We start from the raw sequence: 222,006 nt of genomic DNA, 5'->3' as shown, positions 1-222,006 counted from the left end.
ATAAATACATTTTCTAAGTTTTTTCTCTTTATTATTCAAGTGGTAGTTTACTATAATTATGTTTTTTCTTGATAATATATCCTGGGAATTGCTCTATATCTGCAACAGAGCGTTTTTGATTTCTTACAGCTGCAAAGTGTTCCTTGTTCTAAATCAGTCATCTCCTGATTGCACTATTTGGTTCAGTCTCCAATCCTTTATCAGACAGGGCCGGGTGTGTCCTTTCAGGTGTGAACAGGTACGCAGGGTCCAAGAGTTTGTGCGTTTGTGATTTAGAGAGAGAATCCACACTGTCCTCCATAGAGATTATGCCATTTTCATTCCTATCACCAATGTACCAACAGGCCTGTTTTCCCACCAGGCTGAAACTTTTAAAGAGAAAGGAAGATGGCAATGTCAGAGCTCCAAAGAAGTAAGGTAGGGAGAGGGCCAAGTCCAGAGCTTGGCCGATGCTGGCGCACAGACAGCTCAGGCCTGGGTGTCTTCAGGCCATGGTGTTTTATTTGTGTTGCAGCAGTAACCCTCAGAGTCAATAAGTGGGGTATTCTTCCCTGGGGGAGCAAAGGGACTCCAGGAAGAATATCTATGAGAAAAGCCTAAGGAAGAGAGTTTAGCTCGTGTGTGGTGGTTGTGGAGAGTGGAGGGATATATATATGAGTGAGGACCACAATATCCAGCAAGAAAAGACAAAGAATGTAACATGGTAGTGTTTCATTAGACCTAGGGAAGAATTTGTAAATTAGGTGTCTCACATTGTTGTAGTGGGTGGAAGAAGTGGAGCCTCCTCAATGGGATTTTTAGAAGCATTACCCCAGGAATTCATGCAGCAAATGCCAGACATCCACCATGGGCCCAGCTCTGTTCTAGGTGCCGAGAATACAGGTGTGAGCAGAACAAAATCCCCACTCTGTGGAAATCTAAAGGGGGAGAGAGCCAGTAAACAAATAAGTAAACACAAATATTTCTGATAGTAAGGGGAAGGGGTAGGGATTGGCAGTGGGGAGGGGTTATGGAAAAAAGGAAAGTTCTCTCTGAGGAGGCAACATTTGGGGGACATGTGAGTCATGAGAAGGAGTGACTCTTACTCAGCTCTGAGGCAGAGGGAGGGACAAGCAAGGGTGCCTGAGGGTGAGGGACGGGCCCTGCTCGCAGCACTGCCAGTGAGGCTGGAGGGGACAAAACAAGGGAGACAGGCAGAGAAGGCTGAGGAGCCTGCAGTGGTCTCTAGACCAGGGCATGGGGTCTGGTTCTTATTTTAAGAATAAAAGGATAGCCTTGGCCAGGTAGCTCAGTCAGTTCAAGTGCCATCCCAATACACCAAGGTTGCAAGTTTGATCCCCAGTCAGGGCACATACAAGAAGCAACCAATGAATGTATAAATAGGTGGAACAACAAATTGATGTTTCTCTCTCTTGCTCTTGCTCTCTCTCTCAAATCAATTTAAAAAAGAGAGAGAGAGAATAACAGGAAAAAGAAACTGGTCACAAAGACTCATATTGTATGATTCTATTTTTGTGAAATGTCCAAAATAGGCAAATCCATAGAGACAGAAAGTAGATTCATTTCTCAAATAGATTAGACAGGAGGGCTGAGAGGAAATGAATATTAATGGGGGTGATAAAAATATTCCAAAATTGATTGTGGTAGTGGTCACATAATCCTGTGAATATACCGAACAACCACTGAACTGTACTCTTTGAACGGGTGAATTACATGTTAATAAAATTGTTATTAAAAAATGATAACAGCACTGGCTGGTGTGGCTCAGTGATCGAGCGCTGGCCTGTGAACTGAAAGGTCACTGGTTCGGTTCCATCAGAGCACATGCCTGGGTTGGCCAGGTCCCCAGCTCGGGGCATGTGAGAGGCAACCAATTGCATATCAATGTTTCTCTCCCTCTCTCCCTTCTTCCTCCCTCTCTAAAAATAAATAAATAAAATATTTTTTTAAAAATGATAGCAGAAAGCTGTTGAAGGGCTGCTTTAATCAGGGGAGTAACTATCACTTGGCTACTGTGGGAGAATAAACTGTAGGGAGGCAAGAGCAGAGGCTGGAGACCATTGAAAGGCTATTGCAGTGGACCAGACAGGGGGTATGGTGATTTGGCCTGGGCTGGTTACTTTGTGATGGAAATTAATGAAGAGGTCAGAGTATATTTTGAGTTTTTTAATGAATTGGATATGAGGGGTGGGGGAGAAAGATAAATCTGGGCTAGTTAATTGCAATGAAGAAGGCTGGAGGAAGAGTTGGATTGGGGGAGGGACAGGGAGTCAGAGCTCTGTGTTGGGCATGATAGGCCTCTGAGATACCCACTAGGCAGGGAAGGTACCACCATATAAATGATCACATATGCTGAGGGCCAGCAGTGCCATGGAAGAGCCCCTGCAGGACCCAGCAACAGTCACCCACAGAAGAGGCCAACTGTTAACATAACCCTCTATCCCTGCTTCTCTCTTCCTCTCCCTGACTCCTGCTCCCTGGACCATGTTCCCACATAGATGACCAACACTTAAGCCTTTGTCTCAGACTTTGCTTTTAGGAGATCCTGTGCAAGATGCCATTTTACCATGGCACAGAGGATTATTTGACATCAGTGTCACAGCTCATCCGGAAGGAAGAAGGGGTTTGTATCCAGACGGGATTCCAGAGTTGGAACTGCTGTTTCGTTCCCTGCTCTGTGCCCTATTGCCTCAAAGATTCCGACCTCTAGATAGCACTTAAAGGCACAGTTCTAGACGGGATCCGAGATCCCATCTATTTCCCTGGGAGAGGCTGTAAATAGGAAACAAGCCTCCACACCATGCTAACGTTTAGAGATCAAGAAGACGAAGAACCAGTGAAGGAGTTCTGGACTCCAAGTGAAAACAGTGTTTCAAGGAGAAGCAATTTCTCTATTGTGCAAAAGTTACTGAGAGGCTGAATTAGATGACAGGAAGCTGACCTTTGGATGTGCCAACAGGAGGTCATTGATGACTTGGACAAGTGCAGTTTCAATGGAGTGACAGAGACAAAAGCTTGGCTAGAGTGGGCTAAGAGGGAATGGGGGGGTGACCATGTGGGAGGAAGGAAACAGGGCAGGAGCTGAAGAGGCTATAGAGTCAAGAGAGAGTTTGTTTTTAAGATGAGAGAGATTATAGCACATTTATATGCTGAAGGGAATAATCTGGCCAAGAGGAGCAATTAGATGGTACAGGAAAGAGAAGGATGATTTTGGGCAGTCCCCAGTAAGTGAAGGGATTGGAATCTGGTGCACAAGTGGAGGAGGGGCTGGCCTGGAACTCTAGAGGCCGTGGGCGGTAAGAAAGGAAGGCCGAGAGTAGGACACAGATACAGGAACCTGCGGAAATCTGATGGTGAGAAGACAGGTACTTTTCATATGATTGCATCTATTTTCTCACAGAAGTTAGAAGCAAGGTCCTTTGCTAACAGTGGGGAACAAAGAGGAAATGTTGAGGGTTGGAGAAGAGAGGAGAAGATATGAAACAGTCATCTGGAAAGTGGGGTAGTGAATTTAGTAGAGAAACACAGTAGGAGTACTGGGCAAGCTGAGTGCCCACTTGAGGTTTGTGGTCAGAAATGTAAAGTGCGGCTAGTCAGCGTGACTGTGAATTTTCCCCAGTGATGTTCAGCTACTCAGTGCAGGTGCAGAGTAGGCAGGGTGTTGGGATTAAGCAAAGTCGAAGTGTGTCAGGAAAGTCCAACCAAAGGGAAAGGGCCAAGAGAGTGGAGGGCTTGGGCAAGAGGGTGGTAGTTGTCACAGAACACAGAATCAAGCTAAAGAGGGAGGTTAATGAGGAGGAGAAGGGACTAATGGACAGTGAAAGGGGCAGGTTTGGAGGCATGGAGGTCCCAATGGGGACAAAGGGTAGAGTGAAGGTGATAGAGTAAATGTTCTAAACACAGGAAATGGTGGTCAGAGAGTGAGGGGGCAGTTAGAAGTGCTAAGTTACAGGTTATGGCCACGGGAGTGGGTGGGAGGTGGGAAGAAGAAGACCGCTGGGGAGAGGAGGCCAAAGACCACAGCGGTAGGCGTTGGGAGGCTCATCTCTGTAGATGACCTCCCTGCCCACTATGATAGTTCTTTTATCCCCTGCCACACCATGCTTTCACCTGCCTTTTTTTCCCTTTTGTAGTATCTCTAATTAATGTTATATTATGCCATACTTATTTATTTTTAAACATTCTTGCTCCTGTAAGAATGTAAGCACCTGGAGGGCTGGGACATTTTCTCTTTGATTTATTCCTATATCTTCAATTCTAAGGACAGTACCTGGCACTCAGCAAGTGCCCAAAAATGTTTGTTGAATGGGAAGAATGACTGTTAAGGTCTTGAAAAATAACGAAGGAGTGGTAGTGGAGAGGAAGATCATGAGCCAGGCACTAGAACATATTGTGAATGAGTGGGAATGGCTTAATGTATGGCGAATGTCTAGAAGGCGCTGTGGCCAGCTTGGTCTGGTGACACACTTCAAAGGATATGGAATTTTAGTGTGAGGAAGAAGGAGAAAATCCTAGAAATAGCCATTAGGAGCAAGGAGGATAACTCCCCACCTCCAGACACGTTGGTAGGAGAAGAAATAGCCACCACAGGAGGTGACTACAAGAAAGGTGTGTTTTAGGGATCAGGCAGGTTTCCATTAGAGCAGGAAGGAGAAGGAAGGTTTAAAGAGAAGTTTGAGTATATGGAGAGATTTTGCTGATGATAAACTACAAGTTCCAGAGAGCAAAGTGAAAGCGTTTGGGAATTGGGTCAGATTAGGGCATTACAGGTCTATGTGTGAGTGAAAGTCTGAGGGATGAAGCACCAAGATTCTCAGGTGCTTGGTGGTGACTGGGGATGTGAGGCCTGCGGGGTGTTATCCTGATGGTCTTTCAAGGCAAGGCAGGTAACAGGTCTCATCCTAGCCCCCGTCCTCCAGCTTGGGCCCTTGTGTGGTACGCAGCAGTGAGGCAGCGATGCTGCCAGATACCAGCCGTGCAGAGTGGGAGGTGAGCGCAGCATTGGGTACCAGAAAGAAAACTGAGGGAGCACCAAAAAAGCTAGATGATTGTCCCAAACTTTCCTACAAACAGTTATGTCACTTTAGGCAAAATGGGCATAATTTTCCTTAGCTATGAAATGGACAGGAGAGGAGGCCCCTTCCAGCTCCGTAAATCTTGGTCTCTCTCTCCTTCTCTTTCCCATGACCTCCTTTCTCCCCAGCCTCCCCACCACCTAGCCAAGGCTTTATTGTTCCTGGGGCCCATATATATTAACCACACTTACGCTGTCAGGGCAGCTGGGAGGCAGAACCAAAGCATGCCCCCACCCTCCTCCCTCGCTCCAAAGTGCTCCTCGCAGCGCCCCATGCTATTCTAATCCCAAGCAACCAAGGGTGTAGGCATTGAAGTGAACCTTGGGCATGAGTGAGGAGAGGAATCTTCCCACAGGCAGTGGGGAAGTCTCTAGCAGGGACAAGTGACAAAGCCACAGACTGACACAGAGAGGCTCCCAGGCTCTCTGGAAGGGAACAAAACCAGCAGCCACAGCTGGGGATGGGCACTACCCAGCAGCCCTGTGAGCCCGGAAACCAGCCAGAACAAGGTTTTGGCCAGGGGCTTAAAGTTCTGGTCCAAGATCTAAGCTTCACCAATAGCAAGTGTGTGATCCTTCCTGACTTGCTGGGCAGGGATAGTAGTAAGGACCTCGCTTACCTTACTTGTTGAAAGGTGAAATAATAAACGCCAATGTTCACTTAGTGCTCACCATGTGTCTGGCATTTGTAAGTATCCTCACAAAGATCTTCTAAATTAGCTTCTACTATGATCCCCCTCCATGCCCCCCACTTTGGGATAAGGTGACAGAGGCACAGAATATCTAAGCCATGTGCCTTTAAGTCCCACAACCAGTAAGGAACAGAGCCAGGATCTAAACCTCTAAACCATACATTTGAGATTTATTGTCATTTAGTTTCCTCAACCTGCGACACAGGTATTACTGCCCATTTTAAAAATATGGAAATGGATTGGGGGGGTGGTATTTGCCCAGGGTCACTGGGCTGAATGGTGTCAGAGCCAGAATTTGATCCCAGGCTACTCTCCAAAGCTGATACCCTTCTCACTGGGCCAGAAAGCATCCCCCGCCCCCCGCCCGACCCCTCACCCCAGCATCAGCACAGGGATGAGTCTTCTGGCTGCCCTGCCCAAAGCTCCAGCTGTGATATAGAGGAAATCACAGTCTAAGTCTGGGCAGGCTTTGCAAGGTCAAGGGGGCAGCTAGCCAGAGGCTGGCAGGCAGTGTTTTGCTGAGCTGCATCTCCATCACTCCAGAACCCGGGAAGCAAAATCCACCCTTCCTGAAACTCACTCAGACGAAGTGGATCTTCTGATACACAGGAAGGGTGAAAACTACCCACCTCTCTGTGCTCTTAAGATCTATGCTGATAAGTGGCTACTGATATTCCAGCTCCTTTAGACAATCTCTGGAGACCCTGAAGTCATTGCAGCTGGTAAGTGTTAGCCTCACCATTTCTCAGGTCGGATAACTGAGGCATGAAGGGTAGACTCCTTCAGTGAATCCTTCCCTGATGTCTTTTATGTGTGACATGAGGCAGGAGGTAGGGACAAAGGTATTTCAGGCATAATTACTGCTCTCCAAAGACACATATTAGGAGCGGGGATGTGCAGGATTCTAGAGTTTTCCATCGCCTGGTGAATGTGCGCTGTTGATGGTGAAGCTACCATGCTGACCACGTGGTTTGGGTACTTAAAACCACTCACACTGAAAAGCTCCATTTTCATCTTCTGGCTGCAACATTACACTCTGCTGCCCACGCCCACCCATAACACAAATACAATATGTACTCAACAAATGTTAATTAACCTTATAAAAGGCTCAGTAAAGGCTTTGGGAGAAAAGGAGGTGATGTTTCACCTGGGCCTCAAAGGGAATTTAGTTGGTGCAGAGATGGGGGAGATGAGCAAGGCCACATGCCACTAGACCAGAACTCAGAGTTCCCAACTCTTTTACATCCAGGGACCTGGCTATGACATGGTGATTAATATACCCTGTTTGAAAGAGTTTGACTTCTCTTAGGCCTAGAACCACATTCTGCTCTCCAAGACATCTCTGGCATGGAGCTGCACCTGCCCAGAGGGAAAATCTCTTATAAATTGCCACCAATGCACTGGATAGGTAGACAAGGGTCCTACTTGATGATCTGGCATATTCCATTCATTGAAGAGATGGCACTCGGCGCTTAAGAGCGGATTGCAACGATGGAAGAGTTCTCTATATATGCTGTCCAATACTGTAGCACTAGCCACTTGTGACTACCGAAAACTCGAAATGTGGCTAGTGAGCTCGGGGTATGAATTTTACATTTTATTTAATTTTAGTTAAACAGCCATGTGTGGCAGGGTAGTAGTTACTGTATCAGGCGGTGCAGGTGCACATTCCTGCCTGGTCATGGACTGTCAGTTCTATGAGAGACTAACTATGCCTGGTTTTGCTTACAGGCTTCTTCCAGGACCTACATAGCGATTGGACATGATTGGCACCCCATTAATTAAAAGTTTTCAGATAAACAAAAGAGTGAATTCTCTGTTTCCCTCACTAAATTCTAGAATCACTTGAAGAGCAGGGACTGTGTCTTTCTTTGTGTGTGGAAAAAAACTACATAATATAAAATTTTCCATCCTAACCATTATTAAGTGTACAGTTCAGTAGTGTTAACTTGTCTTCTCACTGATGTGCAACAAGAGGTTTGTCATTTTGTATTCTCAGAACCCAGTACAGTGCCTGGCACATAACTTAGTAAATATTGACAGGGATTGGGGAGCTCCAGGTTTTTGAGAAGGCCAGAACGAAAGTTCCAGGGCCATTTCCTCCCCCTCCCCCACCCATTCCCCTGGGCTCTGAGAACTTTGAGTGAAAGCTCTAGAGCACCAGGTTATAAAGAAGGTTCACGGTACAATCCACTGGGGGTAGGGAATAAAATAAACTTTATGTTTATAAAATCTAAAATAAAGTTTAATCCACATAACATATGAGTTGACAGTAGTAGTACCTGTCCATTACTTAGAGGTGTACAAATACTGGGGGTGCTGCCTTTAAAATTCTGCTGATTGTTTGGACGCCACAGGCAATTGTATATTTAAATCATATCTATTTTTGAACTCACTCCTAGCACAGGAGTCAAAATTTAAGTTCTGACTCTCAAGTAAATTTTCAGTCTTAGTCATAAAATTGGGGTCTTGTACCCCAGAATCACTCAAAGGGGATTCTAAATCAAGAGAGTTTGAAGAAAATCCATTTTCTGATCCTCAATTTTCTATACTCTTTCTTAAAGTTGCTCTTTCCTAAAGGTGATCTTTCTAAAAAGGCACTCTGGACAAGGCATCCCTATTCACACCTAAAGGAATAAAGGCTTTTACATGAGAAAGTGGCCCCTCTCATCTATCCTGAGCCCCACTGCGGGTACTGCTTTGCAGAGCAAGTATGAGATCGCCAAGCGACTCTAGGATGGAGTAAACAAGTCTTTTTGCAAGTCAGGTGGTTTCCAATTCTTTATTTCAGCAAAATTGAAGGAGACAATAATCAAAGTGTCAGTGATCATTTAAAAAAATTGATAATATTAGGCATATAATTTAGAAGAAGTTAAAAGAATTGAATGATATTTCATAACAAAACTCATTGGTTTCCATTTATTTTTCTATCTAGCTATCAGTTTGAACAGTGTTTCTGAATGTTTAAATCTACAAAAATAAAATAAGACAATAAAATAGACAATAAACTTTTAGTCTAGCAATAAGTAACAATCATCCACATATACATGGAATGGACTAATTGGAAAGAAAAGCTGCCCCATCACCTCATTAAGAGATGTATTTCCAAGAAAAAAATGTACTTTTTATATTTAATAGTTGTTTATCAAATTTTATAGTTATTTATATTTTCTAATCAATCAAGAGTGTTAACCACTGTAACAACTAAAATCATAACAATTCATAACAAAAATTTTTAACACTTAGAGCCTTATGAACAAAGGAAGTTTTAACTTAAAAATTGTTTTGGTATATTACTCGATACAAGGTTTTTAATCATAAAAATATATTATGATAAAATCTATAATGGGGTGGAATGGAAATACAGCTCCAGAAAGGAAAGGACGAGTGTAAATTACCAGCTGTTAAATAATTTGTTTGTTTCTCAATTTTTTTAAATGGATAATGGAGGATATCAAAATACTATGTTATTTACAGTCCCTTGGACATTTAAAAGAGATATTAAAATTTTTACTTTAAAATGCCAATATTCATTTTTCTTTGAATTTTCATAATGACTATAATATGTAATAAAAATAAAGGCACACTGAAGTGAAAAAAATTCATATTCATAAAAATGTTAGAAAGGCCCTGGCCAGGTACACAGTTGGTCAGAGCAGTGTCCCCATAACCAAGGTTGCACCAAGGTGGCAGGTTTGATCCAGGGTCAGGGTAGCAGGAGAATCAACCAATGAATGTGTAAATAAGTGGAACAGCAAATCGATGTTTCTCTCTCTCTCAAATCAATAAATTAAAAAAATAAAGTGCTAGGGTGGATATTCTTTAGAACTATTTAAGCTTGTGATGACAAATTTTAAATGCCAACTTGAAAAATACAAGAGGGTATGTAATGTAAAAATAATCTTAGAGGATTTAAAAGCCACTGTGGTCTGGGAGTTAAGGATCCTGCGTTCACAGCGCCTCCCCCGACCCCCCGCCCCGCCAAGGTACCCGGTTGGCCTCTGGAAGTGCATTTGCCCCACTCTGCCTAATACAGGGAATCTTTGATGTGGCAAAAAAAAAAAAAAGAAAAAGAAAGAAAGAAAGAAAGAAAGAGAAAAAAAAACCACCACGAAAAACAAAACAAATCCCTCCCCAGCGTGCCCTGCCCTGGGGCTCTGCCCGCCGCCAACCAGCCGCCCGGCCCTGGGCTCAACCGGCCGTCGGCCCCTCCCCAGCAGCAGCCGCAGACCCAATCTTCCACCCTCTCCCCTGCCCCGCCCGCCCCGCCGCCTCCCGGCCCCAGCCGTCCAGCCCCGGAGTAAATAAACCACCGGGCAGGGACCCAGACAATGGGCCTTGGCGAGGAGTTAATGGGCTGGGCCTCTCGCGTTAGCCGAGTGTGACCGGAGCTGGCAGGGGGCCTGGCCTGGCGCCAGCATCGATTTCGACTAGACGGAGCCAGGGCAGACTTGGCACGGGCGGGCCCCACAGCTGGCAGATTCAGTCACCCTGGCCATGAGGGCATTTGGCCTGCCCCGGGCGCCCGCTGCCACCCGCTGGCCGCGTTCCCGTGGGCTGCCGGCATGGCCAGTGGGAAGGGCCGCCTGGTGAGCCCCCAAACTCTCAGCCCTGACCTTTGGTCCTCCCCAGGGGACTGCCCCTGATCCGGCCTCTTCCTGTCCTAGGCTGCCTGGGAGGCTGTGCTGTGGCCCCACGGACTGGGGGTGGGACGTGGAGGGGGATGGGGCAGTGGCAAGGAATGAGAACCTGCGGAGGTTGCTAAGCTTGGCGGGTGTCTGTCAGCAGGAAGAGCAGGTGAAGCAGGCCTGAATTCGTCTCCAGATTGGGGCCCCATGAGGCCTTTCTTTTCCTGTCCCTTAAAAACCCTGCAGGGCCACCTGTCTCTGTTCCACCTCAGCAACCCCACCCTGAAGAAGGAGTGGTACAGAAGGCCAGGGAGCCAACCTGAAGGGCTCTCCTAAGCTTCTGCAGGTGCTAAAAAAAAATAATAAATCAATACTTTTCCTCCCACCTTCTAATTTCTTCTGGCTGGGCTAATCATCAAAATAACAGAGACAGATTAACAGGAGAAAACCAAATTTTAATACATGTACATGGGAATTCAAGTGAGCATGAAAATTCCAAAGACAGCGGGGCAATATTGGGTTTATGTGACCTTTTTTGACAAAGAAGAAAAGGGTAGAAAACAGGTACTGAGATTTCAGAAGTGAGAATGGGCGATTTACAGGTAGTTGAGGAAGAGCCAAACATGCACAGCAGGAAAATTCTTGCTAGGCAACTCAAACAATGGGACACAGTAGGTATCTAGCTAATAGCCTTGGAGTCTCCCTGACAAACGCTAGGGTGAAGATCGTAAGGTGATTAAACCAAGGCTCCCTTCCTAAAGGAAGGGAGCGGGTTTGTCTATCTTGAATCTCTTGGGAAGGAAAGGGGGGAGGGTCAAAGATTCTCTCTGAGTCTTGCTTTTTTTAAGATTTTACTTATTGATTTTAGGTCAAGAGAGGGAGAAAGAGAAAGAAACATCAAGTTGTTGTTTCACTTATTTATGCATTCATTAATTGGTCCTTGTATGTGCCCTGACCAGAGATCAACCCACAACCTTGGCATATGGGACATGACGACACTAACTAACTGAGCTACCCGGCCAGTGCCTGAGTCTTGTTTCTTAATAAACAGTTTAAAACCAATATCCCAAAAGGCAGCTTCAAGGTGGCAAAATTTTGGTTCCCTACACTTCTCTGCTAAGAAGCTGTTCGTGTTGCAGTCTACAAGCTGGGCTTGGCTGGGCGGAAAGGAAATTCTTTGCTTTTTAATGCTTACTTCTAGTTCCCAGACTCTACTTGGACCCTCTCCCCTGAGCAATGAAGTATAGTGTAACTCTTCATCACAGCACGTGTCTCTATCTGAGGTTCGCTCCTTGTCCTATCCTGAGGAGATCCATAGCCTCACAGTTGTGCTGAGCAAAGATTTTGCAGGTTTGGCCTGACATCAGCGACACAAATCATTCCACTAGGAATAGTCTCCAAATCCGAGGGGATTGTCAGTACATCTCTCCCCTGAGAGGTCCAGGAAACCCCACTGAGGAGAGAAAACACCTGGCCACATGCCCAGAGTGACCGTCCCTGCTCCCTAAGGTGAAGAGCAGGGAGGTCAGGTCCTGCTACAGCCTGATCATCCCACATCTCAGAGCTGCAGGTGGAGAGGTATCCCATCCCAGGAAGCAAGTGTAATCCCACCCCACCCGTTACCCAGAGAGGGAAGTTGAATCAGAGAGCAAGAAAGACATTTGAAAAGGACCACCCCAGAGTGGAGGAAAAGCAGTTAGGTCTCCTGCCACTTCCTGTTCTTCCTTGAACCCTTAGTTTCCCTCCCTCAAGCTCTAGGACCACATCTTTTACTTTTCCATGAGCTCTGTTCTCAGAGGGTGATTGATATGTGTAATGACTGATTAGCTGAGAGTGAGGGGGACTTGGGGCGGGAGACAATGTGTGGCCCACCAAATGACATCAGCTCTAAACACTGGGAAGTTGTGAGCTCCAAACTGAATGAGGACACAGTGACAAGAAGCAAAACTGGTCTGGACAAGGGATGAGAAATGTCCAGACATTTTGGACTAATGAGAGGAATGGTGGGAGGGATGACTTTTCTAAAAGAAATATGGACTTTTCATAGAGAAATAGAAATACAATGCAAAAAAACCACAACGAGATACCACTTCACGCCTGTCAGAATGGCCCTCATAAACAAACCAACAAACAAGACGTGCTGGCGAGGCTGTGGAGAAAAGGGAACCGTAGTGCACTGTTGGTGGGAATGTGGACTGGTGTAGCCACTGTGGAAAACAGTCTGGAATTTCCTCAAAAAGCTAAAAATGCAACTGCCTTTGACCCTGCGATTCCACTGCTGGGATTATACTCTAAGAATCCCAAAACACAATTCGAAAGAACCTATGTATCCCTATGTTCATAGCAGCACAATTTACAACAGTCCAGTGCTGGAAGCAACCTAAGTGCCCATCAGCAAATGTGGATCAGAAAACTATGGTACATTTACACAATGGAATACTACGCAATAGAAAGAAAGAAAGAGCTACTACTCTTCATGACAGCATGGATGGAACTGGAGAGCATTATGCTAAGCAAAATAAGCCAGGGGGTGAAAGACAAATACCATATGGTCTCACCTATAAGTGGAACCTAATCAACAAAACAAACAAGCAAGAAAAATATAACCAGCAACACTGAAAGAAAAAACAAACCGACAGTAAGGAGAGGGAAGGGGGGGGGGGGAGAAGGGTCAGATCAAGGAACATGTATGTATAAAGGATCCATGGGCAAAGCCAAAGAGGGGAAGGATTGAGGGTGGGAGGTGGGGGTGGATGGGGCAGGGGAAAGTGGTGGTGGGAAAATGGAGACAATGTATTTGAACAATAAATAAAAATAAAAATAAAAAAAGAAATACAGACAATTCTTTTTTCCCCCATCTATACTTACCTTTTATTTTTTAAAAAGGCTTTATTTCTTTTTAAAAAGAGGGGAAGTGGGGGAGAAAGTAAGGGAGAGAAATACTGATCAGATGCCTCTGGCGCGCCCCCAGCCAAGGACCTGGCCTGCAACCCGGGCATGTGCCCCGATGGAAAATCAAGCCAGCAACCCTTTGGTTTGCAGGATGACGCCCAACCCACTAAGCCACACCAGTCAGGGCTACACTTACATTTTTAGTGTCCTTTAAGGACCCACAAAAAACACTTAGGTCGTTTAGGAACATAAAATGTGCTATGCATAACTTGGCTCATAAAATTGTCACCTTTGTTATATGGTTTTAGAGATGTGAAGGCCTGTTAAAAAGTTAAAAAGTGTTGTTAATGGAGAGTCTTTATTTTTCCCCAATATTTTTTAAAACCAAGACTCGGGGAGTTTGATTTTTTTTTTTTTTTCACCCCTGGCCTTCCCATCTACAGCCTGGACTCATCCTCTTGGCTTCCATTTACACGGGAGCTTGAAGGCCTCTCACACTGAAGAACCTCACACCCAGGGCCAGGTCCCACAGCCACAGCCGCAGGGGGCCCATTGCTGCGAAGGGCCTGCACTTAGTTTAATGCTCTGCAGTTGCCATGTTAAAAATTCTTCATTATTTTTAAACAAAGGGACCACACTTTCATTTTGCACTGGGTCCTGCAAATTACGGAGTAGATCCTGCTTGCACCCTACCAGTCCCTCTGCCTGAGGCCAGTGCTGACCTTCCTGCCCTGGTCCCTGTGGGCCATTGCTGGTCCTTAACAGCACAGTCTCTCCAGGGTCCCTGGATGGCACTGTCCTTTCTTAACTCCCCTTCTTCTCTGTAGGCCTCTGCATTCCTCTCCTCATCCTCTTCTGTCCCCGGCCAGTTCATCAGCATCTCCTTCTTACATGCCCCTTTCGCCTGGCTCTGGTGACCACCTGAAGCACACCAGTACCACAGAGCCAGTGTGGAGTCTGTCTGAGCGGCCAGGCTTGCTCCTCGCTCCAGGTGGGGTTCCCCCGCAGAAGCCGTACTTCACAGAGAGCAGGAAACCTTCAAAGGAGCCATGCCTTCCTGGTTGTTCCTTTTGCATCCTGATCCAGTCTGAGGGTGTTTTTGCAATTTCCCTGTCAGCTTGGTGGGAAAAGTTCAAAGAGACTCTATTTTCCTTTCTGGCCTCCTTTCCAGGTGGAAGAGCTTCTCTCCTGCCCCACCTCTCTCGGGGAAATGGATGTCTCTCTTCCTTCCCCTCCCCCGCCCCCGCCACCAGAAAAGGTCCATTCACGAGTTATCTTGAAAGCAGGTGCGTGTATGTGTGGGGGTGGGGTGGCATATGAAGCATGAGGCAGGTCAGAAGTCAGCCAACTGCCTGGTTTTGGGGTCTCTTTGCCAACGCCCCCCTGTGGAGTTAGACTCTCAGAGGATTGGGGAGGGCGAAGCAGGGAAAAAGAGCTCTTGGGACTAGAACATTAGCAGCTTTCATTAGAGCACTTGCAACACCAATTCTGAAAGAAGGGGATGGACTATTCACAATTTGCTTGTCCTGGATATACTTCCTAGGGGATGTGACAGATGGGAATTTGCCCCACCTGCCGCCTTCCTGTGAGGAAGTTGAGCCACTGAGGCTATTCACTGGAAAGAACCTTGGATCCCAGGGGTCTAAGAAGGGGCCTCCAATTCCACAATGTGTGGCCGTCATTCCCAATCCAAATTGGGAGTTTTCTAGTTCTTCCCAGCACTAGTGTTGCCCAGCACTCTACTCTGTCAATTCTAACTGCCCCCCAAAATCTAGTATAGTGCTCAGGGAAGTGTGTAAACACAGTTAACTCGCTTCTCCGTCCCTGTTCTCCTTCTTTCCCAGCCAGCCATAACCACTCACTGCAGAAGAGCCTGCCAGGCCCAAGGACAAGCCCTGGGCTTCAAGTCTACCTTTCAAGATCAGCACTGAAGGCAGCCAGGGACAAACTGGGCACCTTCCCAGCCCTGGGGACTGGACTAAATAGCTAGGACTTGTAAGCAGGCCAGGAGACAAGGTGAACAGCAGACCAAGAGGCAGCAAAGGCATGCTCTAAACATTCAAATCCCCAAAGAATAGACGGAGCTGACCAAGCTGATTTCCAGAGAGACCCTCTGTGGAGTAGATTCAACCGGCAGAGGAACATCTGTTTAGGCTCTGGAGAAAGGGGGAGGGCGCCTGGGACCGGGGAAGGGCAGAGGAGCACAGGAGGGCAGTCAGCAAAAATTACTTCTTATCCCCCAAAAGGGAAGAGGAGTAAGGGTGGAAATTACCCCCTTAAGCAAGACTGCCAAGATACTGGGTAAAAGTGGAAGAAAAAGAGGTACACAGAGCAGGAAAATCACACAGTTGGAATCAAAGTGATTCACTGAGTCTAGTGGTAAAAGAAGGAAGGGAATTGGAGTGAGTGTTGAAATTTTAGCCATCTTAGTCCATCTTGTGACCCAACATTGCCTGGGACTTTCCTTTCAGAATTAATGCATATAGACTTGGAACACTCTTTGTGGTCAGAGAAGTTATCTGTGCACCGATTAACTCTGCACCCTTCCGTAGTGTGCAGGTGATACTGGGAAGCGCCCACCCAGCCAGGGACTACATTACCCAGTTTCTCTTGTAGTAAATGTGGTACCATGTGACTAGTGCTCACTAACAGAAAATGAATGGAGATGGCACATGTCATTTCCAAGCAGATGTGGCTGAGAAGCAGATGTGCCGCCCTGGCTGGGTGGCTCAGTTGGTTGGAGTGTTGTCCGTACACCAAAAGGTTGCAGATTTGATCCCTGTCAGGGGCACATATGGGAGGCAACTGATCAGTGTTTCTCTGTCCCTTCTTCTCTCTCTAAAATCAGGAAACATGTCCTCCAGTAAGGATGAAAAAAAAGCACATACGCCTTTTCCACCCTCTCTTTCCCCATCTCTAGAGGCTTTTGAAGGTCCATGTGAGGTTGACTGAGTGACAGGCTAAAAAGAGCTTGGGTCCTTGAATCACCACGTCAAAGGCTACCCACCCAACACCCTCAGTAGACAGCAGTGTGAGTGAGAAATAAACTTTTTTGTGTGTTAAGCCTTTAAGTTTTGGGGAGGCTCTGTAATAGAGCAGCTAGCATTCCCTGCATCTCTGACCCAGAAATTGCACTTACAGAAATGTTTCCCAGAGAAATCATCAGAGATGTAAAGATTTATAGAGCCTAAGAACAATGAGCAAAACCTTAAATGGTTTAATCAGTGAGCACTGCACAGGGCTCTGACATATGGGAATGGGAAGTGGGGAGAGAAAATAGATTGGGCAATTGCACAGTAGTACAAATACTAATAGTTGTGATGGGAAATAAGGAAGAACAGAGATTGAGAAGAAAATAAGAAAACTGATCAACAAGCCCTGTGTTTAATACATGTGTAAACTGAACCATCTGTACAAACACTCTGGAAGAGGATGGTGAATAGATCCTGGCATGGAAATATTTTGTTAATTGCAATCAGGGAGTAATCAGCATTTTGTTCCCTAAGAAATCCTTTGACATGATTAAATTGTCAAGGTCTCTGTTACGTTTTTATATCTGGATTTCTCTAGTGCAAATACCCTAACATTAGTGTTTTCATAAATCTGAGCCTTTTCTTCTCCTTTTTGTAAGTGATCCTTCCCACCGTCCTCTCTGGCGCCAGGCAGTGATGGTAGTGTTGGTAGAGTAAGTACTACTACTAATGTTTAAAATATACTATATTTATACATTGCTTATACTTTCAAATACATGTTCACTATTTTGCAGGATTGTAATTGCTACTTCAAATGATATTTTTTGGACTGACAACTTGCATACACACCAGAAATGGTTTTCATGTTTCTATCATTTCATGTTTTTCTAAATAGTGATCTCAAATATGACCAGAAAGTGAAAAAGGAGAAAGGAGAAAAAAAAACTGTTCTCCTTTGGTAACTATGCATAGTCAGGATAGGCCAGGGTATGCCGCAATAATAAAGTAATTCTGAAATTCCAGTGGGCACAAAAAGGTTTTTTTCTCTTGTAGGCTATGTGTTCATTCCAGATCGGCTCCACATAGTTCTCGGGCTCCCAGGGTGACAGAAGCTACACCATGTTGTAGCTGACTGTCTGGAACAAAAGGCCTCCCTAATCACTGCAACAAGGGATGAGAGAGTGAGGAAAGACACACGGATATTTTCTGCACAGCCTGAGGGTGACACATAACATTTCTGCTTATATTTTATTGCTCAGAACTTGTCACATGGCCCACCTAACATGAAGGACTAAATACAATGTTCGGTGAGCACCGCTGTCTCTGCCATAATTACTATGTCTTCTCTCATCCTGGCTACCATTTCCTCTCTGGAACTGCCTGTTTTCTACTTATCTTAACCTATGTACGGTAATCTAACTTTCTGACATTGTACTAGGCCAGGGATAGCAAATACGTGCTATCATTTCCTCCTCCCATGCCTAGCAGACATTGCTCATTGGTCACAGCGCTCTTTTCTGTTAAGCCAAGAGGAAGTCTCAGAATCTTCCCCAACAAAGGTGGCTGCCAGTTTCTCAGTATCATCACTAGACATGAAACTTTCATTTGCTAGTCCTTGCCTAAGGAATTTCACTGACCCCTAGGACATGGAACTGGCTTGCTTGACTCCACTTCTTTCTTTGGGAATGGACATGAGACCAGCAGGGACTGGATCATTTCTGTTATCTGCACTGTTTACAAATACCTAATCTGGGGCCTCCAATGTCACCAGCATTTTTGGGCTCTGGTATTTTCCCTTCAACTTCTACCACTTTGATCAGGGTAAGAACAATCAAAGGAAACTTGACTTCCTTCACAGCTAACATGGGCTAACACAAGAAAAGGAATCTTTAGGGGAAAAAACAGAAACACAAGTCCTTCTGACCCAGAACTCGGGAATGGAACAGTCCAGACCTGCTGTCCAGAAGCCCCTACTGTTTCACAGGTCACTCCCCTTAACCAAGGAAGGGAATGTTTTGTTCCCACCCTCAGTGATGTGCAGCAAAGAGAATGTCCTTCATTAAAAAAAAAAATGTAATAATAAATTTTAAAAGGAAAGAAAATACTCCTTAAGGGTTGAACAAAATAAGAAAATCTTAATCTTAATAAAAAAATCCAGAATGTTCCTCCTCTCAGCCATGAAAACTCTGCTCACCATTTTCTGTTTCTTGAGAGCTTTATCCTGAGCCTCTGGGGTCTCTGGTAAGAGACACTTTAGAAAATAGAGAAGTTGGGGCAGGCTACCGGCTTCCTCGTGTTTTTTCCCTTTAAGTCATTTCCCAAAACTTCTTAAAGTCCTCACGGTATACACAAAGTGAAGATTTGTTCTCTTACTCCAATAGTCAAAAAGTCTCTCCCGACAGAAGTTTTCACTACTGTTGCTGTTTGGAATTGGCTCAGCAGACGTAAACAGGGTCATCTGGGGCCAAAGAGGGTGGGTGTTTAGTTTTAAAGCTCTGGGGTTAAGAGTGAAAGCATGTGACTCCAGCCTGGCCAGAAACAGAGAAGCCTTTGTGTGCAGGGAGCAAGCGATTGGCAGTCCTGAGGCTAAACACAGGGGGAGAGGGAAAGAGCGCTGACACAGGTTCCAAGGGTCTGACAGGATACCACTGGAGGGAAGTTAACTCTTTGTGTCAGGCTCAGAGGCTTCCGTGGGGAGAGCTTCTCTGTTTGTGGCTCATGCTAGAGCAAAGAACTTCAAAAAGAAACAAATGGAGCTTCCTTGGCTTGCAAAGAATACGTGTACTCCTGTAGCCTGTGCTGAGATGAGGCGGGCTAAAGCAACTGGGAGCAAAAGCCATGTCGGGGAGGGGCTGAGGGCTGATAGATAATCCAAGAGAACTTCCTTGGAGCCCTAACGTCTAAACACTGCAGGCTGTTCCTGTGTGAACACTCCCCCCAGCTCCTCCCCCTTCTCCTGCTGGGTGGCTAGGACGGACCAAAGAGAACAGGGCAGCTGGGACCACATCTCCTCCCCACTGGCCCTTCTTAGCAGTGGTTGGCAGAGCACTGCTAGAGGGAAGCTGGCAAGCTGCTGACTCAGCCCACCCTGGCTCTACCCTCAGGCAACAGCAGCCCCATCGGCAGCATCATTCACCGAGGTGCTGGGGACCCACGGGCACTTGGTGAGTTTGGGCTGTGCTCACGGTCAGTACTGAGTGAGGCAGGTGGCCCTCAGCCTGACCCACTATCCTGCGCTGCTCAGAGCCCACCTGCCCCAGTGCCAATGTGCCCTTTCCCTAATCCCCCCTCTGCCCAGGTATTGCTGCATTGAATATTTTTGAAGCGAGCAAGTCAAGTTTCCTGAAAGTCTGACTTTCAGACTTTCTGACTTGCATAATCTGACTTTCCGGCTTTGGCAGAGGGAGGAAAAAAGAAACAAAGTTCACTGAAAGCCTGGATCCATGAGACTCCTCAGGAGGAGTTCAGAAATAAATATGGCAGTGGATGGCATGCCTTGCTGAACAGTACATCAGCACTCACCCCATTCCTCCAATCATTACTCATCACTCCTTCCTTCCACAAAGATTTCTGAGCATCGTGCGAGTGTCAAATTCTTTGCTGGATGCTAGGGATACAGTAGTGAATGAAACCAGTTCCTGCCACCGGCAGCCTTTAGCCTATCCAGACATGCATAGAGCCATACACATATTAATGCACTTTGGTCAAGAAAATGGCAATACCCTGGCTGGGTAGCCCAGTTGGTTAGAACGTTGTCCTGATACACCAAGTTTAGGGCAGATATAAGACTCAACTGTCTGGTCACAGCCATCGGGAATATTAAAACGTTCACTTAAGTAGTTTCCAGAAAACATGTAACAGACTCATAAAACCCTTAAAACCTAAATTCCTTCCCACTCAAAAATCTTAAACCATCTATTTTATATGTAGAAGATGTTCAATTAAAGGAATAAATGTCTGTTAACCAAAAAAAAAAAACAACAACAACAACAAAAAAAAACCCCAACAATGAATGCATAAATAAGTGGAATAACAAATTGATATTTCTCTCTCTCTCTCTCTCTCTCTCTCTCTCTCTCTCTCATAAATCAACCAATATTTTTTTTAAGGTGATCATTATATTGGGTAAATGGAGATTGTCAGTGGTAAGAGGTTGTCCTGATGGAATGAAATCTAGTCTAAGGTGGATTCAGTTTTCCCAGTGGATGAAATGTCACCAGCCCTTTTCTATGTTTCCAAGAGGGATCACTGCTACGATGACAATTAGGGGCAGTGTGCTGAGGCAGTGCCAAGTCCTAGTGCGTAGGCAGGAGCCTCACTGAGGCCAGGCTCGGTGTACCAGACTTGGGGCTGATGGATTTTTCCATGGTCGCTATTTAAAACAGTACCCAGTCCACTTGAATGCATGTGTGCATGTGCACGCAGTACCTATGAAATCAGTGCCCGGTGCTCAAGGGCACTTAGCAAATTAAATGATGTGTTAGAAATGAGGTTGCCACCAGGCACTGAACCCTCTCCAACTTCAAAGAAAGAGTCACTGGGCAGAACCCAGGACTCACTCGGGTGAAAAACAGGAACCTTTTATGAGGGCTGCCCAGGGCACCCGGGTTTTTGCCCTTGACAGCTCCTGGGTCTCCCAGGGCCGCAGGCCACCTTCAGGGTCTGATTGCCTCCCATCAGCCCATTTAGCACCGATCCTGAGACATCAGGAACGGCAGCCAAGCTCATTGCCCACTTACAGCTGGATAAGATAGCAGGGCTGCGAAGACAACTGTGGCCACAAATACCCTGTCTGTGAGGTGATGTGGTGGTCTCCAAAAGGACCAGGCTGTTTTCACAGCTTCGGTCTCTGAGTGTGCAGAAGGAGAAGCATGCGTCTCTGAAATTCAGAATGCATTACAGTGAACACAGGAGCACCCAGAGATCGCGCTGCCCGCCTCACACTGCATCCAGAGGGTGAAGTGTCTAGGAGTTAGAGGTAACTGCTTGTGCTATGAGCCAAGTCAGGAGCAGAACGAGGAAAGAATTGGCTTTGGCTTCTAAGTTTTTGTACTACTTGTTCTTCACAGATAGGCAGTTTGGCTCTACCCCATTTTACAGATGAGAACACCAAGCACCAGAGAGGTGAAGTCACGTCTTTGCCCAAAGACTTTCAGCCAGTTAGTCAGCTAGTGACAGAGTCAGCCTAAAAAACCGTCTCCTTAATTCAAGTCAGGTGGGGTTTCCACTGCTTCATACCAACTGCATTTCTTTTAGGACCTAAATCTGACGGCAGAGATCCTGTGGCCTCTTTCTTTAAAATCTGTGTATGGGTATAGGTGGTGTCTTGCTCACGGTATGAGGCTCAGCCAGTGCTGCTGACTCATTCGATGGACCTTGTCCCCTCTCCTGGGCAGAGCTTGGCGTTAATTCAAACGCTACTGTCAAATCCACCTGCAAGGTAGCAGTAAGCCAGGGGACGCTTGAATGGCAGCAAATGCACCAGCCAGAAAGGACATCACTTACCCTTACCCTCCCGTCAGAGCAATTCCAGTCCTAATTCCACTCTGAGCCTTCCCATTAGGAGGACAAACACTTCTCCCGGGGAAGCTGGGGATTAAGGGCAGAGTGACTGGGTTTAGTGGTCCAATGGAGTCTCATTTTCCATAGGAACTGGTTCCAAGACCTCCTGTAAGGCAAAAATCACACGACGTGAAAATTGCCCTTAAAAATCCTTTCAGACACCCATGAAATACAACAAGCAGACATCTCACTTCTCAGGAAATCCCAGACAGCCCCCGCTTCTCCTTCAGCTTGGAAGAGAGCTCTGTGGCCTCAGCTGAGCAGCAAAGAAAGCCACTGGCAGTCAGGGCCACCCCGGACCAGAAAAACTTATCTTTGAGCGTGCTATGAGGCTGGTGTGAAACGCGGCCGGAAAGGGCTGCCGTGCATGTTCCCACGTCACGCTCACTGCAGGCACCCCATGCTCCCTGAGCGGAGGGCAGGAGACCGTCTGCCACACTGTATCGCCATATATATTTCTCTGTCTTCCCCTGTACATGCCCCCAAACTGAGCTGGCACAGCTGATTTTGTGTAAATTAAGTGGGTGCTCCAGGAATCTCCACCTTAACACGGGTCTCTCGACATGTTGCCACCTTGCACGGCCACTCCTGAATTCCTGACCCACAGAAATGTGAGACAATAGATGTCTGTGGTTTTGAGCCGCTAAATTCTGGGACATTTTGTCATACAGAATACAAATGAAGACTTCCAATACAAGGGGATGCTGGAGAGGCAAGCTAAGGAGAAGAGCAAGTTTTCCAGCAGAGAGCGAGGGAGTCAGGTCTGCCTGGCCGCAGAGAGGTCGCGTTGGAAGGGGTAAGGCTGGCAAAGACGCCAATTAGGACGCTCTACCGTTGTCTAGGCAAAAAAAAAGAAGAAGAAGAAGACGACGACGACACATTAAGACAACACAACAGAGATAGAAGAGTGCTACAAGAGACAGTTCCTAGTAAGAAAGGCCAGGTCTTATTGATCAGCTGGCTACAAATAGTCTTTAAAAAGTAGTAAGATCGGTTAACATTTATGGACAATTTAATATGTACCAAGCACTATTCTAAGTGCTTTACACATATTCACACATTTAATGCTCACAACACACTCATGATAGATACTATTGTCATCTCATTTTACAGATGAGAAAACTGAGGCACAGAAAAGCGTGTGACCTGCCCAATGCCATTCAGCGGGTAAGCAGCAGAGCCTGGGCTCAAACCTGGGCAGCTGCGCCTTTAACTTCTCACTGGGCTTCCTGGGGAGGGATCAGAGAGAGAGAAAGGGAGGGGCAGGGTGGGACAGGGGTGAGCTCTCAGGTTTCTAGTCTGGGCAACTGAATGCAGCCTTACCCAAAGTAGGAGCAGATGACTTGACTTGAAAGAAAGACAGTACATCACCAATCACCTACTAATTCCCTGTGTACCTCATAGGAGCTGCTAATGGGCTCAACTACAATCCAGCACGTGAAATGTAGAATAACATCCGGACGTGGCACCAGGCCGCACTTCTACCACACTCCAGTAAAAATAAACCTCTCTGTCCAAATATAGAGTGGTTAGAAGTGCCATGTTTTACAGGAGAAGAGGCAGTTATTTGGCATTAAAAATAGACAAGTTTTGGCTTCCCTGCAGATCTGGGCAACTGCACTGCAAGTTTCCAAGTGGAAACCCAGAAGGATGGGGTAGGCCCCCCTCAGACTGACTCAGCTATTTAAAAGGCCCAACAGAAAATTGCGGCCCTTTTCTGGGCCTCAGTTTACTCACCCATAAAATGAAGAGGTGAGACAAGACAGTTCAGTGTCATTTCAAGCTCTCACTGTCTATGAGCGGGGGCGCTGGAGTCTAAAGCTTGTCCTCAGAGAGCCAACAGCTTCCTAAATCATGGGGCCCAGCACGGGCAAGGCAAGTTGGCCCTCTGGCTCTCAGCTTCCTGCTGACAGGACCAGGGGTGGTTTTCCCCAAGGATTTTCAGTGCTCTGTCAAGAGCTTTAAATTACCCTCTTGAGTCAGACACATTGTTAACCCACAAAGAAAAGCAAGCCAGGAAGTCCCCCTACAACTAGCCTACCTCCTAAGATGCTCCAGCTTGACAGGGGTGGGGGCGGACGAGGGCATGGGCAGGTCCTTTGCACACGCTCCCTCTAGTCTTTCGAGGCGGGCGCAGCTGTATTTTATACATGGGAGAACTGACAGCTCCGAGAGGTTACATAACTTGCCTAAGATCATTCAGCTGGTGGAGGCTGGAACTGGAGCCAAATCTAGGTCCAGATTCAAGGCCCGTGTCTTTCCACCTCCTGGGGCCTCTGCTGCGCTGCTTATTGTGTGGTCAGAAGGCTCTTCTCTGCTCCAACAGGGGAAGGGAAGTCCCGACAAGCTGGGAGCCTCAGGGGCATCTCAGGATGGCAGCGGAGACACGAGTTGGGAGTCTCAAATTCCCTAATGGGTCCCCTTGCAATTGTACCACACCTTGAAACAGACCAGCTTTGCTTTAAATGGTTTTATTAAAAACGGTACCAATTGATGAAGGGAAGACACACACACACACGCACGCATGTGAAGAACAGAAAGCCAAATACTCTGTACAGGTTAAAAACCAATGGGTCCCCATTCCCCTCCCTCTTTCCCTGTCTCTCTCCCAGAGGCAGGGTGCCTAGAACCCAGGGAAGCTGATCCAGGATGGACAAAATGCTACATTCTCACTGGGTCTCCCCTGACAGCCCCACGGACCCAGGGGTGGGTCCCGGCTGGGCGACGGTCACAGAGCAGGGAGAGGTGCTGGCCACCTGTGCAGAGGGGCCCTGTGAACCTAGGCGCCTGCACAGGCACATCTCCGGAAGCGCTGGCCTTTCCCTGCCATTCCCTCACGGCTCTAAGTCCTCCCTAGCCCTGAGGGGCCTGCCTGCCCACTCACTGCCCAGTGTCCCCAGGAGGCTTCACAGGCTGATGTTAATCCTTTCCTGGGACAATTCTGGCCTAGGTGGCCGGCTGCCAAGGGCCCCTGCCTACACACAGAGGGGCCCTGAGCTCCCTCTGGCCTGGGCGGCAGCACTGGTTCACAGAAGCCCTGAGGGCAGTGGCAATTTAAGCCTCCCTGCTTCTGCTGCTCTCTGCTCGCCCTCCCCATTCCTCGACCAGTCCCAGCAAAAGACGAGCTTTCGTGGGGCGGCGTACGCCTTGCTGACTAGGACAGTCAAGGGGGTCCACAGCCTCCTTCCCAGAAGACTTCAGGCAGATGAAGGCCCTAGATGGGCCATCACAATCACCCTCCCTGCCATGCCCAGTCAGAAGCCACCCTTGGCCAGGGCCTGGCTAATGCGGATGGTGAGACAGGACAGCGGGGCCCCTCAGACACTGCGAACATGCCTGCCACATAAGCTCTGGAAACAGACCTACTCCCCTAGGGGTTTGGGGAGGTCACTGGGAGGTGATCTTTTTCTGCCTCAGATTGAGCAAGAGAAGGCCATGGGGACAGCTCTCCGGCTGCCCAGTCTTTGAAGCAGGCAAAGCCGGGCCCAGGCCCAGTCCTCCAACTGGCTGGGGAAGTCAGATGTCTGGCCTGGGGGGTTCCCTCCCCAGTCCTGTTCACAGGCTTCCAGAAACCCCTACTCAGGGGTTCTGAATTGGAAGGGCTGTTTTAACCCTGAATAGCAGGCTTCCCTTCCTCTAGGGCATTTCTACAATGGGGAGGGAGGTTGGTTTCCAGTCCCTCTCCCACCCCCAACCGTCAGCAAACCACAAAAGCTCCACAAGTCTTCAGCTGGTTACAGGTCAGGACCCAGGTCAGACTCTCCCTCCCTCTAAATCTGACTCTCCACCCCCTCACTGGAGACAGCCAAGTCCCTGGGGGTGGGGGGGTGAGAAGAGGGGGCCCAGGGGGAGGGACAAGTCTCCTGAGGCTGGACCTGAGGAATGTTCGGACCAGCTCACCAGGCAGAGGGGGAAGGGGCCCGGGTCCAGATCACTAGGCCAATTAAAAACAGCCAGCCAGGAGGAACCTCTCTCCCTCCTGGGGATATTCTGCTTCTGTGAGTTACCTCCTGGGTTTTCTAGGGGAAGGGGAAGGGAAAGGGGGGAGGTTTTAAATTTGCCCTGGCTTGCTTAGGATATAGGTGAGTGAGTTCTTGGCTTCACAGAAGATGGAGACAGTGCAGTCAGACCATCTTCCACCTGGCCCCAGGCTCAGCGCTCAGATGGGCTTGTCAAACTCTGGGCTCAGTTCTCAGGACAGGCCCTCCTGGGCCTGGCGGGGTCCCTGAAGTGGGTGGCTTTGCCTCAGCACCGAAGTATAAACCATTTATTTGCTCTCTCACTCAGCTCAGGTGGAAAGTCTGCCAAGAGGGGTTAAAAATGGTTGACAGAAACAATCCTGGGTTTCTTGTGTGTTCCAGTCAAGCATATACCAGCAGCCTGCCTGTCACAGCCTTGGTCAGGGAGAGGGGAAAACACCACATGTCCTCTGCACATCGTAAGTGGTACGGAGACACGCAGGGAAGGCTGGATTTCACAATGGTCAGCGCGTTCCAGAGCCAGTCCTCATGCCTGTTCTCTGGGTTCCTTCTTGTAAGCAAGAACTCATCTTCTTAGCAGACAAACCATGGTACACACCCTGAGAATATAATTCTGGCCAAGAAGAGGTAACACCTCCAGAACATCTAAGTAGAATAAAACAAAGGCTTTTGCAGTTTGAGGTCCTTCTCCTCAGGGCCACCGTGAGCCCATGTGGCACCTTCATGCAAATTAGGAAAGGTACCAGTTTTTCTGGGCAGACATAGCCCCTACACAAGGGCATACAACTTAGTGAGCAGAGCACAGGCTGGATTTTAGCCTCTAGTATCTTCCTCTGCAGGTGCCCTTGGGCAGTGGACAACTTGCCCGACATCCAGAAGATCAATGCTTCTTCCTTCAACAGTACTGAGGACCTCCTCTCTGTAGAATCAGAGGAGTTTGGACTTGTTCAGATCTGAGAGTCTACTCTGGACTTCTCCAATTTCCTTGGGTCGCCCGGGGTCTTCTCTGCCCAGGAAAACCATCTTTTCTTTGGGCCTGCTTCCCTGTTTAGCACCAATGTTATCTTTTCTTACATATGCAAAAATTATCATTTAATTTCTAGGTTTTGCTAACCAGATTCTCTGTATTTTCAGATTCCCTGTGTCTGCTATTAGAGCTGGCAGACTGGCTGCTTTAAACTCTCTCCATTAGCACCACAGCAAGGAGAGAAGGGAAGTTCAGAGGCAGCTGGGGGCCTGCCGAGGTCCAGAGCACGTCCTTCTGGCCTGGCGGAGGCTGAAGGAAGACGGGCATGTTGTACCCGGTTTTGACGGTTCTGCACTCTCACCGTTATCTGTTGCTCTAAAAGAAGTATTTCAGCTGACAAAGTCACGGTGCTGGCTTCTTCCTGCATCATACTAGGTGTGAAAAAGGAATGGGGGTAAGGAGGAGGAGGTATGTAGTTTCCAAGGAAACCAAGGGCTCCAGGTTCCTCTAGGGCTGACTCTTACAGGTGGGATGGCCACGTTTCCCAGTCCCACTGCAGTCCTGCTCCTTCACGCCCTAGCGTGCTGATCCTGGGGGTGGAATGCAGCCTGTTTCTGGGTCTTTGGAAAGAAGAGCTGACAAAGGCACAAGCTTCTGGTGACAGCACGTTGACTGGCTCATTGACTCATCCATGGCTGACACCCAGACGGTTCCAGAAAGCCAGAGGGGGCAGTGGTTCTGTACCTCAGGACCAATCCTGGGGCCTCCAAGTGGGACCAGGTCAGATTTGAGGCCTACGAAGCAGTTTGGTTCACTCTGTGGCATGTTTGAGGGGCCCTTGGAGGAGCCCAACCCTCCCTGAGGTCTGCTGGAGATGCCTGGGGCTGGGCAAGGATCCCTGAGCCCTTGGGGTGGGCACTGGCTGGGCCACATGGGAACCCAGATACAGGCAGGCGGGTCTCGTGAGGTTGCCGCGCTCAGATGGGAAGCCCCTGGCGGGGGCCCTGGTGGGTCAAAGCAGTGTGACTGTCCTGATCTCGGCCCCGTCCGCGGTGGAGGGCAGACAGGCTGGATGGAACCAGGAGTGCAATCCAGTCTCCTATTGCTTAACTGTGTTCCTGTGGATAAACTACAGTCCAGTCGTCAGAGAACATCACTACCCGGTCATCTTCGCCAACTTCTGACTGAAGAATCTGCTTGTCAGAGCCCTTGGGAGGACCCACCATCAGAGACACATCGGCCTGAACTTCGACAGTGTTTGACAAAGGCCCCCATTCCTGGTCAAGGCCCTGAACAGGGGGAAAGGTCCCACTTGGGTATGTCTTATGTACACATAGAGATAAATTTTTTAAGATAAAAACAACAAAAAACAACTTCACAAGACACAGTGTCAGTCCTCGCCGATGTCCTCCTTCCCGCGGTGCCCCATTCGGAGAGGGCAGCCCAGCCTCACCTGGGACCTGCCCCGTTCCTGTTCTCATCTCCATTCAAGGCAAGGTTGTGTAGGAAGAGGAGGATCTGCCACCACACGCGATTTCGGTTCTGCTGGTGCTGAAAGGGAAAAAAAAAATCATGACTCCTAAACGAAGCCTTGGAAGACGCCTTATCATTTCCAATAAAAATTCAGATCGACATGTCTGGGGGCAGCACTTTAATCCTATCAGTACAGCAGACTTGGGGTGGGGGGGACGAGAGAAGTGGCGATGAGGGGGAGACAGATAGTTGAGTTCTCTGAAAACAATTGCAGTTTTAACATTAAAAAGACAAGACCAAGCTCTTTATGCATGGTGCACAAGAGGATTAAACTTTTTCCCCTGCTTGCAGGATTTTCCAGAGTTTAGCCAAGTGCTGCTTTTAATCAGATTGGCTCCTGAGCCCCTCAAACCTCAGCTGCATGAACAACAAACTTTCTTCAGAAAGAAAGAGAAGTGCCCCCCTCCCTCCCCCACTCCATAGTAACACAGAGAACAAGGGGGAAAAGGGGGGAGCCTCCATCTGCAAGTGATTTGACACTGTGAAGGTCAAAGGGTTAATCTTCAATTTAAACCACACTGCTGAGGCAGCAAAAATCTGATTTCATCCAGTGCAAACACGCACACAGACAGACATACACACACACACTTGTGCGCCCGCCCTCTCTCCCTTCCCAGCATCTCCAGCTCAGCACTGCCCTTTTTATAGCTGCTCTTGACAGTAAGCCATAAATAACCCCTCTTGGAGCTCTTTCCTACTGACTGGAGCCAATTAAACGTTAAGCAAGAACATACTTGAAAACAAAACAAAAACAAAGAATGCACACTACTCTCTGGAGGTTATCCCAGGTCCTACTGTCAGGCAGGGAAGCTGGGGGCAAAGGTCAGGGGTCAGTGGCTCAGAGGATTGTGGCCGGTGCCCCACCCACACAGGTACCGGTTCCCTCAGGCCAGAAGAGGCCCGGAGGGGACGAGGGGTGCTGGAAGAAGTGGTCTTTGTTCTCCCTTTGTCTGCCAGGGCAGGAGGACTGGGCTGGGGCCCTCTCCACAGGGCTCTCAGTGGACAGGGGAATAAAAACCTAGTGTGCAGAAAGAAACCGACACAGGCTGGACTTGGATTACCTTGCACGGGCCCAGGCAGCAAGCACGTTTGTGTCAAGGGCAGGGCGGGGCGGGGCGGGGCATGGGGCTGGAGCCCTCTCTTGGGCTGCCTTTAACCACCACTGCCCTGGTCACCACCGGGAGACTCCCAGTCAGACGGGAAGAGGACAGGGGAAGTCAGAGGCAGAACTGGAAAGTGAGTCCGGGTCTCCTGACACCCAGAGCTTCACAAGTACATCTGGCCCAGGACAAGCACACGGGTTGCTGGGTTCCCTTTCACTCTGCCTTAGGCCACGAAGAGATAAGAGCAGGGTGTCCGCTCAGGCCGATCTCAGAGCCCTGCCAAGCCAGAAGAGAATACCCGATGCCTGTGGCAACAGGGTTCTTCTTTCCCCTGTGGAAGGGAGGCTGGAAAACCCAGAAAGGTGGCGGCACGGCTGCTGCTGGGAGGGGCAGGGGAACGGGGCTGTGCCACGGAGGAGGCCTGGCAGACTGCGGCTGGGAGACTGATGGCTTCCTCGTGTTTTGTAAACAAAGATGAGTAAAAAGAGGAAACACACCCGGCTTAACAAAATCTGGTTACAGTAAAGCAGCGTGAAAATGGACTCCGCTGCAAACCTGAAGACTCAGGCCTGCAGCAGCTGGGCAGAGAGCGCCCCCCCTTCCCCTCCCCAGCTGCTGCCCAGGACAGGTGCAAAGGTCATGTGGTGGAACAGGAGGAGATTCCAGGAAAAAGACTGGTCCCTGGAGAGGCCAGTCTGCTGGAATTCCCAGTCTCCTCAGGTGCCTGTTCGCACAGGCCAAGTAACAATAACAGCCATGATCATAAGAATAATAGTAACGCTGAGCATGCAAGGCTGTTCTGAGTGTTTTACATCTTCCCCTCTCAGAGTGTGGTCCATGGACTGGCAGCTTCAGCATCATCTAGGAGAGCTTATTAGAAATGTAGATCTACTGAAGCAGAATGTGAACCTGTAGCAAGATCTCCAGGCGACTTTGAGACACACTACAGTATCAGAAGCGCTGCTTTACATACTCTGTACAAGAAACTCCTTTGGTGCTCTTAAAAACCCTACAAGGGAGATATGCATTATGCCCACTTCACAGATGAGATCAATGAAAGAGTTGGGTAACTTGGTCACATAGCTGGTAAGTGCCAGGGGCTGGACTAAATCCAAACCAGTTTTGACCCTAGAGCAATGTCCTTACCCATTATGTCTCTGAGTGCCACCACATATACCTTTCTTTACACCAAATCTGACCCTCTATTCTCTCCTTCTCTAAATCATCTCAAAATAGCACAACATCCAGGGAAGGGAGATCACAATTCTATGATTTGGGGCCTGGTCCAATCCCATCCACTGCATGCCTCAGTTTCTCCCAAATTCCCCTACCAGGGCGCTGCCTGGGTAACGCCCTGAGCCTTGAGGTCTCTGGGAATAAGGCAAGGCAACACCCTCACTCCCATCACTGGGGGAGCCAGAAACAGCTATGGGCCGGACAGTGCTGTCAGCCAGGAGGGCTGAGGCCTTGCTGGAAATCACATATAGGCCTAGGCACGGGGGCGGGGGGACGGGGGCGGGGGGCGCGGCACGCAAGCCTACCCTCCGGCAGGGTCTGGGTTCTGTGCCTCTGCCTGTGACAGGCCTCGGGGTTCATGAATTGGCAAGGAAGGCTCTGGGCCAGGAATCAGAGGACTTGGCTGAAGTCTGAGGTCTCCTTTTAGCCTGTCTGTGAGTCCTCACTTCCCCTGTAGGTGACAGGCAGGTTCCCAAGCCTGGCTGTGTCGCAGAGCCCCCTGCGGTAGAGCTGTAAATACAGAGTCCCCGGGTCTCACCCAGGCCAGCTGGGTCCGAACCTCCAGGGAAGGCACCCAAGGAATCTGTATATTGAACAAGCTCCCAGGTGATATTTCTTAAATCAGAAGTAACATTTATTGTATATTTTAGTCATAAAAGTAATACATGTTAACGGCAGAAAATTGGAAAATACAAGAAATTAGAGGAGAAAATAAAATCATTCATGATCCTATAGCCTAGAAGAAAACACGTCTTGATTTGGTGTTTTCTTCACTCTCTTTCAACCTTTTCCCACCAGAGTAATGACTTGGCCAAGTCAGAGGTAAGTCCGGCCCAGGTGGTACTACAGCAGCCAGGCCACAGACAGGCATTTGGAAACCACTGAGGTGCTTTCCAACCCTAAGGTTTGGTGATTCGGAGTTTGTCATCCACAATTATCTTCAAGATTACAACTCAGAGCTCCAACAACTGAATCCGGTTAGCCTGGTGAAGGGTCTGGGTGGGCCTGGAGAACAGGCTGCCTCATACAGAGTTAGGCTGGCGGCTGCAGCAGCCGTGAGACCAGCGAGAGCAGGCCAGGGAAGCCGCCTACAGCCCCAGCAGCCCTTTCTCTGGGCATGAGCGGATGCTACACGTATCCCACTCAGCCTCCTCCCGCCACAGGGCAGGCCCCACAAGGCCCTGTTCTGAAAGGAAACCAAGCTGCCTCATATCAAGAGAATCAAAGAATACCCTGATTTTGAGGAACAACAAAAATATTTTTTAAAAAATTAAACAAAAGGGCCTGACTAGAAAGGGAAGAAAAAGGACTTGAAGGGAGGCCAGCGAGAAACAGTGCGGAGGAAGGAAACGAACATTCACCCAACAGGATGAAGTATACAAAGACACCAGAACACCAGAGAACATGGATCCTTCCAGAAGAGGGTGTGGAGAAGGGGAGAAGAAAGAGGGAACCAGGAAAGAGTGTGCTTGGCCTCTGACTCTTGGTACTTGGCACAGCACCCAGCACCTAATCTCAGATCAATGAGTGCAAACCCTGGAACAAGGCCCAGCTCTCTCAGACTAGGCTTGGGCACCCCTCAAGGTACGGGAACCTGCAAAGAGTGGGTATTCCCAGAAGGCATAGTCAGGGTGCTCTCAAGACTAGGGGGCCAAGCTATAGGACCTGGGAAGCCGGTGGGACTTTACGCTTACACCAGAGGTGAATTTCAGAGGTGCTGAAATTCAGAGTCTAGAGGGTAGGACCAAGGTATGGAGGTAAAGAACTGAGGTGAATGCCCAAGGGAAGGGGTTCAAACATGGTGGGTAAAAATATTCTCTTCAGCTAAGAGAGCACAACCAGGCATTAGAGGCCTAGGGTTGTCCTTTGACGCAGTCCCACTTTCTTGCTGTGGTCAGAGGATGCAGGCGTCAGGTGACAAGTGCTCCAGTCACCCCCAGTGTGTGCAAGGCACTCTCACCAAACAGGCGTTTATCCTGTATAACAGGGAACTTGTAGGGACACACAGTAGGTACTTAACAAGTACACATTGGACTGACTACAGAAAAGTTAGCCTTGCAAGATAACCTACTTGTCTGAAGCCAGGAACAACTGATGTCTGGCCAGGTCTAAAGATGTACTAGATGTGATAGTATCAGCCTCTTGCTTGGGGAGAGGCCCAACTAGTAAAAGGTCTTTTTTTTTTTAAAGCTAGCTGTGGTGTCTGACATGGTTGGATTACACAAATCAAACTCTGTTTCATCCCAGGTGGCCTCTGCCCTTAAGCACAAAGAGTATTGCCTGCCCTCCCCAGATAAGAATCTCCCCCTGCCCCTCCCCTTCGGATCCAATTCACACCCTGGGAGGGGGGGAGAGTTGTCACCAGCGACCAGATGCTCTAGCAACAACTAATACACCCCAAAGAATTAGAGGAAGAAACAAGGCTACGCTGTGGCCCTGCTTTAAAAGAACCCTGAAAATTTACCAAACAGATAGCAATTTATTATATCTCCTACTCCGAACAAGAGTACTTCCTTATCGTCCCGTTTGCTCCTCACAAAGATCTGGGACACAGAAGGGCAGGTATTATCAGTCACAGACAGGGAAGCAAAGGCTCAGAAGTTACCCCAGGCAAATTAGTTGAGATAGGGGGTTATTGAGACCTCCTGACTTCTCACTCCACAGCTATGTTCTTTCACTAAAATATTACAGTGTGTTTATTCACATTATGGAAAGAGCATTAACTTTTCAAAATGAATCACAACTCAACTGCTTCCCTAGTATGTTTAAAGACATTGTTTCCAGATCATTAAGTATTTAGTAAGGATGCTGTGGACCAGAAAAAATAAACCTTTCAGAGGCAGAACTAACTGAAGATCAAACAGAAATAAAGCTGAAACTGGTCTGAAATTATAACTTCAGATCATGTTCTGAAACCATGCTCGGTTTCTTTAAAACGCAGAACCGCACATACTCTGCTTTATAGGGAGACACGCACTCCACAAAATGGCATTTTCCTACCTTTTCCCTTTCCACCATCATACTCTAACCCCACCCTGGCAGGGCCAAAGGAAAAGAGTCTTGCTGGTGAGAAACAGGAATGGAGATAGGGGAGACTTCAGGAAAATTCCACTCGAAAGAAGTTGGGAAGATACTTTTGTTCAATTCAGCAAGCTTTTATCAAGCACCCAACTGAGCTAAGGGTTATGAAGGATACAAAGATGAGCAATATCAACTCTGCCCTCAATTAATTTACAGTCTGAAGGGGAGAAAAGCAAGAACACAGAGTCAGTGTGGAAGGAGGTGGAGCAGGGTCAGGCCAGGAAGCAGGCCCCCGCCACGCTCTCACGGTCCAGCACGTGCTCGCGGAGGAGCCGGGATTGGGGGGGTGGGGGGGAAGGCCATGGTCTTAGGATCAATCAGATCTGTATGGCCTCCAACTCTGCCACTTGGAGTATAACCTGGGCATGTTACCTCGCTCCTCTGAATCTCACTTTCCTAGAAGACGGTAACACTGGCATCTAGAAGTACAAGGTGGCGGTGGTGATCCAGTGAATAAAACCTGTGTAAAGCAGGGGACCTGGTGGCTGCACTAAGCAAGCTCACCTCTCCTGGTGAGCGCAAGTGACACCCGGGCCCACGTCCTTTGCCGAGTTCTTCCCTCAACACATTCTGTTCAACTTGCCTGTCCAGGAGCACTATCTTCTGAGCAGACTCATCAAGTCCTGGGGAAATCCCTGACTTTCCATCTGAGATAGGCCTCGGCAGCCAGGGCAGCAGGACTCAGAATTCCAGGCTGCCATGCTGAGCCAGGGATTCGGAACCCCGTGGGGCAGTCCCTCGAGCCCAGTGGGCCCACTGTCCCAGAGTGCTTCTGACCCAGATACCCAGAGTGAGCAACAGAATGACAACATGGAAAAGGAAATACTACTCCTCGCCAGAGCTTTCTCAGCTCAGCCAGCAGTGCTAACAGGACATTGAAGCCACAGGCCACCACCATGGCAAAGGGCAGCCTGGGGCCAGAGGGTTTTCAGTCAAAGACAGGAGGACTTCCTCTGATGTAACTGGAAGCCACCGCCTTCAGCCACTTCTGGCTAGGGACAAGGGCCAGGCTTGTGGACCACCCAGGCCCCTCAGAGCCCTGCTCTGCACTTCCGTGGCCTGGAGGTAGGAGCTGCTCGGCGCGGCCCGTACCTGACTTCCCCGGGGATGGTTCTGTGCTTCAGATTCCCTCAGTCTGTGTACAGCTCCATCAAACTATCAGGAAAACTCTTATGAGCTCAAAAGGAACTGCGGTGTGTGTGCGCTGGTCAAAGGCGAGGGAGAGAGGGGACTGAGGAGGTGGCAGACCTGTTGTGGGTCTACAAGGCTGTGGAGGAGGAACCCCAAGGCTCTGATTTCCAACTTGGGGCCTTTGCAGTTGGCTGTTCTTGTCCCCAGCTGGGACTGGTTCCTTGGACAGGACAAGGCAAGCTGAGCATGGAAGATGGCCGGACGCCCCTCCTCACAATTACACAGTGACTGCTCTCATTCTGGTGATGGAAAGTGCCCTCTTGGTTGCCAGATGTGGATTAAAAGGCAAACTAGACATTTTTTTGGTCCTCCTTTTTTAGTATCTCCCCCAAATCCCTCCCCTTGTCACCCCCCACCTCCAAGGGGGGGAGAGAACAAAAGCCAGTTCCCATCCCCATGGTTTGCCTTGGTGGGGAGGGAGTGAACTGTCCCTAACTACATAGCCCTTCTCCTAGAAGAGAGAGAGTAGTCAGGTGCAGAGTTGTGTGGGGAACTCGGCCTCTAGTCAGCCACGCTGATGACTCAGAAGCTAAATATAGTGAGCGATATAAACAGAGCCAGCCGCAGAGCAAACACAGGGCCTCCAAGCCCTTGCACTGGCTCTCACGCACAGCAGCTTTCCACAGCCCCTCCCCCAGCCTCACACTTCCAGGCACTGTCCTAGGTGGACCTCCCACTCCTGGGACAGAGGCGGCTTGTTGGGGCCCCTCTCACTTTAAGGCAAATCTCTGGGGCTCCTGCCCAGGGCTGTCCCATCTAAAGCCTGAACAACCTCACTAGCCACAGTCTCAGCTCCAGAAAACCAGTTAATAACAAGGACAGCATCCTAATGGGTCAGGAAGCAGTCAGGGGCTCCCTGGACAAAGGATCCAGGCTGCTGGCAGAGAAGCTGCTAGCTAATAAACCATGCAAACCACACCTTGGGTACACCTGCCCACAGAGCTCCCCAAGAACTCTAAAGGCAGGTCCAAGCGAAATCCTAAATTCTGCTTTCCCCTACAGCCTGAATAATTTTATGCTATGTTGTATATCAAATCATCATTAAATTTAAGTAATTCTGGTCTCTCTATGTCCAGTCTTGGAATGGAGGAGCTATAAGCAATTAGGATTTGTCCATATATGTGGGGGTACGAGTAAACTAGGGACTGAAGTAAAACTCAGCTGGAATCATTAGAAAAACCCACTCAGGGCTGAACTGGTTCTTGGTTGTCAGCAATTGCTACTTTTTAATCAGGACAAATACCAGCAATGGAATAGACTTTCTTGAGGGTGGATTGTAGGGCTAACCGACCAGAGGCAGGAAGCCTGGCCCGTGGATCAGTTCCCGTTCAGGATCGAGGGCAGAACGATGGGCTGGAAAAGTCTAGAGGCAGAATGGTTGGTCATTTCACTTGTTAAACCCTCTTTTTCCAAACCTTCTAGGTGCTTTCCTCAAAAGAGGTAAAATCATCTCTTAACACATTTCAAAGAGTGTTAAACTGCCCATTCCTTAATAGTTATATGTCTTACAGTTTCTAAAGGGCTTTCACATCAGCTCTGCAAGGTAAATATTAGAAACCAAGGCTCAAGAGAAATGATTTACCTATGAATATAGGACTTGTAAGTGACAGAGATGGGATTTGAACCGGGATCTGACTCTTAAGTCCAGGATCCTTTCTGTGATATTGCAACTAAAGATGGTTTCAACCGAGTGGCTGAAATTTTCTCAGATTTCATTTTCCAGAAAGTCTAATTACTGTTCAGGGAATTTCCAAATCTCACTGCTCTGAATGGAGCCACTCCTTGTCCAAGTGAAAAAGGCATTTCCAACATGAAAAATTCCAACCCTTCTTTAGCTTTACTCAACAGTCTACAGCAGCTACTTTTTTTTGAGGGTTCTTGGCTTCTTAACATTGTCCAAAAATACCCCCACAAATTTAAAGGTAGTGCCATTGGGACAGGAGGCTCTCTCCAGGGGAGGGGACGCCCATTCTTAGGCCCATGCCGCAGGAGACGATGGCAGGGGGGTGGAGGAAAGCTGGGGCTCACTTCATCTGACCAGAGCAGCCATGAGCTCAGGGAGGAAGCAAACCTGCACCTCCTCTTCCCTGCAGGAGCTGGACGGAGGCACCCTCACAGAGCCTGGGTCAATAGAGGTCACAGTCAACAGACCACGAGAGGCCACCTGCTCACAGAGGAGCGAAGAGGGGACCCTTCTACTCCAGGCCCTACCAAAGGAAGGTAGAGTGTGTGACTGGGTTTGGGAAGGCTTTTACCTCCACTCACTCTGCCTCCATTCAACTCTCTTGTTGCTTCGGAGACGCAAAGAGCCGACAGCAAGCACCTCACTGACACTGACCAGCATCCGACTCCTTGCTGGTGGGTCCAGGGGAGCCACCCTGAACTGACCACCAGGCTAGACCTGCATGCTCTTTGAGAAATATGCTGGGAGAGCTTATGGCCAGCGTAAACCGACATCTTTTCCACCTCAGGTCACGCTGATGCACTTGATTTGCCACAATGCCATCCTCTAACACACCACCCCCACCATCATACCCTCTCCCTCGGCTCCAAATCTCCTAAGGAAAAGGTTTCCCTGATACAGAAAAGGAATAACTGAGGTTCAAACCAGGGGCAAAAGACAGAGTTCACGGTCCCTACAAGACTCAGGGATGAATGGCCACTGCTTGGCTCTGGGAAACCATCCCAGATCCAAGGAGAAAGAAGATACCCAGGCCCCCTCAACTTTTGACCACCTCTTGGGTTGTCTTTCGTGGCTCCCTAAACTCAGCCTACAACGACGAGGAATGCCCATGATTCTCTGAGGGGAACGTACAAGGCCAAGGTCCATAGCTGAACAGCTTGGACACGGATTTCTCTGGACATGGCAGGTACAGGGGAGCTCAGGGATGAGCGTGACGGGTGGCGTGAGAAGTGTGAGAACTGGTCAGGGTTATAGAGACAAAAGGAAACAAGCATTAAAGAACACCTACTGTGTGCCTGGAATTTTCACAGGTATTATCTCACTTAAACTTCCCAGTAAAGTTCTGTGGTACTAGCTCAAATTTACAGAAGAGGAAATAGGCTTTGCAAAGTCAAGTGACTTCCTGATGGCTAGTAGGCAGGAAAACTGGTGTTTAAACCTGGGGTTTCTGATTTTATATACTCAAAGTCTAAAGACTTAATCCCAAACCACTTCCTTACTAGGGCTTCAGTTTCCCTGCCTATAATGATGAGGGAGGGGAAAAGGGAAAGAAGATAAAGGATAAGAATGTAGGAGTGCCAGCAGTACTTTTTAGATATGAAATATTAGACTGTAGTTTATGTAATAATTAAGTTCAGAAAATGACTCATTTAAAACTAGCTGCTAAAAGGTCCTGTGTGTGCCATTATCCTAGCCCTTCCCCCAGGGTGAGCTCCTGGTGAAGGTCTGTGAACAGGCTGAGTGGGTAGGAGGGGGTGTTAAGCAAGAGGACTCCACAGACAAAAGGCCTGCTTCTTTGTCATGGAAAATTTGGGAAACCCAGCTCTGAGCTAGAAAGGCTTCCCTGGCCAGCCTCCCAACACTGCAAGGTAGAAGTAGGCAGGTAGATGAGGAGCACAGAGAACTCAGGAGCCAATGTGGGGTGAGGGGCAGAGCAGGGAAGACTCTTTCACAGTGAGCTCTCCTGCTCTACTCCCCTCCTACCTGGCTGCCCTGGCTCTGGCTGAGAGGACAGCATCCTCTCCAGGGCTGAACCATGCCTCAAAGAGGCAGCCCTGGGCTCGGGGAAATGGTGCCAAGCAGCAAAGGACAGGGTCAGGCCTTGGGATAAGGGTCGCCTCCTCCTGTTAAGGACTGCGTCAAGAAGAAAGGGCCCTGGGCTGTGGTCTAGTCCTATTGTCCAGCCGGCTCCCAAGCCCCAAGGAGCTCACCCATCGATGGGGGAATATTCTGGGAAACACCTGTCGAGAGAGACGAGGTCTGTTGGAAATTTTAAAAAGCTGCCTTCCAAACAGCCCTCTAGACCAGTCTGGGAGACCCAGAGGCACGGTGGCCTCCATCAGCTCCAGCATCAGGACTGGGAGCTGGGAGCTGGACCCAGCCGCAGGAACAACCCGGGCAGAGTGAATGGGCAGGAAGGAGGCCAAGGGAAAGAAATCAAGAATCAGAGCGAGTCCACACATGGACTGAAGGGGAAACTCTAAGCCAAGTTTCCACAGAAAAATCAAAGGACAGACTAGAGACTGGAGTTTGGGGCCAGAAGAGGAGGCCAAGCTGCCTTATTATCCTAGCATAAGGCCACCCTCCCTTCCTGATCACTATGGGACTGGGAGAGCCTACCAGGGCCAGTTCTAGATCCAAGTTTCCTTCAGAACCCCTCGGCAGAAGGCACTGACCATATCTAACTCTTGGTGGCCTCTTCTCAGGAGACTCGAAGTCAATTTCTCTTCCCCTGGTCCTCAAGTCAAACCAACTACTACCAACAGCTGTCCTCTGGTCACCTGAAGTGACCCATCTAACCTCAGGGTCTTGCCCAATCATGGTGTTATTTATTGGCCTGATTGCTAGACAGATACAGATACACACACACACTCTCTCTCTCTCTCTCTCTCTCTCTCTCTCTCTCTCTCTCTCTCTCTCACACACACACACACACACACACACACGCACGCACGCACACAATCTCGCGGGCCAAGGACAATGTCCCAGAGGCAGGGAATGTGTTCACTTCCAGGTGCAGTGCCTCCGCTTCAGCAGTGGTTGTACAAGCAGAGATCAGCCTCAGGCTCCTCTCCCTGCCTTGGCAGCCCTCCAGAAAGTCAGCCCACAGAGGAAGGGTTAAATGCCTGGGGGGCGCCCAGACAGGGCTGCAGAGCAGGGCAGCCTCCGGCCCGTGGCACGATTGCTCCTCCAGCACGAGCCTGCCAGCCGCCGCCTTTGTTGACGGACTCTGCCACATGCTCGACTGACACGGACTGCCCCGCCCTGGCGGGGCTGGTGCCAGGCTGCCGGCCAAGCACCCGGCCAAGCGCCCGGCCTCGGGTCTGGAGAGACTCTCTGAGGTACACTCTCCAGAGTCCCAGGCCCCAGTTCCCAGACAGAGACAATGAGGAGCAGCCTCCCCAGCTGGAAAGTGTCAGGTTACAACCGGTTCCACCACTTTCCCCCACTCAGGCCCATCCCTCAACCTTGGTTATTCAGTTCCCATTGCACCTCAGCCAGGCACCCCCAACTGTCCATTTTCACCGCAGCACCCTGAAAATCTTCCCCTTAGGCAAGGGACAATCTCCCAGCCCTGGCCTCAAGAAGACAGAGTTGGTCAAGCAAGGCTGCAAAAAGCCATCTCATTTTCCAGGAAAGAGGGATGGCAGCATCTCCCAACAAACCACTCTTACAGAATCTGAGCCAAGAGCGGGCAGATAACAAACTTGGAGCTCAGGGATGAGGGCAGGCGTGCTCATCCAGTAGGGCCTACCCAGTCCTCAGGAATCACAAGAGTCAAGGCCGAAACTCCAGGACCACATCCTTGAGGTCTGGCAAGGCAGAGTTGCAGAGGGAGGCCCTAGCCCCCCAGCCCCGGGCAGAATGAACTCTCGACCCCCCACCCCACCCCAAGGCCCCATGCCTACTTGCTGCATATGAAGCCGATGAAATTGGTCTGCAATACACTGAAGCTTTCTGGCAATCTGTATCTCTGCTCGATGTTGCCACTGTCCTTCAGGGGGCTGCTCACCAAGGGGCAAGCCTGCAGGGAAACTGGCGGGGAGAGGGAGCCGGTAGCCAGCATTGCCTGCAAAGACAGAGGGCCCACATCTCAGTATTCTCCACAACTGCCCCTTCCTCCCCGTGCCTAACACTCCTGGCAGAGACCTGGGGCTGAGGCCTCATCAGGGCAGTCTGCCAAATTTGGACAACCTGCCTTGCTTGCTGCCTAAGCGTATGAAAGTTGATGCCGGGAGAACACAAGGGAATGGTCCCAGCCTTCCCTTCAGTTCTCCATTCGCTGGCAGTGCCACTGCAAAGGTAGTAAGTGTGCGAGAACATGCCAGCCTTCTGTCCGTATTTACCAAGCTATGCTTGACCACAATTTATTATTCATGTAGCAGCAGGTTGAAGTTCTTCTCTGGGAAAGCACTGGAGGCAGCACTCCAGAGTTCCTGAGCTGAGCAAAGCAAGGCACACAGAAACAGAAAACCAAAACGTGTCTTCACTTTTTAGTGTAGCAGAGGAAGGCTGGTCTCAGGTCTTAAAGCTCTGGACAATGGAACAAAAACTAGGGAGAGAAAACTCCTCAAACCCACAGAATAGCCAACTTCCTCCCTGCAGGCAGTCCCAGGCAAGACCTGGAGATCCGCGATCCACACTTAGGAGTGCTGGCGGTTGAGCTGCCGCTAGGGGCACCCGCCTGCCTCCTCCCTCCTTTTCCCTCGTGCTGCCAGAACTGCTGTGCCAGAATTACCCTACCGGTGAGCTCCCTCTGGGAATAGCTGCAGCGTCTCCCCAATCTGTCCATCAGACCCAGCAAGATAGCCTCTGGACCCTTCCCCTCCCTCCATAAGCTATTGTGCTAAAAGAAGAAATCAGACAGTGTCTAACCTTGCCCTTTTGCCAGAAGAGGGCATATTGCTCATAAAACAAACCATTTAAGTCCACAAATGAAGGGGTCTTGTCCTACTGAGCCTTGGATATAGCCCCTCTGCTGGCATTGAGCCCAGGCAGTCCCAACATCTTTTTCCAGTTCCCCTGCCAAGCACAGAAAGTCCCAAGTGACAACTGGGGGCCACCTTCTGCCTTCAGGAACCTTCTGTCCCAGAACCAGCTGGGTTTTTCCCTTTAGTGTCAACAGCGAGTCACAGAACCCCCAGCCTTCTCCAGAGCAACATTAGCTACTTTATGGAAGGTACATCACTACCAGGGCACAAAGGCGGGACCACACTATGGGCCATAGGATGTAAAAACCGAGGCTCAGGTACCCTCTCTCCAACCCAACAAGACACCATGGACCCAAGGATCCCTCCAGAAAGGGACAAAAGAAAAGAAGCAATGGCAGGGCAATTTGCCCTTTTTGGTGCCCAAGGAGCACAGGTAAGGAGCAAGGACAAACAGACAGGCAGCAGGTGAGAGCTGAGGAAATCAATAGCCCCTGCTGCGCACTTTGGGGAAGGAAATAGCAAAAGGCAGGTTTGGGGAGGGAAAGTCCCCTCTTTTCCCCAAGTCTCTATGGGAGGAGCCCTGAGGCTATGAGCACTCACCATAAAAGAGTCGCTGGGGTTCCTCGGTCACCCCACAAGGCAGCATGACACCCTGGCTCGGGGAGGCTGGACTGAGGGTCTGGGTGGCCTTGTCTTCCTGGCTGGTGGGTCGAAGCCCAGGGCCACAGCAGGGGGTGAGGGGGAAGAGCTGCAGGCGCCTGAGAGGGCAGTCCAGCTGGCTCGGGGCAAACAGGTCAGCAGAGGGCAAGCTCCCGGGTTGGGTCCCCAGCTCATCCTCTGGCTGAAACACATCATCCTCCAGCTCCTCCACACACTGAGGTGGATCCATCTCCCCTGTTAGGGCGTAATAAGGCATCCAGGATGCTATCCCCTTCCAGGCCAACCCTGGAGTGGGAGTCCTAGAGGGGGGTCCTCCCCTCCCCTTCCTTCTTCCCTCTTCTCCCTTCTGATCTCAGGAGGTGGGGACAGGTACTGATGGCTGATAACTCTGGTGATGTAGTACTGCCAAGGGTGACACTCATCCCCAAATGTGGACTGCCTCACTGTTCAGGGACTCTCCACACTTCTTTCCTGAGCCCACCCAGAGCCAACCGCCCCCTCAGCCTCTTCTTCTGACCCAGCTGGTCACAGTCATGAAGTTTGAGCAATAGCAGGGGTATGATCAGCTGCTACAAGCACTCAGGGTACCTGGGGAAATGTCAACAAAACTAGCCTCTGTGAGTGGCTGTGGGAGGGCAGAAGGGTGCTGTGACTGGCTGTACACACAGTGCTCACAACACTCTCTCTCTTTCCCACTCACTGCCCTGAGGAGTAACCAACCACCAAGTCTGAGCTGAGCTCCAGGCTCAGCAATAAAAACAAAACCCAGCCAGCAATTCTAGGGCAGCCAGGTTCCCTCCAAACCTGCTAAGCCCCGCCCAGCTGCCCATCTACTCTAGTCTCCACCCCCAGCTTGCTCAACACAACAAACAGGCTCCCTGGTGTGGTAAGAGTGTGTCCTGGGAGAGAGAGGGAAGAAAAACCCAAATTAGTCATTGCAGCTGCCCTCTTAGCACAGGAGAGCTGTCTGCCCCCCACAGCTTGGCCTGGAGCATAGGCTCAGCATCCAGCAAAGTAGCCGGACTCCCCCAGCTCAGTCTACTCACTAGTCTCCATGACTTCAAATCTTTCCCCACTGCCTACCATTCCTGCCAGTGCTGAACCTGAGATTGGTACATCCTGCCTCACAGGAGGAAGTGAAATTTGGCCCTTTCTCTGTGACCTCACTCACTGCCTATACTACTCAGGTTGTTGATATGAGTTTCTTGGTAATAAAGAAGTTTCTCTCGCTTCACCTGATGACTCTTGGAAGTCTGACCTTGGAGCCACCTAGCATCTTGAGTTCCCAACCCAGCCCCCTACACACACACTAGGAACCCCATAGGCCCCTGGAGCATCCAGAAGCAACAACCACCTGAATGGTTAAGGATACAGAAGGACAATTTTTGTCACTGCCAGATTCAACTAGAGATCCCCTGGGAATTCTGCCTCCCAGCCTACTGCTTTGAAGAACAAGCCAAATGGTCTGTGGGTTGGTGAAGTACTTAAAGAAATCTCAGTTGAATTCAGAAACCCTGGCTTTCCCAAATCCAAGTTGTCTCTCTGAGATGCTTGCTTCAAGTCCCCCTCCATCCCATCTAGTCTTGGAGCTATGGTTCTATCTCTGCCTTCTTCCCTGGAGAGTGAGATGCCCACTTGGATGGCAAAACAGGCACCTGGTGTTCTTTGAATAGTGTTTCCCAAAGCGGGGGTGGGAGAACTCCAGCTTATCAGCACCAGGAAACAAAGTTTCCTGCTGAAAAGACCAAAGGCTGTCCTGCCAGTCACCTGGCAAGGGCTCCCCTCCTGCCCTTCAACCTCCTCTTGGCAAGCTGGCAATCCCAACCTAAGAAGGGGCCCTCCAAAGCCAATCACAAGCAGGACTCATTGTCTTGGTTCTTCCTTTGAAGCCCATTACCTCCCCCTCCCCCTCTCAGCAAAGCCCTAAAGTTCAACCTCTGCTTGGCCTGGATAGTGGGGGAGGTACAGCCAGAGGGTGTGGCTCTGCCAGCCTGGGGACCCTTCCCACTCTCTACAGAAAAGGAAGGTGGAAGCCTCCGGGGGGGTGTTGGGCATGGTCAAGTGTAAAGTGGGATACAGTGGAGAGACAGACCCTCTCTCTTCTCCCCCTCCCCAGACCTGAAGAGGTGATGTCCATACTGGTAGGAGGAGCACTTCCTGAGAACATTGCTAGGGAAGGCTTTACTCCTAGCAAGGAGAACTAAAGCCGCTGTAGCCAACCCAGCCGCCTTGGGCTCTAACAGGGATGCTGAACTTAAGACTCCTCCTCCTAGGAGAAGGCGGTAGACAGACACTCTGAACCTCGACAGGGTCTAAAATCTGGGAATGTGTATACACACACACACTCTCTCTCTCTCTCCCACACTCACACAACACACAGCAGACCTGGGTGACTCCAGGAGAGAGTCTCAGCCTCCGAGTCGTGATGCCAGGGCTCCGCGCCAGGGTCCAGCGTGACGAGCACTCGGGGGCTTGGCGCCCAGACTCAATTGGGAAGGAGGGAAAAGCCCAGCTGTTAAGGAGAGGGGCCTTCAGACTCCGCAAGGAGGCAGGACGCCCCACAACTCTCTGCCCTACCCCAAAGTAAGATCCAGAGGCCGGGCGGTTCTCTGGCGACCAGGTGGACTGAGCAGTGCACTGCAGGTTCCCCTGCCCACCTGGCCCCAACTCCTTGGACTCTCAAATGCTGCCACCCCCAAGATGCCTCGTGGAGCAGCGCACCTAGATGTGGATTCTGCACCCCGTTCCCGCATCCCAGCGCCCCAGTCCTTCATGGTCACCCCAGACACCCGCAGCCCAACCCTTCCCGGGCCCCCACGCGCAGCGCGACTCCTCTCCCCACTTCCCCGAGGAGGTGCGATCCAACTCCGCCTGGCTCCCGGCCGCCCGGGCGCTCACCGGGCTGTTGCGGGAAGCGGGAGGCGCGAGTAGGGGCTGCAGCGGCTGCGGGCGGGCGGGCGCGGAAGGAGGCCACTCCGCACCGCGCGGTATTGTTTCCAAAATACGCCCGCTCCGGGCATCCCGCAAACAGCTGATGAGGCCCCGCCTCCAGCGCGTCACGCCGACGGCTGGCCAATGGTGAGTGAAGCCCCAAGTCCCGGGCTGGGCGGCTGCCAGGGACGGTCAAAAATGTACGAACCTTCCCTTGGAAATATTGCAAGGGGCCGAGCAAAATTCTGACCCGCGCCAGAAACGCAACTGGTGCGTAGTTGTCCTCGCAGATTCCGTTCCTAACACAGCCTCTGGAAGCGGAGGAGGGTCCCTGAGCCCTTTCTATTAGGAGCGAGCGAGGGGGCGCCAAAGTGACTTTTGTCTTCTTTCTCGGGGAATGGGCTGAATAAATACGGCATTCAGACAGGGAGGGGCAGGGGAGGCAGCAAAGAGCTTTCAGACGCGACTGGCAGCGTACAGTGGGTGCAGGTGTGGGTCCCTGTGGATCCTGGCCTGGTGGCAAAGCCCCCTCCCACTTACCGAGCGAGTCAGGGAAAAACTCCAGCTCCAAAACTGTAGGAATCCTGAGAACATGTGTTTAGTGCTGTTACTGAGTGACTTTCAGATTAAACACATCCAAAGGGACCCTTAGGTCCTCTATCTTGACTGGGCGTGGACACTTACAAAATAAGCATCTGGCTGACGAGAGGAAAGATCAAGAACGCAGAGACTACTTGGATCGTTGACACACATCTTGTTTATGGCGTTATCCAGAAGTGCTGCTGGTGCTTCCAGGAGAGCAAGGTGTCCTGCAAATCGCATACTATCGGTTAGGGAGTCTGTGGACTATTCCACAAACATTCATTAAGCACCTGCACTGTGCCAGGTACTGGGCTGGGTACCAAAAACCTGGTGTCTGCCCTCAGAAAGCTTACAATCTCCTGGGAGAGGTAGACCTGAAAACAATGGAAAGCAGTATGAAAGAAATGTGTTAATTTCCACGACACAAACATTCAGAATGCAAAGACTGGCCGAAGCCTCAGGGAGATGGCTTTCAAATTGCACCTTGAAGGATGAGGACATTTTTCAAGACGAAAACCATAAAAAACAGCCCACGCTTAGGGGCAGCAGAATAAAGTGAACTGGGGAATTTGTCCTGGGAGCAGGTTAGAGGATGGGATCATTGGGTGCACGCTGGGATTTAGGAAGGGTGGGCATGGACAGGTAGATTCAAGTCAGAGTACGTTGGTGTCCCTAGATTGCCAGGCTGGGGAATCTGTACTTTATTCTGGAGGCAGAGGGAGGCGAGCAAAGATTTTCTAGAAGATGAGTGACTTGGCCAAGCCTGAATTTTAGGAAAGATAGATGAAGAGGCCAGAAAGGAGTGAGAGGGAGCCAGTCCCTGCAACAGACTAGATGATCGATGATGGGCCTGATCCCGGGCAGTGGGGACTGGTAGGCCTCTCACTGCCAAGCTGCTCTCTCTGGGTTGTAACCTCAAGCAGGTTTAAGTGGAACTGGGACCCTCAGATCAGAGGAGCCTGAAGTCATCTTATAACTTTTTTTCCCACCCATTCTTTCCCTAGCTCCCTCAAAGTTACCTAAAAGAGGGCAAACCAGGCATATTGAAGGCTGTGGTGCTAGAGTAGGAAAACACTGTTCCAAAAGGACGGAGATGAGGGAAAAGGGAAAGAGGGGAGAGTCAAGGTTGGCCAGTAGCCCAGTCCCCCCAGGACTTGACAGACATCCAAAAAGAGGTGCTGCAGCCAAAAGGAGGTATGTTATTTTACCAGGAGGCCGGGCCAAGAGGGAGTATCAGAACCCACCAGGGTGACAGCACACTCATGCCACGTGTGGGGAGACGAAGGGACCAAACCCAGATTCTGTGCAGCGTTCTCCGGAGCTCTCATCATGTTCACCACGCACAGGGCTCCTTCCCCTCCTTCCTCCATCCTTCTTAATGGCTCTCCTCCTGGGCCAGTGATGACAAAAGGAATTACTTAGGGTAAAGAGTGAAACTGAAGGATAAAGCAGCTCTGAGTTTGTCCTCCGGGGCAGCATAGGCCCCAGGGGGCGGAGGGCATCCTAATTCTCCTGACCCACCCAAGCTGCTAAAGCGCTGTCTGCTTCACCACAGCCCTGTAAGGTGGAATTGGGTCCACAGGGCCAGGAAGCTGGTAGAGCAGGGTGTTTACCTGAGATCCATGTATTTGCCAGACTCACAGGGTCTCCTCAGCTTTAGGGTTGTGAACCCCTGAATCTGGCTAAATTCCATGTGGGTTCACACAAACATTTTTGGAGGGGTGGCTCCATAGCTTATAACAATTTCCCAAAGGGGTCTGTGATCCTATAATAGACTTAAAATCACCACTGTAGGGGAGGAGAGGGGATCACTTTGCGGGTCTGGGCAGTCTGCAAGAGGAAGGGAGGGCCACACCCTATAGCGACATTTCTTCTAAGTCCTCTCTCCCAGGCTTTCCCAGGCTGCTCCCTCAGGCTAGTTCTAAAGGACACCTGGTGGCTTGGCCTCCTGTGCTCTCAGCCTCTAAGGTCAAGCAGCAGGGGCCGAGCCTTCTGAGCCAGAGGGACCAGAAAAGACTGTCAGGGATAAAGGGGTCAGGGAGGTCAGGAGCCTCACTCCCCACCTCTCATCACTGTCAAAGCAGGCCCCGCCCCCCACCCCACCCTTTCTCCCCTACCAGACCCCGCGGACTCAGCAGAGTTAGGACATGCTGGGCTAGAGATCTGGGCTCTGAGCCCTCTGTCCAAGAGCAGCACGCTAGTAATGGACGAACACTGGGCTTTTACTGGGCTTAGAGCGAATGCACATTGCAGCCACGGCAGCCTTTATTTCACAGAATTTTCTTTCTCTCTTTCTTTTCCCACCTCTTGCCCCAATTTGTTTTCTCTCCTGCTGACTGATCCTTGCTCTAGAAGGAGGGTCCCCAGAGAAAGGCAAAGTTGCTCTGAACAGCATCAGTGTGCAGGCCCGAGAGGGAGGCAGACCTTCCCCCACAATCTGGGAGGGATGCGAAGAGTTAAGGGGAACGCTTTCAACAGAAGAGAAAACCCAGCTCCCTGTAGACAGCAGGCAGGAGCCCTCTCCATTGTTTCACCTGGCTATAGGATTTCTCTCTGAGACAAGGAATGGGCTCTAAAACTCCGGTAACTGGATCACTGGGAAGGGAGGTTTTTTAAAAACCAGCTGACAGCTGAATAATAGGAATTACCAGGCAGGCCGCCTTGGGGTTACTGAGGTTTGTAACTCAACCCCCAGGGAGGGGTTAGATTGGAAACTGATTTATGGGTAAGGTGGGGGTCTTTGTGGGGGAGCCCATAGTGCTTGAACCCTTTGCCTCTTAACTCCCTTGAGGAGAGATACTGAATGTAAGAAAGACCAAGAACCTGGAAGGCGTGGTGTCCCTTCCTTCTCTGGACTTGGTCTAACAGAGTGAATTTATCTCTCTGTGCATGATTCCATCTGTCTGCATAGGAATTAGTTCCTCTCTTCTGAGTTGCAGAGTGTGTGTGTGTGTGTGTGTGTGTGTGTGTGTGAGAGAGAGAGAGAGAGAGAGGGAGAGAGAGAGAGAGGAGTGGGAAAAATAGCAGAACAGACAGCAGACGAATTGACTTTTGCTAATTAGATAAACAAGTAGAGAGACTTGATTTCCCAGTCAGTGGGCTCACCACATGCCCATCACTAGTTCACTGGGACTAAAATAGAAAAATCAGGTACCGAAGAGAAAACATTCGGGAATTCAGAAACCTGCATGTAAAGGGAAATGCAGAGACTTAGGCTGCCATGCTAAAGCCCAGTGGAACCTAAAAGATAAGGTGAAGTCCCTGAATTATGGCATTCAGCACATATTCAATTTTGTTCGGGAGAACATGCAATAAATATTTCTTGAGTGAGCACATGAATGAATGTACATTTCTATATTCAAAAAATATGAATATTAGGGAGTGGGAGAAAAGCTTCAGTGGAGGATTTGCCATGAACATCCTATCTTACATGGTGTTTGCCACGAGGGATGGTTGGTCTTGCCTGAGTTTCTTCTCACCAGCAAAGCCTTAGAAGGCAAAGGTGAGGCCATCAGCGCTTTCTTACCACCCTCCTCCGGGCTTGGCACATGATGGAACCATGTCTATGGAGGCAAATTGACAGAATATCTACAAGCAGAGCCCTCAGCATGGCCCTCAGCATCGTGCCTCAGCTCCCCTCCCCCACCTCGTGCCCAGCCCAGGGCTCAGCATGCCCCTGTGGAAAGAAAAGTTGGCTTTATCCTGCTAAGAGATGAAGAAATCCAATTAAAATACTCTCCCTTTAAATCTCCTTTCCCCAGGATGCAGCCTCTTTCCTGGGCAGAGGCACATCAATATATCAGTACACATTTTCCTTGGGATTGTCAGGGAAACATCAGACATTTCCAGCTGAGGCTAGAGAATGATCAATTGTTATCAAGGAAAACGGCCACACTGGCAGAGCTGGGGACCGGTCCCTTCTGGGCCTAGGGCCTTCCAGGTTTTGAATCGGGTGTTTAAGAGGATCTGAGCAGAGAAGATAAGTTGAATCAGCTGCTTCCCAGCCAACCCCTCAACCCCCACTTTCCAGGAGTAAAAGAGGGTCCCTATCTGTCGGTGAGGGAGGAGATCAATCACCTGGGTATGAGTTCATTAAACTAAGGGTAGAAGATAAGGGAGCTGCCATATGCTAGGCTCCTCCCCAAGGGCTGGAGATGCAGATAACAGTCTCTGGGGGGATCCTTGAGCATATCCGCACCTTTTCTTCGCAAACAGGAATCTTCACGTGCACAGGCTAAGAGAAACAGGGGGACTAGAGGAGGGTACGTCAGAGGCTGCAACTGGGCAAACTAAGGGTAAACAGCCTTCCCAGGGGGGCTGGGCCTCCCCACGGTGGTCTTGTTTTTCTCCTTGAAATGTCTGATGCCCCACTTCTTTTCTGTTCCCAAAGCCCACCGTCATCAGGTCACATGGAAAGAACCCTAGACCAGATGTTAGGAGATCTGGGTTCAGTTACCAGCTGTGTCATCAACAGGTGACCTTCCAATACTTATATTTATGTCTCTGCCCCAATAGAGGCGGAGGTTGGCATAACTTGGGTGAACTGTCTGGCTCAGCAGGGCTTAGGATTTGGGGCAACACCAGCCTCTTATCCCAATCCTGCCTGAGGTCCTTGGGCTATGCTCCAAATAGCTCCCACCTGCAGGGCACATAGTGAATGCCAGACATGTGACAAAAGGTGCCTCATTTGATCCTAAACAACCCCAAGAGGGAGCCATCACCATCAGTGCCATTTTATATTCAAGGAAACTAATGTCCTATTTCTAGACAGGCAAGCAGCAACAGCACTGATTGACTTGAGACCACATCTGTCTGGCATGAAAGCTGGTGCTACGTACCCTGCATCTATGGCCTTAAAGGCACACCCAGTCCCTCCCCACAGACAGAATTCACTTCCCTTCCCCCATCAATAACACAATGTCCCCTGTGCCCCCAGAACAGGAAGGCCAAGCCTGAGGCAGCCTAGCGAGGTAAATTCCAGCCTCTCTCAGTTGCAAACACTCCCACAGCTACCACCACCTGTGGCAGAAGAGATTGCATCACCCGCAGGAAGCGGTCCAGCAGCCCAGCATCAGCTCTGGGGCATGTTTTCAGTTCCTACTTCTCTCCTTGCCTGCGATGAGCACACTGCCTTATCTTCTGCTCTTGCCTCGGCCCTGTGGGTTTAGGCTAGCGTGCATGACTGGACAAGGACTGAGGTCTGCCGCTTGGACAAGATGTGTGCAGAGCCAACAGGGACCCCTTACTTATTCCTTTTCTGAACACTGCTGTGTGGGGGAGGGGAGGTCAGGGTGAAGGGGCTTTCCCAGCCAAGGACCAATCATAGATCATGTGGGCTCAGAGGAAAAGTCCTCTTGGATGCGGAGACAAGTCCCCAGCAGCCACCATTACTTTACATCTGCCTTCAAGGATGAGTACCCGCGTGTCTGGGCCGTGTCCGGCTGTCAGGTCGGCCAGCCAGAAGAAGGCGCTGAAGAGCCTGCCAACACAGCCAGGACATCTCTGGTGCGCTGTCTGGAGCCCATTAGATTGTCAGCCACACTGCACGGGGCTTTGCTTCCCTTCCGACGTCACCATGGAATCCTCTGAAACTGAGGGTAGATCCTTGCGCCTGTAGCTCCTCTTCTGCCAACCCTGGGCTCTGCCAATTTCCTTTGCACTACTAAACTAACTTACACCTTGGCAGGATCAGTGATTTGAATAAATATCAGATTGTTCTTTTAGAACCAGCTCAGCCTTAACTTAACAATACTGGTTACTTTGTTTTAAAAGATGTCAAAATGAAACGTGTAACTGGGTAATTTCAGGCTCTCTCCTAAAGCTTCAGGGTCATCAAACCTGTTGAAGATGTAATAAACCTCTAAGGATTAAAGGGGAACCCCAAGGAGTCTGAGTTCTCCCCCCAAATCAGACAGAGTAAGGAAACTATTCCAGGTTTCATGGCCTCCTAAGCATCCTCAGAGGCTATGTGAACTCATGATGAGAAACCATATATTGGGATCAATCCTGAATTTCACAACTGGGGAAAAATATGAAAAATTCCTGAATGCTTCTGAGTGAAATCATTTTTTCACTCCTGACCCCTCTCACAATGACAGTGTAAAATATACAAAACTGATCTCTGTATAATTCTCTGGCATACATTCTTATTGACCTTAAGGAGAAACTACTTCCCCAGATTAATTTAGCTCCAAGACAGATCAAGGATTCTGACCTTCACTGTGCCCTTGGACTAAGTAAACTCTCAGAGGGGAGGGGCAAAAAAATCTTGATGTGGCTTTGGTTTAGAATGCATTTCTTCAGAAAGCATTACTAGAGTTAACTAGTTTCCGTGTCTGCAGGAAGAAAGTTTTACTTAAATGTTTAAGTATATATACCCAAACATCTCAAATATACCCTGTAAGCAGAGAGCTTCTGTATACCGTTTCTTTAGTACCTAAAACAAAAATGTGTGTCATTCTGTTTGCAATGTTATTTTAAGAAATAATTTAGTCTTATGTTTTAGGGATCTTGTTTCATTTTGGTTCTTTGTCTCTTTTGGTTCTTTGGCAATGGGAGGGTCTATTCCTATTTCTAGTCATCCCTAATAGGTTTAACTTCTCTTATGTACTTTATTACTTCTTCTCTGAAAACAAAACTGTTTTCTTTAACTAAGTATTTATTGAGCATGTACCATGTGCCCCACACCATATTAGGAATGTTAGAGAGGAGTGAGACATCTGGCTGCCTTCCTGCTGCCTGCCTGCCGTTGCTGTCTTGACTGACATATAAGTCACCTACCATTGAATTCACCCATTTAAAGTGTATAACCTAATCATTTAGAAATAGTTCCAGAGTTTTGTAACCACTATCACAATTTTAGAATATTTTCATCACCCCAAAAAGAAATCTCACATCCCTTAGCAGTTACTCTTCATTTCCCCTGGCCCGTCCCAGCCCAAGGAACCATTAACCCACTTTCTATCTCTGCAGATTTGCCTATTTTGGACGTGTCATATAAATGGAATCATACATTATGCTGTATTTTGTAACTGACTTCTTTCACTTAATGTTTTCAAGATTCATTCATGCGAGAACATGTATCAATACTTCATTCTTTTTTATGGCTGAATAATGTCCCATTATATGCATACATCCCATTTTGTTTATCTGTTCTTCAGTTGGTGGACATTTGGGTTGTTTCCACCTCTTGGCTATTGTTAATAGTGCTGCTACATTTGTGTACAGGTTTTCCTTAGAATACCTGTTTTTCATTCTTTTGTGTATATGCCTAGGAGTAGAATTGCTGGGTCAAATGATAACTCTGTGTCTAATCTTTTGAGGAATCATGTGGGTTTGATTTGCATTTACCTAATGACTAATACTGTTAAGTATCTTTTCATGGGCTTCTTGGCCATTTTTATATCTTCTTTGGAGAATGTCTATTAAAATCCTTTGCCCATCCCTTGCCGGCGTAGCTCAGTTGGTTGGAGCGTCATCCTGAGTACACAAAAAGGCTGTGGGGTAGATTCCTGGTCAGGCCACATACCTAGGTTGCGGGTTCAGTCCCATGTCAGGGTGCATTTGGGAGGCAACCAATTGATATTTCTCTCTCACGTCGATGTTTCTCTCTCTCCCTTCCTTTCTCTAAAATCAATAAATATATTTTAAAAATCTTTTGCCCAATTTAGAATTAGATTATGTGCCTTTTTATTGTTGAATTGTAACAATTCTTTATATATTTTGGATACAAGTTTCTTATCAGATACACAATTTGCAAATATCTTCTTCTATTTTCTATTAGTTGTCTTTTTACCTGTTGTCTTGATGATGTCATTTGCAGCACAAAAGTTTATTTTTAAGGTAGTTCATTTTGCCTATTTTTTTCTTCTGTGGCTTATGCTTTTGGTGTCTTATCTAAAAAACCATTATCGAACCCAAGGTCACAAAGATTTACTCATGTTTTCTTCTAAGAGTTTCATACTTCTAGCTCTTACACTTTGGTCTATGTTGAGTTTTTAGCTAATTTTTGTGTATGGTATCAAGGGGTTCAAGTTTATTATTTTGTGGGTGAATATCTAGTGGTCACAGCAACCATTTGTTAAAAATACTATTCTTTGCCCCATTTAATGGTCTTGGAAGTTTTGTTAAAAACCAGTTTACCATATGTGTGAGGGTTTATTTCTGGACTCTCAGTTCTATTCATTTTATCTACATGTCTATCCTTTATGCCAGTACCGTGCTGTCTTGATTAGTGTAGCTATATAGTAAATTTTGAAGTTGGGAAGCGTAAGTCTTCAAACTTTGTTTTTGTCTCTCAAGATCATTTGGATATTCCTGGTCCCTTGCATTTCCATGTGAATTTTAGGATTCACTTTCAATTTCTGGGGCGGGGGGTGGGGGGAGACCAGCTTCTAATTTATGAACATGCCTTTCCATGTATTTAGATCTTCTTTAATTTCTCTCAACAATGTCTCATAGTTTTCAGTGTATACATCTTGCACATCTTTTAAAAATATATTCCTAAGTATTTTATTTTGTTGATGCTACTGTAAATATAATTGTTTTCTTAATTTATTTTTAGATTGCTCATTGCTAGTGTATTGAAATACAATTAATTTTTGTATTTTGACCTGTTATTCTACAATCTAGCTGAATTCATTTATTAGTCAAATCGTTTTTTTTCCTTTTTTAAGGACTCCTAAGGCTTCTTTATGTACAAGATCAGGTCATCTGTGAATAGGGAGTCTTGCTTCTTCCCTTTCACTCTGCATCTCTGCATACTTTCTTTTTTAATCCTCACATTAGGATTTGTCTATTTTTTTTTTTTTAAGACACAGATGGAGAGAGAGAAAGAGAAAAAAATACGTTGATGTGGGAGAGACACATCTATCTGTTGCCTCCCCTACATGTCCTGACTGCCAACCAAACCCGCAACCTAGGTATGTGCCCTGAACAGGGATTAAACTGGCAACCTTTTGGTGTATGAGACGGTGCTCCAACCAACTGAGTTACCTGGCCAAGGTGGTCTGCATAACTTTTATCACTTTCTCTTTCCTAACTGCCTAGCTAGAACCTCCAGTGCAATGTTGCACAGAGTGACAAGAGTAAACATCCTTGCCTTGTGTCTGATCTTAGGGGAAAGCTTTCAGTCTTTCGCTGGTAAGTATGATGCTAGCTGTGGGGTTTTGGTACATGCCCTTTCTCAGGTTGACGAAGTTCCCTTCTATTCCTAGTTTATTGAGTGTTTTTATCTTGAAACATGTTGGATTTTGTCAAACGTTCATTCTGTGTCTATTGAGGTGATCATGAGATTTTGTCCTTTATTTATTGATATTGAGTATATATTGATTGACTTTATATATTAAACTAACCTTGCAATCTTGGGACAAATTGTACTTTGTGTATAATGCTTTTTTATGTGTTTCTGATATCAGTTTGCCAATCTTTTGCTGTCTTCATCTTTTGAGGAGGTACAATTTACACAAAAGAAGGAATAGAGGACATTTAATGCAAAACAGTATACAACCAAGAGCTCTAATATAAGGTACAATCAGTTCTCATCTGTTAAATACAGGCATGCCTCATTTTATTGTGCTTTGCTTTATTGCCCTTCATAGATGAGTTTTTTACAAATTGAAGGCAAGAACATCTACCAACAAAGAGATCGCTTTATTGCGGTGGTCTGGAACCAAACCCACAATATCTCCAAGTATGCCTGTAAATATTTATTGTGCATCAACTATGTGCCAAGTATTGTGGTTTGGGAAGATAAAAGCTGCAGGGGCCAAGGGCCTCTGGGAGCCAGCATCCCCAAAGTCATGAAGTCCTACCCACCCCTTTTCCACTTCAGTCATGCCCAGGGGCCATTGAAAAAGGAGCCAGGACTCCTTGAGGATTCAATTAGGTGGCCAGAGATAACAGTTTATCACAGTTAAGAAGCCAGAAAACAGGGTAAAAACAAGGCTTTGGAGTCAGACAAAAGAGGATTAAAATCCCAGCATTGGCACCTACTGGTGATAATGGGAATAGTAAATTAACCTCTCTGAGCTTAGTCACATCACCTCTCAAATGGAAGTAATTATAGCGCTCCCCCTATGTGGTTGCTGGGGAGGAGAGATTGTAACAAACTAAGCGGGGCACCTAGTAGACCGCTTTGATAAATAGCAGATGCTCAATGAATCCTAGTTATTACTACGTGTTGAGCACTGTGTGACAACCATAAGATAGAGAAATAAAGTCCAGAAGAAGAATGGAAAAATCATTGGCTGTATTTTCAGAAGGCACACGTTCTAGTCGGGAGGTCAAATCTAGCACATACAAAATAAATGTAGCATTATAAAAACAGCACATATTTTACTTAAAAGATCAAATTATACAGGTTATGATAGGAATAAATGAGACTATAAAATGTAAAATCTTTGACACGAAAGTACCTGACGTATAGTAAGTACTTATATAATAGCAGTAATAATCAAATTTCCTTCACCTCAAGAGCCATTGTAGAACAGTGGTTTTCTTTTCTTTTCTTTTCAGATTTTATTTCTTTATTTTCAGACAGAGGGGAGGGGAGGGAGAAAGAAAAGGAAACACACCAATGTGTGGTTGCCTCTTGAATGCCCCCCACTGGGGACCTGGCCTGCAACCCAGGCATGTGCCCTGACTGGGAATTGAACCAGTGACTCCTTGGTTCACAGGCTGCCAGTGCTCAATCCACTGAGCCACACCAGCCAGGGCCTGATGTTCACTTTTAATTACCCAGCATTAAATTCCCTTTGGAGGACAAGGAGGAGTCTGCCTTCAACACAAGAGGGTCTGGTGTAACCCAAATATTTTACTTATTCATGAAACAAGGATCCTTTATTAGTCCCAATAGTGCCTTGACGGAGGCTGTCCCAAGACGCAGCCTGTCCCCCACATGTACTCTGGCTACCCCCTGCCCAATCTGGCATATATCTTGGGTGCCTTCAAAGTCCGGGATGATTTCTCAGACAGAAAGAAAACTTGATGTGGAGCTTAGCAGAGTATACAAGCGAAATGAAGCCGGGAGCCCCCATACCCTCCTGCGTAAGTGGTTGTGCAAAATGACACTTTCAGGAGCAGTGGATTTTGGCCTACAACTAGGGAGAATAGCCAGCCACCAGGCTCTGCTTGTGATAGCCAGTAAAGCAGACGCGTCCTCTGCTAGGAGCTGTTTTAGGGAAGTAGCTAGCAGTGGAAGAAGGGTGGGGCTTAGAATCCTCAGACAGGGAGAGAAATCCTGCTGTGCCCCTTATAAATTACTTAACTTTTCTGAGTGCCAGTTTCTTCGCCTGTTTATAAAAAATGCAGATTAAACCAGCTGACAAAATGTGTAAATCCTTAGGATGGTGCCAATCACATAGATGCTCAGGCAATGTTAGTTTCCCTTCCCTTTCCCAGAAAAGGGAAGGAGTGGCGGGGGTGTGCTGGGTCAGCTGCCCAAGCCTTCTCTGTGACCCCCAACCCCCACCCCGCCGCCCGCCTCTGAACCACCAGTGTCCCTGCTACTCACTGTCTGTGTCTGTCAGAGTCATTGCTCATTAGGAACAGGGAAAGACATATGATAAATAGTCCTCTAGTAATTCCCTGGCTGGGGCTATAGCAGACTTGTGATTTAATCCACTTTCAACTACAACTTACATTCCCAGTACATAACTTAGAAACTCAAATAGCCAAACATAAAGTTTACTTAAATTATTATTGTAAAAAAAATAATAAGACAATCTTGTGACCCTGTTTTGTCACAGGGGAGACAGTGCTTCACAGGCTGTACCCTTTCCCATGAGGGCTGGGGGCTTTCTTCCAGGCTTTCATCTTTGGGTTTGGATTCATATTTCTTCATTCTCTCAGAGTCTAGGGCTGAATTTCTGAAAGAAAAAAGAAAAGAAAGTAGAGGGGGAAATGGGTGGTTTTCTTTAAAAAGGGAATGGTCCCAATCTTTAAATGACCCCAGCCCTCTGGGATGCCCACATGAACCCCACAATCCCAGCCCGGGAACCTGAAAAAAATAGTACCAGGCCTCTTGGGATAGCCAAAATGTTGTGATTATTTGCATACATTTACATACAGTTAGAAACAAACATGCACAGTGAATTAATTAGGATCCCCATGGTGATTGCCATCAACCCCCATATTACAAGCTGGCCGGTGGGAAGCAGGGGACATGACCACAGGGCAGGGCAGGTCAATGCGGCAGCCCAGAAGCAACTACTGCTCTGGCGCCTCCTTGAAGCGAGGGCCAGAAACCCAATGTCACCGAGATCAACTGTTCTCCGTTGATCTCTCTGCCCTCCCCACTTCCTCTTTTTCCCCCTCCAGATCCAGCTCCAGCTGCCCTCCCTTCTCCCTGCAGGTCCTGGGGAGGCCATAGCTCAGTGACTCCCTCCTGAAAGCCCTGAGTTAGGGCAGGCCTGAACCCCACAATATCCTGAGGCTGCAGAGAGATTCCTGGTCTGGGAAAAGGGGGCCAGCGGGGCACATACACTCGGGCGGTGCCCACCGCTCAAGAGAAACTGCATAGTAGCTACAGTGGGGCAGCCCTATAGGAACATGCCGGCAGCGTGGAGACTTGGAAGGAAGTCTCCAGGAAAGCAGGCAGAGGAGGAGACCCGGGAGTGTAGGGGAATTTGGCCCAGATCCATTACACCTGCCTTTAAAATACACCATTAAAGTTTCATGCTGTTTTTTCCCCATATCTATGGAACTCTTTGTTCTCTGGTCATTGCTGACCAGCCTGGCTCGAGGACAAAGCCAGACAGCTTGTTCTAAAGTTTGAATTTCTACTGGCTCCCTGCATCTAATGAGCTGTCACTCAGAACTCTGCCTTAGAAACCAGGCAGTGCCTGGAGGAAGTAGCAGAAGACAGCATGCAGGGCAGCATCCACAGCTGGGCCTGAGCCGCCCTGGGTTTGAGGGAAGTCTGTATGGCCCTGACCTCTGGCCCCAAATTCCACTTTCAAGGAGCTCTGTGCCCTTAAGCAAGGTCTCTAGATCCTGCATAACCGCCAGGTCAGAGCCACACACACAGCTACACACATTGCTACAACTACCTTCTTTCTTCATAAGATTGTCCACACTTAGACCAAGATAACAGCGGCCAAAACGAAAGGGTGCGAGAAGGGTCCCCAACCTTCCAAGTTCCCACAGCCTTCCTTTAGGCCTGCAGATCCCACAATTGTAATCCCTCTTTTGGAACACCCAGAAGGCGCTGTTAAGATGCAGCTGTTGCTAGAAGAAACCCTGGGAGAAAGGGGCTGCAGCTGCCCCTGCAGGGGGTGCTCCAGCTCCTCTGTGGTAACATTCGGCCAAGACCTCCTCCCAACGGGTTTTTCCTTGCTGTGGTTTAACGGGAACAGTAAAAAAGACCCACAACACATGTCATTTCAAAAGTGCCTTGCCTCTAACCATCCGTATAGTATACCCACTTCCTGGCTCAAGGCAATATTGAAAGAGTCCTGTGCTGAATGCCCAGGACAGTGTTGCTCAAACCTTAATAAGTCACCTGGAGATCTTATTAGAATGTGACCCACACTTTGGCTAGCAAGGCTGTAGAGGATTCAAAGATGAAAAAGAAAAGGTCCCTGCGCTTGCTTCAAATCCAGACAACGTGGCATGAAAGGGTGAGGGGTGCCGTAATGGAGGCTCATAAGAAAGCACCGCAGAGAAAGGATTTCATTGGTTTGAATCAAAAAGTGCAAGGTTTGGGTAGATTTCAAACCTCAGACCCCTTGACAGATTTAATATCTAAGAGCATTTGACAAAAGAATGAGCTGGGGCAGGGGTGGGGTGGGGGAGACACAAAAACTCAGAGATGTGTGGATGAAACCAATGTCTGGAATATGTTATCGAAGTCCCCACTTTTCCTCGCCATTCTGATGGAAACTGCTGGAGGGGAAGAGACTGCCCTCTTAGCCTGGACAGTGGAGATGTTTGCTCGTAGGCAAAGAAGGCCTAGGATTGGCTGTGGGGAGCCCCCAAGAAATGAGCTAGAAGAAGTTCATTGAAGGGAGGCACAGGAGGACCTAGGTGTGGACCATCCTTATAAAGGAAGAATGAAGCAAAGAGGACAAAGCAGCCAGAAGGAGTATAGCTCACTGTGGGTTAATCTGGAGTCCTTGTCATTTCCAAGCAGGGAGCCCTGCTTGCTCCTTTTGAATCAGGCCTACTTTGAAGGTGTGCAGATTGTGGTACAACCTTAAATCTAACACCAGCCCTGGGAGCTAAGGCTGATCCACATCAGGCTTGTCTCTCCATATCTGTACAGGGCAGGGACCATCACAGAATCACGAGACTTTAGAGCTGGACGTTCCATCTTTGGGCCTAACATCTTCTCTTTAAGTTAAAAAAATAACAAACTCAAACCTGGACCCAGCGTCTCTGGAGCAGCCCACCACACCTCCCTTGTCCCGGAGCTGAGATCCTCCACAAGGACAGATGGCTCCACAGTCCTCAGAGAACCCTGCCTGCGCCCCTCAGCAAGGTGGGAGGAATGAAGTGAAGAGCAGCACATTCCCGCCTGCGGCGGAGGGGCGGAGTTGAGGAGGGCTGGTTTACCAGTTTTGGGGCCGTCTTCAGACATCAGAAGGCAGGGCTCTATGCCTGGTGACTCGGTCCCAAGAAGTAGAACCAGAAGGAGGGCCCACGGCTTGGCTGCGGAGAACAGCGTGAGTTAATCTGGAATGTAATCCTCTGGTGTGACGGAGGGCCAGCGGGAGTGGGGCCCAATGGGTACCTACCACCCTTAGAGTTGGGAAGGCCTACTCTACGACGGTCCCAGCATATAATATACATTATCCAAGGATAATTATTCCAAGTTCCCTCTTTCACTACCCATCACTACTATTGTTTTACACAATTATTTCTATGGTCACTCTGCCATAGCTCCCAGTCTTTGACTGCAAAGGCTGAGCGGTGGGGTGGCTGAGCCCCTGCTCGGCCCCACAGGGTCTTCCTTCTCTGCTGCTGCTCTACGCTGATGGCTCTGGACGTGCAGCCCCAAGATCCAGCACAGCAAGGAGTAGGGGCCTGGGCTCAGGACTCTGTGGGGAGCCTGGGAGGCTCAGCCTGGCCTTGGGGCAGCTCTGGAAGGGTAGAGAGGGGGCCAGGGAGTACCCTAGGGCTGCCCCAAGGTGGGAGATGGCCCTCGACTGCACCAAGCCCCAGCCAGGCTTGTTCTAAAGCTGACTCAAAGCCCCTCACCTGAGACAAGCAAGGCTTGGGACAGGGCACACACTCCCTGGATATTTGCACTGTGCTGTTAGTCCTGGGAAGAGAGGGAGGATGCCAAGGAGACTCCAGAAACTGGGAAACCAGGACACTTGACTATGCCAAGACAAGGTCCTCAATGACAATTACAACTACAGTCACACTATTCGTGAACTACTTATATCATTGCAGGTTGTTCTCTAACACCCAAGCACTGGCCCTAGTACAGTTCAGCTACAGGCCTCCAAGGAGGTCACACTCTAAGGAATTACATGCCGGACTTACTTTCCCATAAGGCCTGAGTCTGGGCCTTTGCCTCTCAAGAAGCTGCATTGTCCTCCTCCCATGGCAGCTGATTGGGGGCCCAGCTCAACTCCTCCCTTTCTCCACTGTCACATTCTGCTCCCCAAGATGAGAGGCAAACCATCCAAGCCCAAAACGTTCCTGGGATTCAGGTGTCCGGAGGGTCTGTGGGCCTCAGGAAGCGCCCTCAGTGCAGCAGGCGTGATGACGCCAGAGCTGAGGGGACTTGTCCTGAGTGAGGCCTGGGGCTGGTGCCTCTGCTCAGCTGAACGGTCCTTCATTTGGCTCCCGGCAGATAATTATATTGCCTTCAGTAGGTAAGTAACAAGAAGGCTGAGGTGCAGCCGGCAGCCAAGCACCCTGAGGGCCCCTGCTCCCCGGAGGACTTGTGGAGCACAGCCACCACCCTGGGTGTGGCCTACCTTCCCCTAGACAGTCACTAGAAGAGAGACAGCCTCTACCTTGTTGAAGCCATGGTCATTTTCTGTGTCCATTAGCCACAGCTAAACCTAATCCTTATTGATATAAGTGTGTTAAGACTTACTATTTATACTCCACTTGTATCCAAAAATAATTTGAGACTTTATAGTAAATGACAAAAAATAAAAAATAAAATCATGTGAACAATGATAAATGAATAAAAGGCATATAATAAAAATGGGATGACAGTTTTTCCAGAAAAACGTACATTAAGGGTAATTATTGTAACTGCATGGAACATTTCACGTCTAATTTCCTGGCAGCCAAGTCAAGTAAAGGATACCTGGTGACTTAACATCCCTTTCTTTATCAGTGACCTGGGACAAGACTCTCCTCTGTTGTGTACCCTATTGCCCAGTAGCGCCTGGCATGTAATAGCAAATGCTCAAAAAGGATTTGCTGACCAAGTGACTGGCCGAAAAAAGGCATGGGAGTTGGGTTGTGCCCTCAATTTTACCCCCAATTTGCTGTGTGACTTTGGGCAAATAATTTCTCTGAACCTCGGTTCTGTATCTGTCACTTGAGAGAGTTGCACTAAAAGGTCTGCAAGACTTCTCATTCTGACATTTGGTGATTTTTAACTCCCACCTCTGGAGCTATTTCTCTGAGTTGGGATATTAGCTATCCAAATATCCTCTGTTAAAATACACACATACACCACACGGGGAAGTTAGCATAATAAAAAATCCATCAGCATCACTAAGGAAAATTCTCTGATGTTTATAAGTAGCTGGTCTCAGAGAGAAGTGTCTTGAGGGAGGGGTCATAGGAGAATAAGCTGGGATGTGGACAGGAAAGAAAGCCTGAAGCAAGGCGTACTGCCCAGGCACTCTGGTTCTAGTTAAGATTTTTGCAGAAAATAGAGAGTGGGCAATAAGCCTGGGTAACTGGAAAATAGGGGACTTAAGGGCAGTGGGACATTTTGGGGGCACAGAAAGTTGCCAAAGAAAATGCTATCAAGTGTTCATGTCTGTCAAGCAGAGTAGCGAAGCAAGAGGAGCCAGGCTGCGGATTGCAGAGGGGCGGACAGGGGTGGGGCAAGCGCCGACACCTTGACCCAGGAGGGCTGGCCAGAGGACCAGATGGGAGGCCCCTCTGGGCAGCAGGTTGTCAAGATGTGACCTGTGGCCACTGGGACTGTGGCACCCAGGGGCAGCCCTCCGGGCCCCTGCATGGCTGAAACTGAACACAAGAGGGAAGAGCCTGTCTCCCGTGCCTCCAGATCCCCCTCCACTCTGCGTGTGCCACGAGAGGGTCGGATCCAAGGCACGTCTCATTCTTCCCAATGTGCCTACTTTTGTCCTTTTGCAATAGACTGTCATGTCCCCCTCACTCACAGATTTTTTTTTTTTGGCCATAAACATAACGGTGTTACTTTATGATTTGTCATTCACCCTGGGTAATTCTGTTTTTTAATCCCAAGGACATTGGCTTAATCACAATCTTTGGCTGATAGCCCTCTTTCTTCATTGATCCAGGCATGGCCTGCCTTTGTGTTTATTTATGTTTAACTATTTATTTCAAAAGAATATAAGAAACATGAAAACCCATTGCCAGAACTAAAATGTGGGCCATGCCCACATCTACTTATGTGCTTCTCCTACATCCTATCCTTCTCCCCACCACCCTACTACCACCTCTCCTGAAAAGATTCCTAAAAATTTGGATCTCCAAGCCCTGACTTGTGTGGCTCAGTGGGTTGATCATCATTCTGCAAAGTGAAAGGTCTCTGGTTCAATTCCTGGTCAGGGCACATGCCTTGGTTGCGGACTGGTCCCAGCTGGGGTGTGTACAAGGGGCAGCTGATAAATGTTTCTCTCCTCTTTCTTTTTCCCTTCCCCTCTCTCTAAAAATAAATAAATAAAATCTTTAAAAAATATATTTGATCTCTGAGGCTGTGAAAGTCTAACACATACTATCAGAGTTTGGTACCCGGACCACAACCCTGTGCTTCTGATTTCTAACCTGGACCACAACCCAGTTCTTCTGATTTCTAACTCACTAACATGCTCCTGCTCAGAGAGGCCCAAACCCCAGTCATTGACATGTGTTCACAGCATTGTGGCTACAGTCACCAACTTGCAGTGAAGTCAGACTGCCCACAAATGTATTTAGCATCATTTTAAAATTTTATCTAACCCAGGGTTTTTTAACCTTGGCACTACTGACATTTGGGCTGGACAATGGTTTCCTGTGAAGGGCTGTCTTGTCTTTTGCAGGATGTTCAGCGCTGTATCTGGCCTCTACCCACTAGGTGCCAGTAGCACCCCTGGCCCTGCCTTCCTAGTTGTGACAGTCAAAAAAAGTCCCCTGGGGAAAGGGCAAAATCACTCCTGGTCAAAAACTACTGATCTAAGCAAATATTGGGCAATGTCCAGTTCAACAAATTCTACTGACAAAATACCCCCAAATGCCTATCCCTCCTAAGAGAAACATGCACATTTGTGCTGTAAAGCCTTGCTTTACAAAGTGTGGTCCTGAACCAGCAGTCTGAACAATACCCAGGAGCTCTTTAGAAATGCAGAAGCTCCGGCCCCGCCCCAGCCCTGCAGAATTAGGGCCTGCCTTTTAACCAGCCCTCCGGGTGATTCAGGTGCACAGCAATGTTTGAGAAGCCCCGATACAGAGATGTACACAAATTGCACTTCTGTGAATGAACTGGGCCCAGATGCAGTGCTTCTCAATGGGGGAGGTTGCGATCATTTTCAGTGGGACAATCCATTGTTCTGTGGGCTTGTCCCCACTTTGCAGAGCATCCCTTGCCCCATCCTTATTAAATGTCTCCAGTGCTCCCTGATCCCCAAGACAACCAGAAATACCGTCCAGCTTGCCTGGTGGGAAGCAGAAGCCCCTGGGATGCAGCCTCTGGACAGGAGTGTCCTTGCAACACGCCGTGTGCCCGACAGCCGGGCTGCCTTAGTCTGCAGATGGGTCCAGGAGGCAAGGAAAGATTTAAAAGTTAAAACTTCACCGTGCCCTCCATCCTCAAGTGGGGAGGGGTGGTCCCAAGTGATGAGTACTGGCCAAAGAGGATCCATAACAGCACATGGAAACATATCTGGGCTGAGGGCAGCAGGAAAGGGAGCACGGGAGACACGGAAGCTTCCATCTGCAGCCCAGCCAGTCAGACAAGCGGCAGCAGTTCCCCCAGGTCAGGGCAGCCTCAATGGCTCAGTCAGGATAAAGCCAATAGATGAAAACAGCCTGGCATCTGAGAACTGTGTCTGAGGTGAGGAAGGGAAGGCATCTAAGCGAGTGAGATGCTCATCCTGTGTCCTACTCTGTCCCCTTCTCCTCTGGGAAGTGCCTGAGCAAGAGGAATAAGAGGCTCTTTAGCTGGGAAACTTGAGAGCTCAGGTGCAAAAGATCTAGCTTCCAGGCTATAGCTGGATGCCCACCCTAGATGGGAACATAAGGGGCTGGGTTTGCCCTCCAACCTTGCTGTTTGCCAAGTGCAATGAGTCTGGGGCATCTCCAGCCAGATCCCTACACTTTCCCTAAGCTCCTACCCACGGTTCCCCAGACACCCACTGTGCTCACTCTCTATCCCCTCTGTAGTAGACATGATGTTCATTCTGCCTGGAAAGCCATTTCTCTCCTTCTATAACTCCTAATCATGGAGTTTCAAGGCCCCTCTTGGAAGCACTTTCTGACCTCCCTTCTCTCAGTCCCCAGGCTCAGGTGGGGGAAGGGCTGCATCTTCTTTTCATCTCCCCAAACTCTTATAGTTCTTAAACTGCCATGTTATAAATTGTTTTTCTTGAGCACAGGACTTGTGGTTTTTTTAAAAATATTTATACCCCTGGCGTCTGGCACAGCACCTGATACAAAATATTCAATAAACATTTGTTGAATGAATGGCATCCTAGAATGCTTGGGTTAATCAGGTCTTGTGCTAGCTATTCTCTATTGTTCACTTCTGTCAGTTGGTCAGTTAGTTAACTGGCTTTAATGAACACCTGCCTCGGGGCAGGTCCTGGAATTCGATTAGGAGTAAGAACTGCCACACCCTGCCCCGTGGCTCTATACTTGCGTGAGTGAAGCAGGGTGAAACGGTGGAACTTTACCAAGCCTTTGACTGCTGGGAGAAGCCTGCAGGTGCAATTTCTTTGCGGTTGAGGAGGGAACTGCAGCCCATGGATGGGAGGCATGACCCTCTCTCAGGCCTGTCTGTGTGGCAGGGTCTGCCCCGTGAAGGCGCCATAGGTAATCTGTGTCCAGGCACACACCCGGAGCCAGCCTCCCGATACCTCAGCCCCTCTGGTGAAAACACAGGGATCATTGCTGGCTAACCACCCTGCCTCTTCTCTTAGAATGCCCACCGCCCTCCCTACCTCATTACGTGGGGCATGGGTGGAAAATCAGAAACAGGATCAGACAGACTCACTTCTGTCTTTGGCTGTTAGGAGATGATGTTTTCTAAGTCTGCCTGTTTCTGGGTTCTTTTCTCCCTTGTTTCAGTTCTGGAGCCCGTGTTGGAAGAAAGGCATAGAAACTTCCCAGAGACAAGGTGTCCTGAAAACCTCTGCAAAGAAGGGACGCTCATGTGGTTTTGTCCTGACTCAAGAGATTGGAGTTCTTGTCGCTGGCATGTTCAAGGCCAAGAACGAGCTTGGGATTCTGAACTGTGAAGAGTTCCTCTAACATTGCTCTAGAAAGGCACCAAATTCAGGTTTCCCCTCGCCCTCAGTCTCAGAATTGTTTTAAGAAAGGAAAAATGTTGGCTCATCCTGGTGAAGACTCATACCTCTAGACAAGGCCAAAAAAGAACAGCCTGTAGGGTAGAGGGTAAGAAGTGGCAACAGAAACCAAATAACTTGTTATGTCAATTAATTCTTCTCTGAATCATCTCGCTAGTAGCCACGGTTAGCTTCTCACTGTGTGATGCAAACATCTCCTTGCTTGCCTCCCACACTCAGCCAAACTAAGTTGTTTCCAATTGTCTCACCCTCTCCCAGCCTGGGGGCCTCAGACCTCTGACCTTTTTGGAAAAGCAATGCAGAGCCCAGATCTACAGGAGTACCTCCCACGGCTGGGCCACTCGGAGTGTGAGAAGCAAACTTTCCAGTCTGCACCAGGTCCTGGGAGGCAATGCCTGAGCAAGGGAGCAATGGGAGCCCAGACATACCCACCCCCCAGATACTCCATCCTCTTGTCAGCTTTCCCACACTTGTTGGCTCTGTCAAGAGCTGTCCCAATGGCTGCTCGGTTATCATGGGGTCACCACCTCCTTAAACAAGGACAGGCCAGTATGTAACTCATTCCCTCAGGCTTCACCGCTATGGAGCCACAGGAACAGAGTAATGAAAGATTCCACTGGCTCTTCCATAGGGTCTCCACAGTTAGTACACACAATGCTTTGCGTAAATTAGAGAAAGGAGGCCCTCTGGACAGGTAGACTTTTAAAGGTGCCTCCTCCGAGTGAACAAAGCAGGAAAAGGTGTCCCCATTCGTGCCTCTGGTCAAGCTCTCTTAGGCACAGACGAATTTGTACAACAATAATATATGCACAGCTCTGACTCAGCCCCCTTTACAAAGCCTCCCCCAGGTCCTCTGGGTGTTTTCCAGAGCTCTTGTGCTCACTAACCAATCCAGTCCCCGCAGTTCCCACGCAGCGCCTGCCCTGCTCTTCCTTCCTGGCTCTGTCTCTGAGGATGCTGGAGGGTATCTCACCTCTGCTGGAGCGGCTTCGCAGTGCTCTCCACACGCCCAGTCTTTGATCTGCTGGAGCTGGGTGCACCCTCCGCGCCTGGGCATGAGGGCAGTGTTGCTGAAGGCCAGCCTCACGTGGAACGGACTCCTGCAGCCCCTGCTGCGGGCCCTCTCTTCACGAGGCCACGAGTCCTCGTGGCCAGGCTGAGGAGGGTCACCGTCCAAGGGGATATTCCATGGCACCCTCCATTCCTGTTCCCCATAAACCCATGAGCAAACCCTCTGCTTCCACCATTCTTCCTCAAGGGCAAGCAAGATTGCTTGCCAGGAGTCCTAGCCATCACTTTTGGGGAAATATCTAATGTGTTGGAGTGAGCAGAGGTTCCCTCTACATATGATGCTGGAAGACCCTGAATTCTTTTCCCACAGAATGTGACACCCAGAAGCTGAAGTTTATTAAACATTAGAACTGACCGAATCCCTTAATTTAGAACTTAGGGGTGTAGCACCCAGAGTACTTGGCTTAAGGTAGGAAGCTGGCAGCATTCAGATCCGATTCTTCTTTTCCTCAATGGGAAGTCTCAGTCACTTTACTCATGTGTTAATTGAGCAGTCATGAATACCTGGGAACTCTCCAGATTCTCCAAGACCTTTCTGGAGCACAAAACTCTGGTCAGGTTAATGCCAGGGCAAAACAGCCTAGTTTTGCACTTCCTATTAGCTAAATAGGTTACTTAGCTCCACCTCATACTTTGTTTCTTAACGGCCCTGCTTCTGTTCTCAGCTTGTTGTCCATTCTGACCTTTTGGTTCTTTTGTCAGATGTAGAAAAGTTGATAACTGGTATCTCTTTGTTCAGCATGTATATTTTTGCATGTATCAGTGTGGAAATTCTGGGTCAGGCAATTTCCGATGGTTTGAGAAGACCTGTGAAAAGTAAGGTAGTTCTGCAGAAAAGTAGAAGCATAGTTCAGAAAGGAGTTTCCATGAAATTAAAGAAAGAAACCAAGCTCCTTGGATAGTACCCTAATACCCTGTCAGCAAGAGCAACTGTGAGATGCAACTTGGCAGCAGCCAGTAGTCCCCAGCCCCGGGCTAATGTATCTTTTCACCCTTCACCTCCCTTCCTCTTGGCAACCCAAGATGGTTTGGATTAATATGCCTCTTTCTCATTGGTTCTTCTACTTCAAGACACTACATCACTGGTAAATACAAGATGTAGATGCTGCTCTAATTGGCTGATCTGTTGCTGGGGTAAAGGCCAGCATGGTGATGCTGCCTTCCCAGATGTGGTCTCCTTCAGGCCCTGAACACACACACTCCCATTCCATCTCTCTTGACCTTCCTCCCACCCCTGGGACAGTCCCTCCCTCCTCCTGTGGTTGCACAGTAAACAAGCAGTCCATCCAAGGGTTCCCTGGAGACCCAGAGGTTTTCATCTTTGCAGTTTAGTCTACTAAAGCTGGATTTTGTATAATCCATGAAGACAAAGTTGGGGGAGATCAGCCTTTGACAATCAAGAACACACACATCTCCGCAAGGAAGAGATTTTAGATTTTTCCAACAACTAAATTTCTATAACAGCCACTGATGCAGATAGGTATGGCTTTGCATGTGAAGTTGCTGCTGTGCCTGAAATTCTACCATTAAGATTTTTTTAAAAACTGATTTTAGCCCTGGCTGGTGTGGCTCAGTGGATTGAGCACCAACCTGTGAACTGAGAAGTCACTGGTTCAATTCCCAGTCAGGGCATGTGCCTGGGTTGCGGGCCAGGTCCCTGTTTGGGCGTGTGCAAGAGGCAACTAACTGATGTTTCTCTCACACAATGATGTTTCACTCCCTCTCTTTCTCCCTCCCTTCCCCTCTCTCTGAAAATAAATAAATAAAATCTTTAAAAAAATTAATTATAAGAGAGAGGAAGAGAAAAACATTGATTCATTGTTCCACTTATTTGTGCATTCATTGGTTGATTTTTTTATGCGCCCTGACAAGGATCAAACCCACAACCTCGGTGTATTGGGACAATGCTCTAACCAACTGAACTACCTGGCCAGGGCCTCTACCATTAAGATTTATTTCTTTATGCATTTTCTTTTCTTGGGCCTACTGTTAAAATACAAAGAACCTAACTCCATTCTGAAAGATGTTTGAGAAGGTTTCTTGAGCATCAAATAAGTTTAGAGATGCCAACATATTTCAGCACCCTCAATGATAGGTAGAATGATTGCCCCCAAAGTTGCCCATATCCTAGTCCATGGAACATGTGGATGTCCCTTTATATAACAAAAGAGACTTGGCAGATCTGATGAAGGTCCAGGACCTTGAGATAGGAAGGTTATCCTAGATCATCTGGATAGGTCCAATCTAATCACATGAGCCCTTAGAAGCAGGGAGATTTTCCTGATTGTGGTCAGAGAAAGAGATGTAGTAACAGAGGTCAGAAAGATGCTATGTTTCTGGCTTTGAAGAAGGAGAAAGAGGGCTGCGGCCATGGAATACCTGTGAATGCCTCTAAAAACTAGAAAAAAGAAAACAAATTCCTCCCAAGGGCCTCCAGAAATGCAGTGCTGCCAACATCTTACTTAGCCCAATGAGATCAAATCAAACTTTTGACATACCAAACTGTAAGATAAGAGTTTGCTGTGGTTTTAAGCACTAAGTTTCTGACACTCTGCTACAGTAGCAATAGAAAATGAATATACCCCTTCAGAGATTCATGGTACACTCTGGCATATTAAGGGCTCTAGCGAGCCCTTCAGTAAAGATGCTCATTTAATCCAAAATTTCGGAAACTTATTTGAACACAAAGCACTTCTTCTGCTGTAACATAGATTAGCACCTCAGAAAATTATGTGGGCCTTGGCTGGTGTCACTCAGTGGATTGAGTGCTGGCCTATGAAGCAAAGGGTCACTGGGTCGATTCCCAGCCAGGGCACATGTCTGGGTTGCAGGCCAAGTTCCCAGTAGAGGGCACACAAGAGGCAACCATGCATTGATGTTTCTCTCCCTCTCTTTCTCCCTCATTTCCCATCTCTCTAAAAATAAATAAATAAAATCTTAAAAAAGAGAAAAGAAAATTATGTGAGAAATACTGCATCCAAAAATTAACTGTTATAAATGTCCTGGAGTGATTTAGTTCATATGTTTTCAATGTGACAGCTAGGTGAGAGAGAATAGGGCACAGGACAGGTAAGTTTTGATGGGCCAGCATGGAGGTCTAAAGAAGGGAGGCTTGGGTGTGTGAATTCAGTGGAGAGGGTGGGGAGTAGAGGGGAGGTGGGCACGTTGTGCAGAGAAACTTCAATAACTACATAATTTGGGTTGTTGTGCTTAATAGTTTATGCCAAATCCTCCTTGCCTTTCAGGTTCACCATCTTCTCTAGGAAAATTTCCCTGACCTTCTCCTGTCCCCTAGGCCTAGGTTGGAAGCTCTTCTTATGTGCTTTGATGGCCCCCTGTGTTTCTTTAGCTATGGCTGGGGCAGCAATGTAATGAAATTCCTTGTTTTGTTTTGTTTTTTGGCCTATCTCTCCACTAGACTCAAGTTTCTAGGGGACAAAACTGTGTCTAGCTCATTGTTTACATCTTCTATGTCCCACCCACGCTTGGCACATTAAAGTACTCAGCCTGAGCCTCTGTCTCGTCCTCTGTGGACCACAAAATGTGAGAGGTTAATCCTGACTCTTCTCACAATTGGTGGGTGCTCTTGAAGCCTGTATCACATCCGGCCCCTGCGCAGGCCACTCAGCCATAATCCAGCCTAACAAGAACTCATGTCCCAAATAAGACCACAGAGCACCACTGCCTTACATTTTTTGTTTTACCTGTCTCCCTTTTTTTCTGGTCAAATGAGCAAAGGGTTTAGCCTGAATATGTTCTACATTGTACCACAGTTTATGGGGTATCTGACTGGGCTGCAAGAGACTCAGATCAAAGGAGCAAATGCTACACTCCCAAAATAGTTTATAGAAAGCAATTGAAATTAAGGCACTGTAGATATGAACAGGACACCCCTGGAAACAGAAATGAGGGGCTAGGTCAGTACTTGTGTAAGGTGAGAAACTAAATGAGCCAGAGAGAGAATCTCATATACCATGCCTCCCATAATCCAGGAAGTCTTCCTCCGTGTAGAGGACTTGGAAGTAAAGAGTAACCAAAATTTCTATGGGGGACCAGGTGAAACACATAATTAGAGCCCTGAATCCACTAACCCCAGTGATTGTGTGGGGGAAGGTGCAAATCAGAGTGACTCCTGAGTCTGAATTTGAACCTGGAAGAATGAAGTCCTGAAACTGTTACTCAGTGGAGAATGGCGGTACATCAACATGAAGAAGAATAGAGGTGTGAAATGAGAGTCCCAGTCCTGACGATACCACTTGACTGTAGGTTTAAGCATCACCTGAAGTCTTTATTTATGAACCAGTAAATTATCTTTTCTGAGTAAGCCAATTTGAATTGAATTTCCATTCCACTGTAATCAAAAGAGTCTCTAAAATCTAGAGGAAATAAAAGCTTACATAGTAAAAATAAAGACCAAAAAAGCTGGGAACCAAGACCCAAGGAACAGTGGACACCTTCTCCCAGCTCCCCACTCTGGGAACTGCCATCTCTCCCACCATCCCCACAATCATAGAGGAGGACTCTCATATACCTGGACTTGTTCAAAAGATTTCTCCCTTCATCACAACCAAGGCCACCATAGTTATTTCCGCAAGAAATTGGAACAGGGCCTAAGAGTCCAGTGTCAGTGGAGGTGCTCTCCTGAAGGGGAAAAGAGTCAAGACCTTGGGAGCCGTGGCATAGCTGTGCTTTTCCCTGTTGACTGTGCATTAGAGAAAGCAAGGCAATATCATCATGACATTATAGATAAAGAAAACTGAAGGTCAGAGAGATTATGTAGCTCACCTAAAGTTGCAACTTTGGTATGATGATTACAGAACTAAAATTCAGCTTTTCCTTTTTTAAGATTTCATTTTGTTATTTTAGAGAGAGGGTAAGGTAGGGAGAAAAGGAAGGAGACAAACGTTGATGTGCAAGAGAAACATCAGTTGCACATGCCCAAACCAGGGACCAGACTAGCAACCCAGGCATTTGCTCTGGCCACTAATCAAACTGGCGACCTTTGGCTTTGCAGGACTACGTGCCAACCAACTGAGCGATGTTAGCTAGGGACCTTTTCTTTCTTTCTTTTTTTTAAATTTATTGATTTGAGAGAAGGGGGTGGGGATGGGGAGAGAGAGATTTGTTGTTCCATTTATTTCTGCATTCATTGGTTGCTTCTTGTATGAGCCCTGACCAGAGATGGAACCTGTAACCCTGGCATATTGGGTCAATGCTCTAACCCAGCCTTTTTGGCACCAGGAACCAGTTTGGTGAAAGACAATTTTTCCACCAGTGGGGGTGGGGGGTATGGTTTAATGATGATTCAAACGCATTACATTCAAGCTCACCTCCTGCTTTGCAGCTGGTTCCTAACAGGCCTCCTACCACTGGTACTTGTCCACTGCCCAGGGGTTGGGGAACCCTGCTCTAACCAACTGAATTATCCCACCAGAGCAGAACCCAGCTTTTCTAAATTCAAGAGACAGGCAGGAAACAGCTGGGACAAAGCAGCCTAACTCTGGACACATGTGAGACTTGGGACAGACAGCAGGGGGTGGTCATAGAGCCTGGCCAGGCACCGAGGAAAAAAAGCCAAGAGTGAGCAGAAAAAATATCTCCCTATACTCAAAACGTCAAAGACATTCTGGTGCTTAGTGTCTTTGGCTTGGCTCAGAGAATGGCCTTCCATGCAGAGAACACCTGCAGAGAATTTACACCACCTATGCCCAAGGTACGGGGGCAGCCACCCATAGTGGAAACTACAACTCCCATTATGCACCGCGACTGAATGGGCTAAACCCTGGGATAAACTACAAGCCCCAGAATGCCTTAAGAAAAAGGCGCCAGTACGAACGGAGGGGCGTAGCTACGTCGTGCGGGACCGTTAAATTTGAAAGTTGGCGGCTGGTCTTGAGGTGGCTGGTTTGTGAGGGAGTTCGGTGCATGTTCTTTTTTTGTACCGGAGCACCCTCTTGGTGGCTTTGATACCTCGAAGGGCAGGTTGCAGAAGAAAACCCAGACGGTCTGCGTCCCTGAGGAAAGGCCCGCAGCAGGACGAGGAGCTGAGCCGGGAATGCAGGATGGAGGCGAAGAGGAAGGACGGGGGTGCTCTGAGGTAGGTACAGGAGATGAGAGCTGGGCTTGCAAGACCCGATGGTGTTTAACAGGTGAGAGAGGGCCGGCTCAGAACGGTCAAGGAGAGGAGCGGGCGGTCAGTAGAAGAGCAGGCCAGGCCGCAGACAGCTTTCTGTTCGAGTCGGACGCAGTGGGTGGAGGTGAAGACTCGAGGTTAGCACTGACCTCAGTGGCGTACGGGCACTGAGAGTCCCACTCCGTGCGGCTTCAACACAAAGGGGCCTTTGGGACCCCAGTGTTTCGGAGAACTCGGAATTTGTAGTGGGGTCTGCGTTTGCATCCAGCTCAGCCATTTGCGAGTTCTTTGACCTTGGATACATCTTAGTATGGAAAATACTGATACTAATCTTGCTTTACCAGGTTCCGGGAGAATTCAAAGTATATGTAAAGTAAGGGCCTCCAAATAACTGCTCAGCAAATTGTAGGTGCTGTAATTATGCCGGTAGCATAGTTAGAAATCTAAAAAGCCCTTCTCTGCATGCTTGCTGCTTTTCTGTGTGTAAATGCATATCATCTTTTCTATGTTGGCATTCTCTACGTGTTTTCAGTTTGGGGTACACAGTACCTAGATAAAATCATGTCATGTGCCCTTTAATTCTTGCAACAGATATTTATTGACAACCTACTAAGCGCTAGGTGGAGCAAATATAAGAAAAACCCCTACCCTCCTGAAGCTTAGGTTCTGGGATGGGATGAGGGTAGAGACAACAGACAATAAACAAGATAAATAAGCGAAAAGTTAGATGGTGGTCACTACTTTAAAAAAAAAGTGGTGGGAAGAAGGTGGTTGGTACAATTTTAAATAGTTCTGAACAGGAGTTCTCACGGGGGTTTCATTTGGGTCAGAACTTGCGGGAAGCTCAAGAGCTAGTCATGCGTGTATACAGGGAAAGGACTAAGGCTGGAGTGTGAGGGTCGAGGAAGGAGCTGCACCTGACAAGCAGCTGGAGCAGAATGAACCAGAAGAGTAAAAGGAAATGAAGGAAAAAGAGTGAGGATGCAGGCATTGTAAAGACTTGGCTTTTACTCTAATTGTAGTCAAAAGTCATTGGAGAGTTTTCAGCAGAAGAAAGACATGATCTGACATGGGTTTAAATGGGATCACTTTGGTTGCAGTGTTGAAAAGACTAAAGGCAGTAAAGGATCGGAAGCAAGGAAATCAATTAAGAGGTTATTGGAATAATCCAGGCAAGAGAAGTGGGGGCTTGAGCCAAGCTGGAAACAGTAGAGATGGCCAGAAGAGGTCGACGTCTGGGTATATTTTGAAGGTAGAGCCAAGAGGATTTGCTGAGTGACTGGGGAGATGTGAGAGGGGTGTCAAGGTTGGTACTGAGACTTGACCTGAGCAACTGGAAAAATGAAACTGAGATGAGGGAAGACTGTGGGAGGAGCAGGTCTGGGAGGAGGCAGGAGGTGGACGAAGCAAGGGAGAAATCCCAACTCAGATTAGGACATTTAACTGAGGTAATTTAATTGTTAGTTTAAGAGGAAGAGAAGAAATTCAGATGAACTCAAGTATTTATTCAGTGCTTACTAGCATTATATCCTGTTATTAGACCATGGGGAATACAAAAGTAAATGACATGGCTGTTACAGGATTCACACAATAATAAAAAGATGTGAGTAGTTACAACCTAAATTATTAATAACATTTTCTTTAAGCATTTTTGCTTTCATCTAGACAGAGGTCACAGATAACTTTCACTCTGTTTTGAAAATTAGTACTTAATCTGTCTGTTTTAAACCCAAAAATAATGCCTGTCATCCAGAAGTATGCTTTTATCTGACCTCAACAGAGCTCTGAAGTTTAGAGTGAATACCCAATATGGTGATTGCCCCCAAAACACTTGTAGGGCTTCCCTTCAAAGGCTTGATAGAATTGGGAGGTGGGGAGCAATTGAGACCAATAGAGTATATTTTTGTCTGCTTCTGCTCTTGGCTACCTATATATGTAGACTTTAGTTTTAAGTCATCAGTTGAAACATGGGGTGTTATTCTGACAAACTCTTTGCTAATTTTAAATTAAACTAGGTGGTGTGTTCAGTGGTAGGCATAGAACTGCTTTTTGTCTACTTTGCCAAATTTATACTACTTTGTCCCCTTATTTCTTTAAACTTTATTCTTAAGTTTATTTATTTATTTATTTTTAGAGAAGGGAAGGGAGGGAGAAAGAGAGGGAGAGAAATATCAATGTGTGGTTGCCTCTTGTGAGACTCCTACTGGGGACCAGCCTGCAGCCCACGCTTGTGCCCTGACTGGGAATTGAACCAGTGACCCCTTGGTTCGCAAACCGGCGCTCAGTCCACTGAACCACACCAGCTTGGTTGATTCTTGTATGTGCCATGACTGGAAATCGAATTGGCAACGTTGGTGTATAGGGAGGATGCTCTAACCAACTGAGCTACCTGGCCAAGGCTAAATTTACTCTTACAATACTGTTCACAGTACCCTGCTATATTCTCTCTTCCATTAGGCAAATACTAAAGCTATAAACTTGGAAAACAGGTCACAGAAAGGCTTAGAAGCTTAGAAATGTAATAACACTACTAATGTGTGTACCCAAAATATTCAACCCAGAAATCATGAATATTCACTTATCTGAGAACAGTTTCAATGATTTAGTGATGTAATAACTCACGATAGGTTGATATGAAACTTACTTTTGTTTCCCTCTTCACAGTGAAGCCATGTCCCTGGAAGGGGATGAATGGGAGCTGAGTAAAGAAAATGTACAACCCTTAAGGCAAGGGCGGAGCATATCCACACTTCAGGGAGTACTGGCACAGCAAGAATTTGCCCGTAACACTACTCTACAGCAGCAGAAATGGTGTGTAGAATAGCTGGGGCGCAACCTGTCATTGTTCATTCCCAACTCTGGTAGATAATATGTGTGGATCCTGGCACAATGGTATAAGAAGTACTGTTCAAAAATTGATAGTCCGAGAATCTGTTGCCTGCCTGCTTTCCCATCACATGGCAACTATCTAAAGATCTCAAATATAATGAAAAACAAGAGCTCTAGGATTTCATTTCATTGTGGAGCAGCCAAACTCTTGTATCAATAGAAATACATTTTATACAGGGGACAATGAGAAGCAAAGTAAATCAAGCATCGTTATTACAATATTTCCCAAAAGTATTATGTCATTCCGAATCCCTAAACAGAGTTAAATCTTTTTTTTGCTGGTAATCAATTAGAGATGTTTCTTCCTTGGATTCTGAGTACTGAGAGAGAGTGAATCTGCTATTTTTTTTATGCATATTCAATTATTAACTTTCCAGGAAAGTATTTTTGGTATGTGCCAAAAAGAAATATTGATCTCCAAAGAAAATGTAAACCTCAGAGAAACTGAATTAAGTGTCTCAATAATGATTTAACAAACTCTGGATTTAAAAAAAAAAAAAAGCTGAAAAATACAACTACATTAACCAAATGGACCTATGGAACTTACTTTCCTTTGACTAACACGTTTTGATAAATACGCTTTTGTCAAAAAAGTAAAGTGTGGGTTTCTACCCTCTGTCTCTGACAAAATTCCTCGATCATAGACAAATTATAATATTGGGTTATAATATAATGAATATTCTTATTTCATCTCATTGGATCTTTAAAAGCCTTGGGTTTTATGGTTGTTTCAGAGCTGGTGGTACTGTATTCTGTTCTTACCTCTTCTTCCTGGCTTCTGTGATATTGTACATGCAAGTTTTTTCCACTTCTCCAATTACTCCTTTTCTTTGTTGACTTCCTACTATATTTTACCCAAGTCTCTGTTCTTTGCCCTCTGTTCTCCTTCCATATTTAAGTTTTCCAGGATTTTTTAACTACTGTGTACATCTCTTGCTTGTCTTCTAAATGTCTTTTTATTTACCTGTAATATATAATTATATAAATGAATCACTAACGTGTTAAATAGTACATCTCATCTCTCATAAATAACTTTTCTTTTTCTACTCCATTTTGGTTAATGATACCAAAGCTCACCTGAATGATCTTCCTCTCTTACCCTAATTTTATTTAGTTGGTTAGTAAGGACTGGTCTTTTTTTTTTTTTTTTTTTTTTAAGTATAAATTACATCCAGTGAAATGATCAGATTTTTATGTATACCGTTTAATCAGCATTTTTTAAAAATTGATTTTAGGGAGAAAAAGGGAGAGAGAAACATCAATTTTGTTGTCTACACATGTATGCATTCAGTTGGTTGCTCTGTGTATGTGCCCTGACCAGAGATCGAACCCACAGTCTTGGCAGAATGGTGCCTGAGCTACCCAGCCAGAGCTAGTACCATTTAGTCAGTCTTGACATGCATTTCAGGTCACAGAACATTTCATTATCTCAAAAGTTCTCTCATGCCCCTTTCCAATCAGTGCAACCAATGATCAGACTTCTAGCAACAAAGGTTACTTTTGTTTATTCTAGAATTTTATATAAATGGAATCATATAGTTTTTTACTCAACATGGTTTTTTTTAGGCTTTTTCATGTTGCATGTATCAGTAGATTATTCCTTTTTGGGTTTTTTTTTTTTTTTTTTTAGATTTTATTTATTTTTAGAGAGAGGGGAAAGGAGGGAGAAAGGGAGAGAAACATCAATGTGTGGTTGCCTCTCATGCACCCCCTACTGGGGACCTGGCCTGCAACCCAGGCCTGTGCCCTAACTGGGAATCGAACCAGTGACCCTTTGATTCGCAGGCCAGCACTCAATCCATTGAGCTACACCATCCAGGGCAGATTGTTCCTTTCTTTATTGAATAGCAGTCAATTGATGAATGTTTATCCATTCATCAATTGGATATTTAGATTTTTTCTACTTTTCTGTGCTTTATTAATAAAGCTGCTATGGACATTCTTGTACAAGGCTTTTTCTGGACATAGATTTTCACTTCTCTTGGGAAGGAATTGCCAAGTCCTAGAATAAATATATGTTTAACTTTTTAAGAAACTGCTAGTTTTCCAAAGAGGTTGTGAAGTTTTATGCTCCTACAGCCAGTGTACCAGAGTGTTTGCTCCAAATCCACTCCAGTATTTGGTGGTCAGTCTTTTTGTTTTAGCCTTTCTGGTAGATGTGTAATAGTATCTCATGGTTTTACTTCCCATTTCCTGGTAAATAATGATATTGAGCACCTTTTTACATGACTTTTTAAATAACTACTTTTGTGGTGTATTAGATGTTTTGCCCAGCTTTAAAATTGGACTGCAGGAGTTCTTTTTATAGTCTGTGTAGAAGTCCTTTATCAAATATATGAGTTGCAAATATTTTCTCCTGGTCCATGGCTGTCTGTTTTCTTGCTGGTGTTTTTTTGATAAGTAAGAAGTTTTTAATTTTCATGAAGTTTAAATCATTAGTGTTTTCCTTTTATAATTAGTGCTTTTTGTATCTTCTCTAGGAGATTGTCACTACTCCAAAGTTGCAGATATCCTGTGTTTTCTTCTAGTAGATTTATTGTTTAGGCTTTTATGTTTAGGTCTGTGATTCATCTTAAATTTATCCTTGCCCTGACTCATGTGGCTCAGTAGGCTGAGCGTTGTTCTGCAAACCGAAAAGTTGTTGGTTGGATTCCTGTGGGGCACATGGCTGGGTTGCAGGCCAGGTACCTGGTTGGGGGTGTGAGGCAAGCAACCAATGGGTTTTTCTCTCTCACATCAATGTTTCTCTCCCTTTTTTTCTCCCTCCTTTGCACTCTCTCTAAAATTAAAAAAAAAAAAAATTATCCTTGTGTATAGTATAAGGTTGGGGTACAAGTACTTCCTCTCTTTCCCGTCCTGCCTACCCCAATACAGATATCCAATTGTTTTGCCCCCATTTGTTGAAAGAAATTTTTTTTTTTTAACTTCCCCTATTGGATTCCCTAGGGACTCTTGTCAAAAATCCTAGCTGGTGTGGCTCAGTTGGTTGGAGCATCCTTCCGTTGAGTTCCATTTCCATTCAGGGCACGTGTCTAGGTTTCGGGTTGTCTCGGGTCAAGGCTCTTATGAACGGCCGCCCAGCAGTGTTTCTTTCTCACATCGATGTTTCTCTTCCTCTCTCTCTCCCTCCCTTCTGCTCTCTCCAAAATCAAAAAGCATGTCCTTGGATGAGGATTAAAAAAAATCATTTGATTGTGTGGATTATTTCTGGACTCGATTCTGTTCCATTTCTCTAATTGTCTATTGTTTTATTAATTATACATTGTCTTGATTAGCTTTATATGGTAAGTCTTGAAGTCAAGTAGAGTTTGTTCTCCAAATTTTATTGTTCTTTTTAAAAATTGTTTTGCCTAGTTTTGGTCCTTTGCATTTCCAAACAATTTTTAGGGACCATCTCACTAGTTTCTAGAAAAGAGCCTTCTGGATTTTGGTTGGATTGCATTGAATCTATAGATTAATTTGGAGTATGGTTGATTTTTCCAAATAGCATCTTGGATTTTATTTTTTCACCGTTTCTGCAGATAATCCCCTCATTATCGCATACTTAAATCACCATATTAGCTTCTTTTCTAATGGGCTTGTATTTACAATGTTACTTGGTTAATCTTTTTAAAATGTCATTATATTCAAGATACTATCCAAATAAAGAACCAATAGTGGCTCATGCCCTTCTTACCGCTCCAGATGTCTCCATTTATTCCCAATATTGACTATGTTATTGCTCAATTTCCTCTGGATAAACTTTCCCAACATCAAAACTTTATTTAGTACTGATAGCCTTCTCGGAAATGTCCTTTTTCTTTCAAATGTTATGATTCCTTCAGAGTCCCACTTTCTGAGGCTGTTTCTTTGACTTCTGAAAGCCTTAACGATCCATTCTTGGCAATTGTAATATACTATACTGCTTTGTATTTTTAGTTAATTTTTCATTTTACAGTTTGTCTTGTTAGAGTATAAATCCCTTTGTGTCAAGAACTATTTTATTTTTTATATCAAGCATAACCTCTTATACAGTTTTTGTTGATTTATCTAAATTGTAGCTTATTACCTAATACTTCCCCTCTATTCTAACTGGTCAGTCTTAACTTAGTTTTAGCCCTCTGTCTTTTCCAGGTCTTTACAAAGGCATACTTTCTTTCTTTCTTTTTTTTTTTTTTTTTTACATGGAAAATGAAAAGTTTATTCCATGATCTAGTTATTTCATCCAAATGATATCAAACATTTAGGGATTTTAACACCTGCACAACACATAGCTGATTAATGAAAATTTAAGCTTAATATTTAAGTGTTTTGGTAACATGTGAAGCAAGTTAAAATAACTTTGGAATTGAACACTTCATTGAGGCAGTAGGTGTTATATATTTTTTTTTCTTTTCAAATGCACATGGAATATTTTTTTAAAATTTATTTACTTTTTAAATACATTTGTCTCTCTTAAGACACTTCCCAAATTTCATATGGTTTTATTCTTCTCTGACTAATGTTTAGAATTTCTCTTTAAGATATATGTGTATGTGTCCGTTTCATTTGTTCAATATTATTATATACATATAAGATAGTAACTATTATTTTTTTATTGAGTACCTGCTATGTCTAAACACTGTAAGACTAACCAACCTAATAAGAGAGGTATTATTATCCCCATTTTTCAGAAAAGGAAACTGAGAACAGAGTTTAAACAGCTTGCCCAGGTTCACTCAGTTAGTGATTACTGGAACTTCATTTGAACGTAGGGAGTCTTGTTCCAGGGCTTTAAATTACTGTGTAATACTGCTTTCCTATATGTTGTCTTGGAATGTGTTTCTCTAGTTTGTACATGTTTTGTTGCTCTTGTTCTGTTACCAGGCAGAATCCTAATTATTTCTATTCTTGTTCTTTGTTTAACAAACCCTAATACTCCAGGGCAATTATCTAGATTGACATTAAACACTCAGTAAGTGAATAAAGATGGAGATGATACTTTTTCATTTGACTGTTTTCACTGTTGCGTATGCTAACATTTTCTGTTTAAATTTTAGGGCATTTGAATCTGAAATTCGATTTTACACTGGAAATGACCCTCTCGATGTTTGGGACAGGTAGGTCTTTTTTATTTAACAAGGACAGTAGAAACTTAACATACGAATCGTTATGGTCATGCTTCTCAAATTGGGGTGTACAGAGTAGTGCGTCAGAGTGTAAATGGTATCTTGGGGACACAGAAAGACAGAATAATCACAGTGTCTTCCTGAGGTATTCAGGACTAAAGAAATTGCAAGGTTGTGGCATGTAGCTGTGAGTTACACCCTTCTGTCCCCATCTCCATTATTTCCAACAAGTAGTTTAAATCAGAGTACTTGGGAAATTGGAGGGGTACAGGCTTAGGGCCTGTCACTGAGGAACTCTAAATAAACACACTTTCAATATATTAGATATTTCTGCTTTATCAATATATTAGATATTTCAGAATGGATCTTGGAGCCATAACAAAAGTTTAACATACTTCTAAAATATTCTTTTTCTTTTCTTTCTGTTCAGGTATATTAACTGGACAGAGCAGAACTATCCTCAGGGAGGGAAGGAGAGTAATATGTCAACATTATTAGAAAGAGCTGTAGAAGCACTACAAGGAGAAAAAAGATATTATAATGATCCTAGATTTCTCAATCTCTGGCTTAAATTGGTAAGTCTCAAATGCCATCTGAATTTAAAATATTAAGCCAACATATTTTCTCTAGAAATACCTGGTACACCAAAAAATGGCAAAACCTGAGCCATTTTGTAGATATTTAACATTTAGTAAATATTCAATATTTGGTAAATTGGTTCTACTTTAAAAATGAATTTTAATATAAGGTTTTATACCCCTTTAAGAGTGATCACAGGGCCAGTGTACCTCTATGAGAGCGTCTTACTTTCTTTTAAACAATTGGGCCATGCAATTGTATTGGAGGAGGATGTTTAGGAGCAAACACATGGCATTGTGGATGATTCTGGTATCCTTTTCTCCCTTTTTTGAGAATCATCATCATAAAAAATGATGCTTAACTATTCATCTGTCTTTGGGCTTGTTTTATCTAGTTTATTCCTGCATCCAAAAAAGTCTGCCAACTACATTTTACTGTCTTAATTGACGTAGTTCCTTTATATCTAGAACACTCTTGAGGATTTTTTATGAAAACATTTTCTTTATAACAAAAAAAGACCAGGGTTTCTTTGATATTAATTTTGTTGCTTTTATCTTAAAGGAGATTAGAAAAAAGTAAACGATAAATATTTAGAATAGGATGTTAAATAATAGGTACTTTTAAAAATTAAAATAAATTAAAAAATAAATTGTAAAAATAGGTAATTAGGTATTAAATTAGATAACTCTAAATGATAGAATATTTACAACAACTTGTAATTTGATGAAATATTGACATTTGAAATTGATAAAATTTTTGGCTAAAATATATCTCTTGAGGAGGGCTTATCTTTTTATTAATTCTACATTTTAATTCAAGTTTACATTCAATGTTATTTTGTGTTGGTCTCAGATGTATAACATGACAATGATGGTCTCTACAAAATGTCCCCCTGATATTTCCAGACCCACTTGACACCATACATAGTTGGTGTAGTTGGTGTAAATAATAATAATTACAATATTATTCCCTGTGCTGTACTTTACATCCCCATGACTGTTTTGTAACTATTAATTTGTATTTCTTAATCCCTTCACCTTTTTCACCCAGTCCCCCAACCCTCTTTTCCACCTGGCAACTTTCAGTCTCTTCTCTATCTATGAGCCTGTTTGTATTTTATTTGTTCATTTATTTTGTTCTTTAGATTCCACATGTAAGTGAAATCATACAGTATTTGTCTGACATGACTTATTTCACTTAGCATAATACCCTCTAGGTCCATCCATGCTGCCACAAATGGTAAGATTTCATTCTTTTTTATGACTGAAAATATGCCATTATATATATGTGCCACAGCTTTTTTATCCACTCCTCTGTTGATGGGAACTTGGGTGCTTCTGTGTCTTGGCAATTGTAAATAATGCTGCAGTGACCATAAGGGGGCATATATTCTTTCAAAATTGTGTTTTGGGTTTCCTCGGATATATACCCAGAAGTGGAATCTCTGGGTCATAATGCAGTTCTGTTTTTAATTTTTTGAGGACTCTCTGTACTGTTTTCCCTAGTGGCTGCACCCATCTGCATTCCCGCAGACAGTGCATGAAGATTCCCTTTTCTCCACATCATTGCCAACATCTGTTTATTGATTTATTGACTATAGCCATTCTGACGTGTGAGGTGATATCTCATTGTGGTTTTTAATTTGCATTTCTCTGATGATTAGTGACATTGAACATCTTTTCATATGTCTATTGGTCATCGATATGTCCTCTTTGGAGAAGTGTCTATTCAGGTCCTCTGCCATTTTTTTAATTGGATTGTTTGGTTTTTTGGTGTTGAATTGTATGAATGAGTTCTTTATAAATTTTGCATGTTAACCTCTTATCGAATGTAGTGTTGGCAAATATGTTCCTCCATTCATTAAGTTGTCTTTTTGTCTTACTGTTGGTTTCCTTCACTGTGCAAAACTTTTTTAGTTTGATGTAGTCCCATTTGTTTATTTTGTTTGTTTCCCTTGCCTCAAAAAAAATTTTTGCTAAGAGTACTGCCACATATTTTATTTCACAGATTCTTCTAGGAGTTTTATGGCTTAGAGTCTTACATTTAAGTCTTTAATCCATTTTGAGTTTATTCTTGTATATGGTGTAAGGTGGTGGTCTAGTTTCTTTTTTTTTTTTTTTTTTTTTGCATTGATCTATATGTCTGTTTTTATGCAGTACCGTGCTGTTTTGATTACTATCGACCTCGTAGTATAGTATATACTATGTACTATATAGTATATATCAGGTACCGTGATACCTCCAACTTTGTTCTTCTTTTTCAAGATTACTTTAGCTTTTCGGGGTTTTTTATGGTTCCTTATCAATTTTTAGGTTTTTTGTTTTAGTCCTGTTAAATGTGCCATTACATTGAATCTATAGATTGTTTTGGGTAGTATGGACATTTTAATGATGTTCATTCTTCCTATTCATGAGCATAATGTATAATTCCATTTATTTGTATCTTCTTCAGTTTCCTTCTTTAGCATCTTATAATTTTCCAAGTACAGTTATTTTACCTCCTTGTTTGAATTTATTCCTAGATATTTTACTTTCTTTGAGACCATTGTAAATGGGGTTGTTTTCTTAGTTTCCCTTTCTGATAGGTTGCAGATTTATTTATCAATAATGAACTATTTCTGAATTTTCATTTCAAAGTAGTAGTATCCTGCTACTTTACTGAATTCATTTATCATTTCTAGTAGTTTTTGGTGGAATTTTTAGGGTTCTCTATATATAGTATCATGTCATCTGCATGTAATGAGTTTTACTTCTTCCTTTCCAGTTTAGATGCCTTTATTTCTTCTTGTCTCATTGCTGTGTCTAGGACTTCTAGTACTGTGTTGAATAACAGTGATGAAAAGAGACATCTCTGTCTTGTTCCTGATCTTAAGGGAAACGCTCTTAGTTTTTTCCCACTGAGTATAATGTTAACTCTGGGTTTGTCATATACAGCTTGTATTATGTTTAGGTATGTTCCTTCTATTTTCACTTTGATGAGTTTTTATCATAAATGGGTGCTGGATTTTGTCAAGTGCTTTTTCTGCACCTATTGATATGAGCACATGATTTTTATCCTTCATTTTGTTTATGTGGTGTATAATGTTACTGAGTTGCAGATATTGTACTACCCTTTAATTCCAGCAATAAGTCCCAGTTGATTATGGTTAGTGATCACTTTAATGTATTGCTGAACTTGGTTTCCTAATATTTTGTTGAGGATTTTTGCATCTATGTCCATCAGGAATATTGGCCTATACTTTTCTTTGTAATGTCTGTCTGGTTTTGGAATTAAGATAACGCTGTCCTAATAAAAAGAGCTTAGGAGTCTTTCCTCCTCTTGCATTTTTTTGGAATGGTTTGAGAAGGATAAGTATTACTTCTTGAATGTTTAGTAAAATTCACCTGTGAAGCCGTCCAGTACAGGATTTTATTATGTTGTGAGTTTTTTGATTATTGCTTTGATTTCATTAGTTGTAATCAGTCTGTTGAGGTTCTCTGTCTCTTTTTGTTTTGGTTTTGGAAGATTGTATGTTTCTAGTAATTTATTCATTTCATTCAGATTGTCCAGCCTGTTGATGTATAATATCATCGTTCATTGTCATTCATAATATTTTCTTAAAATTCTTTCTATTTCTGTGGCGTCAGTTGTACTTCTCTTTCGCTTCTGATTTTATTTATTTTGGTCCTCTCAAAGAACCAGCTCGTGGTTTCATTAATCTTTTGTGTTGTTTTTTTAGACTCTTTTGTTTCTTTCCACTCTGATCTTTATTATTTCCTTCCTTCTATACTCACTTTGGGCTTTGATGTTCTTTTCCTAGTTCCTTTAGTTGTAAATTTAAATTGTTTATTTGAGATTTTTCTTATTTCTTAAGGTATGCCTTTAATGATATGAATTTCTCTCTTAGGACAGCTTATGCTGTGTGCCATAGATTTTGTGTTATTGTGGTTCCTTTTTCATTTATATGAAAATATCCTTTTTTCTATAATATGTTTTATTGATTATGCTATTACAGGTGCCCTTTGGTATTTTATTTAATTTTTTAAAAAGATTTATTTTTAGAGAAAGGGAGGAAGAAAGAAAGAGAGAGAAACATCAATGTATGGTTGCCTCTGTTTGCCTCTTGAGTGCCCCCAACTGGAGACCTGGCCCGCAACCCAGGCATGTGCCCTGAATGGGAATCAAACCAGCGACCCTTTGGTTATCAAGCCAGTGCTCTGTCCACTGAGGCACACAAGCCAGGACTGGTGTTTTAATTATGGTGTGTTTTAGTGTGGTTCTCCTTGGGTCCAACTTGTTTGGGATTCTCTGTGCTTCCTGAACTTGTATGTCTATTTCCTTCACCAAATTAGGGGAGTTTTCTTCCATTATTTTTTCAAGTAAGTTTTCAATTTCTTGCTCTTCCTCTTTCTCTGGCACCCCTGTGATTTGGATGTTGGTATGCTTGGAGCTGTCCCAGAGGTCCTTATACTATCCTCGGGGGTTTTTTAAAAATTCTTTTTTCTTCTTGCTGTTCTGGTTGAATGTTTATTTCTTTGTTATGTTCCAAATTGTTGATTTGAATCCCAGCCTCCTCCCCTCTACTGATGGTTCCCTGTAGATTTTTCTTTATTTCACTTAGTGTAAGCTTAATTTCTTCCTTTATATTGTTGCCTTGAGAAAGGATCTTTGAGCATCCTGATCACCAGTGTTTTCAACTCTGCATCTGATATGTTGATTACCTCCATTTCATTTAGTTCTTTTTCTGGGGTTTTGTTCTGTTTTTCTATTTGGGCCATATTTCTTTGTCTCTTCAATTTGGCAGCCTCCCTGTGTTTGCTTGTATGTATTAGGTAGAGCTGCTTTGACACCCTGACTTAGTAGTGGGGCCTATTGTAGAAAAGGCACCCGTGAATTGTGTGAGATGAAGTCTTAGGTAATTGCCAGGGCAGGGCAACCTGTGGCTCTGTGTGGGGAAGGGCTCAGATAGGGGACAGTGCCGTTGCCTGGCTTCTATAGGTTTGCCAGCACTCACCCCATGTCCGGTCACTTCACCCACTTCCCATATGCGACTGGTGCCCTTCCAGCTGTTGCCCTGGTGCTGAATCCCAAAGTGGGTGGGTTTCCCTACATTCTAAGGCTGCCTAGGCCCTTTAAATAGAGTCTCTTGAAAATCCTGCAGTTTCTGTCCCAACCCCCACTGGTTTTTACAGCCAGAAGTTAATGGGATTTATTTTATTGGCAGCTGGAACTCTCTGCTATGTGGTCTGGGATCACTCACTGGGGCTGGGGCTGGGATCCCTGGGGCTGGGATCACTCACTTCCAAGGTATCTCTCTGGAATTTTATCCACCACACATGAATGTGGGCCGCCGATTCCACCGCATCTGCCTCTCCATGCCACACCGTGTCTCTATACCTCTCCACCCATCTCCATGACTCTGTCCTTCCTACCCATCTGGATGAATGTGGCTTGTTTAATCCTTGGTTGTTGGACTTCCATACAGCTCAATTTTTTGATGATTCTGGGTTTACTTGTTTTGAGATCTAGTTGTAATTCTTTTTTTTTTTTTAAGGTTTTATTTATTTTTAGAGAGATGGGAAATGAGGGAGAAAGAGAGGGAGAGAAACATCTATGTGTGGTTGCCTCTTATGCGCCCCCTACCAGAGACCTGGCCCACAACCCAGGCCTGTGCCCTGAATGGGAATCCAACCAGCAACCCTGTGGTTTGCAGGCTGGCACTTAATCCACTGAGTCACACCAGCCAGGGCTGAATCTGTCTGTATTGCTGACTGCCCAACAACCACGACCACACTCCCACATTGTGTCCTTGCCCAGGTCTCTCAGCTCAGCTGCAGCTCGTACTGCATACTCCTGCAAGAGTGCCAACCGAGTCTCTCTGTTCCTCCTGGCTGAAGGGAGTGTCAGCTACAGTCAGGTTCCTTCCTTCTCCTAGCAGAGACCTGCTGTGAGCTCTTGGCTGCCAAGCTATATCCCTGGCTGGTATCAGCTCTTCTTCCTTTTTCTCTTCCGCGGTTTGCTCCACTAGCCCACCTCTAGATGTTTCAACGCACGGATCTCTCAGGTGTATTTGTGCATTGAACAGGGACTCCTTTGTTGAGTTTTAGCTGTTCAGATTGTAGAAACTTCAAGAGGAGAGACTAAAGAGATCTCTTATGCTGCCATTCCTCTGATGTCACTCTCCCTCTCAATTTTTATCTTCTACATAGGGGTGTGGGACCAGCCAGTTCCTTGTCTTTGTCCCTCCTACTAGCCTGCATGTGACTTCCTCTCTAATTCCCTAGTTGTAAAACTTCCATTCAGCCAGATTTCAGGTGGTTCTGAATGATGGTTGTTCTGTAGTTAGTTCTATTTTTGATGTGGTTGTTGGAGGAGGTGAGTACCTTGTTTACCATGTGATTTATTGAAAGGCTAGACTAGGCGAAAGCCTAACATGACTTAATCCCAGGATTCTATGGTTATATTTTGTTGGTGCTATTAAGAGAAACAATTGGAATAATTTTTCTGTTCATTTATGCTAACTTGGTGTTGCTACTGAAGAGCAATGACATTTTCATAAAGTAAAAAATCGGTCTAAACTAGTGTTACTAAAAGAATGGTCTGCAAACTATTCAAGATAAGTATAAAAATTTAGAATAACTACTTAGAAATTTTGTTAACCATTTGGCATTGTCACAACATCCAACTGCATTATTGTTTATCTGGTAACTTCTGTTTTTATTATATTTTTAAAAAATATCAGTCCACAATGGAATGGAAATTTTTAAACACACACATGCAAACTGGCCACTGAGGTAATCTGAGAAGCACTAATCTAGGCAAGCCTCAGATTCAAAGGATCAGCCCTCAAATGATCAGCAATAATCTTAATTTTGTACATGGGAAACAAGGTACATATTAAACTATTTTTCTTTTTTTTTAATAAGATAGGAATAACAGATGGTTTTCTCACTATTTTGATTTGCACAAAGATGTCTCTAGCCATCTTTGTTATTTTTATAAGGGATAATTACAGTCTGGCTAAGGAAATATTTGTTCTTAGAAATACCCAGTATGTTTAGTTAAAAGGGTAATATTGTTTTAGATTGGCTTTTTTAGGGGTTACCAAAAAGATTTGTTTAACTTTTGAATCTATTACTCTAACCATGTTGCCCCTTTATTTATGTTTTCTGAAGTGATCTCATTTAGCACTCTGGAATAACCATAAGAGCCAGCCTTTATTGGCTGTTTGTTCTGCACTAGAGCTATTCAGAAAGTTGTTAAAGTGAAATTAATGTTAGGACTGGGTCTTACACTGATAACAGAGTTATAACTTTGCTTGAAATACTCTCACATATGGGAAAACATCACTAATTTGGGTAAGCAGAAAAAAAACATTTACTGAATTTACTGCAAAATTAAACTATAAAGTACTGGTTTTGTCAGAAATGTGAATGGAGGATTTAATTTATTCAACCTTTTTATACCAGACCATGGCTAGAGACTGGGATATAGTAAATACCAATATTTTATGTCTTGGTAGAGCTTTATTGGGAAAGACAGATATTAAGCAATTAATTGTAAATGTAACAAAAAAGAAAGAGGGAAAGTATTGAGCTGTATGGGTATACATACAAGGAGGACTTAGGCTAGACAGTTAGGAAAAGGTAGGTATGAGAGAAAATACATCTAATAAATAAACAGAAAATGTTAGCCTATCTGGTAGTAAAAGACCTAATTAGAATACTGAAATGCCATTTTTATATGAAATTAGGAAGTTTTAAAATTAAGTATTTTCTGTGAATTAGTATTTGGGAATTACTACTAGCATTTTAAATTTGCAAAACTCTTAAAAAGCAATTTTAACTTTTTAACATAGGCCTACTAGGGATTTTTCTTAAGGAAGTAATGCAAAATGTGAATATCCAAAAATAGGTGACTAGTTAATTGATGTAAGAGCTACACATGCAACATTGATCTATTAAAAATAATAGTGAAGAATAAGCAGCAGCATGGAAAAATGAGTGATGCACTAATAGGAATATAAAAAATTTTTATTATTAAAACTATAAAATTGTAAAAATCATCTTATCCTGTATAAGACTAAAGAAGGCACATCACACTGTTAATAGTGTAGGATTTTAGTGATTTCCACCTGTATCCCCTCGACCCCTTCTTGCTACTAGAATTATCTACATTGTACCTGGTCTTATAAGGTCCCTTCTAAAATACAGATTTGACTATGTTGTTGTTCTTGCTTATAGCTCTCCCATCCCATTACATATACATTGACTATGAAAATTGATTAGCTTGATATTCAAGACCTGTCACTCCTTTTTTCCCCAAACTCCTATCTTGCCTACACCCCTGCAAACTATCCTCTGTCTAGAGGGCCCTTCCTTTCCCACTCTCCGTTTCCTGTTCCTCCCTCAAGGCCACACTCACATATCATACCTTCTTGAAGTCGTTCCTCCCCATCCCCTTTTCTCACAAATTAATCTCTTATTTTTGTGTTCTTTTATCTGCTTCTTAGGTCCTCTCAGTATAGTCCTTACAACACTGTATTATAACAGATATATTTTTTCCAATGCAGAAACTACAGATAGTATATCTCCAGGTGATTGTTTGGTGCATAATGAACAGTAAGTAAATAGAAGTTGGTTTACGGTCAATGCTTTTAATTTGTTACAGGGGCATTTATGCAATGAGCCTTTGGATATGTACAGTTATTTACACAACCAAGGGATTGGCATTTCACTTGCTCAGTTCTATATTTCATGGGCTGAAGAATATGAAGCCAGGGAAAACTTTAAGAAAGCAGATATGATATTTCAGGAAGGGATTCAACAAAAGGCTGAACCACTGGAGAGACTGCAGTCCCAGCACCGGTAAGTTGCTTCTCTGAAGCTTGTTTAAACTCTTTAAAACTAGTGGCTATAAATGGTCGTTTTTGCATCTAGTAAAGTGCTCTCCATGGATTGGCAGGTTTAGTCAGTTACTACTCAGTTTTTTAAAAGGCATATTTAACTTTTTAAATTTAACGTACAGTAAAATTCATTCTATTGTGTACAGTTTATAAGTGTTCACAAATGCAAAGAGACACATAACCATTACAATGATCATGACGGAGACTAGTTCCATCACGCCATAGAATTCTAGAATGTTATCCCTTTGTGATCAACACCTATTCTCCCAGCCTCTGGCAACAACTGACCTATTCTCTAACCCCTATAGTTTTGCCTTTTCCGTAATGTTATAAATGGAACGATACAATGTGTAGCCTTTTGAGTCTGGCTTCTTTCATTTAGCATAATGCATTTGAGGTATGAGTTCTTTATATATTCTGAATACAAGTCTTTTGCCAAATGAGTGATTTGTAAACTTTTTCTCAGCTTAAGTCTGGTCTATTCATTTTCTTTTTGTTTACTTTTTTTTTTTTTTTTTTGGTCTATTCATTTTCTAATCAATGTTTTTTATAGAATAAAAGTTCATAATTTTGAAGAAATCTAAAATCAATTGTTTCTTATGGATGATTTTGGTATATTTGAGAATTTTGTCTCGGCAAAGGTCACAAAGATTTTCTCCATTGTTTTCATCTTGAAGTTTTATAGTTTCACTTTTCATACTTAGATCTGTGATCCATTTGGGGTTAATTTTTGTAGAGGGTTTGGGCCAAGGTTCTTTTTTTGTGGATGAGCCTCTACTTGTTCCTATGCCACTTGTTGAAAAGACTTTCTCCATTAAATTGCCTTTGCACATTTGTCAGAATTCAGTTTCAGTTTGATCGTTTTTGTGTAGGTTTATTTCTGTTACTCTGTTTTGTTCTACTGATCTGTGTATTCATTAGTGTATACCATACTGTCTAGATTACTGTAGCTTATAGTAAGTCTGGAAATCAGGTAATGTGAATTCTCTAACTTTGTTCTTTTTATCTCCAAATTCCTTTGCTTATAATGTCTTGATTTTTCTTTGAGTTTATATAAGATTTTTTTCTTTAACATTGGTTTTTAGCAGTTTGATTGTGATGTGTCCAAATGTGATTACTTTTGCATTTAATCAGTTTGGGGTTTAATGGGCTTTTTGAATTTGTAAATGCATACCTTTCACAAAATCTGAAAAGTTTTCAGGCATGATTTTTAAAATATTTTTCTGCACCTATATCTCTTTCTTCTTCTAGGACTTAAGTTACACATATTAGACCTTTTGATATTGTTCTACAGGTCCCTGAAGCTCAGTTCCTGTTTTAAAAAATTTTAAACCTTTCTTCTTTCTGTTTTTCAGAGTGGCCAATTGTTATTGATTTGTCTTCAGGTTTGTTTACTCTCTTGTCAGCTCTCTTCATTTTGAAATTGAGTCCATCCAGTAAATTTTTTATTTTAGATTTTGTGTTTTTCAGGTCTAAAATTTCCATTTGATTTTTTTTTAAGATTTTATTTATTTATTTTTAGAGAGAGGGGAAAGGAAGGAGAAAGAGAGAGAGAAATATCAATGCGTGGTTGCCCCTCACACGCCCCCCACCAGGGTGACCTGGCCCTGCAACCCGGCATGTACCCTGACTGGGGATGAACTGGCAACCCTTTGTTTTACAGGCCCACGCTCAATCTACTGAGCTACACCAGCTAGGGCCCATTTGATTCTTCTTATATGTTCTTTGTCTCTGCTAAAAACTTTTACCTTTCTATTCATTTCAGATATTTCTACCTTTATCTCATGGAGCATAGTTATAAAGCTGCTTTAAAATCTGTGGAAACTTTCACACCTCGGTCAGCTTGATGTTGGTCTCTCTCGGTTATCTTTTCCTTTGAGAGTTAGTCACATTCTCCTGGCTCTTTGTGTGTCACGTTATTTTGGATTATATCCTGGACATTTATACTGATAGTATGTTATTAGATTCTGGATCCTGTTGGTTGATTTTCTGTGTAGAATGTTGATGATTTTGTTTCAGTAGGTAACCAACTTCACATGTTACAAGTTCTTTCTCATTTTATGTGGGTAGTGCTTTCAGTGTCAGTTCAGTTTTGAAGACCTTTGGGTTTATCCTCTGTGTGTTGCTCAGGGGTTATTCTGGAACTTGGGCAGTGGTTGAATTATTGCTCAGTTCTCATGTCCTCTTCTGTGCTGCCTTGGTTCTGCCCTGTGCATGCATAGTTTAGGAGTGAGTCCAGGGTTTGTGCCAATTCATGTGCAGAATTAGGAGATCCTCTTCTCCAACTCAACCTCTCCCATCTATCTCCCATACCCATTGGCCCTCAGAGTTCCCTTTCCCAGTCCTTTGACCAGAAAGATGAGATTTCTCTAGGAATTTTTGTTTTCCACACCACCATTGCAACAATTGAAAACCACAGGAGAGCCCTGGCTGGTGTGGAGCATCATCCAGTAATTGGCTGGTGAAAGGTTGCAGGTTCAATTCCTGGTCAGGACACATACCTAGGTGGTGGGTTTGAGCCCCAGCCCAGGTGTGTTTGGGAGGCAGCCAGTTGATGCTTCTCTCTCCCTTCTCCTCTCTCTAAAAGCAAGGAAAAAAATGTCCTTGGGTGAGGATCAAAAAATAACAACAACAACAAAAAACCCACAAGAAAAAATAGAAGGGGAAAAAAAGAGGAACAACCCTGTATGGGTTGTTCTTCAAGTTTGACTCCTCTCCACAGTCCACTTGCTTTTGTTTACTTTTCAGAGCTGTTCTTTTGTATTATCTCTAGAGATTTTAATTCTAATCAGTGGGAGGGGGGCGTCTATCATGGGCTTACTCCATGTTGGCCAGCACTTGTAGTTTATTTTTTGTTTGTTTGTTTTTACCCTTTTGGTAATACTTAAACTTTGGCAGCACAAGCTTAGTCTTCAAACTTCTACTAGCTTTGCTTAAATGAAATGTTATGTTGGATGCAACTTTATTTCACAAGATTCTGGAAAAATGGTGAGTTGGCAGGGTGTGGTCTATGGAGAGAGAAAGAGGCACATAAAGACAGTGATAAAATAATGTAGCAAGAAGTTAACAATTGATAAATCTACATGAAAGGAATTTGGGTGCTTATTTACCTTTATCAACTCTTTTACAAATTTAAAAAGTTTTATAATTAAACTCTGATATTAATACATTCTGTAATCATAGTCACTCTGACCTTTTTTTTTTTTTTTTAAGATTTTATTTATTTATTTTTAAAGAAGGGAAGGGATAGAAAGAGAGGGAGAGAAACATCAGTGTCTGGTTGCCTTTCACACACCCCACTGGGGTGACCTGGCCCTGCAACCTAGGCATGTGCCCTAGACTGGGAATCGAACTGGTGACCCTTTGGTTCACAGGCTCACACTCAGCCCACCGAGCCATACCAGCTGGGGCTTAGTCACACTGATCTTATCTTCAGACCAACCTAATGGTGATCTTCAGAGTGTTTTTAATTGGTTACACTTGGACATTCAGAGTGGAAGCTTAAGTGTGCTAGCCAAAACCTCTGATCCCAAGGTAATTTTCTTTATTCCTGATAAAATAAACACTGTATTTGGGCTATTTCTGTATATTTCTTCCCCTATTCTACCCTTCTCCCTCTTTTTTAACAAATTAGAAATTTTAATCTGGTGAGTCTTTTCCTTTAGACAATTCCAAGCTCGAGTGACTCGGCAAACTCTGTTGGCACTTGAGAAAGAAGAGGAAGAAGTTTTTGGATCCGCTGTGCCACAACGAAGTACACTGGCAGAACTTAAAAGCAAAGGGAAAAAGACAGCAAGGGCTCCAATCAGCCGTATAGGAGGTGCTCTCAAGGGTAAGTTTGTTAAATGTTACTATGAGAAATTCTTAGTCTCAAATTATGTAAAGAGATAATGTTTAAATATGTATGTAGGCGTTATCATAGTTTTCTGAGTACTAGGTAGCAAAAAGGAGAGCCGAGATTACAATGTGCATAAAAGCCAAAATGTGTCAACAATTTTGTGTCTTAATTAAGAAAAACCTAATATAGGAAGCACCAAGAGTTTCTGTTTAAGTGTTGTTAGTTGAAAATAGATGTATATTGTCAAAATAAAGTTTACATCTACCAAAAATCTCAGAGACTGTATTAACATGATATTCAGTCTTTGGGGGCCAGAAATTGGGCCATCTTTATACACCTAAAGATGTACAACAATAAGCTTTTTGCACAGGCTGGTATGGCTCAGTGGATTGAGTGCCAGCCTGTGAATCAAAAGGTCGCTAGTTTGATTCCAGTCAGGGCCCAAGTCTGGGTTGTGGGCCAGGTCCCCAGTAGGGGGCACACGGGAGGCAACCACACATTGATGTTTCTCTCCCTTTCTTTCTCCCTCACTTCCCCTGTCTTTAAAAATAAATAAAATCTTTAAAAAAAAATTCTTATTCCTTCCTTGGTATTAACTTACCAATATTTAGAATGTTTCTTGGAGATCCTAGAATTAGAGTATGAAGGAGTATATGGTCCTAAAGAACAATGCATTCAGATAATGATGAACCTTGATTGTAATAAACAGCCCCACAACAGAGGACAGCCCTAATAAATGGGCTAATTTTAGTTTTCTTTTCTAGATTTAGTACATCGCAGCTAATTTCCATTGATAGAAAATTTTAAACTGAAAAATTAAGATTTGGTCTCCTCTCTGATAAAACTAGACATTTTTAGTCTCTGATAAAACTATACATTGTTAGAATGATGACTGAAGAAAGACGTAGTATTTGGGGTCTTTTTTTGTATCTTTGAATAAAAGATTGTAGAAGAGGGAAAGAAGAGAGAATAGAAGTAACACACAATGGATTAAAAAGTTACTAATTACTTTAAAAAAAATCTCTTTGATTCCATGGTAGTAGAAGTAACCTTATCTGGCATCTGTATTTTTCTCCTAGCTCCAAACCAGAACAGAGGACTCCAAAATCCATTTCCTCAACCAGTGCAAAGTAATTCTAGAATTAGTGTTTTTGATGAAAATGCTGATGAGGCTTCTGTAGCAGAGCTGTCTAAGCCCACAATCCAGCCATGGACAGCACCCCCTGCACCCAGGGCCAAAGAAAATGAGCTGCAAGCAGGCCCTTGGAATACAGGCAGGCCTTTGGAACACAGGGTAAGGACTCTTAGGTCCCACGTATTTGCCAACATAACAAAAACTTCAGATTTAGGGTAAGAGGAGTATTTTTAGCACCTTTAAAAAAAATCCTCTTGAATAATTAGGTATGGTCTGCATATGTTGTGTCAGAATGTAAAACTATGGTAATTTTAGTTTTCTTCTTCATCACCAGCCTCGTGGCAATACAGCTTCTGTGACAGCCGTACCCTCTGTGCTTCCCAGTTTTACTCCATATGTGGAAGAGACTGCACAACAGCCTGTTATGTGAGTTTGATTCCCAGATTTTCTGAGGTGGGAATTATTAAGTGTGGATAGAGGCATTTATCCCAGTTCCCAAAGGCATTTTCTTTGTGGTTATGAAAGTAACCAGATAAAGTTTTGTGTTTTTTTTTAGGTCTGTATTCCTTTGAGTATGTTAGGACTAAAAGACCATTTGGCAATATTCTAATTAAGGAATAAACTTAATAGGTTTATATTTACATTTCTGTTAGTCAAAGATAATCATTGTGATTTAAGTGAGATGTTCTACCTTTGTTATTGACGGGAGTTAGAAGTTATGATAGTTTTTCCTCTGAGCCTGCTCTTCTCTTCCAGATGTCTTTTTCGTTTTCTTCCTAGTTCTTAGCATTTCTTTTCATAAGAGTGTGATGGGTGATGACTAGATAATCAGGCAGTCGGAGATTTAGTCTAGTATATAACATTGTGGGATTCTAATACTGATCGTATTATGTATCCCAGTGCAAGTTTCCTCATAACTAATCTGTAGCCCTCCGTTATATGCTAGGTAGTATAGCAATGTAAAAATACACAAGATTTAACACAGAATTTCTGTCTGTTAAGAACTAAACACAAGGAAGGTTATTTTTAAGAAAATCATATAAGCCCTTACAAATGATTGCCTGAAGAAATTGATAGTACACACTTACAGATGTTTAATTTTCTTAATGTTTAAAATCACTTTGTAGAAATAATTACATGAGAGTAAATATGGTACAGAAAATGTTCAACTTTATTTACATTTCAACTCTTTTCCATGGCAGTCTTATTTGACCTTTCTGTAACTTTTTTCTTTAGTTTGTGCTTTTCTTAATGTGTTACAGGGACTTTTCATAGATGAAGAAAACCAGCTAAAATCTGTAATAGGAGTTGCAAATACTTTCCCCTATTTTGTCCTTTATCTTTTGACATCACATAGCAGCAACCATTATATTGGGTTGGCCAAAAAGTCCATATGGTTTTTTCCGTAAAATAAAAGACATATTTTTCATTTTCACGAATAACTATTGGTTTGGATATTTTGAGTATATTAACTATCTCCCATGTGGTATAATGTTCATTGTTCTCAGTTAATATCTTGATTTGATCACTATCAACTTCATCTGGACTACCCGACCGTGATCATCATCCAGTGAAAAGTCTCTAGCACGAAGTTTCGCAAACCACTTTTGATACATTTGATCAGTCATAGTACCTTCTCCATATACTGCACAAATCGTTTTTTGCATTTCGGTTGCATTTGTACCTTTCTTGAAATAATAAAGCATAATATCCCAGGACCCAGATGCCCTTGGGTGAAATAAAATCATGGGCTGAAGCAGCATTGTATTTCATAGAGAAAAATGAAAGGTGAGACCAATTTAGGGAGCACCTGCAGGCAGCACAGAGACCAGATGGCCCCCAGATGGGTGAGAGAATGGAGGGGTAGAAGGCATACATATTCAGGGTGAGTCCTAGCAAAGTAGGGGAAGATGAGAGGAAAAACTCCTCCCAAAAGAACACTGGTCCCTGAATTTAGGTCCTTTGCAGAACCCCATAGGAAAGACCCTTCCTTACACACACAGGTATCATAGTGCTCTCTTTTGGAGGCAAAATCAGAAAGACCCAGCAGCACAGGCCTCAGTTCATCACACGCAGCTTTCCCTGCCCCTCCCCAACCTGCACTTAGAGGAGGGGCCAAATGAAGACCCACTGGGCCCCTCCCCAAGTGTTTCCAATAGAGAGAAAAATAAAAAACAAACACAAACCTAGGGAAAACTTCAATAAGAACCTTAATCATGAAAAAAGTCCAAATAGTCTATTTTTTGCCTTCTGACAAGGTTTCCTATCCGGTTTGGACATTACTGTTTCATTTTTTAAAAATAAAGATACCCATTAACCCTCCTCTGCAAAAGTTACAGCCCATCCCACACACCCCAAACCAGGCATTGCTCTTTTAACACAAGGTAAACTTAGAATTTTGTGCAACCTCACAGCCTCCAACAACCAATTGAAACTCAGTCTGCAGAGGAGGGGATAGCAGAGGGCATAGAACCTCTTACCCTGCTCACCTCCTATCACAGAGGCCCCATCCACCTGGACAGCAGGGAGGCCTACCAAGGGCCCTGCCCCTTCATAAGGAAAAGACAAGTCAAAAAGGAAGTGCCTTCTTCCCCAGCTCCACCATCAGCCTAGTGCCCTGGGCTGGGGCTCTGCTGGGCTCATGAGGTCTCATGACCTCAAGTTACTAGTGTATACCAGCTGGTCTTCTCCTGGACCATGTCCAGCTCTCGCAGGCAGATGTGCGCCTAGTCAAGAAGAACATTCCCAGCATCCTTGCTCACTCAACACACTCAGCTGAAGCTCTCGCTGCTAGAGGTCTCCCTTGAAGATCCCATCATGCACCATACACCAGCATTTCATTGTAGTGACCTGGGATTGTTTCCCAGGTCGCTTTTGTTTTCTTCTTAGTGGTTTTCTGAAGGTCAGGAAGGAGATACATCTTCACATAGGGGTCAGGGTCATTCCTATCCTGTAGCAGTTGCAAGCCCCACACATGCATCATCGTGATGACAAGTTTGTTATTTTTGAAGGAGGTGTACAGCTTCACCTTCCCAATGTGGTGGTGCTGGTTCTTGCAGCCTTTTCATCCCAGGGCAGGGGTGGAAGAAGGTATATACTAAATCACACTTTTCACCTCCAGAATAGCGTGGATCAAATGCCTCTTTATGGTTTCTGTGTCTCTGTCATTTTTTGCTGGGATTACTGCAGCCTGACTAATCTTCCTACTCTTACCTCAGCCCATTCATTCTTTATGCTGTCACAGCTGCAGTACAAATCTGGTCATGTCACTTCCTGATCAGAGTCCTTTGCCAGCTCCCCATAACCTGTGGGATGAAACCTTAGCTCCTTAACATAAATTATAAGGCCATTTATGATTTGGCCTCTGCTGATATCTTCAGTTTTCTTACACTATACTGTCTGCAAGTTCCTGAACTTGTCAAGAGTAGCCACTCTTTGGACATTTGGGTTGTTTCTTTCTACCTTTTGGCTATTATGAATAATGCTTCTGTGAACATTTTTGTGTAGACATTTTTGTGAAGACATGTTTTCATTTCTTTTGGGTATATGAGTATAGTTAGAATGGAGTTGCAGAGTTGTATAGTAACTCCATGCTTAACATTTTGAGGAAGTATTAAACTGTTTTCCAAAGAGGCTGCTCCATTTTACATTTCTACAAGGCCATAAGGAGGATTCTGATTTCTCCACATCCTTACCAACAGTTCTTGTTTTAAAAAAATTTTATGTATTTATTTTTAGAGGGGAAGGGAAGGAGAAAGGGAGAGAAATATCAGTGTGTGGTTGCCTCTCATACACCCCAACTGGGGACCTGGCCTGCAACTGAGGCATGTGCCCTGACTGGGAATTTAACCAGCAACCCTTTGGTTTGCAGGCCAGTGCTCAGTCCATTGAGCCACACCAGCCAGGATTTTTTGTCTTCTTATTGTTGAGTTGTAAGAGTTCATATATTCTGGATAAAAGTCCCTTCTTTTGTTTCTTGTGCTTTTGGGTGTCGTAGCTAAGAAGGCTTTGCCTAACCCAAAGTCATGAAGGTTTACTCATGTTTTCTTCCAAGACTTTTATAGTTTTAGCTCTTACATGTCTGTGATACTTTTTTAGCTAATGGTTGTATATGGTATAAGGGAGGAGTCCAACCTCCTTCTTCCGCATGTAGGTACTAGTTGTTCCAACACTATTTGTTGAAAAAACTTCTTTCCCCATTGAATAGTCTTGATATCCTGTTGAAAAGCAATTGACTGTAATATATAGGTTTATTTCTGGACTCTTAATTCTATTTCATTAATCTATATATCTGTCCTTATGCCAATACCAAGGAGTCTTGATTACTGTGGATTTATGGTAACTTTTGAAATCTAGAAGTATGAGTCCTCCAACTTTGTTCTTTTTAAAGATTGTTTTAACCATGTAGTTCCCTTATGAATTTTAGCATTAGCTTGTCAATGTCTGTAAAATTGCCAACTGGGATTTTCATACAGATTGTGTTGAATCTGTACATCAATTTAATGAATCTTGATAATGTAATTGAAAGCATATCAGATCTTCTGATACATGAACATGGGATATCTTTCCAATTATATCTTCTTTTTTTTTAATTAAAATTTTTTTTAATTTATTGATTTTAAAGAGAAAAATATCGATTTTGTTCTATTTATGCGTTCATTGGTTGATTCCTTTTTAAAAAAAAATATGCTAGGGACTATGCTGCCTCTTTTTTTTTTTTTTTTTAAGGTTTTATTTATTTACTTTTGTGCACGAGAATGGGAAAGAGAGGGAGAGAAACATCAATCTGTGAGAGATACATCAACTGGTTACCTCTCACACTCTCCCAACTGAGGATCTGGCTAGCAACCCAGGCATTTCCCTGACCAGCAACCTTTTGGTTTGCAGGCCGGCACTCAATCCACTGAGCCATACCAGCCAGGGCAATTGACCCTATCATTAACATCTTGCATTAGTGTGGTATATTTGTTATGAATTAACAATCCCATATTGATAAATTATTATTAAAGTTCATAGTTTACATTAGGGTTCACTCTAACGTGTTTTACAAATCTATGGGTTTTGACAAATGAATCTCATGTGTCCATTATTACAGTATCATACAGAATATTTTCACTGACCTACAAACTCCTACCTTATTTATCCATTGCTCTCCTGAATCCCTAGCAACCACTAATCTTTATATTGTCTTTTTAGTTTTGCTTTTTAAAAAAGTTATTCTGAAGTATTTTATTCTTTTTGATGCTGTTATAAATAGAATTGTTTCCTTAATGTCATTTTCAGATTGTTCATTGAAGGTATATGAAATACAGTTGATTTTTATATAGTACTTACTTGATTACTTTTTAGTTCTAATAGTTTTTAGAGTAGATTGTTAGGATTTTCTATATATAAGATTACATCATTTGCAAATAGAGATCACTTTACTTTTTCTCTTTCTCATTTGGATGCCTTTTATTTATTTTTCTTGCCTCATTGCCTTGGCTAGAACTTCCAGTACAATGTTAAATAGAAGTGGCAAGAATGGACATTCTTACAGTGTTTCTGATCTTACCTGGGGAAACATTCAGTCTCTTTATCATTAAGTATGATGTTTACATAGGTTTTTCATAGGTTCTTTATCAACTTAAGCAATTTGAGGAAGCATTTTAAGCATGTAGCTACTTGGACCCTACCTTTAAAGACTCTGGTTCGGTGGACCTGGGGAAAGGACCAAGTATCTTTAGTTACAAGAAGGTATGTAATAATATAAAAGGTGCCTTGGCTGGTGTGGCTCAGTGGATTGAGTGCCGGCCTGCGAACCAAAGGGTCGCCGGTTCCATTTCCAGTCAGAGCGCATGCCTGGGTTGTGGGCCAGGTCCCTGGTAGGGGGCACACGAGAAGCAACCACACACTGATGTTTTCCCCTTTCTCCTTCCCTTCCCCTCTGTCTAAAAATAAATAAATAAAATCCTTTTTTAAAAAAAGTTTTTTGTTTTTTTTTTTAAAGAATATAAAAGGTATATAAGTCATTCTGATCCATAGCCAGGATTAAGAACATCTACTTTATCCTGATTGAGGTACTTGATGCTTTATTCTTTTCAATCCTATATTATCTCTCTCATTCTTCTTCAGCTGAGAACCTTGAATTTTCATATCATCAGTTCCTTAAATGCTGTATTCCTAACTCTAATTCTTTTGGGTGCTAAAACGTGGGAAATGGACTATATTGTGTAGGTTAATTTCCATTTACATACTGGGTTTGATTAAGAAATTGTATTATGATATTTTTCTCCTATAAGGAATATAAGTTATTTGGTGATCCTAACTTATGGTTAATGTCCATCCTCATCATAACAGAATAGTACTTAGAACATAATTGTCAATGATTCATGTAGATTATTTTTAGGCTCTTTTCTCAACCTCACATGTTTTTGTTTTTTTAAATCAATCATATATGGTGTTGCTGCTGACATTATCCCCGTGTGTTATCAAAATGTGTAAAAAACAATTCATTTGGTCTGTATGGTGAATTATTTTGCTTCTTTTAGGACACCATGTAAAATCGAACCCAGTATAAACCATATTCTAAGCACAAGAAAGCCTGGAAAGGAGGAAGGTGATCTCCTGCAAAGAGTTCAAAGCCATCAGCAAGTATCTGAGGAGAAGAAAGAGAAGATGATGTACTGCAAGGAAAAGATTTATGCAGGAGTAGGAGAGTTCTCCTTTGAAGAGATCCGGGCTGAAGTTTTCCGGAAGAAATTGAAAGAGAAAAGGGAAGGTATGAGTATTGATCTAGTTCAAATTTGTCAAAATAACTTAGCTGTAGGAAGATTGAGTTAATAAGTCTGAGGAAAATTGCCCCATCGTTTGTATGTTTATGTGATACTTCTATGGTTTATACTGTTTCTATTTAAGCTGAATTCCCATTGCTACTTTCCATGGAGACCCCTGGGTAGAAAAACTAAACAACTAAGTCTGTGTTCAAAAAAAAAGGAGGAGAAGCTCTCAACTGTAGAAACAATTCATACTCACTAATGCAATAGGCAGATAGCTATGACCCCTGACATGCATACCTGTACATGCCATGCCTCCCCATTAAGTAATTTACTCATAGTGCTTGAAATATTTCACTTGACTTTTGATACTCTACCTGGAATTTCCCCAGTGCTTATTTAGGTTAACATACCCAGTCACACTGCAATCACTTAGATGATACTTATTTGTTTGTTTGTTTTTTAAAGACATTATCTTCTTTTTAAGTTAAGGAAAGTTTCACTGTAAATTGAGGATTTGGAATTTTGGGAAAATGAGAAGCAGTTCTGTTCTGGGGCCTGGAGTACTTGGAGCAAGATGTAGTGCAGAATGGGCTGAAAACTATTGAAGTTTAGTATTTGGAGCTTAAGGCATTAGAAGATGAGGGAGAGTACAGAAAAGAAGGTGGGGCAGGGTCCAAAAATAAATTTCATCCATTTAGATGTTTTGACTAGGATCTATACCAGAAAGAAGAAATGTTTCTACACTGATATCAGCAATAATCTGCTAACGTAACTCAAGTCACTTAACAGGATATGGCATATAAGGTCTGTCCATAAGGTATCCAGCCATGTAATATGAAAAAAAATACACATTTATTGAAGAAGATACAAGATACAAGAAACATTGTACATAGGACAGTGACACCTCAGGCCCCTTCAAACTGTGCACCTTGGGACGTCACACAGTTCTCCCAATTGCCACCAGCTTTCCCGTTGTATTTTCATGAACCTCATTGATGGTCTGAAATCTCCCTTTCAAAGGTGATTTTAGTTTAAGGAAAAGCCAGAAGTCTCAGGGCACCAAATCTGGGCTGTAGAGGGCCTGAGTCACCTTGGTGATTTGATGTTTCACGAAAAAACTTTGCACAAGACATGATACACGAGTGGGCATATTGTTGTGATGAAGGTGCCAGTCACCAGTTGCCCACAGCTGCGGCCTTCTGAATGATCCAAATAGTTTTCTCGGAGGAATGTTCAAGTTTAATGCAAAATTTGGTGCAGACTTGTTGCTCTACTCGCTCAATCATTTTGAATGCAATAGGCACACTGTACACATGGCTCACTTAACAGCATCTACTGCCCCCAGTGACTAGTACAGTGAAGTCAATGTTCACGCATGTGCATTCTCCTTGGCTGCCAGGTTACATTGATGTTGCACAAACCGTTCTTGTTATATTAACAATGGCTGGACTTCTTCTGGACCGACCTTGTACGTAAGGCTAGGTGGGAAACTTAACAATTACTTATAATTTACTTAAGGAAAAAATCATTTCTGAGTTCCAGGTGACAAGTTAGAAGCAAACTTCTATAAAGCAGACTGTTATTAGTAAGTTTGGAATTGCCTTCATTTGTTATATCAACTAGTGCCTTCCAAGATTGACAAAGGAAAAGTTGAGCAAGGCTTTTAAAAATAGGAACTACCCAGGGCCCTGGCCAGGTAGTTCAGTAGGCTTGAGTGTCATCCCCATATGCCAAGATTGCAGGTTCAACCTCCCACTCAAGGCCCACATAAGAATCAACCAATGAATGCATAAATAAGTGGAACAGTAAGTCGATGTCTTTCTCTTTCTGTCTCTGTCTCTCTCTGTCTCTCTTTCTCTCTCCACCCCCTTTCCTTTCATTTGTTTTTCTTTAAAATCAATAAATAGAAAAATATTTTTAAATGAGAACCACCATAACAAAGAATTAGGCTAGGAAGATAGCCAAAAATGAGCTGGGGAAGGAACTTGGGTACTTAGATTAAAAAAACTAGTGTTTCCTTCAACCTGAGTGTCCATCAATAGATGAATGGATAAAGAAAATGGAATATTTTTCAGCCACAAAAAAGAATGAAATCTTGCCATTTGCAACAACATGGATGGAGCCTGAGGGCATTTTGCTAAGTGAAATAAGATGGAGAAAGACAAATACTGTATGATCTCACATGTGGAATCTTAAAACAAGCAAACTCAGATACAGAGAATAGTTAGATGGTTATCAGAAGTGGGGGATGGAAGAAAGTAGGCAAACTGAATGAAAGGAGTCAGAAGATACAAACTTCCAGTTATACAATAAGTCATGGGGATATAATGAACAGCATGGTGACTATAATTAATGGTGTGTTGCATATTTGAAAATTGCTAAAAGAGTAAATCTTAAAAGTTCTTATCACAAGAAAGAAATTTTCTTGCAACTGTATGATGACAGATGGTACCTAGACTTATTGTGGTGATCACTTTGCAGTATATACAAATATAGAATAATTATGTTTTATACCGGAAACTAACACTGTATGTCAACTATACCTCAAAGTTTTAAATAAAAGAAAACAGCATTTAAAAAAAAAAAAAGAAGACTACTGTTTTTTCTTAAGGGAAAGATCTAGCTTACATCAGGTATATAGTTGTAAGATGAAAGTACATTTTATTCTCAGCAAGCCAAAGAGGGACCTGTATTAGGGTTAGATGGGATTTGAATAGATAAAAAGACCTCTTTGGATTTTTTTAATACTATTTCCTAAGCTGGTCTCTGAATCTAGTTCATGAACATGTAATTTCCCTGCTGTGTATAGTTTGCATTCTTATAAATCCTCATGCCTTTAATAAAGTGGTTTCTTGTTACTATTAAAAACTGCCTTAAAAGGCTCTTGCTGATTACTTACTACCAGGTAGGAATACTAGACATAAGGAAGCCATTGGCAGAGCCTGGAGAGAAATAAGGTGGTTCTCTCTTTCCATTGCTACTTCAAAATCATCTTTTCTCTCCTCTTTCAAAACCTTTTGTGTCCTTCATTTGTTTTTCCCCCCTACCTCCTGAGCCTTCTAGTGTTCTCACTTCAGACTTTTTCGTCACTCCCCATTATTCATTGACTAAGCACCTAGCTCTGTATCTTCCTTTCCACCCCCATACCATCCAATGCTATATGGCTCCTCAATTTTCTGGCCACAATACCTGTGATCTCTTCCTCAGCCCTAGTGACTGCCTCCTCCCATGGTCTTATTGTTGACTTTATCACCCAATAACTTTTGAAGTTTCTTTCTTTCTTTTTTTTTTAAATCAGTTTATCATTTGGGTGCATTGAAGTCATTATTTCTCATTAACACATTAACCCTTCAGATAATGATAAGATTTAATTAAAACTTCTTTTATAGAAAATTCTATTTATTCAGGTAATATTTGACATTAAATACTGTACTTTAAATATTTTTAACATTTACTATATGTAACATTTGAGTGTTATTTTTAAAATTATTTTTATTTATTTTTTTAAGTCATGTTTATTCTATTACAGTTGTCTCAATTTTTCTGCCTTTGCCCTCCTCCACCCATCCCACCCTTCATCCCCGCTCCCACAGTCAGTTCCCACATTGTTGTCCATGTCCATGGGTCATTCATACATGTTCTTTGTCTAGTCCCTTCTTCTTTCCACCATTGTCCTCATTCCCCATCCCCGCTGGTCACTTTTAATCTTCTCTGTGTTTCCGTGCCTGTGGTTTATTTTGTTTGTTAGTTTATTTTGTTGAGTAGAGTCCACTTATAGGTGAGATCATATGGTATTTGTCTTTCACCAACTGGCTTATTTCCCTTAGCATAATATTCTTCAGTTCAATCCATGTTGTTGCAAAAGGTAGGCATTCCTTCTTTCTTTTTTTTTTTTAAATGCAGATTGATTTTATTTATTTTTTTAAATGTCAAAATCCATTATAAAATATTAAAAAAATTAAATCCATTATAAAGTCTCAACAATTAAAACAAGATGACACCAACACAGAAATAATCAAGTAGATCAATGAAATAAAATGAGCATTCTAGAAACAAATGTAAATATCTGTCTAACAATGTAATATATGATTAAACTGATATTTCATATCAGTGGGGAATATAAGGGTTATTCAACAAATAAAGTGCATGGACCACTATTACTTGAAATAAAATAAATATATTATAAAAAAATAGATACACATTATACAAAAAATATTCTGGTGAGTTAAAAATCAATGTGTAAAAATCTAAAGAGTTTTAGGAGAAAATACAAACTAATATTTTTCTTACCCTGAAGTAAAATATTCAAACCCAGAAGCTATAAACTATTGACAAAATAACTATATTAAACATTTAAGACTACACATTAACATACATATAAAAAAAGTTAAAGGACAAGTAATAGACTAGGAAAGTATTTGCCACACATCTAATGAAGAGTTAATAGTTTTTGGGGGGTTTTTTAGGGAAAGAAATTCTACAAACATTTAATCAAAAAATGGATAAAGAATACCAAAAAGTCATTTAAAGCTTTTTTAAACATAACAGAAATAGGCAAGAAATATACAAAAATAGGTTTAGTTTCAACAAATAAAAAAGGAACAATTAAAATAACACATCATTGTCACAGTCAGATTAATAAGTATGAAAAATATTGGTAATATCAAGAATTGGTGACTGAAAGGAACTGGGTATTCATAGACTCTTTTTCTTCACCTTTTTAAAGCAGTCCCTTTAGCATATCTTGCAGTGCTGGTTTGGTGGAGGTGTATACTTTTTGCCTTCTTTTGTCTGGGAAACTCCTTATTTCTCCTTCCATTTTAATTGAGAGCCTTGCTGGGTAGAGCAGTCTTTAATTGCAGGCCTTTGCTTTTCATGACTTGGAATATTTCTTGCCATTCCCTTCTGGTTTGTAGTGTTTCTGTTCAGAAATCAGCTGCTGGCCATATCGGAGCTCCTTTATATGTTACTACCTCTTTTTCCCTTGCTGCCTTTAGGATTCTCTGTTTGTCTATGATATTTGCCATTTTATTGATGATGTGTCTTGGAGCGGGCCTCATTGGGTTCCTCTTGAATGGGACCCTCTATGCTTCCTGAATTTGTGTGACTTTTTCTCTCCTCCAATTAGGGAAGTTTTTCCATCATTACTTTTCCAGACAGGTTCTCTATCCCCACTCCTCCTCTTCTCCTTCTGGTATCACTATTATACGGATATTATTACGTTTCAGGTTGTCCTGAATTTCCCTTAGTGCCTCTTCATTCTCTTTGAGTCTTTTTTCATTTCCTTGCTCTTCCTGGGATCTTTTTTCTACTTTATCCTTTAGCTCTCTGGTTCGATCCTCTGCTTCATCTAGTCTGCTTTTGATTCCTTCTACTGTGTTCTTCTGTTCAGAAATTGTATTCTTCATTTCCTCTTGCCTCTTATTGATAGTTTCTATGTCCCTTTTTATGCTGATATAGTTTGCAGTAATTTCCTTGTAGTTTCCCTGTACTTTTTTGTAATTCTCTGTGAGCTCACTGAGTTCATGGAGCTTCCTTAGAACTGTTGGTTTGAACTCAACATCTGATAGTTTAATTGCATCTACTTCATTTATTTCTCTTTCTGGTGATTCCTCCTTTACCTTCGACTGGGAGGTGTTTCTTTGTATTCCCATCATTTGCGAGACTTCTTTTTGCTTCTGCTTCTTAAATTGATCTGTCTTGATTTCCTGATTTTGTGGTGTGAACTTCTATGGTAGGAGGCCGCTGTTTTTTTCTTTCTGGATCTGCCTCTGATGATGTCAGATGTTGCCCCTGTGTTGAGGTTTCTTTTCTTTGACTGCCACCTTCTCTTCTAGCTTACTTGCTTTAGGACTCCACTCCTAGAATTCTTTAGCCTCTTTGAGATGACTAATCCATCCCTACCAGTTTTATTTTTTACTATTCATTTTCATCCTTATGCCCTTATTTCCTTTCTTCCCATTCAGAGTCAATGGTCCATCATTATCATCACTCCCTTGTAAACATTTTTTACCTGTGTAACCCTCTATCTCTATATTGCATTCACCTGGAAAAACTTCAACCCTGGTTAAATTAACCTATCTGCTCACAGTTTGTGTCTGCATCCAAGTAGTTAAAATATAGCTGGAGAAAAATGCAACTATGTGTACAGGTCTCACTTTAAATTCCTGACCACAGATTTCAAATTGGTATTTACCAGTGCTTAGCAGTCTGACTGAAAATTCCTCATAGGTGAATTTCTGCTGAACAACTAACTTAGTTTTCTTCATATTTTCAAATCTTCTATATCACTCATCCTCCTTAGCTGATCTTGCTTCATACTTCGCTGGGAAAGTAGAAGGAATATAATGGTAACTCCGTTTTCTTTTACCACATCTTCCATATCTATAATTCATATCTATGCACTCTTAACATTCTTTCTGTTAAAATTAACATTCTTCTGTTCTTATCAAAAGATTGGCTCTTTTTTCTTCCCCTTCTGGCATTTTTTTCCTAAATCATTCTTACCATTAATACAAAGATACTTTTAATATCTCCAGTTCTTTTTATTTTTTTAATGTCCTCCCTTATCCTCATTCTTCTTCAGCTACTACCCCATTTTTTTCCTTTCACAGCAAAATTTCTTGGGAATTGTAATCATCTTCACTGCCTATTACTTCCTCAAGTATCTCTCTGTTCCAGTGACATAGTTTGATCATGGCCATTAGAAAACTACCTTTAGCCAAATCCACAGGCTTGTTCTGTCCTGATCTTGGCTTCATTTGGTACAGTTGATGAAATACTTATTTATGAAATCCTTCTCTTTGCTTCTTTGTTGATTTATATTAACTTAGTTTCCTTTACTGCTATTCTCATTTAGGACCTCTTCCTGAGGCCCAAGATATAGTTCTGGAATATTCCAATTATCTTTTCTTTCTACAGCTATCTTTAGGTAATGAACTAAATACTATTTATAAGCTGTGGACTCCCAGATTTATATTTCCACTCTTGACATTTCACCTGAACTCCTGACTCGTCTATTGGCTATGGCTAATAAAAATTTTAAACTCAGCATAGCGAAAACTGAATTATTGATTTCTGTCACAAACCACACCACAACACATGCATGCACCAGCAGGCTTCCCCATCCCAATAAAAGGAATCACTGTGCACCCTGGTTCCTTAAGCCAAAAAAATCCAGAAGTCATTTTTTATCACTATTGTATTACTATTCCCCACAACTAGCGAATAAGCCCATCAACTTTACCACCCCGAAATTTTCCAGATCTTTCATTTATCATCATTCCCAGTATTACCTAAATCCAAACCACAATCTTTTATCTAGACTACTGCATCTAGACTTTCAACACTCTTTCTGGCTTTAGCACAATCTGTTTTCCTCATAGTAAATGATCTTTTTAAAAAAATCAGATCATGTCACTTCTTTACTTAAAATTCTCCAGTGTTTTTCATTGCCTTAGAATGTAATGTAAACTCTTTACCCCCATACAACTTGGCCTCTGCCTACCTCTCCAACCTCATCTTTTACTTTTCTCCTTCTTACTCGGCTGCGTACCATGCTGGCCTTCATTTGGATTTTTGAACACAATGATCTTGTGCCTGCATTAGGGCCTTAGTGCCAGCTAGTCCCTTGGCCTATGGTCTTTCCCTAGATCTGTATATGACTTGCCCCTGGTCATTCAGGTTACAGCTTTATAATGCCTCTTTCTTAGAATAATCTCTTAACACTGGTCTTAAACAACCCCTGACCTCCATCCATCTCCCTACCCAGTCACACACGCTCATATCACCTATTTTACTTTATTTTTAACACTGATTTTTCGTGTGTGTGTGTGTGTGTGTGTGTGTGTGTGTGTGTGTGGTGTGTGCCTCCCCCAAATTGAATGTTAGCATCACATGACCAAGGACTTTGTATTATGCACCACTGAAACGTTAATGCTCAGAGTTGCTTGGCATGTATTACATACTCTATTTTTTATTCATTGAATAAATAAGAGGCCTCAAGGTGAGGATTCTGTACCACTTATTATATCATTCTCATCTGTATTGAGCTACAAAGACAGTTTTTGACATAATAAATTGCTATGAGAGTAAATGCCTCAGCCAACTTTATTGTTTCTAGCTGAGCTACTGACCAGTGCAGAGAAGAGAGCAGAAATGCAGAAACAAATTGAAGAGATGGAGAAGAAGCTGAAAGAAATTCAAACTACTCAGCAAGAAAGAACGGGTGATCAGGTTATTTCTCTCTTTTTTTTTTTAATACATAGAACTAAAGTTTATTGAAACAAATTTAAGCTGTGTGAAAGCATAGATACTAAAAGTCCTCTCATCCACCATTTTGAGTTTTCTGTGGTTTCTTAACTATTAATTAATATCAGCAAAATTGAACAGGAAAGTAATTTAACAGATGACTTCGAATGGAATTTGTGGTATGTGATATAGTTTATTGATTTCTTAGTTATATCCTGAACCATTGTTTTGTTACCTCTAACTTTAGCTCTTTATTCTAGGCATTTTCCATTAAAATGGGGTTAACTAAAGAAATTCAGTATATGGTTGGCACTGCTCAGTTGATCACAACAATACCAGTTTATAGTAGAAATACAAATTATTGGAAAGGACTTTTGGGGAACAGACATTTTATCTTATTAGTAGGTATCCAGGGGAAAAGTATGAAAAACCTGTTTTTGGAACTAAAGATTGAAAATAGGTAACATTTTTCTAGGTGGGGGGATAAATTGATTTTGTTTATTTAATGCACATAGCAAGAAGAAAAGATGCCTACAAAGGAGACAACTGACCTGCAAATTGCCTCTGAGTCTCAGAAAATACCAGGAATGACTCTGTCCAATTCTATTTGCCCAGTAAACTCTTGTGTCAGGTAGGAAGGACCACGTTAATGGAAAGGATGGTGCTTATGGGAGGGCATTTAGAACCAACCTTTGACTCTCTAGTGGCCTGAAGTCTCCTTGATTTCTGTAATATCAAGATATGATTTTTGTAAGTCTCTGTCACAACATAAACTTTGATGCTGATGAAGGAGGCTAAGGTACTGACTTTTTCCATTAAGAAAAATACATGTTTTTTATAGAAGCAATCAAATTCAATAATTCTTTAAAAGACAAAACCTGTCCTAAATGAGGTGGCTCAGTGGGCTGGGTGTCTTACCGCAAGCTGAGGGGTCACCAGTTTGATTCCCAGTCAGGGAACCTATGTGGGTTGCAGTCCAGGTCCCCAGTTGCGCATGTGCAAGAGGCAACGAATCAATATTTCTCTCACCCATTGGTGTTTCTCTCCCTCTTTCTCCTTCCCTTCTCCTCTCTCTAAAAATAAACACTTAAAATCTTTTTTAAGAAAAGGCAAAACCACCCATGTCTGCCACCAAGAGATGACTACTATTAACATTGGTATATCTCTCCTTATGTATTCTATCTTTGTTTTGTTTTACAAAAATGAGAGTTTACCATTTTGTAATCTACTTTTACTGTTAATGTAATTTAACATCTATTATCAAAAATACAAAAAAAAAAAAATTGTCCGCAACAATTTTAATGACTGAAGGTTCCATCTTATTTAAAAATTTGGATTTACAATACTAGAATATTTCCTGTATCTTAGAGTGAAGATTATATTTAATAAAAAGCCTCTTGGACTTTTAAGAATGAAGTAATTCTGTGGGTACTAAGCATATATTTTAAAACAAATTTCTTTACAGGGAAACTTCACTTGCAGAAAACATTTGGCAAGAACAACCTCATTCTAATGGTGAGTTGTGTTTAACAATGTCATGAAGACCTTGCTGATGACCCATGCATTATGTAACAAGTAGGAAATATGTTTCTTCTTTACTGTGAAGTGAGTTGAAAGAAGGCAAAGAGGGGGATTAAGGTTATTACTGTATCTTTGAATCATGGAATTCAGTTATAAGCATATGATTCAAGATAAGATAGACATTTGAAAGAGTATTTTTATAAGATTCCTAGTGTTTTGAAATATTTGTTTAAATGTAAATTAAAATTTATACTAACTACCAAATAATATGCTCTTTAGTTAGTATGCACTAAGCTAAGCACTAGAAAGTGGTTTTTGGAACAAAGAAAAAACTTAAAACTAAGGTTATTTTATATTCAAGTTTGTTCTCTTTTCCATTTAGAAACATGTTAAAGTGATAAAAATATTAATATCCACCATAAGTAGTTTAAAAAAAACATTAAATTGAATCCAATTAAATCTCTAATTCTAACCACCGAATTGTAGGAAACAAAAGCATGGAGGAACAGGTTAAACAACACAGAAGGATGTGATTGGCAAAAATCATTTAGCATTATGGGGCAAACAACCCAGTTTCTTCAATAAAAAATTACTTTAAAAGAATTCTATTGAATAAAAGCTATGTAAGAGACATTTTAACCAGTCAGAATACATGAATTTTCTCTACATTCCTCGTTCAAACGTTCTAAAAAATTTTCATAAAATATGAAACTTGGCTGCCTGGATATTTGATATTTAGAAATTTTTAATCCTGTAGGTATGATCATGTTTTGAGATTATGCTTTTTAAAAAGAGCCTCTTTATAGCAGTACTTACTGAAATATTTATAGATGAAATTATATAAAGTCTTGGATTTGCATCAGAATAATCTGGAGTTGGGTTGAGTTTGGAGAGTAGTGGTAGTGATGAGGAATAAAGGTAAGCAAGATCATCCATATTTAGATAGTTATTATGAAATGATCTCTACTTTTATATATTTGAAATTTGTTATAAAAAGCAAACACGTTGCCCTTCTGCTTTCAAACAATGCAAAATATTAATTGATCTAGTTGTCTTGGACAATAGAGCATGTACTCTTAAAAGTATAAATCTAGTCTTTTTTCTATAGGTTCCAGTATACCTTTCTCCATTTTTGATGAATTTCTTCTTTCAGAAAAAAAGAATATCAGGTTTGAGTTTTTTGTTTTGTTTTGACATTTAAAAGTTTTCTATTTTTATAAATGAGAGGTTGCTATTATCTATGTTAACAGAAAAAAAATTGTTAAATGGAATGTGTCTTTTTCCAGTCCTCCTGCAGATTCCTCACGGGCTTTAGTCCAGCGAAGACCCCTTGCAGTTCTCAAAACTTTAGACAGCATCACCTCAAATGAGGACGTATCTCCAGATGTTTGTGTAAGGAGGAGCAGTATTCCTAAATTTATTTAAATGGACTAGTGGGTTGTTTCATTCAATTCTCAAAATAGTTTAGGGTTCAAATGAATATTATTGACTTAAAAAAAGCACATGAAAAGATGCTCAACATCATTAGTCATCAGAGAATGGAAATCAAAACTACAGCAAGATACTACTTCACAGACACTAGGATGGCTATAGTCAAAAAGACAGAATATAGCAAGTGTTGGTGAGGATATTAGAAATTAGAACCCTTATACACTGCTTATAGGAATGTAAAATGGTGCAGCAACTTTGGAAAACAGTGGTAGTTCCTCAAAATGTTAAACATAGATTGACTATGGAACCAGAAATTCCCTCCTAGGTTTATATCCAAGAGAATTAAAAACACGTTCACAGAAATAACTTGTACATGAATATTCATAGCATTAATTCATAATAGTCAAAAAGTGGGAGCAGCCCAATCTCCATCAGCTGATGCATGGATAAATACAATGTTGTATATCCATACAATGAAATATTATTCAGGCATAAAATTGAAAGAGGTGCTGATGCATCTTACAACATGGATAAACCTTGAAAACACTTTGCTAAGTGAATGAAACTAAACACCAAAGACCACATATTATATGATTCCATTTACATAAAATGTCCAGAGTAGGCAAATCCATAAAAACAAAAACTAGATTAGGGATTTCTATGGGGTTAGAGATTATAGGAGTTAGAAAGTGACTGCTAATATGGATTTTTTGGGGAGCGTGGTGAATACATTCTGGAGTTAGTTAGTGGTGATGATTGTACAACCTTGTAAATGTGCTAAAAACCACTGAAATACTTTCAAAAGGTGAAATTTTTGGTATGTAATTATTTCTCAATTTTTTAAAAGATTTTATGTATTTTTAGAGAGGGGAAGGGAAGGAGAAAGAGAGGGAGAGAAACATCAATGTGTGGTTGCCTCTTACATACCTCCTACGATGCACCTGGCCTGCAACCCATGCATGTGCCCTAGACTGCGAATGGAACCAGAGACCCTTTGGTTTGCAGGGTGGCACTCAATCCACTGAGCCATACCAGCTAGGATGATATCTCAATTTTTAAAGTGGGGGAAAAAAATCACTGTCTTAAAAGCCTTTAACACTACTTTTTTTTAACTAACATAGCAAAGAATCTTTGTTCTTTTTATATAAAATGCTTTTTGTGGCAATGGAAGAGTTATGTGGACCAATCGTTTGATTTTAGTGATGTTCTGTTTTAAATTTTTTTTTTTTAAGATTTTATTTATTTTATTTTTAGAGAGGGGAAGGAAGGGAGAAAGAGGGAGAGAAACATCAATGTGTGGTTGCCTCTCACGCGTTCCCTACTGTGGACCTGGCCCACAACCCAGGCATGTGCCCTGACTGGGAATTGAATCTTTGGTTCTCAGGCCAGCACTCAATCCATTGAGCCTCACCAGCCAGGGCAATGTTCTGTTTTAACCACCATGGACTAGTGACATCATAATACTTAAGGTAAAAAGGCCTCACATAAACATTCAAGTCTTGAAGTTTTAAGGAAAAAGTCATACCTCTCTTCAAACCAGCATCTGGAAGTTTGTTGTGAGGTAAAAGAAAATAGAATGCGAGGTCTGTCCAGAAGGTATCCAGCCATGTAATATGAAAAAAATATACATTTATTGAAGATTTAAAAAAAATTGTACATAGGACAATGACACCTCAGGCCCCTTCAAACTGTGCACCTTGGGACGTCACACAGTTCTCCCAATTGCCACCAGCTTTCCCGTTGTATTTTCATGAACCTCATTGATGGTCTGAAATCTCCCTTTCAAAGGTGATTTTAGTTTAAGGAAAAGCCAGAAGTCTCAGGGCACCAAATCTGGGCTGTAGAGGGCCTGAGTCACCTTGGTGATTTGATGTTTCACGAAAAAACTTTGCACAAGACATGATACACGAGTGGGCATATTGTTGTGATGAAGGTGCCAGTCACCAGTTGCCCACAGCTGCGGCCTTCTGAATGATCCAAATAGTTTTCTCGGAGGAATGTTCAAGTTTAATGCAAAATTTGGTGCAGACTTGTTGCTCTACTCGCTCAATCATTTTGAATGCAATAGGCACACTGTACACATGGCTCACCTAACAGCATCTACTGCCCCCAGTGACTAGTACAGTGAAGTCATTGTTGACGCATGTGCGTTCTCCTTGGCTGCCAGGTTACATTGATGTTGCACAAACCGTTCTTGTTATATTAACAATAACTGGACTTTTTCCAGAAAGACCTTATATTTTACATCCAGTAAACTGTACAAATATTAATTGTACAGCTAGATGAGTTTTTACGTGTGTGAATATCCATGCAATCTTCTACCTAGATCAAGACTAGAAAATTTCCAGCAACCCAGGAGGGCCTAGGGAGCCGACTGTAGGTGCTCAGGCCGCATTCTGACTATTCTGAATTGGAATTTGCAGGGATGGTATCCAAGCATTTTTTTTTTTTTAATAATTTTTATTGAATTTATTGGAGTGACATTGGTGAGTAAAACAAGCATGTAGTGTTTTAAGTACTTTAACAGATAATTCTGAGTCCACTGACTGCTATGAAAAGGTAACAATGTAGAAGAGTAATTACTTGTATACTGTTTTCCTGAGAATATGACCAGAGAACATAATGATAGTCTGGACTTGGAGGTAGTTGGTTCTATGTTCTGCTATTCAGGAATGGGCTGAATTATTAAAAGAGTCTATCTTAATCTAGATGTTTGGTTTTAAACCTTTTACTTAAATTTTGTTAATAGGCACCTATCAGAATTTTTCCCCCTAAAATACCATATTTCAAATTTCCAAAGTGCCATAAGTAGTAGCTGTATAAAATGTATTCCAAGACTATAGATATCTATTTTATTTTAATTTTATAATTTTTAGCCACATTTATTGTTTCTTCTAGATGTACCTCTTCTACTTACTAATGTCAGATTTAAAGTATATATCAAACTAATAATCTAGAAAATTAATATCTAGTATCAACAAGGGTTAAATGAGATAGGCACTTTTGTATACTGCAGGTAAATGTTTAAGAGGTACAATCTCCCTGAGGGCAGCCAGGGAATATGTATAAAGAACCTCAGCATTCATAACCTTTTGACCTGAGTTCTACTTTTAGGATTTATTCCTAAGAAATTAAGGTATTCCTAAAGAGTTAAATGTACAAGGATATTTAAAATAGTTTTATAATAATAAAAAACAGAATGACCTAAAAAAGTTAGTTGACTTCTGATAGACCCACAGTGTGACCTTACCGTTTTTGAAGAATTTTTAATTGTACAGAAAATATGCTGAAAATATGAGAAAGAATAATATATACAGTTGACCCTTGAACAACATGGGTTTGAACTGTGTAGGTCCACTTATATGTGGACTTTTTTTTTTCAATATACAGTTGGTCTTCCACATCCCCAGGTTTCACATCCACGGATTCAACCAGCTAAGCAGTACTTTCATCTGTGGTTGGGAATCTGCAGATTGGGAGGGCCAAGTGTATGCATCGTTCTGTGCCATTTTACTTAAGGGACTTGAGCTTCCGTCAAGGGACTCCTTGATTCAATCCTGCATAATACCAAAGGAAGACTTGTAAATTCAGTTTCTGGGGAGTCAAAAGTTATCCAAGGATTTTCAACGGTGCAGGGAGAGAGAGATGGCTCCCTTAATCCTTAACTCTTGTTCAAGGGTCAACTGTACTAGCATATATTTCACTTGTTTTAAAATACTTTTTTTAAAGTTCTTTTTTTTTTTATTGTTCAGATAAATTTGTCTCCATTTTCCTGCCACCACTTTCTCCTGTCCCACCCACCCCCACTTCCCTCCATCAATCCTTCCCCACTTTGGCTTTGTCCATGAGTCCTTCATACATGCTCCTTGAGTTGACCCTTCCCCTTCCTTTCCCCATTACCCCTCTCCCTCCTTCCCTCACGTTACTGTCGGATTCTTTTTTCTTTCAATGCTACTGGTTATATTTTTCTTGTTTGTATTGTTGATTAAGTTCCACTTATAGGTGAGATCATGTGTATTTGTCCTTCATCCCCTGGCTTACTTCACTTAGCATAATGCTCTCCAGTTCCATCCATGCTGTCATGAAGGGTAGGAGCTCTTTCTTTCTTTCTGCTGCATAGTATTCCATTGTGTAAATGTACCATAGTTTTTTGATCCACTCATTTATTGATGGGCACTTAGGTTGCTTCCAGCACTTGGCTATTGTAAATTGTGCTGCTATCAACAGTGGGGTGCATAGGTTCTTTTGAATTAGTGATTAGGAATTCTTAGGGTATATTCCCAGCAGTGGAATCATGGGTCAAAAGGCAGTTCCATTTTTAGCTTTTTGAGGAGATTCCAAACTGTTTTCCACAGTGGCTGCACCAGTCTGCATTCCCACCAACAGTGGACTAGGGTTCCCTTTTCTCCACAGCCTCGCCAGCACTTGTTGTTTGTTGATCTGTTTATGATGGCCATTCTGACGGTCCTGAAGTGGTATCTCATTGTAGTTTTAATTTGCATTTCTCTGATGGCTAGTGATGCTGAGCATCCCTTCATATGTCTCTGGACCCTGTGTATGTCCTCGGAGAAGTGTCTGTTCAGGTCCTTTGCCCGTTTTTTAATTGGATTGTTTGTCTTCCTGGAGTGGAGTCATGTGAGTTCTTTATGTATTTTGGATATCAAACTCCTGTCCAAGGTATCATTGGCAAATATACTTTCCTACATGGTTGGTTCCCTTTTCATTTTGCCGATGTTTTCTTTAGCCATGCAGAAGCTTCTTATTTTGATGAAGTCCCATTTGTTTATTCTTTCCTTTATGTCCCTTGCTCTAGGGGACATATAGGTGAAAATATTACTGCTTGGGATATCTGAGAGTTTCTTGCCTATGTTCTCCTCTAGGACTTTTATGGTGTTGCGACTTATATTTAAGTCTTTTATCCATCTTGAGTTTATTTTTGTGTATGGTGTCCATTGGTGGTTGAATTTCAATTTTTCACACGTAGCTGTCCAGATCTCCCAACACCATTTGTTGAAGAGGCTATTTTTACCCTATTTTAAGCTTCAGCTCCATTTGTCGTATATTAATTGAGCATATGTGCCAGTACCAGACTGTTTTGATTACAGTAGCCTTGTAATATAGTTTGATGTTAGGTATGGTGATCCCTCCTACTTTATTCTTTTTCTCAAAATTGCTGTGGCTATTTGGGGTCGTTTATGGTTCCATATAAATTTTTGACATGTTTGTTTTATATCTGTGAAATATGTGATTGTTATTTTAATGGGGATTGTATTGAATCTATAAATTGCTTTGGGTAGTATGGACATTTTGATAATGTTAATTCTTCCAGTCCATGAATGTGGTATATTGTTCCATTTATTTGTGTCTTCCTTAATTTTTTTCTTCAGTATTGTATAGTTATCCACATAAGGGTCTTTTACCTCCTTGGTTAAGTTTATTCCTGGGTACTTTATTTTTTTTGTTGCTATAGCAAATGGAATTTTTTTCCTGATTTTTGATTCTGGTATTTCATTGTTGATGTACAAAAATGCCTTCAATTTCTGAATATTGACTTTGTATCCCACTGTTTTGCCAAATTCACTTATTAGGTGAAGTAGTTTAAAGTACTTTTTTTAATGCATGGAATATGCTTGTTCGTGTATCATAACAAATATATATATATATATATATATATATATATATATATAAAACAGTAGTTGCTTCTGAGACTGATAATTGAAGTGAGATGGGGGGTCAAGTGCAAGAGGGAGAGTTTTTCATTGTATGTCCTTGTAAACTAATTGATTTTTTTAAACCATGTATATGTATTACTTTTGTTTTTTTAATTTTTATTGATTTTAGAGAGAGGAGGAGGAAGAGAGAAAGAAAACATCGATTTGTGTTGTTCCACTTATTTATGAACTCATTGTTTGACTCTTGCATGTGTTCTGACTGGGGATCGACCCTGCAGCTTTGACGTATCAGGATGATGCTCTAACCAACTGAGCTACGTTGCTAGGGCTCTATGTATTAGTTTTAAAGACAAGGACATATTTTAAAAAATTTTTTACACTTTATATTTTGTTTTCCATATTTTCTACCATGATTGTGAATTACCTTTAAGAAATAAAATAAAAATTAAATATTTGGCATAGAAGATGACTTAAAAGCTAGGAGGATAGCAGATTGTCAGAACATTTTCTAGGCCAAAACAAGAAAAAAAATGGCATTAGTCCTATAGTTCTTAGGTGAAATTGTTGAGGGAAAAACATTGTTCAGTATTTTTCCTTTGTGCAGAAAATCTTCCTAATGTATTTTTAATGAAATGTAGTTTGCTGCTTAGTGATACAAAACCTTTTTCCTCAAATATGCTGTGCTTTTTAAAATTGTGTTTCCTTAGAGATTCTGATATGCTTCTTCTGTACCCTGTGTTAAAAATCACTTAGCTAACATGTCTCTCTAGGTAAAAAAAGATAGGACATCCATATGCTTACTGAACTATTTCAGCTATACTTTACATGATTTTTATTTCAGGATGAATTTACAGGAATTGAACCCTTGAGTGAGGATGCTATTATCACAGGATTCAGGAATGTAACTATTTGTCCTAACCCAGAAGACACTTGTGACTTTGCTAGAGCAGCTCGTTTTGTATCAACTCCTTTTCATGAGATAATATCCTTGAAGGATCTCCCTTCTGATCCTGAGAGACTGTTGCAGGAAGAGGATCTGGAGGTGAAGACCTCTGAGGACCAACAGACTGCCTGTGGCACTATCTACAATCCAACTCTCAGCATCAAGAAGCTGAGGTGATTAGTGATTATAGTTTGCACAAACCAGACTGTTTAAATGCTCTCTTAGTGTGTGTCCTTATCAGTTGTAGCAATTAATTATCATGATCTTACTACCTGTCAGGTACTGTGCTAAGTGCTATACATGACAGTAGGGTTCCCCCAGATAAAATGTCAATGGAATTTAGTAATTAATTTGAATATGAAGGTTAGAAAAGTATATTTTGATGGTTATAAGACTAAGAGGCCCAGGAGGATTATGGTATATACCTGATTGGGAGACAAGAGGCATTTATTTTTCCTTTAATATAAGTTTAATATAATTGTACAATAATTCAATACTAATTTCAATTAGGCAACTAGAGATGTAATTTTTAAAAGTATCTTTTGATGGAGAGTTGGAAATGAACAAAAAATAAGTATGAGGGAATCGCATAGAGAGCCGGAGACTAAGCCTTATTATCTAGCCATATTTAAAAGTCAGCTAATTTAAATAAACTTATTCCAGCTTGAGGAATATTCTTAAATTTGCCAATCTGTGCTTTTAAACTGCATTTTCAAACTTTTTCTCCAACAAACTTTTTATTACATTTGTTAGCATGTATTCACCTTGAATGATGTTGGTATCCCCTTTTCTTGACCCTTTCTTACTGCAGAGTAAAAAGTTCAAAGAAGGGATAAACAGAAAGAAGGTTAGTGTCTTAGTCAGTTTTCTCAATAGTTTAGAATAGATATAGACTAGGCTTTTTGATATAGATTAGGTAAATAAATCGTAAGTTGAGAAATTTAACGCTAGGTGTTGCTTGTCAGCTAGAGTTGATAAAGTTACCTAGATTCTGATTATGAATCTTTTTCTGTTTCAAGAAAATAATGGCCTTTGAAAATGAGACCATTAAGTAGAAAATAAAATTATAACCAGTAAATTGACATATATTTCCCCTATGAGGACTGACTCATTTGTAATTCTTTTAGCCCAATTATTGAAGACAGCGGTGAGGCCACACACTCCTCTGGGTTCTCTGGATCTTCTGCCTCAGTTATAAGCACATCCTCCATCAAATGTCTTCAAATTCCTGAGAAACTGGAGCTTACTAATGAGGCTACAGGTAAGTGCATATTTCCCCTGACCTGTAAGCAGACATCTGCATCCATGTCTAGTGAATACTTATTTATCTCAGCAAACCGAGCTGTTTTTCTTTTCTAGAAAAGTTCCCATAAACTGTGAAATTTCTAGAATATATTAGTGCTGAGCATATATCCTAAAGACCTGAGATAGAGAAGTGTTGTTAGGTTATCAGTATTATTTGTGCAATCTTGTTTTTTATCCTCTCTGTTATAATACTCATTTTAGGTTTTCTGGGTGATGTTTTTTAGTTTGTTTGTTTGTTTGTTTATTTGTTTTACAACCCCCACTTCAGAAAACCCCATTCAGTCACCCTGGTGTTCACAGTACCGCAGACAACTACTAAAATCCCAACCAGAGCTGAGCGCTTCTGTAGATTTTTTTGAAGATAGATCAATGCCTGAATTGGAAATAGAGAAAGAAATTGAGTTAGGTAAGTACCACTGAATGCATGTCCTTTTGTGTATGACAGTGTACAAAGTGATTTTTTGTACTTGAGCTTAATACTTTTGCCCAATAAATATTTCTAGATTGTAAGAAACAGAATCCTAAAAGTTGACACATTGATAAGTTCTTGTCCCAGAAACAATAGGAATTCTCTTCTTTCAATGTTTGACAAATGACTTTCAGAAGTATTCTAGATGCTACAAACTGGGAAATATAAGGTGCTGTTAGCTATTAAACCAGGAGGTAAAAGCTAGGGGTCTATATGTATTCCAGTGGTTTTTAAGTGGAATCAAACCTTCCCAACAGGTAATGAGGATTATTGCCTTAAACAAGAATACCTAATATGTGAAGATTACAGATTATTCTGGGTGACACCAAGAAACTCTGCAGAATTAACCTTAATAAAGGTGGGACTGATTCCTTGTCATTACAATTACCTTGTCAGTAATGTGGGTTGAAGCAGTAACTGTGGCTCCATGGTACTATCAAATCCTTTGAATAGTTTATGAGCTTCTTATAGGAAAGTAATTTATGCTTCAAGAAATCACTCACCATTATGTGCCAGGATCAGACATCACAAATAAGAAGCTATTGTGTAAATCTCTTAATATGTCCATGCATACTATTTCTATAATTTTATCTCCTTGAGGAAATCTGAAATTTTCTGGCTTGCTCCAGTATGGTCCAGTTACATTCGAGCCTTCACTTGCTCGCGTGCACATATTATTTTGAAATTTTCATTCACCACCATCCTAGGGATTCACATTACCTCTTTCTATACATTGGATGCGTAGTTATATTGGATTCCATTTTTTTCTTCTTTCTTGGTTTAAGCCCTCATGTTTTAGTAGCTTCCTAAGAAGGGATGCGTGAGATGTTATTATTTTTTTTTTTGAAAACTTGCATTCAGAAAATTCCTTATTCCACATCTTTATTTGATTAGTAGTTTGATTGGATATTAAAATTTGAGGTTTAGAATGTTTTTTCCTTAGACTTTTGAAGATGAGCGCTATTATTTTTACACTTATAACCTTTTAAAGTCTTGCCATTCTTTATAAGATTATTTTTCCCCTCTCTGAGTCCTCATAGGATCCTTTGTCCCCAGTGTTCCAGAATTTCACAATTACATGCTTTGGTAAAAGTCTTTTGTTACATATGCCAGGCATTCAATGGCCATTTCAATCTGAACTCCTTCAGTTCTGAGATATTTTCCTCAAAAAATTAATTTTTCTTCCCCTCAGTCTTCTCTGTTCTCTCATTTTAGAATTCCATTTATTAAGATATGGGGCCTCCTGGACAGATCTTTAAAAATATTATCTTTTTTTCTCCTATTTTCTATCTCTGTCTTTTTTACTTTCTGGAATGTTTTGTCAACTTTATTTTGAGTCTTTTTACTGGGTTTTTAATTTATTTTTCATATATTTAATTTGCAAGAGCTCTTTTATTTTCAGAATTTTCTTTGTAGCATTCTCTTCATTTCAAACGTGGAATATTCCTTATCTCTCTGAGTATATTAATGATACTTTAATTTTTTTTTCACTTATTGTCTGTTTCCTTTTGTCTATTTTGATCTCTGGCTCTCAAATCTTTGACTCTCTCTTCATATTTAAGTGCGGGACTCTGAAAGCTAATTGAAAGCCCTGTGTATGTAGAAAGGGCCTTGACAGTGGTGGGGCTCATTTTAGGATTTTATTAGAAAACCCTCAATCTTTAGATTTTTTTCTCTGAACTGATCAGATCCCTCAGAAAAAACTTACCTAATTTCCTGCCTGGAGCATATAATCCAGAGCTTCCAGAAAGCTCAGTGGAGAAATCTGTCTGGAGAGCGAAGAGGAGGGAAGGTGCATCTTATGTTTGATATATAAAATTTTTTCTCTTGTCCATGTGGTATTCCTACCATCAGGGGTGCCTGGTGTCCTCTAGTCCAGAGCCCTTCTGTTTTTTACTCTCTAGGAATAAACTTCTAGTGTTCTAGAAGTAAACTTCTGGGAGAGAAGCAGTTGCTAGGCTGTGTTACAGAAAGAGGAGAGAGAATCTGGGTCTAACTTCCTCTTTAACAGAGTTCAGCCACTACTGTTTTAGCTCTACCTTCACCCTTCTATAGCTAATTGGTGCCACCAACTTTATACTATAGAGAGATGGTCTTTTAGCATAAATTTGATTGCTCTCAGCTTCCTCTTTTGCTAGAATCAGCTTTTCTTGAGTCTGCTAAGTAGATTATCTCTTATTGTTCTCTTTTCAGCTTCCAGAGTTTGTTGGTGCTGTGTCCTTTATTACAGATTTATGCCTTTTAAAACATCCTTTACTATTATTTCTGTTGGGGTATTGGAAAGGCTGGAGGGAATGTTTTTAATCTGCTAACTATAACCATAGATTCTAACTGCTTTTATTTTTAAAACATAATTTCTTACAGGTATCTTCTCAAACTGTCCCATGGGACTTTTATATCAACCTCAAGTTAAAAGAACGTTTAAATGAAGAGTGTGATTATCTGTGCAGCTATTATCAGTACCAAGATGGCTGTATTGTTTGGCACCAGTATACAAACTGCTTCACCCTTCAGGTTTGCAATAATATAAAAACATTATTTCAAGTCCTCAGGTAGATTTGTGCTTCATTTAGTAAAAGAATTTAGAACAAAATTCTTCTTATTCTTCTAGAAATAGACCAATTCATTATAAATGAAAAACGTTGATCATTTTCTTTTCCCAAGTTCTTTTGACCAAGTGCCTCTTTTAACTTTTTATTATGTCAATATTCAAACATATACAAAAGTAAATAATTGTACAATGACCCAATCATCTATGATCATCAGCTCACGGTCCCTCTTGTTTTAAAATTCCTGATCAGATAATTCCAGCTTCCCTGCCATGTCTAGTTTTGATGCTTGATCAGTCTCTTCAAATTTTGTTTTTGCCTTTCAGTATTCCTTGTAATAATGTTTTCTTGGTAGCTGGACATGATGTACTGAGTAAAAAGAACTGCTATAAATAGACCCTCAGTAATGTAGCCATAAGGTGTGAGGGGAGGGGAAGCATTATATAGTCCTGTGATTTATATTCTTTTTTAAGTGAGCCTATGCCTCTGGGCTGTGAACTTCACAAGTGTTTTTCAGTCTTCTGCCCCAACCGCCCTCATGTGGAACAGGATAGCTATAACTGGTTGGAGTTATAACCGGCTGTGGTTCTTTCCCCAGTTCGGGTAGGCCCTGGTTAACTAGTTTCCCCTGAGGGCAGACCCTGTTAAGAACAGAGTGACCTGGACTATTTCAAAATGGTTTCTTTTCTCCTCCTCCTGCCAGAAGAACAGGAGGAATTTTTTTTCTAATATTTACTGTGAAAACCTGGTTTATAGCTCCTACAGGTAAAAGCTCACAAAAGTGTAGATCTGTGCTTCCAGAACTTAGAAGAGTTACTGAGCTTTTTACTCAGTAAGACAGAATGGCAACTTCCAAACTCATTTTGTAAGGAATGGGAACCAGAGGCTGAATGAAAAGTCTATTTTTGCCACTCTTGTTTTACCTATACTACCCACCCCCCCCCCAACTGGGTTATTTTTAGAACCCAAACACAATATAACATTTTAATTTTGGGAATGTTCTTTAGAAGGTTTTGCTACATATTTTGATTGTAATACAAATTATCTAAAATGGCTGGAATAAGGGTATTTGAAAACTAACATTTATAGAGCACCTTTTAGGGGCCAGGTCCATCCTTGATGCTCTTTGCCCGTTATTTTGTGAAACCCTCACAAACAATCTTACAGAAGAGCAGTGTTGTTAAAACTGGGGCAAAGGCCCAACCTACAAAGGAATCTACGTTCTAGTAGAGAACAAGGAAGAGTGTAAAGCAGCAGTAAGCAAGGTATTGAGTGTAAGTATAGTCACTCTATCTTAAGAAATAGTGAGTTTGTTTGTCCTTCTATCTGCAGGATCTTTTTCAACACAGTGAATTTATTACCCGTGAAATAACAGTGTTGATTGTTTATAACCTTTTGACAATAGTGGAGAAACTACACAAAGCAGAAGTAGTCCATGGTGACTTGAGTCCAAGGAGTCTGATTTTTAGAAACAGGTTGGTCCTTTTCATTCTTCTAATGTTTCTCTTAGCTTTCTCTTAAAACATTAATAGTTGCCATTTTCTTCTGCCTTTGGATAAATGCCACTTTGACCAACACAGTATGTTAAGAGAGTATTTGCTATGTAAAAGGAAATAATCATTGGGAATGGTTTAAAGGAATTCAAAGAAAAAAAATTTGTTTTGGAAATACATTCATTCAGACAAAAGAATCACCCACTCAGTATTATAATAATTCCTGTCAAGAAGAAATATAAAATATGAATATTTGGGGGGAATGTAAAGTAGATTGTCTGATATGTCTTTGAGTGGGACCAGTACAGACCTAGTGAGTATACTAGCAAAACCAAGGCACTGCTTAGTTTCAAAGACTGACGCTTAAGTCAGGCCAAATTAAGGTAATTACTGAGAGGAATGGGTAAAACCAGAGTACAAATGCAAACTATGCCAAGAAGAGGGGCTTAGTGTTCAAATTAAACCTGGCTTAGCCATCAGATTCAAGGGGTACGCACAGAGCAGGAAATAAGAAACAGAGCTCAAATACTTAAGAACTGAGAAAATTCAGAACACATTAAGGCATGTACATTTACAGAATGGAATACTACTTGACCATAAAGAAAAAGGAAATTTTATCTTTTGCAACATCATGGATTGACCTGGAGATTATTATGCATATGGTAAAGCAGGCCGGTCAGGGAGAATAAATACCATATGATCTCACTGACACATGCAGTCTGATGGACAAAACAGGAGCACAGGCACGGGTACATGAAACAGACTGACAGCTATCAGAGAGGAGGGCGTTGAGGGGCTGGATGAAAGAGGTGAAGGGATTAATGCAAAAAAAAAGAAAAACATACATATAATACATAGACACAGACAACAGTGTAGTGATAGCCAGAGGGACAGGGGATTGCAGGATGGGGTGGGTGAAGCTGGGCGAAGTGGGAAAAATGGGGGTGGAAAAAAGATTTTGCTTGGAGTGACAGGCGCACAATGCGGTATGTTGATGGTGTTTTATTGATTTGTACACTTGAAACCTGTATGGTTTTATTAAACAATGTCACCCAATAAATCTAATAAAAAACAATAACATTATTTTTAAAAAGAAGAACAAATTAAGACATGAACAAGAAAGGCATAGCCCACAGTTTTTGTTTTATGGAAAGGACTAGAGGACCAGCACACCCTTGTAGTGACTCCTGGTCTCTGGGTACTTGAGTAAAGCAGCCTGGTGTAAAGACGCCATCTGCACCAACCCCGTGTCCCCTGACCTTGGATAAGCAGTTAACTTTCTCCGAGGTCCTTGATAAATACTAAAAGCTTCTCCTGATTACTTAATCTGGAAGAGAAGACTCAATTTGACTCCAAATTTTAGTTGGCATGGAAATTAAAGGAACCCTCAATGTATTTCTGCAATTATAACCAAAAGAACTGGAGCATCCCACCTTCTTTCCTGAGGCAGCAGAATCTTTCAGCCTTCTCCAGGCATAGGATAGCCGCACTTCTCATCCAGGGCACCTGAGGTACTTTAGATGAGATTGTTCTTTGTGCAGGTCTGTTCCCAAGTGTTTTGGGATGTTTTATATCTCTGTTCCCCCAAAACTGCTCCCACCCCACCTAATGAAATACAAGTTATATTTCCCCAGCCATTGTGACCATCAGAAATCCTCCCATGTGTTTCCAAATGTGAGAACCCCAGGTATGGTTTTTATTTTCACTGTGTCTCACACCACTGAAAATTAGAGGATAGTGCTAGAGTTCTCAGGTTGATATAAGCAAAGGGATATTCTAAGCCTTTTCAGGATTAGGCATTTTTGTGCTATGTCTTTAGATATCCCTTCTCTCAGTCACCAGAGGACTCCGGAAAAGCACACCGTGTGAAGGGGATGCTGCCTTTTTGTCACCACTTACCAAATTTGATAGGAAATTTCATATAGAATCAAAAAGGATTAAAAGAACTTTTCAAAGTCATTTAATGCAGTGTCTATATATTTTTTGTGAGGAAAAGAAGACCCAAAAAAGTGGAATACCTTGCCCATGGTAACAGTGAGTGACCAATTAAGAGTGTGAAGAGACATACCTCTTTCTTTTTATTAACCTAAGAAACACTTTTCCTGCCTCTTTCAAGTTTTAAAAATATCCGAGAATGATAGTTTTGTGATGGCCAAAAGCACGGTTGCACTTGTGCCAAGGATGAATGGGAGCAAATATAAATTTTAAAGTAAACTAGATCATTCTGTGCTGTAGAAGTGCATGATGGGGATAGTTAAATCCTGTATCTAGGAATAGAGGACCTGCCACCAAGGTCAATTAGGAATTTGCGGGAACTGTCTGAGAAAAGCAGAGAGACAAAGGAACACAAAAATAATCCATCGTTTTCTCTCACATAAATAGTTCCTACATCTCTATGAATATAATAGCTTTATTGCATGGAATAGATAAACCCAGGGAAAATGAAATTAATAGGAATTAGTGTTACAAAGTTGTATTTTTATTTTTTGTTTTGTTTTTGTTTTTAGGAAATAAGAGTTGGAATAAGAGCAAGGTTGAATTTAGCATTAGTTTACTAGAAACAGGATAGTTTACATTTCAGTGTAGGTAGCACTTTATCAAAAAACAGCTTTATATTGTTTTCAGTCAAACTCTGGGAGGAGGACTCTGAATGAAAATAGAAACTTGGAAAGCCTAATCTATAATAGTAAACAAGGAAGACTATGACACCTGTAAAAGCTTAATTTCCTCACTGATAATTTTTATCAGTATATATAATTGTTGCTTTTATATGTGTTAATATGTACAGTGTAAGGCAGAAGCATGCACTACCTCCAGTACTTACTTTATATAATATGGAAACTTGATAAATGTTCTGTGGTTACCATGCACTATGGTTTAGATATGCAGTAAGTACTTTGTGTCACCAAACTCATCTTGACATTCCCCACTTCCATGGATGGACACTGCCACTACTCTCACAGGTGCATTTTAAAAACTAACCACGGGAGGGAGCTGTTGTCATAGCTAAGACACACCTACTGAGCCTCTTCATTTTCTTTTTTTTAAGAGCAGCTATGCAGCTTCTTTCATGGCCTATTTTTATTATCTCTTTCTTTTAAATCTGGGCTTAGAATCTACGATCCCTATGATTGTGAAAAGAACAATCAAGCTTTGAACATAGTGGACTTTTCCTACAGCGTTGACCTTAGAGCACAGCTAGATGTTTTTCCCCTCAGTGGCTTTCGGACTGTACAGATTCTGGAAGGACAAAAGATCCTGGCTAACTGTTCTTCTCCCTACCAGGTAAGTGTAAAACAAGCCTGAGCAAATATGGAGAGGGTTTCTTAATCTCGTTTCTAGATGAGCTATGAAAGCTACTATTTACTGATATTTTCTTTCCTGAAATAGATGACCTAGTTTTCAAATATCAAGTCAAGCAAAATGTACCATTTTTTGTCTTAACACTAAAGAATAGACACATACACGTGCAGACCAGTGACTGACTCAGTAACCCAGCTGTCAGAGCCAGTTCTCCCACCTGTCTGTGTAGCCTTTTATAAGTCATTTTCTGTGATCTTCTCTGTAAAATAAGGAAGACAGTCTGCTCTATATTCATGAGAATTGTTGTGAGTATTAAATCAAATGATGTAATATAAAAGTAACAGGACAAATAGAAAGTATTTTGTATGTTACATGCACAAGTCATTTCTGACTCAGCTCTGGACATAAGGCATTTGCTGACTGAATATGTAGCATGAACCTGAATTAATCCTATGGTCGACATTTAGATCACAGCTGGAGTCCATGCAAATTCAGCAGATTCACAGATTTGAATTTGACAGTCCAGATATTTTTGTTACCTTTTGTTCTTAAGGATGATTCCTAGAGTTAGCTTAATTGATCACTTCTTTAAGGAGCTTTCCCCTTTACCGTAAGGGTAAGGAACAGTTTACTAAAATATTATGTCATAAAATAAACTTAATCACTATAGTATCTCTCAACTTCCTACATAAATAAATTGCCGTGGTAGTAGCAGAGAATTATTTTAGCTGATGGTGCTTTTTGTGATTTCAGGTAGATCTGTTTGGTATAGCAGATTTAGCACATTTACTGTTGTTCAAGGAGCACCTACAGGTCTTCTGGGATGGGTCCCTCTGGAAACTTAGCCAAAATATTTCTGAGTAAGTATTAGTGATTTCAGGGTCTATGCCTGCTCATATCATCTTCTCTTTCTCTTGGGTGCTATCTCTGCTTTGGCAGCCTTAGTCCCAATGCCCTGATTCCATTAATTTCAACCTATTTTTGTTAAGAGTATCAGTGGAACACCTAGAGCAAGACAGAGGAATTGTTAATTAAAAATAAGAAACTATTCAGACTTCAGGACATTATTCTGGACCTAGATGTATCGTATAGACTGCAATTGTAGTATTAAAGCCTCTTAATTTAGAAATGTTAGTAGAAACATTTCACCAGAATAACTTTCTAACCAATTGGCCTTAGTCTTTTTTTTTTTTAAGATTTTATTTTTTATTTTTAGAGAGAGGGGTAGGGAAGAGAAAAGAAAGGGAGAAAAACATGTGCAAGAGAAACATCAATTGGCCACTGCACACACATCCCCAACCGGGGACCTGGTCCACAACCCTGGCATGTGCCCTGACTAGGAATGGAACAGGAGACCTTGGAGTTCACAGGCCAGTGCTCAGTCCCCTGAGACACACCAGCCAGAGCTGGTCTTAATCTTATACCCCTTTTTCATAGTTGTTGTTATCAAAGGTTAAGCATCTCTTGAAGAGAGTTAAATTTCTAAATTATATACTAATTCTAGGCTATTATTTATTTAATGAATGGGTGGAACCAAAGCAGAGAACTGAATCTCCTTGGTGAAGAAGTAAATGGTCTCTTAATGAGAGCTGCGTGGTCTCAGAACTTTAGTGCTCCCTCAAGCCTGTTCTTTCAACTTAAATATCCCATGTGTCACGTTAGTTTATCAGAGCTAATAACTTTCCAGAACAGGTTTACCATCCTGGTTTTTAAGATTTTGTAAGTTTTATTTATTTGTAGTTTTTTTTTTTTTTTAAGATTTATTTTTTTTAGAAGGGGACGGGAGTGAGAAAGAGAGGGAGAAACACATCGATGTGCAAGAGATATACTAGTCGGTTGCCTTTCACATGCCCCCAGTTGGGGACCTGGCCTGCAACCCAGGCATGTGCCCTGACTGGGGATCAAACCTTTCAGTTCACAGGCCCACTGTCAGTACACTGAGCCCCACCAGCCAGGGCTGTTCTTTGGCTTAAATAAATAAATAAATGTTAAAGGTTTAACATCCCTTCTCCTCCATTTCCCCTTCCCAAGAATTGAATAGCATTTCTTTTTCTTTATATGATTCAGAATTTGGCCAGTCCTATTTGTCTCTAACATGTACTTGAAAAATAGGCTTGAAATATAATGTAAGAGACAGACATAGTCCAGATTCCGGTATCCCCCGTTGTTTATGATCATGGGTGGGTCTAACACAAACAGAAACAGGTGGGGTGAATTGGGGTTTCCCAATAGCTCTGCCTTATACAATAATTGAAGCATCTCTGATTTTTGAAACAAGTAAAGTACAAACTTAGACTTAAGCAGTAGTTACTTCAGTCGAGCTTAGCATTCTCAGAGGATTGTGAAGATGATAAACCACTGGGCGGGGGGACAGGTGCTGTAGTCTTTTAATGCCCTAGACTTTAGGAAAGTTAGAGGAGACAAAATTCATTTTCTTCTATTTGTAGAAGAGAAGTGCTGCGCCTTAGTACACCAGAAATGTATAGATTTAGATGAGAGGCTTATTTTCCCTTTATGTGCATTGTATTATGGCTTTTCCCACCATGGTCTTTTATTTTTTTAAGTTTCACCTTGGACTTTCACTGGACTGCTTGAATGATCTCTAACCCTAGAATTCTGGGCATCACCTTAAATCATCTTGATGAATAAATGTACCTCTGAGTTAAACACAAAGAATTTTAACTTTTTTCATATGCCTAATCTTGATGGAAATGATTTTATATATTTTTAGGCTAAAAGATGGTGGATTGTGGAATAAATTCTTTGTGCGGATTCTGAATGCCAATGATGAGTCCACAGTTTCTGTTCTGAGGGAACTTGCAGCAGAAATGAATGAGGTGTTTGACACCACATTCCAAAGTCACCTGAACAAAGCTTTATGGAAGGTAGGGAAGTTCATTGGTCCTGGGGCTTTGCTCTTCCAGCAAGATAGGCAGTCAAGTCTCTCACAGATTCCGACCTAAAACCAATGGTTCTGTTGCAGAACACTGGACCTCTATATGCTATAATCTATTTTAGGACACATTTAGATGCCCTGCCAACACTTTTCTACTTTTTGGTAGTGGCATACTTCTAGGTAACTGGCATTTTTTTACACAGCAATGTACCTACTCTTGTTCCTGTCTAACTTCAACAAACAACTGTTTTATTCTAAATGGACTCCATGTGAATGGGTACCTTGTTGTTTAATGCATCTGTCTCTACTTTTCCCTTTTGTAATTTGTGACTTGTACTCTTATAATCACTATGTATTTTAGTAAATAATAAAATAGCATTTGTTAAATTTGTGCTTCTAACATCTCATCTACTTTTTGCCAACTAAGATTATAACTAGTTTGCCTTTGTAGACAGGAACTATTTTACCGTGGAAATTTATATATTCTAGATTTGGAACTAGTATGATAGGATCATAACAGGACTGAATAGCTAACCGTTCCTTCAGGTGTTCCTGACCTTTCACTAAGTGGTCTAGATTGAAAAGTAGATAAAATGATTCACACAAGGCTAAATTTTCTTAAATTTCACTTGGCAAGGTTGTTTATGTTCTCAATGTATTTTAATGTTTTTTATTTTTTATCCACCAAGTTCCTTGGTCTAATGTATATAATCTAGTGGTTCTGTTGCTACTGGGTCTCTAATTATGTCAGTGGCTATTAGAAAGACAAAGAAAAGGTTCTGAATGGGGTTTAGCAACCCTTTAGCAATGGCCTTAGTGACCATTCTGTTACATACAGAATGAGCTGGTGGAGGCTTGAAGGAATAGAAAGGGGTTTTGTTGTTTGGAAGATTTGAAGACGTAGGAGGTCAGAATAAAGAGATAACTTTGAAGTATGGAATCATTTGAAAGAGAGTAGGTCTAGGTGAAGTATTGGGCCCACAAGTAGAAGCATGAACTATACCCAGCCTTAGGGATAGGAAAGGAAATTGGTATAAAAGGCCACTGAAAATTATCTATTTCATATCTGAATATCAAAATTTTCAAATATGTCTCCATTCTGGCACCTGATTTTTTTTTATGCTCTAGTTGTCACTGTTACTGTTCTAAGATTTCTGGAAAGCAGAAAGCTCTAAATATGTTTCAGCTAAAAATATTTAAGCATATATCTTTGAAGCACCAAGTAAGAAATTCTTGTTCTTAACTAAAATACAGTTCTTCAAACATTTTCATGTTTGCTTCTCAAACAACGGAGGATGTAAAGTTACGTATTTGTATGTTTTTTGTAATTGAGCCCTTCAGCCCCTCTGCTCTCCTCCTTTTTCCGTCTACTGCTTTAACACAAAGTCATTACTCTGAGGCTGCACAATAAATTTAGATTCTTTCCTAACATAAGCTTCGCTACCAACTAGCAAATTCTTCAGCAACCTTGACAGCAAGGCTGACAAACAAGTGGGCATGCATAAAGAATAATTTCTGAAAGTCCACTCTGAGGAAAGGGAGGAGAATCTGAGGAAGCTACTTATTAGAGACCTTGCAACAGTCCGCCACCTCTCCCTCCATTTTCCATCCCCTCCAACTCCAGTCCTTTGTCGAGGGGTGAATACAGTACCTGACCAGTCAGGACCTGTGATATCTTAGTTTTCTCTCTGCCTAAGCATAAAGCACAAAGCTGACACATTTTTATTTCTCTTATATTTTATACTTGTTTGTCTTTGGAGAAAGAAGCCTCTAATTGTTTTTACAGAAGTTTCAAATGATTGTTCATTCTTTCCTCACTAAGGTAGAGTAGCATAATGATGGACCTGGAAGGAAGAGAAAAAAACCAAACACCTAAAAAGGCAGGATTTTCACTTTTGTTTGAAAGAGACCATGGAACATATAGTGCCTCACCATCGGCAAAGTGTGCATCCACTAATCTGCTACTGCTATAAAAGCCTTCATCCTCCTGTGACGGTTGTATAAGAAACCTGCCACCCAAGTCAGAGTGCTCTAACTGATGCCAAACCTGAACCTGGAAATAAAACATTCTCCTGTAACAGTAGGACTTTAGACTGTTAGCTGAGCTATTATCTCAAGGTAGATATGAAAGCCTTTCAGAGGGTTAGCACACGTCTCTTTGAAATGAATCTTACTATCTTTAGGATAAAGTTTTTAAGCAAAGATAGCAAAGAAGTGATTCTTTTCTGTTACGTCAGAAAATGAGATATTATTTGTTCATCTACACCAAGCCTTTCTAATATGTTAAAATTTGCTTCCAATCTGACTCCTAAAATTAAAACTTCCCTTATAAGGAAGATACATTAAAGGAAGAAAATAAAAATTTTTTTAAGATTTGGTTTATTTTTAGAGGGGAAGGAAGGAAGAAAGAGGGAGGGAAGCATCAGTGTGTGGTTGCATCTCTTGCGCCCCCTACCAGGGACCAGGCCTGCAGCCCAGGCACATGCCCTACACTGGGCATCGAACCGACAACCCTTTGGTTTGCAAGCCAGTGCACAATCCATGAGCCACGCCAGCCAGGGCAAAGAAAAATTTTTAATATGACAAACTTCAACCTTAACAAGGTTCATGGTTCCACCAAAGACACATGAAGCCATGAGTAGAATACGGTAAAGGTGACATTTCAAATCCATAGATGTATTATTCAATAACTGCTGTTGAAACAGCAGATTAGAGTTTGATTTCTATCACCAGTGCCACCACTAGTTCATACAGCACATTTGTACAAATTAGAGATTAGTCCCCTTCCTCCGGTGGATTCAGTGCCACTCAGTGAACCATTGCTTGACTGGATTTCAGCCCTCACTCAGCCTAGTACTCTTGTGCAATGAATGAATTACATAGCCAGGTGCAATGGTCTTTTTCTTAATGCTTATCCACAAAACAATTTTAGATAGATCAAAAATGTTAATATAAAAATATAAAATATTAGATTACTTTGCAATTTTGTGTGTGTGTATGACATTAAACCAGGATATAAACAAGAAGATTTCTGTATTAGTATAGTAGATAAACAAAATCTAACATGGCCACCTATCTCAAAAATTAAAAACCATAAACTCAGAGTAGGATAAATACGAGGGGGTACCCCCCCAAAAAAAACCCAGAATTTATTTATTGAATATTAAAAATGACCTATTTAGTCTGACATGTTTAAACTTTAAGTCACCCTCAAAGTGCTCTCCATTTGATGTTACACACCTGTCAAGACGTTTTTCCCGCTGCTCAAAACAGTTTTTGAACTTGTTGATTTTGATACCTTTTAGTGCTTCTTGCCATTTTTTGTTTCACCTCTTTCACATCTGGCTAAACATTTCCCTTTAAGGACTTTTTTCATCAAAGGAAAGAAAAAAAAGTTGCTAGATGAGGGGCGAGGTCGGGTGGGTGGGGCACAGAGGTCATGCTGTTTTTTTAGTCAAAAACTGCTGAACTCTTGGTGAAGTGTGGGCAGGTGTTCTCATAAGTCACCCATCATGAAATGGGCAAATGCGTTCAAAGTCCTCAAAAAAAATTTCACTGAAGCCAAGCACAGCCTCTCACAACAACGCCAACTGGTACCACAAGAGGCCTGCCCTCCAGAAGATAATTCCAGGTTTTTCTGGGTCCCCCCTCATACTGGCATCATATTTCAGTTGGATTGCCTCAAGATCTCATAACTGACTGTCTGCTTCCCTCGCCCACTTCCAGCCACGTGTGACCCTCCAGGGGCAACCTGTCTCGCGCAGTGCCAGATGTGAAGGCCCTTATCACAACTGGCAAGGCCCTACCAGATCTGACCCCGCTATTTCCTGACCTCTTTCCTACTCGTTTCCTTGTTCACTCCACTCTAGCACTCCAGTCTGCCCACCTCCTTGCTGCTCCTCAAACATGCCAGCCAGTTTCTCTCTTTGCCGCCTATTAGCTTTGCCGTTTCTCCTACCTGGAGTGTCCTTCCCTGGGTTTTCACATGGATTACTGCCTTACTTCTCTTCAGCTGTCTCCTCAAAAATCCATTTTATCAGAGAGGCCTTCCCTGTCCATTCTGTACAAAATAGCATTCCCACACATACTGCTTTATTTTTTCTATAGCACCTATCAACTACCTCGGGGGGGTGTGTGTTCCTATTTACTCTTCAAAATTAAATTTTTTTCCACATTTATTTAGTCAAAATGTGTACTTTATTTCCCACATGTGTTTTAATTCAGCCTTACATTCATTTGTGTGTGTGTGTGTGCATCCTACTACCAGAATTTAAGTTCCTAATGGCAGGGATTTACTTCATTTCCTGTAAAAATGCAATATAAACCTGAAATTTTCATCATTCATATAGTAGTTGAAAATTGTGTGTGAGGATAAGGGGAAACAAGCATTCATTATTAGTTGGATTGCAAATTTAGTGCATTATTAGGCAATTTGGCAATTTTTATTAAATTTAAATATTCACTTCTTTCCATTGATAAAGTTTCCTAATATTTATCTTAAAGAAATGTTGGCACTGGTGGTCAAAGATAAAGCGCTGTTTGTGATCATCCTCCCTGCTTCCAAGGCTCATTAGGTCCTAAAAGGTCATCCACATGACAGGCCCCGGCGAAGTAGGAGTCCTGGAAGTAAGGCAGAGGTGACATCAGGTCATTTGTGTAGACTGGGGGGGGGCGGGCTGGAGGGTGCCCCCCCCATTGCTGCCAAAGACCAGTCTTGCAATTTGGCATGAGCCCATAGAGATGGCAGAACGTGAGTTAGGCTTTGAAAGATGAGTTCCACGCATTTTCAGCTTATGTTTAAAAAAGAAAGCTGAGAGGAGAAAGTGATTGCCTTTGGAGAGAATGTATAATGGTGGAGAGAGGAGAGAATGAAGGCTTTTATTTTTCAATTTGTACATTTCTGCACATGTACATGTATTACTTTTTTTATGTCTACAGGATAACCTAGGCTAAGAAATTATGGGCCATGGTTTGTCATCTTTTCCCTTATCTACATTAAAAAGAAATCAAAAGCCTAATACATGTTAGTTGTTTTTTTAATGGGAAATGTGGGTGAATTTGGAATTAAAATCAGAGGCTGAAAATAATTTTAAATCATTGAAGATAGTATAGCCTAACTTCTATTTTTACTATGCTAAAAATTCATGTGTTCAAATGTTTTATAATGTTTCTATTCGAGATACACTTTATAAAATTACCATCTTCCTTATTATAACTTCCTATGTCTGTGAACAAGGGATTGAATAATATAAAACTCAAGTTTTTCAAAACAAAGATATTTTATGGCTTTCATATAAAAACTTGAGTTTCCATAAGATGACATTGTATGACTAAGAAAGGAACAAACAATGATGAACTTAGAGACTTCTATAAACACATACTTTTTTCCACGAGAGCATACTACTTCCAATAATCTTGCTCTGTTAGTGGCTCCTGTGGCAAACTTCGGACAGCAGAACATTATCGCCTCATAAGTTCAGATTTCTCTCCATGGGAAATAGTGGTTGCCCGACCCAATCAAACTGCTAATTTTCAAACCTCATGTGAGCAAAGGACTATGTGTCTATTTACTTTATATATTCCCAGAAATTAGCACATAGTTCTCAAAAATAAGAAGTGAATTAAAATGTTGGAAAAGAGCAGCCATGAGTTTTAAAAACCTAGCTATAGTAGAGTGTTGGTAGCGGGGAGAAATTTATCCTAGGCTCTTGATGTGCCTGGCACCGAAATCCCACTTTCCTGTCTGTCGTGTCTCTTCGCGTATGTTTCTTTAACCTTCTGTTGTAATTGGCTGCTGACCTTACATCGTGCTACATTTCATTGTTCTGTTTACTCTTTTCAAAATTAAATGTTATTTTTACAGGTTTATTTATTCCATCAAAATGTGTACTTTATTGCCCACGCATGTTTAATTCAGCCTCGCATTCATTTGAAACAGTTATGTGAATCAGTGTATGCTGCAATTTCAAAGGAGTTTAATCTTACTGGCCTAGTCATGTGATGCATTTTATTTAATTGTCTCAGTCCTGCAGTTAGCAGAGTGAGGATGGAATTTCATAAAAACAAATACCCATTAAAATTTGTGAACAAAAGTATGAGTATACATTTACTTGTTTGATTTTGCATTTTTTTAACAAAATTGAAAAAGAAATTTGGTGACACTTGAATAAAGTAATAAAAATAATGAGAAGGGTGACACATGAAGCTTCAATGACATTGGATCATTTAAGGAAATGAGATAATGAAGGGTGAGTGTGGGGTACAGTGAGTCAAGGAGTCCCAGTGAATCTAGTGGGTCAGGCAGGCAGAGACATAAGCTAGGCAGCGTGGACAAAGATTAACTAGCATTGCTAGGAGAGACTTTACAGATCAACTGTACACCGTCACTGAACAGATAAAGAAGCCATTTGCTCAGGACTCACCCGGTCAAGCACATCCAGTATCTAACCATGTGGACCATTGGTCAAGGTTCCGTGGTGTAGACCACTGCGAGGCAGCCCATAGCTCCTACCTGTACCATTCCCCTGCTACGTTATTAGTTGCCTAGGACAGGTAGGTTTACATGCCTTACCTCTAACTCAGATGAGCTCTTCGGGACAAGATCTGTGTCTTTGATACCCTCGGTGTAACTTGCATGTAGTGCTCCCATTCTAGGGCATCGACTTCACAGGCCCCGACCTCCTCAGGATGGAGGTGGCTCCCTGCCTGTGGCACCAAAGCAAACACTAGCGTGGTGGTTAGAAATGCTCTCTCTAGAAACCAGAATGCCTGGGCTTGAATCCTGGCTGTGTGGCATTGAACAAGTTACTCCAAGCCAGTGTCTTCCTCTATAAAATGAGGATACCCTGAGTGCTTTCTTTATGGAGTATTGAGAACTAAATCTTTTAGTACAGATTAGTACAAGTGTAGATGCTTGTACTGATTTCGTTCTAAATGTTATTTAAATGGTCTAAATTTCTCTGAAAACCTCTCACATACATTGGGATCCCAGCTTCTTCATTAGAGCCTCACTGTCTTGGATTAGTTTACAGTAGAAAGTATAGCTAAATCTGTAACATAATTAAGGTAAGTGAAAGAAATGTGGAATTCTGTAACTTACAGGATAAGGCAAAACAATGTGTTTCTGTTAGGAGTGACCTTCAGGCAACAAAATACTTGTACTTAAAGAAGACAGTCTCAAGATCAGCCAAGTACCGAGCTATCAGGAAGGTCCATCTGGTCCCCAGTGTTTAGTCTCAAGGTCATTTCAACCCAAAGGGTCTTCTCTGGCTTTTACAGCCTTCTGCTGCTTCTGTGTCATGTTCAGAGCACAGACACCTAAAAGGCTGCCTCTGGTCCCTTTTGCTGTGATGGATCAGGCCAGGCCTTCCTGCTCACATTAGTGGGAAGCAGGATGCAGATCCCTTCCGTAGTTGCCTACAAATCGCATCTCACTCCTCCTCACTCCTTTCTCTTCCTCCCATACCAGAGAAATTTCTGGCTTGGGGAGCAGGTCCTACTCAACCAGTTTAAATCCTAGGCATTTTGTGTCTTCCTGAGACTTCATTGTAGAGCTTAGGCTTTTGAAACTTTCTGTTTTATGCTTTACTACATCCCTCTCCTGAGCCAACAGAGAAAAGGTGACCACTGCTTGATAGGAAAAACGAAAAGGGACGCATAGGAAGCCCTAAGAACTTGATTCAAGAACTGCAAAACCTGGATTCATACCCCATGTCTGCTCCTTACCGCTGCTTGATCAGGGCAGGCCCATCCGCCATATATAAACTAGTGCTGATGGGTCTTACCCCAAAGGGCTGTTGTAAGAACTAGAAACACAGTATGGTTGCCAAACATGAAAATTTCTTGGCTCAAGCAAGCAGTAGGTTCCGTCTGTCCCGTTAGCAGCCAGCTCAGAGACAGGCATAGGAGAGACAGGTGGAGCTTGTGTAAATCACAACTGAAATACCTAACACTGCATTTGCTCAGACCTCCAGTTGCAACCTGTTGCCTCCTGTTTTACTTTAAACATGTTCTTTTACCCTCTCTAGGGCAGGAAATTATCTCTTGAAATGTGTCAAAGAAGATTAGCTAATATTTGTTGAGCTCTACTGGGGCTCAAGTAAAATAAATATAAGGCATGTTTACTCCCTTCAGGCAGTTTATAATTTAGTTTGAGAAACAGGATGTTATAGATTAAAAGCCAAGACAATATAGAGAGAAGTAAGTCAAAGGACATCTCAAAGTAAGCCATGACCAGAAGCCAAAGGTGTGTTAGGACACTCAGCGGAAGTGAGGGCCACCTTGGATTGGGGTGTCCTGGAAGCCATCATGTATGACAGGGATTGGAACTGGTTTATATTAGGTAGTTTTCACCTACAAAGGGTAAGAATATCTGCTATCTCACATAACAAGCCTGGAGTTCAGCACCTCGTGGAGGGCCCATGTTTCCACCTTTCTGTCTTGCCATCCTCAGCATACTGGCTTTGTCCTCTGACTGGTCTCGTTAGGAACGCAGATGGCTACCGCAGTTCCAAGCTCAACAACTTGGAGTAGCACAAGAAAACTTTCCCAAAACCCTCCCAGCAAACTTCCCCTCTTGGTGATACTGTCTCATGCCCTGGGCCCCTAAAACAATCCCTGGCAAAAGGGAGGGAATTAACACAATTGGTCCCAACTAAGATTCACTGGATTGGTGTTGGGGAGGGGCCCTTCCCTGAGCACATCGGAAGGGGAAAGTGTACATCCAAACACTTTGGGTTTCTCCCAGCAAGTAAGAAGAGAGATGAGATCGCTTTAGAGAGCAACCAGTAGCATCTGCTGCAGGGATCGTGTCGGGAAGGAAAAAGGCTTTGGTAGCAAAATTGCATCCTGGACCTGAAACATTGCCTGGGTTATCCACCCCTGTCCTGTTAGTGACAGAGCAAGTGAGTTAACTTCAGGAGGCCTTTGTCTTCTCATTTCTGAGGTAGGATAATAGTTCCGACCTAGTTCCCTGTAACTTACAGGACAGGGGCTTGAGCTTTGTACTTAGCAAGTACTCAATAGATTTTTATTGAATGGATTCATTAATTGGATCATTTGAGGATTTAATGAGTTAATGTATAGTAAGCATAGCACATAGCCTATTATACGTGCTCAGGAAAACTAGCTTTTAGCCAGAGTCATTGTAGGGACTTTGGGAACCCTCCATATATGTCCTTTTCCCACTTCATATCACCTGTGGTGCCAGATTTATCACTAGCCCTTGCCCACTGCAGAAGCCGAGATGTCTCGAGGAGACTGCTCCTGGTAGACTAGGGCTGGAATGGCTAAGGTCCATCACATTCTGTGCTGAAAAGAGAACAACACAGTTGTGAGTCTAGTGCTTGGGCCTCTGTAGTTTGTAACTGCTCTGACCAATTCCTGAGCCGGCCTTCACATTGCTGTTAATTCCTCAGGGACTATCCCCCGAAGTGCCCCTAGGACCAGCCTAGCGGAGAGGGGTGCCCATTTCACTCAGACAAAAGGCTATTCTTTTTCACTCTGTCTTGAGTGAAGGCCCAACCAGTTCCTGCTAGTCCCGCCTTTTTCATCCCCCGACAGAGATGGGCCAATCCCTCCCATCGAGGCTGTTCCCGGGAAAGGCTGCTTCCGAGAAAACGCCACTGCTGGGCCTGCTGCCAGCCACTGAACTTCTGAGGACTGAGTGCTGGCTCCCTCCAGAAGTCTCAAGCCCTGTCCTCTGTCCCACAGATGAAAGCGAACCAGAGGCAGGCACATCCCTTTCTGCAGCACTCACAGCTCGTCAAAGCAAGCGGGGGCGGCGGGGGGGGGGGGTGCCAAACCCCCACTGAGTGGTTCCCTTCAGCCATCTGTGCGGTGTCACCCAGAAAGAGTCGAGCCAGGGCTGCCCCAGGGAGTTCCTGCCTCAGCCACGGGGCCACTCTTGAATTGCAGATTCCTCATCTGTACTAATCGGGATGATAATACCGACATTTTGGTGTTTTGAGGATTCAGTGAACAGGTGGAAAGATCCATACTGTGCTAGCACCTCCCATATACTTCATAAAAATATTTTCAGCCGCTGTCACATCATTTCATGAAACCAAGTATTTTCACAATTCCACACACCCCTGGAAAAACTATTCCATTCCCAGTTCACTTGCTTGAAGTATATGGTTTCTCCCGAGGGGAAACTCCTGGAGGTCAGCAGCAGAGTCCCTAGCTGGGGTCACTTTTAATCTCGAAGAGATTCTGGACTGTGCTCCGCTGCCTCGTGCCCCCTAGAGCATTATGATGGATTGGGCAAGACAGGACTGCCCTACAGGGTGGTGTCTCGGACCAGCTGCTGACATTGCCCTCTTCTCTGGGTCCGTCACCCCACTGACCATTCCTGTCACTCTCTTGGCTTCCCCCAGTTGTCCCAGAGGTGTGGGGGATGCCAAACCAGCTTCTCGTGGTATAATCCCTGTTTTCTGTCAGATACCACATTGATCCCTTCACCTCTTCCCCAGTTCCCTGCCACTTGGATTCCAAGCAGGTTCTGCAGGCCGGACTGGGCTGTTGGAAGGCCTCCACGTTCCCTCTTCACTTCTAGGCAGAGGGCCAGCCTGGGGCCTTCTGCTGAAGGCTAGAGTGGCAGTGGCCATGTAGCAGGGCTACTGGTAGGAACTCCCGGGCTTTTCCAATTTGCTTTAGCTGAAGTAAGAAGTTCTTGGAGCAGTCCCCTAATCTGCAGGCCAGCAGGCACTCCTATTCAACAGGGCGATAAAAGCCCCCTGCCAGCCCAGCTGTCCTCCGCACACCTTGCCCTGCCCCCACGGCCCTTCATTACCCTGGGCTCTCTGCCCCACCCCAGCCCCACTGGATGGAAGGAGGAACAGCGCCCACGCAGAGGCACAGAAGGTACCCAGAGTACCCCTGTCTGACAAGGTCCTTAAGCATCCTTTGTGCTGAGGACCCCCAGGACTTGACCTGGTCATCCTCCCTTTTGCCTCCAACACCTCAGGGTGGGCGGGTGCCCTGGAGACATCTGCTCCCCGGGCACCCCACCTGCCCTGCAGGAAGCCATTTGGGAAAATCCCCCAGAGGTGAGGCCCCTGCCTCCGGCCTGGCTTGTCTCTCTTGGAGGCCCAGGGCTGAGGGACACTGCTGAAGGAACAGCAGCCCTGCCTGGAGTGCAGGACACAGGCCTCCAGTGACAGCACCTGCTCATTAATCTAAGGCTTTCCTTCTGGAGCCTGCCCTGGCTTGGGACGGGAGGAGGTAAAGGCAAACGGGATCTGTTCCTCCCTTCCTGGCCCTGAGGAACGAGGTGTTGACAAGTGCAGGCAGATAGAGACAGGCCTGCTCAGCCATCAAAAAGGCCTGTGTAAAACACCCTTCACATGCGGCACAAGGAGGTGGGGAATGTGTGGAAGAATCTGAAGATCTAGAAAAATTTGGCAGTGAAACGGAATTTTTCCCACATGCTAGAACCCTAGACTTTGTTTCTGAAACTCCGTTCTTCGGGAAAGCCTGTGCAGCATTAGTTTAGGACTTCTCTGTGTCATGGCCTTTCTAAGCATATCTCCAAGTGATTTTTTTAAAACCATGCGGCAGGAGTGTGTTGATATAGGCAACCATTCCAGCTGGCCCTAACTCACCAAAATGGTGACGATGAGGCAAGTTGCTTTTGAGGCTATACGTATACATTCATTTTGAAAAACAAAAGAGCTTCAAGTGAAAGATTTTATCAAGAAATTATAGGGACACCATCGGGTCTGATGTGCACACTACAACCCTGAGAGCCACGATTCAAAGGCAGGGACGCCTGCAGTGACAGCGCCCCTGCTGCCTCTGACTAAATTACGGACACATCACATTCGGGACTTGAGCAGCAATGGGCCTTTGTGGACAGCGAAGGGATGACAGAGGCGTGCGAGGAGGGAAAGTCGCACTCCAGCCCAGGCTGCCCCCAGTTTCCTGTGTGGCTTTGCTGAGTCACTTAACCTCTGGGCTGCAGTTTTCTCGCCTGTAAAAGAAGGGGTGGGGCTGATGATTCTAGAATCCCTCTCAGCTCTGTGATTCACCATATTCCAAGTAAGGGTGGCCAGAGCACAGAACCCCTGCAGATGTTTAGTCATTCATTCAACAAAGCTAGCCTGAGCATCCGCTAGGTGCCCAGCGCCACGCTGGGATTCCCGCCCCCGGACAGCTCACAGCCTACTAGGATTAGCAGAGAGGTGATTCCACTGGGAGGAAGAAGGACACAGGGCACACCGCTGGCCCAGGAGCACAGGCTTCTGCATACTTGCCCCCCGCCCCCAACAGGCAGCTGAGCTTTGCAGGGTTTCCTCACCAGGCTGGCAGACTCCCTCCCCCTGCCCACCCTCGCCCCTGCCACCCTTTCTACAATCTGTGAAAGAAAGGGATCTAAATTTGCCGGTATTTTCACCAAATCGAGGTCATGCAACATGATAGAGCAGAGGGATGAGTCCGTTTGTGCAGGCCATCTGTTTTCAGAAGTCCGTGAAGACAGGAAGAACGAAAGAATAAACAATTACAGATTATCATGCTCAGGAATTTAAAATGATTAGAAAAAGTGCCAAAGATGCCGTGGTGACCAATGGCTGGTTTTGGGCCTCAGACACCCTTTCCTTTAGCACCAGCACCCTAATCTTCACCACATCGTGTCTGAGAACAGAAGCACTATGCCCAGGCTACCGTCCCCTCTACCAAAGCCAGAGGTGGACACGTGACCTGAGCCCACCAACCAGATGATGCTCCCTGCCCTTGGACTAGGTGTGGATGTGCAGGACGGGGAGGGCGGGGCTGGAGCACTGCCTGTCCAGCCAGTCCTGACGCCTGGAGACCTCAGGGTTGCACTGGCTTCTGTCCTGAACTTGATGCTCCAGACTTCTCATCGGTGCCAAGAATTAGTTACCTGATGGCCATCAAAAAAAATTTCTTTCCTGCTCAGGATGGAGCATGGGTGGGTTTCACGACTGGTAGTTGGAGGACCTAATTGAAGTTGTTATGATTAATGCCATGTGGTCTAATACTTAGCAGTTCAATAAAAATGTCTATGTGTACAGCTTGAGACCTTTGCACAGGAGGTGACTGGGGTCATGGTTTTGAAAGATTAACCTGCCACCAGTTGGTAAGTGGGTAAGAATGAGCAACAAGCAACACAGTCCTGACAGCTGAAAGCTGAGAAGAAAATTCATGTTTATTGAGCTCTCTGGATGGTCAGTCCCTGTGTCAGGAGATTTGTTCATTTAATTCCTATAATCCTGGAAGGCAGGCAAGGTCACCCCCGTTTTATGGATGAGGAAATTGAGTTCAGTTGGTTAAAAAACATGCTGAAGATCACTTGGCTGATGAACAGCAGAGCTGGGACTTGAAGTCAGAGCCTGGGCTTTTAACCAAATACCACATTGCTTCACCATCGAAGAAAATTTATGAAAGAGATTTCAAAGACAATGAGTAGCCTAGTGCCACCTTGGATGTAAGGGGCTGAGGAGAGGGATGAGTCAGAGCAGTTTCCATCTGTGGGCAACAGTGGGCACTGGGAGCAGGCGCTGGCCAGTCAGGGTGGCACCTGCAGTGGGGCAGCAGGGCATGGGGCTCCAGGGTGAGTATTGCCAGGTTGACGGTCAAAGCCACGAAGATGATAGTGTTTCAGCCAAGTGTGGGTAAGGGTAGGGAGAGATGGGCAGGGAGCCAAAACTTGTGCGCCTCGCAGCTACATACTGGGAGAGGTAAAGGTGCCCGTGAAGGAGGAGGGGAGGCTCGGAGAGCGGGCGGGGTCGCGGGGGGGCCCCTATGGAAGGTCGGGCTCCCCCCGGAACGCTCGGGGAGGGCCGATGGGCGCATGCGCAAAAGAGCTCAAGCTACCTTACCTGCAAATGCCCGCGTTTGGGACCGGGGACGACGATACCTAGGGGGCGGGTTGAGTGGTTGCCTTCTGGTGCCTGCAAACCCAGGACGCTAGCGTTCACGCTGCCCAGCACCCACTGTGCGCTGCTCACATTTAAACCAGCTGAGACCCGGAAAGGGACCTCAGCCCAGCTGTGGTCAGGGCCGGCCAGGTCTGAATCCCGCAGCTCTGCGGGGGTGGGGAGCCTGGGAGGTCTGGCTTCTGGGGGGCTGGGGGCGGCTCTCGCTGATCCCGGCAGGCAGCTCTTCCTCTCCCTCCCCCTCAGTAAAGGAAGGCAGGGAAAACGTGTTTTTATAAATAGATCCAGCCCCAGCTGATTTGTAAATTCAGTGGGTTTTTTTGTGTCAATGACATCACCCTCCTCCCCATGGCAACCCTCGACGATATCAAAATTGCCAAGCAACGTTGGAGCAGGTCGCTGCCTCAGGATTTAATGGAGAAATCCCAAAGTGAGCCGGGGTGCGCGGTGGAGGAGGGGCGCGCCGCGGCGGGGAAGGAGGCTGGAGCCGCCGGCGCCGCCTGCCAGGCAGCCCTGGGCCAGCTGGGGCTCCTCGGGCCACGGTCCCTTTGGTAGCCCTGCTGTGGACCGCAGGTGGGGGAGGGCTCTGCTCCCTGCCTGATATTCCAGGAGCCGGGAGCAGTCATCTAGGTGACTAAGCTGGCCCACTGGCACTGAGTCACCCGCTGGCTTGAAGGTTCCTTTCTTCCCTTTTGCATCTGATTATTTTGGGAACTGGAAACTTGGAGCTGCACCTGAGTCCCACTCCTGCTAGCCTCCCCTCCCTACCTTGGGCACTGAGGAAGATGGGACCTGCTGAGAGTCTGCCGCCACTTCCTAAGGACGTGGAAGACGCTGCGGGGGCCCGAGGTGCCAGGGGAGAGATGCCCGCCAACAAAGTGCAATAGCAGATATGGTGATCAGGCTGCTGTGTCCTCTAGAGGTGTCGGGAGAGAAGGGGAGTCTGGCCCCTGCCGACTGGAGTCCTCCTGGACTGGCTTTGAACTCACCTCCCATGAGATATTTCTGTAAATGAATGTCTTCCAGGGTCAGAGTGGCATTTGGAGAGTGAGGCTGGATTGGCTTAGGCTGGCCTGGGCAGGTAGGTGGCTCCGCGCTGGGTGTGGCTCCACGTGTGTGGGAGTGTGTGTCCTGCCAGTGCTGAGGACAGCAGGGGGCATCCGCAGAGCGCTGGGGATGGGGAATTTGGCAGCTGCTCATCCCAACTGAAGCGGGACCAGCCCAGGTTCTGAGATGGGTGCTGTGGAAAAGGGAACTGAGCACCTGGCCTGAGCAGGCTGCCGAGCAGCTCCAGCTCAGACAAGCCTGGGCCTCTGAGTCCAGGGCACAGACACGGGGCAGAATGCCGAGGCAGGGAGTGGTCCAGGGAGGCAGGCCAAGGATGGAAGCCAACCCGCCAGTGGGCTGGGCAGCACGTGGGCTGCTCCCTCTTCTGACAGCCCTGGGCACTAAGGAGACAGCTTTCTACCAAGGAATTCTGTCACTCGCCCATGCAGGCCAGTCGGCATCTATGTGTGCTCTCTGCCAAGCTCACAGGGGTGCATTTCCTAAGAGTGCTGGCCAGGGCACAGCTTCCCTGTACTCAGGACCCAGCCGGGGGCCACTGTGTGGCCTGGCTCTCGGGCCGGAGCCCCTGGCCCCCACAGGGCATGCTCCGGTGTGTGTCAGGCGGAGGGGCGTGGGCCCCCTACCTCCCCCACACAGCTGGCAGTTTCATGGGCACACCGGTGAGTAAGCTGCCGAGGGAGGAGGCTGTGTGCCCACAGAGGCAGGACGACACCAACCAGGAGCCTTTGGGAGAAGCGGCTGAGCGAGAAAAACACTGAGGTTTTCTTTTTCTTTCTTTCTTTTTTTTTTCCTTTTTGCCTGAAGGGAGTGGCGCTTCCTGGGCTAGAGACAAGCACCAGCCTGCAGTGGGGAGCTCGAGGCCCAGCTGCCTGGAGGAGCAGCCACGGTAAGGTCCCTGCTACCGACGTGGACAAGGGCTCAGGCTTCCCAGGCCAGGGTGGAGTGCAGAGGTGTCCAGGCTACTTGCTATCTGGGACAGGGGCACAGCTCTGGATTCCTGTGGACCTCGTCCAAGCTGCCACTCCCTTTCCAGATCGGTTTTGAAACAGCCCAGTCCAACCTGGCCTCTGGTTTCCTTATTTCTGCTATTCCTGTACCTCCCTCTCCTGCTGGGCCTAGGCAGTGCCACCGGACACCTCTCCTGGATGTCTTCCTGCCCTGCCACCTCTGGGACACTCCCCTCTTGTATTCATCCCACAAATATTTATAGTGTTGCTGGGACCCAGGCTCCATGCCATGCCCTTATGTAGAGCTTGACCTGGCACAGATTTTGACCCTGAAACTCGGTGGCAGGCAAGGTCCAGGGGATGCCTGGCCGAGCACCACCCCTCCTCACAGGCCTGGGGCTCCCCATTACTGCAGCAGGGTGAGCGACCTGGTTTGCTCCGGGGATGTCAGGCCTAGTGAGCTTGGGGTGGTAAAGCACTGGGGCCCCACCAAGAAGCAAGGCTAATGCAGTGTAGTGTGTTCTTTTTCTGGTGCCGTACACCAAGCTTGGAGTGTTCTGCTTGGGTTCTTTTCCTAACCTGATTCTGGGAGGAACCAGGTTCTAAGTGTTGAGGATGAGCTCTCTGGGCTGCCTGGCCCTTGGGCTCCACGGAAGCTCATCCAGCTGGGAATGAGGCCTTTGGGCCAAGCAAGGGGTCCCGCTGTAGATCAGGAGTGGCAAACCTGGGAATCCTAGTGCCTAATCAGGAGCGGCCGGGCACCGGGAGCAAGGCTTTTGGAAGCACTTGCTATGAGGGAAGATTTGTGCCCCTGTGAGTTGCCACAAGGTGGGAGTGTGGGGGCTGCATGGACCTTCTGGTCCCCCAAGAGCTGACTGATTCTTTGTGAGCTGAGCTTTCTACGATGTGCCAGGCATAGGGAAGGTGCGGGCAGGGGAGCTGGCAGTTTCATGGGACCAGAGTCAGGACGAACCTCTGAGTGTCTCCCACTCAACTAACCCCGACCCCTGGCTCCAGGGTGAAGAAATCCTGCCTCCCCCCAAAAGGTGACTCCAAGCCTGGGGGTCCCCCGTGTGTGCAGAGCTGAGCAGCAGTTGGTGTCCAGCCAGGTTCAGAGTGGCAGAGGGTATGGAGTGCCAAACAGCAGGCAAGCAGGGTGGCAGCTGATGGAGCCTGGAGGAAGCAGAGGGTAGAGGCCAGGTACAGGGGGCAAGAGAGGGAAAGCCTGCCTGAAGTTTTAAGATGGCTCAGGGAGGGCTCGGGCCACCGATTTTCTTATTCCTGCCCACCTCTGTCGGATGGCCGGGCAGGGAGTAGGCGGAAACACTGAGACTACATTCCTTACACACATGGCCCCAGAGACAACTCTAGCACACCGTCTTGGTTGTAGAAGGCCAGAAGGACTCGTGGAAAGCTGGCCTGTGGCCTAAAGCAGAGTCTTCCTCGTAGGATGCCCATGAGTGGGAAGGTCCAGGACTCAGGAGCAGCTCCTGAGACTGGGACAGTAGGGAGGGTGCTGGCAAACCTCATCCACAGGCTTTCTGCAGCCTGCCCCCATGAGGGCTTCGAGAAGAGAGTTCACTTCCGTGCGCCTGCCTTGGGGGAAAGGAGCGGGCTAGCTGACAGGCGGGGACAGAGCATGGGAAGGTGAAAACTCGGAGGCAGAAAGAACTCTGAACCTCCTGAGGCCCAGCTGGCCCTCCTGCCCGGGCTGGGCACACCCATGGGAAGCCCCCTTCTGAGCTCAGGCCTAGGGCCCATTAAGAACTAAGGTGAGATGGGCGGGGTGTGAGATAAAGGGAAATTTGTCTTGTCTTGGCAAGATGCGGGCTGTAGGCAGCACTTGGGAGATGACCATTGGCACCTCGTTCTGGCTCGCTTGCAGGCAGGGTACAGCTGTTGCCTGACTCCTAAGTACAAACCACTGGTGGCAGAGACAGAGGGTCAGGGAAGTGCCAGGAAATGAGCAAGACACAGCCCTTGCCCCGGGGAGCTGACAGTCCTCCAGCAGAGCAGGGAAAGGAAACCGAGCATGGGGACAATGCCACCAGAAGCCAGCTGAGCTGCAGAGCCTTGATCAGCAACGGGGGGGGGGGGGCGCGGGAGTCGCCTTCTGCTCGCTCTGGGTCCCCTATTCATCACTGAAAATGTCAGTCATGACCCATTCAGCCCAGATAATTTATAAATTTAGACCAATACCAGGAGATGGTTCTTAACATAGAAATATATGAAGATCGATTAAAAAAAGAAAGATTAGCCAAGATATAAACACAAAGGAAGAAGCAGCGCCTACAGTTACGGGCAGAAGACAGGTTCTCAGGACCAGGAAGAGGCAGAAAGGCGACGGTTAACAGCAGGAGTCAGCAGCTGAGTATCAGGCCCAGGGCAGCCGGTTCCTGCCAGGTGACCTCGGATGAATTACCTCATCTCGCCCGGTCTTAATTTCCTCTCCTGCCCAACGGAGGTAATTATAGGACCTCTGAGATGGGGCTGTTGAAAGGATTAAATAAGGCCATATGCGAACACTCAGCAGCATGGCTGGCACAGAAGCGCTCAGCAATAATGTTAGCATTGTGATGATTATTAGTGTTAGAGAAACAAAGTGCCAGCGGGGAGAGACTTCACTGGTATCTTCCGGGGAATCAGAACAGGCTTCATGGAAGAGGTGGCTTTGGAAGAACTCCTCCCTGAAGAAAAGCTGAAGCACTCGGAATGCTGATAGATCCATGCCCGATAATGCTGGAAGAAACGCAATACTAGATCCATTTTTTTTTCCCAAAGAGCAAATTGTTTATCCCCTAAAGTTCTCTAAGGAATGATTTGAACCTATTAAGAGTTTCCTTCTTCTTCTGGGGGTGTAGAGTTTGAAAGTCCATGTCTCGAGAGCTTGACATGGACTGTAGGTAACGAAGGAATCAAGTGGCCTGGTCTGACTCTGGTCACATTCTTTTTGGGCCTGGAATCTTGTCACAGGGTGGCCCCGTTTCCTTGAAGAACTATGTCCCAATGAGCCCCGTCTACAGCACGCACTTAGAAGTGGTACATCGTGCAGAAGGGCCAGGCTGGAGACCATAGCGACCTCCTTGGCTGCTACGGCAGGTGATTTAGAAATGCCCAAGGTCCATAAGGCTCAGGTGCACAAACATTTTTCTTTTCCTACCAAAGGGTTATTGTTCTATGAATTTAGGAAAGATCATCCCAGGCTCTCTTTCCCTTAAAGAACAAGGCAAACCCAGAACATGAAAGACTTTCATATGCTTGAGGAATTAGCGTGCAAAAAAGGGGGGGCCCTCATAACTCCATGGGGCCACATCGGCCCCAGCAAAGGGACCCCCATTCCAGCCAGCATTTTCTATAAAACCTCATTATGACACATCAGGCAGTGCAAAGACTCACATCCTTACAGGGAAGACAATGATGATGTTGTTTGTACACCTATGGGTTCTCTGTGGCCAAACTTCCCCCTGATTGCTGCATTGTCAGCAAATGCTGGCATCTTCCTGCTTGGCCCTGGTTTGCCCAAGCCTCAAAGCACTCAGGCTCCTGGGCCCTGGCTAAGGGGGTGGAGGCAGGGCTGTGTTCTGTCCACTCAGGCTGCCCAGGACCGGAGCGGCGGCCTCAGGGTGCTCAGAAAAGCAGGTCCAGAAAGTTCAGGTCAGCTGAGGCATTGTTCTGGTCTCCGATCCCTGTGTGGCAGCTCACGCCAAGGCAAATAGCGAGGAAACCAGTCACCTTGCTCAAGGCCCTCTGCTGCCTGCCTGTCCACCCCAGCTCCTGAAGGCTGCAGCTAAAACAGGGTTAAAACTGGAAGGACTGGTTCTCTGGTTCAGCTTCCTGGCCTGGAGCCTCCAGTCTCCATTTTCTTTGTTTCAGCTTCAAATGAGGCTTCAAGTGGAATTATGCAAAAAGGCACCTAGGGTGGAGGAAGCCAGGGGACATGTTGGCCACAGCCTCCCTGGATGGCCAGAGCACGGTCCCGGCTCAGTGAGGAGACGCGCAGAGGGGGAAGAAGCTGGCTGCCTTGGATTGCCATAGCCCATTCAAGCCAAAGGGAGTCCCTAAGAATGTTTAATCCAGCCCCCATAATTTTAGAGAGGGAAGAAGAGGCCCAGAGAAGGCAAATGGTTCCTGAGGTCACAGAGCTAACTGGCAGCAGAGCAGGTTTCAAAAGGCCTGTGGCTTCGTGCTCCCAGCCCAGTGCTCTCCCCGCCCAGGCTGCCTTGCTATAGGCAGCAGCTCCAGAGGCACCTGGAGTGGGGCGGACGCTCGCTGCCCACTAGTTGCCTGGTGACTTGATAGACTGAGAGAAGGGGCCTGGCCTGACAAAGGAGGACACACAGGTCCCAGCACTCCTCCGTGCCTCTTGCCCTCATGGTCCTGGTCCTGCTACCCGCACCCCCACCCATCTTGCTCCTCATAGAAGGCCAGCATAGCTCCTGCTCACTCAGCAGAGCCCCCCAAGAAGAGGCTCTGCCCATACCACCCAGGCCACTCTCTGAGTGTAAATGAATTGACTCAAGTTCCACTTGTCCCAGGAAGCAGTTTACATTTTAACCAGAAGGCCGTTGATGTCCTAAGCCAAAGGGGGTAATGACAAGAGTGTGTGGGAATGAAAGAGAAACTCGGGGGCAGAAGTTAGCGGGGCATACGGGAGGCCCTTTACCTCGGGTGGGTTTTTCAAGGGTATATATATATATATATGTACTCGGACCCCTGGCAGGAATTTAGATGTCCAGTGACCATCAGAGGTCAGATCTCAGAAGCAGGAGGCCTGTCATCTGTCACCCTGTCACCGGGCCCAAGCTGGACAAGAAGGCTTCAGTATTATACTGTAGTGGGTCTTGCTGGAGATGGTGTATCTGGGATCGAGAAAGGTGGAGAAAGGTGGAGGCCTCAGACCCTGGCACAGGCTGGAGCCAACCCCAGGGGCAAGAATGTGAGGTCCAGGAGTGAGCAGGGGCAGAGGGCTCCTGTGGAGGAGGGGCGGTCGGGACAGGAGGAGGAGCTACCTCCAGCAGGTCCCTCCTGCCAGCCACCAGCGAAGGCGGGGCAGTGCACACCAGGCCCCTGCCGTGTCAGCCAGCACTCACCTGAAGGTCCTGAAGGCTGCCAGCCCTGAGGTGCGGGCCAGAGGCTAAGGAAGAAGAGACCCTGGGGAAGAAGGGCAGCAGCTGCCTGGGCCCCTCCAGGACCCTCCCAGTATAGCACAGCCCAGCCCCGTGGCAGTTCGGCAGGTCATGCTTCTGACACCAACCCAGGGCAGACACAGAAAGCAGAGTTCCTCGCACTCTCCAGCCAGGCGGCCCGTGCTCCCGGGAGACCACACAGCCCAGGGCCTGTGAGCTGAGTGCATTCAGAGCTAAGGTGTTCCAGCCAGAGGGTTGTGAGCGGGACTCAGACAGCCAACGTTGTGCTTCCTCAGACTCTTTCCTTCCTCTGGCCTGAGCCCTCACCTGGTCACAAGGCTTCTACTCCCCCCACCCACCTGTCCTCCCTTCAAGTCAGGCCCTGAGCGCCAGGGCTTGGGAGCCAGTCCCAGCCCTGCCCCAGCCTCGGAATGGGGTGGCCACTGGAGGCTCAGAACAGAGAGGAAATGACAATGAAGGGTTTCCATTCAAGGAGGCTTCCAGCTGTTCATTCTGCCAGCAAAAGCACCAGCCAGAGAGCTAACCTGCCAGCAACAGACATTTGGATGGAACTTTGGAGCCCATTGAGAGGAAGGGATCATAGTGAGAAGATATTAAATGAATTCATCACATCTCTAAAATGTGTGTTCTCAGCATAGAAGTGACCTTTTCCCCAACCCTCCCCAGGACAGCGCATAACCCCTGTCCTGGAAAGGGGGCCTACACTACACTGTCCCTGCCTCCGCCCCCCGAGGTGGGTGGGCAGTGGCCCCTGCATCCGAGTGGCTGGTCCAGGGCAGCAGGCTCCTTTGGGACGGTCAGACAAGTTTGGCCCCGCAGCGTCAGTTTGCATTTGGGGAGGACCGGCCTTGTATATTCGCATTGGCATGGGGAGCCTAGTACAGATACAAACTTGAGAAAAAGGTACAGAGAGGCTGAGAGAGAGAGAGAGAGGCCAGAGGCTTCTGGGTGTGGGAGTTCCCTCTGCTGAAGTTTGAGGCAGCAGGACGGATCTGTCCAGCAGCCAGGCAGGGGGACCCTGTGGCCTTCTCCCAAATACCTAACTGGGTCCAGGCTGTGCTGCCCTGGGCTGGGGTCCTCTCTCCAGGATCTGGAGGGGATAGGCCTGTAGGGTTGATTTCTCAACAAGTTCTCCTGGAAGAAGCCTGACATTCTGCCCCCATGGCGCACCAAACTGGGCTTCGCTGCTCCCTACGGCGGCAACGTGCATGCATGGCATGGCGGAGGGGAGTTTCCTCCTTGGTCCCTTACCAAGCGTCAAGAACCTTTCACCCTGTTCTTGATCTCATCATTTCACCACCTTCTGCAGGGAGGGTGACACTCCCTCCCCCATTATACACATCAAGAGACTGAGGCTGAGACATGCTGGACGTCTAGAGAGGCAGAAAGGCTCCCATCCTGCAAGAACTCATGCTCTTGGCAGCTGGTTCCTGTCTCTCTCCTGTTTGAGGACCCCAAGGGCCTGGCAATGTCAACTCCCTCAACTCACGCTCCCAGGCCCTCAGAGGTGGGCACCTGCCTCTCAGCCTCATCCACAGAGGGGTAGAGATGTGGTGCCACCAGGGTGAGGGCCACTAACCCAGGCCACCCCAAGAGCAGGAAGGGACAGGTGCTGGACAGCCTGGAAGAGGAGAGGGAGAGATCTGCTGCAAAGACCGCCTCTCTCCCAGGGCTGGGGGCGGCCTCTCCCAGGCCCCAGCGGGTTCCTCCAGCCCAGCAGCACGCAAGTGTGCCAGGCCCCGCCTTCCCATCAGGGCAGCATACGTGCCTCATGGCCCTGGGCCCATTCCGAGTCTGCGAAGGACAGATGGCTCGATGCAGGGACTTCAGACAGGGTGCTGGCTCATGACTGGGGGACTCTAGCACCTGACTCCTAGCAGAGGACTTGGTGACAGGGTGGGAGAAGCTGAGGCCCCTCTTCCCCTGACCCCAGGGCTTTGTAGGGTCCCTCATTTCCTTGTCAGAAATCGGGGAGAAATCAGTGTCACATGACTTACCCATACAGGGCGGTAGAGTTGGCGCAAGAAGGCAAAGACCAGTGCCTCCCTCACCAACTGTTCCCGGGAACTTAACTCCCCCGGTCAAGTCATATCAGACAGTCCCTGGAGCCAGGGACCTCTGAGCGGTACAGAGTTGAGAGAACAGTCTGGGGGGATACACTTGGGTTGAAATTCTGGTTCCACCATTCAGTAACTACAAGACCTTGAGCTGGTTCCTTAACCACTCTGAGCCTGTTTCCTCAACTGTAAAACAAGAAGAATAATGATATCATTCTTCTGCACCAAGGCTGTGGTGAAGACTTGAGTGAGATTATAGCTTTGAGTGAAACAATAGCTTAGCATGGGGCCTGGCCCATCGGAAGCTATTAATAATTGGCAGGTATTATTATTACTATTATTAGAGGAGGGCAGAGTGATCCAGAGAAAGGAGCTGTAGCAGGGAGTGAGCATGTCGGCCGCGCTCCTGATCCCCAGGCAGCTTTTCAATTCTTGCAGCAGGAAGGGGCAGGGAAAAGATAATGTGTTTGTGTTTCTAAACCACAAGTCGATCCATATCTTTCCTCTTTGGTCCTAACCCAGGCTCCCAGCCCTAGCTGTAGGTGCTCGGATGTCACGGCAGGACCACAGACTGAGAGCGAGCCGGGAACGCCGGGCCGCCCGGTGTGCCCTCTCGGACAGCGCTGGCTGGCCGGTGCCCCGGTGCTGGCAGGGCTCTGAGGGCCCTTGCCCATGGTGGAATGTCAGTCCTTAGTGTCCCTCTTCAGAGCTCCCGCCCAGTTTGCAGAAGGGCAGTGCATGGACAACTCCCTCGACCTGAAGGCCTCTGCCAGGTACCGGGGCTCTTCAAAGGAGGGAGTTCCTGATCCCTACCCCTGCGCCTGGCACAGCACCATGGGAACAGGGCCAGAGGGAGGGAGGCACATGGCTGCCGGAGGAGAGGCTGTCCCCCCTGCTGTTCCTGGCATGGATCAGAGGAGTCTAGAGAAGGGGGAAGTCACACACAGGAATGAATCACTCGGGACCTATTCTGCACATCCCAGCCATCCTGCCTTGTAGACAGTCAGGTGACCCACCTGTAACTGACCAAAAATGCAGAAGCTGAGAAGTCCCCTGGTCTAGCTTAGTATCCCGTATGGGACCTTTTCTCTAGCACATCTGGGGTCTTCAGTGATGGCAAATTCATTAACTCCATGGTCAGTCTTATTTGGGGGTCTCTACCTCTCCCCAAATCTGATCAAAGTTCCCCAAGGTGGAAGGACCTCAGGGTTCCCTAGACTCACTCCCTACAGGGTGAGGATGGGACTTGCTGGTAGCCTTTCTGGGAACCCAAGTCTGGATTCAAACCATATTAAATAACAATTCACTTCTGATGAAAATAGTCTAATGTTTGCACCTTATCATATAGTTTAACAGTTTAAAAGTACTGCTCAGAGCTGCCGTTTCAGTATAGAAGGTATCTGTATGAGAAGAAAAGAATTCCTGTGTGCATTTGTGAATCAGTAAAATATAATTTAGAGTGCTGAGTCTAGGTCCATCGATGTTATGCATTTCATTCGTGTCTTGGTTCATGGTTCATTTCAAATCCTCAACAACCAATTCCCCCTGCAAATCCTCCTTCCCCCCCACCCAGCACAGCCCGCTCCCCACAGCCAGTACTCCTGTGTCCCTGGGTAACTAATCTGCGGAGAAAACCATATTTGCATCACATTGCCCCTTTGTCCTAGGCTCAGCAGGCAGCTTCCGGAGGGGCCACAGGAGGTCAGAGGTTGGCTAACTGAGTCAGGCCTACGGTGTAGCCTCAGCAAAGAGAAAGAATCCTCTAGGGAAAGACACAGAGAGGAGGAGGGGAGACAGAGGGTAAGGAGCAGAGCAGAGGCCTGCCTGCAGGGCCCCAGCTTCCACACCACACTGCCGGCTCACGGGGCCAGCGTCTCCGGCAGGCACAGCCACGCTTTCCCCACGCAGGCCGAGGGCACTGGTGCAGCTCAACAGGCTGCAGGCCTGATTGGGCTGGCGAATTCCCACTCGCCACCTTACCTATGCTAGGTAGGGGTCTGGAGGGAACTGTGCAGAAGCAATAGGCAAATGCTTTATCCAGTAATTGCATCAATGTGTCTAAAAAATTAGTGAACGAATATGATAATATATGACAATAGTGACCCAAATAACAAGTTTGAGGTGCCCAACAACAGCAAAAATCTCTGCACTGTCCTAGGTCCCCTTGCAGTGACACTAGCACTCACCCAGCCACTGCTTGGAGGCAGCCATTTGGGGTCCTCTCACTTCCTTGTTTATTGTGTGGGGGAGGGGCAGGCAGCTAGCCTCTGCCCCTCCCCCGCACATTAACACGCAGGAGAAACCACCCTCCAAATGCAAAGGGCAGTCAGGAGTGAGCCACTTGGAATGGCCACCCTGGTCCTAGGCCAGGGCACTACTGGGTACAACCAGGAGGTGCTGGCTGTGGAAAGGAGCCCCGTCCTCTGGGGCTGCAGAGCTCCTGAAAGCTTTCTTTCCCCCAGATGTCCCCTACCTGAGGCCAGAGGGTTCTCAGATCTGAGCAAGGTCTGACAAGAAAATTGGAATCTCTTTAATTCCAGCTTTCCTGCCCAAGACAGGCCTAGGGCCTTGTCCAGATGAACAGACAGGTCAAGGTGGCAGGTGGCAGAACTCCCGCTGGGCCTCTCCGAGGTGTGTGGGTGGGCGACCACAGCACCTCTAGGGTCTGGGAGGAGGCAGCCCAGCATATCTGCAATGCAAATTAATGAGTTAATTACACCGAGGAGGGCTCAGCGATAATCCAGGTCGGGCCTCCAAGCAGAGGCCTTGGGGCTGTGTGGCCACTGGCAGATCATAGCGGGCCGGGCCGGGATCAGGGTCCCAAGGTGAACGGCCAGAGGAAGCGAGGGTCCAAGGGTTAGAGGGATAGGGTTGAGAAGGGAGGCGCCCCTCGGGAGAGAGGCTCCTGGCCACGGCCCCAGGTCCCTGCACCCCTTGGCATTTTTTCCCTGGCAAACCCGGGCGCTGTGTTCCCCGCCGAGTCCTACCTGGGGCCACACCCTGAAATCAAACTCGTGGCCAGGTGAAGCCGGCGCTGTACCAACTTGCAAGCGCGGCCTCCCCTCGCAGTTCCTGGCGCCCAGGTCCTTCCCGCGGAGGGCGGGCCGGCTCCCAAGCCCTCTCCTGGTGCTCCGGAGGCTTCCTGCTCGCAGGTGGGTGTCCCAGCCTCCCCTGGAAGCTGACCGACCTCCCCAGACAGGTGCCGGGACGAGGGAACAGGCCTCCGTGTACGCGTGGCCCCCTTTCCCGGGTTCTCATTCCCCGAATTTCGGAGCCCACAGCGCCTGGTGTTCGTGCGTGAGCGCTAGGACAGAGAGCTCGGGAGCTGCGAGTGAGCGCCGGGATTTACCTCCAGGAGCGCGCTGGCCAGCGGGGAGATTCCCGCCTCATTCAGGACTGCGGGGGGCGCGGGGGCGGAGGGGCGCTGAGGCTGCTATGGGTCGGGAAGCAGGTGGGAGAAGGCCGGAAGCGCTGCGCGCTGCTCCCTTGCACCCTGCGGGGATCCCTCCTCCTCCCTTTGCAACCTGAGAAAGTGGCTCAGTGGGGAGGCTGGTATGGGACTGTTCGGAATGCTCTGGATTCCGGCCATTAGCAGAAGCCGCAGGGACACTTGTCATATTTGTCACAATGACTTTCTGGTCTCTTTCCATCCAGGCCTCAGAGGACTGGCCGCGAAGGTGCTTAGTGTTCCCTCACCTGGTGCCTGAGAGCTCCGTCCACTGAAGGGTAAGGAATCAGGAAGAAGAGAAAGCAAGGACGGCAGCCGGCCAGAGGTGAGTGAGGGACCTCCAGCCCTGGTCGGGTGCCCAGGCACCTTTGGAGACCAGCATGAGGAACAGATTGAAAGGGACAGGCAGATGTCTCTCCTGGGCTGGACCATTCTTGGTCCGGTTAGGGGGCAGCGGTCATCCCTTTTAGGTGCCATTTCTCAGTACTTAGTGGATGTGCATTGTTACTTCCACCACCTCAGCCCACAGCAGGCTGCTGGGCTTCAAACGCGCTGCCCTGCCTCCTGGCCCAGCCTCTGCCTGTCATCAGGTGCGAAGCCTGTCTGGGGCAACGCAGTGTCACTAAAGCTGTGCACGGGAAGTCAGTAGCAGGCACAGCGCCGGTGCTGGGCAGGCCAGGAAGCAGTCCCCTGTGCTGAGCACATCCCAGCCCGACAACTCATTCCCTGCATCTCCAACCTGCTAAAATCCCTCCAGCGTTTCTGGCACCCAGTGTGCAGCACCCAACCTGGGATGTAGATGCTGCTAGGGACACAAAGAGCTAAGACATTCAGAGTTCCCAGGGTATATGCTGTGCTTTCTGTGACGTGCCCCCTTCTGGTGTTATTTTAGGGTCTTCTCACTTGTTTTCGTAGGTGGGGCAGTTGAGCAGGCTTGGGTCTGTGCTCAGGTCTTTTGCAGCTGGTGCAGGATATATTGCAATGCTGTGAGTTCCCCCCATGCCGTGTATAGGACAGTGGCTGAGAACACATTTGGTACCAGAAAGAGCTGGGTTCGAATCCTGACTTTGCCTTTGATTCCCTAGGCAAGTTGCTTTACTTCTCTCCAAACTTTAATGTCCTCGGCTACAAAATGGGGAGGATCATGCCTTCCTCACAGGATAGTTGTGAGGAGTCACAGTGAGAAATGAGAACATCCAGCAGAGAACCATGTCTCTCACCTCTGCTTGTTAGTATTGGAAAAGGTGAAGCTACCTGAGCTCTCCTCTCTTGGAGAACTTTGAGGACAGTCTGGCTCTGTGACAGGGGATTGTGGAGGTTGTTAGAGCAAAGCCGCCATGGGAAGGCAGTAAAGGCAGAAGAGGGTCCATGTGGGGCAGTCATGAGGTGGCCCAGGAAAGGGTCCTTTCTGGAAGAGGATGTGGATTTGGAGGCAGAAACAGCAGCATGCCCCTAACGTGTTCTTGGCGACCCTCACCGCAGGTGTTGCCTGGGGTAGAGGGAGCCTCTGGCTTGAGGCTTTCAGTCTGATCTCTGAGTAGCTATGTGATCTGAGGCAGGTCATTTAACTTCTCTGGGCATAACAGAGGAGCTTAGAGTTGGAGAGGTCTGGGTTTGAATCCCAGCTCCACACTAACTGTCTCTGACAATAACTTCTCATCAAGCCTCAGTTCCTCTACTTGTAAAACAGAGCTCATATTATCTACCTTGTAGAGTTATGACCATTAAATGCACTAATAAAAAGCACCAGCACAGTGCCTGACATGCTCTGGGTGCTTTATACATGTATCTGTGTAGATTCCCTTTCTCGTCTCCTCATTCCTCTCTCCAGCCTTCTCTTGTCTTTAAAATGCACCCAGTAAAGCAGGTTTGGCCCAAGTCACGGTGGTGTTGTAAGCATAAAGTGAGGAGGTAAACAAAATAGATATAGAAAGTTAAGGGCTGTAAAACTATCTGTGTGTGTGAGAGAGGGGGGGAGAGAGAGAGAGAGAGAGAGAGAGAGAGACTGAAGCCCAGTCTTGTGAGGGGGAGACTCCAGAGGTTCCTCTGGCTAGGCATTGAGGGGGTGTCATGAGGCCTCTGCATGCGGAAGCTGGTGAAAATCGGGGCTGGTGAGGAGGTGCCTGGCCTGCAGCCCTCCCGGGAAGACCATTCTTCTCTCTGCTTTTGGAGATAACCCCATGCCCAGGAAAGTCCAGTACTGTGGACTGAGGAGGGGGTTAGGATTCTAAGCACAGTGAACAGAGATCAGAGGGCTGGTCTGGCTTGAGCTGCTGCCGGCCCACAGCACTGAGTGTGGGCCCACAGCACTGAGTGTGCCGGCTGGAGCTGGGCCTGAGAGGCGAGCCTGAGTCAATATTGACCTTCTCTGGCTGGCCAGCCTGGCTCTTTGGCCTCTTATTCAACTGGAGTGTTGACACAAGTGATTGAATGAGCTTTATTATCATATTCTTTTCAACAACAGCCCCATTATCTCTCCCCTGGGGATTCACTGGGACCTACAGTGTGGGAATGATGACAAGGGCGGGGAGCCTAGACATGCGGACTTGTTATGTGCACAGTGCCCTCTGCCCCGCACACACAGCTTCTCTCTAGGCCACTCCAGTGGCACATCAGAACCCAAGTGCTGCTCAGCATCCTGGGGACACTCCGCGCTGTAGCACAAGGGCCCTGGGCAGGTCTTATGGAGCCCTCAGGCAATGGCCTTGAGCGCCACACCCTGGGTCTAGGACCCACCCACCCTACAGGTGACAGCTGGGCAGAAAAGCAAATGATATTCTCTTCAGGCCCTTTCCCCCAGTATTTTTTGGGGGGCCAGGGAAGAGTGCTGGGGGGCCAACACCCCTGACTCTCATGTGATAGAAAGAGGGGCAGATAGTAGTCCTGCACACCTGGTAGAGGCTGGGGAAGGACAGAGCTTAGCTTCACACACAGGATGAGTAGCAAGGGGACAGAGGGACACAGGGCAGGGGCCTCAGGAAGGGGGCGGAGCATTCCATCACCGAACTCATTAGAGCAGTGCGTGAACAGGAGACAGGCGTGAGGGATAGCAATTTGGGCAGGAGCAAAGGGGAGGCCAGACCCCATGAGCGAGCCCCACACGGTGTGCACCACCATCTCCTCTGGTGAGAGGTGAGCTCAAGAGGGCGACCAGCAACATCTGTTTGGACAAACAAGTTCAACTCCATGGGAACAAGGGTTTTGTTTTGTTCATTATGGTCCCCAGAGCCCAGAGCAGAGTAAATGCGCAATAAATACTTTTGAGTAAATTAATGAATAACATAATTTTATATTTAAACAAACTCCAGAAAGGAAAGTTTGAGAAAAATCTTCTGGATGACGAGGATTCTCTGATGGGAGCCTGGCTTCGGTCCACGCTCCTCTCAGCCGGGGCCAAGAGGCACGCCGCTCTTCAGGGAGGGTGTGCGGATGCCGTTCCCAAGGCAGGGGGAAGAGGTCCGGCGCCCCGACGGCAGGCGTCAGGGTAAGAGGGCCCAGCTCTGGAGGCGACAGGGCCCTCTGTGGGTCACCCCGTGAGTGGATGGTGGCAGTAGTAGAGGTGCCTGTCTCATTGCGGTAGAACTCAGGGTCATACTTCTGTCTCAATGCCATGATTCTAGAATAGTTCCTTCCCCAAAGCAGCACCTTGGATGGGCCTGAGCACTACACAGCGGGGGTGGTGGGCGGCAACAGCCGGCTGCAGCCCTGCTCATATCAGGGATAGACAAGGCTCTGACCCTTCTTTGCTCTTTGACTTGGGCAAATCACTTATCTCTCTGAACATCGGTTTCCTCATCTGCATGATGGGACAATAACGATCTTACCTCACAGGCTTGCGGTGAGATTTTGTATGTGAAAAGCTCGGCCCACAGCCTGGCGCTTAACCCTAGGCGCTCCCTGAGTGATGGTAACTGAAAACATCCAGAATGGACCCTCAAGCTAGAATAGATGCTGTTTCTCTTCTCTCTGTACTTGGAGAAGCTGGCACAAGTGAAGGAGTTCATTCCCTGGTCACCACCTGAAATGCTGAGGCCTAGGAAGGACAGTAGGCCAAGGCCACGAGCTGGAACTTAGGAACCCTGTTCCCTGGGGCCACACTGAGCCAGAACTCAGCTCTGTTTAGCAGGTCCCAAGCCTCCCGAAGAGGAAGCTCGGGTGTGCCCCCCACTCCCGCTCACTGGCACTCAGAGCAGGGCGCTGGGTGCAGCTGCCTCCTCTCCTCCAGTCTCCCGGCTTTATTCCTCACAGTTAACCAGCATCCCAGAACTTAACCAGCCAAGCCCCTCCCCTTCAGAGAAGCTGCAAACTCCTTTAGACTTGCCCTCTGAAAGCCGCCTGCCCAGTCTGCAGTGCGTTTCTGTGAATCCCTTCCGTGGGCTGAGTGTCCTTCCCTTGAACGGGATTTGATGTGTAGAAATAGCCAAAACCCATTGGAAGCCAGGCCTGGAGAGTGAGGTGGGCGGCCAAGTCAGATACCGCCACTTTCAATGAAAGCAGAGGTGACAGGTTCAGAGAACAAGTTGGTGCTGGCTCAAGATGGGCCCCAAGGGTGATTTCCAAAGGGGACTTCTGGAAGTCCTGACACATGATTAGAACAGTAGGAGTCACTCCCAAGGGCCGCCTTAAATGGCAGCACCCATTGGAATGTCAGAGCTCTGGTCTGAGGTTCAAATGCAGACTCATTTCTCTGTAGCGCTGTCCTGAGCTTGTGGGGCCCAACGGCTTGGTGACCCTTGTACCCCAGGCCCGGGCAGATGGATGTCTCCTCCTAGAGGAGGAGCAGTTTGAGAGGGTAGCCCACCCGCTGTGGCTGCCCTGCTTACCCCTGTTATGAACCGTAGAGCAGCCAAGCCACAGTGCCCTGCTCTGCGGGCCACCACCCAAACCCCACGTGGCTGCGGAACAGCAGCGTCAGCCACAAAGCTGCCTGCCACTCCTCCAGCCAAGCCCGTGGCCTGCCTGCCTTCGGCTGAGGCCCCGTGCGGGGGACCTGGCCCACAGGAGAGAATACACCCCTGCTTCTGTGTGTTTTTTGTGCTGCTTCTGTGGCTTTTTTCATGTGCTCCAGGCCCTGACATCACAGCCACCAGCATGAGCTTTTTAGAATATTTTACCCATACCTTGCAAAGCAAAAAGAAACCTGGTTTCAAACAAAGAAAAGGTCAGCCTGCAAGTCAGGGCAGCCCCAGCCCTTGGCTTCAGATTCACAGGTCGGCCCAGAAAGAGCCTGGCAATCTCGGTTGACGGAGCTGGCCCTGGCCCTGGCCCTGGCCCACCCCCTTCTACCTATTCCCAGAAGTTTATTCAGGCTGCTCAGCCCCGATTCTATTCATAGAGACCCCGCGAAGGAGACTAACAGCAGCCCCCAGCCCTCAGAGTGGGCATGGTGGGCAGAAGAGGAACTTTGGAGCCACATCTAGGGCCCAACCCCAACGCAGTCACTTCCTCGTTCTATGGCCATGAGCAGGTTATTTAACCTCTCTGAGCCTAGCTGGATTTGTGAATAATAACAATTCCTACCCTTCCCCAGAGTTGTTATGAGGATTAAATCAGTTGGTCCTTGGAAAGGGCCTAGCACATAGTAGAAGCTCAAGAACAGTCACTTCCCTTTCTGTCTCGAGTCTCCTCTAAGTGCCCCCCACCTCAGTGACCCCACTCTGTGCTTCCCTGAACTCTTCCACCGTCTCTGCCCTCGGGTTTCCTGGGTGTGGCAGCACTTCCTCCAGAAAACTTCTTCCAGGAACTACCCTGCTCCTCACTGCCAGCTCTGGCAGCAGGAAGCAGCATCGGCAGGAGCTGTGCCCAGGGAGCTTCCTTCTCCAACTGGTTTGGGCTGGGCTCCTCCCTCCCGGCACTGGCCTCCCGCTCCGGTCCAGTTATGGGCCAGCCAGCCGGAAAGTAATATCTGCAGACATTCAGAAGAGGAAAGTTCAAAGCATTCCTCCATCACAGCAATGCATCCCAGCCAGGGAAAGAATCCTTGGCGCCCCCCTGCCCTGTGTTGGGGAGGCGTCAGACGACAGGCGGCCACCCTGAGTCTGAGTTGGCGCCCCGCCTCTGTCCATTTCTCCTGCAGAGTCCGAGGCCCACATCCCTTCCAAGTCAGAAGGAAAGGTAGACTGGCTCTCTGAAGAAGAATCATCTTCCTTCCTCCTCCTTCCTTCCTGCTCAAGGCGTCTCTGAGGAAAGTGCCTCCACTAGATGAACTGACTGTGGATGCAGAGGTGAGAATCTGGGACTGGCAACTCTCAGGGCTGGCGCTGGCTCGGCCTGGTTCGCTGTAACATGGCCTCCCTCCGCCCCGGGGGCTTGGGCTTGGGTCTGAGGTAGGAACCTGGGGTGGAAGATGGAGAACTAGGAGTGGCAACGTGAGGGCCCCTGTCTGGGCAGGCGGGCGTGCTCCCAGGGCGCAGGCTCTGCTGCTGGAAGGGTGCAGGATGTTTATGTCTCAGGTGTTTCAGTCCCAGTGACTCAGCCACATTAGACACTTGAGTGGGTGAATGGCTCTTAGGAATTCAGTCATCACGGATCACCCTTTTCTTTAGAAAAGCCGTCCATTGTTTTTAAGGAAAATGTATAAGAGTAGAAGGATGGGGTTCTCCTGACCGGTGTGGCTCAGTTGGTTGGATGTTGTCTCCCAAAGTGAAAGGTGGCTCGTTCAATTCCTGGTCAGGGCACATACCTAGATAGCAGGTTGATCCCTGATCAGGACACGTAGCACATATGAGAGGCAGCTGATTGGTGTTTTTCTCCTTCTCTTTCTCCCTTCCTTCCTCTCCCCCTCCAAAAAAAATAGAAAGATGGGGTAGGAGGAAATCACCTGTAGCTCACCAGTCAAACACAACAATAATAAATATTTTGTTGTATCTCCTTCAATTATTCATTGCATTCATAATACATTTACAAATTAATCTAGGTTAAATCTTTAGAAAGAAGCCCTTCTTACTCTTCCTGGTTTCTTCAGAAAGAGAAAGAAATCTCTTGAAGGAAGACATCAAGAATTCTGCTTTGGTATGGAAGAAAGAGGGGCTCTGTGGAAAGTAACCTCTCAGGGGGATCTGATTATAAATTCCTGACTGGGCAGGTCCTGGTGGGGAGTCACACTGCAGGCGCATAACTTCTTCGGGGCGGGGGGCGGGGGGGGGGAAGGATTGTCATTGCCTTAAGTAAGCCCTGTCCATGGTTCTGTGCATCTGGCTTGACGCACTTTTGAAAAGCCCCCTTTCAGGGTCCTCCTGCTAAAGCCAGAGAGCACACCATCTTAGCTCTCCTGTAATGCAGCCCCCCACTTTGCTTTTCTCCCACCTTCATGTAGTTGTTCTAATGTTCCCTCCTTCATTTCAAATGCACAGAAGAAACTGCAAAACTGTTATTCTCAGAAGCATGTGACATCTTGCTCTCCAGCATATGTTGTCAGTTTGGCTCAAATAAACTCTTATAAACATTAAAACAAACAAACTAACATGCATTGGACAAAGAAAACCTGGTAATTTAATTTGTCTCTGGGACCCCTGGGTGTGGACGGGTTTTGGCCCCAGCAGATCAAGGGCCTCAGGAGACCCCACCAAACTTGGGCTCCACAAAGTCACTCCCACAGGACCCTGGGCAAGGAGGGACATTGGGTTCCCCTGACCCGTCCCTATACCACTCCCACCAGCTTTATTATTTTATCTTTCATATTTAGATCCAATTAATTTTGAGGGATGATATGAATTCATTTTTCAGGATTCCTTTTTTTAAATATGGATATCTAATTGCCTCACTACATTTATGGAAAAAAAGGTCATTTGTTCCCACCATATTGCAGTGTCACCTTTGTCATAAATTAAGTGACCTGATATGACAGAGTCTATTTCTGGATTCTCTCTTCTATGCCGTTGGTCTGTTCATCAATCTTTGTGCCAGTTTCACATATATTAATTAATGTAGCTTTACAGTAAACCTCGATATCTAGTAGCATAATCCTCTAACTCTGTTCTTTAAGATCATCTCAACTATTCCCAGTTCTTTATGTTTCTCTGTACATTTGAGAATCAATTTGTCAATTTCCAGGAAAAGAAATGCACTGGGATTTTGATTGACATTGAACTAAATCTGTAAGTAAATTAATTGGGAATAATTGACATCTTAGCAATATTGAGTCTTTTAATTTATAACATTTTTTAATATCTTTAATTATTTTATACTTTTTAATGTAGAAAACTTGCACATTTTTTATTAGATTCATTCATAGGTGTTTGATATTTTTAATGTAAAATGGTAAATGATATCTGAGGGTTCTTTTCCCTGGTAACACTTCTGACATCAAATGAGAGCATTTTTTTCTTCCTGAGGCCATATCTCCAGCTCGGACACCAACTGGGTGTTCAACAGTTCAGTCCAGTTCAACTCTGACAATAACTTCCTGGGGGAAGCACAGACCCCATGAGCTCAGCCTCCCAAACTGCCCCTAATTTGGATTCCAGTTGCCAGTCATGGGCCCCCTATACTTCTGATCAATGGGCTGTGAATAGGGGTTCCCATGACCCGCTCCTCGAGTTCAGTAATTTGTTGAAATAGCTCATGGAACTCAGGGAGGCACTGCACTTACTCTTCCTGGTTCACTACACAAGATGCAACTGACGAACAGCCGCACGGAAGAGATACATCGTGTAAGGCGTGTGGTCGGGGCGTGGAGCTCTCATGCTCTTCCCAGACCCCTCACTTGCCCAGCACTTTGATGTGTTCACCGACTCAGAATCTCTCTGAATATTGTCATTTAGGGGTTTTTATGGAGGCTTCATTACACAGGCTTGATTGATTGAATCTTTGACCATTGGCAATCAACTCAATCTCCGGCCTTTCTCCCCTCCCCAGATGTGGGGGCAGGGGAAGCTGAAAGCTCAACGTCCTTGTTACTCTGGGGAACCCAAGGGTTCAGGAGCTGTGTGCCAGGAACAAGGGACAATGACCAAATTTCTATTTCCCATTATATCATAGAATCTTTTTTAAAATTTCATTTTCTATCTGTTGCTGGTATGTCAAGATACGATTCATTTCTTTTTTTTTTTTTTTAATCCTCACCTGAGGATATGTTTATTGATTTTAGAGAGAGAGGAAGGGGGAACGGAGGGGAGGGGGGAGAGAGAGAGAGAAACATCAAATGTGAGAGAGAAACATCGATCGGTTGCCTCCTGTAAGCGCCCCAACTGGGGATCGAAACTGCAACTGAGGTATGTGCCCTGACCAGGGATCAAACTGGATCCAACTAAGCCACCCAGCCAGGGCTACAGTTGGTTTTATTATATTGACCTTGAATTAGAGACCTTCTCAATTCACTTCTCTAAGCCCAATAGAGCCTTGTATGTAGAGCCTTTTCCCCCTGGACTTTCTATGTGCATAATTATATTGTCCTAGGCAGTGTTGACCTCACTACATTTTGGAAGAGCCCTGGCAGGCTCCTTGTAGGTGTGGATTTCCCACTGGCTAAGTGGCTGGTTCTGACTTCTAAATCCCTGCTCATCCCACCCCAAAGCCTGAGCTCACTCCGTGCTTCAGGCAGCTCCCACCCTCCCCACCACAACACCTGACCCTGGGACTTTGCACCATCATCTGTGTTTTCCTCAAGCCTTCCTTTCTGCCACTGTGAAGAATGTTCTCAAGTCCCTGTTGGGGTGGCCTCAGGGATCCTAGAGTCATTTAGATGATTAGCTAAAGATGCTGTTCCCTGCAAAACCTCAGCGGGGCCGGGGCAGGGGAGTAGGGGAGAAGGGTGTTCTGGGGGGAGGAAGTATTAGCCAGCTCAGCTCTTCTTTAACTCTGGGGTGTGTCCCTGCGTCTCCAGGGGAGTTAACAGAGTCGGGGAACAAGGTGAAACCATCAGCTAATCTAAGCTAAGCCGGGGGTAGAGGGTCTACTTCAGACTCTGTGAGGACAGACTGAGGGATGAAGATTCTTCTATAGCCAAAGGCTGAGAGCAGGAAGGTCAAGTTTTACCAGACCATCAAGAATCAACATAGGGGAGAGGAGTTGAGGGCCTGAGGTCCCAGAAGTCATGCCTGGCCCTTTGACAGGGAAATCTGAGGTTGGAATTCAGTATCACCCCCAGACTAGTTTCTGCCCATTTTCTTCCCATCTGTAGGGCCCTGAGCCTAGAAACAGGGATCCAGAGAAGTAACATAGCAATCTGCTTACTTAATACTCCCCAAACCCTATGAGATATATATATATATACTTTTTTTTTTTTAAAGATTTTATTTATTTATTTATTTATTTATTTTTAGAGAGGGGAAGGGAGGGAGAAAGAGAAGGAGAGAAACATCAGTGTGTGAGACACTAATCAGCTGCCTCTCACACGCCCCCAACTGGGGGCCTGGCCTGCAACCCAGGCATGTGCCCTGACTGGGAATCAAACCTGCAACCTTTCTGTTTGCAGGCCAGCACTCAGTCCACTGAGCCACACCAGCCAGGGTGAGATATCTTTTGTTAACCCCATTTTATAGATGAAGAGCACTGAAGCTCAGATCATTTAGGTAACTTGCTCAGTCTCCCCAGATTACTGGGAGATTCCCTACAGCTCACCTGCAACTCAGACAGGTATCTATTACTCCGAAGTCCTTGGTCCTTGGGCGTCCCCACAGGAGGCTTTGCTCGTAGCAGGTGTTTAGTGGACTCCTGAACCAAAAGGTCCCCAAAAGAAGCTGACATTCCAAGAGGTATGACATGGATTCAGACGGACACACACTTGGTGAATTCTAGCGGGGAGCTGCGGCTATTCGAGCCCACAGCCATTCTGAGTAGTTGCCAGCTGCCTCCCAGATCTGTGACCTTCTCCAGAGCCTGCTAAAGTGACCAGGAAAATGCTTGTTTCCAGAGCAGGAACCAAAAGAGAATGCCCCAGTATCCAAAGGTATGCCAGACCTAGGACAGATGAATGATGCAAGCGTTCAAGAAACAAATGTGTTTCTTGAAACCTAGAGGTCCTTTCCAGGTGACATAAGTACTCATTAAGTGTATGTTATTTACCACACTAAAGAAAATTTAAAAAAGTAAAACCATTGAGCTTTTCTGAGCCACCTCGGACACAAAAACGTTCAAGCAGCCACCCGTGACCGCGGCTTCCATTACAGGCGGTCCCAGTCAGGGGCTTCCTGAAGGCGAGGCTGCAGCAGCACTTGGGAAGAGTCACTTTACCTCCTGGGTTTCCAGGCTTCCTCTCTCAAATCCCATGCTGCCAACATCACTGTGAGCTGTTGAGGGACCACACCAGGGCCTTAGCTGGACCCCAGATCAGCAAGGAGAGGGAGGGAGGTTGGACTGCAAGTGCTGTTTTGTAGTCAGCATTCTGAGACCCAGAGAAAGAGCCCCAGGGGCAGGTGGGCTCTCTCTTCCCTGGAGAGCTTTACCCCCAGACAGTTGCCCCTGGGAGCTTTCCCGAATGAGGGCCGAGCGCCTGGTAACATGCGGGTCCCAGAGTGGGCAACGTGCCTGTGGCTCAGCAGGCTGGCTTTTCATGAATGCTGTGTATCTCATTGACGGGTTTTCTGCTGTTGAACCATCCTGGGGCAAACCCGAGCTGATTGCGATAAAACAAAAAAAAACAAACCAAAAACTTTAACATACTATTGGATTCAACTTGCTGTTTGTTTAGGATTTTCACATTCATGTTCATAAGTGAGATTGGTTCCAATTTTCCTTTTCTTGTACTATTCTTATCTGGCTGAAGAATCAAGGTCATATTCACTTTGTTAAATGCATTTGCTGGCTTTCCTCCCTCTTTGCCCTGTTTTTAATTCTTCGACAGTGAACGGTATTTGTCATGGGCTTTGGATCTTATAAAAACACACCCCCAGAGTCTGCTTGCTCAACAGGGGACTTGGCGCAGAGAATGAGACAGACACCTCTCCTCTTTGTTTGTTGTCTGTGTTGGCTTATACATGGTGCTTTTGTTTTTTCTGGGACCCCCATGCTGGGAGCTAGCCATTTTCCTGAGGACGTAGGGATGAGAAGAGAGGGGAAGCCCTGGGCCCAGGCAGGGGAGATGTGCTGGAGGGAAAGCGCCCAGAACCTGGTGCCCCAGCCCCCACTGTAGCCAGCCCTGCTCCCCGGGGCTGGGCTCCTGTGAAGCCCCCGCTGGAGCTCAGCCTCAGCCCCACCCTCCCCACTCAGGCACCATGTTCCGCAAGAAAAAGAAGAAACGCCCTGAGATCTCAGCCCCACAGAACTTCCAGCACCGTGTCCACACCTCCTTTGACCCTAAAGAAGGCAAATTCGTGGGCCTCCCCCCTCAATGGCAGAACATCCTGGACACACTCCGGCGTCCGAAGCCCGTGGTGGACCCTTCGCGCATTACACGCGTGCAGCTCCAGCCCATGAAGGTAAGGTGGGCGGCAGGGGGAGTGAGGCCGAGTTAGGTTCTCTTGCTCCACCGGTGCCTGTGCCTGGCCAAACCACAAAGGCACCTGGAGGAACCACCTCATTACCAGCTATCAATTAGCTGCTGTTTATTCCCCGTTAATCAGCCTCTCATTCTCTCCCTGGGAGACCCAGGGGAAGAGGACCCTGGGGAGTCCTCTAAAGGGCAGGGTTGCCAAATATAGCAAATAAAAACACAGAGTGCCCGAGAACATTTGGATTTCAGATAACAACAAATAATCTTTTAGTATGAAGGGTGCCCGTGCAATATTTGGACCTGCAGCCCCTGTGGGACTAGGGGATTTAGTTGTGTGGGTCAAGAAGGGTCGATCCAAGAGCCTGGGAGGGGTTGGGTCAGGATTTAGAGGCCACAAAGCCAGGATGTGCGGAGGAGAGCCCTGGGCCGGGCCCTGCCTCCTCCGAGGGCTCTGCGTGTCTTCCCGAAGGCCACAGGCAGAGCTGGAGGAGGCAGGGGGCCCCCGGTGGGGCCTGGTGGGCGCCACGCCCCCGCTGGTTGCCCTCAGCTCCCCGGCTCCGTGGCCCACACCGTTTGGCGTGCTGGACTGTCAAACACGGGCCTGCCCTGCCACAGGTCCTGGTAAGTGACTGAAAAATTAAGGAACGGACAGATGATGTAGCAGGAAAGGTGCTTAGGTGTTCCTCCTCACAGCCCCCAGGGAGGCTCCCTGGCCTGGTCCCAGGCCGCCCCTCACTGCCAAGAACAGGTCCCTCACCCATGCTCCTCTGCTCTTACCTGCAGACCGTGGTGCGGGGCAGCTCGGTGCCCATGGACGGCTACATCTCGGGGCTGCTCAACGACATCCAGAAGTTGTCAGTCATCAGCTCCAACACCCTGCGTGGGCGCAGCCCCACCAGCCGGCGGCGGGCACAGTCCCTGGGGCTATTAGGGGAGGAGCCCTGGGCTGCTGACCCGGACATGTACCTGCAGAGCCCCCAGTCTGAGCGCACTGACCCCCAGGGCCTCTACCTCAGCTGCAATGGGGGTGCGCCGGCCAGCCGCCAGCAGATGCCGTGGCCAGAACCACAGAGCCCGCGGATCCTGCCCAACGGGCTGGCCACCAAGGCACAGTCCCTGGGCCCCACCGAGTTCCAGGGTGCCACACAGCGCTGCCTGCAGCTGGGCACCTGCCTGCAGAGCTCCCCACCTGGCACCTCACCCCCTGCAGCCACTGGAAGGCGTGGGACCAAGGCTGCCAGGCACGGCCCCGAGGAGGCCCGGCCACAGTCCTGCCTGGTGGGCTCAGCTGCGGGCAGGCCGGTGGGGGAGGGCAGCCCCAGCCCGAAGACCCAGGAGAGCAGTCTGAAGCACAGGCTGTTCCGGAGCATGTTCTTGTCAACTCCTGCCACAGCCCCTCTGAGCAGCAGCAAGCCAGGCCCTCCACCACAGAGCAAGGTAGGCCGGGGGGGCTGCCCTCTGGGGCCGCTCCCAGCAGGGCCGGGAGCTGGCCTGGGGAATGTGTGTCAGGGACACAGGCCCTGCCCGGCCTCCCCGATTTATAGGGGTGGGTTGGGGACAGCATGAGGGAACAAAGTAATCAAGAAACCAGCTCAGCCTCAACTGAGGATTCTGTCCTGAACCAACTGAGCCCTCGTCCTCCAAAGGCGTCCCACGTGTGGGTCAGAGGTTGCAAGCCAGGTCGTTTTCCCGGGGATGCTTTGGAGGGGCTTGTGGTACAACCAGCTTACACTCCTGCCCTCTAGGGAGTGCCTAGGAGGACCACACTGGCTGGCAGACACCCCCAGAAAAAGCAGCATCTTTAACCACAGAGGCCCAGACCTTCGCCTGTCCCTGCTGCCCAGCAGCCCCCACCCAGGCCCCCCAGAGAGACGAGGGCTCCAGCGCTGGGCAGGGCAAGGCCTCTCTCTGCCTCCCTCCTCTCAGACCTTCTTGCCACCTCCATCCCTCACTTGCCCCAGTGCCCCTGAGGTGGCGCAGAGGCTCCCTGCACCACTTCCCCCAACGACATGCAGCAGTGCCCCTCCTCCAGTGAGGATGCCCGCTCGCCCGCCCTTCCTTGAGTGGTGGTGGGTTTGTTTAATTTTGCTGTAGTGCTCTATTCTCAAGTTCATGTGCCACATGAAAAGCGAGAGGACTGACTCTGCCCGTGTCCGGAGGCAGCCGGAGAACTGACTTTCGGCCTGTGTGATGGTCTCAAATGCACACACTTTTCTTATAAAAAAGGAAACAGTGAAAGGGGACCAAGTGGTGACATTTCTGGGCAGGCAGAGGAGAACAGTTTTGCTTCTTACATGCCCTATGGCAGCCTGTCTGGGGTGACAGTCACATCCTTTCCCATTTGGCAGATGAGAAGACTGACTCAGAGAGGGCGAGGCAGCCCCCAGGTGTCACGAGTGAGTCAGGCAAGGAAGGTGCAAGAGGGCCCTTCTGCTCAGGAAAGCTTCGCTGTCTTGGCAGCCGCTTGTCCTCTAGCTCCTTCCTGACGGACAGGCAGAAATGAGCTTAGGCAGCAGCCCAAGGTTTCAAAGTCAGACCTAAGAAACTTAGTGGCCCAGTGACAGCGGCTCCCTTCCCTGGAGGAGGACAAACCTGGTCCTCCCCTCTCAGGGACCGTGCATCTGGTCCGGCCTGAACTTGAGGGGGGAGTTTGGGGAGTGGCCTTCAGCCTTTCTCACTCACTGCCAGCACAAGGCACCCAGGGACGGCCCTGGGCTTTGTGCCCTCCAGCCCCGCACTGGAACAGAGAATAGTGGCTGGGCTCGCCTGTAGGGTGGAGGCCTGGGGACAAATAGATGACATGTGGCTTGATGTATCCCTCTGCTTGAGGACCAACAGTATGTATCTGTGAGATGAGGGTCTTGAAGGCTGTGCCCCCGGGGGGACATTCCCCAGAAACCCAAGGCGGGAGCTGCACCATGCACCCTGCCAGGCAGGTGAGAATGGGAACTTGATTGCTCCCTGGCCTCTTGGGGGTCCTTCGGGAGGGCTTCAGGGATTTGGGGGGTGGTGTTAACACTGGGCTGGGCGCAGGCATGCGTGTTTCTGGGTTCCTGGCAACACCTCGCAGCAGGGCAAGGGCTGCCCGCCCAGCCTCTGCCAGCCTGCCCGTGCCTGCCGCGGGCCCTGCTGCTGGGCGTGCGGGGCCGGGCCCTGCACCCGTGGAGGGAGGGGGCTGCTGTCTTGGGCTCCAAGTCCAGGGCAGTGCTTTCCTTCTCAGCACTTTAGGCACATGTTTCTAGACAAATACCCTAAGCCAGGCCTCTGAGCCAGAGCTTCTCAACCCTGCAGGGCTGACATTTGGATCAGATAATTTTTTGTCCTGGGGGCTGTCCTGTGCATTGGAGGATATTTAGTAGCATCTCTGGCCCCTACTCACTAGACTTTAGCAGCACCCTGCCGATGGGATAACTGAAAATCCTTCCAGGTATGGCCGAATGTCCCTTGAGTGGCAAAGTGGCTCCCAGTTGAGAAATTGCTTTAGGCAAATTACCACGCAGATGGGAAGCATCCAGCTTGCTCTCCTCTGTCACAGCCCCAGGAACCCCCAGACCAAGCCAGCAGCCAGCCCTGTGCCGCTCAGCACGGGCCAGGGCTGGCTCTGCACGTTCCCAGAGGCTCCCAGAGCAGCAGCGGCACACTGGTGCCCTGGGAGGTCAGGTGGACAACGGCCAAGGCGGGCCAGGAGTGGCTGCAGGAGGACCTGTGGCACTCGGGCTCTTGGACTCAGCCCAGGCAGCTTGGTCTGTGGTCACTCACTTTGGCTAAAGAGCAAAAGGAGGCCTTGAGTGGGGGCGGGGAAGCAAAAGAGGTAAGACAGCTATAAATTTGGGGAATTTAGCTGTGGTTCCACTTAGAGGCAGAAAGGCCAATTCAGAAGACCTCAATAATCAAACATTGGTTAAGCCCCTACTGTGTACTGTGTACTGTGTACTCCATTATATGCCAGCGGTTCAGGACACCCATAGGACCGCAGCATAGAGGCCAGGGGTTAGGCTGACCGGGACTGAAGTCTGGCCCTGCCCCTTACTACTTAGTGACTCTGGGCAAGTTACTTCACCTTCCTGACCCTGCTTCCTCATCTACAAATGTGATGATAATAGTACCCATGGGATAATAAAACAACCCACAGGGTTATGAGAGTTCAATGAAATAATGCACTTAAGGCCCTTGTCAAAGTGTAAAACCTGCAACGAATGGCTTCATTAGTATTTTTGTTAATATTATGGCGCAGCCTCTGCCTCTGGGGCACCTGCAGCGCAGCCCCAGGCCCTCAGCCAGAGAGCCCGTGCTGTTCCCTCATTCCAGGTAGGGCGCAGGGGGCACCGCTGTAGCCCCACGCACAGCTCTGCTAGTGGCTTCCTGCTCTAGAGGCGGTCTCAGCTGCACACATAACTCCAGAGTTAATCCAGAGCCCATAACAACTCCTTAATTTCACATTGGTCTCCTTTCCCTTTCTTGGTTTGGCAAGTTCTACCTGGTCCTTTCCTGTGGTTACATTAAGTAAAAGCTCCCTCCTTGTGGAGACAGGCAGCAGGGCCAATGAAGGGACCCTTAGGACCTGCTCCTGCGGAGGTGAAGTCCGAGCCTGGGCCCACCACCCCTACGTCCCTGGCCACATCAGGGCTGGCTCTCAGCTCTCTGCAGGCAGGGACACCTGCCCGACCCTAGACCAGGCCAGGGGCTGTGGTGGCGTGGGAGCCCTGACGCCCGGGGCAGGTGCGGAAGAGGTTGAAAGGCCCTGGCTGAGCCCCCTGGGCCTGAGGCCCGGACTTGCTGTCCTGAGCAAGCAGCTCAGCCCAAGCTTACCGCGTGAGAAGATTTCCTGAAAGCTGATTCGGCTCTAGAAATCAGGGCCGGGGGCCCCTGGGCACCTAGACAGCCAACTCTGGGATGGGTTCTGAGGCTCCTCAAGGTTCCCTGTTAGGTTATAACCTCCCTGTGCCCCTTGTAAAAACGCATAATCCATACTCATGTCACACACCACCAGCTGCTTGGCAAGCACCGTAAGGTTGGGGGTCATTTCCTGGCAGGACTGAAGGAGACTCTGGGCCTAGAAAGGCCAGGAGCCTCGAAGGCTTCCGGGGGTGGTCTTGCGCAGGGCTCTCTGGGGGCCCAGTCTGCCGCTCAGCGCCGCCTGCCCTGCCTTCCCTTCCTAGTGGGGGTCCTCGGCCAGGAGTTTCATGCTGGAGAGCAAGTGGAGGGGCCCCTCTGGGGACCCCTTAGGAGACCTCCCCAGGACCCCTGGCCCCAAGGGTTGGGTTTGGCGGGACCAGCCCTCCTGATCCCAGCTCTCTCTGGACCTGAAACCCCCAAGATGGAAACATGGCCCAGCGGTGTGCTGTGGGGAGCGCAACAGTGCTGCTGCTGCTGGCACGGGCCCTTGGGTTTGGGGGGGCCTTGGGAGCGGCTGCCTCTGACCCAGATTCCCCACACTGCCCCGCCGAGAGGGAGGGCTGCCTCCCAGCGGCCTCTCTGGGGTCTGGCTGTCAACTCCCTAGGAAGAAACACCGAGCTAGCATCAGGACACCCCAGGGACCTGCTTTCTTTGTCTTCCCAGGACCAGGCAAATTGGATGTAGAGAGCTCTGTGTGGTCTGCTCACCTGGGAGGAGTGGGGGTCGGTTTCCCAAGCAGGGCTGTGGTTTGGCCTCAGCTCCATTTGAAAATCTTTGCATGTGGCACCGCCCCAGTCTGGCCTGATGCCCTGCTTAACCTTGCCCGTGTGCTGGAGTCACAGCAGCCGCCGCCTGCTGCGGGAAGTCTGCTCCACACGTTCCCACGGCCAGACCTCTTCCTGTTTCTTTTTCCCTGCAGCCCACCTCTTCATTCCCACCGCCCCAGAAAGACTCCCCCACAAGCCTGGTGGCCAAGGCCCAGTCCCTACCCTCAGACCAGCCCATGGGGACCTTCAGCCCTCTGACCGCCTCAGATACCAGCAGCCCCCAGAAGTCGCTCCGCACAGCCCCAGCCACTGGCCCCCCTCCAGGCCGGTCCTCCCCTGCTGGCTCCCCCCGGACCCGGCACACCCAGATCAGCACCAGCAACCTGTACCTGCCCCAGGACCCCACGGTAGCCAAGGGCGCCCCGGCTGGTGAGGACACAGGCATCGTGACACACGAGCAGTTCAAGGCTGCACTCAGGATGGTGGTGGACCAGGGTGACCCCCGGCTGCTGCTGGACAGCTACGTGAAGATTGGCGAGGGCTCCACGGGCATTGTCTGCCTGGCCCGGGAGAAGCACTCGGGCCGCCAGGTGGCCGTCAAGATGATGGACCTCAGGAAGCAGCAGCGCAGGGAGCTGCTCTTTAATGAGGTGGGAGGAGAGGGTGGATGGGGGCGGGCAACTGGGATGGGTGGTGAGCACCAAGCCAGGCTGGACAGGTGCGAGGTGGGCAGTGGGGTCTGCCCAGCACTCACACATCCTCGCCTGCCCCCAGGTGGTGATCATGCGGGACTACCAGCACCTCAACGTGGTGGAGATGTACAAGAGCTACCTGGTGGGCGAGGAGCTGTGGGTGCTTATGGAGTTCCTGCAGGGCGGGGCCCTCACGGACATCATCTCCCAAGTCAGGTGGGCAGCCGGAGGGCTGGGCACCAGTGGATATCAGGCAGGGATAGCAGGCAGCCTGGGGCCCAGCAGACTTGGGGGAACTATCAGATCGTCCTGAGTGCCCCCTGTCTGTTTGGGTTTATAGACCCAAGGACCCAGGAGAGTGGGAGGACAAGGTGGTATCCAGCCTAGGCCCAGACCCACTTCCTCCAGGGTTCTGTCCTACCAGGGCTCCCGCACACATTGCCCAGACACTGTGGGGCTTGGTACCAGGGGCACCTACTCTCTCAGCCCATCTGTCCTGCAGCCCAGCCAAAGCTAACATTCTCTTCCGACGGTGGCCCTGCCTTCCCTGTCCAGGCTGAACGAGGAGCAGATTGCCACTGTGTGTGAGGCCGTGCTGCAGGCCCTGGCTTACCTGCATGCCCAGGGTGTCATACACCGGGACATCAAGAGTGACTCCATTCTGCTGACCCTTGATGGCAGGGTAGGGCCCTCCCCACCCTGGCACACCCATACCCCCACTTCCCTGCTCCCAGCATGGCTCCTCCTAGCTTACCGCTCCCCTTTTTCCTTCTTAACCCGACCCCCAGGTAAAACTGTCAGACTTCGGATTCTGTGCTCAGATCAGCAAAGATGTCCCTAAGAGGAAGTCCCTGGTGGGAACTCCCTACTGGATGGCTCCTGAAGTGATCTCCAGGTCTCCGTATGCCACCGAGGTAAGCGATCCCTCCATCCCCCATTCCTCCCAGAAGAGGCTTCGGAACTCTTCTGCTTTCGGCCCCTTCCCACCGAAAAATAGTCCTGGTTCTCAGGTTCCCTCTTAGTGAGCACCCTAGTCCACTGCCCCGTCCCTTCTTGGATGGGTCTACTCTTGCCTGTGACTTTGCTGCCACAAGTTGGTTCCCAAAATGCTTGTCCCCAGCTCAAGGGCAAGGTGGGGTATGGCCAGGCTTCCCCATATGTGTTCCTAGTCAAGGTCACTCATGCAGGAAGTAACTGCTCACAGGGCAGGTATCCAGAAAGGAGGCCAACTTGCCAAGGAGAGCCAGTAGCCGCTCTTCCCCTCCCCCGGCAGCATGCTGCTACCAAGAGGTCAGACTCTGGCCAGTGGAGTCAGGGACATTTTCCTCCTGCAGGTGGATATCTGGTCTCTGGGCATCATGGTGATTGAGATGGTGGATGGGGAGCCACCCTACTTCAGCGATTCTCCAGTGCAAGCCATGAAGAGGCTCCGGGACAGCTCCCCACCCAAGCTGAAAAATTCTCATAAGGTTAGTGGGTGCATAAGGTGTGACCCCACAGACCCCATTCTCCCTGAGGCTTAGGGGACTAGACCTGGGCTCCCAGGCCCAGCCTCTCCCTTTCACAGAAGCCAGAGAGTCTGGATTCCTGGAAAGGGCTCCTCTTTCTCCACACAAAACCCACACTTAGGCATGGAGCCACGCCTACATACAAACTCCCACGGTCGCCCCGACAAGTTTCTACCTGCAAGAGATTGACAGGAGCCCAAGAGAAGGGAGCGCAAAGCTGCCAGAAATCCCTGATGATCTGGGGAGCCATCTAGAAAAGCTAACTTAGTAGGAACCCTTCACCCCCATCCGTCAGGGGAGCTACACCCTGGCACAGTGTTCCCCAGTCTAGTGCAGTGAATAGGCTTGTCCTCCATTACTGTATGTCCTGACCACATCTGAGCCATAGCTTTTCCCTTAAAACCTGTGTGTGTGTGTGTGTGTGTGTGTGTGTGTGTGTGTGTGTGTGTGTTGTAACCCTTTTCTACGAAACCCACCCAAACCAGCAGGTCTTACCTGGAGACACCCGTCTAGTGGCCAGGTCAACACAGGGCTGCAAAATGGGCACTGCCATCTGGTGGCCAGAGTGAGAAGTGTCCCAGAGGGTTGAAGCCCTGTGGCCCTAACACGGCTGGATGGGGATCATCTGGGAGACGGCTGGCTTTTGGAGACCACTGCTGACCCCAACATTAGCAGATAGAGGAGATTCCCAATTGGCTAATTCCTCAGAGGAGGTAGCTTTCTCTAACACCCTAAGACTCAGCCTCACCCTCTGATATTGGCTCAAAATTAACCAAGATAAGCCCTTGACTTAGACTCTAAGGCTCAGAACAATAAAGAAATCTTCCTTTTCAGGGCTCACTTTGTTCTTTTCTATTTTTCAGAAAACACTTCTTCATCCCTGACCTCTTTTTTTATCCTCACTAAAGCCCTTTGTGGCAGACAGAGCAAGCACGTTATCATTAGCCCATTTTTCAGATGAGAAAACTGAGCTGTAGAGAAAATTGCAACTTGCCAGAGATTAGGGATAAACCCAGGCCTGGATCACTGGTACCAATCCCATGCCCCTTTCCATAGAATCTGAATGCTGAGAGCGCCCAGAGAAACAGGGTGTGTAATGGGCTTGTACTTAGGGCTCAGCTCTCCGCAGCGCTCCAGGCATCCTAATTCCATTGCTCAGCAGCACCCCCTGGAGGCGAACTGGCCGCTATTCCTGGACAGATGCTGATATTCTTTCTCTACCTGATAATCCCAGAAGTGCTAGACCTGGAAGGAAGCACGGAGTAAGAGGAAATTTAAGACTTTCAGATGATGGCAGGGTCAGGCACATGGGTCACCCCCAAATGACTGCAAATCGTAGCTTCCTCTCGCTGCCCTGTCTCCACAGGTTTCCCCAGTGCTGCGAGACTTCCTGGAACGGATGCTGGTGCGGGACCCTCAGGAGAGAGCCACGGCCCAGGAGCTCCTGGACCATCCCTTTCTGCTGCAGACTGGGCTCCCCGAGTGCCTGGTACCCCTGATCCAGCTCTACCGCAAGCAGACCTCCACCTGCTGAGCCCACCCCCAGAGTGCACCCGCCACCTGTGCCCACAGGCAGGGGACACTGGGCAACCGGCTTGCTGGCAGGGCCTGCTTGCCTCATTCTCTCAGTATTCTCTCCAAAGATTGAATGTGAAACCCCACCCCCACCCTCCTGCCCCTCAGCCCACTGGGCCAGGCCGGACCTGCCCCTCAGTCTCGCTCCCCCTACAAGAGAGTCCCCAGTTGCCTTTCGGATGATGGAGACCCCTTTTTCAGAATGACCCTTTGTTATTTGCACAGGGATATTTCTAAGCAACACGGAGACCAGCACTTCTGGCCATTGCAGCCAACACAGCAGAAAAGGCTGCTGCGATTTTTTTTAAAGGCAATTGTATCCTAGCATCCCGGGCCACCCGAGGGGACAGAGTGCCTGTCTTCACCAGGATACTTGCTGTTCTCAGCTCCAATTCCAAACTCCGGTGTCTCAAGAGGGTCACAGGGAAGGTTTTTTATTACCTGAATCCATCTTCTTCCCTTGTGTCTGACTTCCTTAAGGCACAGCCCCACCTGCACCTGCTTCCGGACCCACCTACACTGATAACACACAACACTCATGCACGGCCTGCTCCGAACTGTGAACAGCCTATTGGTAGGCCATGGGAGGGGAAGGAACATTTTCTGGGTGAAAGAGAAATAATAGGGTTGGTCGCAAAGGTGGTGTCGCTTTACCGGGTGCGAGTGCTCATGTGTGCCTGGGTGGGTGTGTGTAAGTGGAGGAAGGTCACCCCAACAGCCTGGCCCCTTCAGTAAGGCTTCCTCATTGTCTTCCCCACTAAGTTCTGCTCTGAAGGAACCTGCTTTCTTGGTCTGGCTTCCCACCCCTTAAGTCCTTTTTGTCTCTACCTGACCAGTGCAGAGGTCTGTATTGAAACTAACGCATCCTGTGGGCTGCGCAGGTTTCCAAATTTCTCCTGCCGTGTGGAGTCTGAGGGCCCAAGTATGCAAGGACGAGGAAACAAACTTTGTTTTACCTGTAAGCTTCATTTCAATAACCAGGACATCAGGGACCCTTTCTTCAAAATCCTGGTCTGGGGCAGAGGTGAACCAGCTCCCGGGATTCTGTCCTATCAAGAGAATGGGCACCCCATTTGTGCAAACCATCTGCCCCTCACGGCCTCCTCAGGCGCCTGTCTCCTTGTCCTCCTTCCCCTCTACTTTCAGGGCTGTTGTGAGACAGGGAAGCCCAGGGAAGAACTCCAGGAGTCTGGACCCTATCTAGATCATATTTTTAGATTCCTTTGCTCCCTAGTGGCCTGCTTTGGGGCAAAAAAGAACACACACACACAAGGACTTTTTTTTAAGGGTCAGAGTTTTAAAAACAAAAGCATCTTCCCTAGAAACTTTTGTGAATTGTTTGCACTTGTGCCTGTTTTAAATTAAACTGAGTGTTCAAAACCTCTGGACTTCCTCTCGTCTCTGGGAGCACAGCCAGGCTGCCTTGGAGCGGGACATCCTGTAGTAGGGTGTCTAGTGTAGCCCCCTCTCCACCCCAATACGAGCTTTCTAGTGGCCACTCTAGTCCACAGAAAACCCAACTCCCTGGTGGTGTGTGGACCCAAAATGAGGGTAGGGGATGAGAGAAACAGGAAGTGAAGTCCCTTGGGACTGCAAGAGCTGAGAAATAGACAGCCTCCTTCTCAGGGGAGAAGAGCCCAGCCAGCAAAGCCAGGGCCAAGCATCTTGTTTGTTGGCTCTATTGAGGCTCTGGGGACAGTCACCAGGGCCGATGACCACTTCCTGCAGCAGCTTCTCCCTTCCCCTGTTTCCCTGTCCCTGGAAAATGAAAACCTACCGTCTTCCAGCTGTCCACGGGAAGGGGCCTGAAACTGCTTCCCGTGCGAAGGCTTGGGTTCTCAAACTGAGGGAGACCACAATGAGGAGTTGTGAAAGAGCAGTGCAGTGGCTGGAAATCCAGAAACCCGGGTTCCAGTCCTGGGGGTGGGGTGGGTCGATGAAATTATCTTGAAATTTCTAGTTCTAACACTGATCCCAGTACTTTCTTTCTGAGAGCTCATTCTACCCCCTAACCCAGGGCTCACTGAAACCTCTTAATCAGGAGCAAGGAGCCACGCAGACCAGCTCCTGCTTCAGATGGCGTTCACACCTAGAGAGCTGCCAGGTCGGAGGGCCCCAGTCCCACCAGCTCAGCCAGAAACAGCATTTGAGGCTTCCCTTCCGGAGGCAGTCACCATGGGATGGGCAGAGATTGAGGCAAGCGCACCCTTCCACCTCCAAAAGGTGCGGGCGGTCAGGAGCGGCCGGTAAGGAAAAGAGAGGCCAGTTCTCCCAACTGAACAATACTGGGTTTATTCACTATTCTTTTGAGTTCTAATCATCCTTCCACCACGCAGTGTCATTCCAAAAGTGTGTATGTAAGTCATTCAGCCTCACTCAGGCCAGCTCAGACTTTGGTCGTGGAGTACTGGATTCTAGTGGCATGGATACATTTTCACAATAACAAAAGCAACAAGAGTTGGAAAAGCAGAATGTTTAGAAAGTCTCTTCTGAAGTGGAGAGAGCGAGAGAGGACCCCAGCCTCAATGCCCTTGGGGCTGACAATGAGAAGATATTCAGGAGAGCAAAAATGTGGCGAAACACTTAAGTTTTGCACTGAGCTGGGCCTGGTAAGAAATCTGCAAGAACAGCAAATCAGTCAGACAGGCAATTCAGTTCAGACAGGAAAGATCAGCTGTGGTTTTCTTAGAAACATCACTTTCAACCACCCAGCCCTTGGCAACTCCAGGGAGAGGAGCCCTTGTGGTTGTTTACCCAATAAAGAGGGCCCAGGTAATATTCACTTGAAATATACAGAACCTTCAATACAATGTGCAACTGAGACTTCACCTTGTTTTGAAGAAGCCAGAATACTTGTATTCTTACACCATTAGAAACTTCACAAAAATTAAACACAGTTGGAAAGGAAGTAAGTGAGCAAGCAAGGATCAGAAAAAAAGGAGTTTGCACTTGGGGTGACTAACTACCCCCAATCCTACCCCAGATCCTGTCCTCTAGCTGTTCAGGAGCTCCTGTATTGTTTACCCACCGCCCAGACAGTGGGCTAAGGGGAGGCAGATGTTTGACGAGAAAGGAGCGGGGGAAGGGCAAAACACCCCGGAAACAAAAGCAAGGCTCGTCAGAAGAAAACAGTGCGTAATCAGTAGGTCCCAAGGTTCAGAAATCATAAAGCAGGGGCTGGAGGCTCCAGTTCTTCAGAAGACAACAGGACCTCTCAGGACACAGAGCCTTAACTTGGAAGCTCTTGGGGTCTTTAGTGAAGGGTTTGGGCTCCCGCTACTCCAAATGCGAATTTTTTGTTCATTGTCCGTCACTTCACTGCTGTGAAATGACTTCAAGTATCAGGATTTAATACACAACAAGAGTCTGAAGATTTTATGGGTAAATACACATGGAGGGGAAAGTACAACAGCGGTGATCTCAAATAAAACCAGAAGTCCAAACTCCGAACCAGGACACAGCGAGAGAGCAGTGCTGCCACCAGGGGGCACCAGAGATCACGTCCAGAGTAGGGGCACTGGCGGCCTCGCGGGCCTGGAAGGGTGGAGGGATTACGAAGTCGTCTGACATCTACCTCCGCAAGGCCCGCACCCTTTATCACCCACCCGTCACCCCCAGGCCTAAGTTCTGAGCACAGGTCATTCCCCCTCTGGACAGTTCCCTTAGAATTACTGGTGAGAAACCTTTCGTTTTGCAAAGACTTAACAGGTTGATGTCTTGAAAAGACCCCCCTGCCAGATGAATAAAGGGAGTGAAAGCTCAACCTTCGGGGTCCACAGAAAGAGCTCCCGTGCGCCGCCACCTGGCGGGTTGGGTGCACAGACACCCGTGCTAGTGCTTCCGCAGGGCCCTACGGCATGCGATTCGCCAGACCCGCTTAGTTCCCCCCTCGCTAGGCCAGCACAAAAAAGGGGGCAGGGAGTGAGGGGGGCCGGGAAAAGGCCTTTTACCACCTCTCTGCGGTTGCCTCTGACTCGCTAATCTGCCCAGTAATGAAGCGGGGCCGGACCTGCGTCCCACGCGTTGTGGCAGAGGCAGGGGTCCTTGGTCTCGACCTCTGGCATCCATCATCCGCTCTGCCCGCCATTAACCGCCCAGCGAGAAGCAGGAGCCGTTTAACAGCCCCGTCCCAGCTCTCGCTGGAGTTTGATGTAATTTAAACCCGGACCTGCGGCTCGTGTGGGCTTCCGACTCCCGCGCGCCGTCGTTTAACGTGGCAAACACTTCAGTCAATTATCCCCCTCGCGGAGCTTCTATTTAAAGAGACATTGTCAGGTTCTTAAGCCTCGGATCAGACCTGCTGCTTTCTGCTTCATATACAAAGGCTCAAAACACGAGTTCTTTGAGGATTGGAAGAAACACAATGAAGCAAAGCCTTCGCAACAGTTCCACCCTGCAGGAGCACCCACGTGTGGGATGGGGGAGCTGGGAGGAGGTGGAGGTGGGAGAAGTGCTTTCCATTTCAGGCCTCTGAGAGTGAGGAAATAAGGCTGGGTCATGAGGGATGAGACCCCAGAGACGGAACTCAAATGCAGCGGAGGCTGGAGATGGCGTTGGCCAGGGCAATGACCCCACATCGTCAATGACATTCAGTTCTGGGTGGGGCTGGGGACAAGGAAGAGGGAAGCTGGGTAAGCAAGGGACAACTAGCCTTCAACACCAGGGGCTCTGCCACTTCCAAAAACAGGCTTTCATTGTCTTGAGGCAGGAGTTCCTCCCTAGACAGAGTTAACCTCTAGATTCCTCCCTAATCAGCCCTCTTGCCGGAAAGTCTTTGAGGCCCATCTCCATGCTCCCCTTCGCCCACACTTAAGAGGAAGGGAGACTTAGGTCGTGTGTGGCATTACTGTCAGCATCACTGGGAGGGAGGAGGACTAGATCCTTTGGTACAGGTCCACTCTTCTACACGTTGCTGCTTGGGTGGAGGGGAACCTGGCAATGGGAAGGAGACCAAGCAGGAGCCAGCCAGACTCAGGACTGAGCCTTAAGGCGGAGGGAAGGGGGTCCACCTTCCTGGAAGGCTGTAGCCCATGGGACCAGTCTTCTACTCCTCCCTGTCCAGGGCAGGAAAAGCAGGCTGTAGAGGTGAGACTTAGGCAGCGAACACTAAAAGTACCGACAAGCCAAAAAAAGAAATAATAGGGGTCCCTTTAAGAGAGAAGGCCACTTATCTTGGCAGTGGGGACAAGTTCTGGGATCACAGATGGGAGGGAAACTGCCAGGAAAGTGAGGAGAGGGAAGAAAGAGAAATCCCAGTGGAGCAGAGACAGGCAGGTGCAGGGAACAGGGCTCGTCCTCGACGCTGTTTACCGTTGAGAGTGCAACACCACGTCCTCCGTGCCTGCCTGCCAAGCCTGGGGTCCAGGCATCGAGTGCGGCACGGCGTTGGCCTCTAATTCCGGGCCGCTCTCTGGCCCTGGTGCCTCCCCGACCAGGCTGGGGATGTCTGGAGCTGTGGATCGTCGGCGCAAACCCAAGCGGCCGGAGGTGCCGGAGCCGCCCTCGGGGTGGGGGCTAAGGCCGATGGGGGCTTGCGCTAAGGTTGGGGGCGCTCCCTCCAGCACCTCGTGCGAACGCCACCGCCCGGTCCCCGAAGACTGGGGCGAGTGTGGTCGGGCCATCAGGGCTCCCGCCCGCAGTCGAGCCGTCTCTTCCTCGGTCACAGAACCTAGAGCCAAACTCATGCTCCGGCCCAACTCGGGCCGCTCGCTCCCCTGCGCCCGGTGCCGGCCGGAGCTCTTGCCTCCTGAGCCAGCCTCGCCTCCGTGGCCGTGGCCGCCGGCTGCTCGCGCAAAGCGCGCCAAGAGAGGCCGCTGTAGGCGCCGGGGGCTGGGTCGTCGGCGCTCCGGGCTGGGCGCGGGAGCCGGACGGCCAGGAGGACTGTCGGAGTTGGAGCCCCGAGCCGCGGCGGCGGCGGCTGCGCGGCCCCAGGGCCCGGTGAGGGCCTGCACGCAGGTTCCATGACCACGGGCGGCAGCCAGCTGCAGCGCTGTAAGGCCCGCACGGTTGGTACGGTCGAGGCGCAGGCCGAGGCGGCGGAAAGAGCGCACTAGGAACTCGAGCACCGCCCCATGGCCGCACGCCGCCGCCCACATCACGGGGCTATTGCCAGACGAGTCAGCCGCCTCGGGATCGCCGCTGAACTGCACCAGCAACTGCACGGCGTCCAGGTGGCCACGCTCGCATGCCAGACTGAGAGCCGTGCGGCCGCGCTCGTCCCTCAGGTTCACGGCCGCACCCTGCTCCAGCAGTAGTCGCACGAAGCGCGAGCGCAGCGCGGGGTCCGGCAGCCCCACGGCCACCATGAGCGGCGTACGGCCCTGCTCCGCGCGACAGTCGATGATGCTTCGGTCTAGCGCATCCAGCACGAAGCGGGCCAGGTGCACTTTGCCCGCCTGCATGGCCTCCAGGAAGGTGCGCGTACCCGCTCTGGGGCACAGGTCCTTAGGCTTGAGCATGACACCGGCCGCCGCCCCCAGGCGTCCCGGCAGCACCGCACGGGGGCGCCCCTAGTTCCGCGCCCCGCGGGGTTCTGGCCTCCGCGGGCGGTCTGGCGTGGCTCCCTGCCCGCGTGGGCGGCTGCGGCCAAGGGTCCTGAGCTTTCCACTCTTGTGCCCCCGCGGCTCCTGCTGTCCTGTGGCAACTGGGCCGTACGCCTGGCGTCTTGCTTCTCCCCTGGGCTTCCCGCCTGCCTGGGGGTGTAGGTTGTTCGCTCCTCCGCGCTCCGCGCCTGGCCCACCACGAGACGGCTGGAGCCGAGACTCGGCTCCCTCCTGACACTCCTGCTGCCTTCCCCGTGTCCCGCGACCTTCAGTCCCTCGTGGCCTTCAGCCGCGCCACTCACCCGCACCCGGGGTAGCCCCCGCTCCCCTGCTGAGACGGTGGCGCCCGCCTTGCGCGCCTGCCTCTAGCCCTGGAGGGGCGCGCTGCTCCTCGAGCTGCTAACGCCGCTCCTCCGCCTCCTCCCCTCTCGCGGGGGCCGGGCCACGCCAGGGCGCTTGCTCCTTACTTGGGGGGCTCAGCGGCGCAGGAGCCGCCGCCCACCTGGATACCTGACTTTATAGCCTCGGGGGTCTCCATGGCAATGGCTGCCCCGAAAGCGGGCTGAGCCGTCAAGTCAGAAAAGGACCGGCGGGGGAGCCCAACCCTGACCCCCACATTTCCGTGAGCCTAGAGGTGCGGGAGCGGCTCCTCCTCCGCGCTCCCCTGGGGCTACAGCAGCAGCTGCGGGCGGTGGCGGGGGCTGCTCGTTGTGGGCCACATGCACCCAATCGGGCCAATCCAAAAGTCAGTCTTCTCTCCCCGCCCTCTTCTCCCATCTGAGCCTGTGCCCTAGCCTCCTTAGAAACTGGCCGGACCTCGGGACCGTCGGGGAAGCCCGGGCGTTGCCCCCAGCGGTCCTGGTGGAAGGAAATGGTACCCCATGAGAACAGAACTGCACCATAAGCGAGCTAGGGTGGCTGCGAGCGGCGGGCTGGGAGTAATTTGGGCGAAAGGGTAGCTGTGCTGCGCGCAGGATGGGGGCGCTCAGTCTGGCTGGGAACTGCCACTCGGGTAGCGAACCACGCACTCACAATTGTTCCTCCCGCACAGGCTCACTCGGAGTGGGGGTAGGGGGAGAGTGCGCTCTCCAATCTCAGACGTCTCCAACCCCTACAGCGCGCCCGCCTGCCAGCTCCCGGAGGCTGGAGAAGCTGGCAGAGCGGGCGCCTCAGGATTCCGGAGCGCCGCAGCCGCAGTAGCGACGACCCGGCGCCGCCGTCTCCCTGCTTCAGGACGGGCCGCCCTCCCGGAAAGAGCAAAGATCGGGGGACTCACGCAAGGCTCCCCGCACCCCGTCCCCATTTCCCTCCTGAGCACCAAACCACCCCCAGACCACAAGGCTCTGACCTTCACCACTAGCTGACCCCTTCGGAGAGGGAGAAGAGAGCCCGAGTCAATAGGGCGTGGAAAAACCAACGCCTCCAGTCTCCTTCTGGCCAGCTGCTTGGCCCTGGGTGGGGGGCGGGGGGCGCAGGCCTGGGGAAGTCGGGCCGCCTCGAGCCAGAGGGATGAGGGAGGGTGTGTAGGGTTGAAATTGACATTTGTAAAATGGAAGGTGGATCAGGTATTAGCTACAGAATTTACTGATACTTTTCACGAGCCAGGTATTGTGTTTCCAGCTGTGGGAAGAGCAGACGTTCACTTCTGATGGAAAAGATCTCCCCTCTCAAGTGGGACATAAAAAGTGGAGTTTACCACCTCAGGGCTGAATTTATCTCTTCAATACAAGCGGAGACAGCCCTTAGAGGAAAAGGTGGAGCTGTGGGGGTTACTGAGGCAAGGTCAGGGAGGCAAGAAAAACAGCTTGAAGGGACCCTGTTGAGGGAATGCTTTGAAAAGTCCCTTCCTGTGAAAGACAGGAAATCGAGAGAAAGATAAAATTGTCCTTAGCCTGGGCAGAGCAGTGACAAGAAGCTTTGCAGAAGGAGTTGCCTGGGGAAAGGTATGGGGCAAGGAGAGGATTTGCCTCTAGGAAGAAGACGGTGTGTGGGTGAGTGGCAGAATGGGCACATGGGCCTGCACCTTGAACTTCTTGCTTCTTTCCAGCTCCCAGGCCCCAGGGGAGCCTGTCCTGAGGGAGCGTGGGATGCATACCTGCACACACTGTGAAGCCCCTCTTTTTCCTTTTTGCATTTTTTAATCCTGCTCATGGCTCTGCCAGTATTTGACATCAGAATTAATACCCAGCTTGAAGGCATTTACTAGCAGTGCTGCTCCAAGCCTGCATATTTCCGCATGCAAAATGGAGCCAATAATACTACACTGCCTGCATCAGGCAAGATGTTGCTAGAAAGTGTCAGGAAAAGAGCTACACAATTATCCGGCACACAGAAAGCCCAGTCCTGCCCCCAGACCTGGGGCCCCTCCTGGGTGTCTCCCAGGGGTGGATATAGGCTCTCCAACCCCATAAAGACAGGAATGCTCTCTGAGCTCTTTACTCAGACAGCAGAAGAAAGGCTTTTCCACCTGTCATGACTCAATTTCCCTTTTCTCCACCATGAAGGAAATTGCTTTCTTCCTTTTCTTCTGTTTTCAGGGTAAGGGCAGGGGTACGCCTGGAATGTGTGGGGTAGGCCATCCTACAGCCAGGCAGTGACACCCCCACATGGAGGAGAGAAATAGTAGGAACACCGACTGGGCGCTTTGGTCCTAAAGAGCCATGGTCTCTCTCCCCCGCTGATGATCCGTGAGACAGCTCTGCCTCATTTACGTCTGTTGCCTGTGGAGGATGGAGACAGTTCCACGGAAGAAGAGGAGCTGAGGAAGTTCCCCTTGAGGGCCTCACCCTGGCCTGTTAGAGAGCCCCATGCTGGGTGCTCTTTGCAAGGAGTAGCCAGCTCCATTTGCCCCAGGTGGCCTTGCCAATCAGGCCCAGCCTGTGGTGGGATGGGGGAAAGGGTGGCCGCGGGTGTCAGGTCTCAGGTCCTCGAGCCTTTGCTCTGATTTGCCTGTGGGCTCAGTATGTTCTGAACAGAAAAGAAATAGCAAAGCTGAAAAAAAGCTGAAACTTTGCTGCAGAGCACAGAGACACCAACAGCCCAAATTAGAAGCTGTCGCTTAGGGAGCTGAAGGCTGACAGGAGATAGAGCCGAGGCAAGCAGGGGGCAGGCAAGCTCTCCACGCCCTCCTCCCCTCCCACCTGCTGAGTCTCTTCCCCCGCTCGCTGGCCCCAGACTGGCAAAGGGCTTTTTTGCAAAGACGGCTCAGGTCTGCAGTCTGTCACTCTGTCTGCAGCTGCCCACCCCCCAGACCCCCTTCTTTTCTCCTCAAGTGTCACCAACCCCCTCACCCTGTCACGTTGCACCAGCTCAGCAGGGTTGGGCCTGGTGGCACGTGGCTGGGAGATCTAGAGAGCTTGGGGTGGGGGTGGGGGGTGGTGCAGGAGGAAGAGGGGAGAGGTGGGGGGGGCACCGGTGAGTCAACAGGGGACTCTGGCATCTGAATCAGCAGTGAGATTGGGAAGGGGGTAGGGACCCCTTTCTATATGCAAAAGGTGAAACCGAGGCATGGTAAGTAGACCAGGAACCTTGCCCAGCCCCATAGATCCCCAGCAGGAATGGACCCCAGGTGTCCTTCACCTGCCCAGTGCCCCGAGGGAGGTAAACTCTTTTGCACATCCCCTGATGCCAGAGATTAATTCACCTCCAGGGCCCAGAGACGACGGTATTTTCCCAGGGCACCTTGCTCTTTTCAAAGAGAACAGAAAGCGGGGAGGGCGGTACCTGGGCCTGGAGGCCCCCAGTTTGTTGTGCAGAGGCCTCTCTAGGAGGCAGGACTGTCTGCTCCCCCATTCCTGGGCTTCCCAGCTCCACACTAGGGGCCCAGAGACTGCCAGGCCTGGCTTAGAAAAGCAGGGGAAAGCAGCCCCTCCTTCCCCTGAACACTCATTGTCACCAGCTGGGCACTGCCCAATGGGCTCTATTTGGTGCTGGCTCTGGCTTATGCCCCCTGTCTGGGTCAGTGAGTCTCCCTAGGCCTGGGTGCTACCCCTGGGCTGGAGGGCGGATAGGGCAGCCAGAGGACTGAAGACAGGGTGCCGCCCTCAGCCGTATCCGGTGTGTGTGCAGGCTGACTGATGACAGGCCTTACTCCTGGGAATGAGCAGATCCTTAGCCTCGCCCTGCAGCCAGGAACTGCTAGGATCCCAGAGGTCAGGCCCCCACGGGGGTGGGGTGGTTCCTGTTTATTTTCCAGAGGCACAGGTGCTCACAGCTAATGGCATTTGCTATAACTCTGTTAAGAAAACAACCTCTTCCCAGAAATCAACCCTCACCCTGCCTCTCCCAAGCCAGTGCATGTCCCCGTCCCCAGATTTGGGACCACGTCATAGGTGCAGTGAATGGATGTTTACAAGCCCCTCTGCAGCAAGTGTGGGGTCAACCGTAACTGCCACAGGGGCCTGAGAACCGGACCACTGTAAGTGTGCTTACAGGGACGCAGGTGGCCTGAAGGTTTGCGACTACCCAAGAGGGTTGGCCGCATACTTCTGCATAGGCTGTTCTGCACCAGCCCTGAGGGCAGACACAAGGAGGGGCCCCATCTGGGCAGAGGTGGAGGAGGCGTGACATCATTTTTTAGTGGTTGTGGCATCAGGGAGGGAAGAAGGGGAAGTGAATCCTCTTCAAGCCTAGAGGCAGGGCCATTCCACTGGACTTGGAGGCCACCTTGCCCCCGGGGTCCAGCTCCCAAGGGTTTTTCCCCAGCCTGCTTCATTTCAGGGCATTCCACTCGCCTCCTCCCCTTTTCTGAGCTGTAGAACAGAGGCCAGGCTTAGGCAGGAAATATTGGAACAAGATTCTTTAGTAGGGGTAAGGAGAAAAATAAATAAACCAGGAGAGAAAATGATGCTGACCTTGTCAGGCAGCCTGGGTGGGGCTACATGCCAGGAAATAGCCCCCCAAACCTAGAAAAAGGGGTGAGCCAGGCCCTGGGAGGGAGAGTGCCCAAAAGGCCATCCTTCTCCCCTCGCCACCAGCTGCAGCTCCAGGTGTCTCAGTGGCCTGAGGACCAGGCAGCTGAGGCCACTTTTTCATGTCAGCCTCCCATCCCCTACAGGCAGGAAGCCAGGGAAGGGAGCTCAGCCTGGGACCCTAGGGGCAGCAGTCCCCCGGGGAGTTTGGAGGTAGGGCCAGGCTCTGTACCAGGGAGCCAATAATGAGGCCCACCCAGGGCAGGCCCAAGACGGGGCCCAGAAGCCTGGGTGAGCTGCTGGCCTTATGGCAGAGAGGGTCCTGCCTGGGCTACAGGCGCTCAAGCGGAGGTTCCAGGTGGCCAGGTTCTAGCGGTCCGGATGAGGAAACTGATCCGAGAGAGGGGCGCCACTAGTTGCACACTAGGAAAGGCAGGGTGAGGCCAGGACCCCATGTGCTGCCTCCCAATCCATATTCTTTCGCCCTCAACAAATATGTGACACTAATTCCAGGAGGAGACAAATGAGGAGCAGGAAGCCAGCTTAGAGGACCTCTAGGCCTCTGATGTGCCCCTGCCCTCATGGTATCTGGCCCCTGCCTCCCCCTCTGGCCTGGCTGTCGAGGAGGGTGCTCTGGAGTCCAAGGGAACCCCAGCTTCCCACAGCCTCAGACTGCTGGGGCTGCTGGGGCTGCTGGGACCTTTCTTGCTGGGAGTATGGAGCCTCCTCCAAGGGAAGGAGACATGTCCTTGCAGAATGTCCCAGTTGGATGGGGGTATCAGAGGATGCTCTCCTGGATGTCTTTCTTGGCTGTAGGTGGGTCCAGCTCACACGGCTCCCTGGAGGTCCCACAGGGCCTCTCAAGCTTGTCCTCAGCCTCCGAGGGGAAGCAGGGCCTGAGGCAGGTCCTCACTGCTTCCTTCACCTCGGCCTCCAGGCCCTTCATCCTGGCCTCGTACTCTGCCAGCGCCTCCTGCTGGAGCTGTGGGGACAGCAAGGACCACTGCCTGGCTCAAGAGGGACAACGTACCCACTCCCCCACCCCACAGTGGAACAAAGACATGCCCAGTCTTTTCAGAGCTCCCAGGTGACGAGGGTAGAGCATAGTGGAGACCCTCAGGGAGCCTCTCAGGAGAGAGGGTGCCAATCAAGCAAAGAGATCTGAAGAGCTGCCTCATGTGAGAGGGCCCTAGGGTCCCAGGGGAAACCAGAGCCTATGACCCACTGGTGAGGGGTGAGTCCCCCTTCCCCTGAGCTCCTGACTGGAAGCTCCCTGGAGCAGGTCCCCTTTACACCCTGGAGCCAGGCCAACTCTGCTGGGGGCCAGGGTGGTGGTTCCTGTCACCTGCTTTTCCATCTCTCGGATCTGTTCCAGGCAGGCTGCCTGCTTCTCCTCCAGCTTCTCCTGGTGCCTCTCCAGGCTCTCTGTCATCTGGGTGGGAGTGAGAGGCAGGGAATCAGGGCAGCAGAGACAGGCTCAGGGTTGGCACCCAGCTACGATCCCAGTTAACCAGCTATAACATTTAAGGTAAATTCCTTAACCTGCGAACAGGTTTTTGTTTTGAGTTTTTTGTTGTGTTTTTTTTTTTTTTTTAATATGTGAAATGAGGATAATACTACCTGTCTCACTGGATTATGAAAGTTTATATGAGACAGTTCACAGAAAGCACCTGGCTTAGTGCCTGGCACAAGGTCATAACTCAGTAGCTGGTAGTTCTGTTACGGTCGTTAATCCCCAGGAGAGCTTTAGGTCCATTCTGAACAGAGCTTTCCTTTCCCTTCCAGCTCCTTGGAGCCTCAGGAAGCACCCCTCGCTCCCTCTCATCCAGCCATCCCCCCTGCCCCAGCTCGCTTATGTCATTTTCATTCAGGGCTGCTGGGCAGGGAAACACCCCCTTTAGGCTGGTAAGCCAATCTCCACAGTAAGACCAGATCCTCAGGCTGGCCTAGGGCTCCCCTGCCCTGCACTGCCTCCCGCCTTCCTTAGCTGCGTGGAATGCTCTGGACAGTATATCTCCTAACAGCAAACTAGACGTCTAATGCCACCCTTGCTCTCCTATTGGAGAGCACATGAACACGCATGTACGTGTGTGTGTGTGTGTGTGTTTGGGAAGACCTGCCCACCAAGTATATTTCTGTAAATTTGCTTTTGGACTCCCAAAATTCAGGAGGGCACAAAGGGAGGGGTGGGGAGAGGAGGAGGACCAGGAACACCTTTCATGTATTTCCTTTTTCCATAAGGAGAGGTCAAGAACTAGGGACCGCCCTTATGCTGCCCAAGAGTGTGTGTGTTTGGGAAGGGCACAGCATTACCTACCTGCTTGATGACCTGTACTACCTCTTGGATGTGGGAGTTGTTAATCTCTCTTTTCAATCTGTTGGGGTAATGAGAGTTTCAGAGGGGGCAGGAGGCTCCTGGGAAGGGCAGGATGAGACAAAGGCTCCTCAGAACCAAATGAGGACTCTACAATAAGGGTAGGGACAAGCCACAGGGTGACACGGGGACCCAAGGAGGATTTGAGGGGCTACTGAAAGTTCTGGGGCCCTCTGAAGGAAGGGCTTCCTCAATAACTCGCCCTGTCCTTCAAGGTGCACGGGAAAGCCCAGGTGGGAAGCTGCTGTCCCAAGATTTCACCTCTCTCTGCATGCTTGATTTGTCCTTTAAAGTCTCCTCCCTGGTCAAATAGTGTTGGCATCTGTGTTTTGCATAAGGAGGTCATGCTAATCAGAGGTGATAGAAGTAAAATCAAGTTTCAAGGACCAGGAGACAGACACACCTCTGGAAAGCGAGCCAGGACCCACGTGTGGGGGAGTGGTTCCTGCTCAGCACTGGGCCTGGAGTTAGAGTCCTGGGCCTCTCCTCCAGGACTCACCTCTCCTGGGCCATCTTGTCGGTGGTGACCTTGATCATGGCCTGGATCCGCTCCAGCCTCTTGGCCTCCAGCTTCTTCTTCATCTCCTTGGTGTCACTGCAGAGAGACAGGCATCAAGGAGATGTTTTGTGGGGGCCTGAGCCCTGATGTCTGTCTCCCAAGAGTCAGGCGTGGGAGGGAGGCAGTCATACCTCTGCGAGGTCTCCTTGAGGGTCTTAAGCTCTGCAACCTGTTTCTCTCTGGCCAGGTCCATCATCTTGGCGATTTGCTGCAGGGGGAGGAAAGATTGGCTTAGCGTGAAGCCCTTTGCTGCGCAGAGGGTGTGGGTTTGGTCTGGTGGTAGCTCTCTCCCCTCCACGACCCTGGCACCTCGGCCACTTGCTGCTGCTTGCGCTTCAGGACGCATTCGTACTTCTCCTCGCCCTGCTGCAGCAGCTCCAGCTCCAGCCGGTCCCTCAGCTCGCGGACGAGCGTTTCCGCGCCCTCGGGGCCCTCGCCCAGCGTGGCCCAGCCGGTCTCCTCGCAGGGCAGCGTCCTGTGGAGATTACGTGGGAACAGGTGCTGAGCTCTAGGTCGCCGGCACCTGCCCCACGGAGGCCAGCTCGTCGCCACTGTCATTACCTTTTCTTGCGGGAGCCCTTGCCCGGGCCGAGCCTGCGGCCCCCGAAGCCGCCCCCCGCGCCCGGCGGCCCGAGCTCCGCCAGCTGTGCCGCGCCGCGCTGCAGCAGTTCCTCCCAGCGCCGCGCGCCGCGCCGCTCCAGCTCCCGCAGCTCCTTCTCGTGCCGCCGCTGCAGCTTCACGACGCCCTTCAGCCCCTGCAGCTCCTCCAGACTGGTGGTCCGCGGCTCTGCGGGGACCCCAGTGAGGCGTCCCGCCGCCCAGGAGCCCCCCTCTTACTCACTCGTCCCGAACCCTCCCTAGGTTCGTCCCCAAAACTACTCGGACTCAGCAGGCCTTACCCACAGCTTCTTTCGTGGCCTCCTCCCTGGCACAGGCCCCAACTGCTGCAACAGCCACAGGGCGGGCTGATGGGTGCCCTGGGGTCCCCTGGCCCAGCTCTGCCTCACCCAGCCTGCTGGGGGCGTCAGTATGGGCCCCCTGCGATGCCCTTTCTCAGCGCCGAGGTTTCAGACCCAGTGTTCCCTTCCCCAGGTTAAAGCCTGTTTTTCAAAGCTCTGTCGCTAGGTTGGGGTGTGCCTATGGATGCAGCCAAAGAAGGCAGGACCTTTCCCAGCAGGTGCGAGGGCCTCGCAATGCATACCTGCTGACCCATTGCTGGTTGGGGCAGTTGCTCCGTTGACCTGGCTGGCAGCTGGACTCCCGAGAGAGAAGGGCTTCTGTGTAGGAAGAGCAAGTTAGGAAGATGTCCCCAACAGCCCTCTCTGCGCGAGGCCTGGACTCTGCCCCCTCCCTCATCTTCCCACAGAGAGGGCAAAGCTCCTGGGGGCCCCTGGCAAAGGACCCAGCAACACAGACCTCAGGCAGATCTCCCATGGCTTCCTTGAGCTTCACAGACTTCTTATCATGGGCACTGAAGAACTTGATGGGATTGGCGAGGGCCACAGTGAGATCTGGGTGCACAGGAGCATCTCAGACCTGGTATGGAGAGTACCCGGAAGCCTCCCCCGTCCTCACCTACCCCAGCACACCCTGTCCTTGCCCACTCTGGAGGCTCACTTAAGGACGGGGGAGAGGAAATGGATAGCCCCAGGTTCCCAGCACTCTTCGGGCCTCCTCACCTGCCCAGGTGTCAGGAACATAGTCCTTCATCTCCAGGAAGATAAAGAGCGCTGGCATGGTGAGGGCCATGTTGCTCTCACTGCGCAGGCACAGATGGTGGTATCCTACGGGGCATGAGAGGGTGGGCAGTGAGCAGAGCCCATTGCCACCCCACACTGCGTGCCAGCAGCCCCGCCTGCCAGGCTTCTGGTTTTAGCGTCAGAGAGGCCAGAGTCCGAGCCTGGTCCTGCACCTTCCTGGCTGTGTGTCCTTGGGCAAGTTACTGTAAACTTCCGAGACTTTCCTCATCTGTGAAACGGGGATAGTAGTCTACCTCAGGTGGTTAACTGTTAGGATTAAGGGAGAACGATATAAGCTCTTAAAGCATTTTAAGTGTCTAATAAGTGTCAGCTACTTGGAAAATTGCCCGCGTGGTTTCAGAAAATTACAGACATTCTGTTAGGTGGCCAGAGTCCCCAGCTCTGTGTTTCCTGAAGAAGTACTATTCCTGCTCCACTCCTTAGGGCTGAGAACATAAAAAAGTCAGGTGGTCTCAGGGCCGCCTCCCTGAAGCTGGCCCACCCTCTGGGCAGGCTCCTGGTGCTGCATCTGGCCTCAGACCTGCTGCAAACAGCAAAGAAGGAGCCCTACTTACCAGAATTTAGGGCATTGATGGGGATGATGCGGTGCCCAAGAAACTTGTTGCCTTCCTCCATCACGGCCACCCTGAGGGAGGCCAGCTCAGGCATCAAGATCTGGGGAGAGTTCAGGACAGGACAAGGTGGCAAGGAGAAGCCAAGCTGACCCCATCCCTAGTTTCCAAAGTCTAGGGTCACTGTGAGAATATGGCAGACATGATGAGATTTGGTGAGGACAGAGGGCACACTCTAGGCCACACACACATAGACATCCTCACAGCTCATGCCATGGCTGGTCCGCCCAGGGAAGAAGGGCTGGACATGCAGCCCAGGGCTCTGGGGATCCTGGTGCAGACAGCTTGTGATGGCTTTGTCAGCAAGTATCCAGTAGGGGCAAAAGACCTGCAGTGACCCAAGGGACCTTACACTCTGGCCTGGGAGTTCACATTTCTGCCTTTGATCCTCACATGAACACTCACGTGCACACATGCACATGTGTGCGCGCGCGCACACACACAACCTGCCCACCAAGTATATTTCTGTAAATTTGCTTTTGGACTCCCGAAATTCAGGAGGGCACAAAGGAAGGGGTGGGGAGAGGAGGAGGATCAGGAACACCTTTCACGTATTTCCTTTTTCCATAAGGAGAGGTCAAGAACTAGGGACAGCCCTTACGCTGCCCAGACTCCAGCCCCTGCCCTGCCCTAGTCCCTCACCTTCTCAAAGACAAAGGGCTCCTCATTCCAGACAGGATTGATAGAGTTGGTAGTGGGTGACAGCTTGGTGCGATAGCGCCTCTTGGGGTCCCCAGGAAGGCCAAACAGCTCCACTTCCACATAGGTGCGCACACTGCGTTCTGACAGGAACTGCCCAGAGATTACCTGGAGGTGGGGGCCCGTGAGAGGCGCGCATCAGCTCCAGAACCCAGGCCATTCCCCAGCACCCCAGGCCTCTAGCTTCTCTAGCTGAAGCATCCATTCTTGGGTACTGCGAAGAGCCCCACTCAGCTGTGGCCACCGAGTAGAGGCTGTGTGTCTCAAGGGCTACAGCTAAGCATTGGTAACTAGGGAGCTCCCAGCATTCTGGGAAGGGGTGTGGGCCTCCCTTCCCAGGCAAAGAAGGAACAGGGCTCTCTTCCAGGGCCTGGGGCTCCTGCTGCCCCTTTCTGCCCACTCTTCTCCCCTTCCCCCACCCCAGCCTCAGCCCTTCCCCTTGGTTTCCATGGGGACCAAGAAGCAGCTTCCAGGGTTGAGGAGGAGGCAGTTTCCAAGGCAACTTGCTACTGCTCGAACTGGCTGGGGCTGAAGTTTTCAAGATAATCAGGGGAGGGGGTTGGGAGTAGAGGAGCGGGACTCCTGTGTCTTTCTCCTCAAGACCCCAACCCTCCTGGCCACTTGTCCATCTCAGGGCCTTGCCTTAATGGAAAGGGTGGTGGCTACCACCACGTCGATGCGGTCCACTGAGAACGGGTTGAACTGCTTGTCTGGCCGACGCATGAATTCATGCTTGAGGAGGTAGCCGGTCTGCCCATTGAACTCAAATAGTGCCATGTTCTGCTGCATGGGCAGGTCTGGGGGCACAAGGGCACTTAGTGAGGAAGACCCAACCCTGTGTCTCCACCCAGTCTCTATTTCCACATGTCACAGTCTTTCTCCCGTTTTGTGAATGAGGAGGTTGAACAGACCATGGGCATGAGGGCTTCTTGTGTCTTAGCCTGGTTTCTTTTTTTTTTTCCTTTTTCTTTTTCTTTTTTTTTTTTTAGATTTTATTTATTTATTTTTAGAATGAGGGGAAGGGAGAGAGGGAGAGAAACATCACTGTGTGGTTGCCTCTCATGCGCCCCCTACTGAGGACCTGGCCTATAGCCCAGGCATGTGCTCTGGCTGGGAATAGAACCGGTGACCCTTTGGTTCGCAGGCTGGCACTCAATCCACTGAGCCATACCAGCGAGGGTTTAGCCTGGTTTTTTAGGGTGTCTTTTCTCTCAGGAAGGGCCCACAACCTGGAGTTTGGCAGAGCCAAAGCCACGGCCAGGCCTCAGGCTCACAGTGGGGGTTGAGGCCTGTGAGGTGCTCCCACGGGCCCACTCAGAGCACGGCCAGGACCCAAGCCAGCACCCTGGCACCCTCACCTACACACTCATAAACGTGCAGTCATATAGGCATGCGCTAATGCATTTCTGTCCCGAAATATTTACACACCTGCTTGTGCTCCCCGAGTCTAAACAAACATCCGGACACCCGGCTTGTTCTAAAGACCACTCCCAGGAATGGGGTAAAAGTGGGAGGGGCAAGGGAAGGTTCTTAAGAGCCTGGGAGTACCCTCACCCATCGTCTGGAAGTTGAGGGCGACCATCTGGCAACCAGCGTTCCAGAACATCTGGGGCATGTAGTTGGAGGAGTCCATGCGGGTGCCCTTGGGGTAAATGCGGCTCATCTGGCGCTTGTTGTAGCTGCCCCAGAGTATAGGAGGCCAACCTGGGGCGGCATCAGGAGTACCCAACAGCCCCCGCTTCAAACCCTGTCCCCATCCTTCCACCCCAATCAGGGATCCCGTCTACTGAGGCCTCAAGGATACTCCACAAACTGCACTGCGGCCTTGGAAAGCAGGTCATAAGCCTTGAGCTCCGTGAAGGAGGAGATGACATAACTTCGGTTCTTCTCTGTGTGGGGGACAAAAAGGCAGGGGAGTCCATGTCACGCCGAGGTAGTCCCTCGGACCTGCCCTCCCCTGTGGTACAGCTATCTCCAGCGTTTCGGAGTTTGGAGGGTTCAGGGAGGGGAGGGGCGTCCAGGGGGCTGGAGATGTGCAGATCTGTCGTGGGTAACAGTGTGTGCTGGGGGGAAAGGGCATGTGTAGTGGATATGCACAGGGATTGGGTGTGTGTCACAGTCCTAGAGGGTGTGGGGAACATGCCAGGATGAGCCCAGGGAATCGGGAACTCTCTGTGATGCACAGGGTCTAAACAGGAAGGGCGGGTGCGGGGTGGGAGGTACACACCAAGGGGGGCGCATGCCACAGGTGAGCACAGGTAGGGGTGCAGGCTGTGGGCACAGGGGCAAGGAAAAAAGATGTATACACTGTGTACACGTGTATATAGAAAGAGGTGATCATGTCGGGGACACACACAGAGAGGGAGAGGAAGGCCCTGTGCATATGTCTGAAGGAGATAAATAACATGGCGTCCACAGAAAGGAAAGGGTACAAGGAATAGATGTGCGCTGGCTGTTTTCTCTGCCTTCCACCCCCTTCCAGGAGTTCTCAGACCCTGAGGCTGGGGTTTCTGGGCTTAGGAGTCACAGAACCTCCAGGAGGCTGCAGGAGCCCCAGGCCAGCCCCAGTGAGGTGGCCTGTCATAAATGACCTGCCTGTCACCGACATATTCCAGAGCATTCTGCTCGGTGCCAAATTCCTCAGTACATACTGTGCTGGGAAATGGGAGCCACTGCCACTTAAACAAGTCCGTTGCCTGACTCCTCTGATGAATATTTATAGACAGGGCTCCTGGAAGGGGGAGGACTCCTCTTCCTCTTACCCCCTCCCATCAAACTGCCTGGTATCAGGACACGCTTTCTGAGGGCCTTCTGAATTTAGCTGAACCTCCAGCTGACCACCACCCCCTGCAAACTTACGGGCAGAGAACTCAAAGGAAATGAACTTGGTGGGCTGGATGTAGTTGACTAGGCTGGACATCTCCTCGTAAGCTGTCACTTCCAGGCCCGCTGTGCCCTAAGGAAGAGAGAAGAGGGTGGAGAACAGGACAGCACAGAGCCCGGGGACACGGCCCCACATCCCGCCTGGAGGGCTCTACAGTAGAGATGGCCAAAGGGCCTCCGGCTGTCTCCACATACCTCATCTGATTGCATCTTCTTTATCTCTTCTTCATCCAGGTTTCCTGACTCCTCCTCTTCCTCTTCCACCTCCTCTTCCTCCTCCAGCTCAGCCCCTTCCTCACCAGCCCACACTGCCACACACAACTCCGTCAGCACTGGTTGGAGGGAGACCCCCACACCAGGCTGGCTCCCCAGCACGTGCCCCCCAGGCCCAGCCCCTCTCTCCCATCCCAGATGCTCCCTCACCCCCATGCCAGCCCCATTCCTCGCAGGCTGACTCACCTGTGTCCCCAACCACAGGGGTATCAGGTAGGCCGCTGCCCTCAGCCTCCCCACCTGGCTCCTTGCCAGGGGATGCTGGGCCAGAAAACTGGTTCTTCTTGTTTTTGATGAGGATCTTGCCACGGAGATCCTCAGGGCTGGGCAGGAGGGTGCCTGGTTTCAGCTGTGGGAGAGGAGAGAGTGTCAGCACCATCTCCTCACCTTCAGGGTGTAGCCTGAGTCCCTCCATACCAAGCTACGCCCCGTCCTCCCCTGCCTACTTCTTTCTCCAGCCTCGCCCCTCCTCACTCCCCGTCATGTACTAAATCATTGCCTGGCCCAACTTGCCCCAGTTCCTCAGTGATGTTCTCTCTCGCCTATCTGTCTGCCTAGAACTCCTTTTCCCCACTCTCACCAATGTAAATCCAATATCTCCCTTAGGTTTCAGCCCAGCCATCACTTTCTCCAGGGAGCTTTCCCTGACCACCAAGACCAGACCATGACTCCCCAGGTACCCCCATAGCAGCCACTGATTGTCACGGCCAGGTTCCTTGTCTGTCTCCCCACTAGTGAGTAAGCAGGCTGATGGCTGGGACTGCATCCTTGTCACTAATGTACCCCCAAAGCCCAGCACAGTGCCTGACACATGATTAACCTGGCCCCCACCGTGCCGGTGGCCCCCAGCCCCCAGCCCCAGATGCCCCACAGTGAAGTCCACTCACCGGAAACTGTTCCAGGGGCTCTGTGAGCAGCATATCGCCAAACATTGTCCGGCAGTACTCAGCCATCTTGGCCTGTTGGCGGGGTCTGCAGGGAGCAGAAGTGGGGTGGGGCTCAGCAGCACTGGCCCCCTCTTGGCCATCCTTCCGGGCCTCTGATCGGGGTCATCAGGAGTACAGGGGGTCGGGGAGGCAGGGACACAGGCAGGAGAGCCTGGGGTCTCAGATTGTATGGAGGGCATGGGTAAAGGCTGGGGGTAGCTGGGGGAGGGCAGTGTAGGCAGAAGATGGGGATGGGGTAGAGAATGAGGCTGAATGGGCCTGGACACTCACGAGTCCACGTGGTTTTCAAATGACAAGATGACAGGATAGGGGGAGGTCTTAAAGGCACTTTCTGCAATTGCTTCAATTGCTTCCTGAATGAGAGAGAACTCGGTGGAGAGGAGGCCGGTGCTCCCAGCTCCTCCCCGCCCCTCCCCGCCCCACCATGCTCCTCCCCACCCCTCCCTGCCCCTGCCCCGCCAAAAAAACGGCACACTTCCTCTCCGCATTTTCAACACGCATGTAGAACTGGAGGGCCACTGCTGCCCGGCCCCACCCCACCCGGTCTCCCCTGATCCCCTCTAGTCCCCACACTGGTCCAAGGCCTCCCAGCTGTTCCTCCTGCCTCATGCCCCCATACCCAGAAGGCTTGGGGACCAGGGCCTCTACCACCAGCCTCTGCACTCCGAGTCTTACTTTGAAGTAGATGTCTGTGGTCATGGTAAAGCCATGGGTGATGATAGGCTCCTCATCGGGGGGCTTCCCCTTCCAGCAGTCCAATTCCACACAGCGGCAGCCAGCCAGCAGTACCTGGCGGTACATCTCAGCGGAGGAGAGGCCTGAGAACTGGCCAGCTGAGCCAGAGCAAGGGGAGGGGCAGGGACTTCACTCAAGGACTCTCCCCCAACGCTACTCCAGCCCCGGGTTGTACTGTTGGAAGCCCGTGGCACCCCCTTGAGGAGTTCAGGGAACAGGAGCATCCCCCATAAAAGCAGAAGCCAGCAATGAAGTGGCTAGGGCCCACCTGTCAGGTACGTGTTGTGTGAGGAGTTGATGAAGTAATGATTGAGTGGCTGTGTCATGTCGTGGTGAAGCAGCAGCTTGTCCTGGGCCAGCACGCTGTTCTCCGGCCCACAGAGAAACCACACCATGCCCTCGGGTGACAGCTGGCCTGGGGGGCAGGGGATAACAATCAGGGCCACAGGCCAGCTGTCAGAGCAGGACAAGCCCCACAGTGGACGAGGGCTTCCATTGGTCCTCACCCCTCTGCACGTTGATGCCACTGGGCTCATACTTTTCGATGAGGCCCTGCACCTGGTCAGGCCGCGCTGGCGGGAACAGTAAGGAGTTGAGGCGGGAGTCCCTCTGTTTCTGGTTGATGAATTTGGTCAAGTGCTCCTTGGTCATGTAGGGTTTGGCTTTGGCGTGGCTGCAGGCAGAGAGAGGAGCACAGGCCTACATCCTCTAGGCTGGGGACCTCGGGCAGCCCCCTTGTCCACTGAAGACTCCGGACTGTCAGTGTAGCAAGTGGGAATTTTAGCCACCAACCCTTCGCCATGACCAGCCCGGCCCAAGGAGCTCACTAGGAAGTGAAGATCTCGTCTATTTCAGGCCGAGGACAGAGGTTCATGAGGAAACTCTTGTAGACAGATTCTGGGAAGTCCTCAGGATTGATGGCGTCGTTCTGGGGGGATAGAGAGCCACCCCGTCACTTCTGCCCCAACTCCTCGGCTCTAAGAACCACAAATGAGGCCCAGCCCTGCACACGAGGCCTGGTTAGAAGGAGGGCTCAGTGTGGACAGAGGAGCATTAAGGACATGCTGCGCATCCCCTGGTTGCTGAGCCAGCTGTGCTGGTTTGCTTTGCCCAGTTTGGACACTGGGTAGTGTCTTGGCTGGAGCAGGATTGGAACTAAGAATGACCAGAACGAGGAGGAAAGGAGGTCAGAGTAAGTGGTGCTGCTTGCCAGAGTAGTGGGCTAGCTTTTTTTAAGTGGAGGACAAATTTTTAAAAAGAAGCAATTTGAATATACATAGTACAGGTAAAAACAGATCCCCAAGACACATAAAGTAAAACCTGACAGAATCAAAGGGAGAAATAGACAAGTCAGCAATAATAGTTGGAGGCACCAAAAAACACAAGAACAATAACAAAAAAATAAAAGATAAATTGGACTTCATCGAAATTAAAATCTTTTGGACTTTGAAGGACAACATGAAAAAGATCAAAGACAATCTATAGAATGGGAGAAAACACAGCGTGGGGCAAGAGTATGGTTACAGGTCAGTAGCAAAACAGAACTTATTCTTGCATTATTATTTATTAATTATTGTATTATTTTCCATAAAAACAACTGTTAACCTGCTTTTGCCATACCCTGTGTTTGCAAATCGGATATTTGCAAGACGGGACAACCCATGGGTAAAAGACAAATAACCTAATTGAAAGATGGGCAGTGGGTTTGAATAGATAATTCTCCAAAGAAGATATTCAAACAACCAATAAGCACATGGAAACATGCTCAATAAGATTAGTCATTAGGGAAATGCAAATCAAACCACAATTTTTTTTACTCCTACTAGGATGACTAAAATTAAAGAGAAAAAAGACAATGGACAATAACAAGTGTTGGTGAGGATGTGGAGAAATTGGAACCCTCATACAGTACTGGTGGGACTATAAAATGGTGTAGTCACTTTGGAAAACAATTTCCTCAAAATTTAAATATAAAGTTACCACATTATCCAATAATTCCACCTCTAGGTATATACCCAAGAGAACTACAAACGTATGTCCAGACAAAATAGTGTACATGAATGTTCATAGCAACATTATCCATAATAACCAAAAAGTGGAAACTACCCAAATGTTCATCAACAGATGCATAAATAAGCAAAATATGATATATCCATACAATGGACTATTATTCAGCCATAAAAAGGAATAACGTACTCATACACACTACAACATGGTGGAAACATTATGCTAAATAATAAAGCCTGGCATCAAAGATCCCATATCGTATGATTTCTTTACATGAAATGTCCAGAATGGGCAAATCTATAGAAATAGAAACAGAAAGTAGATTAGGGGCATTCTGGGATTCCCTCCCAGAAACACCCATCAACGTCCTCCAGGGTCATACTGAAGTCTTAGTTTGCAGCAGGAAAGCTAGCACGGATCTCCCTACAATTGGATCTTGGACCCATCAGCTTCAAGCAAAGATGGGCCAGTGGCCTCTACTGGGACACAAGCAGAGCTGACAAATCAGGAGGACTCAGCCAAGGCGGGAGCTGAGGAGGCAGGAGAAAGGGAGGTCTATTGACCGCAGTTTGCCAAGCTGGCTGCAGGGCCCGCAGCAGGAGTCCTTTCCCAATCTTTCCCCAACCCCACTCGTGCATCCCCCCCGTCGCTGATTTCACCCACGGCTCACCAGCCCCCTAAAGCTGTGACTGGGGAGGAAGTATTCAAGGAATTCAGGAGGGCAAGTGATCAGTGAGGTCTTAGTTTAATTGCAATGTTTTAAAATCTTACCTGGAAAAAAAGACTCAGTGAGGCACAGGTGGTGCCCGTGGACAAAGGCCTGACCCAGGCAAGACAGGGGCTGGGACCCACTCGCCAGCCAGGCCCCGGCCCTGGCTCAGGGCTGCGTCTGCCCAGAGGGCTCTTTTTGTAATTTACATAATACACCTCATGGCTGTATTACATAATACACCTGCATACACCTTGTAATTAAAAATTAATTATTTAACTCAAAAGAAAGGGAAAAAACGGTGTTCTGTGTTGAGCTCAAGTCTGTGTCCTAGCAGCTTACCCACTTGATCCTGCGCCTCTCCCTACCCGCTGCAGAGCTAGTCCCTCCCTGCAGACTGCCTCCTGTCCCTGCTAACCTTACCTCGGGCCTGCAGGCTGGAGAAAATTCATTTCCACTTCCATTACAAGGCTGGAATGGAAATGCAGCCACACCTGCTGCTTGTCCTGAACACCACCCCCACTGCCACCCAGGGGCAGGGGACCAGCCTGCTCTGAACCCAGGGCACCTCACCCCCTTGCCTGGTTCTGCCTCTGTGTATCAGAAACCAGTGGCTCTAGGGCTAACTGGCTTTTGAGCTGTTTACTGAGATTGTGCTATTATTCTTTCCCTCTCCAACCCCCACCAGGCCTGGCCAAGTTGACCTCTGGTCAGAGCCAGCTCAGGTGACAAGAACAGGGATGAGCTGGGGAGAGGGGAACCACTCACTTTGCCTTTGGCGAGGTGGCAGGCACTGAGAGCTGCTTCTACCCGCTTGCGGTCAGCAGGAAACATCTGGAAAAAACTAAAGGAACAGAGAAAGGACGTGGGCAGAGGAGTCAGCCTAGAGAAAGAAGGCTTTGGGGAGCTGGGCGGAAGAGTGGGGAGGGAATAGAGGAGGCTCACTTCTTCACAGGAATCTTCCCTTCAGGGTTGAGCTGCATCTTGAGCTTCACCAGGCTGGTGGGGCAGAAAGCAACGTGTCAGGCCCTGAGGCTGGCACCCTTAGCCCCACAATCTAAGGCCAGGCAGGCAGGCACTTACATCTTGTCTAGGAAGGTGGTGCGGGGGGCGTTGGCTGTGAGCGGGTGCTTGACCAGGGCCAGCACATCTCCAGCCCAGTCCTGCAGGGCCCCAGAGCACAGCAGTCAGGCCCTTGACCTTGAAGGCGTCCACACCACCCCATGGTCCAGGCCTGTCTCTCAGGAAGCCCAGGCTATGCCAGGCACCAAGCCCCAGGCCAGGGGACCCCAGCGCACCTTGCCCACATTCTCCTTGTAGGAGACGAAGTTGTGGAAGGTCAGGTCCACCATGTCAGGGCCAGACACCACGGTGAGTGTCTTCAGCAGGAAGTTGTTGTCAGGAAAGTCCATGTTGAAGACATCCCGGAGCTTCTGGCTCTGCAGCGACGGTGACATGGTCAGGATCGCCCCCGACCACTGTGGCTCTCCCTGTCCCTCCCCTTCAGCCACTTGAATGATTACCCACTGGGGCTGGGGCGGGGAGGGAGAAACCCACAGGAAGAGATTAACCAAGGCCACGGGGTCTGGGAGCTCTGTGTATTTTGTTTACCACTTGTTATGTGAAGATAGTTTCTTAGCTCCCTGTCTCGGGGAAACCTGCTCCCACCAATCCCTTCCTCCAATCTTTCTAGGAGCAGTAGGCGAGCACAGGCAAACCAGTCAGAGAGGTGGGAGGCTGTGCTCTCCAGCGGCACCTCCCAGACAGCCTGGGGTGATTTAGGGACAGGAGCTGGCCTTGAGACCTCTCTGCTGATGGTACCAAATGGAGCCCCAGCAAGCGCTGGCGTGGCCCCCTCCTTTTTCGGCTCAGGGGGAGGTCCGGCTGCCCAGCCCAGGAAGCTTTCCTCGCTCCGCAGGGCCTCCTGCCCCAGCCCTGCGGAGCTGGTGGCCACGCGGGGCCTGAGCCACGCTGGGCCCACCTACCTTGGGAATCTTGGCAAACTTCCCAAAGCGGGTGTCCCGGATGCTGGTGATATCCAGAAACTCCATCTCCTGGAAGGGGCCAGGTGGAAACAAAGAAGGGATGCGGACACAGAGCAGTGAGGAGGGGGCTTCCATATCCCTTCCCATCTCATCAGCTGCCCTCTCTAGGCTCCAAGACTGTGCTGGGCCACCCAGACCCCAGCCTGCCCTTCCCAGGAATCAGTTTCTTCCGATTCATGGTGACCTTCCTCCCTTCCCCTCTGTCCCTTCCTTCCCTGGCCACTCTGAGTTACTTGGGGACCGTAGTCTGCAGTCTTGCCTCCACCATCCTGGACTCTCCCTAGGTCTCCCTCCCTTCCTCCTGTCCGGGGGCTGAGGCCCTGCTCTGGTCTCTCGCAGCCCTCAAGTTCACCTGGAACCACAGGCAGAGAATCAGCCTTCAGTCGCAGCCCTTCTTCCTTTCTCCCTCTCTACGGGAGGCTAAGGCTGGAGCATCTAGGCCCAAGGCAGCCATGGTCAGAGAGACTGCATCCTCCCTCCCAAAGCAAATAGCGCCTCTCACGGGAGATCCCCCAGAGCCACTCTTCCAGGTCATTGTACACTCCCCAGCATCCAGCTCTGCATCGCCAAGAGGCTTCTTTGACTCCAAGGATTAGCAGGAGCTCAGGGTCACTGCCAGTAGGGGTCGCCTCACCTTACTCTGATATGTCCAGTATAAGTAGTAGCCCTTGGGGTCCACACGGAGGATAACCGGGGAGGCTATTGTTGTTTCCTGTCAAGAGAAAGAGTCAGTGCCTTGCTCTGCTTCAGGCCAACCTTCCCTGACCCACACCAGGGGTTTCAGAGCTCACCATCTCCCTAGGAGGTGGCTGTCCTAGGAATCTGAAGCCATTGCCCTTTGTTCTCCAGAGTTAAGGTGGGCATGAGCCTTAAAAGCTCTGAACCAGGGGAGGGAAGGAATAGAGGATTGGAGATGGCATTTCTGGAAGAGAAGAGGATTTCCCATCTAAACCCCAAAGAGAGGCTCTCGCTCTGCACTCCAAACAGCACCTTGGCCCCTGCTGCACCCTGTTTTTTGGGCCACAGCTCAGCCAAAGGGGTGGAATGTCTCTCTTAAGGGTCCATACTGCCTCCAGGATTGCTCAACAAAATAAGGACCGAGAACCCAACTCCTACACCTGCATCCAAAGTCCTACACAATCCAGCTCAAAGCTCTCTCCCCACACGCCCAGTCCTACCCTCCATGAGCTGCCCCCTGCACCCCATCCGTCCGTCCAGCTGTCGCATAGACACCAAGTGTGTTTTCACCTCCAAGCCTGAGCACCCCACCCTTCCCTGCCTGGAACACCATTAAGGACCAGCCCAAGTCTCACCTCTTCTGAAAATCCTTTTCTGAAACAAAGCGCAGGGAGGGCTTGTTCTCAGACCCAGAAGCCCATCCAGGAAATCCCCAGAGGCTCGCGGACTCCCAGGGAACAAGCCCATACTAGACCATGAGCCCAGTGGCTCCAGATTTGCTAAAGGAGCAAGTGAATGGTGAATGAACTCACTTCTAAATTCCTGTTCAGCTCACAGAGCACACAGCCTATCTTTGATTATAATATTTAAATGTATATATAACAAGATATTAGAGCTGAAGTTTCCAATGAGACATGGTAGCTCCTGCACGCCCAACCAGATCGAATGCAGCAGTTAGAAAGGAAAGAGTTCAGAAAGTTCTCAGGTCAGGGGTGGTTAAAGGACTGGGGAATGAGCGCACTGTGAGGACGCTAATTTTGGAGAAAGCTGTGCTGTGAGTTTCATTCTCTTCCCTCCTCAAGGGGGGTTTAGGGGTGCCTGACCCCTCACCTTAAGCTTAGTGAGCAGTGTCAGCTGCACTTGGAGAGATTTTGTCACCCCTGCTGTTGTGGGACAGAACAGACGGGGGTCTGACTCCTGCCCGGGACACCGAGCTGGTGACAGACCAGCTACCTGCTGGAGGCAGAGACTCTAGTGTGCTGGGTGAGCCCGCCCCCCGGAGTCTGCCGGGACGATGCACACATGCGTGTTTGCTGGGGTCCAGAAGGGGCCTGTGGGAGAGCGGGGCAGAGAGTTCAAAGCTACGGGAAGCTGGAAGTCGTGACTGGATTCTGAGGGGCTGAAGAAGTCCTTGCAAGTGACCTCCTGAAATAGAGGTAGCAGGAGGATCCTAAGCAAGAGATCCCAGGTTTAGGGTGGGGAGGGTTTCCCGAGAATCGTCAAAAATATGCACCAGAGAAAGAATAAGCTTAAACCTTCTGCCAGGCTCAGAGAGCACGAGCCAGCTGATGATGATGCCTGTTCAGTTGAGCACTTGGGCGCCCCTCGCTCACTTCCCTCCCTGTACCCGATCCCTAGGGCGGCTCGGAGGAGCAGGGGATCCCACCAGCGGAACCACAGCCCACCTGAAACCATTCCTAGCGGGAGGAGGGTAGAAGATGTCATTCTAAATGAAGATTGGATTTTTGAATCATAACTGGCTTCTGAAATAAGACTGGGCTCTGTGAGGAAAAGTGACCATAGGGTTGTACTCCCTGAGAGAGAATGGATTGTCTGCGACAGGCTGAGTTTCCTTCCACGGGCAGGAGGAGAGCTTCTCCCACCAAATGCATTGTAAAGGGGCATGCGAGACAAAATCAAGTAGAGCGTTGATTGCGTATTGTGCACTGTGCTTGTTCAACATGGCACGAATACCCAAGTCATCTGCCAACGGAGCCGAATGGATGCCATCTGAGAGCAGAGCCCTGGCTCCTGGGTCCATGTGCCCTGTGACTGGGCTTGGGAGGTTCCTGCTCGTGGAAGTCGGGGTCAAGGACCATGCAGTGCCCTGCCTCGGGGAGTGGGGCAGCCAGGTACCCAGGTGCTGGCTTGCAGAGAAGGCCACAAAGCATGTCCCCACCCTTAATGACCCTCTGCCCAGTCAGGTTACACACACTCCCCAGAGGAACTGAGAGAGGCCACTTCACTTTTCACTTTGAGCCACTTCCCTCATTCCACAGACTCCTGGGACATGCCACCACCATGCCACATCGACCACACACCCCTAAGGAAGCAGAAAGCAACTAGTGAGGCTGGCTACGGCCTCCTCCCCATAGTCATGGCAACCAGATTATTCAGCCTAGCCCAGCACTGAAAGGCCAGAGCCCCAGGCTGCCTCAACTCACAGCCCCAGAGCCCTCTCTCCCACCCCCAGGTAAGGAGGACTAGCCAGCGCTAAGGGCCCTCTCCTCCGCCCCCAGCCCCAACCTTCACGTTCCCTTCCTGGGACCAGCCCTCAAACTCTCCCACAATGCCAGCCCAGCAGCTCTCCCTCCCGAAGAAGGGTCCCCATACTGTTCTCCTCACCTACCCCAGAGAATCCCTGACCCCTGGCGTCTGGGATGACCAGAGGCTGGGAAGCAGGCCCCGGTTCAGTGCCTTTCCCCCGCCCCTGCGGACAGACAGGCGATGGGGAGCCGGGCTGAGAGCAGCCAGCAGAAGCAGAAGTCAGTCTGCTCCCTCCCAGGCCCTTGGGAACAGAGCCTCCAGTTCTCACTTGGGGTCCAGGGCCCTTCTGTGGCTTCCCCCCGGCAGCTGAGGGGAGGGCAGGGCTTCCTTGGGCCAGGGCCAGGACCAGGTGGGAAGGGGCGGACAATGTCAGTCTAGGCACCCTAATGGGGCAAGAGTGGGCGTCTGTGCTGGAAGTAGAGGCCTAGTTCCCCTCTGCTTCTGGCCCTGCCTCAGCTCTGGGGCACGCTTTCCTCCTGCTAAGGCTGGGCACAGGAGCAGCAAACTGTGCTCTTCTTGGGGGCTTTGGGGGAAGACAGACCCAGACCGAGAGAAACTTCCTCCCAGGCTGCCCAACGGTTCCTCACATCCAAACACAGAGCCTCAGCTTCAGCAGCCCAGGGACATATGTTTGGGGCCCATGCCCTCAACCCCCCAGCTTTGTTTATGCAGGCAGTTGTGTCAGCTGCCTGGCCAAGCCACAGAGGCGCCTGAGTCCTGACAGACATAAACCAACCCACCCACCCTGGCAGAGCCCCTAGCAGCCCAGCCCTGCTGCCCCAGTGTCCCAGCAGCCCACAGCCCCTGCCCCACTCACATCGTCCCATTTGATGAAGCGCTCCCCTTGGCTCAGATAGGCCTTCACCTTGGGGGGCAGCAGGACAGGGTTGAGCAGAGACATGGTGCCAAGTATTTTTCTTTGGAGAGACGGGTCAGGCAGAGGCAGGCAGGAGGAGGGCGGGCAGGAGGAGAGCCAAGCTGGGCTCACATGGCACCCGCCCTGAGCTGGTCCGGAAGTCTGGGTGCTCCTACAGCCCACGGGTGGTAGTTACTGGGTGAAGAGCTAAGTGCTTCAGACAGAGGCCCAGCTGCCTTTTAAATCAGCTTCCTCCCGCCTGTCTGCAGTGGGGGGCTGTGGTTACTGCTTCTGCCCAGGGAGGCCGGGCTCCCCTCCTCAAAGCCCCCGCCCTCACTCCATGCCTCAGCACTTCCTGCTCAGGGCTTCCTTCTCTGTGTTGTTCATGACTGTGAGGCAGGTCACGAGACCTGGTCTGCTTAGAGCAGGGGCCTCCCACTCCCAGGAGTAGTCCCTGCTCCCTAGATGTGGCTGGGGGACTAGAGACAGAATAATATGGGGTCTGCTGGGGACACTGTTGCCTAGGCAGGGACTGAGGCAGGGAGGCAAGGAGGTCACCAGAGAAGAGACCTCCGCAGAAGCGGTGGTGGGGGGTGTCAGGGCATGCAGGTCTCTCCCAGAGCCTGAGGAGGCTGGGACCACCCTGGAGGTGGGAGCTGAGCGTGGGGCAGGGTCCAGCTGGGACTGAGTGCTTTGAATAAGCAAAGTTTGCTGAACACCCAGCTCCTCTTTCTCAACGCTTCCTCCCCATGAAAATGAGGTGCAAGTGAGGCAATCATACCTGCCACACGTGACTCTCTCCTCTTGGTCCCCTGTGCCTGGAACCTCCACTGACCAGCCAGCCACCCTCAACACACAGCTGGCCAAGCAACCCTTGGCCACCAGCCTTCAGTGGGCTCTCCTGACGGGCTCCCTCCTCTGCTCTGCGCCCAGAGCCTCGGGTGAGAACACTGGAGGCAGGGGGCTACTTGGAGAGGCCTCGGGCCTGAGTACTTCCTCAGGGTGCATGGACCTAACACCGCCCAGCCCAGGGAGCTCAGTCCTGACCCAGCTCAGCCAGCCCACTTCCCCTTGCTTAATCTGATCAGATTATCAGCTTTGTTAATTCCACTGGGGGAACAGGGAGGTCTACCCGGGACTTCCTTCCCCTCTCAGGGCCTGGTTTTCTGCCCCTGGTTCCACCATGAGTCTCCGTGCCAGCCCCTGACAACTAGGGAACTCTCACTCAGGTCCTAAAACTGCCTCTGTGTGCCTGTGGTGGAAGCGGGGGCGGGGGGGACTCGAGCTAAGGACTCGGACTGCTAAAATACCTTCCAGGAGAGCAGTCCTAAGACTGTTGGGGTGGAGCCTGGAACACAGCCTGACTGTGTCTGTGGAAGCAGCTTGTGCATCTTCCAGCTTCCTTGTCCTCGTCCCTCAGAACTCATACTCAACCTCTCCTCCGTCTCTAAGCCCTGCTGTCCCCCACTTCTCTTCCCCCATCTCTCCAAACCTGGGCCCCTCTGGGGACCCTTCTTGTGTCCCTGCAGCTCTGATTCCCTCCCTGGGATCAGGTTCCCCCTCCGTCTGTTTGAATGGATTTTGCAAGGGAAATCCCTGATCCTCCCCAAAGCCCCTGCACCTGTCACCTGCAGCCTCCCCTGGTCCTGCACCCATGTCCCTCCCTCTTATCTGCCCTGCAGCCATCAGCCTTCTCTGTACTGTGGGCCTGGAAAGACAGTTCCTTCTCTCTTCCTCATCCTGGGGAAGGGAAGGGACAGGCAGGATTGGGGGTGCCACAGGGAGGCAGGGAGTTCAGGATTCTGTACTCCAAGTCTTCCCTTCTCTGGCTCTGAAGGTTGAGGCTCTGAATCCACAGAATAGATCCTCACCCACCTCCACCGAGCGATGGCCCCGGCCGGACCCAGCACTTGAGACCCCCACCTGTCGCTCCCACGGGGCCTGTCTTTCCCCGCCCGCCCGCATCCTGCAGAGCAGCCCTCAGAATGCAGGAAGTTCACACATTGAGGGAAGATGGGAAAACCTTCATCAGACGGCTTTTTTTCTCCTTCTAAAAACACGTTGGAGGTTTTAAAAAACATGTATCGACAAAGAAAAATACTGTATAAAATAAATGGTAGAGTGGATACGGGGAAAATCAGGAGGCCGCATGAATACCCAGTTTAGGAAATGTGCTCCTGGGCTGAGCGGAGCAGAGGCCCCCCAGGCTGTCTGCCAATCTCTCCTCACCATCCACCCCTGAGGGCAGAAGGTGGAAGGGTGAGGATGCCCCCTACTGGGCGCACAGCCACTGGAAAGCATGTGCCTCCGGGGGAAAGGCTGGGATCAAGGGAAATCAAGTCCTCAGGGAAGTTGCTGGAGGGTCTGTGCCAGCTGTGATCCCTGGAGACACGTACCCTGGAGAGTTTGGCATGAGGAAGCTTTGGGCCATACGAATCATTGAGAATTCACGTTCATCGCGTTGCTGCCTTCTAGGGAGATGCTGGTGGCCTGAAGCCTCAAAGGCAGGTCTAAAATTCACTTGCTCACCTGGCAGCTTTGTCAGGGGACCTCACGCTTTGGCCTCCCAACCATGTTCATCAGAGAAATTTAGTGGTAGAAGATGAACTCAGCTCTTTAGGTGACCCATTACCAGGCAACAAGAGAGTCAGGTTAGGTGAGTTTCTTACCCGATGCCATGATTTGCCTAGTGAAGCAGTGGGGTTCAGGAGCTCGTGTTGTTCCCTCTTCTGGGGTCTGTTTCCCAGTCTGACACATGGAGCCACATTCACTACTGTATGAACCCAACCACTTGTGATATTATTATTTTAGCAGACACTGACAGGAGAAATGCAATTTCTTATTACTTCTTCAGTATATGTTCTTCACTGACTTGTTCTTTGGATTTTTTATTCCCCAGCAGTTTGTGTGGATTGGGGGCTAGACCCACCTTCCCAGGGCAGGCTGAGTTCGGGGTGCTCCTGCTTGTAGTCTTGAAGCAGGCTGTCCTCCAAAGCAGCCAGAACTCAAGAAGTCAAGTGCCAACCTCCCGCTGCCTTTGCATCGCCATGGCCCTCGCAGCTGATGAGGCCGCTGAGAGTCAGGACCAGGAGCTGCCCATCAGCCTGTCTGTATGGCCAGCTATAGTCCTAGATCTAGCCACCCTCTGCACAGTAAGAGCTGAGTGTGAATGGAGGAAGGGACAAGCTGGGTAGCAGGTGCTGAGGCTCTAATCCCTTAGGTAAGAAAGGAGAGGTAAACAAGAGTGCTTGGTAGAAGTCCAGGAGGACAACATTGCCTGTCCTCCCAAACCAAGCCCTTCTGGAATCACAGAAGGAACCATCTGGGATTTAGAAGTGGAAAAGAATCAGTCCTGAGTATGTTTCCTTTTGAAGTGTCATTTTGGATCAAACTTATCTGGAAATGTAGCTGCGTGAACACTGGATCATTCTCAACAAACCCAGATTTAAATCTCAAACAGAGGAAAGGTTTGCTGCGTGATCTTGGCAAGTTACCTGAGCTCTTGAAACTGTTAAGCTTTTAGTCATTTCTGAGATTCCTTCCAGCTCTAAAAATCTCTTTCCAATCAGAAGAGCCAACCCAGAGATAAGAACTGTAGCTGGCAGGAAAAGATTGGCCCTACCCTAGCAAGGTATTCTTGGACACACTACTCATCTTCTCTGACTTTGCTTATCTGTCTGTGAAATGGACCCATTTTCCTAAGTGTGGTGAAATAAGTTAGATGATGTCCTTTTCCAGGTGGGCATGGTGCATTGCACATAAGGAAAGCCCTCAGAAAGATCAACTGCTTCTGTCCTTATTTCTGTCCTCATCCACCTTTTTATCAAGACCTGGGCAAAGCCGTGATGGAACAAGCCCCTCAACTTTGTGGAGAGCAGGAAGTCAGTGAGAACAGGGGACATGCTGGGAGACACACTTAGGATCCCAAAACATCCTAACCTGCCGGGGTAACAGGTTGAACCTCAAAGGTGAAATGAACAGAGTGACCTTAACTGAGAGGCCTGGGCTTTGCTCCAAGGCACCAACTGTACAAGGACAGGGTGGGGAAGTGGCAGCTTAGCAGAAACATGTGTGAATAAAACTGAGGGTTTTTGCCGAGAGCCAGCTCCATATGAGTCAAATGAAAAGGCTGCCAAAAACGCGGACAGTCTTTTAGGCTGCTGAATTGAAGTCAAGTACTGAGCCCAGTGACTCTCCACCTTGATACCAATCAGAATTGCCTGGGAAGCTCTGGTAACACTGTGTATTCCTTGCTACACCCAGACCCTCTGAATCAGGACCAGGGATGGGCAGGTGGGGTGAGGGCAAGGAAGGTAAGGAGTTTGGATTTCTAAAGGGTTTCACCCTTGGTTCCAGGGCGCAGTTAGGGCTCTAGAACCAAGGAAGACTCAGCCACATTCCCATTCCTGGTGTGATGTACTCAGAGACTTTGGCTTAGTTGCTTTACATGCCTGGAGGACTTTTGGTGGGGGACTGCCAGGATGTAGGATGCACGCAATGCTCTGTGAGGACTGGTGGAGGGAATCATGGCTTAGAGGACACAGGTGGCCAGGAAGTCTACTTTCAGGTAGATGAGATTTGTTCTCCTGGGCCCCCAAGGTTAGAATCTTTGGTGACTTGCGTGACTGTCTTAGGTCAGGTTTCCCATGAAACATTATGAGAAAGAGATCTGCCTGCAGAAAGTTCATTGGGAGGTGCTCTCAGAAACAACACGACATCTGAGGGGGTGAAGGAGGCAGGAATGAGCCGAGGAATAAATTGACGCAGTCACAACAAAGGACGCCTCCACACAGGGAGCTCTGGGGTTGGGATGACCCTTCAGACCTGGCCCTGACTGAGGCAAGAGGGCTGAACCTTTGAATCCTCACACTGACCAGGCAGATTATCCCTAGGAAGGGCTTGTGAACTGGGGGCTGTAGTTCCTCCTACTTACCTTCCTGTAAGTTTCCCAGAGAAAACGATCACCAGGATTCCGGAGGAGTCATTTCCACGCAAAGCCAGCTTACCACACGAAGCATGTAGGTCTGAGCCATTTCAAGGGGGTACTGTCATCGTTGCTATGGTACACCGCCCAGATCCTGCCTTGGGGACCAAGAAACTTAACCCCCAAGTTGCCAGGAGTGTTGGCAGCTAATGGCTCACAGCTGGACCTCTTCCTGGGCACTTCCAAAGGTAGGTGCCTTGCCCGATTTCATGAGCCCTTTCTAGTGGTAATCTGCCTGGTCAGTGTGAGGATTCAAAGGTCGAGTCCTCTTGCTCAGTTGGGGCCAGGTCTGAAGGGTCATCTGAACCCCAGAGCTCCCTGTGGAGGTATCCTTTGTTGTGACTGCATCATTGATCAATTTATTCCTCTGCTCAATCCTGACTCCCCACTGCTGCAGCTGATGTTAGTGTCACAACTGATAGTCAGCATTGTCCCCACCCCATTACCCATTCTAGATTCTGTTTACCTCCAGCTTATACCTTTGCTGGTCTAGGTGGCTTATGTGGTGGCATTACTGAGGGGTCTGAGCCCCTAATCACCATGCCCTTCTCAAATGAAGCTTCTGAATTTGTTCACTGGCTGTCAACATTGGGCAAGGGGGTACCAAGAGACACCCCAGTGCATCATCTGGGTGCCAAACATATTTTTCCCTAACCCCATTATGTAGTAGCAGCTCTATCTTTCTAAGGGATCGGGGTCAAATACCCTTGCCAGGAAGTGACTCTTTTCTTTGCCTGCAGGTGTCTTGCCACAAAGAGTCTGAAGGATGGAAAGCAGCCACACTGAACATATATGGAATTCTTGTTCTGTCTCCTGCTGGAAGTGTTCCATCTCTAGGACCTAGATTCTCTAAACCCAGAGAGCCTGGAAATGTAGGAATAAGAATTATAAATTCCAACCCCCTCCCCGCATCAAGGGTCACTGGGAGTGATAGTAAATTAGGTTATTCCCCCTTTCATCCATTCCTAGACCACCGTATTTTAGCTGTTGGGCCATAGCAACATATGTGGCTATTGGATAGACTGTATACTTGATGCTGGAGCACAGTGTTTCCCCATCTCTAAAAACGGTGCTTCCGCTGCACCTATGACAGGCTGTTCTTTTACTCTGTCAACTATATTTACCTGTGGGCAGCAAAGTATGTGATATGCCCAGAAGACTCCATGACCACTCTTTTGCTATAAAGTGGGTCTCTTGATCTGATGCAACATTATGTGAGATCCCAAGTCTGTGGATCAAACACTCTTTAAGCCTCTCAGGGGCGGTGCTGGTTGAGGCCTCTGGCAAGAGAGAGAAATCTATATCCAGAATATATGCTCGTTCATGTCAAGATGAATCACCAACTCTTCCAGAGTTACTGATAGTTTGTTATGATAAAAATGAGATATGAAATGTAAATGCTTATTATGGAGCCTAGTGCACAATGAGAGTGTGAATGTTGCTGCTCTTGTAATTGGTCAGAACTTACCAAAGCCTGAGAAGGCTGCTTTAGGGAGCAGACAAGGTACACCATCATAGAGGGTCTTTTAGCTTAGGCTGAAGGGTGCTCCACAGCGATGTTGCATAGGATCCGCAGGTATTTACAAAAGATGGCCTTTTGGGCCCTTTCTGTCCCCATCCTGCCTCGGTTCTCTGATTTTTCTAGCTCTGCCTACCCGCAGTCGGAGACACTTAGGCAAGCACATTCACCATCAGGCCACTAGGGGGCCATTTAGTTCCCTGCAGCAGGAATACACTAATGGTTTCTTAATGGCTCAGGCACCAGGGAGATCAAGCTCAATTATATCTGAGAGCAATTTGAGTTCGTAGGGTAAAAGACACTATGTAAATCCAGATAATAAATAGGGCTTATTGATGATAGGTTAAAGAATTTGGCACTGTTTAGTGTGGAGAAAAATAGGGTGAGAGGAATTGAATTAGTGCTTCAAGTGTATTTATTCTTTAGAAGAGAGTGACATGCTGTTTCCTGCTCCCTGAGAACCAAGCAAGAAGAAAGAAGTTTAATTTGCAACAGAAGAAATATGGAATTCAAGAAAGAGGCTAGAAGAAGGCTTTGGGTTGACTTTACCTGGAATCTTTCAGAATAATTTGCCTTGGTTTAGTTGGTATGATCAGTCCTGCCAGGAAAGCCAGAGAGCAGAGGAGAGAAGAGAGGAGAACATCCAGAGACAACTCAGGGATTTTAACTTAACAGGTCACCCTGCTAGACAAGCTGCGACCTGGCGTGGGAGCCGGATGGGGAAGGAGTGGTTGTCTTTTCCCCATCAGCCCACAAAAGACAATACACACTCCAAACTTCCAATGTTCTTGAAATTTCTTAGGAAGTGAAAAGGCAGACTGCTCCTGGAAACAGCATCCAGCTGGCCACTGCTAGCGGGCCTCAGGAATGAGAGTGGGGGGTCGGGTTAGTGGCCTTTGGTTCCCTCAGCCATCAGCACACTTAGCTCTGGTAGCCACCTGACATCTGTGTGTAAGCTCAGAACTTTCCAAAGCCCGAGAAAGTGGCCTTGGAGAGCAGACACGGCATGGCACACCGTCATGGAGGGTCTTCTGGCTAAGGCTGAAAAGTGCTCCATAGGGGTGTTGTGTAGGAGGTTCTAGGACCCGGGGGTATTTACAAAAGTTGACCTTTTGGGCCCTTTCTGTCCCCACCCTGCCTTGATTCTCTGATTTCTCTCATTCTATCTGCCCTTAGTGGGGGGAGGGGGGGGACAGGGCAACAGGGTCGGGATGGGGTTTCCTCATAAAGGGGCACCGTGTCTGGATACCAAAGTTTCCTGTGGAGGATGAGGGGAAATGGGAAAGGCGAGGGGGTCCTGCCCCACAGAGTCAGAAGTGAGGTGTCAGGCTCACATCTGCAGGGGCAGGACTGGGTCGGGGGCTGCTCACCCACAGAATCCCATCAGGACCACAGTCCTCTCCCCACACACGTTCACACAGGCACAGTCTCCCAAAGCCATTGGGACACCCAAGCGGTCCACACAGCCACTCCTGGGAACACAGGAAGTAGAATTCAAGGAGGGAGCCAGAAATTCTGGAAAGCTTTGTGGAGAGGGAATCAGAAGAAGAGAAGGCAGGAGAGAGGAGGGTGGAAGGAGGGGGAAAGGCTCAAGGGAAAGCGGCTGGTGAGAGCTTGGAGAGAAGCCGTCAGAATCGACCTGAGGGAGGACAAACCTCACATGGGAAGTGGGCGAGGGTACAAACGCCCAGGCCCTAAGGCCTAGGGAGGGGAAAATCTCTGGGAGCCGCTCAAGAGGTTCAGGCTAGCCTCTTGATCTGGGACTCAGACGCCCCAAAAAGCGGGACCCGAGACCGGCACTAAGGTGGGAGGCGAGACTGGAAAACCAGCTTAGCATGCGGTACTGTCTCGGAAGCTCTGAAAGGTCTGGTCATCCTGACGCCGGGCTCTAAAGAGGACAAGGAATCAGATAGATTTCAGCAAAGCCCCGAACCCGAGGCGGGACGGAGAAGGGGATGGGGCAAGAGTGGATGGGGCCGGTGGGGAAGGGGCGCGACCGGCTGTGACCACAGTGTGAACTACTGGTCCTCGTCTGCCTACGCCGGACGCGGGCTAGGCTTGCTAAGTATAAAGAGGTCTGGAAGATCCGCACGCAGGGTACGTGGAGCGGGGCGCGAGCCGAGAGCACTAGCGTGGTATCACCCTCACTCTGGGGGTAAACTGAGGCCTGGGAGCCGAAGCTGCTGCTGCTATTCCATCCGTCACTTGGGACTGGACTGAAAGGAGAGGTGCCCGAGTTGACAGCGTCGCACTCCGAACGCCCCTCCCCGCCCCCTTCCGTTCCGCACTCCGCCCCAAACGACGCGGTTCCCCTTTTAAAGAAGCGCCCGGGCTCCCACCCTTACCGCGCCAGCCCGCTCGGGGCTGCGGCGACGTTGCCCTTTTAAGAACCAGCCTCCTTTAACTCTCTCGTAACGGGGCGTCCCGGCGGGGCTTGCGGCTCGCGACAGAAGCCCGCCTCCCCGCGCGGCACTTCCGGACCCCGGCGTCGCCCTTTTAAGAGGCAGCCCCCAACAGCGTTCTCCCCCGCCCCCTGTTGCCGGCGCGCGAGGCGGGGGAACCCGGCGGGAGCGGAGCGCGCTGTCCGCGCGGCCACTGGAGACCGAGCGTCCAGCGGCCGGGCAGGCGGCGGCGGCGGCGGATGGGGACGCGGAGCCGGGCGGCTGTGGCGGCTGTGGCTGTGGCGGCGGCGGGGAAGCAGCTGACGGGCCGGCGGCGACGGCGGCGCTGGCGGCGGTAACTGGTCCAGGCCCCGGCGGTGGCTGCAGCGACGCGGTGGCGGGCTGCGGGAGGGCGGCGTGAGGAGCAGCGGCGGAGCGCGAAGCAGTCAAGGAGCGAGGGCGCCGGGCCGCCCCTTGTCCAGCCCTCGAAGGCCGCCAGGCCCCCTCCAGCCGGGGCCGTGGAGCACCGGGGCAAAGGCCGGGGCCCCCCCATGAAGGAGCGCGACGCGGCCCCGGCCGAGCGGGGCAAGCCGGCCACCTACACCGGGGACAAGAAGGCGAAGATGGCGGCCAAGACCAACAAGAAGTGGGTCCGGCTCGCCACCGTGTTCGCCTACGTGCTCTCCGTGTCTTTGGCCGCCATCGTGCTTGCCGTCTACTACAGCCTCATCTGGCAGCCGGTGGGTGCCGGGACCTCGGGGGGAGCCGCCGGCCCGCCCCCGGGCGGCTCCAACACCACCGGCCCGTCTGGGACTTCGGGGGCGGCGGCAGTGGGGCCCAACGCCACGGGCTCGTCCAGCCTCGAGGCACCGCGCGACGCGCCCCCGCTGCAGGCGGCACGACCCACGCCTCCTGAGCCCTCAGCCGACAGCCCCTTGGCCGGGCCGCTGGAGCGGCCGCGGGGGCCGGAGGAGGACGAGGAGGAAGCGGCGGCGGCGGCGGCGCCCGGGAGTCGCTGAAC

At 47.5% G+C, this 222,006-nt stretch overlaps 6 protein-coding genes across 8 annotated transcripts in view; 3 read left to right on the top strand and 3 right to left on the bottom strand.

Annotated features, from left to right (window-relative positions):
* Nucleotides 1–25,755: 25,755 nt before the first annotated feature.
* BMF (Bcl2 modifying factor) lies at nt 25,756–45,206 on the bottom strand. Its single transcript, XM_054565595.1, is given in 6 exon segments — nt 25,756–28,318; nt 40,504–40,664; nt 42,127–42,420; nt 44,572–44,658; nt 44,661–44,722; nt 45,085–45,206. Coding segments are annotated over 6 exon segments (828 nt in total). The 3' UTR covers nt 25,756–28,216.
* A 28,298-nt stretch (nt 45,207–73,504) lies between these two features.
* On the top strand, nt 73,505–132,659 carry BUB1B (BUB1 mitotic checkpoint serine/threonine kinase B). The gene is made up of 23 exons (XM_054564054.1): nt 73,505–73,554; nt 76,255–76,401; nt 81,498–81,557; nt 81,997–82,141; nt 90,795–90,991; nt 94,695–94,861; nt 95,947–96,161; nt 96,337–96,428; nt 102,533–102,762; nt 110,883–110,995; nt 111,526–111,641; nt 112,476–112,525; nt 113,640–113,700; nt 113,818–113,923; nt 120,476–120,750; nt 121,705–121,838; nt 122,151–122,288; nt 122,609–122,709; nt 124,716–124,865; nt 126,233–126,375; nt 129,507–129,678; nt 130,450–130,556; nt 132,428–132,659. The coding sequence occupies exons 1-23, from the start codon at nt 73,520–73,522 to the stop codon at nt 132,657–132,659; spliced, it is 3,186 nt and encodes a 1,061-aa protein (XP_054420029.1). The 5' UTR covers nt 73,505–73,519.
* Nucleotides 129,591–182,250, top strand: PAK6 (p21 (RAC1) activated kinase 6). Of its 3 annotated transcripts, XM_054565592.1 has the most exons (12): nt 129,591–129,678; nt 148,363–148,444; nt 159,364–159,482; nt 165,234–165,381; nt 171,305–171,513; nt 172,311–172,964; nt 177,344–177,841; nt 177,966–178,099; nt 178,439–178,565; nt 178,672–178,797; nt 179,218–179,352; nt 180,758–182,250. In XM_054565592.1, exons 5-12 carry the CDS (start codon nt 171,310–171,312, stop codon nt 180,923–180,925), a joined length of 2,046 nt encoding a protein of 681 aa, XP_054421567.1. In that variant the 5' UTR covers nt 129,591–129,678; nt 148,363–148,444; nt 159,364–159,482; nt 165,234–165,381; nt 171,305–171,309; the 3' UTR covers nt 180,926–182,250. The 3 variants fall into 3 exon arrangements, with proteins under 3 accessions (XP_054421567.1, XP_054421568.1, XP_054421569.1); XM_054565593.1 differs by lacking the exons at nt 129,591–129,678; nt 148,363–148,444 and adding an exon at nt 158,793–158,861; XM_054565594.1 differs by lacking the exons at nt 129,591–129,678; nt 148,363–148,444; nt 159,364–159,482 and adding an exon at nt 159,674–159,747.
* A 4,022-nt stretch (nt 182,251–186,272) lies between these two features.
* On the bottom strand, nt 186,273–187,424 carry ANKRD63 (ankyrin repeat domain 63). Its single transcript, XM_054565148.1, has one exon. It carries the CDS (start codon nt 187,422–187,424, stop codon nt 186,273–186,275), a length of 1,152 nt encoding a protein of 383 aa, XP_054421123.1.
* A 5,719-nt stretch (nt 187,425–193,143) lies between these two features.
* PLCB2 (phospholipase C beta 2) lies at nt 193,144–212,244 on the bottom strand. The gene is made up of 31 exons (XM_054565147.1): nt 212,063–212,244; nt 208,655–208,732; nt 207,961–208,029; nt 207,274–207,414; nt 207,059–207,138; nt 206,921–206,974; nt 206,744–206,819; nt 204,087–204,187; nt 203,766–203,932; nt 203,528–203,674; nt 203,200–203,357; nt 202,795–202,877; nt 202,465–202,549; nt 201,764–201,926; nt 201,500–201,612; nt 201,281–201,377; nt 200,226–200,310; nt 199,976–200,100; nt 199,064–199,218; nt 198,365–198,529; nt 197,666–197,765; nt 197,031–197,135; nt 196,768–196,862; nt 196,553–196,628; nt 195,913–196,138; nt 195,661–195,826; nt 195,483–195,559; nt 195,292–195,387; nt 194,736–194,793; nt 193,764–193,850; nt 193,144–193,400 (listed from the first exon to the last, which is right to left on the bottom strand). Exons 1-31 carry the CDS (start codon nt 212,144–212,146, stop codon nt 193,197–193,199), a joined length of 3,516 nt encoding a protein of 1,171 aa, XP_054421122.1. The 5' UTR covers nt 212,147–212,244; the 3' UTR covers nt 193,144–193,196.
* Nucleotides 212,245–221,303: 9,059 nt separating this feature from the next.
* The window catches only part of INAFM2 (InaF motif containing 2), a 2,816-nt gene continuing 2,113 nt past the window's right edge, over nt 221,304–222,006 (top strand). The window contains exon 1 of the mRNA XM_054565591.1: nt 221,304–222,006. This exon is cut by the window's right edge and continues 2,113 nt beyond it. Coding sequence (XP_054421566.1) covers nt 221,537–222,004 — 468 coding nt within the window. The 5' untranslated portion in view covers nt 221,304–221,536 and the 3' untranslated portion in view covers nt 222,005–222,006.

This window comes from Pteronotus mesoamericanus, unplaced genomic scaffold (assembly GCF_021234165.1).
Source record: "Pteronotus mesoamericanus isolate MK-2021 breed Mesoamerican mustached bat unplaced genomic scaffold, CSHL_Meso_final contig_164, whole genome shotgun sequence".
Classification (NCBI taxonomy): Eukaryota; Metazoa; Chordata; class Mammalia; order Chiroptera; family Mormoopidae; genus Pteronotus; species Pteronotus mesoamericanus.
The sequence above is the reverse complement of the archived record's forward strand: the minus strand, read 5'-3'. Positions and strand labels throughout refer to the sequence as shown.

Coding starts and splice junctions, on each gene's coding strand:
- PAK6 (XM_054565592.1), top strand. CDS start 171,310: ATGTTCCGCAAGAAAAAGAAGAAACGCCCTGAGATCTCAGCCCCACAG. Junction 178,798..179,217: donor GGTCTCCGTATGCCACCGAG/GTAAGCGATCCC, acceptor TTCCTCCTGCAG/GTGGATATCTGGTCTCTGGG. Junction 179,353..180,757: donor AGCTGAAAAATTCTCATAAG/GTTAGTGGGTGC, acceptor CTGTCTCCACAG/GTTTCCCCAGTGCTGCGAGA.
- ANKRD63 (XM_054565148.1), bottom strand. CDS start 187,424: ATGCTCAAGCCTAAGGACCTGTGCCCCAGAGCGGGTACGCGCACCTTC.
- BUB1B (XM_054564054.1), top strand. CDS start 73,520: ATGGAGGCGAAGAGGAAGGACGGGGGTGCTCTGAG. Junction 120,751..121,704: donor CTCAGCATCAAGAAGCTGAG/GTGATTAGTGAT, acceptor TAATTCTTTTAG/CCCAATTATTGAAGACAGCG. Junction 122,289..122,608: donor AGAGAAAGAAATTGAGTTAG/GTAAGTACCACT, acceptor CCTTCCCAACAG/GTAATGAGGATTATTGCCTT.
- PLCB2 (XM_054565147.1), bottom strand. CDS start 212,146: ATGTCTCTGCTCAACCCTGTCCTGCTGCCCCCCAAGGTGAAGGCCTAT. Junction 206,975..207,058: donor ACCACCTTCCTAGACAAGAT/GTAAGTGCCTGC, acceptor CTGCCCCACCAG/CCTGGTGAAGCTCAAGATGC. Junction 194,794..195,291: donor GACAAGATGGCCCAGGAGAG/GTGAGTCCTGGA, acceptor TTACCCCAACAG/ATTGAAAAGAGAGATTAACA.